Genomic DNA, 288,358 nt, shown 5'->3' on the forward strand with positions numbered 1-288,358 from the left:
CAGAACAGCCGCATATACAGCTCTACTACATCTGTTTCTCTCTTCAAACAGCACTGTATCAGAACAGCCGCATATTCAGCTCTACTACATCTGTTTCTCTCTTCAAACAGCACTGTATAGAACAGCCGCATATTCAGCTACTACATCTGTTTCTCTCTTCAAACAGCACTGTATCCGAACAGCCGCATATTCAGCTTACTACATCTATTTCTCTTTCACAGCATTGATGCTGACCTACAACATATACAGCTCTGCTACATCTGTTTTTCTATTCAACAGCACTGTCAGAACAGCCGCATATTCAGCTTACTACATCTGTTTCTCTCTTCAAACAGCACTGTATCAGAACAGCCGCATATTCAGCTCTACTACATCTGTTTCTCTCTTCAACAGCACTGTATCAGAACAGCCGCATATTCAGCTCTACTACATCTGTTTCTCTCTTCAAACAGCACTGTGTCAGAACAGCCGAATATTCAGCTCTACTACATCTGTTTCTCTCTTCAAACAGCACTGTATCAGAACAGCCGCATATTCAGCTCTACTACATCTGTTTCTCTTTCACCAACATTGATGCTGACCTACAACATATTCAGCTCTACTACATCTGTTTTCTATTCAACAGCACTGCGTCAGAACAGCCGCATATTCAGCTCTACTACATCTGTTTCTCTCTTCAAACAGCACTGTATCAGAACAGCCGCATATTCAGCTCTACTACATCTGTTTCTCTTCAAACAGCACTGTATCTGAACAGCCGCATATTCAGCTCTACTACATCTGTTTCTCTCTTCAAACAGCACTGTATCAGAACAGCCGCATATTCAGCTCTACTACATCTGTTTCTCTTTCACCAACATTGATGCTGACCTACAACATATACAGCTCTGCTACGTCTGTTTTTCTATTCAACCAGCACTGCGTCAGAACAGCCGCATATTCAGCTCTACTACATCTGTTTCTCTCTTCAAACAGCACTGTATCAGAACAGCCGCATATTCAGCTCTACTACATCTGTTTCTCTCTTCACAACAGCACTGTTCAGAACAGCCGCATATTCAGCTCTACTACATCTGTTTCTCTCTTCAAGCAGCACGGTATCAGAACAGCCGCATATTCAGCTCTACTACATCTGTTTCTCTCTTCAAACAGCACTGTATCAGAACAGCCGCTATTTCAGCTCTACTACATCTGTTTCTCTCTTCAAACAGCACTGTATCTGAACAGCCGCATATTCAGCTCTACTACATCTGTTTCTCTCTTCAAACAGCACTGTATCAGAACAGCCGCATATTCAGCTCTACTACATCTGTTTCTCTTTCACCAACATTGATGCTGACCTACAACATATACAGCTCTGCTACATCTGTTTTTCTATTCAACCAGCACTGTGTCAGAACAGCCGCATATTCAGCTCTACTACATCTGTTTCTCTCTTCAAACAGCACTGTATCAGAACAGCCGCATATTCAGCTCTACTACATCTGTTTCTCTCTTCAAACAGCACTGTTTCAGAACAGCCGCATATTCAGCTCTACTACATCTGTTTCTCTCTTCAAGCAGCACGTATCAGAACAGCCGCATATTCAGCTCTACTACATCTGTTTCTCTCTTCAAACAGCACTGTATCAGAACAGCCGCATATTCAGCTCTACTACATCTGTTTCTCTCTTCAAACAGCACTGTATCAGAACAGCCGCATATTCAGCTCTACTACATCTGTTTCTCTCTTCAAACAGCACTGTATCAGAACAGCCGCATTCCAGCTCTACTACATCTGTTTCTCTCTTCAAACAGCACTGTATCAGAACAGCCGCATATTCAGCTCTACTACATCTGTTTCTCTCTTCAAACAGCACTGTATCAGAACAGCCGCATATTCAGCTCTACTACATCTGTTTCTCTCTTCAAACAGCACTGTGTCAGAACAGCCGAATATTCAGCTCTACTACATCTGTTTCTCTCTTCAAACAGCACTGTATCAGAACAGCCGCATATTCAGCTCTACTACATCTGTTTCTCTTTCACCAACATTGATGCTGACCTACAACATATACAGCTCTGCTACATCTGTTTTTCTATTCAACCAGCACTGCGTCAGAACAGCCGCATATTCAGCTCTACTACATCTGTTTCTCTCTTCAAACAGCACTGTATCAGAACAGCCGCATATTCAGCTCTACTACATCTGTTTCTCTCTTCAAACAGCACTGTATCTGAACAGCCGCATATTCAGCTCTACTACATCTGTTTCTCTCTTCAACAGCACTGTATCAGAACAGCCGCATATTCAGCTCTACTACATCTGTTTCTCTCTTCAAACAGCACTGTATCCGAACAGCCGCATATTCAGCTCTACTACATCTGTTTCTCTCTTCAAACAGCACTGTATCAGAACAGCCGCATATTCAGCTCTACTACATCTGTTTCTCTCTTCAAACAGCACTGTATCTGAACAGCCGCATATTCAGCTCTACTACATCTGTTTCTCTCTTCAACAGCACTGTATCAGAACAGCCGCATATTCAGCTCTACTACATCTGTTTCTCTCTTCAAACAGCACTGTATCCGAACAGCCGCATATTCAGCTCTACTACATCTGTTTCTCTATTCAACAGCACTGTATCAGAACAGCCGCATATTCAGCTCTACTACATCTGTTTCTCTCTTCAAACAGCACTGTACCCGAACAGCCGCATATTCAGCTTTACTACATCTATTTCTCTTTCACCAGCATTGATGCTGACCTACACATATACAGCTCTGCTACATCTGTTTTTCTATTCAACCAGCACTGCGTCAGAACAGCCGCATATTCAGCTCTACTACATCTGTTTCTCTCTTCAAACAGCACTGTATCAGAACAGCCGCATATTCAGCTCTACTACATCTGTTTCTCTCTTCAAACAGCACTGTATCTGAACAGCCGCATATTCAGCTCTACTACATCTGTTTCTCTCTTCAAAAGCACTGTATCAGAACAGCCGCATATTCAGCTCTACTACATCTGTTTCTCTCTTCAAACAGCACTGTATCCGAACAGCCGCATATTCAGCTTACTACATCTATTTCTCTTTCACCAGCATTGATGCTGACCTACAACATATACAGCTCTGCTACATCTGTTTTTCTATTCAAACCAGCACTGCGTCAGAACAGCCGCATATTCAGCTCTACTACATCTGTTTCTCTCTTCAAACAGCACTGTATCAGAACAGCCGCATATTCAGCTCTACTACATCTGTTTCTCTTCAAACAGCACTGTTTCAGAACAGCCGCATATTCAGCTCTACTACATCTGTTTCTCTCTTCAAGCAGCACGGTATCAGAACAGCCGCATATTCAGCTCTACTACATCTGTTTTTCTATTCAACAGCACTGCGTCAGAACAGCCGCATATTCAGCTCTACTACATCTGTTTCTCTCTTCAAACAGCACTGTATCAGAACAGCCGCATATTCAGCTCTACTACATCTGTTTCTCTCTTCAACAGCACTGTGTCAAAACAGCCGAATATTCAGCTCTACTACATCTGTTTCTCTCTTCAAACAGCACTGTATCAGAACAGCCGCATATTCAGCTCTACTACATCTGTTTCTCTTTCACCAACATTGATGCTGACCTACAACATAACAGCTCTGCTACATCTGTTTTTCTATTCAACCAGCACTGCGTCAAAACAGCCGCATATTCAGCTCTACTACATCTGTTTCTCTCTTCAAACAGCACTGTTCAGAACAGCCGCATATACAGCTCTACTACATCTGTTTCTCTCTTCAACAGCACTGTATCAGAACAGCCGCATATTCAGCTCTACTACATCTGTTTCTCTCTTCAAACAGCACTGTATAAGAACAGCCGCATATTCAGCTCTACTACATCTGTTTCTCTCTTCAAACAGCACTGTATCAGAACAGCCGCATATTCAGCTCTACTACATCTGTTTCTCTCTTCAAACAGCACTGTATCAGAACAGCCGCATATTCAGCTACTACATCTGTTTCTCTCTTCAAACAGCACTGTATCCGAACAGCCGCATATTCAGCTTTACTACATCTATTTCTCTTTCACCAGCATTGATGCTGACCTACAACATATACAGCTCTGCTACATCTGTTTTTCTATTCAACCAGCACTGCGTCAGAACAGCCGCATATTCAGCTCTACTACATCTGTTTCTCTCTTCAAACAGCACTGTATCAGAACAGCCGCATATTCAGCTCTACTACATCTGTTTCTCTCTTCAAACAGCACTGTATCAGAACAGCCGCATATTCAGCTCTACTACATCTGTTTCTCTCTTCAAACAGCACTGTGTCAGAACAGCCGAATATTCAGCTCTACTACATCTGTTTCTCTCTTCAAACAGCACTGTATCAGAACAGCCGCATATTCAGCTCTACTACATCTGTTTCTCTTTCACCAACATTGATGCTGACCTACAACATATACAGCTCTGCTACATCTGTTTTTCTATTCAACCAGCACTGCGTCAGAACAGCCGCATATTCAGCTCTACTACATCTGTTTCTCTCTTCAAACAGCACTGTATCAGAACAGCCGCATATTCAGCTCTACTACATCTGTTTCTCTCTTCAAACAGCACTGTATCTGAACAGCCGCATATTCAGCTCTACTACATCTGTTTCTCTCTTCAAACAGCACTGTATCAGAACAGCCGCATATTCAGCTCTACTACATCTGTTTCTCTTTCACCAACATTGATGCTGACCTACAACATATACAGCTCTGCTACGTCTGTTTTTCTATTCAACCAGCACTGCGTCAGAACAGCCGCATATTCAGCTCTACTACATCTGTTTCTCTCTTCAAACAGCACTGTATCAGAACAGCCGCATATTCAGCTCTACTACATCTGTTTCTCTCTTCAAACAGCACTGTTTCAGAACAGCCGCATATTCAGCTCTACTACATCTGTTTCTCTCTTCAAGCAGCACGGTATCAGAACAGCCGCATATTCAGCTCTACTACATCTGTTTCTCTCTTCAAACAGCACTGTATCAGAACAGCCGCTATTTCAGCTCTACTACATCTGTTTCTCTCTTCAAACAGCACTGTATCTGAACAGCCGCATATTCAGCTCTACTACATCTGTTTCTCTCTTCAAACAGCACTGTATCAGAACAGCCGCATATTCAGCTCTACTACATCTGTTTCTCTTTCACCAACATTGATGCTGACCTACAACATATACAGCTCTGCTACATCTGTTTTTCTATTCAACCAGCACTGCGTCAGAACAGCCGCATATTCAGCTCTACTACATCTGTTTCTCTCTTCAAACAGCACTGTATCAGAACAGCCGCATATTCAGCTCTACTACATCTGTTTCTCTCTTCAAACAGCACTGTTTCAGAACAGCCGCATATTCAGCTCTACTACATCTGTTTCTCTCTTCAAGCAGCACGGTATCAGAACAGCCGCATATTCAGCTCTACTACATCTGTTTCTCTCTTCAACCAGCACTGTATCAGAACAGCCGCATATTCAGCTCTACTACATCTGTTTCTCTCTTCAAACAGCACTGTATCAGAACAGCCGCATATTCAGCTCTACTACATCTGTTTCTCTCTTCAAACAGCACTGTATCAGAACAGCCGCTATTTCAGCTCTACTACATCTGTTTCTCTCTTCAAACAGCACTGTATCAGAACAGCCGCATATTCAGCTCTACTACATCTGTTTCTCTCTTCAAACAGCACTGTATCAGAACAGCCGCATATTCAGCTCTACTACATCTGTTTCTCTCTTCAAACAGCACTGTGTCAGAACAGCCGAATATTCAGCTCTACTACATCTGTTTCTCTCTTCAAACAGCACTGTATCAGAACAGCCGCATATTCAGCTCTACTACATCTGTTTCTCTTTCACCAACATTGATGCTGACCTACAACATATACAGCTCTGCTACATCTGTTTTTCTATTCAACCAGCACTGCGTCAGAACAGCCGCATATTCAGCTCTACTACATCTGTTTCTCTCTTCAAACAGCACTGTATCAGAACAGCCGCATATTCAGCTCTACTACATCTGTTTCTCTCTTCAAACAGCACTGTATCTGAACAGCCGCATATTCAGCTCTACTACATCTGTTTCTCTCTTCAACAGCACTGTATCAGAACAGCCGCATATTCAGCTCTACTACATCTGTTTCTCTCTTCAAACAGCACTGTATCCGAACAGCCGCATATTCAGCTCTACTACATCTGTTTCTCTCTTCAAACAGCACTGTATCAGAACAGCCGCATATTCAGCTCTACTACATCTGTTTCTCTCTTCAAACAGCACTGTACCCGAACAGCCGCATATTCAGCTTTACTACATCTATTTCTCTTTCACCAGCATTGATGCTGACCTACAACATATACAGCTCTGCTACATCTGTTTTTCTATTCAACCAGCACTGCGTCAGAACAGCCGCATATTCAGCTCTACTACATCTGTTTCTCTCTTCAAACAGCACTGTATCAGAACAGCCGCATATTCAGCTCTACTACATCTGTTTCTCTCTTCAAACAGCACTGTATCAGAACAGCCGCATATTCAGCTCTACTACATCTGTTTCTCTCTTCAAACAGCACTGTGTCAGAACAGCCGAATATTCAGCTCTACTACATCTGTTTCTCTCTTCAAACAGCACTGTATCAGAACAGCCGCATATTCAGCTCTACTACATCTGTTTCTCTTTCACCAACATTGATGCTGACCTACAACATATACAGCTCTGCTACATCTGTTTTTCTATTCAACCAGCACTGCGTCTGAACAGCCGCATATTCAGCTCTACTACATCTGTTTCTCTCTTCAAACAGCACTGTATCAGAACAGCCGCATATTCAGCTCTACTACATCTGTTTCTCTCTTCAAACAGCACTGTATCTGAACAGCCGCATATTCAGCTCTACTACATCTGTTTCTCTCTTCAAACAGCACTGTATCAGAACAGCCGCATATTCAGCTCTACTACATCTGTTTCTCTCTTCAAACAGCACTGTATCCGAACAGCCGCATATTCAGCTTTACTACATCTATTTCTCTTTCACCAGCATTGATGCTGACCTACAAATATACAGCTCTGCTACATCTGTTTTTCTATTCAACCAGCACTGCGTCAGAACAGCCGCATATTCAGCTCTACTACATCTGTTTCTCTCTTCAAACAGCACTGTATCAGAACAGCCGCATATTCAGCTCTACTACATCTGTTTCTCTCTTCAAACAGCACTGTTTCAGAACAGCCGCATATTCAGCTCTACTACATCTGTTTCTCTCTTCAAGCAGCACGGTATCAGAACAGCCGCATATTCAGCTCTACTACATCTGTTTCTCTCTTCAAACAGCACTGTATCAGAACAGCCGCATATTCAGCTCTACTACATCTGTTTCTCTCTTCAAACAGCACTGTATCAGAACAGCCGCATATTCAGCTCTACTACATCTGTTTCTCTCTTCAAACAGCACTGTGTCAGAACAGCCGAATATTCAGCTCTACTACATCTGTTTCTCTCTTCAAACAGCACTGTATCAGAACAGCCGCATATTCAGCTCTACTACATCTGTTTCTCTTTCACCAACATTGATGCTGACCTACAACATATACAGCTCTGCTACATCTGTTTTTCTATTCAACCAGCACTGCGTCAGAACAGCCGCATATTCAGCTCTACTACATCTGTTTCTCTCTTCAAACAGCACTGTTTCAGAACAGCCGCATATACAGCTCTACTACATCTGTTTCTCTCTTCAAACAGCACTGTATCAGAACAGCCGCATATAGCTCTACTACATCTGTTTCTCTCTTCAAACAGCACTGTATAAGAACAGCCGCATATTCAGCTCTACTACATCTGTTTCTCTCTTCAAACAGCACTGTATCAGAACAGCCGCATATTCAGCTCTACTACATCTGTTTCTCTCTTCAAACAGCACTGTATCAGAACAGCCGCATATTCAGCTATACTACATCTGTTTCTCTCTTCAAACAGCACTGTATCGAACAGCCGCATATTCAGCTTTACTACATCTATTTCTCTTTCACCAGCATTGATGCTGACCTACAACATATACAGCTCTGCTACATCTGTTTTTCTATTCAACCAGCACTGCGTCAGAACAGCCGCATATTCAGCTCTACTACATCTGTTTCTCTCTTCAAACAGCACTGTATCAGAACAGCCGCATATTCAGCTCTACTACATCTGTTTCTCTCTTCAAACAGCACTGTATCAGAACAGCCGCATATTCAGCTCTACTACATCTGTTTCTCTCTTCAAACAGCACTGTGTCAGAACAGCCGAATATTCAGCTCTACTACATCTGTTTCTCTCTTCAAACAGCACTGTATCAGAACAGCCGCATATTCAGCTCTACTACATCTGTTTCTCTTTCACCAACATTGATGCTGACCTACAACATATACAGCTCTGCTACATCTGTTTTTCTATTCAACCAGCACTGCGTCAGAACAGCCGCATATTCAGCTCTACTACATCTGTTTCTCTCTTCAAACAGCACTGTATCAGAACAGCCGCATATTCAGCTCTACTACATCTGTTTTCTCTTCAAACAGCACTGTATTGAACAGCCGCATATACATCTCTACTACATCTGTTTCTCTCTTCAACAGCACTGTATCAGAACAGCCGCATATTCAGCTCTACTACATCTGTTTCTCTTTCACCAACATGATGCTGACCTACAACATATACAGCTCTGCTACATCTGTTTTTCTATTCAACCAGCACTGCGTCAGAACAGCCGCATATTCAGCTCTACTACATCTGTTTCTCTCTTCAAACAGCACTGTATCAGAACAGCCGCATATTCAGCTCTACTACATCTGTTTCTCTCTTCAAACAGCACTGTTTCAGAACAGCCGCATATTCAGCTCTACTACATCTGTTTCTCTCTTCAAGCAGCACGGTATCAGAACAGCCGCATATTCAGCTCTACTACATCTGTTTCTCTCTTCAAACAGCACTGTATCAGAACAGCCGCATATTCAGCTCTACTACACATCTGTTTCTCTCTTCAAACAGCACTGTTCAGAACAGCCGCATATTCAGCTCTACTACATCTGTTTCTCTCTTCAAACAGCACTGTATCAGAACAGCCGCATATTCAGCTCTACTACATCTGTTTCTCTCTTCAAACAGCACTGTATCAGAACAGCCGCATATTCAGCTCTACTACATCTGTTTCTCTCTTCAAACAGCACTGTATCAGAACAGCCGCATATTCAGCTCTACTACATCTGTTTCTCTCTTCAAACAGCACTGTATCAGAACAGCCGTATTTCAGCTCTACTACATCTGTTTCTCTCTTCAAACAGCACTGTATCAGAACAGCCGCATATTCAGCTCTACTACATCTGTTTCTCTCTTCAAACAGCACTGTATCAGAACAGCCGCATATTCAGCTCTACTACATCTGTTTCTCTCTTCAAACAGCACTGTGTCAGAACAGCCGATATTCAGCTCTACTACATCTGTTTCTCTCTTCAAACAGCACTGTATCAGAACAGCCGCATATTCAGCTCTACTACATCTGTTTCTCTTTCACCAACATTGATGCTGACCTACAACATATACAGCTCTGCTACATCTGTTTTTCTATTCAACCAGCACTGCGTCAGAAAAGCCGCATATTCAGCTCTACTACATCTGTTTCTCTCTTCAAACAGCACTGTATCAGAACAGCCGCATATTCAGCTCTACTACATCTGTTTCTCTCTTCAAACAGCACTGTATCTGAACAGCCGCATATTCAGCTCTACTACATCTGTTTCTCTCTTCAACAGCACTGTTTCAGAACAACCGCATATTCAGCTCTACTACATCTGTTTCTCTCTTCAAACAGCACTGTATCCGAACAGCCGCATATTCAGCTCTACTACATCTGTTTCTCTCTTCAAACAGCACTGTATCAGAACAGCCGCATATTCAGCTCTACTACATCTGTTTCTCTCTTCAAACAGCACTGTACCCGAACAGCCGCATATTCAGCTTTACTACATCTATTTCTCTTTCACCAGCATTGATGCTGACCTACAACATATACAGCTCTGCTACATCTGTTTTTCTATTCAACCAGCACTGCGTCAGAACAGCCGCATATTCAGCTCTACTACATCTGTTTCTCTCTTCAAACAGCACTGTATCAGAACAGCCGCATATTCAGCTCTACTACATCTGTTTCTCTCTTCAAACAGCACTGTATCAGAACAGCCGCATATTCAGCTCTACTACATCTGTTTCTCTCTTCAAACAGCACTGTGTCAGAACAGCCGAATATTCAGCTCTACTACATCTGTTTCTCTCTTCAAACAGCACTGTATCAGAACAGCCGCATATTCAGCTCTACTACATCTGTTTCTCTTTCACCAACATTGATGCTGACCTACAACATATACAGCTCTGCTACATCTGTTTTTCTATTCAACCAGCACTGCGTCAGAACAGCCGCATATTCAGCTCTACTACATCTGTTTCTCTCTTCAAACAGCACTGTATCAGAACAGCCGCATATTCAGCTCTACTACATCTGTTTCTCTCTTCAAACAGCACTGTATCTGAACAGCCGCATATTCAGCTCTACTACATCTGTTTCTCTCTTCAAACAGCACTGTATCAGAACAGCCGCATATTCAGCTCTACTACATCTGTTTCTCTCTTCAAACAGCACTGTATCCGAACAGCCGCATATTCAGCTTTCTACATCTATTTCTCTTTCACCAGCATTGATGCTGACCTACAACATATACAGCTCTGCTACATCTGTTTTTCTATTCAACCAGCACTGCGTCAGAACAGCCGCATATTCAGCTCTACTAATCTGTTTCTCTCTTCAAACAGCACTGTATCAGAACAGCCGCATATTCAGCTCTACTACATCTGTTTCTCTCTTCAACAGCACTGTTTCAGAACAGCCGCATATTCAGCTCTACTACATCTGTTTCTCTCTTCAAGCAGCACGGTATCAGAACAGCCGCATATTCAGCTCTACTACATCTGTTTCTCTCTTCAAACAGCACATGTATCAGAACAGCCGCATATTCAGCTCTACTACATCTGTTTCTCTCTTCAAACAGCACTGTATCAGAACAGCCGCATATTCAGCTCTACTTACATCTGTTTCTCTCTTCAACAGCACTGTGTCAGAACAGCCGAATATTCAGCTCTACTACATCTGTTTCTCTCTTCAAACAGCACTGTATCAGAACAGCCGCATATTCAGCTCTACTACATCTGTTTCTCTTCACCAACATTGATGCTGACCTACAACATATACAGCTCTGCTACATCTGTTTTTCTATTCAACCAGCACTGCGTCAGAACAGCCGCATATTCAGCTCTACTACATCTGTTTCTCTCTTCAAACAGCACTGTTTCAGAACTGCCGCATATATACAGCTCTACTACATCTGTTTCTCTTCAAACAGCACTGTATCAGAACAGCCGCATATTCAGCTCTACTACATCTGTTTCTCTCTTCAAACAGCACTGTATCAGAACAGCCGCATATTCAGCTCTACTACATCTGTTTCTCTCTTCAAACAGCACTGTATCAGAACAGCCGCATATTCAGCTCTACTACATCTGTTTCTCTCTTCAAACAGCACTGTATCCGAACAGCCGCATATTCAGCTTTACTACATCTATTTCTCTTTCACCAGCATTGATGCTGACCTACAACATATACAGCTCTGCTACATCTGTTTTTCTATTCAACCAGCACTGCGTCAGAACAGCCGCATATTCAGCTCTACTACATCTGTTTCTCTCTTCAAACAGCACTGTTTCAGAACAGCCGCATATACAGCTCTACTACATCTGTTTCTCTCTTCAAACAGCACTGTATCAGAACAGCCGCATATTCAGCTCTACTACATCTGTTTCTCTCTTCAAACAGCACTGTATCAGAACAGCCGCATATTCAGCTCTACTACATCTGTTTCTCTCTTCAAACAGCACTGTATCCGAACAGCCGCATATTCAGCTTTACTACATCTATTTCTCTTTCACCAGCATTGATGCTGACCTACAACATATACAGCTCTGCTACATCTGTTTTTCTATTCAACCAGCACTGCGTCAGAACAGCCGCATATTCAGCTCTACTACATCTGTTTCTCTCTTCAAACAGCACTGTATCAGAACAGCCGCATATACAGCTCTACTCCATCTGTTTCTCTCTTCAAACAGCACTGTATCAGAACAGCCGCATATTCAGCTCTACTACATCTGTTTCTCTCTTCAAACAGCACTGTATCAGAACAGCCGCATATTCAGCTCTACTACATCTGTTTCTCTCTTCAAACAGCACTGTATCAGAACAGCCGCATATTCAGCTCTACTACATCTGTTTCTCTTTCACCAACATTGATGCTGACCTACAACATATACAGCTCTGCTACATCTGTTTTTCTATTCAACCAGCACTGCGTCAGAACAGCCGCATATTCAGCTCTACTACATCTGTTTCTCTCTTCAAACAGCACTGTATCAGAACAGCCGCATATTCAGCTCTACTACATCTGTTTCTCTCTTCAAACAGCACTGTATCAGAACAGCCGCATATTCAGCTCTACTACATCTGTTTCTCTCTTCAAACAGCACTTTATCAGAACAGCCGCATATACAGCTCTACTCCATCTGTTTCTCTCTTCAAACAGCACTGTATCAGAACAGCCGCATATTCAGCTCTACTACATCTGTTTCTCTCTTCAAACAGCACTGTATCAGAACAGCCGCATATTCAGCTCTACTACATCTGTTTCTCTCTTCAAACAGCACTGTGTCAGAACAGCCGAATATTCAGCTCTACTACATCTGTTTCTCTCTTCAAACAGCACTGTATCAGAACAGCCGCATATTCAGCTCTACTACATCTGTTTCTCTTTCACCAACATTGATGCTGACCTACAACATATACAGCTCTGCTACATCTGTTTTTCTATTCAACCAGCACTGCGTCAGAACAGCCGCATATTCAGCTCTACTACATCTGTTTCTCTCTTCAAACAGCACTGTATCAGAACAGCCGCATATTCAGCTCTACTACATCTGTTTCTCTCTTCAAACAGCACTGTATCTGAACAGCCGCATATTCAGCTCTACTACATCTGTTTCTCTCTTCAACAGCACTGTATCAGAACAGCCGCATATTCAGCTCTACTACATCTGTTTCTCTCTTCAAACAGCACTGTATCCGAACAGCCGCATATTCAGCTCTACTACATCTGTTTCTCTCTTCAAACAGCACTGTATCAGAACAGCCGCATATTCAGCTCTACTACATCTGTTTCTCTCTTCAAACAGCACTGTACCCGAACAGCCGCATATTCAGCTTTACTACATCTATTTCTCTTTCACCAGCATTTATGCTGACCTACAACATATACAGCTCTGCTACATCTGTTTTTCTATTCAACCAGCACTGCGTCAGAACAGCCGCATATTCAGCTCTACTACATCTGTTTCTCTCTTCAAACAGCACTGTATCAGAACAGCCGCATATTCAGCTCTACTACATCTGTTTCTCTCTTCAAACAGCACTGTATCAGAACAGCCGAATATTCAGCTCTACTACATCTGTTTCTCTCTTCAAACAGCACTGTGTCAGAACAGCCGAATATTCAGCTCTACTACATCTGTTTCTCTCTTCAAACAGCACTGTATCAGAACAGCCGCATATTCAGCTCTACTACATCTGTTTCTCTTTCACCAACATTGATGCTGACCTACAACATATACAGCTCTGCTACATCTGTTTTTCTATTCAACCAGCACTGCGTCAGAACAGCCGCATATTCAGCTCTACTACATCTGTTTCTCTCTTCAAACAGCACTGTATCAGAACAGCCGCATATTCAGCTCTACTACATCTGTTTCTCTCTTCAAACAGCACTGTATCTGAACAGCCGCATATTCAGCTCTACTACATCTGTTTCTCTCTTCAAACAGCACTGTATCAGAACAGCCGCATATTCAGCTCTACTACATCTGTTTCTCTCTTCAAACAGCACTGTATCCGAACAGCCGCATATTCAGCTTTACTACATCTATTTCTCTTTCACCAGCATTGATGCTGACCTACAACATATACAGCTCTGCTACATCTGTTTTTCTATTCAACCAGCACTGCGTCAGAACAGCCGCATATTCAGCTCTACTACATCTGTTTCTCTCTTCAAACAGCACTGTTTCAGAACAGCCGCATATTCAGCTCTACTACATCTGTTTCTCTCTTCAAGCAGCACGGTATCAGAACAGCCGCATATTCAGCTCTACTACATCTGTTTCTCTCTTCAAACAGCACTGTATCAGAACAGCCGCATATTCAGCTCTACTACATCTGTTTCTCTCTTCAAACAGCACTGTATCAGAACAGCCGCATATTCAGCTCTACTACATCTGTTTCTCTCTTCAAACAGCACTGTTTCAGAACAGCCGCATATTCAGCTCTACTACATCTGTTTCTCTCTTCAAGCAGCACGGTATCAGAACAGCCGCATATTCAGCTCTACTACATCTGTTTCTCTCTTCAAACAGCACTGTATCAGAACAGCCGCATATTCAGCTCTACTACATCTGTTTCTCTCTTCAAACAGCACTGTATCAGAACAGCCGCATATTCAGCTCTACTACATCTGTTTCTCTCTTCAAACAGCACTGTGTCAGAACAGCCGAATATTCAGCTCTACTACATCTGTTTCTCTCTTCAAACAGCACTGTATCAGAACAGCCGCATATTCAGCTCTACTACATCTGTTTCTCTTTCACCAACATTGATGCTGACCTACAACATATACAGCTCTGCTACATCTGTTTTTCTATTCAACCAGCACTGCGTCAGAACAGCCGCATATTCAGCTCTACTACATCTGTTTCTCTCTTCAAACAGCACTGTTTCAGAACAGCCGCATATACAGCTCTACTACATCTGTTTCTCTCTTCAAACAGCACTGTATCAGAACAGCCGCATATTCAGCTCTACTACATCTGTTTCTCTCTTCAAACAGCACTGTATAAGAACAGCCGCATATTCAGCTCTACTACATCTGTTTCTCTCTTCAAACAGCACTGTATCAGAACAGCCGCATATTCAGCTCTACTACATCTGTTTCTCTCTTCAAACAGCACTGTATCAGAACAGCCGCATATTCAGCTATACTACATCTGTTTCTCTCTTCAAACAGCACTGTATCCGAACAGCCGCATATTCAGCTTTACTACATCTATTTCTCTTTCACCAGCATTGATGCTGACCTACAACATATACAGCTCTGCTACATCTGTTTTTCTATTCAACCAGCACTGCGTCAGAACAGCCGCATATTCAGCTCTACTACATCTGTTTCTCTCTTCAAACAGCACTGTATCAGAACAGCCGCATATTCAGCTCTACTACATCTGTTTCTCTCTTCAAACAGCACTGTATCAGAACAGCCGCATATTCAGCTCTACTACATCTGTTTCTCTCTTCAAACAGCACTGTGTCAGAACAGCCGAATATTCAGCTCTACTACATCTGTTTCTCTCTTCAAACAGCACTGTATCAGAACAGCCGCATATTCAGCTCTACTACATCTGTTTCTCTTTCACCAACATTGATGCTGACCTACAACATATACAGCTCTGCTACATCTGTTTTTCTATTCAACCAGCACTGCGTCAGAACAGCCGCATATTCAGCTCTACTACATCTGTTTCTCTCTTCAAACAGCACTGTATCAGAACAGCCGCATATTCAGCTCTACTACATCTGTTTCTCTCTTCAAACAGCACTGTTTCAGAACAGCCGCATATTCAGCTCTACTACATCTGTTTCTCTCTTCAAGCAGCACGGTATCAGAACAGCCGCATATTCAGCTCTACTACATCTGTTTCTCTCTTCAAACAGCACTGTATCAGAACAGCCGCATATTCAGCTCTACTACATCTGTTTCTCTCTTCAAACAGCACTGTATCAGAACAGCCGCATATTCAGCTCTACTACATCTGTTTCTCTCTTCAAACAGCACTGTATCAGAACAGCCGCTATTTCAGCTCTACTACATCTGTTTCTTTCTTCAAACAGCACTGTATCAGAACAGCCGCATATTCAGCTCTACTACATCTGTTTCTCTCTTCAAACAGCACTGTATCAGAACAGCCGCATATTCAGCTCTACTACATCTGTTTCTCTCTTCAAACAGCACTGTGTCAGAACAGCCGAATATTCAGCTCTACTACATCTGTTTCTCTCTTCAAACAGCACTGTATCAGAACAGCCGCATATTCAGCTCTACTACATCTGTTTCTCTTTCACCAACATTGATGCTGACCTACAACATATACAGCTCTGCTACATCTGTTTTTCTATTCAACCAGCACTGCGTCAGAACAGCCGCATATTCAGCTCTACTACATCTGTTTCTCTCTTCAAACAGCACTGTATCAGAACAGCCGCATATTCAGCTCTACTACATCTGTTTCTCTCTTCAAACAGCACTGTATCTGAACAGCCGCATATTCAGCTCTACTACATCTGTTTCTCTCTTCAACAGCACTGTATCAGAACAGCCGCATATTCAGCTCTACTACATCTGTTTCTCTCTTCAAACAGCACTGTATCCGAACAGCCGCATATTCAGCTCTACTACATCTGTTTCTCTCTTCAAACAGCACTGTATCAGAACAGCCGCATATTCAGCTCTACTACATCTGTTTCTCTCTTCAAACAGCACTGTACCCGAACAGCCGCATATTCAGCTTTACTACATCTATTTCTCTTTCACCAGCATTGATGCTGACCTACAACATATACAGCTCTGCTACATCTGTTTTTCTATTCAACCAGCACTGCGTCAGAACAGCCGCATATTCAGCTCTACTACATCTGTTTCTCTCTTCAAACAGCACTGTATCAGAACAGCCGCATATTCAGCTCTACTACATCTGTTTCTCTCTTCAAACAGCACTGTATCAGAACAGCCGCATATTCAGCTCTACTACATCTGTTTCTCTCTTCAAACAGCACTGTGTCAGAACAGCCGAATATTCAGCTCTACTACATCTGTTTCTCTCTTCAAACAGCACTGTATCAGAACAGCCGCATATTCAGCTCTACTACATCTGTTTCTCTTTCACCAACATTGATGCTGACCTACAACATATACAGCTCTGCTACATCTGTTTTTCTATTCAACCAGCACTGCGTCAGAACAGCCGCATATTCAGCTCTACTACATCTGTTTCTCTCTTCAAACAGCACTGTATCAGAACAGCCGCATATTCAGCTCTACTACATCTGTTTCTCTCTTCAAACAGCACTGTATCTGAACAGCCGCATATTCAGCTCTACTACATCTGTTTCTCTCTTCAAACAGCACTGTATCAGAACAGCCGCATATTCAGCTCTACTACATCTGTTTCTCTCTTCAAACAGCACTGTATCCGAACAGCCGCATATTCAGCTTTACTACATCTATTTCTCTTTCACCAGCATTGATGCTGACCTACAACATATACAGCTCTGCTACATCTGTTTTTCTATTCAACCAGCACTGCGTCAGAACAGCCGCATATTCAGCTCTACTACATCTGTTTCTCTCTTCAAACAGCACTGTATCAGAACAGCCGCATATTCAGCTCTACTACATCTGTTTCTCTCTTCAAACAGCACTGTTTCAGAACAGCCGCATATTCAGCTCTACTACATCTGTTTCTCTCTTCAAGCAGCACGGTATCAGAACAGCCGCATATTCAGCTCTACTACATCTGTTTCTCTCTTCAAACAGCACTGTATCAGAACAGCCGCATATTCAGCTCTACTACATCTGTTTCTCTCTTCAAACAGCACTGTATCAGAACAGCCGCATATTCAGCTCTACTACATCTGTTTCTCTCTTCAAACAGCACTGTGTCAGAACAGCCGAATATTCAGCTCTACTACATCTGTTTCTCTCTTCAAACAGCACTGTATCAGAACAGCCGCATATTCAGCTCTACTACATCTGTTTCTCTTTCACCAACATTGATGCTGACCTACAACATATACAGCTCTGCTACATCTGTTTTTCTATTCAACCAGCACTGCGTCAGAACAGCCGCATATTCAGCTCTACTACATCTGTTTCTCTCTTCAAACAGCACTGTTTCAGAACAGCCGCATATACAGCTCTACTACATCTGTTTCTCTCTTCAAACAGCACTGTATCAGAACAGCCGCATATTCAGCTCTACTACATCTGTTTCTCTCTTCAAACAGCACTGTATAAGAACAGCCGCATATTCAGCTCTACTACATCTGTTTCTCTCTTCAAACAGCACTGCATCAGAACAGCCGCATATTCAGCTCTACAACATCTGTTTCTCTCTTCAAACAGCACTGTATCAGAACAGCCGCATATTCAGCTCTACTACATCTGTTTCTCTCTTCAAACAGCACTGTATCCGAACAGCCGCATATTCAGCTTTACTACATCTATTTCTCTTTCACCAGCATTGATGCTGACCTACAACATATACAGCTCTGCTACATCTGTTTTTCTATTCAACCAGCACTGCGTCAGAACAGCCGCATATTCAGCTCTACTACATCTGTTTCTCTCTTCAAACAGCACTGTATCAGAACAGCCGCATATACAGCTCTACTCCATCTGTTTCTCTCTTCAAACAGCACTGTATCAGAACAGCCGCATATTCAGCTCTACTACATCTGTTTCTCTCTTCAAACAGCACTGTATCAGAACAGCCGCATATTCAGCTCTACTACATCTGTTTCTCTCTTCAAACAGCACTGTATCAGAACAGCCGCATATTCAGCTCTACTACATCTGTTTCTCTTTCACCAACATTGATGCTGACCTACAACATATACAGCTCTGCTACATCTGTTTTTCTATTCAACCAGCACTGCGTCAGAACAGCCGCATATTCAGCTCTACTACATCTGTTTCTCTCTTCAAACAGCACTGTATCAGAACAGCCGCATATTCAGCTCTACTACATCTGTTTCTCTCTTCAAACAGCACTGTTTCAGAACTGCCGCATATTCAGCTCTACTACATCTGTTTCTCTCTTCAAGCAGCACGGTATCAGAACAGCCGCATATTCAGCTCTACTACATCTGTTTCTCTCTTCAAACAGCACTGTATCAGAACAGCCGCATATTCAGCTCTACTACATCTGTTTCTCTCTTCAAACAGCACTGTATCAGAACAGCCGCATATTCAGCTCTACTACATCTGTTTCTCTCTTCAAACAGCACTGTATCAGAACAGCCGCTATTTCAGCTCTACTACATCTGTTTCTCTCTTCAAACAGCACTGTATCAGAACAGCCGCATATTCAGCTCTACTACATCTGTTTCTCTCTTCAAACAGCACTGTATCAGAACAGCCGCATATTCAGCTCTACTACATCTGTTTCTCTTTCACCAACATTGATGCTGACCTACAACATATACAGCTCTGCTACATCTGTTTTTCTATTCAACCAGCACTGCGTCAGAACAGCCGCATATTCAGCTCTACTACATCTGTTTCTCTCTTCAAACAGCACTGTATCAGAACAGCCGCATATTCAGCTCTACTACATCTGTTTCTCTCTTCAAACAGCACTGTATCTGAACAGCCGCATATTCAGCTCTACTACATCTGTTTCTCTCTTCAACAGCACTGTATCAGAACAGCCGCATATTCAGCTCTACTACATCTGTTTCTCTCTTCAAACAGCACTGTATCCGAACAGCCGCATATTCAGCTCTACTACATCTGTTTCTCTCTTCAAACAGCACTGTATCAGAACAGCCGCATATTCAGCTCTACTACATCTGTTTCTCTCTTCAAACAGCACTGTACCCGAACAGCCGCATATTCAGCTTTACTACATCTATTTCTCTTTCACCAGCATTGATGCTGACCTACAACATATACAGCTCTGCTACATCTGTTTTTCTATTCAACCAGCACTGCGTCAGAACAGCCGCATATTCAGCTCTACTACATCTGTTTCTCTCTTCAAACAGCACTGTATCAGAACAGCCGCATATTCAGCTCTACTACATCTGTTTCTCTCTTCAAACAGCACTGTATCAGAACAGCCGCATATTCAGCTCTACTACATCTGTTTCTCTCTTCAAACAGCACTGTGTCAGAACAGCCGAATATTCAGCTCTACTACATCTGTTTCTCTCTTCAAACAGCACTGTATCAGAACAGCCGCATATTCAGCTCTACTACATCTGTTTCTCTTTCACCAACATTGATGCTGACCTACAACATATACAGCTCTGCTACATCTGTTTTTCTATTCAACCAGCACTGCGTCAGAACAGCCGCATATTCAGCTCTACTACATCTGTTTCTCTCTTCAAACAGCACTGTATCAGAACAGCCGCATATTCAGCTCTACTACATCTGTTTCTCTCTTCAAACAGCACTGTATCTGAACAGCCGCATATTCAGCTCTACTACATCTGTTTCTCTCTTCAAACAGCACTGTATCAGAACAGCCGCATATTCAGCTCTACTACATCTGTTTCTCTCTTCAAACAGCACTGTATCCGAACAGCCGCATATTCAGCTTTACTACATCTATTTCTCTTTCACCAGCATTGATGCTGACCTACAACATATACAGCTCTGCTACATCTGTTTTTCTATTCAACCAGCACTGCGTCAGAACAGCCGCATATTCAGCTCTACTACATCTGTTTCTCTCTTCAAACAGCACTGTATCAGAACAGCCGCATATTCAGCTCTACTACATCTGTTTCTCTCTTCAAACAGCACTGTTTCAGAACAGCCGCATATTCAGCTCTACTACATCTGTTTCTCTCTTCAAGCAGCACGGTATCAGAACAGCCGCATATTCAGCTCTACTACATCTGTTTCTCTCTTCAAACAGCACTGTATCAGAACAGCCGCATATTCAGCTCTACTACATCTGTTTCTCTCTTCAAACAGCACTGTATCAGAACAGCCGCATATTCAGCTCTACTACATCTGTTTCTCTCTTCAAACAGCACTGTGTCAGAACAGCCGAATATTCAGCTCTACTACATCTGTTTCTCTCTTCAAACAGCACTGTATCAGAACAGCCGCATATTCAGCTCTACTACATCTGTTTCTCTTTCACCAACATTGATGCTGACCTACAACATATACAGCTCTGCTACATCTGTTTTTCTATTCAACCAGCACTGCGTCAGAACAGCCGCATATTCAGCTCTACTACATCTGTTTCTCTCTTCAAACAGCACTGTTTCAGAACAGCCGCATATACAGCTCTACTACATCTGTTTCTCTCTTCAAACAGCACTGTATCAGAACAGCCGCATATTCAGCTCTACTACATCTGTTTCTCTCTTCAAACAGCACTGTATAAGAACAGCCGCATATTCAGCTCTACTACATCTGTTTCTCTCTTCAAACAGCACTGCATCAGAACAGCCGCATATTCAGCTCTACTACATCTGTTTCTCTCTTCAAACAGCACTGTATCAGAACAGCCGCATATTCAGCTCTACTACATCTGTTTCTCTCTTCAAACAGCACTGTATCCGAACAGCCGCATATTCAGCTTTACTACATCTATTTCTCTTTCACCAGCATTGATGCTGACCTACAACATATACAGCTCTGCTACATCTGTTTTTCTATTCAACCAGCACTGCGTCAGAACAGCCGCATATTCAGCTCTACTACATCTGTTTCTCTCTTCAAACAGCACTGTATCAGAACAGCCGCATATTCAGCTCTACTCCATCTGTTTCTCTCTTCAAACAGCACTGTATCAGAACAGCCGCATATTCAGCTCTACTACATCTGTTTCTCTCTTCAAACAGCACTGTATCAGAACAGCGCATATTTCAGCTCTACTACATCTGTTTCCTCTCTTCAAACAGCACTGTATCAGAACAGCCGCATATTCAGCTCTACTACACTCTGTTCCTCTCTTCAAACAGCACTGTATCAGAACAGCAGCAAATTCAGCTCTACTACATCTGTTCCTCTCTTCAACCAGCACTGTATCAGAACAGCCGCATATTCAGCTCTACTACATCTGTTTCTCTCTTCAACAGCACTGTATCAGAACAGCCGCATATTCAGCACTACTACATCTGTTCCTTTCGTCAAACAGCACTGTATTAGAACAGCAGCATATTTAGCACTACTACATCTGTTCCTCTCTTCAACCAGCACTGTATCAGAACAGCCGCATATTCAGCTCTACTACATCGGTTTCTCTCTTCAAACAGCACTGTATCAGAACAGCCGCATATTCAGCTCTACTACATCTGTTTCTCTCTTCAAACAGCACTGTATCAGAACAGCCGCATATTCAGCTCTACTACATCTGTTTCTCTCTTCAAACAGCACTTGTATCAGAACAGCCGCATATTCAGCTCTACTACATCTGTTTTCTCTCTTCAAACAGCACTGTATCAGAACAACCGCATATTTCAGCACTACTACATCTGTTTCTCTTTCACCAGCATTGATTGCTGACCTACAACATATACAGCTCTGTACATCTGTTTTTCTATTCAACCAGAACTGTATCAGAACATCCGCATATTCAGCTCTACTACATCTGTTTCTCTTTCACCAACAATGAGTCTGACCTACAACATATACAGCACTGCTACATCTGTTTTTCTATTCAACCAGCACTGTGTCAGAACAGCCGCATATTCAGCTCTACTACATCTGTTTTCTCTCTTCAAACAGCACTGTATCAGAACAGCTGCATATTCAGCTCTACTACATCTGTTTCTCTCTTCAAACAGCACTGTATCAGAACAGCCGCATATTCAGCTCTACTACATCTGTTTCTCTCTTCAAACAGCACTGTATCAGAACAGCCGCATATTCAGCTCTACTACATCTGTTTCTCTCTTCAAACAGCACTGTATCAGAACAGCCGCATATTCAGCTCTACTACATCTGTTTCTCTTTCACCAGCATTGATGCTGACCTACAACATATACAGCTCTGCTACATCTGTTTTTTCTATTCAACCAGCACTGCGTCAGAACCAGCCGCATATTCAGCTCTACTACATCTGTTTCTCTCTAAAACAGCACTGTATCAGAACAGCCGCATATTCAGCTCTACTACATCTGTTTCTCTCTTCAAACAGCACTGTATCAGAACAGCCGCATATTCAGCCCTACTGCATCTGTTTCTCTTTCACCAACATTGATGCTGACGTACAACATATACAGCTCTGCTACATCTGTTTTTCTATTCAACCAGCAGTGCGTCAGAACAGCCGCATATTCAGCTCTACTACATGTTTCTCTCTTCAAACAGCACTGTATCAGAACAGCCGCATATTCAGCTCTACTACATCTGTTTCTCTCTTCAAACAGCACTGTATCAGAACAGCAGCATATTCAGCTCTACTACATCTGTTCCTCTCTTCAACCAGCACTGTATCAGAACAGCCGCATATTCAGCTCTACTACATCTGTTTCTCTCTTCAAACAGCACTGTATCAGAACAGCAGCATATTCAGCTCTACTACATCTGTTCCTCTCTTCAAACAGCACTGTATCAGAACAGCCGCATATTCAGCTCTACTACATCTGTTTCTCCTCTTCAAACAGGCACTGTATCAGAACAGCCGCATATTCAGCTCTACTACATCTGTTTTCTCTCTTCAAACAGCACTGTGTCAGAACAGCCGCATATTCAGCTCTACTACATCTGTTTCTCTCTTCAAACAGCACTGTATCAGAACAGCCGCATATTCAGCTCTACTACATCTGTTTCTCTTTCACCAACATTGATGCTGACCTACAACATATACAGCTCTGCTACATCTGTTTTTCTATTCAACCAGCACTGCGTCAGAACAGCCGCATATTCAGCTCTACTACATCTGTTTCTCTCTTCAAACAGCACTGTTTCAGAACAGCCGCATATACAGCTCTACTACATCTGTTTCTCTCTTCAAACAGCACTGTATCAGAACAGCCGCATATTCAGCTCTACTACATCTGTTTCTCTCTTCAAAACAGCACTGTAAGCAGAACAGCCGCATATTCAGCTCTACTACATCCTGTTTCTCTCTTCAAACAGCACTGTATCAGAACAGCCGCATATTCAGCTCTACTACATCTGTTTCTCTCTTCAAACAGGACTGTATCAGAACAGCCGCATATTCAGCTCTACTACATCTGTTTTCTCTTTCACCAGCATTGATGCTGACCTACAACATATACAGCTCTGCTACATCTGTTTTTCTATTCAACCAGCACTGTGTCAGAACAGCCGCATATTCAGCTCTACTACATCTGTTTCTCTCTTTAAACAGCACTGTATCAGAACAGCCGCATATTCAGCTCTACTACATCTGTTCCTCTCTTCAACCAGCACTGTATCAGAACAGCCGCATATTCAGCTCTACTACATCTGTTTCTCTCTTCAAACAGCACTGTATCAGAACAGCCGCATATTCAGCTCTACTACATCTGTTTCTCTCTTCAAACAGCACTGTATCAGAACAGCCGCATATTCAGCTCTACAACATCTGTTTCTCTCTTCAAACAGCACTGTATCAGAACAGCCGACATATTCAGCTCTACTACATCTGTTTCTCTCTTCAAACAGCACTGTATCAGAACAGCCGCATATTCAGCTCTACTACATCTGTTTCTCTTTCACCAACATTGATGCTGACCTACAACATATACAGCTCTGTACATCTGTTTTTCTATTCAACCAGCACTGCGTCAGAACAGCCGCTTATTCAGCTCTACTACATCTGTTTCTCTCTTCAAACAGCACTGTTTCAGAACAGCCGCATATACAGCTCTACTACATCTGTTTCTCTCTTCAAACAGCACTGTATCAGACAGCCGCATATTCAGCACTCCTACATCTGTTTCTCTCTTCAAACAGCACTGTATCAGAACAGCCGCATATTCAGCTCTACTACATCTTTTTCTCTCTTCAAACAGCACTGTATCAGAACAACCGCATATTCAGCACTACTACATCTGTTTCTCTTTCACCAGCATTGATGCTGACCTACAACATATACAGCTCTGCTACATCTGTTTTTCTATTCAACCAGCACTGGGTCAGAACAGCCGCATATTCAGCTCTACTACTTCTGTTTCTCTCTTCAAACAGCATTGTTTCACAACAGCCGCATATACAACTCTACTACATCTGTTTCTCTCTTCAAACAGCACTGTATCAGAACAGCCGCATATTCAGCTCTACTACATCTGTTTCTCTCTTCAAACAGCACTGTATCAGAACAGCCGCATATTCAGCTCTACTACATCTGTTTCTCTCTTCAAACAGCACTGTATCAGAACAGCCGCATATTCAGCTCTACTACATCTGTTTCTCTCTCTCAAACAGCACTGTATCAGAACAGCCGCATATTCAGCTCTACTACATCTGTTTCTCTTTCACCAGCATTGATGCTGACCTGCCACATATACAGCTCTGTACATCTGTTTTTCTATTCAACCAGCACTGCGTCAGAACAGCCGAATATTCAGCTCTACTACATCTGTTTCTCTCTTCAAACAGCACTGTGTCAGAACACCCGCATATTCAGCTCTGCTACATCTGTTTTCTCTTTCGCCAGCATTGATGCTGACCTGCCACATATACAGCTCTGCTACATCTGTTTCTCTCTTTAAACAGCACTGTGTCAGAACACCCGCATATTCAGCTCTACTACATCTTATTCTCTCTTCAAACAGCACTGTATCAGAACATCCGCATATTCAGCTCGGCTTCATCTGTTTCTCTTTCACCAGCATTGATTCTAAACCGCCACATACACATCTTTGCTAAATCCGTCTATTCCTTCACCATTAGTACTGTGACTGAACAGCGCTTATTCAGCTCTGCTACATCTGATTCTATATTTCACCCGCATTGATTCTAACCGCCACATACACATCTCTGCATATCTGCCCCCATAAGTGCCTCCTCCATCCGCCCCCATAAGTGCTCCTCCATCTGCCCCCATAAGTGCCTCCCATCCATTTCATATACTTGCCCCCAGTGTCCATCCATTTCATATAGTTGCCCACAGTGTCCATACAATTCATATAGTTGCCCCCAGTGTGCATGCATTTTATAAAGTTGACCCCTGTGTCCATAAAATTCATATAGTTGCCCTCAGTGTCCATACAATTCATATAGTTGCCACCAGTGCCCATACAATTCATATAGTTGCCCCAGTGTCCATACAATTCATATAGTTGCCCCCAGTGTGCATCCATTTATATAGTTGCCCCCAGTGTGCATCCATTTTATATATTTGCCCCCAGTGTGCATGCATTTTATATAGTTGCCCCAGTGTCCATACAATTCATATAGTTGCCCCCAGTGTCCATACAATTCATATAGTTGCCCCCAGTGTCCATACAATTCATATAGTTGCCCCCAGTGTCCATAAAATTCATATAGTTGCCCCCAGTGTCCATAAAATTCATATAGTTGCCCCCAGTGTCCATAAAATTCATAGAGTTGCCCCCAGTGTCCATACAATTGCCCCCTTTGAGTTCACGATGAACCCCCTTTATTGCCCCATATTCAATAATCGTTGGTGGATTAGTGGGCCAGTAGATATTATACTTACCTTTTAGGAGATAGTATCCCGTTCCACCGACGTCCGTCCGCTCACTCCGCTGACTCGCCCGCCAGCTCTATCTCAGACGCGCTGGATATACTGCGCATGCGCGGACGTGCGCGTTCACGTATTACTGAGAGGCCGGCCGATGAATATTCTAGGCTGTGGTGCGCAGGTACGGCACATGGATGCGGACGGCAAAATGAGGCCGTATCCATGGGACACCTGAATAAACAAAGGGTTCTAATAGAACCTGTTTTAGGACGAATGATAAGTTTTTTTAAAAGACATATATAAGAAGAAATGTTCAATGGGGGGCAATCATTTAGGAAAACCCTATTTAATGAAGTGGGAATACCCCTTTAAGTAATTTCCCTATCCACATTTGTTTGCAGAACAGTTGCCATGCTCTTAAGCACATTTTGATGCCTTTTGCAGCCCTCTAGCCCTTTCCAGGACTATTTTAGAGCCATTTTAGTGCCCAAAAGTTCGGGTCCCCATTGACTTAAAATCCCGAACCCGAACTTTTATTTCAGGTTCGGCCGAACCTGCCGAACCCGAACATCCAGGTGTCCGCTCAACTCTAAATATAATGTTATTCAGTTCACCTACGATATGTGGTTCCAATGTAATGGCTGGTTGGTGTGTAATATACTGTGCACCGCAGTCGGGCAGCCATATAGAAGAGCAAGTTTTCATTGCAACTTTAATTCTGATGCCCTTTCCTTAGGTTAGGCCATCAGTGCTTGATTTCTTGAAGTCTGCCATGTCCCTTTCATAGTATACACAGGCACAATGCCCCTTTCTGCAGACCATGCACAATTCTACTAGGCCACACATCCTTTTCATGACATGGCACTGCCCCCTTGGTGTACATTTGGGTGCCAGAGCTGCATCTGATCCCACACACAGGTTCATGGAGGACTGTAGTACAGGAAGTGCCAGAATGCTTCCGTGATGCCCAGGAGATTTGCCATGCAATAGATCTCTCCATTTTTCAGGAGCCTCCTGAATATTCTTCTTTTTTCTTTTATTTTTTATTTTTATCCCAAATACAGAATTAAATTAAACATATCGCAAGAAAAGTTAAATACAAAAGCAGAGAAATAAAAATTTAGAAAATTTAGATAAAGAGTCTCTTAATGGCTTGGATAATTAAAGCATCCCAAAGTTACAGATTTTTAAAACTAGGCTCTGTCAGGAAGGTGAAAAATAACAGGAACGGGATAAAATCCATCTAGTGGGATTAATAATAATGCTTATTTACGGCATAGTGAAATAAAAAAAAAAGTTTTCCTTTAACCATATGTATCTTGCTATAAACAAAAAAGTTGAGGTATTTCAGGGGAAAAAGAGCAAAAGTATGGACACTAATGGGAAATGTAATTTGCATCAACCCTACCAACACTATGGGGGTAATAATTGGTCCTTGAATCAAGAACATGCAGTCCACCTCGCAGTCGCACACATCAGTTGTGCTGCACTCAGGGCTCAGGCTGTTGTGTGCTCCTCCAGTCCCAGGCTGTAGAGAACAGAAAGCTGCTGATTGGTGGATTAGAATCTGATCAACCAATCAGCACTGCCCCTCAGAAATATGACTGATAATTGCTGTTACCAACTGTCATTCCTGGTTGCCGGCTGCAGGAGGAGGAAGATGTCTCCCAGCTTTGCTGCATCACCCCCTCTGTCTGCAAGAGAGAAGCATCCGTGTGTCTGTAGTGAAGTCTGCGACCCCTCTTTAGATCATGGTAAGTTCTCAGTCAGACATTACTGGACCAGGGAACTGTATGGGATGATTTATGTGGATGAAGAGGTTCATCTAAACCTCTGCATAAGACGAGTGGAGCTGTTCATAGCAGCCAATAAGGTTCCAGTGCCTTTGGTTCTTCTATTCACTGCCCCCTTCATCGTACTGGTCACTTCCCACCCTAATTTAGAGATCACTGCCTTATCTTACAATTCACTTCCATATATTACTGGTCACTGTCCTAACTTACTGGTTATTACCCTACCTCAGTGGTTTCTATCCGCCCTATTTTACTGCTAACTGTCCTATCTTCAGTTCACTGAGATTAATGATATAGAACACCAAAGAAGATATGTTGGGAATTATGGGTTATCTCAATGTCCTGTTTTTGGGTATGGTCATGAATCAGTAAAATCAGTTTTTTGATACTACAATTGGGGTTATGGATGATATTTATTGTGGGTGACTCTCACAACTTACCCATTATTAATTACTGTATCGCCCATTATCGTATGTATCAGTGGTCTTATTAGTCTGACATTTCCACTGTCCTGTCTTACTGGTCATTACCCTATCATACTGGTTATTATTCATCCTATCTTACTGGTCTCTGTCCTATCTTACTGCTTACTTTCTCCCCTATCTTCCTGGATGCTGCTCTATCTTACTGGCCAATGTTCCCCCTATTTCACTGGTCACTGTCACTGGTCACACAAACAACAGCAACCATGATAACACCAAGGTAAGGAGAGGCGATGATTAAGGCCACTTTCAAACTGGCGTTTTGGCTTTCCGTTTGTGAGATTTATTCATGGCTCTCACAAGCGGTCCAAAACTGATCAGTTTTGCCCTAATGCATTCTGAATAGAAAAGGATCTGATCAGAATGCATCAGTATACCTCAGTTTGCCTTCGTTCCGTCTCCATTCAGCTTTGGTGTCCGTCTGACGAAACTGAGCCACAATGTAAGTCAATGGGGACGGATCCGTTTTCTATGACACAATCTGGCACAATAGAAAACGAATCCGTCCTCCATTGACTTTCAATGGTGTTCAAGACGGATCCGTCTTGGCTATGTTAAAGATACGGATGCAGACGGTTGTATTATCTGAACGGATCCATTGTGCAGATCCATGACGGATCCGCACCAAACGCGAGTGCGAAAGTAGCCTGTGGCGGAACCCGCCTCGCCACTGGGCATTGGAGAGGCCTGGCTGCCCGCCTCCTACCTGCTGACTATGGTCCCTGGTAAATTGGTACGTTTGAATGCAATATTTGGGCATGTGATATTTTATATTGCTGCTACTGGCCTTTAATGGCCATCCGTGGACATATTATGACTTTTAGGAACAATGCCCCTTTAAGACTGTGTAGCAGATTGCATTCAGGCTGTCTTAAATATTATGTGTGTTATTATGGGTTCGGTTAAATTGTATTGCTGTGTGTTGTGGACTGTATATATCTAGTCCTTGCTATTGTCTGCCCCCCCCTTCCTTGTACCATAGTCAACTAGGTGCCCTATTGTATGTAAATGAGGCTGTTGGGGGGTTTAAAGTAGGTGTGCTATGTCTAAATAAAGTTAGTTCCTGTTTTAACCCTCAAGGTGAAGTGTCGTCTCATTCTTGGGGGAGGATTTATTGCATGCTGTCCCAGTTTGACTGCTAGGAGTGTAAACCTATTCGTATGGTTTCCTATTCAACTGTCTACAGCATTCATATGCTTGAAGAGGATTTATATGCTTCTTCGGTTCGGTGATTGTGGTGTCTGCCAGAGTGCTTGGAAACCTCAGGAAAACGCTAGGAGCATCCGTCAACTGAGGTACTCAGTCTAGGGGTGCCAGGTGATCCGTTACATTGGTGGCAAGCAGTGGGATGGCGTCCTGGTGTGAGAGGAACAACACCCTGGAGACACAGGAATTATTATGGAGCGGCATAGAACCAGCGAGTCCCTGGACAGCGCTCGAGGTAGAAAATGAATGTAACCGGAGGTTACAGAACCTCTTGGCATTATTACAACACAACCAATTGTAGTCGGTCAGACTATAATAACTAGGTAATGGGCTAAACCCTTTAATCAATAATAGACTTCACAGTGAATGGGTAGCTTATTAGGTTTAAAACATAACATTTATTAATGTATAAAGATAAAATAATGGGCCCTTCTATACTAAACACTTCTTTATAATTACCACTAGTTACACTAATCTCCTATAAAAAATGGGCGGAGATGGGAAAGGACCAAGTATAGGGATAGCAACAATGTAAAGAAACAGGATGAAGGGTAGCCAAGTACCAAGGCAGAAAGACACAGCGCTGGGTCTAGACCCTAGGTAGCCCTGTCCCTCTATATCAGGGGTGCACAACCTGCGGCCCGCGGGCCGCATGCGGCCCCCAGAGCCATGGTTTGCGGCCCCCGCCCTGCTGGGCTGAAACACAGCTGATCCTGCAATCAGCTGTGTTTCTGCACAGAGCACCGCACAGCAGATGGATCACAGGTTTTGCTCCTGCACTGTATCAGGAGCAGAAAGGGTCCCCGGCTATTAGTGAGAGCGGGGGAGCCGAGGAGAAGACAAAAGCGCTTTATTAGCGCTTCTGCCTTCTCCTCTATGAGCACTCTGCAGTGTAGACCCAGCGATCACGTGATCTCTGGGTGTCTCGGGAACTGAGGAGCGCTGCCCTGGTACAAAGCCTCCGCAGCAGGCTGGTTTCCCTGTAACTGGGGGCTCCTTTGGATGCTCCAGTTGCAGTGGAAATAGTACAAAAAAAAGTCACTTATTGTCTCCCAAAGGTCTTTCAGTGACCTCTTAGGGACAAATTATGTGGTAAAAAAATATTTTAAAAAAGTAAAAAAATGATAAAAAAAAAAAAATTTAACTAAAAAAGTGACAAGTATCCCCCAAGGTCTTTTTATGACCTCTTGGGGGGACATATTATGTAGCAGAAATATATTAAGTTAAAAAAAAAAATTCATACATAAAAGAAAAGACACCCACACCAATCAAAACCGTTACCATTACTGCCCCATTCACATGAAACTTTTCATATTATACACTCACCTAAAGAATTATTGGGAACACCATACTAATACGGTGTTGGACCCCCTTTTGCCTTCAGAACTGCCTTAATTCTACGTGGCATTGATTCCACAAGGTGCTGAATAGCATTCTTTAGAAATGTTGGCCCATATTGATAGGATAGCATCTTGCAGTTGATGGAGATTTGAGGGATGCACATCCAGGGCACGAAGCTCCCGTTTCCACCACATCCCAAAGATGCTCTATTGGGTTGAGATCTGGTGACTGTGGGGGCCATTTTAGTACAGTGAACTCATTGTCATGTTCAAGAAGCCAATTTGAAATGATTCGAGCTTTGTGACATGGTGCATTATCCTGCTGGAAGTAGCCATCAGAGGATGGATACATGTTCTCATTCTGTTTACGCCAAATTCGGACTCTACCATTTGAATGTCTCAACAGAAATCGAGACTCATCAGACCAGGCAACATTTTTCCAGTCTTCAACAGTCCAATTTTGGTGAGCTCGTGCAAATTGTAGCCTCTTTTTCCTATTTGTAGTGAGATGAGTGGTACCCGTGGGGTCTTCTGCTGTTGTAGCCCATCCGCCTCAAGGTTGTGCGTGATGTGCTTCACAAATGCTTTGCTGCATACCTCGGTTGTAACGAGTGGTTATTTCAGTCAACGTTGCTCTTCTATCAGCTTGAATCAGTCGGCCCATTCTCCTCTGACCTCTACATCCACAAGGCATTTTTGCCCACAGGACTGCCGCATACTGGATGTTTTTCCCTTTTCACACCATTCTTTGTAAACCCTAGAAATGGTTGTGCGTGAAAATCCCAGTAACTGAGCAGATTGTGAAATACTCAGACCGGCCCGTCTGGCACCAACAACCATGCCACGCTCAAAATTGCTTAAATCACCTTCTTTCCCATTCTGACATTCAGTTTGGAGTTCAGGAGATTGTCTTGACCAGGAGCACCCCCCTAAATGCATTGAAGCAACTGCCATGTGATTGTTGACTAGATAATTGCATTAATGAGAAATAGAACAGGTGTTCCTAATAATTCTTTAGGTGAGTGTATATCAAAATACACAAAATAGAGAATTAATTATAATAATTTATTTTGGTGTCAGTTTGCATATTTAAAGAGGACCTTTCACGACAATAAAAAAATGTAAACTAACTATACAGACATGGAGAGCGGCGCCCAGGGATCTCCCTGCACTTACTATTATCCCTGGGCGCCGCTCCGTTCTCCCGGTATACGCTCCGGTATCTTCATATGTTCAGCTCAACTGGGTGGAGCCTGCCGGCGTCTCCTTCTTCCAGGCTGGAGTGCTGGCCAATCGCAGCGCTCAGCTCATAGCCTGAGAGAAAAAAAACCTCTCAGGCTATGAGCTGAGCACTGCGATTGGCCAGCGCTACAGCCTGGGAGAAGGAGACGCCGCAGGCTCCACCCAGTTGAGCTGAACATATGAAGATACCGGAGCCTATACCGGGAGAACGGAGCGGCGCCCAGGGATAATAGTTAGTGCAGGGAGATCCATGGGCGCCGCTCTCAATGTCTGTATAGTTAGTTTACATTTTTTATTGTAGTGAAAGGTCCTCTTTAAAGAATAAGGAGCTATAGTTTGAAAAAGTATATACTTTTTAAAAACGTTTTGTACAGTTTCCCCCAAATAAAAATTGTTGCAAAAATTATCTTGGTAGTCCAACAAATAAGATAGTTACAACCATTTGAACCACCACGCGTGCTAAATCACAAAAAAGTGTCTGGTCATTAAGGCCTTTTCGGGCCTGGTCATTCAAGCGTTAACCAATAGGCTACTTCCCCACTAGCAAGGTAATGTGCTTACTGGTTACTGCAGGGCGCCTATACCTGGATTGGCAGGAGCTCCGTCCTCTGCAGTGAAGGAAACCGCTGATTTATAAATAGGAGGCAGGATGGAAGGAAATGTCGCCACTTTTCTGGTAAAAATGAGGCCTGGAGCATGGCCTCTGAAATAGAAAATTCATAATTACCTGCTCCACTCCGCTCTGGTCCTCTGCACTGCCTCCGCTGCCTCCATCTTCCGGTTCCCGCTCTGTTTACACCTGGCAGTGCATAACCATGGTCACTTGCACGGCTCCAGTCAATGACTGGCTTCAGCAGTGACACGCTGCTTGTGGCCACATCACCGCCTAAGCCAGTCATTGTCTGGAGTGGTGTATGACCATGTCCATGCACTGCCAGGTGTAAACAGCGGAGGCAGTGCGAAGGACCAGAGCGGTGGGGAGCAGGCAAGTATAACTCTTCGGTTTCAGGGGCTATGCTGCAGCACGATATTTGGGACAATTACTGGGAACAAGTGTTCATAGGAGCGCTCATATCTTATATCTGGCCGGTATAATCGTGGAGCTGATCAGTCGATAAACAAGGAATTGCTCATTTGTCGGCTGATTTGCATATTTTATCAGGATGAAAGATGTCCGATTATCTGCAGCACGACTGTGGCAGTGATCACTCCTCCCCAGTCACTTTGCACTGGCCTGTGTAATAGGCAGATGAGCGCCGACCAACATTTTTTTATTTGCGGCCCCTTGAAATAGAGCGATGTGACAATGCGGCCCCCAGACCAAAAAAGGTTGTGCACCCCTGCTCTATATCCTCCCTCCTATCTACTTCAATATCCCTATTGTCACCCTCCCTAATTGTGGACTGCCCAGCTTTGCCCGATAGCCAGAATACGGTCCTATAGATGGTATCCCTAACAAAGAGGGCAAAGAAAGGAAAAGGTGGCAATAAAGATGTGATGAACAAAATCAGGTGTGTTCACAGCTGGCAAAGAGTCACCTGTAATGCCTGAACAAGTTCATACACACAAGGATGTATATTATCAGATGATCATTATGTCCCAAGAATGTAAGTAGTCAAGTGGTCATGGAGTCCCGACGCGTTTCCTCAGTAATACCTGATTCGTCAGGGGGCAAAATTATATCCAAAAAGCCCCTAAACTGGGGTCACTTATCCAGCAAAATAGAGGGGTCACAGAGAGCACATTAATGTACCATACCTAATAAGCTAATACAGTCCCTCCTGTAATGGACAGCTGTGCAGCAGTTAAAATGCATAGGTAGGTTATAATGTGGGCTCCAGCCAGCAAAACGTTGTAGTGATAAAGGCCGAGTTGCCCTCTATTTCACATGGCCTGTGGTAGTTCCTGGTATTTAGTCTCTGATCGTATGGAGAAAAAGATAGTGTAGTCAGTATTTGATATACACACTTATCCAGGTATGAGTGCCAAAACCTGGGAAGTAAACCAGGAATAACCAGAGGTCACCAGTCTCAACTGTACAAGATTGTACTTGTCAGTGAGACTTCAATCCAAGCCTCAGTTCAATAAATGCATCACATTAGTTAGAAGTATCTATTTAATACACCTCCCAACCAATTATAAATGCATCACGTCAGTTAATAGTATCTATTTGGTATACATTGTAGCAGACGTTAGAGACCAGTGCAATGTTGCTTATCAAATGCTATAACAATCTGATATGAAAGCATGTAAGCATAAACGGCTTATCTGTCCAGTTGTCGATGGTAACTTTTCCCAGATAGGAATGGGTGGAGGGTGCTCCCTGGCGTCCCGCGTGTAGCAGTGGCCTCTGCTACACGCGGGACGCCAGGGAGCACCCTCCACCCATTCCTATCTGGGAACAGTTACCATCGACAACTGGACAGATAAGCCGTTTATGCTTACATGCTTTCATATAAGATTGTATAGCATTTGATAAGCAACATTGCACTGGTCTCTAACTTCTGCTAGTGACATTACTAGTGGGAGATCGGCTACAATGTATACCAAATAGATACTATTAACTGACGTGATGCATTTATAATTGGTTGGGAGGTGTATTAAAATAGATACTTCTAACTAATGTGATGCATTTATGAACTGACCACCATTGGTTTACTAGGCTTGGATTGAAGTCTCACTGACAAGTACAATCTTGTACAGTTGAGACTGGTGACCTCTGGTTATTCCTGGTTTACTTCCCAGGTTTTGGCACTCATACCTGGATAATAGTGTATATCAAATACTGACTACACTATCTTTTTCTCCATACGATCAGAGACTAAATACCAGGAACTACCACAGGCCATGTGAAATAGAGGGCAACTCGGCCTTTATCACTACAACGTTTTGCTGGCTGGAGCCCACATTATAACCTACCTATGCATTTTAACTGCTGCACAGCTGTCCATTACAGGAGGGACTGTATTAGGGTACTTTCACACTAGCGTTTTTCTTTTCCGGCGCTGAGTTCCGTCCTAGGGGCTCAAATCCGAAAAAAGAACTGATCAGTTTTATCCTAATGCACTCTGAATGGAGAGTCAGTCCTTCAGGATGCATCAGGATGTCTTCAGTTCAGTCTTTTTGACTGATCAGGCTTTTCAGAAAAACGTAGCATGCAGTATTTTTTACCTCCGGCCAAAAAGCCTGAACACTTTGACTGAACGCCGGATCAGGCCTTTTTCCCATTGACTTGCATTAACGCCGGATCTGGCACTGTGTGTTCAGTCAAAACGGATCCGGCTTTTGCATGTTAAACCCGAAAAATGTGAAAAAAAGTTAAAGTCCATAAATGGCGGATCCGTTTTTTTCCAATGCATTTTTTCATTGTGATCAAAATCCTGATCAGGATTCAAATGTAATCCGTTTTCACACGTTTTTCCGGATCCGGCGGGCAGTTCCGGTGTCGGAATTGAACGCCGGATTAAAACAACGCTAGTGTGAAAGTAGCCTAAGCTTATTAGGTATGGTACATTAATGTGCTCTCTGTGACCCCTCTATTTTCCTGAATAAGTGACCCCAGTTTAGGGGCTTTTTGGATATAATTTTGTCCCCTGACGAATCAGGTATTACTGAGGAAACGCGTCGGGACTCCATGACCACTTGAATACTTACATTCTTGGGACATAATGATCATCTGATAATATACATCCTTGTGTGTATGAACTTGTTCAGGCATTACAGGTGACTCTTTGCCAGCTGTGAACACACCTGATCTTGTTCATCACATCTTTATTGCCACCTTTTCCTTTCTTTGCCCTCTTTGTTAGGGATACCATCTATAGGACCGTATTCTGGCTATCGGGCAAAGCTGGGCAGTCCACAATTAGGGAGGGTGACAATAGGGATATTGAAGTAGATAGGAGGGAGGATATAGAGGGACAGGGCTACCTAGGGTCTAGACCCAGCGCTGTGTCTTTCTGCCTTGGTACTTGGCTACCCTTCATCCTGTTTCTTTACATTGTTGCTATCCCTATACTTGGTCCTTTCCCATCTCCGCCCATTTTTATAGGAGATTAGTGTAACTAGTGGTAATTATAAAGAAGTGTTTAGTATAGAAGGGCCCATGAGAACCTCTTGGCACCACTGGTCAAGCCAATAGGAGAGGCAACCAGGTTGGACTGCAGAGAGAGCGCCCGACAAGAGATGTGGGAAGAAACCCTAGAAGGTGTCCAGCGTTGGCGAGGTGAGCGTCTTCCCAGCAAGGAGCAGCGGTTACAAGCCAGAGTGGCCCTACGGATACCTATGCTGGGAGAACAGGCCCAGGAGGAATTAGTGATGCAACTTAATTCACTGGCATGGAGGGAACTGGGTCTCGATGATGCATACCAAGCGCTACGTTGGTACGCGGTTCAGCGGGTTCCCGGAATGGCCAAATTTGACAAACCTGAGGGCAAGGATTAAAATGGCCCTGGCTTATTATGGGGGGCCTTTGCAGAACCGGAATTTGGGAGTGCGGCAGAGTCACGGCTTTGGGACATATTTGACTACAGAGAGGCCGTGCTGAATCTCCCTATGGCCGAAGACCTAAGGCTAGACCGGATTGAACTGGCTGTCCAGGAATGGGAACTGGAGCAGGATTACCAGCACCTGCTCAGCTCCAGTCAGTCACCCTATACCCTGCAAGTACCACCAGAGCAGTGGGAGATTGAACAGAATTATGCGGACTTACATGATCAAGTGACACCGCCTGTCTCTACCTGATGGGGCTTATGGACTGTACACCATTGGGAGCGTGGAGTTTCATTCCCCCTCCCCAACAACTAAGCCCGTCATCAGGAGACCTGCATTCGGTACCTCCTACTCCCCAACCAGCCCCAGAAATGAGGGACCTTATCGACTGGTCCTGGGAAGACCCACAGATGGCAGGTGGAGATGGGACTGCGGTCTCTCTACCGGCTCTACAGGGATGCTGGGCAGTTGGCCCAGATCCCCAGCGGCAGAATATTCCACCGGGAGGGGAGAGTCTTGTTTCCCTTCCCCAGCGGCAACCTAGCCCACCAAGGGGAGACAGTAAGCCCCACAACAATGCAGATGGGACCGTAGTCTTTGCACCTACACCACTGGGGATAGGGACAGTCTGTCCTGGTCCCCAACAGCAAGACAAAGTATTGGAAGGGGAGACAGTCGTTTTTCCCCTACAACAAGAGAGGGTGTCGCAGGAAGAGGAGCCTGTTACCTCCTCTCCCCACTGGCAGTCTACGGTTCAGGGAGAGGAGCCTGTTACCCCCTCTCCCCAGCGGCTGAAAGTGTGTAAGGGAGAGGAGTTTGTTACCCCCCTCTCCCAGCGGCAGCCTAGCACACCAAGGGGGAGACAGTAAGCCCCACAACAGTGCAGATGGGACCGTAGTCTCTGTACCTGCACCACTGGAGATATGGACAGTCTGTCCTGGTCCACAACAACAGGACAATGTATTGGAAGGAGAGGCAGTCTGTTTTCCCCTACAACAAGGGAGGGTGTCGCAGAGAGAGGAGCCTGTTACCCCTTCCCCCCAGCAACAGCTTTGTTCCACCAGGGGAGAGGGCACCCTGGTTACCTTCCCCCCAAGCCATGGATCTACAACTGGGCACAAGTGGCAGGGGGCCATAGGGACAACTATACCCTTGGAGAAAGGCCGGCTGACTATCAGAGCCCCAGACCGACTGGAGGTCTGGAGTCTGGATAGTCTCAATGGGAAAGGGGAGAAATGTGGCGGAACCCGCCTCGCCACTGGGCATTGGAGAGGGCCTGGCTGCCGCGCCTCCTACCTGCTGACTATGGCCCCTGGTAAATTGGTACGTTTGAATGCAATATTTGGGCATGTGGTATTTTATTGCTGCTACTGGCCCTTTAATGGCATCCGTGGACATATATGACTTTTAGGAACAATGACCCTTTAAGACTGTGTAGCAGATTGCATTCAGGCTGTCTTAAATATTATGTGTGTTATTATGGGTTCGGTTATAATTGTATTGCTGTGTGTTGTGGACTGTATATATCTAGCCCTTGCTATTGTCTGCCCCCCCCCCCCTTCTTGTACCATAGTCAACTAGGTGCCCTATTGTATGTAAATGAGGCTGTTGGGGGTTTAAAGTAGGTGTGCTATGTCTAAATAAAGTTAGTTCCTGTTTTAACCCTCAAGTGTCGTCTCATTCTTGGGGGAGGATTTATTGCATGCTGTCCCAGTTTGACTGCTAGGAGTGTAAACCTATTCGTATGGTTTCCTTTTCAACTGTCTACAGCATTCATATGCTTGAAGAGGATTTATATGCTTCTTCGGTTCGGTGATTGTGGTGTCTGCCAGAGTGCTTGGAAACCTCAGGAAAATGCTAGGAGCATCCGTCAACGGAGGTACTCAGTCTAGGGGTGCCAGGTGATCCGTTACATAGCCTAATTATTATGTCCACTGCTTTTGGTAGTCCACAGCACAAGGAGAGATTTATCATTAAAATTTTTGTAAATGGCGTTTTACTGCCAGCCTCTCCATTTTTTGAAAGGGGTGGGCTTGGACATCAGCCCCAGAAGATTTACTTAAAGAGGACCTTTCACTAGTGTACAAACTAAAAACTAACTATATCAGTGGGCCTGGCTATGAGCTGTGCGCTGCGATTGGCCAGCGCTGCAGCAAGGGACACGCCTCATACAAAAAATCAGTCCAGTACAACAGAGGGAGCGCAGACACCGGAGCCTATACCGGGCGAACGGAGCGGCGCCCAGACATACTAGTAAGTGCAGGGGGACCCCTGGGCGCCGCTCTGCCCACTGATATAGTTAGTTTTTAGTTTGTACACTAGTGAAAGGTCCTCTTTAACCACCTCCGGACCGCCTAACGCAGGATCGCGTTCCGGAGGTGGCAGCCCTGCGCAGAGTCACGCATATATGCGTCATCTCGCGATGGCCGAGATTTCCTGTGAACGCGCGCACACAGGCGCGCGCGCTCACAGGAACGGAAGGTAAGAGAGTTGATCTCCAGCCTGCCAGCGGCGATCGTTCGCTGGCAGGCTGGAGATGTGTTTTTTTTAACCCCTAACAGGTATATTAGACGCTGTTTTGATAACAGCGTCTAATATACCTGCTACCTGGTCCTCTGGTGGTCCCATTTGTTTGGATCGACCACCAGAGGACACAAGTAGCTCAGTAAAGTCCCACCAAGCACCACTACACTACACTACACCCCCCCCCGTCACTTATTAACCCCTTATTAGCCCTGATCACCCCTGATCACCCCATATAGACTCCCTGATCCCCCCCTGTCATTGATCACCCCCCTGTCATTGATTACCCCCCTGTAAAGCTCCATTCAGATGTCCGCATGATTTTTTACGGATCCACTGATAGATGGATCGGATCCGCAAAACGCATCCGGACGTCTGAATGAAGCCTTACAGGGGCGTGATCAATGACTGTGGTTATCACCCATATAGACTCCCTGAATCACCCCCCCTGTCATTGATTACACCCCTGTCATTGATCAACCCCCTGTAAAGCTCCATTCAGACGTCCGCATGATTTTTACGGATGCACTGATAGATGGATCCGATCCGCAAAACGCATCCGGACGTCTGAATGAAGCCTTACAGGGGCATGATCAATGACTGTGGTGATCACCCCATATAGACTCCCTGATCACCCCCTGTAAAGCTCCATTCAGATGTCCGCATGATTTTTACGGATGCACTGATAGATGGATCCGATCCGCAAAACGCATCCGGACGTCTGAATGAAGCCTTACAGGGGAGTGATCAATGACTGTGGTGATCACCCCATATAGACTCCCTGATCACCCCCCTGTCATTGATTACCCCCCTGTAAATCCTCATTCAGATGTCCGCATGATTTTTACGGATCCACTGATAGATGGATCGGATCCGCAAAACGCATCCGGACGTCTGAATGAAGCCTTACAGGGGCGTGATCAATGACTGTGGTGATCACCCCATATAGACTCCCTGATCACCCCCCTGTCATTGATTACCCCCCTGTCATTGATTACCCCCCTGTAAAGCTCCATTCAGACGTCCGCATGATTTTTACGGATCCACTGATAGATGGATCGGATCCGCAAAAACGCATCCGGACGTCTGAATGAAGCCTTACAGGGGCGTGATCAATGACTGTGGTGATCACCCCATATAGACTCCCTGATCACCCCCCCTGTCATTGATCAACCCCCCTGTCATTAATCAACCCCCCTGTCATTGATCACCCCCCTGTCATTGATCACCCCCCCTGTCATTGATCACCCCTCTGTAAGGCTCCATTCAGATATTTTTTGGCCCAAGTTAGCAGAATTTTTTTTTTTTTTTCTTACAAAGTCTCATATTCCACTAACTTGTGTCAAAAAATAAAATCTCACATGAAGTCACCATACCGCTCACGGAATCCAAATGCGTAAAATTTTTTAGACATTTATATTCCAGACTTCTTCTCACGCTTTAGGGCCCCTAGAATGCCAGGGCAGTATAAATACCCCACATGTGACCCCATTTCGGAAAGAAGACACCCCCAGGTATTCCGTGAGGGGCATATTGAGTCCATGAAAGATTGAAATTTTTGTCCCAAGTTAGCGGAACGGGAGACTTTGTGAGAAAAAAATTAAAAATATCAATTTCCGCTAACTTGTGCCAAAAAAAAAAAATTTCTATGAACTCGCCATGCCCCTCATTGAATACCTTGGGGTGTCTTCTTTCAAAATGGGGTCACATGTGGGGGTATTTATACTGCCCTGGCATTCTAGGGGCCCCAAAGCGTGAGAAGAAGTCTGGTATCCAAATGTCTAAAAATGCCCTCCTAAAAGGAATTTGGGCACCTTTGCGCATCTAGGCTGCAAAAAAGTGTCACACATCTGGTATCGCCGTACTCAGGAGAAGTTGGCGAATGTGTTTTGGGGTGTCATTTTACATATACCCATGCTGGGTGAGAGAAATATCTTGGTCAAATGCCAACTTTGTATAAAAAAATGGGAAGGAAAAGTTGTCTTTTGCCAAGATATTTCTCTCACCCAGCATGGGTTATATGTAAAATGACACCACAAAATCACATTCCCCAACTTCTCCTGAATACGGCGATACCACATGTGTGACACTTTTTTGCAGCCTAGGTGGGCAAGGGGCCCCATATTCCAAAGAGCACCTTTAGGATTTCACAGGTCATTTACCTACTTACCACACATTAGGGCCCCTGGAAAATGCCAGGGCAGTATAACTACCCCACAAGTGACCCCATTTTGGAAAGAAGACAACCCAAGGTATTCCGTGAGGGGCATGGCGAGTTCCTAGAATTTTTTATTTTTTGTCCACAAGTTAGTGGAAAATGATGATTTTTTTTTTTTTTTCATTACAAAGTCCTCATATTCCACTAACTTGTGACAAAAAATAAAAAGTTCCATGAACTCACTATGCCCATCAGCGAATACCTTGGGGTCTCTTCTTTCAAAATGGGGTCACTTGTGGGGTAGTTATACTGCCCTGCATTCTAGGGGCCCAAATGTGTGGTAAGGAGTTTGAAATCAAAATTCTGTAAAAAATGACCTGTGAAATCCGAAAGGTGCTCTTTTGAATATGGGCCCCTTTGCCCACCTAGGCTGCAAAAAAGTGTCACACATCTGGTATCTCCGTAATCGGGAGAAGTTGGGGAATGTGTTTTGGGGTGTCATTTTACATATACCCATGCTGGGTGAGAGAAATATCTTGGCAAAAGACAACTTTTCCCATTTTTTTATACAAAGTTGGCATTTGACCAAGATATTTATCTCACCCAGCATGGGTATATGTAAAAAGACACCCCAAAACACATTCCTCAACTTCTCCTGAATACAGAGATACCAGATGTGTGACACTTTTTTGCAGCCTAGGTGGGCAAAGGGGCCCACATTCCAAAGAGCACCTTTCGGATTTCACAGGTCATTTACCTACTTACCACACATTTGGGCCCCTAGAATGCCAGGGCAGTATAACTACCCCACAAGTGACCCATTTTGGAAAGAAGAGACCCCAAGGTATTCGCTGATGGGGCATAGTGAGTTCATGGAAGTTTTTATTTTTTGTCACAAGTTTGTGGAATATGAGACTTTGTATGAAAAAAAAAAAAAAAAAAAAAAATCATCTTTTTCCACTAACTTGTGACAAAAAAATAAAAAATTCTAGGAACTCGCCATGCCCCTCACGGAATACCTTGGGTGTCTTCTTTCCAAAATGGGGTCACTTGTGGGGTAGTTATACTGCCCTGGTATTCTAGGGGCCCAAATGTGTGGTAAGGAGTTTGAAATCAAATTCAGGAAAAAAATGAGGAGTGAAATCCGAAAGGTGCTCTTTGGAATATGGGCCCCTTTGCCCACCTAGGCTGCAAAAAAGTGTCACACATCTGGTATCCCCGTACTCAGGAGAAGTTGAGGAATGTGTTTTGGGGTGTCTTTTTACATATACCCATGCTGGGTGAGATAAATATCTGGTCAAATGACAACTTTTGTATAAAAAAATGGGAAAAAGTTGTCTTTTGCCAAGATATTTCTCTCACCCAGCATGGGTATATATAAAATGACACCCCAAAACACATTCCCCACCTTCTCCTGAGTACGGAGATACCAGATGTGTGACACTTTTTTGCAGCCTAGGTGGGCAAAGGGGCCCATATTCCAAAGAGCACCTTTCGGATTTCACAGGTCATTTTTTACAGAATTTGATTTCAAACTCCTTACCACACATTTGGGCCCCTAGAATGCCAGGGCAGTATAACTACCCCACAAGTGACCCCATTTTGGAAAGAAGAGACCCCAAGGTATTCGCTGATGGGCATAGTGAGTTCATAGAACTTTTTATTTTTTGTCACAAGTTAGTGGAATATGAGACTTTGTAAGAAAAAAAAAAAAAAAAAAATCATAATTTTCCGCTAACTTGTGACAAAAAATAAAAAGTTCTATGAACTCACTATGCCCATCAGCGAATACCTTAGGGTGTGTACTTTCCGAAATGGGGTCATTTGTGGGGTGTTTGTACTGTCTGGGCATTGTAGAACCTCAGGAAACATGACAGGTGCTCAGAAAGTCATTAGCTGCTTCAAAAAGCGGAATTCACATTTTTGTACCATAGTTTGTAAACGCTATAACTTTTACCCAAACCATTTTTTTTTTACCCAAACATTTTTTTTTTATCAAAGACATGTTAGAACTATAAATTTAGAGCAAAATTTCTATATGGATGTCGTTTTTTTTGCAAAATTTTGCAACTGAAAGTGAAAATGTCATTTTTTTGGCAAAAAAATCGTTAAATTTCGATTAATAACAAAAAAAGTAAAAATGTCAGCAGCAATGAAATACCACCAAATGAAAGCTCTATTAGTGAGAAGAAAAGGAGGTAAAATTCATTTGGGTGGTAAGTTGCATGACCGAGCAATAAACGGTGAAAGTAGTGTAGGTCAGAAGTGTAAAAAGTGGCCTGGTCTTTCAGGGTGTTTAAGCACTGGGGGCTGAAGTGGTTAATGTATGCCAGTTTTCTGCTGTAAATGATCACCAAAATCTATGGCAGCTGTGAGCCGGCCCAAAAATTAATTCAGGGCGCATAGACTGTCAAAGGATGCACTTAATTTTTAACCAGGCATGAACTTCATAATAAATTAAATGCATCCCCCCTGCTCTTGATAAATTTCCCCTGAGATGTTTGGTGAGTGGAAAACAACTCCAAACATGTTCTGACAGTTGCTGGCTATTATGGGATGATGGGAGTTGTATTTCTACAGCAGCACTTGCTGAGCCAGAGGTTGGAGACCATTGTTCTAGAAGTTGAAATAATTTCTGCATCAATCGTTATCAGGGTTTTGGTTTATTTCTAGTTTACATCAAATTTTATATTTCTCCTCTATTGCCTCCACAATTGCCTGAAAATGATTTTTATGTTGTATTCTTCCTTGCAGGTGTGCACATGTCCATTTTGAAGGAAGGATGACATCACAGCTACAGAGTTGCCCGTCTGATAGCCTAGCTCGACTGCCCACCTCTCCTGAAGACCCCTCAGTCAAGTGGAGGACATCATCTCTGAAAGAGGGTCCCACAGATGCATCCTAGCAGTTTGAGCACCACTCCTACAAGAGTCCATGCCCTGAGATTTGTGAATGTTTAGATTAAATGGCTACTATCAGACAACCAGGAATGGATGTCTAACATCCCATGATCTATGCAGCTTATCTGGATACTTCATGTAGTACGGGAAGTCTAGGTGGCCATTTATGGACAGGTAGGAAAGATAGTTAGCTAACAAATGAGAAATGCATATATGAGTGATAATGTAATGATCAAAAGAGGAGAAAATGTGGCAGGAAAGAATTAACTCTGATTTCTTGTATCAATCATTATCAGAGTTTTGGTTCATGTCTGGTTTCTTTCTACTTTCCTGCTTCTCCTCTATTGATATAACATTCAATTATTGACTGGAAATGATTAATATGTTATATTCCTAGTTGAGGGCGTGGATATGTCCATTTTGTAGGAAGGATGACATCACAGCTACAGAGTTGACCGTCTGATAGCCAGCTCGACTGCCCACCTCTCCTGAAGACCCCTCAGCTTTTTGAGAGTTGGGTGGAGGACATCATCTCTGAAAGAGGTCCCACAGATGCACCCTAGCAGTTTGAGCACCACTCTTACAAGAAGAGTCAATGCCCTAAAAGCGTGATTTCACCGGGGATTACTCCAGGGTGGTCCTTGTGTTGGGATGCACCTCTGGCTGGCTGTCGTCATCCTTTTAGGTAGATAATGAAGTGTGTGTTGTCAATAACCCCATAAAGAAGCGGCATGTTCAGATGAAATGGCTTCTATGAGGTGGTCAGGAAGGGATATCTAACATACCATGATGTATACAGCTTACCTAAATACTTCATGCAGTACATGCAGTTTAAGGGACCTTTTATAGACAGCTAGGACAGATAGTTAGCTAACAAATCAATGAGAAATGCATATATGAGTGATAATGTAATGATCAAAAGAGGAGAAAATGTGAAAGGAAAGAAGTAACTTTGATTTCTTGTATCAATCATTATCAGGGTTTTGGTTCATGTCTGGTTTCTTTCCACTTTCCTGCTTCTCCTCTATTGATATAACATTCAATTATTGACTGGAAATGATTAATATGTTATATTCCTAGTTGAGGGCGTGGATATGTCCATTTTGTAGGAAGGATGACATCACAGCTACAGAGTTGACCGTCTGATAGCCCAGCTCGGCTGCCCACCTCTCCTGAAGACCCCTCAGCTTTTTGAGAGTTGGGTGGAGGACATCATCTCTGAAAGAGGGTCCCACAGATGCACCCTAGCAGTTTGAGCACCACTCTTACAAGAAGAGTCAATGCCCTAAAAGCGTGATTTCACCGGGGATTACTCCAGGGTGGTCCTTGTGTTGGGATGCACCTCTGGCTGGCTGTCGTCATCCTTTTAGGTAGATAATGAAGTGTGTGTTGTCAATAACCCCATAAAGAAGCGGAATGTTCAGATGAAATGGCTTCTATGAGGTGGTCAGGAAAGGATATCTAACATCATCATGATGTATACAGCTTACCTAAATACTTCATGCAGTACATGCAGTTTAAGGGGCCTTTTTTAGACAGCTAGGACAGATAGTTAGCTAACAAATCAACGAGAAATGCATATATGAGTGATAATGTAATGATCAAAAGAGGAGAAAATGTGAAAGGAAAGAAGTAACCTTGATTTCTTGTATCAATCATTATCAGGGTTTTGGTTCATGTCTGGTTTTTTTCCAATTTCCTGCTTGTCCTCTATTGATATAACATTCAATTATTGACTGGAAATGATTAATATGTTATATTCCTAGTTGAGGGCGTGGATATGTCCATTTTGTAGGAAGGATGACATCACAGCTACAGAGTTGACCGGTCTGATAGCCCAGCTCGACTGCCACCTCTCCTGAAGACCCCTCAGCTTTTTGAGAGTTGGGTGGAGGACATCATCTCTGAAAGAGGGTCCCACAGATGCACCCTAGCAGTTTGAGCACCACTCTTACAAGAAGAGTCAATGCCCTAAAAGCGTGATTTCACCGGGGATTACTCCAGGGTGGTCCTTGTGTTGGGATGCACCTCTGGCTGGCTGTCGTCATCCTTTTAGGTAGATAATGAAGTGTGTGTTGTCAATAACCCCATAAAGAAGCGGAATGTTCAGATGAAATGGCTTCTATGAGGTGGTCAGGAAGGGATATCTAACATACCATGATGTATACAGCTTACCTAAATACTTCATGCAGTACATGCAGTTTAAGGGACCTTTTATAGACAGCTAGGACAGATAGTTAGCTAACAAATCAATGAGAAATGCATATATGAGTGATAATGTAATGATCAAAATTGGAGAAAATGTGAAAAGGAAAGAAGTAACTTTGATTTCTTGTATCAATCATTATCAGGGTTTTGGTTCATGTCTGGTTTCTTTCCACTTTCCTGCTTCTCCTCTATTGATATAACATTCAATTATTGACTGGAAATGATTAATATGTTATATTCCTAGTGAGGGCGTGGATATGTCCATTTTGTAGGAAGGATGACATCACAGCTACAGAGTTGACCGTCTGATAGCCCAGCTCGACTGCCCACCTCTCCTGAAGACCCCTCAGCTTTTTGAGAGTTGGGTGGAGGACATCATCTCTGAAAGAGGGTCCCACAGATGCACCCTAGCAGTTTGAGCACCACTCTTACAAGAAGAGTCAATGCCCTAAAAGCGTGATTTATTCACCGGGATTACTCCAGGGTGGTCCTTGTGTTGGGATGCCACCTCTGGCTGGCTGTCGTCATCTTTTTAGTTAGATAATTATATGTGTGTGTGTTGTCAAACAACTCCATAAAGATGTGTGAATGTTCAGATGAAATGGCTACTATGAGGCGGCCAGGAATGGAGTGTCTAACATCCCATGATCTATGCAGCTTATCTGTATACTTCATGCAGTACAGGCAGTCTAAGGGGCCTTTTCTAGACAGGTAGGAATAGATAGTTAGCTACTAAATCAATGAGAAATACATATGTGTTGATTAATGTAATGATCAAAATGGTGAAAAACGTTAAAGAAATAAATTAATTTTTGCTACCCTGCCTGCCTGTAATCTAATTTCATTCATATTATTAATAAATTATTCTGTTGTGCTTGAGAAAATTATACTTATATACGCATAAAAACTTTTTTACAAGAAGACCTAATATCTTGTAGTATCCGTCGAGCCTACCATCAACACCCCCACATTCCAAGAAGACAGAAGACAAGGACACATATCTCTGGAATATGACTGCTCGCATTCTAATTAGTTGTTTACCATGTTCAATACTATATGCTCTTTGCATGCTGTAGTGACTATATTGTAATATGTACAATATATTGTTATATTACTTTATTGTAATCCCCTGCGGGACCCTTAAAATGAGTGGAGAGGGCAATTCTTCTTGAACTAGATGATCGTGTTAATTGTCATCATTAAAGTGGGCAACGTCAACCAGTTGTTTGACTGCCCGTTTATATACATCTGGGGGGGGGGGGGGGGTGTTGCATTAAACTCCACAAGGACATTTCTGAGTGTCCTTGCAAAGTTAGGATACTTTCACATCTGCGCTTTCACTTTCAGCTATTGAGATCCGTCATAGGATCTCAAAAGTGGGGAAAAACTCTTCAGTTTTGTCCCCATTCATAGTCAATGGGGGACAAAACTGAACCGAAGGGAACAAAGTGCACCAAAATGCATCTCGTTCCATTTCATTGTGTTCCAATGACGCACACAAAACACTGCAATTCAGAGCTTTTGAGTGCGTCCTGGTATGCAGAGCAGGACGAAGTGGAACATAAATGGTGGCATGCACTCGGCTGGGATCCGGCTTTTGCAGATCTGCCATTTACAGACATTAAAACACTTAGGAACGTGTACATGAGCCCTAATTATGTATATTTACTCATATTCTATGTAGTCCTACAGCCTGTCAACCTCATGCTGTGTGTAGAGACTTTATCTTTAGACCTCTATACATTTCCATTGGATTGAGTGATTTGCTTGTGTGAAAATTGGTGCTTATCTTATTAAACAATACCATAAGGGCCCAGTTGACCCAACATTATGGTATTATGCAAAATAGAATTGGATGAAAAAATGGTTGTTCCTACCCACCACACGAGCCTCCCAGATTCAGCGGAGTTGAAATTCATCCTTTATCAAATACAGAAGGATCAGAACAATATGGGTTCCAAACTAAGGTTTTACCAATGCCTGGATCTTGGCTACTAGAGTTCGCGAAAGAAAAAAGCAGGAGGTAGACTGCCGATCCATCCAGCAGGGGCCATACATCCTGGGCCAGAGGTTTAAAACAAAATCCCTGCAGAGAAAAATTGTGATCCAGAAGAAGACAAAAACCTAGACATAATTTGGCCAGTTTGTTTCACAGGAAAAAAATCCTTCTTGACCCTGAGAAAAGGCCATCGGTCGAAGACCCTGGGATCAGAGCCATTAATAATTCCACTGGTTGGGGTCTACTTACCTGTATATCTCACTTACCTATTGTGAAGGATGGAAATATATTTGAAATGTGCCCATCTGACCTCCATGTTGGATGTGCACACGGAGACGAAGACTGTTGTGATCTCTGTTGACTCTTGGTTTCTCCATCTGGGACGCTGGTCTGGGGGCTTGTTTCCTGAAAGCCTCTGCCTTAACTATCAGCCTGGCATCCACCGGCATGCCACAACCGATAGCAAGACTGTTCTAACCGTCTCAGTGTGGTTGGTGATTGAACCTGCTGGTCGCTGCATCATAAATTTTGGTGATGCTATGACTGCTGTGTGTTTAATCCATAAAGTCGGAGTCCTATAAAAGCACAGAAAAAGCATAGTAAATATGTGGTTGGAAACCAACTGTTTTCAGATTGATAGACAAAACCTGCCCTGCGGGGTAAAATACTGCCCATTAACGGCATATCCATATATAAAATGTCACATCCGAAAAGAGCGGAGCTCGCCTACTTGGGCTATTTTCTTAAGCCCCACTAAAGTTAAAGGAGAGGAGCAGGCACAACATCGGCCACTTCCCCCCTTTCCTGGCCGTGTGTGACAGGATCCCATTCTTGAGACAGCAGCAGTGTCAGAGGTAGGAACCTAGACACTGTAACCTGGGAATGTGCCATAAATTTCCAGATAGAACATGCCCTTTATAACAGAGACACAGCACCCTCTAAGCAGATCCTGGAATGTCACCTCATTATGTTGTAGGGCTGTGTAGGACATACACACGTACACTACCAGTTCTGGCTGCTATGGCAATGCCACATGGGGAAGATTGCCCAACATGGAATTTTACTGCAGATTTTTGCTGACATTTCCACAGTGGTTTTCAGTGCGGATTTACCAAAGATCTAACTCTACGCATTGCAAACGGTGAAATATACAGTTAAATCTGTAGCATAAATTAAACCAATCAGTTCCATCTTTATTTTGGACAGCTCCTTTGGAAATGAAATGAGGAATCTGGTTGGTTGCTATGGGCAAACTAAGCCAGTTCTACTTTACACCAGTTTTATAAATGACCCTCTAATTCTTCTCTGTACCAATCCTGATTCTATTCGTTTAAATGTGTACTCTTTGTGGAAGCTTCCATGCTGATTTTTTTTTAGATGAGGTATCGGTGCATTTGCAAAGACAATGTATAAGAAACTGGTTATACTAAAATCTTGATCATGGTGATAGTTTGGTAGATCGTTACTTATTGGCACCAAAAGAAAAGATCCACTGGAATCTGTGTAAATTCAGATGTAGCAAATGGACTTGAGGCATGGATGTGCATATTACACCTCAAATCTGTCATTAACACTCCCTAACTTACTATTGTTAGGGGCTGCTTTTAAATGCCATAGTGGATTAGGGGCCTTTCTAGTGACAAGTACATTGTAGAGTCTCCAGGTCAGTCAAGAAAGGGTTAATACTTGGGACCACTGTGGCTGACTTCATAGTTAAAGTGCTTTAGGTAGGTATCAATAATAAGCCCCTGTAGTAACTATGGCAATTGTGCTGCTGATGTCATAGATACATAAGTCATTGACATTAAAGTACCCACAGATGAAGGTTCCATATCAGAAGGACAAACGGCCATTTGCTGAGCCATGCTTGATGTGTCTGGAGACCTGGAGCTTCAACCATCTGTAGAGGGAGGAAGGGGACGCCCGCCTAGCCAGCCAGATCAGCCCTATCGCCTAGCTAGCCAGATCAGCCCAATCCACCTAGCCAGTCAGATCAGCCCTATCCGCCTAGCCAGCCAGATCATGCAAATTAGCCCTAGCCATCAATGGGTCGACAGATGCTGCAGCCAGATCTCCCTCACATCCAGCGCCAGCTGCTGAAAATTTACGTGTAAGGCCAGGAGTGGTCGAATTTGGCTATCTCCGTAAGAGGCTGGCACAGAGTGTTTAATATTGTGTAACTGCTTACTAATCTGTTTCTTTAACTCTTTAGCATGTATGACTATTTGATGTCCTTTCTGTCATATCGTTAATGAATTTCTATCATGTCTCATTGAAAATGTACACCTTCTGATAAAATATCTTGTTCCATTTTGGCATTAATCTTCTAAGCCCAAGGGAAGGGCAACCCTCCAGCCATGGTTCCCTAGAGGTTTCCCCCACAGGGGGTTTTCCTCTCCTGAGTGCGGGGGGGGGGGGGGTGACTCTTCGTGAGTCGGGGTTGTGCCATGTTCAGTGCCCTATTCATAGCGATTGGCCTGAGAATAAATTTGAGGCACTGAATAAAAATACAGTCATTTGATGTTAAATAAATTCTCTCTATTTTACACCCAAATTAAGTGTTTTTTGCACTTCTTTCATAATCTTTGGTTTGGGTGGTATTGCTTCGGAGTAAGCGTTCATTAAATATTGCATAGCGACAAAGCCAGATATCCAGTGGTGCGTTTTTAATCCTGTGCAGCAAGAGGATGGAGCAGAGATGACAAGCTTTTCAGTGATGACAAATTTATCAAAAAGGAACTCATGTCACGATAAAGTTGATGTTCAGCTCCCTGGCTCATAGAAAAGGCACTAGGTGAGGAGAGAGGAGAGGGTAGGAACGGTGACTGAGGCAGTGAGGGTGGCTGTGGTCCTCAAGCTGCCTGACACTGTGAGCCTTCATATTCCTGTCACGAGGGTGTCAAGAGCCACGCCTGACTCCGTTATACCCGGGGTCAGGAAGTCGCAGCGGGTGGCTGCGCGCTCTATGTCTAAAAACAGGGCTGTTTATTAATGGTAGCTTTCTGGGTTTGCCTTGCAATCCTTTTTGGCTCACTCAGGGATCCGTAGCTTCTCCTCCTCAGCTGTTTCTTGTCCAGCAATCCCAACCTCCTTATATTCCCATCTCTCACTTCTCTGGTTGCCAGATATAGAGCTTCCTGCCTGGACTTCTATACTGACCCACTGGAGCTGTGTAGCTGAGATTCCTGGTTGTTGTTCCAGAGCGTTACCCTCCGGATCCCTGTTGGGCTTTTGTTGTCTGTTGTCGCCCACCTGGGATTATATGTTTGTCTGTATTGTCTGTCCTCTCCTTGTTGTTTTCCTCTTAGTGTCAGTGGTGCGGACTAGTGATCCCACCGCCCCGTTCACTACATAGGGCTCATCTTAGGGAAAGCCAGGGTTTAGGCACGTGATCGGCGTACGGGTGAGGAACCCGTCTAGGGACGTCAGGGCAGTCAGGTGCCAGCCGCAAGGTGAGTCAAGGGTCACCATCTTTCCCTCTCCCTTGGACAGGGCCTTCCCATTTCCCTCCCTTTGCGTGACGCCAGTCATTACAATTCCTCCCAGAAGCTCAATCTTCCTTCCTAGGGCTTCATCTCCACCCCGGGAAGTTCACCAGTAATGACAGTAAAATCTGTCATTCTGCACAATACACCTTTCCCCATCCCCATGCCACATTTACATCAGCCAGTTGTTCTCACCCAGGTGCTTTTGCTCTACAGGCACATCAGATATATCAAGTGGACTGACATGCATTCTTTCTCCGACTGCACCCAATCATTCCAAAGAGAACCAGGATTTTTTTCATCAGACTCTCAGCGTATTCGACTGGCCAGGTGTAGCACTCATTATCCTATTATTCATTTATGCCTTTAATAAGGCCTGAGGGCATTATTATACATATTACATCCCAATTCTGTAGACATACTCACCAACTTCCGATTGCTAGTCATCTTTTAAATGCCCAATTGATAAGGGCCTGTCTAGTTACGTGTTCATATGATAGGCTTTTGTAGACCCACAAAAACCCACACATGTTTGAATTTGTAAGGGCAAGAAGAGTTTTCTGTGAAGAGTCTGCATTTGAAAAGAAATGTGAACACATCATGATCAGATTGAACAACCGCGGGTATAATGTCAATAATTTAAGTGGGGCCAAAGAAAGGGCTGCTGCTTGAAGAACCCGTGTACACAACAAGAAGATCATCAAAAGATAGGTGTGCCTCTACATGTGACAAATTTACTATTAGTACACGTTTCAGCCATATCTGTAAGGATATTGTGGCAATCATCTGCAAATCCATACTTGTCCTGTGTAAGGATGCTGACCTACGTTTCATTTTACAAAAGAAAGTTACGTTTAAATAAAAAAGAGCTGTTACAGAGGGAAACATTCCCCCCCCCCCCCCCCCCACAGCATTTAAAGGGGTTGTCTCACAGAAAATATTCTACAGTTTTCAAACCAGCACCTGGGTCTGAATACTTTTGTATTTATATGTAATTAAAAAATTTGCATAGCCACAGAGTTATTCAATAAAATGTATCTGTGTAGCGCCACCTGCTGTTTTTTTTTTTTTCTTATTTCTTTGACCTGCTCACTGAGATGACCACACATGCTCAGTTTCATCCTTCAACTGGCTACTGGGCTGTGATAGGGAGAGCATGCACATGCCCCCTTAGTTGCAGCAGAAAAGACACTCCCTTTGAGCTGCCAGCTTGATATCAATCTAGCAGAGCATTGAATGGAGAGATTTCTGGATCCATGTGAGGTACAGGGCTGGTTCTAGCTTTACATTAGTCATGGGATAACCCCTTTAAGCATAAAACAGGGTCAGTTTCTACCTGCTTCCACCTCAGAGAATCACACAAATGTGTTTACAGTCACTCCAATAACTGTAGAATAGTAGAACATGTCCTATTCTTGTCCGTTTTGTGCACAAGGATTGCACATTTCTACAGAAGTTAAAAAAATAAATGGTGGTATGCACTCGGCTGGGATCTGTCTTTTGCGGATCCGCCATTTACAGACAATAAAACACTTATGATCGTGTACATGAGACCTAATATGTATATTTACTCATATTCCTATGTAGTCCTACAGCCTGTCCACCTCATGCTGTGAGTAGAGACTTTATCTCTAGACCTCCATACATTTCCTTGGGATTGAGTGATTTGCTTGTGTGAAGATTGGTGCTTATCTTATTAAACAATACCACAAGGGCCCAGTTGACCCAACATCTGGTATTAGCATAATTGAATTGGATGAAACAATAGATGTTCCTATCACCACACAGCCAGATAAGGAGCAGAGGATTGTCGGAATACCCACTACTCGGAACGGAGCTAGAGGATCATTAAGAATAGGCCAGGACCATTCAGTACAAGCCGGGAAAGATCGCGATCACGTGACAGCCTACGTCACCCTACAGACGCGCGAACCACGCCTCCCGGCGTCCTTGGCAACACGAGATACACCGCCGACTCCTGGATTCAAGACAGCCACCCAGGGAGAACTGATCACCGCCAGAGGACCGAAGACAGCAGCGCCGGGTGAAGGGTAAGTGATCTCTGTAGCCAGAGACAGTGCGGGACGCCGCACTCAGGCACAGAGCACCCCTTCCTCCCATAGCACCCGCATAAGAAGCATAACATCAATTTATTGCTACAATGTACTAATGTATATGCCTGCGGCTCTATGACAATTAACTGATCTATTTATATAGCAAAAAGGCGTATCACGTACCCTCCATTTAATAGCGGGAATCATATAAATGGAGTCACAAGGCGCAATATTCACCTATTTATCTATCTCTTATCTAGAGGATATCACCACAAAAGAAAAGGACTACCCTATATAAGGAGCAAAACGCATTATTCTTAGCCTCCACTTTGAGACTACTATTTCATGAAAAGACGATTCTATGTATAAGGACAACTATCTTACATATATTCTTTTGCCTTCTTCATCTTATTAGCGCATTTTTTAGCGCACATTTTATTCTTATTTTTATATTTTATTACCTTAACATCCCCAATACCAGCTGGTGACTATTTAGTGACCACCCACCCATCTCTACATCCATTACTTTTATCCATTAAAAAAGGACAGTTAGCAGAATTTAATTCCCCAATACGATTCTTCATACTATATGCTACATTTTATTGAACAATTATAATACATCCTACATTCACTATATACATAAATAAATTAATAGATTGACCCAAATTAGAGTGTGCCTGCTTACTTATTTTCTTTCAAATAATCTACTCCTGACTGGGTGAGTCAGTTCTAGCAGCTCCGCACCTCGATCATTTGCCTGAGCAGTAGAGCCGTCTATTCCATTCTTTCTCAATAGATGTTCCTATCACCACACAGCCTCCCAGATTCAGCGGAGCCGAAAGTCATCCTTTATCAAATACAGAAGGATCAGAACAATATGGGATACAATTCACACAATAAGATATATAATACACGCTACAAGATAGGCCGTCTATCTATCGCAGGTCCGATTCTACCTAACTGGTCAGAAAATTCCATACTGGATGAATAAACTCAACCCGAATTCAAAGTCCTCCAACTGACCTGAAAATTCTTAGATGACATTCAACCAGTTTTGTTTTAAAATGAAAGTCATAGCTTACTTCAGTGTAAGTGGTCATAGGGGAAAATAGCAAGACACTTTTATTTGAGCTCCTTATCAGATAGAGAAATAAACATAAGACACGGTTATCCATTTCAAAATCATTTATTAAAACGAGATCCCTGCAGAGAAAAATTGTGATCCAGAAGAAGACAAAAACCTAGACACATTTTTCCAGTTTGTGTCACAGGGAAAAAAATCCTTCTTGACCCTGAGAAAAGGCCATCGGTCGGAAGACCCTGGATCAGAGCCATTGATAATTCCACCTGGTTGGGGTCTTCTTACCTGTATATCTCACTTACCTATTGTGAAGGATGGAAATATATTGAAATGTGCCCATCTGACCTCCATGTTGGATGTGCACACAGAGACGAAGACTGTTGTGATCTCAGTTGACTCTTGGTTTCTCCATCTGGGACGCTGGTCTGGGGCTTGTTTCCTGAAAGCCTCTTGCCTTAACTATCAGCCTGGCATCCACCGGCATGCCACGCAGATAGGAAGACTGTTCTAACTGTCTCCGTGTGGTTGGTGATTGAACCTGCTTGGTCGCTGCATCATAAATTTTGGTGATGCTATGACTGCTGTGTGTTTAATCCATAAAGTCGAGTTCCTATAGAAGCACAGAAAAGCATAGTAAGGCCTCATGCACACGACCGTATTTTTTTGCGGTCCGCAAAACGGGGTTCCGTTTTCCCGTGATCCGTGACCGTTTTTTCGTCCGTGGGTCTTCCTTGATTTTTGGAGGATCCACGGACATGAAAAAAAAGTCGTTTTGGTGTCCGCCTGGCCGTGCGGAGCCAAACGGATCCGTCCTGAATTACAATGCAAGTCAATAGGGACGGATCCGTTTGACGTTGACACAATATGGTGCCATTTCAAACGGATCCGTCCCCATTGACTTTCAATGTAAAGTCTGGAGTCCCTTTTATACCATCGGATCAGAGTTTTCTCCAATCCGATGGTATATTTTAACTTGAAGCGTCCCCATCACCATGGGAACGCCTCTATGTTAGAATATACTGTTGGATATGAGTTAGATCGTGAAACCTCATTTCCGACAGTATATTCTAACACAGAGGCGTTCCCATGGTGATGGGGACGCTTCTAATTAGAATATACTACAAACTGTGTACATGACTGCCCCCTGCTGCCTAGCAGCATCCGATCTCTTACAGGGGGACGTGATCAGCACAATTAACCCCTCAGGTGCCGCACCTGAAGGGGTTAATTGTACTATCATTTCCCCCTGTAAAAGATCAGGGCTGCCAGGCAGCAGGGGGCAGACCCCCCCCCCCCTCCCCAGTTTGAATATCATTGGTGGCCAGTGCGCCCCCCCCCCCTTCCTCCCTCTATTGTAATAATTCGTTGGTGGCACAGTGTGACCCCCCCCCGCCCCCCCCCCCCTTCCTCCCTCTATTGTAATAATTCGTTGGTGGCACAGTGTGCGTCCCCCCCTTCCTCCCTCTATTGTAATAAATCGTTGGTGGCACAGTGTGCGCCCCCCATCGGCCCCCCCCTCCCTCTATAGCATTAACAACATTGGTGGCCAGTGTGCGGCCTCCCATCTCCCCCCCCCATTGGTGGCAGCGGGTTACTAGCAATAGTACAATAGTAAAAGATTCATACTTACCTGGGAGCTGCGATGTCTGTCTCCGGCCGGGAGCTCCTCCTACTGGTAAGTGACAGTTCATTTAGCAATGCACCGCACAGACCTGTCACTTAACAGTAGGTGGAGCTCCCGGCCGGACACGAACATCGCAGCAGCCGGTAAGTATGAATCTTCTACTATTGTACTATTGCTAAGTAACCATGGCAACCAGGACTGTAGTAGCGTCCTGGTTGCCATGGTTACCGATCGGAGCCCCAGCGATTAAACTGGGACTCCGATCGGAACTCCGCTGCCACCAATGATGGGGGGGGGGGGGAGATGGGAGGCCGCACACTGGCCACCAATGTTGTTAATGCTATAGAGGGAGGGGGGGCCGATGGGGGGCGCACACTGTGCCACCAACGAATTATTACAATAGAGGGAGGAGGGGGGGGGGGCGCACACTGTGCCACCGACGAATTATTACAATAGAGGGAGGGGGGGGCCGCACTGGCCACCAACCTATTATTACAATAGAGGGGGGGGGCCGCACTGGTCACCAATGATATTCAAACTGGGGAGGGGGGGGAGGGTCTGCCCCCTGCTGCCTGGCAGCCCTGATCTCTTACAGGGGGCCGTGATCAGCACAATTAACCCCTTCAGGTGCCGCACCTGAAGGGGTTAATTGTGCTGATCACGGCCCCCTGTAAGAGATCGGGTGCTGCCAGGCAGCAGGGGGCAGTCTTGTACACAGTTTGTAGTGTATTCTAACTAGAAGCGTCCCCATCACCATGGGAACGCTTCTGTGTTAGAATATACTGTCGGTTCTGAGTTTTCACGAAGTGAAAACTCAGCTTTGAAAAAGCTTTTATGCAGACGGATCTTCGGATCCGTCTGTATAAAAACTAACCTACGGCCACGGGTCACGGACACGGATGCCAATCTTGTGTGCATCCGTGTTCTTTCACGGACCCATTGACTTGAATGGGTCCGTGAACCGTTGGCCGTGAAAAAAATAGGACAGGTCATATTTTTTTCACGGCCAGGAAACACGGATCACGGATGCGGCTGCAAAACGGTGAATTTTCCGATTTTTCCACGGACCCATTGAAAGTCAATGGGTCCGCGAAAAAAAACGGAAAACGGCACAACGGTCGTGTGCATGAGGCCTAAATATGTGGTTGGAAACCAACTGTTTCAGATTGACAGACAAAACCTGCCCTGCGGTGGTAAAATGTTCTGCCCTTAAACGGCATATCCATATATAAAATGTCACATCCGAAAAGAGCGGAGCTCGCCTACTTGGCTATTTTCTTAAATATCTGATCTGTAAGTGTTTAACCCTCTGAGTATCTTGCAAGGATTTTGTGCCTGCCATCTGATGTGTAAAGCCTGTCTGTCATCAACCTTGTTCATGTGGAACTGACCAAAGACTGTAAATAGTTAACTGTTCAGTAAAAGGAAGTTTTTGTTCACTGCAACTTGTGTTCCTCACTTATTACTACAACAAATCGGTGTGCCACTGTTACAGGCACTGGCGTCACGAACTTAAAGGGATCTTGCCACCGGCACATTAAACCTGCAACACCCAGGGCACCTCACCTACCACCTGGCCTGGTCCCTATACACAGAGAGTGCCCCAGAGGATCCATGTGCCAGCCTCTCCATCACTGCTGTACGCCTGCCCAGGGTCTTCTATAAACTGTGAGTACCAAGAGCAACCCTCATTCTGCCTATTAACCGTGACCTCACACTCTCTCACCCTGCAGAGCTGCATACTGCATATTTTGGCATCACGAACAGGATGCGATCATTTCTACGCCATTGTGGAATCTAAACTGTGTGCCGTTATTGCCATAAAGTGATAAAGCCCTATATGTTTATTTGCAAATTGTTGGGCCAAAGAACTGTGGAAAACCGCAGTGTGAAAATTGTATTGTTGTGAACTGTTTGCCGCTTCTTAAGTCACCGCTTGCTGTCAGTGAATGGACAGTGTTTTGCTTAAAGATGGCCGCCTAAGCTGACTGAAATAATTGCTGCGTCATCTTTGTACTGTGTTGGCGGGAAAAATTGGCACCTTCTGCTAGAAGAGCGGGAAAGATTGGATGTCCGTGCCACCGCCTTATCAGCTTATTTGCATGTCTGCCAGTATGAAATCCGCTTTCCCCATGTTGGAGTACCTAGGGGGCGACCTCCCGGAGCAGTGGGAGGTCTTGAGCGAAGTACCGCAAGCCGCCCTGTCGCTCTCCAGAGAAGGATCGAAGCATGCTGAAGAGGTGAGGATTGCTCTGATTTGATGGCGTCACCTGTTGTCCCGATTATGGAATCTACAATGTTGGAGAAGGAAGAAGCCCCACCGGCCTATACTCCGGGACCGGAGAGCCCACCCTGCCTGCCACAGGGGTCGCAGCCCAAGCCGTGCCTTGGCTCGTGGAAAGACTTTGCCCGACCCAGTGCGTTGATGCCGAGATACGAGACGCGGCCATACAAAAGACCTGTGCAGCGGGGAGACATCGCTGACCCGGGTGGATATCTTACTGTTCTAACGACCTTACCCACAGGCGGGGCGACCTGACTGTCATGCCGGTGCAGCTGTGATGCTTGATCCATGGTAGTTCGGCGTTTTACCCAGACATTTCCATGTGGTTCCCTTTATACTATGTTATGTTTCTCCTTACTTTATCAATTTTGCTCTGCACTTACCACCCTGTGCGCTTATACTTCCTGGGGGGTAGCGGCCACCTGTTGGGTGGCGACGGTTCACAGGGGGGACCCTTGTTACGTCGCCATTGCCTTGGATTGACAATGTGTGGTTCGTTGCAGCGGACGTCGCTGCCCACCAGTTGCCTGACCCCCCCAGTATGCGCATGTGAGGGTATTATTTTGGCCAGTTACTAGGTTGATAGGACGCTGGGTCCTGGATTCCCTCATTTGCTTTTGTGGGATCGAGGATGCACAGCAGTCTTGACCTGGATTCTCATTTATAAATTCCTTTTACAAGGTTATTTACCTGGGTTTCCCGATCATGTGATTTGTCCCATGTGGACCATTTATGGAGAGGCCGTTACTTACACATGGACATGCGCACATCGGCCGGAGGACAGGTTTTGGCCATCTTGGTTGTGGTTCTGGGTTGTCTCTCTGCGCACGTAGCGTCGCGAGACTTGTGTTTCTGACGCATGCGCATAGAGGGAACGGGGACGCCGCCGGGACCGTGGGGCCGGCGCGACATGGCGCACCAGCTGATCGTGATTTTTAACCTGGTGATCAGGGACAACACACCTGCACTAATGAAGGGTATTTAAGGTTTTTGCCCCATATTATACACAGTATGAATCATTTTATATATTGAATGTATGCACTGTATTTTGCAACACTGCGGTATAATGTATGTATTTTGCTAAATATAAGGAATCACGTATTATATGAATTTTCTTGTACATGGATTAATTGATGTAAATTGAATTGTGTAATTGATGCACCTTTAAATTGTATGTCTGCAACACATATGCACATAGCTTGAGAAAGACAGCAACAAGCTGTTGAAACGTCGCTGCTGACTCTGGAGGAATAAACTTCACATTTCGTTGAAAACCTTGGTGTGCTGCTGGCCTTCCTTTTTGTCTGTATACTACATTGGATCTCGGTGCTGATTCACACTGGCCTGACCTTGCACCCGCCATTGACAGAGTGCTGCATCCTCATTTTTCCATATTCCATACAAAAGACTACCCGCAAGAAAATCTACTTTGAAGAACTTGCCAAAACAGTCTATGAGCTCCACGCAAATACTCAACCCCGCCTGGAAAGGAGGATGGGGGTAGTGGTGGCATTTGACAAGAGCCGGGGGTTCGGCTATATCAAGGACCATTCCACCGGCCGAGACCTTTTTGTAAACCGGAGGTCTGTCAAGCGCAGCTACCTGTCGGAGCATCTACACCACCTCCGCAAAGGAGAAGAGGTGGAGTTTACCCACGCTGAGGGCCTGAGAGGTCCATACGCCACGGCTGTAGCCCGTCCCAAGCAGGGACCTGAAGATTGGGAGGAGCCCGAAGAGCCCATCAGCCTGGAACGTGAGCCCGAGCGCCCGGTGGAACCGGCGCACAACACTTACCAAGAAAGGGGTTCCTTCACCGGCCCCAATGTCTTCTGGCAACCTACGGTACTGGAAAAGTGGGTGAATCCTTACCCCTCACCTGAGTTGCCTTGCTCGGAGAGACTCCAAGCGGAGATAGAGAACGCAAAGAAGTTCCAGGAAGCCCTTGAATGCCTTGCGGCGAGAGAAAAGTTCTGATTCAGCGCCTGAACCTGCTGCAACTGTGCCGGAGACCTGCGGTGAAGCAGCGCCCGAGAGACTGGAGGATCAAATTGCCAGGTTAGAGATCCACCTCATGGCCTGCGCCAGCTTGTCGCGTCCAAAGTGGCACCGATACCACCGGACCATACTGATCACCCAGAGAACTCCAATGTCCCCGAGCCTGTAGTCAGAGTTCCTGTCCCTGCCAGCTCGGCAACCTCTATAGCTGTGCCCGCCGCTGCGGCGCCAGAGAAACTCTGCTATACGAGGAGTCGGGTCCGTCACCTGAAGCCAGTGACACCCAGGCCCATGGGGCCTATACCAGTGACAGGCCCATTTATGCTACAATTGCCTGCCAATACTATTTTGTGGGCCCAGCCAATCATGGATCCCCGTTCCAGGCCAAGATTCTGAGTAGAGCCAGGATGTACCACAACTGATGACCAGGGTGGACTTGATACATACCTGTAAGTAGGCCTGCTAGGCCATGTTTTGTTGTGCTGATGTTTGTTGTGCTGATGTGCTCACAGTGAACTTAACTGTTTCAGGACAGGAGTCCTATGTTTTGGCCACAAGAGCTGCTGCCAGTTACCGACGGCCCAGTGGGTAGGTGGAAACCACTGAGTATAACAAGTGCTCTACTGCCATACTTCTACCAGGACCATCCTGCCTGCTTTAAGAGGTGCCAAACCAAATTGTGCCTGTTATTTTTTGCACATTAACCCTTTTAACCCCCTTTTCAGGTTGATCAGGGATTTTATAGCACAACCCTTATCTACCAGGACTTATCAGGAGAAAGTGTTCCTGAAAATATAGAGTTCTGTGTTGTGACTTTTTATGTGCAATATTAAAACTTAAGGAAATGTGCCCAGAGATGACCACAGTGCTTCGGGCCTCTGAGATGCTGTTTTATAGGACTACTGTATTTTATTATGGACTATCCTGGTTAATTCCTGATACGCATGTGCCAGGTCAGCGCCCCTGTTCCCTATAACTAGAGAAGGAGAACGACGCCCCTTTTCACCGCACTTGTTCCTTTGCCAGCGAGCTACCTTATTATGTATTGCAAATGTAGATGTGTGTGCCTGCCTTTGCATTTTATTTTTATCTTTCAGGGGTCGCAGTGTCTGCTGGGCGGGACCCTTGTGTTGCGCCGAGGACGGGCAACGTCAAAGCAACGGCGTATGTAGTGTCCACTACGTAAGGGTGGGGCACTACACAAGGGTCCAATTGGCCACGTTGTTCTCCACTCCTGTGGAACATGGTCATTGTATTTTATATTGCAATTTAATGTGAAGTGTCATGTTATTTATGTTTATCTCCTGTGTACCAGGCCTGTAGGGATGTAGGTTCCTCCTCCTAGACAGTAGAGGGAGCTAGGGAACACCTAGTATAAATAGCCAGGTCCAGACCAGAGAGAGCAGTCAGTCAGTCAGAGTCTGTGAAATCCAGAAGTCAGTGTGCACCCTAGGCAGAGGGTAGCTGGGATCCAGCCTCTGATATGCAGCTAGACAGCCCAGGCTTCTAGCTTGCCACCAGGAGAAGAGCCTGCCTCCTGAGAAACCCAGTTCCCACATGAGTACAGAGCAGAGCTATTGTTCCAGCCCAAACAGAGAGCTGAAGGGCAGAAGGGATATATATGCAAAGCAAGGAGATATATACTGAGGAAGTTTCCCTAACCAAGGATAAAGCCAGCAATAGGGCATACGGGCCTTGGGATCAAAGACAGACAGGATTCTGAGGAAAAGTGCAGCCTGATCTGTAAGTGTTTAACCCTCTGAGTATCTTGCAAGGATTTTGTGGCCTGCCATCTGATGTGTAAAGCCTGCCTGTCATCAACCTTGTTCATGTGGAAACTGACCTAAGACTGTAAATAGTTAACTGTTCAGTAAAAGGAAGTTTTTGTTCACTGCAACTTGTGTTCCTCACTTATTACTACAACAAATCGGTGTGCCACCTTTATAGGCACTGGGCGTCACGAACTTAAAGGGATCTTGCCACCGGCACATAAACCTGCAACACCCAGGGCACCTCACCTACCACCTGGCCTGGTCCCTATACACAGAGAGTGCCCAGAGGATCCATGTGCCAGCCTCTCCATCACTGCTGTACGCCTGCCAGGGTCTTCTATAAACTGTGAGTACCAAGAGCAACCCCGTTCTGCCTATTAACCGTGACCTCACACTCGCTCACCCTGCAGGGCTGCGTACTGCACAGGAAAAGTTGTGAGAAGCCACAGCATTCACAGGGGTACTGCTGCTTCTCAGATGCCCAGCGGGGTCTTGGGTGTCGGAACCGGATAGGTCATGAGTATTTAAATCTCTGAAAATCCTTTAAACCTCCTCTGCTTCAGCACTGCTGCTCCGATCCTCCCTGCCGGGCTTGTTTAGATGACTGCAGCGGCAAGATGTCCGTATACTGCACATTAATGCTGCAGCCATTTACTGACCTCATTGGTCTTGTGCATACATGTGATATCCAGGTTCATCACCGCTGCAGCATCCTCCTCCTACATGTCAGGGATTGTGATCCTGAAACACAGATGATAAGAACTTTAGCTGAATCTCTGTAGGAATGGAGTTCATGAGCAGATTGTGCTAATGAGCAGCAGAGCTTGTATGCAGTCTCCATTACCACAGCCCCACATTTACCTACAGTCTGTCCTGTCCGTCCTCTCTGTACTTCATATCCCTTATGACCTCCATTCCTACAGAGATTCAGCTGAAGATCTTATCAACTGTATTCAGGATAATAACCCCTGACAAGCAGAGCAGAGAGGAGGATGAGGCAGCTCTTTACCTCAGTGTTGTGAAGTAACTTGTGTGATTAGGACAGGCTTTGTGTGCATTAATAGGATGGCGGCCATTTTGTTTCTCCTAATCATTGCTCCCCAGACAAAACGAGCCATTATAAGTAATGAAATGTATTTGGGAGTATATTTATAATAAAGTAATATTAACGTATTTTCATTTTCTTAATTCCCGGAGAACCTCTTTAAGGGGTGAGCACGGACGTGTCAATGAGGCTTTAGGAAGGAATTAAAAGGGTTGTCCATAATTATAAAAACATGGCTTTTCAGAAAAAGTACCAGGTACTGTCCATGGGTTGTGTCCTAAGTTGCCAACCGTCTATAAATTCCTGCTAGTCCATAAAAATCGGGGACATTTTTTCACCGTCCATGAAAAAGTTAGATGGGTCTGTGATTTTCTTTTTTTGGCTGGTGGCACTTCTGTAGGTATCAGTAAATGCTGGTAAAGTGTTAATTTCAGTATATTGCGCTACAGGCACATATTACTTATCATCTTTATTATTCACTATGGTTTTCCAATTCGTCCATAAAAAAATGTCGACTATACATGATTTTAGGACAAGTTGGCGACACTGGCTGTGTCTGGAATCTCAGTTTCAATGAAGTAATGGAGCAGGGGTGCAATACCACACACAACCTGTGCGCGGGGGTGGTGCTTGTAGCTGGCCAGCTAAGACCTGTCCTAGATTGCTAATATAGCTTACTAGCTGAAGGACCCGGCTTCGCACGGTATATTTAATCTATTTCATTTAGGCTGGGTTCACACCTGAGTTGTAAAACGCTCAACAGGCAAAAACCAATGATTCCCTATGGGCATGGTTCTCATCTGAGCGTTTTACAGCACGTACAAATGCACTGTAAAACGCCCTACGCCCCAAGAAGTACAGGAGCTTCTTTGGGGCGTATTGTCGCGCGTTCGTGCACATAGACTTAGCGGGAACGCGCGACAATGGGCGTTTGCTTGTTTGTTCGCGTGTATGTAAACGCCCAATAAAAGCGCCTGTAAAAAGCGCATACATAGTACGCTCAGTTGTGAACCCAGCGTTAATGTTTGTGTGTGTTGTTAAAAGATATCAACACTATCCACTATAACAGTGACCTCTACAGCACCCCGTCCCCTTAACAGTGACCTCCACAGCCCCCACCCCTTAACACTGCTCCCCCCTCCACAGTGCCCCGTCCCTTAAAATTGGACCTCCACAGCAGCCCACCACCTTAACTTTGACCTTTACAGCAGTCTTCCCCTTTAACAGTGAGTTTCACAGCACACCACCCCCTTGACAGTGACCTCCACAGGGGCCCGCCCCTTAACAGTGGCCTTTACAACAATCTGCCCCTTAACACTGACCTTCATAGCGGACCATCCCCTTAACTGTGACCTCCACAGCAGCCTGCCCCTAGGGTGGCCAGAGGTCTGGTTTTAGGCAGGACAGTCCATCTTTCAGACTACCTGTCCTCCGTCCGGCGCAGGACCTGGACGGACACAAGGATGTACTTTTGAACAGCTCACTCTCAGACAGCAGCACTGTGCTGTCTGAGTGTGAGCTGCAGGAAGAAAGTTACCGTCCCTCCCACCTCTGCAGCTGACAGAAGTTAATTTTTAACCTCATTTTTTTAATCCCTGTCGGCTGAGTGAGGGGCGTGGCCTAACCAGATCGGGGTGTGGCTTACTGGGACCTAGAAGTTGATTTTTAACTTCATTTTTTCAATCTCTGTCGGCTGAGGAGTGGAGGGGGCGTGGCCTAACTGGATTGGGGGCATATCCTTTTAAACAGCTCAGTCTAAGACAGCAGCACTGTGCTGTCTGAATGTGAGCTGCAGGGAGAAAGTCACCCTCCCTCCCACCTCTGCAGCTTAAAGTTGATTTTTACCTTCATTTTTTCATTCCCTGTCGGCTAAGAAGTGTGAGGGGGCGTGGCCTATCAGGACCTGGGGGCGGGGTTTTAAGTTCATCTTTTGATGGTGAACACATTGTGGCAGGGGGTGTGTCTGGGCTCCTTCCTGCAAGAGTGACGCCTCTCTGGGCACCTTACTGGCTCATTTGCATACCAAATAAACTGGATATTCAGAGGATAAAAACATCTATTGCTGGAACAAAGGCACGTCTTGAAATAAGGTACAAAGTGCTATTAGGCCATGGCTTCACTTCAATAGCGATTATCCTGGTGAAAAATTTCCTTTAAAGCTGACCTATAGCAGTGAAAATAAATGGCTGGTTTGTTATGGAAACCTGGAGTAAAACTATGTATGTGGAGGCTGGAGGACCTGCAAGCTTCTATTGGCTGATAAGGGTCATGTGACCAAGCTTCTATTGGCTAATGCATTTTTTGGGAAATTCTCAGGAGCTGAGACCTGTTCTAAAACCTTCCCGGACACCTGATGTACCTGTGTGCCAAATTTTGCGATTGTGAATACGACGGTGCGGATTCCTTTAGCGGACATACACACACACACACACACACTCAGCTTTATATATTAGAAGATATGTTTATACAGCTCAACCTGCCAATAACCGTAATACAGTTCCTATGTGTGTGTGTTAAAGACAAAAGCAGAGTTATTTACAGTGACTTCATGTTTGGATGTCATAAAACTGTTATATATTGTGTTCACAGAAGCAGAAAAGATAATATGCCTTTAAGATTCATTATATAATGTAAGGTAAGCTCAATGACACAGCAGAAACAACAGAACGAGTAGAGTTAAACTGTCGTTACTGGGCAGGAGTTTTGACCAATCACAGCCAGCCTCAAACACTGCCTGTGTGGGAAATTCCCGTAGCAAGAGCTGCTGGAATCATTATTCACCAGAGAGAGAAGCTGAACAGACATTCACTCCACTAACAGCTGTGTTTTATGGAAGCAGAGAGGCCAAAATAGGTATTTAAAACAGTTATATAATGTTCCTACTGTTAATATAGTGATTAGAACTGTATACTAACCAGTTATATGTGTGTTACTTACAGTTCCACCAAATGCAAACCACAAATTTTATTGCAAATACCATACAAACGAACTACACTGCGTGCAGAATTATTAGGCAAATGAGTATTTTGACCACATCATCCTCTTTATGCATGTTGTCTTACTCCAAGCTGTATAGGCTCGAAAGCCTACTACAATTAAGCATATTAGGTGATGTGCATCTCTGTAATGAGAAGGGGGTGTGGTCTAATGACATCAACACCCTATATCGGGTGTGCATAATTATTAGGCAACTTCCTTTCCTTTGGCAAAATGGGTCAAAAGAAGGACTTGACAGGCTCAGAAAAGTCAAAAATAGTGAGATATCTTGCAGAGGGATGCAGCACTCTTAAAATTGCAAAGCTTCTGAAGCGTGATCATCGAACAATCAAGCGTTTCATTCAAAATAGTCAACAGGGTCGCAAGAAGCGTGTGGAAAAACCAAGGCGCAAAATAACTGACCATAAACTGAGAAAAGTCAAGCGTGCAGCTGCCAAGATGCCACTTGCCACCAGTTTGGCCATATTTCAGAGCTGCAACATCACTGGAGTGCCCAAAAGCACAAGGTGTGCAATACTCAGAGACATGGCCAAGGTAAGAAAGGCTGAAAGACGACCACCACTGAACAAGACACACAAGCTGAAACGTCAAGACTGGGCCAAGAAATATCTCAAGACTGATTTTTCTAAGGTTTTATGGACTGATGAAATGAGAGTGAGTCTTGATGGGCCAGATGGATGGGCCCGTGGCTGGATTGGTAAAGGGCAGAGAGCTCCAGTCCGACTCAGACGCCAGCAAGGTGGAGGTGGAGTACTGGTTTGGGCTTGTATCATCAAAGATGAGCTTGTGGGGCCTTTTCGGGTTGAGGATGGAGTCAAGCTCAACTCCCAGTCCTACTGCCAGTTTCTGGAAGACACCTTTCTTCAAGCAGTGGTACAGGAGGAAGTCTGCATCCTTCAAGAAAAACATGATTTTCATCAGGGACAATGCTCCATCACACGCGTCCAAGTACTCCACAGCGTGGCTGGCAGAAAGGGTATAAAAGAAGAAAATCTAATGACATGGCCTCCTTGTTCACCGATCTGAACCCCATTGAGAACCTGTGTCCATCATCAAATGGAGATTTACAAGGAGGGAAAACAGTACACCTCTCTGAACAGTGTCTGGGAGGCTGTGGTTGCTGCTGCACGCAAATGTTGATGGTGAACAGATCAAAACACTGACAGAATCCATGGATGGCAGGCTTTGAGTGTCCTTGCAAAGAAAGGTGGCTATATTGGTCACTGATTTGTTTTTGTATTGTTTTTGAATGTCAGAATGTATATTTGTGAAGGTTGAGATGTTATATTGGTTTCACTGGTAAAAATAAATAATTGAAATGGGTATATACAGTGGGGGAAATAATTATTTGACCCCTCACTGATTTTGTAAGTTTGTCCAATGACAAAGAAATGAAAAGTCTCAGAACAGTATCATTTCAATGGTAGGTTTTATTGTAACAGTGGCAGATAGCACATCAAAGGAAAATCGAAAAAATAACTTTAAATAAAAGATAGCAACTGATTTGCATTTCATTGAGTGAAATAAGTATTTGAACCCTACCAACCATTAGAGTTTCTGGCTCCCACAGAGTGGTTAGACACTTCTACTCAATTAGTCACCCTCATTAAGGACACCTGTCTTAACTAGTCACCTGTATAAAAGACACCTGTCCACAGAATCAATCAATCAAGCAGACTCCAAACTCTCCAACATGGGAAAGACCAAAGAGCTGTCCAAGGTGTCAGAGACAAAATTGTAGACCTGCACAAGGCTGGAATGGGCTACAAAACCATTAGCAAGAAGCTGGGAGAGAAGGTGACAACTGTTGGTGCGATTGTTCGAAAATGGAAGGAGCACAAAATGACCATCAATCGACCTCGCTCTGGGGCTCCACGCAAGATCTCACCTCGTGGGGTGTCAATGGTTCTGAGAAAGGTGAAAAAGCATCCTAGAACTACACGGGAGGAGTTAGTTAATGACCTCAAATTAGCAGGGACCACAGTCACCAAGAAAACCATTGGAAACACATTACACCGCAATGGATTAAAATCCTGCAGGGCTCGCAAGGTCCCCCTGCTCAGGAAGGCACATGTGCAGGCCCGTCTGAAGTTTGCCAATGAACACCTGAATGATTCAGAGAGTGACTGGGAGAAGGTGCTGTGGTCTGATGAGACCAAAATAGAGCTCTTTGGCATTAACCTCAACTCGCTGTGTTTGGAGGAAGAAAAATGCTGCCTATGACCCCCAAAACACCGTCCCCACCGTCAAGCATGGGGGTGGAAACATTTTGCTTTGGGGGTGTTTTTTCTGCTAAGGGCACAGGACAACTTATTCGCATAAACGGGAAAATGGACGGAGCCATGTATCGTGAAATCCTGAGCGACAACCTCCTTCCCTCTGCCAGGAAACTGAAAATGGGTCGTGGATGGGTGTTCCAGCACGACAATGACCCAAAACATACAGCAAAGGCAACAAAGGAGTGGCTCAAGAAGAAGCACATTAAGGTCATGGAGTGGCCTAGTCAGTCTCCGGACCTTAATCCAATCGAAAACCTATGGAGGGAGCTCAAGCTCAGAGTTGCACAGAGGACAGCCTCGAAACCTTAGGGATTTAGAGATGATCTGCAAAGAGGAGTGGACCAACATTCCTCCTAAAATGTGCGCAAACTTGGTCATCAATTACAAGAAACGTTTGACCTCTGTGCTTGCAAACAAGGGTTTTTTCCACCAAGTATTAAGTCTTTTTTTGTTAGAGGGTTCAAATACTTATTTCACTCAATGAAATGCAAATCAGTTGCTATCTTTTATTTAAAGTTATTTTTCGATTTCCTTTTGATGTGCTATCTGCCACTGTTACAATAAACCTACCATTGAAATGATACTGTTCTGAGACTTTTCATTTCTTTGTCATTGGACAAACTTACAAAATCAGTGAGGGGTCAAATAATTATTTCCCCCACTGTATTTGTTTTTGTTAAGTTACCTAATAATTATGCACAGTAATAGTCACCTGCACACACAGATATCCCCCTAAAATAGCTAAAACTAAAAAACAAACTAAAAACTACTTCCAAAAATATTCAGCTTTGATATTAATGAGTTTTTTGGGTTCATTGAGAACATGGTTGTTGTTCAATAATAAAATTAATCCTCAAAAATACAACTTGCCTAATAATTCTGCACTCCCTGTACTGTGCCATACAATCCAAACAAATTGCATACAAATGCGAACTGCTCATACCAGATCATAAGCAATTATATAGAGCAAACTGCAAACCAAGTAGAGCAAGTGAACTATTGGTTACCCTCAGATATACCGCTCAGAGAGATCATAAAGTGCTTAAATAACTTAAAGTAAGAGTACAGATACTGAAGAGAGAAATATATCCACCATTTTATGTTGAATGACAAGATTAAACAGTTGAACCACCATCTTATGCATACCGCCATTTTGTGATATCTTTTCAATACATGTTTTGTACATGGACTATCTGCTGCGGAGGCGGCAGTGTTATATATGAAGAAAAGTTGAAGTTAATAAAGAAGTTATTTCAAGCATTTGGTGTGCTCTTTAAACCTACTGTTTCCATAGAACGGCGCTAGAGGAATTACAGAGTAATAGACAGTCTGGTTAGACTAAAAGTCAGAGATATCAGAATTCTTCTATTGCGACAGCGCAAAAGGCACTTCATAGTGCTGCACCTGCCACAGTGCTGTTCTTGGAAGAGTGCTGTATATTGTCCAATAAAAGGGAATTGTTCAGACGCTGGAGACCCGGCTGCCATCATTTCCCATTATACTACAAGCGGACCCGGCGAAGGGGGGGGGGGGGGGGTCTGTTTAAAGGTGTCTTGAGCTTTATCCGACGGACATTCCCCCTGTGAAGTGAGTAGAATACTTGACATTTGAGACATTTTTTATTCTTACTATATAACTATGGGCCAAATGATCACGAACTAAACTGCCTTCAGTATGTATATACTTATTATTGTCTAATCTATATCTGGGAACTACAGGGTGGGCCATTTATATGGATACACCTTAATAAAATGGGAATGGTTGGTGATATTAACTTCCTGTTTGTGGAACATTAGTATATGTGAGGGGGGAAACTTTTCAAGATGGGTGGTGACCATGGCGGCCATTTTGAAGTCGGCTATTTTGAATCCAACTTTTGTTTTTTCAATAGGAAGAGGCGTCATGTGACACATCAAACTTATTGGGAATTTCACACGAAAAACAATGGTGTGCTTGGTTTTAACGTAACTTTATTCTTTCATGAGTTATTTACAAGTTTCTCTTTGTTTACAGCCATTGACATGTCGCCGAGGTTAATACGTGAGGAGCGGATAGAAATTGTGTTGATGTCTGGTGAACGCAGTAACCGGGTCATTGCAGCAGATTTCAATGCAAGACACCCTACGAGACCACCCATCGCCCATGCTACAGTTAGCAAACTGCTTGCTAAGTTTCGTGAAACTGGTTCAGTGTTGGATTTGCCAAAATGTGGACGCATGAAATCTGTCTCTAATCAAGAAACATCAGTGGCTGTCCTAGCTTCATTCAGCAAGATCCCACAGTGTAGCACTCACCGCATGTCACTGGAGAGTGGCATTAGTCGAGCATCCCTTCGGCGGATATTAGCTACTCACAAATGGCACCCTTACAAACTCCAGCTACTGCAGCATCTCAACGAGGATGACCCAGATCGGCGCACTGAATTTTCAGAATGGGCAAAACAAAAATTGGAACAGGACCCTTAGTTTACACAGAAGATTTTGTTCAGTGATGAGGCAAACTTTTATGTGAATGTGAAGTTAACAAACAAAACCACCGCTATTGGTCTGACACTAACCCACAATGGATAGATCCCTCCAAGACTGTTGGAACAAAAAAATTGATGGTATGGTGTGGTATATGGGGTACAAAGATAGTGGGGCCATTCTTCATCAATAGAAACCTCAGGCCACTGGATATGCGAAATTGCTACATGATGATGTGTTTCCCTCTTTATGCACTGAAGCTGGCACGTTCCCTGAGTTTTTCCAGCAAGATGGTCCACCACCACATTATGGGTGTCAGGTCCGAGCATTCCTAGATGAACAGTTTCCTGGAAAGTGGATTGGTCGTCGTGGGCCAGTTGAATGGCCCCCAAGGTCTACCGATCTGACCCCCTTAGACTTTTATCTTTGGGGTCATCTGAAGGCAATTGTCTATGCTGTGAAGATACGAGATGTGCAGCACCTGAAACTACGGATACTGGAAGCCTGTTGTAGCATTTCTCCTGCGGTGTTGCTATCAGTGTGTGAAGAGTGGGAGAAGAGGGTTGCATTGACAATCCAACACAATGGGCAGCACATTGAACACATTTTATAAGTGGTCAGAAACTTGTAAATAACTCATTAAAGAATAAAGTTACGTTAAAACCAAGCACACCATTGTTTTTCTTGTGAAATTCCCAATTAGTTTGATGTGTCACATGACCCTCTTCCTATTGAAAAAACAAAAGTTGGATTCAAAATGGCCGACTTCAAAATGGCCGCCATGGTCACCACCCATCTTGAATAGTTTCCCCCCTCACATATACTAATGTGCCACAAACAGGAAGTTAAAGAGGACCTTTCACCAGAATAAAACATCTAAACTAACTATACAGACATGTAGAGCGGCGCCCAGGGATCCCCCTGCACTTACTGTTATACCTGGGCGCCGCTCCGTTCGCCCGGTATAGCCTCCGGTATCTTCATAGTTAGGCTCCACCCAGGGGAACCTGACGGCGTCTCTTTCTCCTATGCTGTAGCGCTGGCCAATCGCAGCGCTCAGCTCATAGCCTGAGAGCTTTTTTTTCTCTCAGGCTATGAGCTGAGCGCTGCGATTGGCCAGCGCTACAGCATGGGAGAAAGAGACGCCATCAGGTTCCCCTGGGTGGAGCCTATGAAGATACCGGAGGCTATACCGGGCGAACGGAGCGGCGCCCAGGTATAACAGTAAGTGCAGGGGGATCCCTGGGCGCCGCTCTACATGTCTGTATAGTTAGTTTAGATGTTTTATTCTGGTGAAAGGTCCTCTTTAATATCACCATCCATTCCCATTTTATTAAGGTGTATCCATATAAATGGCCCACCCTGTATATCACTTAAAACCAGGATTACTCAATGGTACAGGGATTGGCGCCTATTGGTGTGGTTTTTGTTACGGCTCAGACGTGGGGTGACCCATCCTGCGGATTTAAAAGGAACCTGTCGTCGGGATTTTGTGTATAGAGCTGAGGACATGGGTTGCTAGATGGCCGCTAGCACATCCGCAATACCCAGTCCCTATAGCTCTGTGTGCTTTTATTGTGTAAAAAAAAAAACTATTTGATACATATGCAAACTAACCTGACTCATCTCACATGCAGGACTCATCTCAGGGACAGGACTCGTCTCAGGTTAATTTGCATATGTATCAAATCGTGTTTTTTTACACAATAAAAGCACACAGAGCTATGGGGACTGGGTATTGCGGATGTGCTAGTGGCCATCTAGCAGCCCATGTCCTCAGCTCTATACCCAAAATCCCGGTGACAGGTTCCCTTTAACTCGTAATCTTCTTTTATATATGTTCTTGGAAGAAAGCAGACATGTTGTTCAAATTCTGGACAACCCCTTTAAGTGCTTTCAGTTTGAACGTTCTGTGGTGTCATCTTCTCTACTGTCAATAGAGGGACTCAAATGATATAAAAACGCTGCAGGTCACATGATCACTTTTCTCTCCCAGCACTGCACTGCAAAAAAGGGACATTTTCAAGGTGAAATCTTGAAAAGGCAGCAGAAGCCACAGCTGCACCAGTCTGCAAGTCATTTTGCAACATTTCCATAAGGTCGCACTGCCAGCCGCATTCCAGCGGGGCATGAGATTCCAATGCGCGTGTGTACTCTTGTCAATAAAGTTCCATGAGAGAGAAAAAAAAAAAACAGCTAACCAGGAAGAACTGGCGGCAAGGGCGGTGCCGAACCTTACGGCTTGTGGTCGTACGTGACGTCACGGCGCCGCTGTCAGAGAGGCAGGAGACCCGCCCAGGCAGCAGCAGCTTCTCTTCCTTCGAGTGTGGGCGGCAGCGGAGCCCGGGTTGTAGGCTACAGAACGGCAGTGGACGGGCTCTATGTGACGTTACGCGGAATCGCAGCATTACCGCCGGTGTGAACGCCTGTCCCTCCTCCCGGCTCTTCATTCTTCTGTATAGGGATCGGTGGCGGCCGCTCGGTGGTAACCGCGGCCCCTGCTGCGAGGGCGGCCATGGACGAGCAGGCGGGGCCCGGCGTTTTCTTCAACAACAATAACATTTCGCTGCTGTCCGCTGCCGCTGCGGGGACTCAGGGGGCCGGCAAGGGATTCGAGGCCGGGGCTGGCGATTCGGCGGCCGGCGGTGCAGGAGGAGGCGGCACCGGGGCGGCAGGCAGGGCCCAGTACAGCATCCCGGGCATCCTCCACTTCTTGCAGCATGAGTGGGCCCGCTTCGAGGTGGAGAGAGCGCAGTGGGATGTGGAGCGGGCCGAGCTGCAGGTAATAACCCTGGGACCTGTCATGTGTATGTGACGGGGGGCTGCCTACACCCCTGCCATGGGGGGACTCAGGGGTATGTCCTCATGGAGTTCTCTATGGCAAATCCAGGTACAGGTGTAGCCGAAATATCTAGCCTTCAAGGGGCTTCAGGATCGGTGGGGGGCCCACTCCTGACATCACCGCCGATCAGTTGTTTGAAGCACAATGACATCACCTTCATCACTCACACGACCTAGGCTCAGCTCTGTCCTGGTCAAGTGACACCGAGCGCGGCCGCTATCCGATGAATGGTAAACGGCTGATCGGCGTGGGGTGCCGGGTGTTGGACCCCCACGATCGTATATTGACGACCGATCAGTGTGAAACAGTCTGAAAACCCCTTTAACGCAACAAAATCACATTACAGTAATACAAGATATCGTTTTAAAGTGCCCATCCTGGTGCGTCGGGAGTCTGGATATCGCTGGCTGCATCTGTATGTGGCGGTTCATTGCTGTATCCCCTGTGCAGGTATGGAATACGTGTGGCCCAAATGGTGAAAGGTGAACGACCCCTTTAAGGAATCCTGCATGGGTCTCCAGAACCATCCCCTTAGGGTAGGTTCCTTCACCGGATCTGCCGTTCACCGCCAGACCCCATTGACTGTGATGGGATCCAGCATGAGTAATGGGTTTGGTCTGGTCAAGACCCTGCACTCATGCCAGGGGTCCAGCCATGGCAGGCCAGCTATACAGAGGTGTGAACCTACCCTAAGATGTCAGCCCTGCAGTGAAAGCGGTATAGTAGTTGGTCATGTACGATGGACCACTTAGACTTATGCTGCTGCTGTGTGTCTATGAAGTACCTATTTCTAGGCCTCGCTATAATCCCCTTGAACCGGGTCGTGTGGCCTTTCAAATTTTTTTCTTTTAAAGGGTCAGAATAGGCTCATGATTGATAAGACACAGGTCCATCAAGTCCAACTGTGTTGATCCAGAGGAAGGCAAAACCCCATATGAGGTGTTTATTCCCACAGGCTATGCCATAAATGTCCACAGTGCCAGTCCCACCTCTGGGACCCGCTTCTTGTTCATGTATAGGTCCCTGGCCGCCTGTTAACAGGAATAGACAGGAGGCTGCGCATGCGTGGTCCTTTCCATAACTGAGTAAGCGCCCTGAGGCTCATAGCGGTGAATGGCGAAAGTAGCGCATGCGCGGTCCTGTTCTTGTCACAGAGGTGGGACCCGCACCAGTCGAGCATTTGTCATATTCTCTGTATCTGCCGTGAATGTCCAGATGGGACCACTCTATTAAAGGGGTTCTCCAGGATTACCTTTTAAACCCCTGCCGGACCTGTAAAGGGAAGCATACTTGGCTGCTTACTGTCGCTTAGTTCCGTCATTTGCTCCCTGCATGTAATCTTCCAGCATGGACGTGGTCACATGCCCCACTGTAGCCAGTGACTTACTGCAGTGGTGGTGTCCCCCTATGCGGCGCTTGACTGCAGTAACTTGCCACTTTGGGGGACACCTCACCCCTGCGGCTAGTCATTGGCTGCAGTGGGGCATGTGACCCTGTCCATGCCAGAGGTTCACCTGCAGGGACCGAAGCACAGGGAAGAAGACGGCAGTGGTCCCAGGGAGCAGGTCAGTGTGCTTCCCTTCATAGGTCTGCCCTCACACTGCTGGTACCCAGTGAAAGGTGTTATAGCTGGGCCATTAAAAACAATCAAACTGGATTAGTGTGGCTCCCAGAGTTTACAGTTTTGGGGATCGGCCGGGGAGTCTCCACATAGGAAGCTCCACCGGTTATTACTGTAATAAAATCCTATCCGATGTACAGAAGTGTCCCCTGCAGGTTAGAGAGGGTCTTCACTGCTCCTCTCCTGTCTATTTCAGTGAAAACTTCTATTCCCATAAAATAATTCTGCAGCATTTGTCTTGAACTCTTGTGACGTGTCGTTCCTCTGTTATTCCTCATAGAAATGTATTAATTGACTACTGATTGTTCCCATTCCACTTGTGATATGGCAGTTTCCCAACACAGTCCGACACTTATTGGACGCTGTGAGAACCTACATGGACACATTCCCAACTGGTAGCGCCCAGTTGTTATGTCATACATTTCTAGGAGGAATAACTAAGGAACGGTATGACACAAAGTTCCAAGAAAACGTGCTCCAGAAAATGTATTCCATGAAGAATAAAATGATTTGCTAAGGCCTAGTTCACACGAACGTGTGTGATCCGTGGCCGTATTGCAGGCCGCAATACACGGCCACAGTTCCATGTGCATTCCGCTTCACGGATGCGGACCCATTCACTTCAATGGGTCCGGAATAGCGAAATGGCCGCACGGAACGGTACCCCTCGGAAGCACTACGGAGGGCTTCCGTGGGGTTGCGTCCCGTACTTCCGTTCCACAAAAAGATAGAACATGTCCTATCTTTTTGCGGAAAGGGCGGATCGCGGACCCATTAAAGTGAATGGGTCCGCGATCCGATGCGGCTGACCTATGGCCGACGATCGTGCATTGCGGCCCGCAATTTGCGGGCCGCGGCACGGGTCACACATGTTCGTGTGAACTTGGCCTAAATCAGACGTTTCAGGGTAGCTGGTAGGACCTCCTTGATCTCAGGCTGCCATTTTTGGTGCATTGACCACCAGACTTCCGTTGAGGTCGGCTAAGTCCCAGGGTGGGTTCCTTGGCCACAATTGCTTGTAGAGAGATGAGCGCTGATGGATAATATGCTAGTTGAAGGGGGGGGGGAGATTAACGATCATTGTCATAATTTCCCTCAGCCCTTCACGTCCCCTCTTTAAGCCTCATTCACACGTCGGTGCCTAAATCCGTGAAAAGGGGGGTCAGTGATGGATCCGTGTTTCACTGACACTGCACAGCTGAAAAATATTTTTCAAAGCATGTCTTCCTAATGATTCATGAAACACGGATGGCATCCTTGTTGCGTTCGTGGTTTTCACGGACCCGTAGACTATTAATGGGCGTGATGGATCCGTGGTCACGGACAAGATAAAAAAAAAAAACAACACGGACAGTGGTAAAAAACTGAGGTGTGTATACATTAAAATGAATGGGGACGTGTGCTGTCCGGGGAGAACAGGTGGAACACTGATGTGTGAATGAGGCTTTACACAGCACACGTTATCGAGAAGGAGCTTGCATACAACATGGTCGCCCCCGATAATTGGCCCATTCCTCGACTTGTGTATATTTGCATGACATGGTGGGAACTTTCATGTATTCTATCTGTCATCCTCATAGGTTTGGACAGGGCTGCTGATGTACAGTATGTGTAATATCACTGCAGAGAAGTGACTACTTGTGTACTGATCCTTCTGCATCATAGGTCTTACTGTCTGCGTCTTGAATTGTTGCATTGTTATGTCCACGTCCACACAAGCGGGCATTGTCAGCTGCTTGGTGCTGATGCCATTTAAACCCATGATAGTATAACTGAGCTGGATAGGGTTTGCATCATTGGGTAAACGGGGATCTACTCGCTATCTGACCAGCTTTGGCTACTTTCACGGTGCCGGCAGAGAACAACCTGCTGGAATTCTCCAGATGCAACCGGAATGCCCTCCGGCCCCATTTAGCTGCGCGCTGCGGTTTGTGTCCGGCCGGATCGCAGTGCCGCAGATGTGAAAGTAGCCTTAGGTTCTGAACATTGTTGTTTTGCCTCAGGTTTCTGTTGCCCATTGACAGAATAGAGTGGCTTTTATCCTGTAAAAGCAAAAAATCTCAAACCCTTAAGCCCCCTATTGCGGGAAAATGTGCGGGTGCGTTACGGGAACACCCGCGATTTTTCCGCGCGAGTGCAAAACATTGTAATGCGTTTTGCACGCGTGCGAGAAAAATTGGCATGTTTGGTACCCGAACTTCTTCACAGAAGTTTGTGCTTGGGATCGGTGTTCTGTAGATTGTATTATTTTCCCTTTATAACATGGTTATAAGGGAAAATTATAGCATTCTGAATACAGAATGCGGAGTACAATAGGGCTGGAGGGGTTAAAAAAAATAAAAAAATTAACTCGCCTTAATCCACTTGATCGCGCAGCCCGGCTTCTCTTCTGTCTAATTTGCTGTGTGCAGGAAAAGGACCTGTGGTGACGTCACTCCGGTCATCACATGGTCCGTCACATGATCTTTTACCATGGTGATGGATCATGTGATGACCGGAGTGACGTCACCACAGGTCCTTTTCCTGCACACAGCAAAGACAGAAGAGAAGCCGGGCTGCGCGATCAAGTGGATTAAGGTGAGTTAAATTATTTTTTTATTTATTTTTAACCCCTCCAGCGCTATTTTACTTTGCATTCTGTATTCAGAATGCTATTATTTTACCTTATAACCATGTTATAAGGGAAAATAATAATGATCGAGACTCCATCCCGATCATCTCCTAGCAACCGTGCGTGAAAATCGCACCGCATCCGCACTTGCTTGCGGATGCTTGTGATTTTCACGCAAACCCCATTCATTTCTATGGGGCCTGCGTTACCTGAAAAACGCACAAAGAGGAGCATGCTGCGATTTTCACGCAACGTACAAGTGATGCGTGAAAATCACCGCTCATGTGCACAGCCCCATAGAAATGAATGGGTCAGGATTCAGTGCGGGTGCAATGCGTTCAACTCGCGCATCGCATCCGCGCAGAATACTCGCCTGTGTGAAAGGGGCCTTAAGAATCCATAGGGACGTGGGATGAGCGAATCGATTCTCATGAATCAGTTCATCTTGTTAGCAAGCACCTGTGAGGGGGGACTGCGCGTGCGCCGCTACACTTCCTGGTAGTGGTGAAGTCTCTGCCTCCAAAGCAGAATTTGAGCTTATAGGAGGGTTTAGACGGAGCAGCTAATTAGCGGAAAGGAAGCGCTCCTTCCCGACAGTCGGCTGCTCGCTCAGTGAAGGAGACCGCTCATTTACATACAGCAATCTCCTCCACAGTATGATGATGAGAGATCTCTATAGCCATCCCTCGTCCCCATACACAAGCAATGTTTCTGGGCGGCAGATCACTGTTTAGACCGCACCATCTGCTGCCCAGAAACGATGATCGGTGGTGCCTGCACGAACGACAGGATCACCCGATGAACAAGTGTTTTGCTCGTTCATTCGGTGATCGGCAGTACATTTACACGGCCAGATTGTTGGGAGCGAGCGTTCGCAGGAATGGTCGTTCCCCATGGTCTGAACTTGGTTCGTCTAAATCAACCTTTAGTGTCTGCGGCGCAGGGCCCAGATGGTCAGGGCCAGGCTAGATGTCCACCCCTGTCAGTCAACAGCAGGTGGGTGCTTCTTCACCTGTGAGGGTAGTCCCTCGAAAGGGAAGAACTCCTGCTAATAAAACAGTGATTCGCCGATCCCTCCATTGTGAGAAGAGCCTAACTGTCTTTATTCATCTGATCATTAGATGTAGCATGTGAATGGAAATGATGGTGCGATAGTCCTGCTGCTTGGGGCACTGCCGGGTGCTAGGACTGTCCTTCTAGTGTAGTTCTAGATGCTGTATATATAGTGCCGAGATCCAGCCATTCCTAATCTCCCAAAACGAGACCTGACCCCATCCTCCGCTCCAAGTACTGTTCCATGTGCACGAAACCTAGACCCATCTTGGCAGATCACTTCTGCTGCAGATTTTGCCACATGCCTGTGGTAATATTTGCATGGTACTTGTGGTTTTGCTGCAGGTTTCTCCCCGTGCTTTGCAAGGAGCAAAATCCGTAGTGGAGCGAAATCCGTAGTGGAAGTCCAAGGGCGTTCCCGCGGTGCCCGCACCACTGCCTTGTTCCTGGCTGCTTCTGTATTCAACAGGACCAGGAAATGGCTTTGTCCTGTGACCGCTGCAGCCAGTCACAGGCCTCAGGGCTCACATCTGCTTGGAGGGTAGGTCATTTTATTTATTTTTTTTAAATAGGGCACCTCTTTAAAAAAAGGTAGGGTAACTGTGCACGCAATGCGGATTATGTGCAGATTTTCATGTGGAGAAACCTAGCGTAATATAGCACCAGCAAAGATTTGACCTGCCGTGCAGAGTTTGCATTGGAAAGGGTAAGATTGGGGCAGATTGGCATCAAAAACCGCAAGTAACACATACAGTATTTGGGGCAGAAACAAGAAATCCGCATGAAAAATCCAATGTAAAGCGGCACCCTCCTTTACTGTTAGGAAGCCAGTGTCAGAGCGATGCCAGTGTTGTGCGCTTGTTCATGTGTTCTGGAATTCCGTTCTTTCCTATTTGAACAGTATGAGTCACATGATGCTCAAAGATTGTTGTGGCACACCAAACATAGTTATCAGTATATGGAAATTTCCGTCTGCCTGGCCCATGGCACGGTTATGGCGACGCTATTTGAGTTGGTAACAGAGCCCACAAAGTGCTATTTTCAGCTCTCCCATAGAAATGAATGCAGGGCGGCTGCGCAAGTGCTGTGCGCCCTCCAGCACTTTGTGCGCTATGTTATTGTTCTTTCACACGAGCGGATGTCGTGCAGGTAATCCGCTGCGTGAAAGAGACCATGACTGATAATGCTCCGTGCCTCTCTGTGATCTTTTTACTACAAAATCAGTGACCACTTTATCTCACTGTGATTTTGTAGTAAAGAGATCAGAGAGGCACGGAGCGTTATCAGTCATGTTACTGCTCCGTGCCTCTGCTGTCTGGAGCGGGGCTTGGCACGCATGGCATCCGCTCATGTGAAAGAGCCCTTATAAGGACCCGCACCCATCAGATATTGGGGGCATATCCTAGTGACTGACTCCATCCACAGTATATGTGTGAAGCCCTCTTATTTTCAGTTATTTAAATGTATACGCCGATGGAAAGCCGAGCGGAGGGCTAAACGTGATGCAAACTGACCCTTATGAGGCTAGGTATTGGCGTCCTGCGTGGTGGCATACATTTGGATACCGTGAACCTTGTGCCAGATTTACCATGCCCTGTTTATTGGCATGGGATGGGCTGGTATAGTTAGCAGATGGCACGCGGATTGTGGAATTCGGCATTGCTGGCTCTTTCGAGTCGGGGCAGCAGCTCGGTTTTATTTTTGTAGGGTTTTCTCCCTCCTTTGAGGTGATGATTTATTCATAAGATGATAACCCCGCGCTGCCTGTCAGGAATTTCATGGCTGCAAAACAGAAGGAAATATGTTGCGCTTCATATCCAGGCTCATCAGAAATGCAGAGACTATACTTGGCATAATGGGGTCTAGACTGTACATATTATATGGATGCACAGGGATTGAAGCTTGCATTTGTATCTGACTGTAGTAAGATTGAGCCCATCTTGGGGATCCCTTTTTCACCCTCCTTCCCAGTCCAGTATTAATATATAGAAGTACAACCCTATATAGAACAGTCTGGAAAGAATGGGATCTTTGTTGTCTTCTTCCTGTCTCCGTGAACTTGGTAATTTAGGTCAATGCTAAAAGGTGTCCCCCCCCCCCCCCCCCCCGCCCTTACCAGAAGCATCACCACTGACATGACAGCTCGACTCTATTAAAGGGGTTGTGCCACGAAAAATATTCTATATTTAAACCAATAATTGAAAAAATGTAATAAGAAATTTAGTATAGCCAGTGAGCTGTTCAATAAAATGTATCTGTATAGCGCCACCTGCTGTTTTTTTATTTTCTTTATTTCTCCATCTACCTCACTAAGGGTCCGGTCCATTCACACGTCCGTAGTGCATTGCGGATCCTCAATACACCCGGCCGACACCCCCATAGAAATGCCTATTCTTGTCCGCAATTGCAGACAAGAATAGAACATGTTCTATCTTTTTCCGGAGCCGCGGACCAGAAGATCGGCGGAGCGCCCCGGAAATGCGGATGCGGCCAGCACACTGTGTGCTGTCCGCATCCATTCCTGCCCCATAGAGAATGAATGGGTCCACACCTGCGGAACAGATGTGGACCCATTTTTACGGACGTGTGAATGGAGCCTCAGGCGCTCAGTTTAAAGCCCCTAACAGATGAGCGAGTGTCACGCTCCGGACTCGCAGCGTGAGTATAAGACAGCTCCCGTCCTGACCTCCCAGTACTGATGGGGTCGCATAGCATTATATTGATTTCTGATGCTATGTAACCTTTACAGTTCTGCAATGTATTGGATAACACTGGCAGCATGCTGTCGGTGTTATCCAATACATTCCAGAGCAATTGAAGCAATGAATAGGGAGATCGCTGGATCCATGTGAGGTTCAGGGCTGGTTCTAGCTTTGTACTACAGGGAGTGCAGAATTATTAGGCAAGTTGTATTTTTGAGGATTAATTTTATTATTGAACAACAACCATGTTCTCAATGAACCCAAAAAACTCATTAATATCAAAGCTGAATATTTTTGGAAGTAGTTTTTAGTTTGTTTTTAGTTTTAGCTATTTTAGGGGGATATCTGTGTGTGCATAATTATTAGGCAACTTAACAAAAAAAATATATATACCCATTTCAATTATTTATTTTTACCAGTGAAACCAATATAACATCTCAACATTCACAAATATACATTTCTGACATTCAAAAACAAAACAAAAACAAATCAGTGACCAATATAGCCATCTTTCTTTGCAAGGACACTCAAAAGCCTGCCATCCATGGATTCTGTCAGTGTTTTGATCTGTTCACCATCAACATTGCGTGCAGCAGCAACCACAGCCTCCCAGACACTGTTCAGAGAGGTGTACTGTTTTCCCTCCTTGTAAATCTCACATTTGATGATGGACCACAGGTTCTCAATGGGGTTCAGATCAGGTGAACAAGGAGGCCATGTCATTAGATTTTCTTCTTTTATACCCTTTCTTGCCAGCCACGCTGTGGAGTACTTGGACGCGTGTGATGGAGCATTGTCCTGCATGAAAATCATGTTTTTCTTGAAGGATGCAGACTTCTTCCTGTACCACTGCTTGAAGAAGGTGTCTTCCAGAAACTGGCAGTAGGACTGGGAGTTGAGCTTGACTCCATCCTCAACCCGAAAAGGCCCCACAAGCTCATCTTTGATACCAGCCCAAACCAGTACTCCACCTCCACCTTGCTGGCGTCTGAGTCGGACTGGAGCTCTCTGCCCTTTACCAATCCAGCCACGGGCCCATCCATCTGGCCCATCAAGACTCACTCTCATTTCATCAGTCCATAAAACCTTAGAAAAATCAGTCTTGAGATATTTCTTGGCACAGTCTTGACGTTTCAGCTTTTGTGTCTTGTTCAGTGGTGGTCGTCTTTCAGCCTTTCTTACCTTGGCCATGTCTGAGTATTGCACACCTTGTGCTTTTGGGCACTCCAGTGATGTTGCAGCTCTGAAATATGGCCAAACTGGTGGCAAGTGGCATCTTGGCAGCTGCACGCTTGACTTTTCTCAGTTCATGGGCAGTTATTTTGCGCCTTGGTTTTTCCACACGCTTCCTGCGACCCTGTTGACTATTTTGAATGAAACGCTTGATTGTTCGATGATCACGCTTCAGAAGCTTTGCAATTTTAAGAGTGCTGCATCCCTCTGCAAGATATCTCACTATTTTTGACTTTTCTGAGCCTGTCAAGTCTTTTGACCCATGTTGCCAAAGGAAAGGAAGTTGCCTAATAATTATGCACACCTAATATAGGGTGTTGATGTCATTAGACCACACCCCTTCTCATTACAGAGATGCACATCACCTAATATGCTTAATTGGTAGTAGGCTTTCGAGCCTATACAGCTTGGAGTAAGACAACATGCATAAAGAGGATGATGTGGTCAAAATACTCATTTGCCTAATAATTCTGCACGCAGTGTATATGATGGGTGATTTTCATTTTTTACATCAATCATAGCATCACCCCTTTTAATTTGGATATTAATGGCAGTGGAGCAGCTTTCTGCCGTGGGCCACGTTCACCTGGTAAAATACACGTTGGAAATCAAACATGTATTTGCTGCAGAATGTGCCGCAGAAATCCGAGGCCTTCTCTTGGATTTCTGTCACATATTGTATTTCAAAGTGCGCAGAGCCGTCTGTGGCCTAGGCCTAGCCCAATTCAATGGAGCAAATCAGCGCGCAGACACCCGCCGCAGCTTCCGGTTGAAAAAGCGGGCAGAGAAGGGACCCTATGTGCCGCAGCACAGAGTTTCACTGTGAAGAGTGGGGCATGGATTTACAGATCATCTGACAGATTTTCTGATCTCTCACAGATCTTTTGTTATTCACCCCCAACTATTGGTCTGATTGTACAGAAATTGGTTAGATAATCTGTTGGTGTAAATGCACCCGCTGTTTTCACGTGGATCTGAAGAGTGAAGGAAAAACTGTCGCAGATCTTATACACGGGCAATCCCCTCGACAAACGTGATTGGCTTGTATACTGTTTGGGGATGAACAATTCCTTTAAGTATCATTGCGTTAAGGATCGTTCCCGCTGATCCACATGCTGTTATTGCCAATTGGCACTCGTTACCTGGCACAGGCCCTTAGACCTATTTCACACAAGCGAGTGCGCTCCAGGTAGCACTCCCCATATGACTGACTGCTGCTCTTCTGACACAAACGCACGGTAACATAATGATTTATGATGCCGTGTGTTCTTCCTGACGGTGGGTCTGTTAAACTGTACTCTCCTAATTCCGTCAGTACAGTTCAGTAGACCTGCAGTCTGGCAGGAACACACAGCATTATACGTTATGATGCTGTGGGTTCAATCTGGGAAGTACAGCCAGCGCATGGAGCGTGTTTCTCGGACTGAATACACTCGTGTGACATTGGGCTTAGGCTGTGTGGACTCGTAGCAGATTTTACAACATATCTTCGTATTACATGCGGATTTCACCCTCTACATTGCTACACATAGCTGAGATTTTTTATGTCCTATCCTATCCCCATGTAATGAATTGTAAGTTGTCGACTATTTTCAGTGTGGAATCTGCACTGAAATTCCACTATGTGTGAATTCACCTTAAACATACAGGCTTGCGAGCGGGCAGCATTTTATAGTGCAGGAAAAGCAGATAGGATTGAGAATTGGTAAAGTATTGATGGGAGGTGGTCCTGCTTTTGTAGAGGGGGCTGTCAGTGATTAAGGCTACTTTCACACTAGCGTTCAGAGCGGGTCCGTCTGATGTTTCATCAGACGGATCCGCTCCTATAATGCAGATGTTTGCATCCGTTCAGAACGGATCCGTCTGCATTATAACTTAGAAAAATTTCTAAGTGTGAAAGTAGCCTGAGCGGATCCGTTCAGACTTTACATTGAAAGTCAATGGGGGCGGATCTGTTTGAAGATTGAGCCATATGGTGTCATCTTCAAGCGGATCCGTCCCCATTGACTTCCATTGTAAGTCTGGACGGATCCGCACGGCCAGGCGGACACCCGAACGCTGCAAGCAGCGTTCAGGTGTCCGCTCACTTAGCGGAGGCTGAACGCTGGCAGACTGATGCATTCTCAGCGGATCCGCGTCCACTGAGAATGCATTAGGGCCGGACGGCTGCGTTCGGGGCCGCTTGTGAGCCCCTTCAAATGGAGCTCACGAGCGGACACCCGAACGCAGGTGTGAAAGTAGCCTTACAGTGGCTGACCCCTGGACTCAAACCCAGAGAGATCTAGATGAATGACTTAGAAGTAAGGCGTAAGGATACATAGGGGAAACCCGCTGGATCCCATTATAGTCAATTGGATCTGGCAGGCATGTACTGGGCCTGGTGCTGCAGCTTTTCTATTACTGGACCGCAACAGAGTAACTGAACAGCACCGTAAACCTATGCAGAATCTCTTCCCTGTGAGAATATATATATATATATATATATATATATATATATATATTTATTTATAATTTACAGTTGCAAGAAAAAGTATGAAGCCTTTGGAATAATATGGATTTCTGCACAAATTGGTCATAAAATATGATCTGATCTTCAGCTAAGCCACAACAATAGACAATCACAGTCTGCTTAAACTAATAACACACAAAGAATTAAATGTTACCATGTTTTTATTGAACACACCATGTAAACATTCACAGTGCAGGTGGAAAAAGTATGTGAACCCTTGGATTTAATAACTGGTTGAACCTCCTTTGGCAGCAATAACTTCAACCAAACATTTCCTGTATTTGCAGATCAGACGTGCACAACGGTCAGGAGTAATTCTTGACCATTCCTCTTTACAGAACTGTTTCAGTTCAGCAATATTCTTGGGATGTCTGGTGTGAATCGCTTTCTTGAGGTCATGCCACAGCATCTCAATCAGGTTGAGGTCAGGACTCTGACCGGGCCACTCCAGAAGGTGTATTTTCTTCTGTTTAAGCCATTCTGTTGTTGATTTACTTCTATGCTTTGGGTCGTTGTCCTGTTGCAACACCCATCTTCTGTTGAGCTTCAGCTGATGGACAGATGGCCTTAAGTTCTGCTGCAAAATGTCTTGATAAACTTGGGAATTCATTTTTCCTTCGATGATAGCAATCCGTCCAGGCCCTGACGCAGCAAAGCAGCCCCAAACCATGATGCCCCCACCACCATACTTCACAGTTGGGATGAGGTTTTGATGTTGGTGTGCTGTGCCTCTTTTTCTCCACAATTACAACTCAACTTTGGTTTCATCTGTCCACAGAATATTTTGCCAGTACTGCTGTGGAACATCCAGGTGCTGTTGTGAAAACTGTAAACGTGCAGCAATGGTTTTTTTGGACAGCAGTGGCTTACTCTGTGGTATCCTCCCATGAAATCCATTCTTGTTTAGTGTTTTACGTATCGTAGATTCGCTAACAGGGATGTTAGCATATGCCAGAGACTTTTGTAAGTCTTTAGCTGACACTCTAGGATTCTTCTTCACCTCATTGAGCAGTCTGCGCTGTGGTCTTGCAGTCATCTTTACAGGACGGCCACTCCTAGGGAGAGTAGCAGCAGTGCTGAAGTTTCTCCATTTATAGACAATTTTGTCTTACCGTGGACTGATGAACAGCAAGGCTTTTGGAGATACTTTTATAACCCTTTCCGTCTTCATGCAAGTCAACAATTCTTAATCGTAGGTCTTCTGAGAGCTCTTTTGTGCGAGGCATCATTCACATCAGGCCATGCTTCTTGTGAAAAGCAAACCCAGAACTGGGGGGTGTTTTTTTTATAGGGCAGGGCAGCTGTAACCAACACCTCCAATCTCATCTCATTGACTGGACTCCAGTTGGCTGACACCTCACTCCAATTAGCTCTTGGAGATGTCATTAGTCTAGGGGTTCACATACTTTTTCCACCTGCACTGTGAATGTTTACACGGTGTGTTCAATAAAAACATGGTAACATTTAATTCTTTGTGTGTTATTAGTTTATGCAGACTGTGATTGTCTATTCGTGTGACTTAGATGAAGATCAGATCTCATTTTATGACCAATTTGTGCAGAAATCCATATAATTCCAAAGGGTTCACATACTTTTTCTTGCAACTGTATATTGGAATCATCTGTCACATACTCTAGTCTAGGCCATCCTTACTTAAAGGGGTATTCCGTTTTTTACAAGTTATCCCCTATCCATAGGATAAAAGATAACTATTAGATTGGTGGAGGTCCTACCACTGGGACCCCCACCAATCACGAGAACAGGGGACCCATACCCCCTGCAGCCCCCCAGAAAATAATGGAGTGGTCGGTCGCACATGCACACAACCGCTCCATTAATTTCTATTTGCGTTCCAGAGATAGCTAAGCAGTGTACCATGCCATTTCTGGAACTCCCAAAAAAATAATGGAGCGGCTGCGCACATATGCGACTGACCACTCCATTATTTTCAGGGGGCTGCAGGGGGTATGGGCCCCTGTTCTCATGATCGGTGGGTGTCCCAGTAGTAGGACCCCCACTGATCTCATATTTATCCCTATCTGGAATATCACTTTAGAAAGAAGACATGTAAGGGTAGGTTCACACCTGATCTGGATCCGGATATTGCCATTCATCGCCGGACCCCATTGACTATAATGAGATCCAGTGGGGATCTGGCTGCTTTCCAAGAGTCATATCACCTGCCGGATCAGTTAAGTGGAGGTGTGAACCTTCCATAACCTCTCCCGACATGTCTTTTTAGCAACTACTTGCATCCTGTAGTCCTAGAGAATCTATTCTTATGACTCTGTGGTGCGCCTTTAATTTATTGTTCCTACTAGAAGTTATGAATTGCTAGCAGTCTGCAGTCAAGGTCCAGATGGGTGTTACCAGTTGAACCTGCACAGTCTGACACAATCGTCAGTGAAGCCAGTGTCAGACTGTGCAGGGACACACGCCCAACTGGTAACACCCTAATGGACCTTCACTGCAAATTGTTAGCAACTCTTTCATAGCTTCTAGCAGGAATAATAAAGGCATTGCACCACATGGATTCATAAGAATAGATCCTTCAGAATTATGACACGGTGACTGCAAGTAATTATTGAAACGGACATGTCGGGAGAGGTTAGGGGTCCTTTTCAAAATGCCGAATCCCAGGTAGGAAATTTCCCAAGAAATTAGCAATTTGTTTCTTCTATTAGATTTTTTGCTACTAAACAGTCAGATGGGACCCCAGAGACGTCTGCCTGGCCACTAATTCTAGTGTCTGCCCCCCTACGATCTGTTATTTGCATATGTTAGATATGGCTGGCTGTTGTAATCTGACACTACACCACAAAGCCAACCTATCAAAAGTGTTAAGTGATCACTGGGTCAATATTTCCCTTCTAAGATATCACATCACTAAAGCGAAAAGCATGCAGCCTGTTAAGGTGGATTTACACGTACCAGTAATCGGCCAGATTACCTGCCCATCTAAGTGTGCCCCCGATCAATGAGCGAAATGATATTGGCGAGATGATATTTCTCTTTGAAAATTGCTAATTAGCTTTTACACAATTCCGTTTGTGTAAAATTTCAGCCAGTTCCTTTTGCCTAAATATTTTTGGCATGCTCACGTCCACTAAGGCTAGTTTCACACGAGCGGCAGGGGACTCAGACAGGCTGTTCCGGTGGGTCCGTCCTGCCACTAGTTGACGTGTGCCCCTGGACTGCCGCTCCGTCCCCTTTGACTATAAAGGGGGCGGAGTTCCGGCTGCCTCTCGCCGCCGGAACTCCGCCCCCGCCCCCTTTATAGTCAATGGGGACGGACCGGCAGGACGGATCCGACAGCCTGTTCACCTGCTGGAGTCCCCTGCCGCTATTGTGAAAGTCCCCCAAGATATACAGGTTACTGATGAATGCTTATTAAAGGTTTTGTCTGGAAATTGAAAGGAGTCTCCGTTAAACCAGGCACAATGCGTTGTAGGGCTAGCAGGGCCGAATGTAATGATAGCCTTCACTTAGTGACCCCCCCCCCTCCTCCCTGCATTGCGTGAAAAACGCACAAAATAGAGCATGCTGCGATTTTCACACAACGCACAAGTAATGCGTGAAAATCACCGCTCATGTGCACAGCCCCATAGAAATTAATGGGTCCGTATTCAGTGCGGGTGCAATGCGTTCAACTCACTCCTTGCACCCGCGCCGAAAACTCGCCCGTGTGAAAGGGGCCTAACAGATCCGTCTAGACTTACAATGTAAGTCAATGAGGACAGATCCGTTTTTCACTGACACAATGTGGTGCTATTGAAAACGGGTCCGTCCCCTATTGACTTTCAATGTAAGTCAGGACGGATCCATTTTGACTTATACCTTTTTATTTTTTATGAATAATGCAAACTGATCCGTTATTAGCGGATCCGTCTGTGCAGATACCAGACAGATCCACACCAAACACGAGTGTGAAAGTCGCCTTACTCTGCTCCTGGAATTTCTAGTCTTGTTGAAGACCTTTTGGACACAGTTCTTGGTTTTCTGTGTCATTTTATATGGTTTAGTCTTTTTATGACACTTGTACAGATACGGCAAGACTTGCTATTTGTATAAGCTAGTGAATAATTTGCCAGAATGGAACATCACACTTTTAAAACCGCTGTTGGACTTAGTGCACATGTGCGTGGGGAGGATTTCCTGAAGTATTGGCATGTTGTGGTATATGTAACCCCTAGTGTCCCATTGTTTAAAGAAAAAAAAAAACTACCGCCTGGTGTACATCTTTTTGGCGCTTCACCATATTGAAAAGTGTAGTCTGCGAGACGCGTAGTAGTTTATTTTCAAGTCTCTCTTTGCGGTAGTTCATTTTCATTTCTCCCATGCTTTGCTGTTACGTAAGGGGATTGGAGCAGTGTCTTCTTTTTGTGACAAGATTGTGGCTTTGGTTTTGTTCCTCATTTTAGCCACTCTTAGTAGTCAGTGTCTGGAGACTTTCAGTAGTAAAGACCTTGGTAATGGACTTTATCGCTTAGTCTAGTCCAACCTCTGGCACTCCAGCTGCTGTGAAACTACAACTCCCAGCATGCACTCTCGGTCAGCTCTCAAAGTAAATGAAGCCTTGTAGGAATTGTAGTTTCAGAACAGCCAGAGTGCCGACGGTTGCTGATCCCTGGGCTAGTCTCGCATCAGTGGCAGCTGCTCCGGCAGAGAACAGCCTGCTGGAATTCTCCCGATCCAGCACTGCCGGATGAGATCTGGCAAAAATGCAGAAAATTGGCCAGACAGAAACCGCCGCAGTTTGTGTCCGGCTGATACCCGGCATTGCGGCCGGCTTGCAATGCTGCAGATGTAAAAGTAGCTTTACCAGACATTGAATTCATTTGCCAAAAAAAATTACCCATAAACAGGAATCTAAAATGATCAAAAAGTCCTATGTACCCCCAAAATGGTCTTACTGCAAAAAAGAACAAGCCCTGATTGATTCATTGATGGGAACATAATAATCTTCTGGGAGAGGACTCGTTTAGCTCTGTTTTTACGATTTGTCTTTGGTCTAGGAACCCTGCTCATCTTAAATCTTGCCCTTTCATTAGTGCTGGTTGGCTACCGTTGTGACCATATGTTATTGGAATTAGTGAAAATGTCTTATAAACTAAGAATAGCTAAGCTGTAAATGCTGTTACCATAGAAACCCAATAAATACATGAAAATGTCTTGCCTCTCAGTATGCCAATCCAGCTCGTTTTGAAGACCATGCGGGTGATGGCACTACTGTACCGTAATATCCGCCCACCGACATAACATGTCCTCGAACGTTCATTGGTAAAGTAGTTAAGGCTTGCCCTCACACTGGGACAGAGAACATTTGAGAAGAAAGTCTAAAACCAAAGGGCTTGTGCCAACATTCAATGTTACCTTAATGTAATTCAGCATCAGAAACCACTTTTGTGATTTTGCTTCCGTTGTCCAACCGCTGACTCCCACTGATCACAACAAAAAAATAAAATCAGGGTTCCTGTGTTCCCTGTTAGATTGGAGTGTTGGTCGAAGATGAAATTGAGCTACCCTCAGGATAGGTCATTAGTCTGACTGGGGTCACCCCCACCCATCAGCGGTTTGAGGCTGTGGCGTTGGTGTGGGGGCTGAATGCTCACCTTAAGGGCTCATTCACATGACTGTTGTTGGCCAGTATTGCGGCCCGCAAACAGCGCAATATATGGGCACTGGCCGTTTGTGCACCGCATCACTGATGCGGACCCATTCACTTGAATAGCTTCGTAATCCGGAAGGTGTGGTACGGAAGCACAACGAAGTGCTTCCGTGGGGTTTATCTCCGTGCCTCTGCATTGCAAAAAAATAAACCCTTTTCTAGTTTTTTGTGGTGCAGACATGTCACTGACCCATTCAAGTTGATTGGGTCTGCATTTGTCTGCACCAGCCACACGGACTATGCCCGTGCGGTCCCCAATGCACGGAACAGCTGGCACATATTTGTGTGTATGACCTGGAGAGGGGAAAGCATTTTTATAGCACCTATTTGATATTAGGAGTTGTTTGTTTTTCTCATAGAAAGTAAGGGTACGTCTACACGGGGACACTGGTCGCATGACATGTCTCTGCCAGGATAGCAGAGTAGCAGTGAACCTATAGAAATAATTGGGATCGCTGCGTGAGTCACTAAAAACCCCCAGCAGTGTTGTAGCAGTAGCCCTATCCTTAGCCAGTTGAGTAGATTTGTCCCCAGAATTGATGCTTTTGAATTAGGATTTCGATTAATTTCCCTAATATTATAGAGTAAGGCTATGCCGACAGTGGGAAATCTGCTGGAATTTCGCAGCAGCAAAATTACTGCCAGCATGGAGGTTCCAAAGACATACAGATAGGGAATTTAGATGGTTAGCTCCACGGGGGACGGCAAGCAATAATGTCTGTAAAGTGTTGTGGAATATGTCAGCGCTATATACAGTTGCAAGAAAAAGTATGTGAACCCTTTGGAATGATATGGATTTCTGCACAAATTGGTCATAAAATGTGATCTGCTCTTCATCTAAGTCACACGAATAGACAATCACAGTCTGCTTAAACTAATAACACACAAAGAATTAAATGTTACCATGTTTTTATTGAACACACCATGTAAACATTCACAGTGCAGGTGAAGAAAGTATGTGAACCCTTGGATTTAATAACTGGTTGAACCTCCTTTGGCAGCAATAACTTCATTCCTGTAGTTGCAGATCAGACGTGCACAACGGTCAGGAGTAATTCTTGACCATTCCTCTTTACAGAACTGTTTCAGTTCAGCAATATTCTTGGAATGTCTGGTGTGAATCGCTTTCTTGAGGTCATGCCACAGCATCTCAATCGGGTTGAGGTCAGGACTCTGACCTGGCCACTCCAGAAGGTGTATTTTCTTCTGTTTAAGCCATTCTGTTGTTGATTTACTTCTATGCTTTGGGTCGTTGTCCTGTTGCAACACCCATCTTCTGTTGAGCTTCAGCTGGTGGACAGATGGCCTTAAGTTCTCCTGCAAAATGTCATGATAAACTTGGGAATTCATTTTTCCTTCGATGGCAATCCGTCCAGGCCCTGATGCAGCAAAGCAGCCCCAAACCATGATTCCCCCACCACCATACTTCACAGTTTGGATGAGGTTTTGATGTTGGTGTGCTGTGCCTCTTTTTCTCCACACATAGTGTTGTGTGTTTCTTCTAAACAACTCAACTTTGGTTTCATCTGTCCAGAGAATATTTTGCCAGTACTGCTGTGGAACATCCAGGTGCTCTTGTGCAAACTGTAAACGTGCTGAAATGTTTTTTTTTTGGACAGCAGTGGCTTCCTCTGTGGTATCCTCCCATGAAATCCATTCTTGTTTAGTGTTTTACGTATTGTAGATTCGCTAACAGGGATGTTAGCATATGCCAGAGACTTTTGTAAGTCTTTAGCTGACACTCTAGGATTCTTCTTCACCTCATTGAGCAGTCTGCGCTGTGCTCTTGCAGTCATCTTTACAGGACGGCCACTCCTAGGGAGAGTAGCAGCAGTGCTGAACTTTCTCCATTTATAGACAATTTGTCTTACCGTGGACTGATGAACAGCAAGGCTTTTGGAGATACTTTTATAACCCTTTCCAGCTTTATGCAAGTCAACAATTCTTAATCGTAGGTCTTCTGAGAGCTCTTTTGTGCGAGGCATCATTCACATCAGGCCATGCTTCTTGTGAAAAGCAAACCCAGAACTGGTGTGTGTTTTTTATAGGGCAGAGCAGCTGTAACCAACACCTCCAATCTCATCTCATTGATTGGATTCCAGTTGGCTGACACCTCACTCCAATTAGCTCTTGGACATGTCATTAGTCTAGGGGTTCACATACTTTTTCCACCTGCACTGTGAATGTTTACATGGTGTGTTCAATAAAAACATGGTAACATTTAATTCTTTGTGTGTTATTAGTTTAAGCAGACTGTGATTGTCTATTGTTGTGACTTAGATGAAGATCAGATCACATTTTATGACCAGTTTGTGCAGAAATCCATATCATTCCAAAGGGTTCACATACTTTTTCTTGCAACTGTAAGTGAGTGAAAAAAAATGTATTAAAATTTTGTTGCCGAACTTGTTTTAAATACTGTGGGTTTGCCACAGATTTTACCCTCTGCATCGAACATCTGCAGCATAAACTGACACGCTGCGTGTGAACATAGTACAAGCCGATTATAAGAAACTTTGTGATATATTATATTACAGAAAAATGCCTTTATTTTCAATTATCATACTCCTTTTCTACTTCCCCTACCCACAGCCTTTTGCACTTATTATTTATTCTAAATTCACTGCTAAAATTTGTCTTCAATGAAGACATTGGTTAGCGGTTCAATGAGAGATCAGGTTACAGCTGCAACCCATAAAAGTCTATGGGAAGGATCAGCTGGGAACGGATGGAAGCTTCCTCCCTCTGTCTAACCATCAAGATGCTGCTGTCGAGTACTGCTTTGGACTGATTAAGGTTTTGTTTCCATTACTGGGTGCAGTGCATGGATGTGGCTATAACAATTATTTTTTTTTATTTTTTTTGCTTTATTTATTTTTATACAGTTATTATAGCCCTATGCCGCCATACCAACCATTTTGCAGTGGTAGTGCTGATCAGTAGTGGGAGGGTGTCGGCTGTATTGCATGGAGCTGTCTGATTTTGGGTCTGCTTCATACACTTCTCCCACACCGCGGACCTATATTTACATGGCGCAGTCAGGAAGGGGTAAAGACATATGGATACCGTATAGAGAAAACATCCACATACCTTTTAGCCAGTGTGGGAAGCCGCTGATTTCTGATACAAGGACGGCTTTTAATTTGAATGGCGGTGTGTGTGATACTACATCCTTGTGCCGGTGACCCTGTGTGTAGAGTACGTCTGTGAAGAGTGCTGGAGGAGCTTTGAGCTGAAAGGTTAATTTGGTTCTTTTCAGAGCTTTTCTGCCTTTAGGATTTCAGAAAGAGTGACTAATGATCAATGCTGTAATTTCATTTTCATTTGTATGGATTTTGTATGTTTTTGACAGAATTACTAATTAGCCGTAAACTATTGTGCGTGTGATAAGTAAGGCGACTCGTGCCATCCTTCAGGCTCAGGGTGTCTGGATATAAATTATCTTCACATTATAAATAGAGATGAGCGAATTTCATAATTTGAAATTCGTTTGGTGGTAAAAGCAGAATTGTGTCATGGATTCCGTTACCACGGACCATAACGGAATGCATTTAGAGGCATTCCGTTCATTCCGTCATAATAGAAGTCTTTGGCCTGCATAACGGAAACGGGCCGGATCCGTTATGCAGGCCATAGACTTCTATTATGACGGAATGAATAACGGGATGCCTCTAAAGGCATTGCATTATGATCCGTGGTAACGGAATCCATGACACAATTCTGCTTTTACCACTCAAGGAAGCGCAAATGAATTTCATAACCTTAAATTCGCTTGTCCCTAATTATAAACCAGTTTTCATTCCACTTTTAATTACATTTTTAATATACAACCTGATGGTAAATTGTTTTGAAATTTAATTATTGAAGAAATAAAGATGCTGTTTTTTTTGTGTACATTTACAGTGCTCGTGGTGATGGTAGGTGACACTTTCAGGTCTCCCTGGAGTTCCATGACCTGTATGAAGGCATGACCTTCTGCTTTTTGAAACGTAGGGGGTTATCTGTAGTAATGAACAATGTTATGCGAGACTTTTTTCAGGATTTTCCACTTTTTGTAATGCAGGTGCTGGGGGTCTGCACTTGGAAACGGATAGCGCTTTTTCTCTTTGTCAGTCATGTGACCTAAGGGCTCTTGGGTAAGGGTCCATTCACACGTCCGCAATTGTGGACCTATTCATTTCTATGGTGCCGCACAATGTGCTGCCCGGATCCGGAATTGCGGATCCGCACTTCCGGGTTCTGCAATTCCGTCCCCGAAAAAAATTGAGCATGTTCTATTCTTGTCTGCAATTGCGGACAAGAATAGGCATTTTCTATTAAGCGCCGGCGATGTGCGGTCCGCAAAATGCGGAACGCACATTGCCGGTGTCCGTGTTTTGCGGATCTGCAAAACGCTTACGGACGTGTGAATGGACCCTAACTGTTATTTCTGCTCCCACAATGCACTTGTCGCTGATCGTAATCAAACCAGCAAAAGGTACCAGGAAGTGGGAATCATCGGGGGGGATTGGTGAGGTGATTTTAATGTTTGAGGCTTTTGTAAATTGATATCGACTGGACAGCCTTGCTAAAAATTTTATGTACCTTATACAGCCTCATGCACATGACTGCGGTTTGGGTCCGCATCAGAGTCACATTTTTTGCAGGTTTGATGCGAACCCGTTCACCTTAATGGGGCCGTGTGCTGTCCACATCCGCTCGTCCATTCCGTGGCCTCACAATTTTTTTTTTTTTTACCATGTCCTATTCTCGTCTATATCTCGGACAAGGATAGATAGGACTCCCCTATTTAGGGCCAGACATTCCATATATACAGAAAGCACATGGCCGGTATCTGTGTCTTGCAGATCCGCAATTTGCGGACTGTAAAACGGACATGGTCGTGTGCGTGATAGCTTACTTAAATGTTATTCTTGGTTCCGTTTAAGGCATAACTATACATAAAAATCACAATAATTCTATAGAGTTTTCTTAGACGAAGTGCAGCCAGAATTGTGCCTAGGAGACATGTTTCACGTCTCTCTTCTGCTGGTTTCTGTAAATGTTAATTTTCTCCCTACCTCCGACTTTTGCTGATCTCATGGACGAGCCAATTTTATGTCACACCTACTCTACACCTCATGCTCTGGTCCTAAAGCATTGGCTTAGAAATTGCAGCTGTATCTCCCTCCTCCCCCATGTTCCTTCTTGTCTACTAATTACTCTGGCATTCTGGACAAATTGTTTTCCAACTGAGGTTTCTGGTTTTCCTTTTTTTTTTTTTGCAGATCGCACACAAATTATATATAATTATATATACCTTTTGCGGACAAGAATAGGCACTTCTATTCCAAAATACGTATGGTTTTGTGAATGACGCCTAATGGAGAAGGGGAAACCTACAGATTACCACAATAATGGGGGGGGAGAGGAGAATCATAACTCATCAAACTGAATGTTTAGTGATATTTGTAGCTCTAGCACATGGAAAGTAGATGTAAAGTGGCCCTCCTGTCCAAGATTAAAGTTTAACTATGGAGGACATAGGCATAGTCTGCGTACCTAGTGTCTTCTTCCATGCTGCCTCCATTCCTCTGTTTTGTCTCCACCTTCAAGATGACCACCATCCTTTATATTCCCTATACAGAGTATTGTAAGGAAGTCTTGAGCCTGTATTACACTGGCAGATTTTCTGCCAGATGATTGCTAACGAACATTCATAGTAACACTCGTTAGCGATCATCTGGCAGTGTAAGGCTACTTTCACACTAGCGTTCAGGTGTCCGCTCGTGCGCTCCGTTTGAAGGGGCTCACGAGCGGCCCCGAACGCATCCATCTGGCCCTAATGCATTCTCAGTGGAGGCGGATCCGCTGAGAATGCATCCGCCTGCCAGCGTTCAGCCTCCGCTCCGCTCAGTGAGCGGACACCTGAACGCTGCTTGCAGCGTTCGGGTGTCCGCCTGGCCGTGCGGAGGCGAGCGGATCCGTCCAGACTTATAATGGAAGTCAATGGGGACGGATCCGCTTGAAGATGACACCATATGGCTCAATCTTCAAGCGGATCCGTTCCCCATTGACTTTCAATGTAAAGTCTGAACGGATCCGCTCAGGCTACTTTCTGACTTAGAAATTTTTCTAAGTTATAATGCAGACGGATCCGTTCTGAACGGATGCAAACGTCTGCATTATAGGAGCGGATCCGTCTGATAAAACATCAGACGGATCCGCTCCGAACGCTAGTGTGAAAGTAGCCTAATACTGGCGCCAGTTACCCTATGAACGAGCAAATGTATTGTCGCGTTTTAGGGTTGGACTGGAGGGTTGATTTAACACAACGATTATAACCTATATTTTTGGATACTACAATAGTCTATCAGATTAAGTTAGGAGTCAGAGGGACGGGAGTCTGTTGCGTAACATTCATTATTGCAAATGGATGATCTGAAGGTTTGTCACTCGTTGTGGAAGGTTTCTCATGATAAGGTATTAATAAGGCCACAGGTTTGTGCTCGTCTGCCCCGCAGAGTTTACTCAAGACTTATGGATGAGCCAAAGGTTAGTTGTTATCTAGTCATTAGCATTGCATCATTTGTGCTAGCTGTTTGAGGGGTCTAAAAGACCCTGCCAAACATTGTGTCCTGCTCTGATAGCTCGACTAGTACACTGGACTCATGCATGGACCCTTATGGATCCCTTGTGCGGACCCATACTGCCTCCATGTAATGCTGTATGTACAGAGTCTCTGAGAAAAAAATACCACCAGATGACTCAGCGGCGTGGAGTCTGTCACCAGGAAATTCACGGAAAGACCAGGCACAATGCCAGCAGAATGTAAGGAACCGTTGCTTCATTCTGGAAAAAAAAAGTACTTTTTAATCCATATGCAAATGAGCAATTAAGAGCACCGAGGACTGACAGGGGCAAGCAAGATGCTTACGCGGGAACCTGGACCCATTAATTTGCAGGAGGTGCTATTTCCAAAATTAATGGGTCCAGGTTCCTGCATATGCATCTTGCTTGCCCCTGTCAGTCAAGGAGAGGGAGGGGCTGGCATAGGAAGCAGGAGGCCTACCCTCGATGCAGGTAACTTATCATTTGCACATGGGTTAAAGGGGTTGTGACATCTCAGACACTGGTGGCGTATTGCCAGGATTTGTGACCAATGTCAAATAGGTGCGGGTCCCACCTCTAGGGCCCATTATTGTCTCCAGAACGGGGCCACCAAAATGAAGGAGAGCACTCGGGGCATGTGCAGATCTGTTCACTTCTATGGGAGTTTTGAAAATAACTGAGTGTATTCGGCTATTTTCAGAAGTCCCATAGAAGTCAATGGAAAGTGCATCACACCTGCCCAGCCGCCTCTCCATTTACCGTTGTGGGACTGTTGGACATAGCTCGGGATAGATCATCAGTATTTGATCGGTGGGGGTCCGGCACCAGGGTCCCCCACCTATCAGCTGTTTGAGAAGGCACCAGCACCCCTGTAACTGCTGCAGCCTTCTAAGCACTGCACAGTACATTGTATAGCGGCTGTGCTTGGTATCTCGCTCGGCCCCATTGAAGTGAATGGGACCGAGATACCAAGCACGACCTCCATACAGTGTACGGCGCTGTGCTTGGTAAGCACGGAGAAGGCTGCGGTGCTCACAGGAGTGCTGGTGCCTTCTCAAACAGCTGATCGCTGGTGTCGGACCCCACCGATCAGATACTGAGGATCTTGGGAAAAGTCCCTGATGTACGCCACTGTAGTTAAAGAAGTTCCCCCGACATATACCCCAGCAGGAGGCACAATTGCCGTCTGTACTGAGCCATATTTGGATCATTTTGTAATCTGTGTAAGCCATAGGAATACTTGGCGTCCTGCTGGTAGATTGGAACCTGAAATTGAGTTGAGGCATTTATTGAATAAAAAGCAGTGGTATGAATGGGATCTGGTCATGCGTTACATGTGCACAGGCTTGTCGTTTTCTTCTTTCCACCATTTTCTGCTCGTAAGCACTTTAGAAATCTATTACTGTTCATGCTATCACGTTTTGCAAATATTTGATGTGTTGAGACATGTGCAGACATTTGTGGAGTTGTAGATCATTGCTTTATTAACCTTGTCATACAATGAATTCTAATTATTTCACTAGATGTTCCCACGTGTGTTAACCAAGGTCCATCCTGTGCAATTTTATGCAGGCTTTATCTCCTTTTCCGAAGGACTTGACGGCCACTGACTAAGGGTATGGCTACACGGCAACACCGACCGCGGGCAAGTTCGCTGTTTAGCGGGCATCCCATAGAAATAAATAGGATTGCCGAAACTGGTGCAAGAACCCAACACTACTGGATTTCTTGCAACAGGTGCAGCACTCCCATTCATTTCTGTGGGATCACCTCTTCTCGGTAACCCTGGCTGGGATGTCACGTGACCAGTGTAGCCGTACCCTAAGGCCTCTTTCACATGAGCGTGACAGATTAGCTTCGGATGCGTTCAGGGAAACTCGCACCATTTTTCAGACAAGTTCAGTCAGTTTTGTCTGCGATTGCGTTCAGTTCATTTTTTTTATTTTTTCACGCGTGGATGCAATGTGTTTTAATGCGTTTTTCACGTGCGTGATAAACTGAAGGTTTACAAACATCATCTCTTAGCAACCATCAGTGAAAAACGCATTGCACCCGCACTTGCTTGCGGATGCAATGCATTTTTCACTGAAGCCCCATTCACTTCTATGGGGCCAGGGCTGTGTGAAAAACGCAGAATATAGAACATGCTGCGATTTTCACGCAAAAAAAATCAGTGGGCATAGCCTGCATCCTGCTCCCTATATCCAGTAATTTAAATCTTGTCTGCTGGTTCTGAAAACTGTCCCTTTTTAGACTACACTTTTGACTTCTGTTTTCTTGTAAATGTTTTAATCTCTCATAAAGAGCAGTCTCTTCAGCACCCTCCATAATGACGTCCCTTTGGAGTGAGTGAGAGTATCATAGTACTTGCTACTTAAGTAAGTTAGAGGGTGACCATTCATTTAAAGTGTACTTGAGTTTTCAAAAAGTTTTCACAATGGCTGTGCTTCTTTTTACAACCATAACTATGAAGAAACCGTTTTGTTTGGGTTTCTCTAAAGTCTTTCAGCCATATAATTTCCTGTTTCAGCTACGCGGCTAGATGCATTTCTCTCACAAGTAGTCAGTGTCTCCCTTCTGTCAGCACTGTATACAGTGACCTTACTTCCGGATGTTTGTTTCAGGGAGCTAAAAGCTGATAAGGAGGGGAAAATCACACTTGGGCCTCATGCACGCAAAAGTATGGGTCCGAAAAAAAAACAGAAGTTACTCTGTGAGCATTCCATATCTGTATGTCTGTTCCACCAAAAAAATAAACATGTCCAATTTTTGTCCACATTACGGACAAGGATAGGACTATTCTATTAAGCGCCAGCTGTTCCGTTCCGCAAAATACGGAATGCAAACAGACTTCATCCGTATTTTTTGCGGATCTGTGTTTTGCAGACCACAAAATACATACGGTCGTGTGCAAAAGCCCCATAGCTCTGTGTGTTTTTATTGTGTAAAATAAAACAACTATTTGATACATATGCAAATTAACCTGAGATGTGTCCTGCTTCCCCAGAATTGCCTCCTTGCTCCCTGACGTCAGAAAGCCAGAGCGCCGTAATCTCGCGCTGCGCGAGCTAGCGCATGCGCAGTTCCTTCCCTGAGCACACAGAGCTATGGGGACTGGGTATTGCGGATGTGCTAGCGGCCATCTAGCAACCCATGTCCTCAGCTCTATACATCATTTCCCGGTGACGGGTTCCCTTTTAAGGCTGCCTTCACAGGTGGCTGATTTTGGTGCAGAGATTTCTGCAACCTAAAATCACTTCCATTCAGATGAATGGATCTAATTTTCAACTGCAGAACTTTCTGCAGCAAAATCTGCCACATGTGGTGGTGGAAACATGTACTTAAACCACTTATGGTAACATTTTTTTATACTTTATATCTGGGATTGCAGGTTACCAACATTTAATTTTTTTTTTTGCTGGTAGTATCCCTTTAAGGAATACTGGAACTTTGCACAAATCAAAGGAACTATCTCATTAGTTATCTACTGCATTGGCAAAGCATTTAAGGAATGCCGCCTGAATGGGGCCTGTGTAAACACACAAAGCCTCTTGCATCCAAATCCAATTAGATCACGCTTCCCATTCTCCCCAGATAGTTGCTCTGAAATCAAGTTCACACATTTGACGGCCATTCACTGCCTGCTGGCACGTCTTTGGGGAAGTCTGTGTGAGACTTGAGTGGAATTGTCTGTCATCAGCAGTTCAGGGTTTTCTATAGCCCAGGAAGCAATAATATGTAATAAGCCATTAGAGGTAAAGCTATGCTTGGCATGTAGGGAGCGGCCATGGAAGGGCTGTTTACTCCCAAAGTGCTTCTTAATATATAACTTGGGGTTTTTCTGTAATAAGCCCCTTTTACTATAAACTAGCGGCACCTATACACATGCTCCTTCAGCTGTCATTCTTCTCCGCTCCCCCATACACAAGAGTAACACAGCGTGGTCATGCGTGGTAAAGTATATGGGGGCTTAGAGGCAGAAGAGATGCCCAATCCTTCTTTTCTTTTAAAGACTAACTTTCGGGGGCTGTTGAGCTGTTCCCTAAAACACTACGGGGGTAATTTATAAAAGACCGGCTTTTTTACACTGGCCTGGCCTTCGTCATAAATTAGGCGCACCACCGGCAGTCTGGCGCCAGGATTAAAAACGACTCCAGCCCCTTAGTAGATTTAATTTTTTTTTGTCAACGTTTATTCCGGCTTCCATGCAAATTTGTTTGCCCATGAAGCTCCCTCGCCACACTCCAGTGGTAAGCATGGAGTAAACACGACCATACAACAATATTTAGCAATTTAAAAAAAAACAACATTTTTTCTTTTTTTTACACCAAAAACTGGCGTAGCGCTGATAGTAAGAGACCCCCAGTTCTTGGGCCAATCCCACTAAAATCAACTTGTTACTGCTGCAATAAAATAAATTATTTTCTTTGTGCAATATCTTAAAACCTACAGAAAAAAATACAATTTTTGGGGGTCATAAGTGTTAGCATAAGCTTGGTTCGATCAATCTCCGGGTCCGTTCATATGACCATAATCATTTTATGGTCTGCATGTTGCAGATTCTGGAGGTGTACGCACATTGCGCCCTTTGTTAGAAATGCCTATTTTTGTCAAAACGGACTAGAATAGGACATTGTTTATTTTTTTTATATTGCGGGGCCGCAGAATAGACATACGGATGCGGACCACACACGGTGTGCCGCCCACCTCTGCGGGCCCCATTGATATGAATGGGTCCCCATTTGATCTGCAAAAATATGGATCGGTTACGGCTGGAAAATACGGCCATATGGATGGACCCTTATTGTCATCTGTTTTTGTGACTACTTATGATAGCAATACTGAAACCTATTTTTTTTTTTTTTTATAAGATGTGCTATTCCTTTATTATTCCATCTAGAAGTCTATGAATGAACTGCCAGCTGTCTGCAATAAAGGTCCAGCTAGGTGTTACCAGTCGGTGGGCGTGTACCCGTCCAGTCTGACACTGGCAGCTAGGGCTGTAGCTATCGACTATTTTTGTAATTGAGTATTTTATCAATTAATCCAACGATTAATCGAGTACTCTAATATAAAAACGAATTAAAAGAACGTTTTTCCTTATATAAACTCATCTGCCCCCACCCCACCGTGCCATCGCCGGTCCACAGCTCCTCCATGCGCTGCACTGTTGTCCTGACGTCACACAGCGTCGGGTCATAGTGGCCGCTTACGTGCACTATGTCCTGATGTGTCAAGAGGACAGTGCGGTGGGGGCCGGCGGGTGACCACTGAGCGGTGAGTAATAGCAAGCACTTCACTCCCGCTCTGTGATCACATGACACAAACGCAACGAGGATTTTTTGGTGTCTAATTACTCGATTCCATTGAGTAAGGCTACTTTCACACTGGCGTTTTGGCTTTCCGTATATGAGATCCGCTCAGGGCTCTCACAAGCGGTCCAAAACGGGTCAGTTTTGCCCTAATGCATTCTGAGGGGAAAAGGATCCGCTCAGAATGCATCAGTTTGCCTCCGTTCCTTCACCATTCTGCTCTGGAGGCGGACACCGAAACGCTGCTTGCAGCGTTTTGCTGTCCGCCTGACGAAGCGGAGCCAAACTGATCCGTCCTGGCACACAATGTAAGTCAATGGGGACGGATCTGTTTTCTGACACAATAGAAAACGGATCCGTCCCTCATTTGACTTTCAATCGAGTCCATGACTGATCCGTCATGGCTATAGAAGACATAATACAACCGGATCCGTTCATGACAGATGCATGCGCTTGTATTATTGTAAAGGAAGAGTTTTTGCAGATCTATGACGGATCCGCAACAAATGCGAGTGTAAAAGTAGCCTCATCCAGGGCTTGACAAGTTTCCTTCTAGGAGCCAGCTAAAAAAGTTAGGAGCCAGGCGGAGCTGCGTCATAAAGTCCCCAGTAGATGCCCCCATAGTGCTCCCCCCCCCCCCCAATAATGCTGTATACCATGTTACATATGCAGTGTACATGAGCTGTATAGTATGGTATATGCAGTATACAGGACCATGATATATGTACAGTATATAGGACTATGACATACAGTGTACATGTGCTGACACCTCAGGCTCCTTCCTCACTTGGATGAGAGTAGTAGTAATTTGCACTGGGGGCGGGTAGTTACCTGCAGGTGAACCTGAGAGCCACGAGGAGGGCGCAGGTCAGCACTATGGCCCCGCACAGCAGGTCAGGCCTCCAGCCCATCAGACACAGCAGCCGCGTAACATGCTGCCGCTTATAGAGCAGATGGGCGGCCCGAGCTCGCTGGGGGCAGGACGGAGCTTCTCCTCATCACACCACATCTGTCATAGTGGACTTCTGCGGCGTACGCTCAGCCATGGGCCGGGAGCGTGTCCAAAGAGCAGCTGCGTATATGGAACCTAAGGCACCGTCGCACAGCTCTCCGCTCATCTCCACTCCTGCTGCCTCTGGACAGAACGGCCCCCCTCTGGAGCTCTGCACCCGTCGCCCGGGCACCTTTTAAAACGGGCTGGCAAATACCCAAGCGCCAAGACCAAATTCCTGGTCGCCATGGCGACCTGGCGCCCGGGATTTGTCGAGCCCTGGCCTAATCGTTTCAGCCCTACTGGCAGCGCTCGTTGGATAGTGTGAGAATATTCAAGGACACCTCCAGCTGGTAACCCTCCGTTACTGCAGCTTCTGGCTTATTCGTAAACCTCAAGTAGGAATAATAGAGGAATGGCATGACATGGTTTTATGACAAAGTACTCCAGAATTATCACATGGGAAATGCAAGTAGTTATTAGAAGTGTAAAAGGACCTTTACTTGGGGATCTGTTACAGCTTTACTAGGGGACTTGTTTTTGAGCTTTGTCATCTATCTAGTCTGTAATTATCTTGCCTAGATCGTGGCATAAATATTAAATGCCATATTGTTTTACTGGCAGTGTGCCCTTCTTAGGTGTGAATCGGATTACGCTGATGTCCTTTGAGTGTTGCCGTTCATATACATTTAGGCGATCGGCCATGTTTGTGATGCAGTTTAGAAGATAAAATACGGCCCAGTAGAGCTGACATTAAAAAATGGGCTCCCTGGGTGCTAGTCCGGAGACCCACTTTTGTAAAATAAGTGAGGGAAGACCTTAATTTGTGCTCAGCGTGGTGTCCTGGGATTTTAAGAGGTGGTTTATTAGGGCTTGTGGACGTATTATAGGCTGGTGCCTGCTTAGTTTGGCCTTTGTGTGTCAGTATGCGAGGGACTAGTGTGCGTAGCATAACTGCTGAGCATATGTACCCACTACCTCTAAGTGATTGGCATCCCATTGCTTGGCTACTCTGGGTACTTAAAGGAGATCTCCAGAATTCATATATTGATGACCTATTCTCAGGATAGGTCATCAGTATCTGATGAGTGGCGTCACACTGTCAGGACTCCTGCCAATCAGCTGTTTGTGGAGGCCATGGAGCGCCAATGAGCTTCTGTGGCCTCTAACTAGGTTAGTGACGTCAGGATCATCATTCACGTGGCCTAGTTGCAGTTAAAGTGGTTGTCTCCTCTCAGACAATGGGGGCATATCACAAGGATATGTCCCTGTGGTCTTATAGGTGTGGGTCCCATCTCTGGGACCCACACCTATATCGAGAATGGAGCCCCACAAAATGGTGGCTGGAGGACTCCGGTCTGGCCATCACCAAGTGCTCTCCACCTAGAAGTGAATGGGAAGGCACCAGGAATGACCGACCACCGTTCCTATTCACTTCTATGGGCCTAACGGAAATGGCTCGGCTATTTTCAGCAGCCCCATAGAAATGAATGTAGGTTGGCTGCGCATTCGCAGTGCGTTCTCTACCACTTTCAGGGCTCCGTTCTCGATATAGGTGCAGGTGTGGGACCCGCACCTATCAGACAATGGGGGGCATATCCTAGCGATATGATCCCATTGTCTGAGATGAGACAACCACTTTAAGTCCCATTCAAGTCAATAGGACTGTGCTGCACTACCAGGCATTGGCCACTATATAATGTACGGCACTGTGCTTGGTAAGCTTTGGGGCTTTTTCTTATTGCAGTCTACTCATTTTAGGCTGAAAGTCATTATTTCAAGTGGCCGTTATAAAAAAATGTTACGTTTTTACGTTACGGCTTTCACTTTGTGTGTGTGCAGACTATTGCCTCCCACTTGTCAGTGAATCTGTCAGAGCAAATCTGATAGCTCGCTGTGTACCTCTTATCTTCAAACTATCTTCATCGGTCAGCAGATTTCCTATGAAACTGGATGACCTGTTGCACTTAGCAGCTGAAGGCATCTGTAATGCACACATGATCCTATGTCCCTGCATTGCTGAGAAATGTATGCAAATGAGCCTCTAGGAGCAATGGGGGCGTCGCCATTACTCCTAGATACTCTGCTCTCTTTGCAACTGCCGTGTCCTCTGCTGCCCCCCAAAAATGAATGTCTATGGGGAACGATCAATTGCTATAGTGTTCTCTCGTCGCCATACAGCGGAGGCGATCGCTGCACGTTAAATGCAGCTCTCGCCTCCTCTGAGGAGCAGGCAGTTGTCATTAACAAATGGTTCATTCCCATTGCATTCTGTGTCCACCCATGTAAAGGGGCCTTTAGGAAAGTACAGATAAGGACCACAAATGGAGCCATCAGAGCGGCTCTTTGACGGGTTCGCTGTGAAGCAGAAAGCAACATTCTGCAGGTACACTAAAAGATAGAGGAAAAACTGTCGAAAACTTTTAGTAAAGACAAATTGGGGAAAAAAATATATATATTCAGCTTAAGAGTTAACTGTAATGATAAAAATTGCTCCTAAAGATTTCCATAGTCTTTAATAATCACTGCATAGGAAATGTTGCTGGTTGGTTTTAGGTTGGAATGAAGTATAAAAGGTGTGATGTTTATTTCACCAGCATGCTTTGTACATTCCTAACTTCTCTGCTCTTTGTGTCTTCCAGGCTCAGATAGCTTTTCTCCAAGGTGAAAGGAAGGGACAAGAGAATTTAAAGAAAGATCTAGTCAGAAGAATAAAGATGTTGGAATATGCATTAAAGCAAGAAAGGTATGTACCGTCTCTGGGTGTAACTCCAGAATACATGACACCGGTGGTGAACAATGAGGATTCTGCCAGTGGTTGTCAAACTTGTCCTGGTCTTGAACAACTGGTTTATTGTAGACAATAATGTGCTCCTTCCTTCACCCATGATACGGGGAGAAGGTGGAGCTTTAGAGTCACACTCTTGTGTAATGGCCCTTTAATCTGAATAATATATCAAATTGTAAGGGTATGGACAGACTGTGTGGCCATTGTTCATCCATGACCATCTTAAAGATCATCCCTCAATTTTACTTGCAAAATCGTATGGCAGTTGGCCACCACTTGTTTGGCCGCACATTGACCCTTCAGTGTTTGCCCATACGCTAATGGGATTATAGGACAAGATGTAGTATTTAAAGTGACCTGTAGGTGCACCATTTTCCTGCTATGTCAGAACGCCATTTAATAGTTGGGTGCTGGTTGTAGGTATGGAAGTGGTTTATGGTGTTGGTTTTTCCTGTGCCAAATGTTGTGTCATTAGCTTGCAGGACCGCACTGATGTGTTCATGAGATGCATTGCATACCTCCTAACTTTTTAGGTGTTCGAAGAGGGACAGTTATGGTTCATTGCGTGAAAAATCAATCTTTCTTGTGAATTTATACACTTCAATGGTTTTCTCTTACGAAATGGCGCAAAAATGATCTGAATATAGAAATTTCTGAAAATCGAATTAAATAATGAAATAATATACAAGGTGGGCGCTAATATATGGATACGAAGCAGATAAATACTTTCTGGATCAATATTGTAAATGTAACAATGCAAATCTTTACTTCAGATCAAAAAGAGGGACATTTATGGAGCACAGAGGGACACTTGGGAGGTCTCGCATTGGTTACTCCTTTGTTAAGGTGGATTTACACAGCCTTATATTCTGGGAGATTATCGGGGGTGATAGTTCCTGCAAACGCTCGTTCTCGACAATCTGGCCATCTAAATATGCTGCCGATGAACGAGCAAAACGCTCATTCATCTATTGATATTGTCGTTCGTGCGGGCACATCACTCATCGTTTCTGGGCAGCATCGTTTCTCGGCAGTGGTCTGCCGCCCAGAAACAATCATTGTGTATGGGGACGAGGGATGGCTGTAGTGATTCCTCATGCTGTGAAGGAGATCACTGAACAAGCAGCCGACTGTCGGGAAGGAACGCTTCCTTCCTGACAATCCGCTGTACATTGCAGTGTCCAAACCCGCCTTTATACCACCACCTGCTTGTGACTGACAGATTTCTTCTTATGACAGACAGGGGGTGATGCAATAAAAGAATAAACAATGCATCTGCCCAAATTATCGGGACGGTGTCATCAGACAATGATGTTTTTGTGTTAAACTGATATTTTTATATTTTTTTCACCTAATTTTTGGTGATTTTTTTATTTATTTATTTATCTTGTCACTATGTATATTTAAAAAAAAAATAATTATCTAAAATTGTGTAGTTTTTATACTGGCCACAGATTTTGCAGAGGTGGCAACAACCATTTATGGAAGGTGTATATTTTGCGTTACCCAGGCTGTCCATGTTCATGCCTTGTGTCTTATCCACAGAGGAATCTGTATGTGCATATAACAAACCTCATGGCGTCCATAGAGTTCATGTATTTGAGATCACAGCTCTGGTACACTAAAGAACATAAAGCTGCCCATACACGTTCAATAGCTGCTGACCTAGCGATTATTCGGGCAGCAGCTATCTCTACCCGACTTCTCCATACACTTACATGTTCGGCTCAGTGCTTTGCAGCTTGTTTTCTAGTTTTAGATGTAATAGAAATCCAGGAAATCCCATTAAAGGGGTTGCCTAACCTTTACTAAGTGATGGCGTATCCACAGAATAGGCCATCATTGGGGCTCTGACATACCGCACTCCTGCTGTTCAGGTGTAGCGATGTTGTCGGAAGTCAGCGCCAGAACTACACGGCTCCATAAACTGTAACAAACGGAGCTGGTCTCTGCAGCGCTGTCCCCATTGACTTCAATGGGAGCAGTGCTATAGAAACGAGCTTCCTCCACTGCACGGTTAATGACGCTGTGTAGTTCCTGTGCAGACTTAAGCCTCATGCACACGTCCGTGGAACACGGACCGTGAGATACCGGACTGGCATCCTGCTGAGTGCAGGAGCGAACGGCCTCATTGGTTGCTATGACGCCGTGCGCCCGCTGCTGTACAGTAATACTCGTATTATCTATATGAGTGTTACTGTACAGCAGCGGTGGCACGAAGCGCACGGCGTCATAGCAACCAATGACGCCGTGCGCTCCTGCACTCAGCAGGATGCCAGTCCGGTATCTCACGGTCCGTGTTCCACGGACGTGTAACTGAGCTACACCTAAACAGCTGATCAGTAGGGGTGCGCCAGTCAGTATAGTGAAGGTTGGAAAACCCCTTTAATACAACTGAACCCTTTAAAAGAGGATCAGTCACCTATCCTGACAGGTCTGTCTTACTAAATATTTTCTTCATAAAATACCAATGCCGGGATAACTTATCATAGAACTCTGCACTGTGCCATTCCTGTGTTATTCCTCCTAGACATTTAGGGGGTCATTTATTAAGACTGGCGTGTTAGACACCAGTCTTAATAGCTCCTTTAGTTGGCGGTGGATCCACCAAAGTTATGTAGAGGCTTCGGCCTGTATATTAACTTCGGCATATCCTAAAACGGGCATTGAAAATAATGAATGAGAGGGGCCTGCCGTCCCATCCCCTTCCCTGCCCACGCTATGCCCGCCTTTTTTAGACCCGACGTGAGCGGGGAAAATTCGCAGATTGCGGCGCAAATAACCCTTACGCCGCAATCTGTGACAGATAAACCCCAGAAAACTGGCGTGTGTCTGATAGTAAATGACTTCCTTAGTGAATCAATTGAAAACTGGTTGTTACCGTCTGGGGCTGTGTCCCTACACAGTCTGACGCCATCCAATCAGTGCTGCCGGTACTAAACTGCGTTGGGACACACACACTGCATTGACAGTAACAACCTGTTGTCAATTTATTCATAAATTTCTACGAGGAATAACAGAAGTGACACAAAAGAAATGTAAAAAGAAATGTGAAACTGTGAATTGCCAGTATTTACCAAAACAGACCCGTCAGGTGAGCCAACCGCGCTGTGTTTTAAATGCTCCTCTTTACTTTTATAACCACCCCCTGACATTCAGAAGGATTTATTGGTACCTACCCCCACTATACTGAGCTACGGATGGTTATGAACTCGTATGCACTGCAGTGCTTCTGCTCTTCCCTTAGCGTCTCAATTGCGAGATGATGATCTCTTCCTTTTCAGATAGACGGGGTAAATAATGAAAAAACACTTGACGTATTCCCATGTGGGGATGATGTGCTTCAGGAAGGCTGGCTGTATGCGGAGATAAGAGGACTGAGCTGACAATGGCGATTGTTAGCAGCAGAGCAGTAATGTGCCAGCGGGGACAATGGAGTCCTTTCCTGACTTCTCTCTAATAATGACGGAAATATCAGGATGCGCCTGCGTGCGCCAAAAATATCTCATATTCTTCTCTTCTCTACCACTAGAGCCAAATACCACAAGCTGAAGTACGGCACAGAGTTAAATCAGGGAGATGTGAAGCCACCGAATTATGACTCTGGTAAGACGCCTGCCCGCCAGCATGCAGCATTTCTTTGCGTTGTGCAGACTCCTTTTCTTCCATCCATAATTCTCAACGTGTTCATTGAAAAAAATAGAAATAAAAAAATGTGTATGTTACAGTGGAAATGATGGTGTAAACCTCACATTCTGATGGCAGAACCCGATGATCATGCAGATTATCAGCACTACTTATCTCTTCCTGCAGAGGCGGGCTGAGATCAGTGAGATTGCTTTTCCAGGAAGTTTCTTCTGCAGCAGCATTGTGCCCTATACAGTTCTGTGCCCCAACTGCTGCAAAACAACTTGGATGCTACAGACCTTCTTATTGAAACAGATGTTGGAGGGTAGTATCAGTCAGACTCGAAATGGTGAAAGAAGCGCCACCAATGTCTACGATGCGACAGCCCATTCATAGTCTCCACTTTTCAGTCTGTTTGTATTATAATACTCATGACTAATATTATTCTCATTGACTGCGGGCCGTACAGTATAGCATATAAATATAGGGGCACATTTATTAAGACTGCGCTGGTCTTAATAAACCCCTAAGTTGGCAGTGGTTCCGCTGAGGTTATAAAAAGGCGCCAGCCTTTTCATAACTTCGGCAGATCCTCCGCCAGTTCAAGTGTAAGACCACTTCCTTGCTGTCATACATTTAGACCTTTTTCTGCACGTGAAACGGGCGTAAAAAATGGTAAATGAGACCGGCCCGCTTGCCCTTCCTCTTCCCCGCCCATGGAACACCCACAATTTTAGACCTGGCGTGAGCGGGGAAAAGTTGAAGATTGCGGTGCAGCTAACCGTTGCACCGCAATCTGTGCATGAAATAGGCCTAATATAGGCGTATATCAGCTTAGTAAATGAGCCCCATAGTTCTTGTAAAGCCAGCCATTTTCCTTTTTTATTTTATTTTTTTTACATTTTAATGAGGGCTTTATAGACCATGTATCCCACTGTATACTTGTGCAGTTGGGATATGTCAATTCTTTCCGTCCAAAGTATGTCAGTAACTTTTCCCTGCTGCTGTGTCAAATGAACACTCAAAAAAGTGATGAGTGCGTTATTGAATAATGAAACTATATATTAAAATACTCAGAAGAACATGAATTATGAACAACATATACATAAATTGTTCTTTTCCCCTTAGACGAAACAAATGAGGCGGATGTCCAGCCACAACCACAAAACAGCCAGTTTATATGGAAACAGAGCCGACAGTTACTAAGACAGTAAGTGAATCATCATTGGTGCACATCATAAGCAACAAGTAAGGGTTAATTACACTTGTCAAAAATGGGGCTTTTCCTCGTACTGTATTTCTGTACCTTTGGAATGAATGGAGCATTGTACCAGCGTCATCTTTCGGTTTCTCAGTGACTGGAGAGGCTGGTGGAGATGACCCTTGCGGCTGGTACCAGATGATGGGAGTGCCCAGTGCCATTGTATAAAGGCTCCAGTGCTGTCCGAGGGGATATCTGCTATTTGTCTGACAAATGCGGCTTCTACTGATGTTCTTGCCAATGCTGTCACTTCTACTCTAGGTATCTGCAAGAGGTCGGCTATACAGACACCATATTAGAAGTGAAGTCAAAACGGGTGCGTGCGTTGTTAGGGATTTCTGCTGATTCTTCAGATCGAATCACGGACACAAATCAGGACTCCATGGTAAATGGCACAGAGACTGAACTTCCCAACCCACTGGTCATCGGGTAGGTTTCATTTTGCCTTTTTTCATGGCTCTAAATATTTGCTTTAAGTACGGATTTAGTCAGTTTTTATAAAATACTTATTATTGTTCGATGTGTATGTCTTCAACGCTTCTCATTGAATGCTATTCTGCCAAATGCCTATGGGAAAAGCTAGCCGTAGCACTGATAGTGACTGTAGGGAAAATGGAAACTAGGGTATCCCAAGTACGTAGAGCAGATGTAGACAAAGGGGTTTGGTAAAGGGGGTTATCCCACAAAAAGTGCTCATTACCTCTCAGGTGATGAATGTCACATCTGGGGGGGGTCTGACCGCTAGTAGACGGCGCTCCAGCAGTCTCATTGAAATGAATGGAGAAGAGCACTACCACTTCATTCAGAGAAGAGATTTGGGGTCCTCTGTTCTCTGGATCGCTAAGGGTCTCACCAGTCAGACCCCCACAGTGTTATGACATCTAGCACCTAACAATAAGTACTACTTATGGGATAAACACTTTAAACTAGTTTTTCATTCATTTTTGTGAATCGTTTCACAAGAAAGGCACAGCTTAACAACTCCACAGGCATCAGGAGACCACACAAACGCCACAGGCATCAGGAGACCACACAAACGCCGCAGGCCTCAGGAGACCACACAAACGCCGCAGGCCTCAGGAGACCACACAAACGCCACAGGCCTCAGGAGACCACACAAACGCCACAGGCCTCAGGAGACCACACAAACGCCACAGGCATCAGGAGACCACACAAACGCCACAGGCATCAGGAGACCACACAAACGCCACAGGCATCAGGAGACCACACAAACGCCACAGGCATCAGGAGACCACACAAACGCCACAGGCATCAGGAGACCACACAAACGCCACAGGCATCAGGAGACCACACAAACGCCACAGGCATCAGGAGACCACACAAACGCCACAGGCATCAGGAGACCACACAAACGCCAGTTGTAGATTCACCTGTATTGCTTTCTGACCCTGCGTTTAGGTAATGTATGTACAAGAGGTTTAGATTCCATTCCAGAGGTGTGACCATAAAGATCACCCACTGATGGCCTGCCCTGGATAGGTTACAGATTTTAAATCCTGAAAATCCCCTTTAACTATACCTGTAACACTCCCATGTGCTAATCAGCCGCCAGCCTGAAGAAAAGGTTGGGGTCCCCTGGCCTTTATAGCGTTGTATTGTACCTGTAAACTGCAGGATGATTACACATGGCTTCTTGGATAAACAAGCCAGTCCACATGATTATCCGCTTATGTTCCTCTAGTTGCTCTGAAAGCTGAAAACAGCCTTTGGCTCAGCAGATTATAGTATTTATTAGTGGATTAGCTAATTTAATTTAAGTTGTAGGTTTTTTGTAGTAATGATTATATTAAATTGTCAAATTTATGATTTCTACCTTGCCTTAACCAGAAAGTCCATTGCAAAAATATCAGCCTTGTGTAGCAGACATTTCTTCACTGCTTTGGTTGAATATGACTTCAAAGGGGTTTTCAGTATAAAAAAAGTCAGATGACCTATCCTTAGTATAGTTAATCTGTATCTGATTGGCGGGGGTCTGACCATCAGAGGTTCATGCCCGTCAGCTGTTTAAGGTGACCGCGAGCGTCACTTCCTCTTCACAGCTTACCAAGCACCGCATCGTCCACTGTATCGCGGCACTGAGCTGCACATACGTCACCTGGCTGATAAAAGTGACATCACTTGTCTAGGGTAAGCTGCGAGAATGCTCACAGGAGCTGCGGCCTTCTCAAACAGCTGATCTGCAGGGGTAAAAGGTGTCGGACCCCCACCTTCCAGATACTGACGACCTATCTGGGCGATAGGTCATCAGTATAAAAAAAAGAGTCCGAAAACACCTTTTTAATGGGCACCATAAGAAAGTTAAATTCAGCGTTTCAGTTTTTATTTGGGGTGTAAACATTTGACTGGTATTCAGACAAGCCGTTCCGATGCAGCTTGAGGAGCTGGTTTTAGTGCAGTTTTTTTAAAACCAAACCCCAAAGTTGATCCCTTTCTTTCTTTGCATTTCGCATTCCCTGTGATCCACATTTGTCTTTTTCTCCGAATACTGCCGTAAACTGCATGCGTGCTTCTAGGGGTGGGCGATATGGCCTAAAATCTATATTGCGATATAATTTTAAGCATATGCGATATATATTGCGATATATTGTTTTCTATATTTGGGGGGGCGTGTTTAAACTTTTTTAAACTTTTTATTTAATAACTATTATCTCCTTAAGGGCTAGAACGTAGAACCCTTGTCATATTCACCCTAATAGATCTCTATTAGGGTGAATAGGACTTTACACTCTCCCTGCTGCCCTGTGCTTTGTGCACACAGCAGCGGGGAGCTGATCCCCCTCCCCTAAACGGTGCCATCCACAGATTCCCCCCCCCTCCCCTAAACGGTGCCATCCACAGATCCCCCCCCTCCCCTAAACGGTGCCATCCACAGATCCCCCCCCCCTCCCCTAAACGGTGCCATCCACAGATCCCCCCCCTCCCCTAAACGGTGCCATCCACAGATCCCCCCCCTCCCCTAAACGGTGCCATCCACAGATCCCCCCCCTCCCCTAGACGGTGCCATCCTCAGATTCCCCCCCCCCCCTCCCCTAAACGGTGCCATCCACAGATCCCCCCCCCCTCCCCTAAACGGTGCCATCCACAGATCCCCCCCCTCCCCTAAACGGTGCCATCCACAGATCCCCCCCCCCTCCCCTAAACGGTGCCATCCACAGATCCCCCCCCCCTCCCCTAAACGGTGCCATCCACAGATCCCCCCCCTCCCCTAAACGGTGCCATCCACAGATCCCCCCCCCTCCCCTAAACGGTGCCATCCACAGATCCCCCCCCCTCCCCTAAACGGTGCCATCCACAGATCCCTACCCCTCCCCTAAACAATGCCATCCACAGATCCCCCCCCCCTCCCCTAAACGGTGCCAATGCACAGATCCCCCCCCCCCTCCCCTAAACGGTGCCAATGCACAGATCCCCCCCCCTCCCCTAAACGGTGCCATCCACAGATCCCCCTCCCCTAAACGGTGCCATCCACAGATCCCCCCCCCCTCCCCTAAACGGTGCCATCCACAGATTCCCCCCCTAAACGGTGCCATCCACAGTTCCCCCCCCCCGACGCTCACAGGAATACATTTAAAAAATAATCAGTAACTTTAACTTTTATTCATTGGTGATCTCTTTACTGTATACCTTACTAGGTCTTAGCTCCGATAACAGCAGGCAGTGCGGGGGGCGGCGCTCACTCACTGACGTCACGCGCCTGCGCCGCCTAGTGGGAGGAGCAGGGGCGTGACGTCAGTGAGTGAGCGCCGCCCGCCCGCACTGCCTGCTGTTATCGGAGCTAAGACCTAGTAAGGTATACAGTAAAGAGATCACCAATTAATAAAGTTAAAGTTACTGATTAGTTTTTAAATGTTCTACTGTCAGCGGCGTGGCCCTGTATATTCTAACCCCAGGCAAGCGTCCCTGTCACCATGGGAACGCCTGGGGGTTAGAATATACCATCGGATTTGAGTTTTCACGCGCTCACTGAGATCGTGAAAACTCAATGATTTACTGTCAGTCCCTCCCCTCCTCCTCTTTTGTCATTGGTGGTCAGCGGCAGCCGCGCACAGTAGGGAGGGAGGGACTCTCTCCTCCAGTGTGCCGGCTCAGGAGAAGATGGTGCGCGCAGAGAGCGCGATCATATCGCGGTCTGGCGATATAGGCGATATGCTCAAAATCCATATTGTGGCACAAATTTATATTGCATATCGCCTATATCGTCTATATCGCCCACCCCTACGTGCTTCCATTTTATGACTGCCGCATTTAAAGATCTAGTCAGCCAGGGTACACACACGGTCTGGAAAACCTGCAGTGTAATACAGTATGTACCAGCTAAGCAGATGAATTTTTCAAAAATCTTATCTACATAGTGTAGAACTTGACCTTGGTCCGAATTTTAAAATCGGCATCGTGTCAGTTGTGCAGGTTTCAGATCAGTTTGGTGTGGAAACAGAGCCAAATCTGTGTAAAGTACTCTGCTGTGTGCATGTACCTTTAGGCCATCTGCATACTTCACAGATTCATGTGCCGAAAAAGCGCAGAGTAGTACAGTACCAGTGAAGTGCATGAGATGTACACCTGCTGTGCAGATTTCCAAATCCACAGCATGTCAATTATGTTTGTGGTTTTAGCTGCAGATTTAAATTTTTTCAATGGAAGGGTGAGATCTACGGCAAAATCACATCTAATCCGCATCAAAATCCACAATCGGAACCTGCAGATTTAGTGGCGAATATGCTGCAGAAACGCACATAAATCCGTACCGAAATAGTAGTTCGCACTTTTTTGGACGCAGCAATATGTTAATTTTTTTTTATTGTTTATATATTTTATATGTAAAATTAGGAAAGGGGGAAATATTTTTTTTTTTTACTTTTTATTTAATAATTTCCCCCTTAGGGGCTAGAACCTGGGATCTTTTAATCCCTTGTCCTATTCACCCTAATAGAGCTCTATTAGAGTGAAAAGGATCTCACACTCTCCCTGCTGCCCTGTGCTTTGTGCACACGGCAGCAGGGAGCTTACCATGGCAGCCAGGGCTTCAGTAGCATCCTGGCTGCCATGGTAACCGATCGGAGTCCTGCGATTACACTTCTGGGGCTCCGATCGGAGCTGCCACTGCACCAATGTGGAGGGAGTGAGGGGAGGGGACCCTGTGGCCACTGCCACCAATGACTTTAATACTCGGGTGGGGGGCCCTCTGCACCACCAGTGAACATAATTAACCCAATAGGCAGCGGGTGCCGGCGGCCGTATCACATTCCTGGCGTCTGACAGGGCATTTGAGGGGTTAATAGCCGCGGTTCGCTGTGCCCTGTTATTGAGGCCGGGTGTGTGATACGGCTGCTGGCACCCGCTGCCTACACTTAAATTAATGTGTTAATTACGTTCTTTGGCGCAGTGGCCACAGCCCCTCCCCTCCTCCTCAGTACTAAGTTTCCATTGGTGACAGTGGGGAGGGAGGGACTCCCTCCTTCGCCACTGATGCTGAAGAGAATATGGTGCACGCTGAGATCGGCACGTGCCATGTTCTCTAACTGATGCTTCACTGCACAGCCTAGTATGGTCAAATAGTAAAACCCGGTATCGGATCAATCCGGGTCTAAAAGTATCGATACTTCGATACCTGGTGCAACTCTACTAGTGACGTCACTCACCAATGTCCAACTTCTTATAACCCTCTGAAGCCAAAGTAGGAATGGAGAAACAATAATTTAATATTCCCAGGGGAGCCCATAGAGAAGGAAGTCACCTTTAACTTGGGTGGCAGTAGTCTTACTATGTTAAACTGGAAAGAAACAAAAACGAATCTTAGTTGGCTTAAATCTAAGCAGCTTAGATGGCTGTCACTAGTTCTACTGGCAGCTACTGTACTCCTGCCAACCGATTCAGCCCCCCTCCCAAACGCTCAGCCAGTCTTCCATGTCTTCTGCTCACTAGCATTTTCTTCATGATAGTTTTTAAATACAGGGAAGGTGATGTGAAAATGCCTGAAAAAATGTCAAACGCTCCAGAATGCTGCGTTCTTGAAGCCAGTTAAAACAACAACAAAAATACATAATCACCGAAACCTCTTTTGTGTCCTGTGTTTCCCATAGACCTTCAGCTAATATCTGGTCTAGTCTCCGGCTGTGTCCACATCTGTGTCAGTGCCTCCATCAGGGACATCATCACTTTTGACAGGAAGAACAGTGCAGCATGCAGAGCTACTTTAGCCAGTAGGGCACATATAACACAATGGGACTGGTGGACCCCATTATCATGTGGCAGATCTAGCACCACATCTTGCTTGCCACTGATAATGGAAACCGCGACGCAGATGTGAACCGAGCCCACGTTGTTCCTTTAGTGTGAAAAACCATTGTGCATTCTGGTTGATTTAATTTTTTACTTAATGCAGAAAAAGAATTGCCGAGAAGAATGTGGGATGGAAGCAATGGGTTTTGTGTAGGAGATGTGACAGGCTCCAGTTACCAGGTTGTTTGAATGACATCTGTCTTTGGGCTTTTAAAACAGTCTGGAAATTCCTATTTTACAGAATTCTTCTTCGTTCTTGTTAGTGTTATTTTAAATATTTTGTTGCACCCACAAACAATCTCAGAATCATGATGTCCCCCCCCCCCCCTTGAAGAAAATGGCAACGTAGCAATGTTCAAGCCAAGATTTGTCTCGCTCTTCCAGTAATCTGTCAATGTCTTGTCTGCTGCTGTGCGCTTAATCACTTTAAATAGACGATCTGTGTTTTCTTCATTTCTCCATAGGAAGCCAGATATGACTGACTCTGCCTCTGTTCTCGAAACATTTAAATTTCTGGAAAATGCTGCTGCTGAGTTCAGTGACGAAGAGGATGAGGATGACGATGGCAGAGACAAGACCATTATAGATGCTGCAACGGTAAATCTTCACACACACTGGTTATTAATGGAGGAAACGTTATACTCATTGGGGAAGGGTTATTGCTGCTCCTGTCCGTACTCCCTGCCGTGCTGCAGCCCCATTCATAAAATGAGTACTCCGTACACCGCTCACAGCTCAGCGGTGTAGGGAGAACTGAGTTTTAGTGCACCAGTGAATGGTGTGCTTTAGGGGTGAAAAAGTACGGTAAAAATAGAAAATTAATGAAGTATACAAGAAAAAGATTTTTTTAGGGGGTTAGGGACAACATATTAAAAGTTAGTGTAAAAGTATAGTTACTCTTTAAACTAAGAGAGACAGTGAGAGTGCCAAATAAATGTCTCAGTGCAGCACAAAGTCTCCCCAACCACGCCTAAAAAATACCACAGTGCAGCATAAAATACCACTCCATCAGCATCTGATACCACCATGCAACACTGCGTAATTGTCTACTGACCACCCCTTCCACACTGGCAGCAACACTGTCCCCATTTACAATTGTCACCTGTCTTGCAGACTGGCAGGATAAGTCACAACTGGTGATGAAGAGAGTTGCTGCTTTGCAGTTCCCCTCCATAGTTTCAGAGGGTCAAGGACCTGTGATGACATCATCACAGGTCCTGCATCATCCTAACCTCAAACTGCATTTATTTTCTATCTAATCTAATATTTTCTTATATATATATATTGTCAGTGCAGTTTCTGTACTCTTAGGAATTAAAGAACCTGTCATGTCCTCACAGGCCCTTGCATTTTCCTAGGCTCGGAACTGCACTAATGCTGCTGGGTTTGCACCATCAGTCCGGTTCCTGTGTAATTATGTCACTGTCCCCTGACAGACCGGCCCACCATGAATCTTACTGGTAGGGCGAAGTACCAGTTAGGGTCTGGATGAAAACTCAAATTTCTCGAACACTCCAGTAGGGGACACAGACCATGGGTATAGCCTAGGTCATTACTAGGAGGAGACACTATGCAAATAAAAGAGAGAGCTCCTCCTCCCCGGGCTATACCCCCATGCTCCACCGGGAGGACCCCAGTCTTGCTTAGTGTCGGATAAGGAGGTGACATTTTGACTCTACTCCCGTTTGACTCTACTCTCGGTGGAGCGAGCGCTGGGGTCGAACTGACGTCCCCGACTGCCTCCCACCCTCCCCCAGAAGTTAAGTGGAACCGGGCTTGACCTGCATCTCCGGTGGCCTACCAGATTTGGGGTCACCTTCCTGCCCTCCTCCAGATCACTGCCACTCCTTGTGCCAGCTGACTGAAGAGGTGACCTCCGCTGGTGTGGATCAGAGGGCGAAGACTGCAGGCGCAGATAAGTACACTGTCCTCCCTCTGTCTCCCGATGTGACACTTAGGGCCGCTTAGTGGGTGGTTTGAAGGGGGGAAGGATTCCTGTCTGGGGCAATCTCTATGCAGAAGTGGCAACTTCCTCGGCTCTCCCACAGCGGTGTTCTAGGGAGCGGGCCCTCCTACCCTTCCGGCGGCCGCGGCTCTATTATTTTTCATATTTCCCGCGCGCGGGTTTCGCGCCTCCTGACGCGATTTGTGGGCGGAGCCCTATTCGTCTGCTCTGCGCTTCCGTCTCAGCGCTCTCCATACGCGGCTGCTCCCGGCTCCAAGGACATCGTCCGCACACACTGGTCGCAGTAGGATACGAATTTCTCAGCGCGCTGCAGAGGAACGGTAGGAGAATCTGACCCTTTCCTTTGCAGGGATTGCTGCCATCATGTCGAAACCTGGGGCCCCCCAAAAATCAAATCTGCTCCTCAGGCCCCACTGGGGCTATGTAAAGTCTGCTGTTTGCCACTTTCGGTCGCAGGGTCCTGTGACTCTTGCATTGCCTCTGGACAGGATCATCCTCCCCCCCTCCTCCTCCTCCTCTCACTCAGCCCAGTCCTCCCTCCGCCCCGTCGGAGCCTGCGGAACCTGCTTGGGCCTCTGCCATTTCTAGGGCGGACGCTGATTTAGCCCAAGTCTCTCGGGCCGCCTTCATGAAACACATGGCGTCCACGGATCCTGTGGTTAACACCAATCCGCTTCCCAGTGGTTCCCACAGAGGACGCTCGTCCGCTAAGAGGCACCGTACACAGCAGCATCCTTCCTCGGATGATTCTGCTTCCCCTCCTCGCCTGAATGCCCATTCAGACACTTCCCCTTCTCGCAGGGACCATAGATCGGAAGGGGAAAGATCCAGTTCTGACGAGGACACCGAGCTGGAACCCTCGCCCAAACGGTCCACTATGGTGGCAGACTTGGTGGTGGCGGTCCGCGATACTTTTGATATCCAGGGGGAATCTCCTTCCGCTGTTAGCCAGGAATTCCCTCTTTTCCACTCTAGGAAACCGCAAACGGTTGTATTCCCCATACATGGCGTATTTGACAAGGTCCTCTCTAATCACAGGTTTTCTGCCACGAAACGCATGGATACTCTTTATCCATTTCCAGCAGAAAATGTGCAGCAGTGGTCTTTGACTAAAGTCGACCCGCCGGTGGCCAGATTGGCTAAGAATACGGCCATACCTGTCTTGGACGGTTCGTCTCTACGGGACTTGGTTGATAGGCGTTTGGATTCTCTGTCCAAAGCCATCTTCACTCTGGCAGGCACAGGCCTGCGGCCCGCTTTCGCCTCGGCCTGGGTATCCAGAGCGCTTTCCGTATGATTGCAGCGCCACCATCAGGACCTAGCTGAGCAGGATGCCTCTGCGGACACCTTAAACTTTGTCCTCCAGATGTCTCAAGTTTCTCTGCGAAGCTTCCTTTGATGTTAGCATCCTCTTTGCGCGGGTTTCGGCCCTTTCGGTCACTCAGTGCAGAGAAGTCTGGTTTGAAGGTTTGGGACGCTGACGCTTCCTCTAAGCGTTCCCTCACTAACCTCCCCTTTGCAGATTCCAGGCTTTTTGGTGCTAAGCTGGACGAGATCATCTCGTACACGTCGGGGGGCAAGAGTACCAACCTGCCCCAATCTAGATCCAAGCGCACCTTTGGAGCTCGGTCCTCCGGTTCTAGGAACCAGTCCTTTCGTCGCTTCTCCTCTTCCAGATCTGCGGCGGCCCCCTTCCTGGGTGGCTCTCAGGACTCCCGTAAGAAGCCTGCCTTTAAGCCCCAGCCTTCATGGCGCCTGCGGCCACAATCTGCGGCTCCCAAGCAGTCCTCCGCCTGAAGGGGCGCCCCCACCTCTTACGGTGGGGGGCCGATTGCTCTCCTTTCAACAGGTTTGGAGAGCTCACATCCAGGACGCCTGGGCCCTGGAAATTGTAACATCTGGTTACAAAATAGAATTCGCTTCCAGGCCTCTGGAGCGTTTCTTCCCTTCTCTAGGTCCGGGCCTCGGCCCTTTTGCAGGCGGTCTCTTCCCTTTTGGACAGGGGAGTGATTGTTCCAGTCCCCCTGGAGGAGCAAGGCGCAGGTTTCTACTCTAACCTATTCGTTGTGCCAAAGAAAGAGGGATCGGTGCGTCCTGTTCTGGACCTGAAGCTGTTAAACAGGTCTCTGCGGGTCCGGAGGTTCCGGATAGAATCCCTCCGATCCGTTATTGCTTCTCTTCTTCCAGGGGAGTTCCTCGCGTCTGTGGACATACAAGACGCCTATTTGCATGTTCCTATAGCAGAATCTCACCACAGGTTTCTGCGCTTCGCTGTCGGCGGGCAGCATTACCAGTTTGTCGCCCTTCCCTTTGGGCTGGCTACGGCCCCTCGGGTATTCACGAAGATCTTGGCGCTCCTTCGTACCAGGGGCATATCTCTGTTGCCCTCCCTGGACGACATACTGATAAAGGCTGGAACAGTTCGGCTGGCTGATCAATGTCCAGAAGTCATCTCTTCACCCCTCAGAGGGTGACCTTCCTAGGGATGGTTCTGGACACCACGGCAGCTTGGATATTCCTTCCGCATTCCATGTCCTCTCGAATTCAGGAGTCAGTATCTCTCCTACTGCGCTCCCGACATCTCTCCATCCGGGAGTGCATGAAGGTTCTGGGGCTGATGGTGGCCTCCTTTGAGGCTGTCCCCTTTGCCCAGTTTCACACTCTGCCTCGGCAGCGGGCGATCCTGTCCTTTTGGGACAGGACATCGCGCGGTCTGGACTCTCGGGTCAGTCTGCCTCCTCGGGTTCGTGTGGAACTCCATTGGTGGCTGTCCCCCCAAAACCTGACTTCAGGGAGGTCCTTCCGATCTCCTGGACAGTCGTCTCCACCGACGCCAGCCTCCTGGGTTGGGGTGGTGTTCTCCAGACCCGGACGGTGCAGGGGGTTTGGTCGGCGGCGGAAGCCCGCCTTCCGATCAATGTGCTGGAGCTCAGAGCAATTTTCCTCTCCCTTTCTCATTGGACTTCTCTCCTGGCAGGTCACCCGGTAAGGGTCCAGTCGGACAATGCCACAGCCGTGGCTTACGTCAACCACCAGGGCGGCACCCGCAGCCGGACGGTGATGCAGAAGGCGGAAAGGATCCTCCAGTGGGCGGAGACTTGTGTTCCAGTACTGTCGGCAGTATACATCCCAGGGGTCGACAATTGGAAGGCGGACTTTCTCAGCCGCAACACAGTGGATCTAGGAGAGTGGTCTTTAAATCCGGAGGTTTTCGAGGACATCTGTCGTCGGTGGGGCCGCCCGGACGTCGACCTGATGGCGTCCAGGCTCAACAACAAGGTTCCCAAGTTCCTGACCCGTGCTCGGGATTCGGTGGCGTACGGGGTGGATGCGCCGGTGTCTCCATGGCAAGGCTTCCCCCTCTTATGTCTTTCCACCACTGCCTCTACTACCGAAGGTCCTTCGCAAAATCACGTCGGAAGGGATTCCGACCATTCTCATCGCCCCCGATTGGCCTTGGCGCCGCCTGGTTCTCGGACGTCACTCGGATGCTGGCAGACGTTCCGTGGCCTCTTCCTCTCAGGGAGGACCTACTGTGTCAAGGACCGCTTTAACCACCAGAATTTACGGTCACTTCGTTTAACGGCGTGGCTGTTGAGACCGCCATCCTGAAGAAGAGGGGCTTCTCGGACTCTGTGGTGAAGACCATGATCAAGGCCAGAAAACCAGTTTCCTCCCGGCTAACTATCGTACCTGGAAGGCCTTTCTTGCCTTTTGTGAGAAACTAGGCATTTTTCCCCTTCGTTTCTTGGTTCCGGTGGTCCTCTCCTTTCTCCATTCGGGCCTTGAGATGGGAATGTCCCTAAGCTCTCTGAAAGGCCAGGTCTCTGCTCTGGCCATTTTCTTTCAGCGATCCCTAGCTCTGCTCGGTCCAGTGAGGACTTTCCTACAAGGGGTGGCGCATTCGCTCCCTCTGTATGTTCCTCCCCTGCCCCCCTGGGATCTCAATTTGGTTCGGTCTTCCCTCCAGACGGCTCCCTTTGAGCCTCTGAGGGAGGTTTCTTTGGGTCTTTTTGGTGGCCATCACCTCGATCAGGAGGGTATCAGAGCTGGCCGCTCTTTCTTCTAGGGAGCCCTTTTTGGTCTTCCACCAGGATAAGGTGGGTGCTACGCCCGTTCCCTTCATTTTTGCCCAAGGTGGTTTCTGCCTTCCACCTTAATGAAGATATAGTTCTGCCCTCTTTTTGTCCATCCCCGGCGAACCGCAAGGAGCGCGCTCTCTATTCTCTGGACGTTGTCCGTGCTCTGCGAGTGTACTTGTCGGTTACTGCCTCTTTCCGCCGTACGGAATCCCTTTTCGTGATTCCTGAAGGGTCTCGTAAAGGTCTGGCGGCTTCCAAGGTCTCGGTAGCTCGGTGCATTCGGTCGGCTATTGCCGCGGCCTATCGTGCCTGTGGCAGGGTTCCCCCAGCTGGGGTTACCGCGCACTCCACCAGGGCGGTGGGGGCCACCTGGGCTAGGCGTAATCGTGCCTCGGCATCTCACATTTGTAAGGCGGCCACCTGGTCGTCCTTGCATACCTTTACAAAGTTTTACCAACTGCACTCGTTGGCATCGGCTGATGCTGTCCTTGGGCGCAAGGTATTGCAGGTGGTGGTTCCTGTTTGACCGCAGGGCGTTTTTATCCCCTTCCCCCCGGTCCCTGGAGGTGCTAATTTTTTCCCGTTCTCATGGACTGCTCTGGGACGTCCCATGGTCTGTGTCCCCCCCCCCCCCCCCAATGGAATGTGCGAGAAAAGGAGATTTTTTTGTGAAACTCACCTGTAAAATCTTTTTCTCGTCTTTTCCATTGGGGGATACAGCTCCCTCCCATTTTTACCTGTTGCAGGAGGGGTTGGTTTGGTTCTTGGGACCTTAGGGTTATCGGTCCGATGGCGGTATTCCTTTGTTCTGGTCTCTATTGTTTTGGTCTCCTACTGCTTTTGCACGCGCTGGGGTCCTCCCGGTTGGAGCATGGGGGTATAGCCCGCGGAGGAGGAGCTCTTTTATTTGCATAGTGTCTCCTCCTAGTAATGACCTAGGCTATACCCATGGTCTGTGTCCCCCAATGGAAAAGACGAGAAAAAGATTTTACAGGTGAGTTTCACAAAAAATCTCCTTTTTACCACATATAGATCTATGGGAATGTTAGTTTTTAAAGGAAATCTGTCACCTTGATCATTGCTATTTCTGTAAAAATATTGCATAATAGCACATAGTACTGTATTTACAGATGTACCTTTTTTTTTCCTGTGATTCTTATTTTCTGTCTTCAGAAAATCCACTTTGTTCCGTATTCAATTCAGCCAGGAAGGTCCCCAGAGGGGTGTTATTTTTTTTCTTGAAGGAACCCAGGAATTCCCCTACCTAGTGCCCAAGCCCTCCCTCATGCATATCCCAAGCATGCCTCCTCCTCACTCCGACATGACGTCCCTGCTGCACCGTGTCCGCCCATCCTGCTACTATGTCCCAATCGGACAATAACCCCACCCACCATCTCTTTGCATCGTCTTTCAAATCCTGCACATATGCAGTGGCGAACACTGCCTGCGTCTGCGCTCTTAGCCTCCTACCAAGGGTATGTGCCTCATCTAAGGAACTGGGAATGTGCCGAGCAAGGTGGCGGTGGACAGATTTATGGTTGGATTGTGACGTAGCGGCAAGGGGCGTTGTGCCTGAGCGAGGAGGAGGCGTGCTTGGGCTCTGCATGAGGGAGCGCTTGGGCACTAGATGGAGGAGTTCCTTCAAAAGAAAAGAACACCCCGCTGGGCACCTTACTGGCTGATTTGCATACCGAATGAAGTGGATTTTCTGAATACAGAAAACAAGAATCGCAGAAAGAAAAGTACCTGTGGAAATGAGGTACTGTATACTATTGGGCAATATTTTTACATGAATAGCGATGATCCAGGTGACTTAATACAGAGATATAGGTTTGATTCATTGGAATAGTACATTTAGATTTAAATTAGAATAATTAAGCAGTCTTGCTATATTTTAACATGATCCTTGGGCACTCAGGGTTATGTTTCTCACACTGAACAAGTCATAAAAATTGGGCCGTGTTAACCTTACTGTATGTATCATTTTCTTCCCTTTATGTGAAGATTGTGAGAAGACGGGTCGTGCCTGAACCTAATGAAGACAGGGACACAGAGGAGGCTTTGAAAGAGTTTGACTTCTTGGTGTCAGATGATACTGACGGTGCAGAATCCAGGAGCGCTGGTGATGGCACTGAATGGGGTAAGGTTGTGTTTGTTCTCTCAGGCGCTCCTGAATCTTTGTGTATTGTAGCATAGCGCTATAGCACTTCTTTGGATGGCACTTTATTACTTTTTTTTTCTCTCCACAGTAACAATATTGTACTTTATTGTACTTTTTATTTTATTTTTTTGGTCAGCTTTTTATTGAAATTTTATTAGTAACATTTTGCTATTGTATCAGTGGCTGTTATAAAAAAAAAGTCACTGATACATCAGTATCAATTCAGAAAGAGCAAAAAGTTAGGCTAATTTCACATGAGTGTTGAACAGACAGAATCTGGACTGAATCCTGACCCATTCATTTCACTGGGTCTGTGTACATGAACATGGTTTTTCACTAATCATCTTTGTGTTCAGGAAAAATCGATTCAACTTGCATGCAAAACCATCTGAACAGACCCTGACGCATACCGTATCGCTCGTGTAAAAGAGGCCTTAAATGTATATATTACACGTTTTGCTGAATCTTTTCCCCAGAATCCCTAGGTTCTTTGTGTTACTTACCTTTAAAGGTGTTGTCTGGGATCTGTAAAATGTGGCAGAAAGCCAGGAATCTGGTAATATGAAAAACTCCAGTGGTCCCCCTAGTCTGTCTTTCCTGCAGTGATGACGTTGTGATCACCTGTAAGGAATTGCTGCAGCCAGTCAGCAGACTTGAAGCAGGACATTTAAAATAACACTGACATTTTGGCCACCTGCAGGTGACCACTGAAGCCAATCACTGAGCCCCCATTGTCTCAGGGGTTGTCTCACTTTAGCAAATGGCATTTATTGCGTAGACAGAGTTACATAGAAACATAGAATGTGTCGTCAGGTAAGAACCATTTGTTACTCGGTGTGCATTCTGTTTCTGTGTGTCCGTTCTGCAAAAAAATCGAATATGTCCTATTATTGTCCACATTACGGACAAGGATAGGACTGTTCTATTAAGGGGCAGCTGTTCCGTTCTGCAAAATACGGAATGCACATGGACATCCTCCATATTTTTTCCAGATCCATTTTTGCGGACCCCAAAATACATACGGTCGTGTGCATGAGCCCTTACACAGAGAATGCGATCAGTCATTGATAACACCTCCCCCATCTACCTCCTAAGTTTTATTAGATTTTTTCCCACAAAACTATATGCCAAGCTGCCCAGCTCCTCCTGCTCTGAAACCTGTGCTTCATGGTGACAGATCTGTGATTTTCACCCTATGCATTGCAAATCCTATGCAGTGAAAATCTGCAGCTTATCTGTAAGGTACTGAGTATGCCGCTGTGTGTGGGTTTGAAAACCCCATGCACATGTAATGTAAATTGCCATGGACCCACACTGCAGAATCCACTCTGCAAATCTGCGGCACTTCCACGGATCTGGACCCAGTCTGAGAATTCTGCTCAGTTCCTGTGTCACTGGCCTCTTTCAGTCCTTTGTGATATTTAGGTCCCAGTCCCTTTGGTTTCTCAGCAGCTGCTAGTGGGTGATGACCTAACATGTCATCTTGATAGAAGCGACACTGGTAGAAAATCTCTTTGTGATAAATTTGGGTTTGTATATTGCTTATCACATGTGTCTGCCATGTAGGAGCTCTTCTCCAATACCTTCCAACATTTGAATTCTCAATTCTGAGCTCTGCCCGATTTTCCAAGGAACAGCCAGAACACCTTAGAGAAATGCATATTTGTTAACCAGTTTGGCTGATAGCTATTCCTCCCTACCACTTCCCCCACCCACCAACCTGCAACAACCCCTTGTCACATTGAATGAAAACAAAAGATCGGGCATGTTGAACTCAATCATGCTGGCCCCCCCCTGTCCTTCCCCCAACACTGGGAAAGTCAGGGAGTCAGGACACCCCTAAACCCATAGATGGTCAGCCAGTCCTGCTGAAATCGTTGAGTTTGACCAAGGTTCATTTAATGTGTATGGTTACCGGATTTTCCACCTTGCTTATACGGATGACCTAACCTCAGGATAGGTCATCAGCAGTATCTGGTGGGGGCTCCCACCTGGGAACCCCCACTGATCAGCTGCTGGAGGAAGCCGCGGTGCTCACTGGAGCTCCTATGAGCGCCACGGCCTCCTCGCAGCTTACCAAGCACAGCACCATACATTGCATAGTGGCTGTTCTTGGTATTGTAGCTCAGCACCATTCACTTGAGTAGGACTGAGCTGCACATAGGCCACGTGACCAGTGAAGAGAGAATCAAGTGAATGTTATCATACCAGTGTGCACCTCTCCTGCATGCTAAAACAAATAAGTGAAAATGAAAAGCAGCATTCGTTGTAACAAAAAGTGTCCCTACTAAAGGGGGTTGCCCGGTTTTAACAAAAAAATAAACGGTCAACAGTGGGAAATGCCATACTGTGATAAAAGCAGCACGATTCATCCATTACATCCAGCCCAGCCGCTTTGCTTCTCCCCACTTGCTTTGTTTACCTGGCTGCAGTGATGACATCATGTCACTGGCCTAAGGGAGAATCGGCTGCAGTGACACTGGATCTAGTAGGTGGTAATGTTGCTATTATTGTATGTCATTTCACCCTTTTTTTTTTTTATTTATATATTTTTTAAACCGGCCAACCCTAAGATAGAAATCATTCTGGGCAGGACTAGAACTGTTTTTATGCTCAAGGCCCAAGGTAACTAGGTTTATCAATGCGCTTTACATTCAGCCTTCAGCCGCAGATACATCAGTCACTGACCAGATAGAGCATTTGTAAAGCCTGTATTACACTGCCCAGATAATTGCTAACGAGCATTCACATGAACGTTTGCCAGTGATCATCTGGCCGTGTAATACTGCCACCGATGAACAAGTAAATGCTCGATCATCGGGCAATTCAAATCTTTTGACATGTTTAAAAAGAATTGCAGATCGTGGTGTCTAATAACGATCTGCCACCGGCAAACCACTATACAGTATGGGGACGAGTTATGGCATAGCGATCACTCCTCCCCATGCTGCGGAGGGGATCGCTGCATGTAATAGCAGCAGTCTCCTCCACTAGCGAGCAGGCGATTGTCTGCCACATCAGGCTGTCTAATACAGCCTTGAGGGTTGTCTTTAACTGGAGGAACTGTTTTTTTGTTTTTTGTTTTTTAAATCCTGCTGTAAATCGTTTAAGCCATGGATGGGAGATCTGTAGACAGAAGTGTAATTGCCTCACATTGCAGGTAATGTGTACGATTTGTTCCTCTGCTTGGCGCTGTTCTGAGATATGACAGTCTGAGCTAGCTGCACTTTGAGACTTGTGCTCCAGAATATTATCCTTGGAATGAGGAAATACAGGAGAAACGTGTCAGTGACTGAAACTTGGGTTCATCTGGTCCACATTCTCACAATATGAAGCCCAGCTTGCATTGCCTATCGTTCCTAGATTAGGAGTTGTAAAGGACCCCCGACACATTTGTCGCCTGTCACATCCGCCAAATGTGAGTTATAAGTGCCGTCACACTGTCAAATTAACCTGCACCAGAAATATATTGAATACGTTAATAATGCGTTTCATATCGCCTGGGTTTTTACCATGAGTGCCTCTGCAAATTTGAAAGCTTCTTTGAACACCCATTCCACATTTTTGTCAGATTTGACTTCTGATTTTAACATCTAAGAGCTTGGCCACTTTATAAAATAATAAAAGAAAAAATTTGACAGATGAGACTTTTCAACTAGTGCAAGAAATAAATGGCCGACTTGTCAGGGCTATGGATTCGGAGTAGAAATTTACCGTCTTTATGTCAGTATCTGATTAGCGTGGGTCTGACACATGGGACACCCGCCGATCAGCTGCTCCTGTGAGCGCCGATGCCTCCTCACAACTTGCCAAGCACTGTCTCGTCTATTGGAATAGTGGCTGCCCCTGGGCCACATGACTAATGAACATGACGTCACTGGCCTAAGGTAAGCTGCACCACTGCCTTCTAAATAGCTGATTGGTGGGGACCCCGGGTGTTGGACCCCCGTTGATCAGATACGGATGACTTATCCAGAAGATAGGTTGTCAGTATAAAAACATCAGAAAACCCCTTTAAAATAAAAGTATTAAATAGCCAGTCTCAGGTTAGGTCATCTATATCAGATCAGTGGGGGTCAGACTCCTGGCATCCCCTCCCGTCAGCTGTTTGAACAGGTTGTGCGAGCGCCGCATCCTCTTCAGTGTTTACCTGCATGCTGTCTAGATTGTAGCAGTGGTGCGGTGTAATTACAGCTTCTTATCACATTTACTTGAATGGAAGAGGATGCTGGAATTTATCTGCATGGCCGCTACAATCTTGTGGATTGTGTGCAGGTAGACATTGAAGAGGACGTAGCACTTGCATGAGCGGCGCATCCTCTTCAAACAGCTGATAGGCGGGTGTGTCCGGAGTCGAACCCCTGCTGATGTGATATTGATGACCCATCCTGAGGATAGGTCATTAATATCATGCTGTCATGACGCCCTTTAAATGTGATGTGTGTGTTAAATTTTCCCTTTGTTAGGTATTCATATTCCTACTTGTATTAAAGGGGTTCTGCAGTTTGATGATCGGTGGGGGTCCGACACCCCCCGCCGATCAGCTGTTTGAGAAGGCAGCGGCGTTCCAGCAGCGCCTCGGCCTTCTCACTGTTTACCGCTGGCCCAGTGATGTCATGACTAGTATCAATGGCCTGTGCGAGGCTAAGCTCTGTTCACTTGAATGGAGCTTAGCCCCGCCCAGGCCAGTTGATGCTAGTCGTGATGTCACTGGGCCAGCGGTAAACAGTGAGAAGGCCGCGGCGCTGCTGGAGCGCCGCTGCCTTCTCAAACAGCTGATCGGCGGGGGTCCCGGGTGTCGGACCCCCGCCGATCACATGCTGATGATCTATCCAGAGGATAGATCATCAGTTTAAACAAACTGCAGAACCCCTTTAATGAAATACATGTTGTGTTCCAGCAAACAGTGAAAAGTCTAATGTTGATGAATCTACTGTGTTTGCACATAAAGTTCCTGTGCACTGGTGCATGTCACCATGTTGGTGTGTGAAGGTCACCATGCTGAATCTGCCCGAACCTGTTCCGATTCAGCATAGTCGCGTTGGTTGAGAGACAGACAGCCATGGGTGTTGACATTAGGGTGTCTGTAGGTCTTCGTAATGAGAAACCCTGGTGTGTCTGAATATAGGTTTATACACTCATTTCCCATGCTGCCGATCTTTGCTGCAGTTTGAGTTGTGAACGAGACAGGCAATCTATATGTCGATGTGCTGTAACAGTTATATGTTGATCTGCTGTAATGGTGTAGTAAGTGCCGTGCACATATGATGTCCGTGTGATAAGTGCTTGCCCCTTCTTCTCTGGCCCAAAGAGAATTGCAGGAGTCTCCTTTATTGGCTCTAAACCATTTTTATTGAAGAGGAATATGTTTGATTTCTTTCACTTAGAAAAGGAAGACCAGTGCCCCATACCGGAATCCTGGAATATCGATCAGGGAGTAATAACCAAACTCAAGGAACAATACAAAAAGGAGCGCAAGGGGAAAAAAGGGGTGAAGAGTAAGTGGAAAACATTGCACTTCCAAATCATCAATCCCACCTCTTTCATATCCTCTCTTCCCTCCAAAGCTATTTTTCATTATTTTTCTTTTCAATGTTTTCCTGAACCACTTACTCTTTTACTTTGCTGCTCCTCCTCTTTTTCCTGCTGTTCACCTTTTAACGGGCATTAGAGCTCTGTCATCTTTGAGGCAATTGATAGCAGTAATGTGCTTGGTGTGATAATCGGTGGCTTTAATGTGGAACTAAATTCAATCCTCTGTAAAGGTGTGTTTCCATCAGAGAAGGTTATATCCCTAGGATATGCCATAACCATTTGATTGGTGTGTGTGTGGGGGGGGGGGGTGACCTCACAGACCCACACTGATTAACATTTGGGATCGGCGGCTGCTGTGCGGTCACCAGGATACGTATGTGCATCATGAAATGCAGAAAATTAGTACCAGTAGTGACATACATTCAAACATTGGAAGTGGCTGAAACCAATTAAAGTGAGTTTAGGCGAGTTTCACTCTAGACTGTGCAGCCTGGGAAGTACAGTCTGTGGCTGACCTGACCTTCAAAGCTGTGCGATCCAGCCTGACCGTAGGTCTACTGTTGGGTACTCACCACCATTGAAGTATGGGACAGTAGACCCAACTGTTGGGCTGGAACTCTCAGCATCCTCGATCACTATGATGCAATGAGTTTGTCAACCAAGCTGCGGTCGGTCTAGAAATGTGGCTATATTTCCCAGACAGGCCTTACTGAGAAAGAGCGAGAGTAATCTGCTCTAAATGTGTTCAAAGGTTCACACCTCTCAATATATTTGATGCATTTAGGACTGACTGAGAACAAATTGGCAGGGGTACAACTCTTCTTAAAAGGATACTCTAGGAATGATGATAAGAACTGGTTGCAACCACTTAGAGCCGTTTAGGGGGGGGGGTGAGACGGTGGGGTCTCACCATGTACTGCATTGCTCCACAATAGATGGTAATGTTGCGCTCATGCCTATGATATGCCATCATGGCTGAGCAGCCTGATGGGAAAACTCACCTATATATGTAGTATATGCAAGTACCAGAGCATAGTGTGTAGTGAGGCCCCAGCCCCTCACCACCCTAGGCAGCTCTGCAACCAATAGCAGCCAGTCCTGCTCACATTCTAGGAATAGTTGCTAGTGGCCATTTGAAATAAAGTCTAAAATTTGCAGTCCATGGCCACTATTTGAACACCACACCCGCTTTTCTTTGCAGTTTTCCAACATGCCGCAAGGGGATGGCCACTTTCTTGTAAAATTGCGGTCATAAACCATTATGTTTTATGCTAGGTAATGTTATACCCCCTCAAGCATACCCCAGCTCTTTATTTGAAGGCTGCCTGCGTAAACATTTGATTAGCCTACACGACCACTTTCCTGGCTGTCCCCTAGCATAAAACACCATTTTGTGACATATTGGAGATTTTCCCCAAAAGTTAGCCAAATCCTTTAAAGGGAACCTGTCACCGGGATTTTGTGTATAGAGCTGAGGACATGGGTTGCTAGATGGCCGCTAGCACATCCGCAATACCCAGTCCCCATAGCTCTGTGTGCTTTTATTGTGTGAAAAAAACGATTTGATACATATGCAAATTAACCTGAGATGAGTCCTGTACGTGAGATGAGTCAGGGACAGGACTCATCTAAGGTTAATTTGCATATGTATCAAATAGGTTTTTTTACACAATAAAAGCACACAGAGCTATGGGGACTGGGTATTGCGGATGTGCTAGCGGCCATCTAGCAACCCATGTCCTCAGCTCTATACACAAAATCCCGATGACAGGTTCCCTTTAAGGCACAGTTTATGCCGAGAACTGATGTAAACTGATGAATAAATGTGGGCCAAGCACGTGTAAAATCTTATGGAAGTCACAGGCAGCTGCTGGACTAGTGGTAAAGCTGCTCGGAGAGCCTGTATGTTTCTTCAGCTTTTTCAGGAGTGTGTTTGCCACCATGTGGTCTTCATGATTGCGTTTAGTTCCACTTTAAGAGCAACCCGTATGATTCTTGTCATTAAAATTGGTGTGATCCTTGATTCACTTTTAATTTTGAATGTTATCGTTTATAATGGCACCTCTTTAAGTATTAACCGGTTTTACAGGAGGACACTTTAATGCAGTGTATGAAGTTCACGTCACATCTAATTAATGCGTTTGTGAACGCACTGATGCTTTAGTAAGAATTTTAGTAGCAATAAGAAAGTCACGGAGCTCTTTCTGCCCGGGAAAAGACAAGTGAATTTTGCATTGTGCAATGAATGTGCATCATGATATAAGACCGTTGCAGTCTTCATACTGCGCAAAAACACAGTTGACCATGCCCAATGAATATGTATGATCATCCTGCCCCAAGCATTACATTACATCATAGTGTAATACTGCTGAGTGCACATTTGTACAGTACTTTGATATGCCGTGTGAATATCTGTCTCCTACCTGTCAATGTCTTTTGTATTGGTAGTGTATGCCAGTAGCTAATGAACTTGACTAGAAAGGGCTGAGGAATCATGATCATGTGATTTTTGCTGGGAGAGTAAAGGTACGGGTGAACGCGCTGAAGTTCCGCCCGAATTTCTGTGGGATTTTTGCAACGAAACTGCACATAATAATGCAATTTCTAATTTGAAAAGGATGAAACCCGCAGCTAAAACTACAAACGTATTTGACATGCTGCGGACATAAAATCCGAGCAGCAGATAAGTTACTGCATAGAACAAATCCGCAAAGCGTCCGCGAGAATTGTCTATTCTCGTACACTTTGTTAGTACTGTATAACGCATAGGTTTTTCCACTCTGGAATTCGCGCAGAAAAACTATGTAATCCTCGTGTGCAGGTGGCCTTAGGGTACTTTCACACTTGCGGCAGAGTGATCCGGCAAGCAGTTCCGTTGCCGGAACTGCCTGCCGGATCCAGCAATCTGCATGCAAACGGAAAGCATTTGTAGACTGATCCAGATGCGGATCCGTCTTACAAATGCATTGCAAGAACAGATCAGTCTCTCCGGATGTCATCCTGGGAAGCGGATCCATTTTTTTTCCCACATTTTTACCGATCTGCGCATGTAGACCGGGAAGGACGGATCCGGCATTGCGGTATTTTTAATGCCGGATCCGGCACGAATACATTTCAATTTAAATTAATGCCGATCCGGCATTCCAGCAACTGATCTGGAATTTTGGGCAGAGATAATACCCCAGCATGCAGCGGTATTTCCTCCGTCCAAAACGCAGTTCAGTGACTGAACTGAAGACATCCTGATGCATTCTGAACTAATTTTTCTCCAATCAGAATGAATGGGGATGAAACTGATCAGTTCTTTTCCGGCATTGAGCCCCTAAGATGGAACTCTGTGCCGGAAAAGAAAAAACGCTAGTGTGAAAGTATCCTAAGGGTTTATCATCACTGACTGCTAGTGTTCTATGTTAGCAGTAATACTTGTACCTACATATAAGTCGTTTAGCAAATTGTTGAAGGGAACATGTCACCTGGATTTTGTGTATAGAGCTGAGAACATGGGTTGCTAGATGGCCGCTAGCACATCCGCAATATCCAGTCCCCATAGCTCTGTGTGCTTTTATTGTGTAATAAAAACCATTCGATACATATGCAAATTAACCTTAGATGAGTCCTGTCCCTGACTCATCTCGGGGACAGGACTCATCTCAGGTTAATTTGCATATGTATCAAATCGTTTTTTTTACACAAAAAAAAGCACACAGAGCTATGGGGACTGGGTATTGCGGATGTGCTAGCGGCCATCTAGCAGCCCATGTTCTCAGCTCTATACACAAAATCCCGGTGACAGGTTCCCTTTAAAATTAAAATCACAATGTTTAGTTTTCCAAAGCAATGTTCATCCCATGTTCTGACTTACACATGGTTTGAAAAAGAAATAAAAATTACAAGAAAACATGATGCAAATGTATACAATTGTATATCTATACAGTTGTATATGTCTGATACTGAGTGCATTATAACTAGGTATGTTACAGTATTTACTGGTCAGCTGTAATATTAAAACCGCCAATGGGTGGAGTATATTAGGCAATTCTTGAAGTTGATGTGATGGAAGCAGGAAAAATGAGCAAGCGTAAGAATCTGGGTCAAATTGTATTTTTAGACGACTAGGTCAGAGCACTTTCAAGATAGCTTGGCTTGTCAGGTGATCCTAGTATGCAGTGGTCAGTACCTGCCAAAAGTTGTCCAAACAAGAGTAACTGGTGAACTGGCAAGAGGTTCTAAGCACTCAAAGTTCATTAATGTGAATCAGAGCGAAGACTAGTCTGGTCTGATCCCATAGAAGAATTACTGTATATTTCTAAAAAAGTTAATGCTGGCTACACTAGAAACAGAGTGCAACCCAAGTCCTCCTCTCTGCTGCTGCCTGCCTACATAATGAGATCTCAACAGTAATTAACACAGTGAGAATCAGGCACTCATGTACCTGGCCACATGCCCTCCTGAATTCAACTGCTGTGGCCCGCGCTTCATCTAATAAGCCCCCTGCTCCATAGAGAACTGGAGGAGAAGGACAGAAGATGGTAGCTGTTGATGGCCACCACAGAGGGGCAGCTTTTGGGCCAGTATATTGTGCTACACCGTGTTATTTGGATCTGCTGGGATGGTATTTTACTCTATATGGTATTGTTGACCCCGCCTTTTTGTGTTGCCCCGCCTTCTGTTTATTTGGACCCGCCTACAATCTGAGGCCACATTTTTATTTTATTTTTTTCTAGGGCCCAGTTCACCCCTGGCTAGATATGCCTCAACACACAGTGCACCACAGGTTGCATTGTGTATATGGGTACTTGACTGCAGACCAGTCCTGACCTCTGTCCATTGTCGAAAGCACCTACAATAGACATTTGAGTATCAAGATGGAGCAGTATAGGAAAGTGGCCTAAATCACATTTTCTCGCCCATATTCCTTGGGGGACACAGGAAACCATGGGTATAGCTCTGCTCCCTAGGAGGCGTGACACTAAGTGAAAGCTGTAAGCCCCTCCTCCATCAGCTATACCCCTCAGCCTGGAGAAGAGACTGCCAGTTTTTGCTTAGTGTCCAAGGAGGCAAGACACCCCCTGCTTATGCAGGGTTGTTTTTCCTATGATTTTTATTTTTGCGTTATTTGTTGTTTTTAATTCGATTTTTTTCTACCTACAGGGACAACAGAGGCGCATTAGACCCCTCTGTTTCTCCCGGGGTTGAGTTGCGCCAGTGCCGGTAATTCCGCACTGCCGCCTCCCCCACAGAAGACAAGGTGGACCAGGGCAGCCTCGCTCCCCTGCGTCCCGCCAGCTCAGGGTCGCCCGCACGCCAAGTCCCTCCCCCGGTTTCCTGCCACTGCGGTGCCAGGAGCTGAAGGGGCGACCCTGCTGGACGCATTGAGGGTGAAGACAGCGGATGGTGAGAGTGGCTGCTCCAGCCTCCCCTTTTCCCTCCCTCCCACCGCTGCTACGTCCCCATGGCCATGGCCACTGCTACATGCACACTGCTACAGCCATTCCCACCACCCCTCCCGAGCCCCCCCCCCCTTACCGGGCAATGTTGGAGGGGAGTTTATCTGGGCACAGAGACGCTGCCTTACAGGGGACGGCTGCAGGCAAGCAAACCGTCGGCCAATTCGCAGGTTGAAGCAGGCGCGGCGGGGGCCGCTTACATGGTGTGAACGGCGCCATTTCATGGCCGGCACTTCTTCACTTGGGGGGTTAAAATCATTTTGCCGCGCGCGCGCGCGGCTCTGCTTCAGAGCGGCAGAGGGGGGGCGGAGCTTCCTACATGCGCTCCGCTACTTCCGGGTTCATCGCACAGTGCTGCGTGGAATCCTCTCTGCAGTGCGATCCGAAGCCGGTGCTGCTGCCTCTCCTCCACAGCCTCCTCAGTCTGTTCCCCTTACCGCTGCCGCTTGCATCATCCGGGTCTGGTAGGACTTTTAACCCCCTCCGTGCCACAGTACTGTCGCTTGGGTGTTATCCCCGTTCCTTTTCTTTGGGGTCTCCCACTTCAAGTGCAACATCTTGTTCCACCATGTCAGACCCTTCTGCAGCCGCCAAGCCTTGGTACCATGCCTGTACGGCTTGTAGGGAACCCTTTCCCCGGGGGCAGTCTGATCCGCACTGTACTGCATGCAGGGCTCCACCGCAGCCTCAGTCGCCCGCTGTGTCGCTCCCTGCTGCCTCTGACCCCCCTGACTGGGCTAGATCCCTGTCCCAGGCCGTGGAAAGCCTCACTCATGTCGTGGGCCGCCTAATAGACAGGCCACCTACCCCGCAGGACGCCTCACTGATTGTCGCGCCCTCCGGGTCCACTGCTTCTGCCGCTGCAGCGGGTTCACTCCCTCTTAGTGACCCCTCCCGAGCTAGGCACTCTCAGAAGCGTATTAGAGTAGAGCGAGCCTCCTCCTCGGATGCCTCCCTCTCCCCGCCACGCGTGCGCACCCAGACGAGCCTCTCCTCTCCAAAGGATTCGCTCTCTGAGGGTGAATTGGCGGTTTCAGATTTGGAAATGGACTCGGCCCTGCCGTCCAAGCTAGCCTCAGCGATGGGTCAACTCATCTCGGATATTCGTGACACCTTTAAGGTGCAGGATGATCCCCCTAGCTCGGACGCAGCTAGCGTCTCCTTTATCAGACCCAGGCAGGTCTCAAAAGTCTTTCCAATCCACTCTGATTTCTCCTCTGTGGTGTCTAAGGCTTGGGCTCGCCCGGACGCCCGTTTTGTCAACCCCAAGAAGCTGGACATTTGCTATCCCTTTCCAGCCGATGTCGTGGCCACATGGTCTTCCCCACCCAAGGTGGACCCCCCTGTGGCCCGGCTGTCAAAGAACACGGCCATCCCTGTTCCTGACGGGTCCTCTCTTCAGTCAGCGGAGGACCGTCGCATGGAGACCCTTTCCAAGGGCATTTTTGCTGCCTCCGGTTCTGCTCTCAGACCGGTTTTTGCCTCTGCTTGGGCAGGGAAAGCAATCTCTGCTTGGGGTGCGCAGCTGGAACAGGAGTTGGACTCGGACGTCCCCATCCAGGACCTACGTTCCTTGGCCCAGCTTATTATTCGGGCCGGGAATTTTGTTTGTGAGGCCTCCCTTGATGCGGGAGCCCTTATTGCACGCTCCTCCGCCCTGGCAGTTTCCGTCAGGAGGGAGCTCTGGCTGAAGGTTTGGAAAGCGGACGCTGCCTCCAAACGTTCCTTGGCGGGGCTACCGTTTGCGGGTTCCCGCCTTTTCGGGGTCCGCCTAGACGAACTTATTTCGGAGGCCACGGGTGGTAAAAGCACCCATCTTCCTCAACCCCAAGCCAGGGGCGCCCCCCGCGGACGCCCTGGTGCGTCTCGTTTTCGGTCCTCCCGCAGGGCCTCTGGGGCTCCCACCACAGCTGCCGCTTCGGCTCCTCCCCAGGACAAGCATAGGAAGCCGTTTTTTCGGGCGCAGCCCTCCTGGCGCAAGCCGCAGGCTGCCCGCACACCCGCAGCAAAGCAATCCTCTGCCTGAAGGCGCGCCCCCACCCACCCGGGTGGGGGGCCGGCTCCTCCTTTTCAGGGACGTCTGGTTGGCTCACGTCTCCGACGCCTGGGCTCTCGAAATTGTGTCCTCCGGATACAAAATCGAATTTGCATCCTTCCCTCCAGATCGGTTCTTTCGCTCCCGCTCGCCACGGGACCCGAAACGCGCGGCTGCGTTCTCCGCGGCCGTTCAAGCCTTACTGGACAGGGGGGTGATTACCCCCGTTCCTCTAGAGGAAAGGTTCCAAGGGTTCTACTCGAACCTCTTTGTAGTTCCCAAAAAGGGAGGTTCGGTGCGGCCCATTTTGGACCTCAAAAAGCTCAACCGTTTTCTCCTCCTTCGACGGTTTCGGATGGAGTCCCTCCGTTCCGCGGTGGCTTCCCTGGAGCAGGGAGATTTCATGTCTTCCATCGATATACAGGATGCCTACCTCCATGTTCCGGTAGCCCGGTGTCACCATCGCTTCCTCCGATTCGCCGTGGGGGACCTCCACTTCCAGTTTGTCGCCCTTCCCTTTGGGCTGGCAACAGCCCCCCGGGTGTTCACCAAGGTCCTGGCCCCGGTTTTGGCCTTACTCCGTTCCAGGGGTGTTTTTCTGCTACCGTACTTGGACGATATCCTCATCAAGGCTCCGTCCTTTTCTCAAGCGGTTGCCAGCGTGGATCTCACTCTAGAGACTCTGACGAGGTTCGGTTGGGTCATCAACTTCCCCAAGTCCTCCCTTCCCCCCTCCAGACAACTGGTCTTCCTGGGAATGCTTTTAGACACGGGAGCGGCGGAAGTACGTCTTCCCTCGGAAAAACGTCTGATCCTCCGTGGGGCGGTTCGGGGTCTCCTTCTCCACCGTCGACCGTCCTTCCGCTTCTGCATGCGTGTCTTGGGGCAGATGGTTGCCTGCTTCGAGGCGATCCCATTTGCGCAGTTTCACTCCCGCCCTCTCCAACGGGCGATCCTCTCCTCCTGGGACAAATCGCCGCAGTCTCTGGATCATCCCTTCCATCTATCGCCTCCGGTGAGGTCATCTCTCCGCTGGTGGTTACAGTCCCCTCTTCTGGGCAGGTCTTTTCTGCCACTCAACTGGTTGGTGGTTACAACCGATGCCAGTCTCTTGGGCTGGGGAGGCGTCTTTCCTCCCCGATCCGTCCAGGGCATTTGGTCTCCATTGGAGTCCAGACTCTCGATCAATGTCCTGGAACTGAGAGCGGCCCTTCTGTCTCTACGACACTGGACTCATCTGTTGAAGGGTCATCCAGTTCGTGTACAATCGGACAACGCCACGGCTGTGGCGTACATAAACCACCAGGGGGGCACTCGCAGCGCTGCTGCAATGAGGGAGGTCTCCAGCATTCTCCGTTGGGCGGAAGCCCACGTCCCGGCCCTATCGGCAATTTTTATTCCAGGGGTGGACAATTGGGCGGCGGACTTCCTCAGTCGCACCACTGTCGACCCCGGCGAGTGGTCTCTTCACCCGGAGGTATTCGAGGCCATTTGCCTTCGTTGGGGCATACCGGACGTGGACCTCATGGCCTCCAAGTTCAATCACAAGGTCCCCGCCTATCTGTCCAGGGCCAGGGATCCGGGAGCTTGCGGAGCCGACGCCCTCGTTCTTCCTTGGCGAGGCTTCGCGCGTCCATACATATTCCCTCCCATCCCACTCCTGCCCAAGGTCCTTCGGAAGATCGCGGCGGAAGGCGTCTCGGTGATTCTGGTCGCTCCGGACTGGCCCCGCCGGTCTTGGTATGCCGACCTCATGCTGCTCCTGGCAGACGCGCCCTGGCCGCTGCCCGCCAGGGAAGATCTTCTCTCTCAGGGACCGATCTTCCACCCGCGTTTAAGGTCCCTACGTTTGACGGCGTGGTTGTTGAGACCACCGTCCTGACACGTAGGGGTTTTTCTGCGGATGTCGTCCGCACCATGATCCGCGCCCGTAAGCCGTCCTCTTCTAGGATCTATTATAGGACCTGGAGGACCTATTTGGGGTTCTGTGCCGATCTGGGGATTCCTCCGCTCCGCTTTTCTCTCCCCACCGTTTTGTCCTTCCTGCAGAGCGGACTTGCCCAAGGTCTGGGTCTTAGTTCTTTGAAGGGTCAGGTGTCTGCGCTGTCCATTTTGTTTCAGCGCCCACTGGCCCCCCTTGGTCCTGTCAAGACCTTCCTTCAGGGCGTGGCTCACGCGGTTCCCCCGTACCGCCCTCCGGTACCGCCCTGGGACCTGAACCTGGTTCTCTCAGCGCTCCAGGCTTCTCCTTTCGAGCCTCTGCGGACGGTTTCCTTGCGACTTCTGTCCTGCAAGGTTATTTTCCTTGTGGCCGTCACCTCTCTTTGGAGGGTGTCCGAATTGGCTGCACTCTCCTGTCTGGAACCTTTCCTAGTGTTCCACCAAGACAAGGTGGTCCTTCGTCCGGTCCCTTCCTTCCTTCCTAAGGTGGTCTCCGTCTTTCATCTGAACGAGGACATCGTTCTCCCCTCTTTGTGTCCTTCCCCTTCCCACCCCCGGGAGAGGGAGCTTCATCGCCTGGACGTTGTCAGGGCGCTCAAGGTTTACCTGGAGGTAACCAGCTCTTTCAGGCGTACTGACTCGCTCTTTGTGGTTCCGGAGGGGTCGCGCAGAGGGATGGCGGCATCCAAAGTTGCTATCGCCCGTTTTGTCAAGATGGCTGTTACTGAGGCTTATCTCGCCAAGGGCAATGTTCCGCCCCTCGGTGTTACCGCTCACTCCACTAGAGCGGTCGGGGCTTCCTGGGCTCAGAGGAATCGGGCTTCTACGGAGCAGATTTGCAAGGCAGCCACTTGGTCCTCCTTGCACACCTTCACCAAGTTCTACAGGGTGCATACTCATGCGTCGGCTGACGCTGCTTTAGGCCGTCTGGTGTTGCAGGCGGCAGTTGATTGATGCCCCCGGTGTTGGTCTAGTTTGTTCTGGTCCCTCCCTTCTGGGACTGCTCTGGAACGTCCCATGGTTTCCTGTGTCCCCCAAGGAATATGGGCGAGAAAAGGAGACTTTTGTATTACTTACCAGTAAAGTCTTTTTCTCGCTCTTCCTTGGGGGACACAGCACCCGCCCTTCATTTGGGTTACAGTTGTGGTTCCGGCTTGGTTGCCCCCGTTGGGGCTTGACGGTTCTTTTTCCGGTTGGTGGTTATCTTTCACTACTTGGACACGCAACTGGCAGTCTCTTCTCCAGGCTGAGGGGTATAGCTGATGGAGGAGGGGCTTACAGCTTTCACTTAGTGTCACGCCTCCTAGGGAGCAGAGCTATACCCATGGTTTCCTGTGTCCCCCAAGGAAGAGCGAGAAAGAGACTTTACTGGTAAGTAATACAAAAGTCTCCTTTTTACATCATGTGGATGGTCATGTGAGAGTGCGTCACTTGCCTAGGGAAAATAAGGTACCAGAATGCACTATAGCAGGAAGGCAAGCCAGCGGAGGCAGTGTGATGATCTGGGCCATGTTCTTCAGGGAACCCTTGGGTCCTGGCAATGTACAGTACAGACCAAAAGCTTGAACACACCTTCTCATTCAAAGAGTTTTCTTTATTTTCTTGACTATGAAAATTGTAGATTCACACTGAAGGCATCAAAACTATGAATTAACACATGTGGAATTGTATACATAACAAACAAGTGTGAAACAACTGAAAATATGTCATATTCTAGGTTCTTCAAAGTAGCCACCTTTTGCTTTGATTACTGCTTTGCACACTCTTGGCATTCTCTTGATGAGCTTCAAGAGGTAGTCCCCTGAAATGGTTTTCACTTCACAGGTGTGCCCTGTCAGGTTTAATAAGTGGGATTTCTTGCCTTATAAATGGGGTTGGGACCATCAGTTGCGTTGAGGAGAAGTCGGGTGGATACACAGCCGATAGTCCTACTGAATAGACTGTTAGAATTTGTATTATGGCAAGAAAAAAGCAGCTAAGTAAAGAAAAACGAGTGGCCATCATTACTTTAAGAAATGGAGGTCAGTCAGTCAGCCGAAAAATTGGGAAAACTTTGAAAGTAAGGGCTATTTGACCATGAAGGAGAGTGATGGGGTGCTGCGCCAGATGACCTGGCCTCCACAGTCACCGGACCTGAACCCAATCGAGATGGTTTGGGGTGAGCTGGACCGCAGAGTGAAGGCAAAAGGGCCAACAAGTGCTCCAAGAGTGTGCAAAGCCGTAATCAAAGCAAAAGGTGGCTACTTTGAAGAACCTAGAATATGACATATTTTCAGTTGTTTCACACTTGTTTGTTATGTATATAATTCCACATGTGTTAATTCATAGTTTTGATGCCTTCATAGTCATGAAAATAAAGAAAACTCTTTGAATGAGGTGTGTCCAAACTTTTGGTCTGTACTGTATGTTAGTTTGACACCACCTACCTAAACACTGTTAGAGACCAAGTTCAATCCTTTGTGGCATTGGTAGTGCCTAATGGCAGTGGCCTCTTTCAGAACAATCATGCACCCTGCCACAGTTTATTTTTTTTACAACCATGACAAAACATTAACTGTGGCGACTTGTCCTTCAAATTCTCCAAATCTTAATTCGATCAAGTATCTGTGGGATATGCTAGAAAAAAAAGTCTGATCCATGGAGGTCACAACGTACTTAGAAGTTTAATTTATTATTAGAAGTTTATTTACTAATGTCAGTGCCCCTAAATTGTGAAGTAAATCGCATCCAAATATGGTGCAATTTGGCGCATTTAGGTTTATAGAGTTTATCTGTGTTTAGCCTGATGAGAGGGGTTTTACGCCAAAGGGTTATGGCCTAAAATGCGATATTTGCACCAAATTTGAAACACCGTTCTGGCGTACGATTCTGTTTTGGACTACTTGGTTTTTGCAGAGCAGCCAGTCTGAAGAAACACAGCTATAGGGAGGAGGGGCAGCAGAAGATGCAGCCAGTGATGAGACAGTAGGTATGTCTCAGACTACCTAAAACTAGACACCATAGCTAAACTGTAGTCACAGATCACAGCTCTGATCTAATGGGGCTCAGCTAAGAGCCAGAACAGAGGAAAATAAATAGCAGGGTAGGTACAGACTTGCATATATTTTTGACCTCCTGACTGTGTAGCCATTTTAATACAACATGATGCGACCCTCTAGCCTCTAGCGTCATTCATTGTCCTCTTATGCTCAAGAACTTCTGAGGATAACTACAAAAAGCAACAGGATGCATAAAGACTCCACACTTCAGGTCCCTGGTCATCATTGTGTTCAGTTTGGAGATTCATTGACAGGCTCCAGGGTTGCTTTAGGGTCTTTGAGATATTTACCTGATGTTACCTTTTTTTTTTTTAGATGTGTCACCACGACAGTGTGTTGTAGACCTTTGTGTTTAGAGAGGCATTAAAACGCAGAAAGTTAATGATTTTTGATGGCCAGTGGAAATATCATTTTATTTAAAGGCGCATTTACACATGCCGAGGAGCAGCAGATTATCGAGAAGGATGTGTTCCTGTGCACGCAGGCTACAACCTAATGAAGGCCCTAGGCCTACCTCCAGCGTGTCCTAGCAAACCACCCCTCTCTGATGCAGCCTGCTGGTGGAAGTCAGTGTAGCACTGACAGCAAAATACATTGCACCGCTTGAACAGTGCAATGTATTTTAGAAGCCATCAAAAATAGCCTATTATAATCCACTTGTAGGACTATCAAATGGTTAAACAAAAGTTTTTTAAAAACGTATTTTTATTTTTAAATTCCAAGTAAAAAGAAATCCACCATTTTCTTTTTAAACTCTTTTCAATGGGAAAATAAATCTCCTCCAAATATTTGGTATCCCTGCGTCCGTAACGACCCACACTACACAATTATCATGTAATTTATGCCATATGATGAAAGCCGTAAAAAAACAAAAAGCCAGAATTTCTACTTATTCACCACCAAAAAACAAAAAAATTAATAAAATGTGATCAAAAAGTGTTATGTACCCTAAAATGATATAGATTTAAAAAAAATACTCGTCATCCTGCAAAAATCAAGCCTCCACAGAAAGAAAAATAAAGTTATGGGTCTCGGTGTTGCAGCGATGCAAAATAAGTAAAACATATTAAAAAAAAAAAGAACTATATGTATTTATAATCGCTGTATTCATACTGACCTAGAGAGTACCGTAATGTTATTTATGCCAAAAAATCAACGGCACTAAATTTAGAACGTAAAATCTGGCAGTAAGTTGCAGTATTGCTGTTTTTTCCCATCCCTCTCCTAGAAACCGTTAAGTTAAGTTATGTGTACCCCAGAATGGCAGCATTAAAAACTAAAACTTATCCCGCAGAAAAAACAAGCCCCCATATGGCTACATAAATGGAAAAATAAAACCGTTATAGCTCTTAGAATCTAATGATGAAAATAAATTGCTAAAACAGTCTGGTCAGTAAGGGGTGAAGTAAACTTTGAAGGATCTTTTGTGCTAAATCACTCCTGAATCCCTAATGGGCGCGGATTGATGGCTTCTCCACAGAATAGATTATCAATATCCATATCGGTGCGGTTCTGGCTCAGCACCCCCTCCGATTACTGACTAATTTAACTACAGGGATATTTTAGATTCTGTTCCCATCTGCATTGTTTTTTCTTCTTCAGGGAGTTCAGTATTCTTGATGGCAAGAGTAGCGTAGTCAGTGGGGTCCCATGGATGGTCACGGTTCTGTTTTGAACATATGCTGTGATGCTAATGTGAACAGAGCTGGATATATGGTTTATACAAAAGACGTTACTACTGGGTTGAATACTTCTAAATCTCTACTTTTAAACATCTGTATCGGGGATTCATAAGTTCATATAGTAAATGCATCTAAAGCTCTGCATGGGTTTATGTACTGCTGCACCCCTGTGGCTCTGCACATTATTAGGCTGGTAACATTTCATAGATGTAGGTCCTCTCTGGCACATTTTCTAAATCTGGAAATGAAATGTCTACTATTAACTACATATAGAATGGCTTATTTGGTACCAGAATCATGTGGCCACACTCCTTTAGGCTGCTTTTAGTGTGGCCATGTGCTGGCCCTATTTCCCAGGCTGACCGTGGCTTGGGTGCAAGAACTCACATTGCATCATAGTGATTTATAATGCTGTGAGTTCCAGCCCGACTGTGGCTCTACTGTTCATCATTTGGGCATGGAGCGGTAGACCCATGTTTGGGATGGTATTCGCAGCATCATAAATCAGATGCAGTAAGTTTGGCTCCGATGTGCCGAGGTTGGTCTGTGAAATGTGTTCCATGGACCACACTTGCCCATCTGAAAGCAGCCGAAGAGTTAAGAGCATTTGCTGATCTAGGAAATGTCTTGGACCGGTGGTCAGACCTTTCCATCTCTTAAAGAACGTTTTGTCCCTAAACTTATAACAGGAAAAACCTCAGAAGAAATGTCTCAGCCTGTGTCCCACATAAAACAATCAAAACAGGGATGTGGGAGCATGTTGGAGAAAGACACAGGTAAGTGTCCACATGAGTGCAAGAACATAGACGGTGGCATTATGCCACCATTCTGATTGGCTGCCGTTAATGTTTTTCATTACGTATGATGTGGAACTGCATTATTTACTTTGGCTTTACATGGTAGTAGTCTCCTGAAATTTTGCCTTTGAATGAATACCCTTTTTTATTTTTTTATTTAAATTTTAGGAACCTTTTAGTTATTTTTGCTCTGCTGAAGTCTTGGCTATGACTTAACAATGGGTTTCTTGATGTAATAAGATTGTGTGCCTGTAAATATTCTATGATCCCTGTTTTTCTTTTTCTTCCTTTTTTTTTTTTTTTTTTTTTTTTTGGTTAGGGCCAAACAGGTCGAAGCTTCAGGATATGCTGGCAAACCTTAGAGATGTTGATGAGTTACCATCATTACAGCCCTCTGTGGTGCCCTCCTCAAGACCTGCGAGCTCTCGACTCAGCGACGCAGAAGTAAACCGAACAGATGAAGGTTAGCCCTGCGAATATTGTAGAGGATGTATTGGTCATATTCATGGACAAAACGGTCACTCCTATCTAGAAGTCATTTATGGAATAGTTAAAGCGAAACTCCTACTTGTAGCCGCTGCAATGACTATATTGTGTGGTGGCTCAGTGGTTAGCACTGCTGTCTTGCAGTACTGGGTTCCTAGGTTTGAATGTGACCAAGCTCCCTCTGCCTGGAGTTTGTATGTTCTCCCTGTGTTTTGCATGGATTTCCTCCCACACTCCAAAGACATACGGATAGAGAACTTAGATTGTGAGCTCCATGGGGGACAGCAAGCAAGTGGGCGTCATAGCCACGGGGGTGCCTGCTGTTTCATACAGTAGACACCCACGGCTCATGTCCGCGACCAGCGATAATGCCAGTCACGGACGTTCAACACTTAAAATGCCATGGTCAATCCTGACCACGGCATCTGAGCGCATGCTTCGGAGTATGCTCCGGCGATGATCGGAGGAGCCGGAGCTTGTATGCAGCAGTGCCTGTCTTAGAGAGTGAAAGGAGGCTGCTGCATAGTGTTTCCTATAGACCCTTGTCTATAACGGGGCTCCATAGGAAACTAGTACATTCCTCATAGACTCCAATGCTAATCCTTTGGAATTTATGGGGGGAAAAAAATAAATTCAAATCGCCCACCTCCTTTTCACAAAATGAAAAATACACATGATGGGTATCGCCACATGTGAAACCGCCCACAGTATAAAAATATTTTCCCCATACGACGAAACGGGGAAAAAAACATCAAAATGGCCGATTCACCTTTTATTTGTTGCTTCAATTTCCGCAAAAAATTTAATAAAAGTAATCAAAAAAGTCGTACACAACACAAAATGGTATGAATCAAAAGTACAGATACAAAAACAGGTTTTTTTTTTGTTGTTTTTTTTTCCCCCTGAGGTTTTTATTCTTACTGACCTGTAGAATGAAAGTTACTGGTCAGTTTTATCACACATCGAATGTCGTAAATAGGGATTAGCGAATTGACTTCGGATGAAACATGAGTAGTCGATTCGCATAAAACTTTGTTCTAATACTTCGTGCAATAACTTCATAAATTTGTACTGTAAAAAACCATTTTGGTTCCAAGGTTGCTCCGTACAGTATTAGAACGAAGTTTTATGCAAATCGACTTTGGATGTTTCATCCGAAGTCAATTCGCTCATCCCTAGTCGTAAATAAAAGAAAAAAAAATACTGTAAAACTATGGCGGAATAGCTTTTATTTTATTTTTAAATTTTTTCATTATTATTCAAATTATACCCCATTAGAATTTTTGCATTCCTGCTTCCAAATACATCCTATGCAATACTAAATGGTGGTGTTGGAAAGTACAACTTGTCCCGCAAAAAACAATCCCTCATACAGCTATGTGAACGGAAAAATATAAAAAAGTTATGGCTCTGGGAAGGCAGGGAGAGCAAAACAAAATCAAAAAACCTCCGGGGTAGAAAGGGTTAAAAGCTGTGACATATCAAATGATTTGTGAAAGTGCAGTGACCCTTTAAAATCAATCAGAAGCAATCAAATCACACATCCACTGCTGCCCTATTTTTGTCAGTGCCGAAAAATGATGATACATACAGCCAGCCTATGAGCATTCCACCCAGAGTCGTCATCTGACATGCCATAGACTTGTGTCAAAGCAGTTCAGGTGGATTGGTCTATGCTTGGGTATGATTTTCTGTACGAACAGTAATTGTATACTGAAATCATGAACAGTACTACGCTGGAAATTATTAAAGAGGACCTTTCACCTCTCCTAACATGCCTGTTTTAATAGCTTCATGCATTCCCTGTGTAGTAACAATTCTGGAGCATCTATTCTTATGGCTTTATGTTGTGCCATTCCTGTATTATTTCTACTAGAAGTTATAAATCAATGGCTAGCAGTCTGCAGTAAGGGTACAGAGGGGGGTAACCAGTTGGGAGGAAAAAGGCGGCACTGATTGGATAGCGTGAGTCTCTGCAGGTACACCCCCCCCCCCCCCCCCCAAACTGGTTACCACCCCTCTGTACCCTTACTGCAGACTGCTAGCAATTCATTCATAACTTCTCGTGCAAATAATACAGGAATGGCACAACATAGAGCCATAAGAATAGATGCTCCAGGATGGTTATTACATGGGGAATGCATGAAGCTATTAAACAGACATGTCAGGAGTGTCCTCCTGAGTTCATTTCTGCATAAATGTGACCTCTTCATCTTTTCCAAATGCAGCACTGTATTAAATATTGTAGCCGAGGACACCAGTCGTCTCTGAGCCTTACAGCTGAATGTAAAAGTGACCTCTGCAGAAATACATCCTATTAAGTCACTGAATTCAACATTATATGGTCCTAGCTTGCATGGCCGATTTAAAATTTTTTATTTTTTATTTTTTTTTGACTGATGGTTTACAGTGAACTGCCATATCGGGCTCATTGGATACAGCTGCATGCAGCGATATTAGTAATTTGCTCTTATAGAGTGCCATAGGTTTCAGGCTTGAAGAATATGAATAGTAGGCGGTATGATATCTGCTCCCATGATTAATCGGACTCCTCCACACATGTTGCAGGAAGCCAGTTTCCAAGCAACTACCTTCCATACGGTTTCCTTCTCTTCAAATCTGGAAGCATCCGTCACATTTTGTTGTGGCTGTCACTATATTATAGCATCTTGGTCGAGCGTTTTTGAAAAGCAAAAAGACATTTGCTCATATGGAACCTGCTAATGGCATGATGCCATGTAGATTGTGACAACCTTCTCAATGCACAATAGTCGCACTGCCACCTTGCAATATGACAGACATACAGTGCTAGCATCTTGCATCTATTCCCCTGTTAGTCATGTTCTTCTGGTCCGCTCTTCAGTTTATCCAGTACATATTTAGCAAGAGATTTGATACGGGAGATGATCAGTTATGTAGTTGAAGTATACTTCCAGGCAAAGAAAAGGAGCTCTGCTCCTGGAGGTGCAGTCTACCTCTTGTAAGCTCAGATATTTACTTTCAGCCGTCTCTTGCCTTTTGCTTTCTCAGGCTATTTAATCACTCCTTTCTGTCCACCATTTATGCTGTCAAGAGGTTCTATTTTCTTTGGCAATCATTCAGTTTTATAGGACCCTCCACTTATTCCTTTTAAAAGCCCCCATACATGCACAAAAGATAAAAGTATATATATTACAGTACAGACCAAAAGTTTGGACACACCTTCTCATTCAAAGAGTTTTCTTTATTTTCATGACTATGAAAATTGTAGATTCATACTGAAGGCATCAAAACTATGAATTAACACTTAGCTGCTTTTTTCTTGCCATAATACAAATTCTAACAGTCTATTCAGTAGGACTATCAGCTGTGTATCCACCTGACTTCTCCTCAACGCCACTGATGGTCCCAACCCCATTTATAAGGCAAGAAATCCCACTTATTAAACCTGACAGGGCACACCTGTGAAGTGAAAACCAGTTCAGGGGACTACCTCTTGAAGCTCATGAAGAGAATGCCAAGAGTGTGCAAAGCAGTAATCAAAGCAAAAGGTGGCTACTTTGAAGAACCTAGAATATGACATATTTTCAGTTTCACACTTGTTTGTTATGTATATAATTCCACATGTGTTAATTCATAGTTTTGATGCCTTCATAGTCATGAAAATAAGAAAACTCTTTGAATGAGAAAGTGTGTCCAAACTTTTGGTGTGTGTGTGTGTATATATTTGTATATATGTGTATATATATATATATATTATACACACTCACCTAAAGAATTATTAGGAACACCTGTTCTATTTCTCATTAATGCAATTATCTAGTCAACCAATCACATGGCAGTTGCTTCAGTGCATTTAGGGGGGTGGTCCTGGTCAAGACAATCTCCTGAACTCCAAACTGAATGTCAGAATGGGAAAGAAAGGTGATTTAAGCAATTTTGAGCGTGGCATGGTTGTTGGTGCCAGACGGGCTGGTCTGAGTATTTCACAATCTGCTCAGTTACTGGGATTTTCACGCACAACCATTTCTAGGGTTTACAAAGAATGGTGTGAAAAGGGAAAAACATCCAGTATGCGGCAGTCCTGTGGGCAAAAATGCCTTGTGGATGCTAGAGGTCAGAGGAGAATGGGCCGACTGATTCAAGCTGATAGAAGAGCAACGTTGACTGAAATAACCACTCGTTACAACCGAGGTATGCAGCAAAGCATTTGTGAAGCCACAACACGCACAACCTTGAGGCGGATGGGCTACAACAGCAGAAGACCCCACCGGGTACCACTCATCTCCACTACAAATAGGAAAAAGAGGCTACAATTTGCACGAGCTCACCAAAATTGGACTATTGAAGACTGGAAAAATGTTGCCTGGTCTGATGAGTCTCGATTTCTGTTGAGACATTCAAATGGTAGAGTCCGAATTTGGCGTAAACAGAATGAGAACATGTATCCATCCTCTGATGGCTACTTCCAGCAGAATAATGCACCATGTCACAAAGCTCGAATCATTTCAAATTGGTTTCTTGAACATGACAATGAGTTCACTGTACTAAAATGCCCCCCCACAGTCACCAGATCTCAACCCAATAGAGCATCTTTGGGATGTGGTGGAACAGGAGCTTCGTGCCCTGGATGTGCATCCCTCAAATCTCCAACTGCAAGATGCTATCCTATCAATATGGGCCAACATTTCTAAAGAATGCTATCAGCACCTTGTTGAATCAATGCCACGTAGAATTAAGGCAGTTCTGAAGGCAAAAGGGGGTCCAACACCGTATTAGTATGTTAGTATGGGGTTCCTAATAATTCTTTAGGTGAGTGTGTGTATGTGTATGTGTATGTGTGTGTGTGTGTGTGTGTGTGTGTGTATATATATATATATATATTTTCTCACTTTCCATTCTACCTTTTTTACTGGATGTCTCTACTGTGCTATACCATACAGCAAAAGAAGAAAAAAAATTATAAACACATCAAAGACCAAAAGGACACTCTTTTGGCCTCCATTAGGTTGAAAGAGGCCTATGGACATGTTTAAGGTATACACCCAGAGCTTTACCAGTGCGTAAGAGCCAAATGTACAGTATACTGTAAATAGTCGGTGTAGTGGAAGGGGCCATCTTCTCCTATTTGTGTTTATTACAAACCAGTGTATTAAGCTGGATATAACTGCATGAAATGGTAACAAATGTAAGCATTTCATCTACAACAAGGCATGTTCCGTATTCTCTATTAAAAAATGTAGCACTTGCTGATTTTCCTCTCCGTAAATATCAGAATTTGTATATTATGTGAATTTTGTTTTCTGCAGTTGAAGCTTTAACGTTTCCACCATCATCTGGAAAATCTTTCATCATGGGAGCAGATGAGGCATTAGAGAATGAACTAGGACTGGGAGAACTGGCAGGACTCACAGTGGCCAATGAGGCAGACTCTTTAACGTATGATGTAAGTTCTAATGTTCTCAAGTTCATGCAGCCCTCAGGAATTCCTTCTCCCTTCCTGGTCTTTTCCCATGTACATATACTTTATATTGAGTAAAGTACACTGTATGAAGAGATACTACTTAAAGGAGTTGTGCACCCAGTAATAGGATAGGTCATCAATATCAGATCGGCGGGGGTCTGACTTCTGGCACCCCTGCTGATCAGCTGTTTGAAGAGTAGGCGGTGCTCGTGTGCATCGTCTCGGAAGTCACCACAGCGCATTGTAATTACAGGTGCTTGGTCCCCTCACTTGAATACAGCGCATACTTGTAATTACACCTCACCAGTGTAATTATCAAGGGAAGGCAGCTCACACGAGCGCCACCTCCTCTTCAAACAGCTGATCGGCAGGGGTGCCGGGAATCAGACCTCCGACCGATCATCCTGATGATGGGTCATCAATATTACTGGCTGCATAACCCCTTTAAGATAAAACTTCTATTCCAATCAGTCCTTCTTTTGTATTCTACATTACCAGGGATTGTGTGAGATTAGAAAAACATGCCAGAAACTGCCACTATTGTCCATGGGGCGGTCTGGTATTGCATAGGCACGGCAGTGTGAACGCTACATGAAAGACAATAATTCATTTTCTACTATCCCGTCTGTGAGTTGACATGCGCAGTTTCATATTTGCGTGTCTTTGTGTGGAAGTTTAACTTGTTCCTGCTTCCTTCGCAGATTGCAAACAACAAGGATGCACTTCGAAAAACATGGAATCCAAAATTTACTCTTAGAAGTCACTTTGATGGAATTCGGGGACTTGTGTTCCACCCAACAGAGCCAGTCCTTGTAACCGCATCAGAAGATCATACGTTAAAAATGTGGAACCTGCAAAAGACTGCTCCCGCCAAAAAGTATGGCTATAGTTGTATCTAAAATGTATAGAAAACCTTGAGTGGATAAAGAAAGCATGAAGTTCTCTGTAAGGCTGCTTTCAAACATGGGTTTTGGTGTCTTTTTTTATTTTATTTTTTTGCCCCACCACTTTTTAACACGTTTTTTGCAGTAAAAACGACAGCTCCAAATTTTAAGAAACAACCCTTTTTTCTTTTTTTTTTTCGCTCTTTTTTGAAGGTGTTTTCACATGACCTTCCCTATAGGTAATAAGACGCCATGAAGAAAACGCTAGTGGTAAGACAAGAGTGTGCAAAAATACGCTAGAGAAACTGCCCCAAAAAAAGCAGGTGGCAGAAAAGAAAAAAGCTTGGACTTAAGGCATTTTTTTTATTTTTTTTTTTTTACTGATAAAATAATTGCAAGAGCCAAATTCATGGGTGCTGGGACCCTGACATCACTCTCCTCCTCTTCCTCCCAGCAGTTATATGTGAACTTGTGTTCTTTGTGTCCATATGTTATGGGGAATCTCCACTAATATATTGTCAAGTTGGATACGTTATTTTGCTCTTGTCATTTGATTAGAAGGGGACAGAGAACCCCTTTATTCTGTATGAGGTGGCGGTAACTGAATGTGCATTGCTTGTAATCTGGTCCAGCCTGCTTTTATAGTGTTGGCTTATGTCATTACTTTCAGTAGACGTGTATTTCTGGGAGCCCTCAGTTTATTAGAGCCAAAGGCCTTGCCTCTCCTTGGCTGTACATTGTCACTGAGGCTTGATTAGAAATTCAATATAATTGACTAAAATAGTCCTAATGGATGTTAATGGGTATTACGACTATCGAGTCATGTAAAATGCTGCCAGGCATTGATTATGCTGATTTTAAGCAAAAGCCTCAAAGTTAATTCAGTCTCCTAATTGTAAACCCGTGGCAGCCATGGCTGGGGAGCTGTTCAGATCTTGTTAAATATATAAAAGCTGTACGTTTCAGCCATCGATTTACAGTGTTTAAAGTATGGATGGGACTTCTAAATCTGAGCGAATTGGATACTGCAACTTCCCGTAGCTGCCAGTCAAGGATAGTTACGAGTTTGTGCTTTTCCGGTTCACATTCACTGGGGAACGACCAGAACACTTGCATGGTGCCCTCCAGTTCATCTTTTTTGTTGCAGATTTACTGATTCTCTGGCTCCTCTTCTGCCATCCAAGATGGCCGCACTGCTTCTCAGACTGTCTCATGAAGGGTTGTCACGATACCAAAATTTTATTCAATTTTGATACCATAAAGTATTGCGATACTAGATGCCATTCTATACCAGGCAAAAAAAATGTATTAATGGTTTAATTATATTCATTGGTGGGGCAGTGCGCCCACCCCTCCCCTCCTCCTCAGTGTTATTTCTCCATTGGTGGCAGCGGCAGCCGCGTCACAGTGGGAAGGGAGGGACTCCTTCCTTCTCCACTGTATCGGCAGAGGAGAACATGGCACGCGCTTCTCTCGGCTATGTTCTATAACTGATACTATCTGAAAATAGCATATCCCGGTAAAGAATTGATCCGGGTCTAAGAGTATCGATTGGGTATCAATAGTTCGATACCCAATGTAACCCTAGTCTGGACGCTGTGCATCAGTAGCCCAAGACATTTCCTAGTTGTCCAGCCCTAGCCTTGGATTGGCCAGCACTGTTCACATGAGCCCACGTGCCGCCCTAAATGAACAGAGTGGCAGGTTGCTGCTTCATTAATCTCTATGTAAGTTTTGTACACGGCAGAGTATGGCGCTCTCAGAAAATGTAGAGTGGGGCAACCTAGCAGTAGTTTGACGCGCACAATATACATTTTTAAAACATAACCATATATTGTGTTGCCTCTGTTTCAGTGTTAAGAGCGCAAGCTCTTGCTGATGTATATGCTTGTGGTATATAGGAGATTCGCACATCTTCATATATTACATGTACGTTGTTTTTATGTGTAAACTTCTGCGTAGATGTGCATTTTAGGTGCAGATGTTTGTTTTTGATGCATTTTCATTTTTTAAATCCTGTTTGTCACAATTAGGCATGAGCGAATTTCATATTTTGAAATTCGTTTTCGGTTCGTGCAGTGGTATTTACTGAATTGCGTTATGGATTCCGTTACCATGGACCATAACACAATTCCATGACTGAATGCTTTTAGAGGCATTCCGTTATAATAGAAGTCTATGGCCTGCATAACGGATCCATCCCGTTTCCATTATGCAGGAGAGGACTCCAGAATAACGGAAACCAGACGGGTCCGTTATGCAGGCCATAGACTTCTGATATAACTGAATAATGGAATGCCTCTAAAAGCATTCAGTTATGCATTCCGTCATGGAGTTGCGTTCTGTAACGCAATTCAGTAAATACCACAGCACCAACCGAAAACTAATTTTAAAAAATGAAATTCGCTTGCCCCTAGTCACAATGTTAATTGAAGGCGGACTTGGTTGTCAGCAGTTCGTCCAAGCAACTTCAATCAGCAAGTTGTCTGCTTTCAGGAAATATATAGGTTTTGGGCATGCACTTTTCAACCACAATAATCCCTGTATTTTATAGGTCACTACCTTTTTAACTTTAGGCCCGAGTGGGATTTATGAACTCTACACAGGGGGGATAATTTGCAAACTTGGCTCAACCCCTTTAAGTTCATTAAAGGGAGTCTTTCACCAAATATGACCATTACAGACCACTCGGATCAGGTTCTCCATTACTTTCCCCAGATTACTATGGTACTTTTCATATTGCAGTCCATTGCCGATTTGCTCCAAAAAACACTTTTATACCATATGGTAACTAGGTTCTGAAGGTGCCCAGGGGCGGCGTTCATGCGGCCGGTGCCCAGGCCCCTGGGCGCCTTGCTTTCCAAACCCCTCCTCTTTCACCCCTCTGGCCCGCCCTTGTTTAATCTGATTGCCTCCTCCTCTCCGTCTGAAATCCCGCGTCCTAGCCGCTCCACACATTCCCGATGCGTGCGCACTGCATTGCCCATTATGGGCAGAGGAACAGGGACTTTTAATGCTCCAGCCTTCGCAACCCGATCCAGCCGGCAGAGGCACAAGATTTCAGACGGAGAGGAGGAGTTAATCAGATTAAACAAGGGCGGGCCAGAGGGGTGAAAGAGGAGGAGTTTGATAAGCAAAGCGCAGAGGGGCCTGGGCACCAGCCGCATGAGCGCCGCCCCTGGGCACCTTCAGAACCTAATTACCATATGGTATAAAAGTGTTTTTTGTAGAGCAAATCGGCGATGGACTGCAATATGAAAGGTACCATAGTAATCTGGGGAAAGTAATGGAGAACCTGATCTGAGTGGTCTGTAATGATCATATTCGGTGAAAGACTCCCTTTAACCTATGCAATAGCATGAAATTATTGTTGACCAGATGAAGTAGTGGGTGCTTTCTTTGTACTGGTGCAGCTGTGCCCCACCCATTGTACATTGGTGACCTATCTCCTCACTGACTACTACCAATACAGCAAAAACTAAATTGTGCCCTTACCATGAAACACTTAAAGGGGTTCTCCAGGAATTAAGAATATAATGGCTTGTTTTCTCTGGGGTGCAATCATCAGGGGAAATATAATGGCCACCGTCCTATTGGTTCACAAAACCTGTCCTTATAACACAGAAAGACAAGTTACTTCAGTGCACTGAGTTAAAGAGCTGCCTCATTCTTCTCTCTGCTCTACTTGTCAGGGATTATGGTCCTGAATACTGTTTAATATGATCTTCAGCTGAATCTGATAGAATGGAGTTCATGAGAAGACCTGAAGTACAGAGAGGACGTGGGGATGTGGCTGTGTCCTGCTGTGTGATTAGGGCAGGTTTTGTATGTAGTAATAGGACGGCGGCTATTTTATTTCTCCTAATGATTGCTCCCGAGACCAAATGAGCCATTATAATTAATGAAATATATTTGGGAATATATTTATAATAAAGTAATATTTAGGTATTTTCATTTTTTTTATTACTAGAGAACACCTTTAAAGGGTTTTCTGGGATCAGAATATTGATAGCCTATCCACAAAATTTGCTGCTTGATGGGGGCCGCGGTCTCTACATCTTTAACACAGGTCGTCTATCTGCACGACATCTACATGGTGGTCATTGTGCGAGGGGAAATTATGGCTTCATCAACGTCTTCGGGACAACACTGCAATATCCTGCACTGTCACTAAAGAGTCTGACGATAAGCTGTCACTATTCTGAACCTGATAAACCCCTTCAAGTTTTAACTTGATCCTCAATATTTCCATTTCTAGGGACCTCAAAGGAAAATGAATATGTTAAAGAGATTCTGTCACCCCACTAAACCGTTGTTTTTTTTTTTTTTTGTTTACTAATAATCCCTACACTGCGAGCTCTGCATACATAAGTTAACTAATCATTTTGGTTCAGTAGAATTTGATAAAAAGCTATTTTTAAAATATGCAAATTACCTAGCTACCAGCAAGTAGGGCGGCTACTTGCTGGTAGCAGCCGCATCCTCCGACCCTAATGACGCCCCCTCCGCATTGTGATTGACAGGGAACGGAATCGTTCTCTGCTGGCCCTGCCTGTTAGCATTCAAAATCTGGCGCCTGCGCCGCGGCCGTACCTATCTTCAATCTGCGCAGGCGCACTGAGAGGCGGCCACTCACTCGGCCGCTCCATCCTCAATGCGCCTGCGCCGATGACGTCACATCTACACCCGGCGCAGGTGCATTGAGGAGCGAGCGACCGCCTCTCAGTGCTCCTGCGCAGATTGAAGATAGGTACGGCCGCGGCGCAGGCGCCAGATTTTGAATGCTAACAGGCAGGGCCAGCAGAGAACGATTCCGTTCCCTGGCCCTGTCAATCACAATGCGGAGGGGGCGTCATTACGATCGGAGGATGCGGCTGCTACCAGCAAGTAGCCGCCCTACTTGCTGGTAGCAAGGTAATTTGCATATTTTAAAAATTGCTTTTTATCAAATTTACTTATGTATGCAGAGATCGCAGTATAGGGATTATTAGTAAACAAAAAAAAAAACTATTTAGTGAGCTGACAGAAGCCCTTTAAACTTGTCCTGTAATAACCTTAAAATCAGGATTTTTACAGTGCATCTGTATGCTAACTGTACCATACAGTGTACCATGGCAATCGCTTGCTCAGTCGGCCTGTGTACTACACAGGCCCTAAGCACCTGCAGGCCCTATTGACTGTTAAGGGACCTGGCTGGCATTTGACCAGACAAAAAAACGTTTTGTCCGCCCGAATCCTGGCACTAATGCTAAAAACGGCCTGGATCCCTGACGGGTGCCATTATGGTCAATGGGCTTCAGGGGAAAAAGCAGTATCCGCCTATGCCAGATGCGGTGAACTCTGGTAGGCTGTTACTCTGCCGGAAGATGTTTACGGTAATGTGAAACTAGCCTTACACTTTCATTCTGATCCTTCTGTGTTCTCTATTGCTGAAGTCATGAAATGCGTCTCTCATAATGTTTTGTTTTCCATTCTAGGAGCACTTCACTGGATGTGGAACCAATATACACTTTCAGGGCACACAGGTAATAGAAATGCCCCAGGCTCTGGTGGGCTTTAACTTTTTGCTTATATTTGCTCAGCATATCCTGTATTAACTCGCTGCAGATTTAAAAGGTCAGGTTATGCTGGACCTATCCTAAGGATCAATATTAAAGTCCTGGAAAAACCCTCTAAATAAACTAAAGCAGTAAAAAGGTGAAAGGTTTGTCATTTTAGTTTCCTAAGGAGCCTCTGATAGCAGAGGACTGAGCAGCTACCGTAGCACTAGATGAATCTCCTCCATAGTGTTTTATTTTCTCCCGCAGTCATTTTGTTGTCTGATGAATCTTTGTATTCATTTACTAAATTGATAAATTAATAAGGCATTTTATCCCCTTGCAAGATCGAGATACTATTTTACTAGTTTAATAGCTTTTTTTTTATTAGCGTTTTTGCAGGTTATTAAAGCTATATTTAGAGAGCCTTTATTAAGATGCAAATTACCGCAACCACTTTATGTTGCTCTTGTTTATTGCTTTGTTATGTTGTACTCTGGCTACAAGAGATGCTCTCCATAATGCTAAGATGCCGCAATAATTATAGTCAGAGTATCTTTTGAATAACCGCATATCATCATGTCCTATTTTAATCCATTCATATTTTATTTAGGCGGGACATTTATGACTCTGCTAATTATTTTAAGTGTGTTTTTAAAATAAAAGCAAATGCTGCTTGGAATCACTGCTGGCAATTGCATTGTGTGGTAGTCTGTAAGATAGAATTAAAGCGCTCCTGTACTGATCTCGGCGTACGTTAGAAGGCGGCAGCACAGGAAGTGTGAGCACTTTGTAAAGTACACGGTGTTAAACTGTTGCCCCCAGAAGGGATGGAGCAGTGAACCGTAGCAGCGTCCATGATGCCGGCTGCAAGGACAACACGTACAAGCCCGCAGCTGTTGTACAAGCTTGCTCGGCTTATTCTGGAGGCGTTCTTAGTCACATAACGTTAACACATGTGAGAGAGTATTAGCCCTTCATGTACTGACACTTCGTAACACACTTTACGGAGAACAGAACCCTTTAATCACTTACTACTCCTCTCCGTTTAATTATTCTAAGGAGAAAATGAAAATTCTGCATGTTTAATTGACATACCCTTTTCTGTGGCATATTTAAAACTTAAAGGGGTTATCCAATATCATAAACTGCTCCCCCATGTGCTGGCCCCTCACAGGGAATATACTTACCTTGCGCCGCTCCTGGTCCCCGCACTGCTGCTTCTCCCTGTACAGGGGAGGGGGGGGGGGGTTGTTCGGAGCAGCCATTGGCAGATGGGGGACGAGCCTCCCTGGCATCGCGGGTGATGCTGGGGAAGTTCGTACCCGCCTGCCAGTGGCTGCTGCCCCCCCATTCTCCCTTGACACCGGATGTTTTCATCCGTGTACAGGGAGAAGCCGTACGAGCGGCGCAGGGAGTGGGGTAAGTATATTCCCTGTGAGGGACCTGGCACATGGGGCAGTTTATTATTGGATAACCCCTTTAAAGGGGTTGTGCCAAGTATAAAAGTTATCCACAGAGTAGCCGCTTCATTCCTTCTGCTGGAAACACTTGAAGGCCACATGGGACCCAGATTCTCGCCATCGGTGTGGGTCCCAGCGGTCAGACCTCCACTGTTCAGTTAGTTATCCCTTATCCTGTGGATGGGTGATAACTTTCTTAACCACCTCCGGACCGCCTAACGCAGGATCGCGTTCCGGAGGTGGCAGCGCTGCGCAGAGTCACGCATATACGCGTCATCTCGCGATGGCCGAGATTTCCTGTGAACGCGCGCGCACACAGGCGCGCGCGCTCACAGGAACGGACGGTAAGAGAGTTGATCTCCAGCCTGCCAGCGGCGATCGTTCGCTGGCAGGCTGGAGATGTGTTTTTTTTAACCCCTAACAGGTATATTAGACGCTGTTTTGATAACAGCGTCTAATATACCTGCTACCTGGTCCTCTGGTGGTCCCCTTTGTTTGGATCGACCACCAGAGGACACAGGTAGCTCAGTAAAGTAGCACCAAGCACCACTACACTACACTACACCCCCCCCCCCCCCGTCACTTATTAACCCCTTATTAGCCCCTGATCACCCCATATAGACTCCCTGATCACCCCCCTGTCATTGATTACCCCCCTGTCATTGATCACCCCCCTGTAAAGCTCCATTCAGATGTCCGCATGATTTTTACGGATCCACTGATAGATGGATCGGATCCGCAAAACGCATCCGGACGTCTGAATGAAGCCTTACAGGGGCGTGATCAATGACTGTGGTGATCACCCCATATAGACTCCCTGATCACCCCCCTGTAAAGCTCCATTCAGATGTCCGCATGATTTTTACGGATCCACTGATAGATGGATCCGATCCGCAAAACGCATCCGGACGTCTGAATGAAGCCTTACAGGGGCATGATCAATGACTGTGGTGATCACCCCCCTGTCATTGATTACCCCCCTGTAAAGCTCCATTCAGATGTCCGCATGATTTTTACGGATGCACTGATAGATGGATCCGATCCGCAAAACGCATCCGGACGTCTGAATGAAGCCTTACAGGGGCATGATCAATGACTGTGGTGATAACCCCCCTGTCATTGATCAACCCCCTGTAAAGCTCCATTCAGATGTCCGCATGATTTTTACGGATGCACTGATAGATAGATCCGATCCGCAAAACGCATCCGGACGTCTGAATAAAGCCTTACAGGGGCATGATCAATGACTGTGGTGATCACCCCCCTGTCATTGATTACCCCCCTGTAAAGCTCCATTCAGATGTCCGCATGATTTTTACGGATGCACTGATAGATGGATCCGATCCGCAAAACGCATCCGGACGTCTGAATGAAGCCTTACAGGGGCATGATCAATGACTGTGGTGATAACCCCCCTGTCATTGATCAACCCCCTGTAAAGCTCCATTCAGATGTCCGCATGATTTTTACGGATGCACTGATAGATGGATCGGATCCGCAAAACGCATCCGGACGTCTGAATGAAGCCTTACAGGGGCGTGATCAATGACTGTGGTGATCACCCCATATAGACTCCCTGATCACCCCCCCTGTCATTGATCACCCCCCTGTCATTGATTACCCCCCTGTAAAGCTCCATTCAGACGTCCGCATGATTTTTACGGATGCACTGATAGATGGATCCGATCCGCAAAACGCATCCGGACGTCTGAATGAAGCCTTACAGGGGCATGATCAATGACTGTGGTGATTACCCCCCTGTAAAGCTCCATTCAGATGTCCGCATGATTTTTACGGATGCACTGATAGATAGATCCGATCCGCAAAACGCATCCGGACGTCTGAATAAAGCCTTACAGGGGCATGATCAATGACTGTGGTGATCACCCCCCTGTCATTGATTACCCCCCTGTAAAGCTCCATTCAGATGTCCGCATGATTTTTACGGATGCACTGATAGATGGATCCGATCCGCAAAACGCATCCGGACGTCTGAATGAAGCCTTACAGGGGCATGATCAATGACTGTGGTGATCACCCCCCTGTCATTGATCAACCCCCTGTAAAGCTCCATTCAGATGTCCGCATGATTTTTACGGATGCACTGATAGATGGATCGGATCCGCAAAACGCATCCGGACGTCTGAATGAAGCCTTACAGGGGCGTGATCAATGACTGTGGTGATCACCCCATATAGACTCCCTGATCACCCCCCCTGTCATTGATTACCCCCCTGTCATTGATTACCCCCCTGTAAAGCTCCATTCAGACGTCCGCATGATTTTTACGGATCCACTGATAGATGGATCGGATCCGCAAAACGCATCCGGACGTCTGAATGAAGCCTTACAGGGGCGTGATCAATGACTGTGGTGATCACCCCATATAGACTCCCTGATCACCCCCCTGTCATTGATTACCCCCCTGTAAAGCTCCATTCAGATGTCCGCATGATTTTTACGGATGCACTGATAGATGGATCGGATCCGCAAAATGCATCCGGACGTCTGAATGAAGCCTTACAGGGGCGTGATCAATGACTGTGGTGATCACCCCATATAGACTCCCTGATCACCCCCCTGTCATTGATCACCCCTCTGTCATTGATCACCCCCCTGTCATTGATCACCCCTCTGTAAGGCTCCATTCAGACATTTTTTTGGCCCAAGTTAGCGGAATTTTTTTTTTTTTTCTTACAAAGTCTCATATTCCACTAACTTGTGTCAAAAAATAAAATCTCACATGAACTCCCCATACCCCTCACGGAAACCAAATGCGTAAAATTTTTTAGACATTTATATTCCAGACTTCTTCTCACGCTTTAGGGCCCCTAGAATGCCAGGGCAGTATAAATACCCCACATGTGACCCCATTTCGGAAAGAAGACACCCCCAGGTATTCCGTGAGGGGCATATTGAGTCCATGAAAGATTGAAATTTTTGTCCCAAGTTAGCGGAACGGGAGACTTTGTGAGAAAAAAATTAAAAATATCAATTTCCGCTAACTTGTGCCAAAAAAAAAAAAAATTCTATGAACTCGCCATGCCCCTCATTGAATACCTTGGGGTGTCTTCTTTCCAAAATGGGGTCACATGTGGGGTATTTATACTGCCCTGGCATTCTAGGGGCCCCAAAGCGTGAGAAGAAGTCTGGTATCCAAATGTCTAAAAATGCCCTCCTAAAAGGAATTTGGGCCCCTTTGCGCATCTAGGCTGCAAAAAAGTGTCACACATCTGGTATCGCCGTACTCAGGAGAAGGTGGGGAATGTGTTTTGGGGTGTCATTTTACATATACCCATGCTGGGTGAGAGAAATATCTTGGTCAAATGCCAACTTTGTATAAAAAAATGGGAAAAGTTGTCTTTTGCCAAGATATTTCTCTCACCCAGCAAGGGTATATGTAAAATGACACCCCAAAACACATTCCCCAACTTCTCCTGAATACGGCGATACCACATGTGTGACACTTTTTTGCAGCCTAGGTGGGCAAAGGGGCCCACATTCCAAAGAGCACCTTTAGGATTTCACAGGTCATTTACCTACTTACCACACATTAGGGCCCCTGGAAAATGCCTGGGCAGTATAACTACCCCACAAGTGACCCCATTTTGGAAAGAAGACACCCCAAGGTATTCCGTGAGGGGCATGGCGAGTTCCTAGAATTTTTTATTTTTTGTCACAAGTTAGTGGAAAATGCTGTTTTTTTTTTTTTTTTTTTTCATACAAAGTCTCATATTCCACTAACTTGTGACAAAAAATAAAAACTTCCATGAACTCACTATGCCCATCAGCGAATACCTTGGGGTCTCTTCTTTCCAAAATGGGGTCACTTGTGGGGTAGTTATACTGCCCTGGCATTCTAGGGGCCCAAATGTGTGGTAAGGAGTTTGAAATCAAATTCTGTAAAAAATGACCTGTGAAATCCGAAAGGTGCTCTTTGGAATATGGGCCCCTTTGCCCACCTAGGCTGCAAAAAAGTGTCACACATCTGGTATTGCCGTACTCAGGAGAAGGTGGGGAATGTGTTTTGGGGTGTCATTTTACATATACCCATGCTGGGTGAGAGAATTATCTTGGCAAAAGACAACTTTTCCCATTTTTTTTATACAAAGTTGGCATTTGACCAAGATATTTATCTCACCCAGCATGGGTATATGTAAAAAGACACCCCAAAACACATTCCCCACCTTCTCCTGAGTACGGAGATACCAGATGTGTGACACTTTTTTGCAGCCTAGGTGGGCAAAAGGGCCCATATTCCAAAGAGCACCTTTCGGATTTCACAGGTCATTTTTTACAGAATTTGATTTCAAACTCCTTACCACACATTTGGGCCCCTAAAATGCCAGGGCAGTATAACTACCCCACAAGTGACCCCATTTTGGAAAGAAGAGACCCCAAGGTATTCGCTGATGGGCATAGTGAGTTCATAGAAGTTTTTATTTTTTGTCACAAGTTAGTGGAATATGAGACTTTGTAAGAAAAAAAAGAAAAAAGAATCATCATTTTCCGCTAACTTGTGACAAAAAATAAAAAGTTCTATGAACTCACTATGCCCATCAGCGAATACCTTAGGGTGTGTACTTTCCGAAATGGGGTCATTTGTGGGGTGTTTGTACTGTCTGGCCATTGTAGAACCTCAGGAAACATGACAGGTGCTCAGAAAGTCAGAGCTGCTTCAAAAAGCGGAAATTCACATTTTTGTACCATAGTTTGTAAACGCTATAACTTTTACCCAAACCATATTTTTTTTACCCAAACATTTTTTTTTTATCAAAGACATGTAGAACTATAAATTTAGAGCAAAATTTCTATATGGATCTCGTTTTTTCTGCAAAATTTGACAACTGAAAGTGAAAAATGTCATTTTTTTGCAAAAAAAATCGTTAGATTTCGATTAATAACAAAAAATGTAAAAATGTCAGCAGCAATGAAATACCACCAAATGAAAGCTCTATTAGTGAGAAGAAAAGGAGGTAAAATTCATTTGGATGGTAAGTTGCATGACCGAGCAATAAACGGTGAAAGTAGTGTAGGTCAGAAGTGTAAAAAGTGGCCTGGTCTTTCAGGGTGTTTAAGCACTGGGGGCTGAGGTGGTTAATTGGCACAGTTCCTTTAAAAGGAACTTTCTAATATACAGACACGATTTGATTGGACCTGTTATGGTAAAGCAATAGTCTTGCTAGCTTTACCAGTGTTCCCTTTCCGGAAAACTAATGAAAGCCTAAATTCTGCAGCACTTCTAATTCGGACAAATCACCCGTACATATCCATTCATTGGGGATTCCAATGGCCAAAATGATGATGGTAATAGTCACAATACTAGTGTTGTGTGCACCCCGAAAGCAGTCCCCATTCACCTTTTTGCCTCTGAGCCACTATACCTCCGCATACATCTTTCTTTTTTTTTTTTTTTTTTAACTGTATGGAAATAACAAACTACACTTTTGAATACATCCTGCAAAAACCATGTACCAATCATAACTCATACTCCAGTCCACACACAAGTCTCTGCACCATACACATAGCGTACTCCCTGGTACTGCAGTAAACCGGTAAAGCAGACCGTTTACTCTACAGAGATGTGTTGTTTTTTTTTGTTTTTTTTTTATAGTTTTGACTTGTTGCTCAAAAAAAATAATACTTTAACCCCTTCAAGCGCCAGCCTGTTTGGACCAAATGCCGGGGCCCCATTTTTCAAATCTGACGTGTCACTTTGTGGTAATTTTAGAACACTTTTATTGATCCAAGCCATTCTGAGATTGTTTTCTTGTGACACATCGTACTTCATGATAGTGCTGAATTTGAGTTAAGTTTTACCTTTATGCATACAAAAAATCCCAAATTTGCTGAAAATTTTGAAAAATTAGCTATTTTCAAAATTAGAATTTCTTTGGTTTTAAGACTAATACCGTTACTTCATAAAATAGTTATTACTTTACATTCCCCATATGTCTACTTTTTGTTCTCATAGTTTTGTAAATGTCATTTTATTTTTTTAGGAAGTTAGAAGGCATAGAAGTTTAAAAGCACATTTTTTTTATTTATAAGAAAATTTCCAAAACCCACTTTTTTAAGGACCATTTCAGTTACGAAGTCACTTTGTTGGGCTTACATAGTAGAAACCACCCATAAATCACCATATTTTAGAAACTACACCCCTAAAGTTATTTAGAACAGATTTTACAAACTTTGTTAACCCTTTAGGTGTTCCACAAGAATTAAAGCAAAATGGAGGGGAAATTTTAAAATTAAATTTTTGGGGGCAGATTATCCATTCAATTCCTGAAATGCATCAAGGGTTAACAGCCAAATAAAACAATATTTATTACCCTGATTCTGCAGTTTACAGAAACCCCCCATATGTGGTCGTAAACTGCTGTATGGGCACACGGCAGAGCTCAGAAGGAAAGGAGCGCCATATTATTAATGGAGGGCAGATTTTGGCTGCAATGGTTTTCAGGTGCCATGTCACATTTGAAGAGACCCTGAGGTACCCCTAGAAAGAACACCCCAAAAAGTGACCCCATTTTGGAAACTATCTCCCCTCAAGGAATAAATTTTGTGGTGAAGTGAATGCTTTGACCCAACAAGTGTTTCATAGAATTGAGAAACAGATGGCTGTGAAAATGAAAAATTAACTTTTATTTCCAATATAAAGTTGCTTTTAGGGCTGCAGTAAACAATTATTATTTTAGAAATCGAGTATTCTATCGATTTGTTTACGATTGAATACTCTAATAAGAAAAAATGAATTAATAGACTGTTTTCCTTTATAAAAACTCATCAGACCCCCTGCCCCAACACCCTTTGTTCCCCCCTGTGCGATCACCCCAAGTGCATCAGTTCCACCTTAGTGCCTTCGCCATCACACTGAGGCCGGATGGCAGGAGGCAATGGGGGCATCTGGGAGGCATTATGGGGGCAATTAAATTACTAGGGGCGCTGGGGATTATTATATCAATGGGGGCACAGTGGCAGTCATGCCTGGTTTCAGGCTGTGATCTCCAGCGTGGAGATCACAGCCTGAAACCGTCTTTTTTTTACACTAAAGCACTCCAATTGGTTAGTCTGCAGAGAATAGCTAATCAGAGTGCTTGCTGGCAAGGGACCACTCTGATTGGTCCCTTGTCGGCTTCCCTGGTGTCTCTGCTCTCGGGGAGAGGAGACTTCGGGGCTGTGAAACTGTATAGTGTCACAGCCCCGGTAAGCAGTTTAGACGTGACTGTACGTCCAAATGCAGTAAATTACCGTATATACCCGAGTATAAGCCGAGGCCCCTAATTTTACCCCCACAAAATGGGGAAAATTATTGACTCGAGTATAAGACTAGGGTGGGAAATGCAGCTATAATGCAGAGTGTATGTGTATATAATGCACACACTCTACATTATATACACACATCATTATATACACACACACACTCTGCATTAAATACAGGGAGCCATCCACAGATCTCCCCCCTAAACAGTGCCATCCACAGATCTCCCCCCTAAACAGTGCCATCCACAGATCTCCCCCCTAAACAGTGCCATCCACAGATCTCCCCCCCCTAAACAGTGCCATCCATAGATCTCCCCCCCTAAACATTGCCATCCATAGATCTCCCCCCCTAAACAGTGCCATCCATAGATCTCCCCCCCTAAACAGTGCCATCCACAGATCTCCCCCCCTAAACAGTGCCATCCATAGATCTCCCCCCCTAAACAGTGCCATCCACAGATCTCCCCCCCCCCTAAACAGTGCCATCCACAGATCTCCCCCCTCCCCTAAACAGTGCCATCCACAGATCTCCCCCCTCCCCTAAACAGTGCCATCCACAGATCTCCCCCCTCCCCTAAACAGTGCCATGATGGCACTGTTTAGGGGGGGGATCTGTGGATGGCACTGTTTAGGGGGGGGATCTGTGGATGGCACTGTTTAGGGGGGGATCTGTGGATGGCACTGTTTAGGGGGGAGATCTGTGGATGGCACTGTTTAGGGGGGGATCTGTGGATGACACTGTTTAGGGGGGAGATCTGTGGATGACACTGTTTAGGGGGGAGATCTGTGGATGGCACTGTTTAGGGGGGAGATCTGTGGATGGCACTGTTTAGGGGGGAGATCTGTGGATGGCACTGTTTAGGGGGGAGATCTGTGGATGGCACTGTTTAGGGGGGAGATCTGTGGATGGCACTGTTTAGGGGGGAGATCTGTGGATGGCACTGTTTAGGGGGGAGATCTGTGGATGGCACTGTTTAGGGGGGAGATCTGTGGATGGCACTGTTTAGGGGGGAGATCTGTGGATGGCACTGTTTAGAGGGGGGAGATCTGTGGATGGCACTGTTTAGAGGGGGGAGATCTGTGGATGGCACTGTTTAGAGGGGGGAGATCTGTGGATGGCACTGTTTAGAGGGGGGGGATCTGTGGATGGCACTGTTTAGGGGGGGGGGATCTGTGGATGGCACTGTTTAGAGGGGGGGGATCTGTGGATGGCACTGTTTAGAGGGGGGGGATCTGTGGATGGCACTGTTTAGGGGGGAGATCTGTGGATGGCACTGTTTAGGGGGGGGATCTGTGGATGGCACTGTTTAGGGGGGAGATCTGTGGATGGCACTGTTTAGGGGGGAGATCTGTGGATGGCACTGTTTAGGGGGGAGATCTGTGGATGGCACTGCCATCCACAGATCCCCCTACAGTGCCATCCACAGATCCCCCTCCCCGATGCTCACAGCAGTATATTTATAAAATAATCAGTAACTACTTTAACTTTAATCATTGCTGAGCTCTTTACTCAGATTTTTTGGATATCTTACTTTGTTTTAGCTCCGGTAATAGCAGGCAGTGCGGGCGGGCGGCGCTCACTGACGTCACGCGCCTGCTTCTCCCACTAGGCGGCGCAGGCGCGTGACGTCAGTGAGTGAGCGCCGCCCCCCGCACTGCCTGCTATTACCGGAGCTAAAACAAAGTAAGATATCCAAATAAATAATCCAGGGCTTTACTCATTATCTCCTGGGGGGCCCCGTGGGCCCCCCTGTCTTAGGGGCTCGGTCGCAATTGCGACCGCTGCGACCCCTATAGCTACGCCACTGTTGGTCTGTATTATGGCAATGTAAGTTGCCATAATACAGACCTAGACTCGAGTATAAGACGAGGGGGCTTTTTGAGCACAAAAATATGTGCCAAAAAACTCGTCTTATACTAGAGTATATACGGTACTTGCAATTTGGACATACAGTAACGTCCAAATGCGTGAAGGAGTTAATGTACAAGAATATTGTGCTTAATGGTTACAAAATAAATAACAAGTGGGCAGAAACGGCTATAGTTAGTGATTCTTTGTCTGTTTCCAGGGACATGGGTAGCAGGTTTACACAAGTCCCACTGGATTGGGTCCCCAACTTGACATTTTTCAAAAAATGATGTCTCTTGTGGAGTGATAACTCATATAATTAATTTTTTATTTCAGGGGCCCAGTACTATGTGTGGTGATGAGCACTAATGGGGAGCAGTGTTACAGTGGAGGAACAGATGGTGTCATTCAGAGCTGGAACACCCCAAATCCTAATGTGGATCCATATGATTCTTATGGTATGTTAAAACTAGGATAAATGATATTACTTACAGGGGTTGTCTGGGTTTGGGGCAGAACCCAGATATAAGCTCCCCTTCACTCCTGTACCATGTAAGAGTGAAGAATTGGAGCGTTTTCTTGCTCCGATGCTCCCCTTGCCTTACACTGCATTGCGTAGGGCAAGGCCTGTTGTGAGCCAGTGACGTATCGCCTTCACATCAGTATGCTAAGTGGGGACTTCCGCCTAGCAGGGAGCCCGGTGACACCACCGTCACAAATGGGCTGTGTATAGCGCCGTTCTTTGCAGTTTTAGAGGCAGGTATCACTAGTACCCACCTCTAAAACAGCCCAGAGTAGCACTATGCACCGCCCGTATGTGCCAGTGATGTTATCAGGCTCCCTGCTAGGCGTAAGTCTCCGCCTCGCATGCTGATGTGAAGCTTGATATGTCACCGGCTGACAGCTCGGCTTGAGTGAATCGACCTTCAGATCAGATCTTTGATTTTAATGCAGTATCCGTACAGCATTAAAATGTATTTGCTGTGTGGAGCCAAAGTTCTTCTCGCCCAAGACTTCAGTTAAATCCTACTGTATTCATATCTGCGTATTGAAAAACAATTTAAAATAGGAATCCGAAGTGGGCTTTGGTACAGAGGTACCAGGCAGTATCAAAGCCCAGTTCAGATTCCTATTTTACATAGTTTTTCAATATGCGGATATGAATACAGTAGGATTTAACTGAAGTCTCGGGCGAGAAGAACTTTGGCTTCACACAGCAAATACATTTTAATGCTGTACGGATACTGCATTAAAATCAAAGTATTTGAACAAATGATTCACTCAAGCCTACTCACAACAAACAGACCTTGCCCTGCGTGATGGAAGGCAAGAGGAGCATCGGAGCAAGGAAATGTTACGATACTCCACTTGTACATGATAAAAGTGTGAAGGTGAGCTTATATCTGGTTCCGGCCTTGAACCTGGCCAACCCCTTTAAAGGGGTTTTCCCATCTCATATTTCTGACATATGCTATCACTTTGGTTAGGGTCCAACCTTTAGCGCTGCGGCCCATTCACAGTTTTTTCCCCTATACACTGTTGCCTCCAGGCGCCTTCTGTGCAGGGAACTGCAGCCAGATCCACTCAATTGAATGAAGCTGTGCTGCATTTCCCTGCATAGTGGATAGCTGGAGTGCCAATGTGCAGGGAAAGACCTAGAAGGGGCCCAGGAACTGAATCAGCGTTGCAGCCCTTTTATTCTTAATATCGATAGGTCAACTAGCAGTAAGCCACCAGTTTGTATAACTCCTCTTGCCCACGACCGTATGCCCTCCGAGACATACTGTCCGTAAGCATTTATCGTGCGCACGAGAAGGCACAGCATCATAGATTACAAAGATGCTGTGCCCGACGTCCACAGCATTATTGTAATCTATGATGCTGTGTACTCCCATGCACACGAGCAATGCCGCTTCGGGACATGTAGCCCGCTCACGGACCGTATATCTCTGAGGGCATACGGTCGTGGGCAAGAGCCCTAATGGTAATACCCCTTTAAATCTTTAATTATCTATTTTAGCATAACCATGCAGTCCTAATTGTATTTCTGTTATTGGTTAATCAACCATGTGAATCTTATCTGCTCCACTTGCTGGCTACAGGCCATAGCAGGGATGGCCAACCTGAGGCTCTCCAGCTGTTGCAAAACTACAACTCCCAGCATGCCCAGACTGCCTACCATGCCTGGGCCCATAGGTTTGGATTTATTACACGATAATGTCCAGCAGATAAGCAAATGTTTTACTGGTGAGCAGTATTGGCACTAGATGGGTGATATTAATGCAACCTCTGTTCACACTGTAGTCATGACAGATAAAGTTAAAGGAGATGTCCCGTCTTGAGCTTTCATGGCTGAGAAGTCAATAACCCACCGTAACTGGCTCGGGGAGGCACAGTTGCAGAAACCACCGAGCTTTAGCGCTGGCCACCCCAGGCCTGTGCTTCCTGTGGGTTATTCCCATGTTGGCCATTAAAGACTGCTGAGATAGGACAACTCCTTTAAGTAGCTTTACAAATATTTATTTCTTGCGGAGCAACTAACTGATACCACTAGAAGCATTAGATTAGACAGGTTAAACGCTGACCTGTCCAATCCCTGTATTGCCTGGTAAAAATGTCAAATCTGTGGCCAAGTTTATTTCCTCCTACACTAGATTACAATACAGAGCCTGTACATTCCAGAATACAATTCACCATAGCAAGTTCATTGCTTGCAGCAAGGTGTGCTGGGAGATTTCAGCTGTGCCCGATTGTGAATATAGACCTTAAATGGGTATAAGCAATGTATGTATAAGTTACCCCTCATATTGCTATGGAGCAGATATCTTCAATGAACATTCACAATCCCCAGTTACTGTGTAACGTGGTTTTCATGACTTGGCAATGTTGGTGTTAGACTTACAAACGTGTGATCGCACTTACCGCTTGTCTATTATGGGGGACAGTCCACACTACTACATGTTATTTCCAGGAATTGAATTTAATCCAGAGATGTGCTCATATTTCTCCCCCTCTCCCTAAACAGATCCTTCAGTCCTGCGAGGCGCATTTGAAGGCCACACTGACGCTGTATGGGGCTTGGTGTACAGTGCGGCTCATCAGCGTTTGTTGTCCGCCTCAGCAGATGGCACCGTTAGAGTATGGAATGCACTAGAAGCTGCTCCGGCATTAAGCATATTTAATGATAACCAAGGTAATGGACTTACCATAGTAATGAGCAGACTGGTCAATCTGTATTTTGCTTTAGTCCTTGTATGCTGCATATTGTCTTAGTATTTTATTTTACAGGATTTTTTTTAACCCCTTACTTCCAGTTAGAATTGTCCAGCCGTTAATATCGAAGACCTGTCGTCAGGATAAGTCATCAGTATCTGATTGGCGGGGGTCTGACACTGCACCACCACCGATCAGCTGTTTGACAAGGAGGCGGCGATCCATGCAATCGCCGCTTCCTGGTCATTACACTACATCTCGTCTCCAGTGGAGCGGTGACGTAGCGTAATTACAAGCACTCGCACCATTCACTTGAATGGAGCGGGTACTTGTATTGCACTGCAAGTGCCGTGTAATTAAGAGGAGCGCCGCCCCCTCTTCAACCAGCTAATTGGCAGGGTTGCCGGGTGTCGGACCCCTGGCGACCAGATATTGATGACCTATCCTGACGATGGGTCGTATATGAAAAAACCGCAGCACTCACTTGTCTTCAATTATGCAGGATTTATTCACCAACAAAAATGCGACGTTTCGACCATCATGGTCTTTCTCAAGCCTCTTGAGAAAGACCATGACGGTCGAAACGTCGCATTTTTGTTGGTGAATAAATCCTGCATAATTGAAGACAAGTGAGTGCTGCGGTTTTTTCATATACGACACATCCAAGGGGGATCTTCAGACTGGCTCCCAACACGGCTGGCACCACCACAAGAAAAGTTTTTAATTTTTTTGTTGTGCTGCTATTAACATTATTCTATGACTGTCCCGACGATGGGTCATCAGCATTAACGGCTGGACAGCCCCTTTAAGGTGTATACACTTTGTCAATAGGTGTGAATAAATCGCGCTTCAGATCCAAGATCTGAAGTCGATTCGTTCCCCAAGTTCGTTTTAATGCTGTGTCGGAGACCTCTCCGTATGGCATTTAAAATTTATGGGGTGCGCAGAGGCAAAATTCTTTAAGTCCGAAGTCTTGTGAGACTTCGGTGAAGAACTAAGGCTTTCAATTCTACAAGGTTCCGAAGCCGACTTCGGATTCCTGTTTTAAAATATTTTTAAAGTTGTAGAATCAAAGGCTGAAGTTATTCACTTAACAAATTTTACCTCCACGCAGCCCATACATTTTAATGCTGTACTTCAGGGGTGCACAACCTTTTTTGGTCTGAGGGGCCGCAAATAAAAAACACTTTTTAAAAAAGTCGATCAGTGCTCATTTGCATCAGCCTATTACACCGGCCAATAAATGGGAAGGAATGATCATTACCACAGTCATTCCTCCTTCACTTAGTTACATTATTGTTAGCCCATCACCGATTACATGGTGAGATGTACAATTATTGTCAGCACATCTTTCATCCTGATAAAATATGCAAATCGGCCGACAAACGAGTGATTCCTTGTTTATTGGCTGATCAGCAGCACGATAATACAGGCCAGATATCAGAAGGGAGTCTTCCTATGAACACTTGTTCCCAGTAATTGTACTGAATGTTGTGCAGCGTAGTAGGGGCTTAAAGGTATTACCTGCAGCATAGCCCCTGAAACCGAAGAGTTGTACTTACCTGCTCCCCACTGCCTTGTGGTCCTTGCGCTTTTTACGCCTGGCAGTCCATGGACATAGTCACTTGCACCGCTCCAGCCAATGACTGGCTTCAGAGGTGAGGTGGCAACAAGCAGCATGTCAACGCTGAAATAGGTCCTTGACTAGACTGGTGTATGTGACCATACCCATGCACTGCCAGGTGTAAACCACGCAGGGACCGGAAGATGGATGGAGCGGAGACCAGGTAAGTATGAATCGTCTATTTCAGGGCCAATGCTGTGGGAACATGTTAAAAGTAAATTTTTACATGGAAAAACCTGGAAAGGTGGCGACATTTCCTTCCATTTTGCCTCCTATTCCTAAATCAGCTCTTTCCTTCACTGCAGAGGACAGCACTCACTGGTTAATTCCTCCTCCTGCCCCCCCAGTTACAGGCTCCATGCAATAACCAGTAAGCGCTTTACCTTACTAGCAGGGAAAGCGCTCATTGTTTAACACTTTGATGACCAGGCCTGAAAAGGCCTTAATGACCTTGTGATTTAGCGCACTTTTTGTAGGACTACCAAAGTATTTTTTACATGACACATTTATTTTTTATTTGGGGGAAACTGTACAAAACATTTCATATTTTTTAAATCTGCAAATTGCCACCAAAATAAATTATAATTTTAGTTTTCCATTTTGTGTCTTTTTTTGTTATATGTATAGTTTTACGTGAATGGGAAGATAATGGGGATGGTTTTGGTTGGTGTGGGTGTTTTTTTTTTAAATGTATTTTATTATTTTTTATTTTTTTCTTAACTTGCCGGTAATTTTTTTTTATATATTTCTGCTACCTAATATGTCCCCGAAATGATTATAAAAAGACCTTTGGGAGACACTGACACTATTTTATTTATTTTTTATTATTTTATTTATTTTCTTTTACTTTAAGCTGTATTTTCTTAATATTTAATTTTTTTATAATTTTATTACTGTATCTTCACCCTATAAGACGCCCATAAAATGCACCTAGGTTTTAGAGGACAATAAGAAAAAATATCAGACCAGCAATCAGACCCCCAATGTTAATAAGACCCCCTTCCCCCCCATTCAGACCTCAGATGAGCCCCCCCATTGCCTATCATGTTAGCCCCCATGCCACAGAGCACATAAAATAAAAAAAAACACTTGCCTCTCCTGCTGTGGATGCCGCCGCTCCTAACCTCCAGTGCATTCTGTCTTCGTGCCGTGGCTGTGTTGTCACCCGACACACTCAGCGTGAGGTCACAGAGCACCGTCACGCTGTGCGCAGCCGAGGACCATTAGTATTCACCCCATAAGACGCAGCAACATTTCCCCCCATTTTAGGAGGGGGGGTGTGTCTTATGGGGTGGAAAATACAGTATCTATATTCTTTAAATATATTTTTGCCACATATGTCACCCAAGAGGTCATTAAAAGGTCTTTTTAATGACCTCTTGGGTGACATATGTGGCAAAAATTGGGAGACAGTGAACACTTTTTTTTTATTTTGCACTTTTTCCTTTTTTTTTTTGTATTTTATTTTTGTTTTATAATTTTCTATTTTTTTTTTTAAATAAATATATTTTTGCCACATGTCCCCCAAGAGGACTTTTTTTTGCTATTTATTTTTTTTTTATACAAATTATATATATATATATATATATATATATATATATAATTTTCTCCCTCTCCCCCCCCCCCCCATATAATATAACCCCAAGAGGTCACCGAAAGACCTTTTGGGAGACAGACTTTTTTTTTTAGTTTTTTTTTTGTTTTGCACCATTTCCACTGTGAGGCATCCAAAGAAGCCCCAGTTACAGGGGAAACAGCCAGGGACCCGTCTTGCCCCTGCTCAAGTGCAGGAGCAGTAATCCATTGTCATGTGGTACTCCGGGGCAGAAACGCAGCTCATTGCATGATCGGCATTATTTCTGCCCAGCAGGAACGGGTTGTGCACCCCTGCCATACAACATTAAAACAAAATTGGTGAACGAATGGACTTCGGATCTTGGATCCAAAGTGCGATTAAGTCTACATAGCACATTCTAGGAAATGCTGGACTCGCCAGAGGTGGCCAGTTCACCAGAGGTTGCCAGCCAAAAGCTTTGAGGTCCACAGTGATGGCTAGCTTCCAGTCAGGAGTCCTTGAAGGGAAGTTGTTAGTTTATCAAAAATTGGGGCACAGGCAGGGGATTGTTTTAAAATAGGTAATTGATTATTTTGCTATCTGCAGAATCGTCTGGCACTTCAGCACTGCCATTCCTGTCCTCCCCGCTAGTCTTTGTTTACTGAGCAGCAGCACTGCTGTAGCCAATCGCTGCCCTCAGCCGTACACTTTTGAGGCCAGTGGTTGGCTGCATCGGTCATATGTCTGTGACATTAGCGATGCAGCCCTGTAAACAGAGCAGCACATATACAAGGCTGATGCCACGGTTGTGTAGTTTTCACTGCCTCTGATTTACCCCCATTCAATGTCATGCTTGAGATTTTAAATCAATAGGACAGTTATTTTTTGTAGCTGATTTTGGTGTGGAAAACATTACAAAATCTTTGCCGAAAAAAACTGTACACTCCCTAAGGATCACAGGTGTTGTTACAGGACAGTATTAGGAATCCGGGACTGCCTAACCGACTTCTGTATACCTAATCGGCATACATTTGAGTTGCCCTGACCTGAATCAAAGCAGCCTGGCAGCCACAATGCATGTGCTTCACATTGTACGCCTGTTTTACTGTATGTCCACATATTAATGGGAAATGTATTGTATTGTAACTTTGTTCCATTAAAGGGGTTGTCTCACTTCAGCAAATAGAATGTATCATGTAGAGAAAGTTAATACAAGGCACTTACTAATGTATTGTGATTGTCCATTAGGCCTGCAAAGAGTACTCTATTAAATCGAGTAATTCGACACCAAAAAATCCTCGATGCAAGATTCATTTGTGTCACGTGACCACGGAGCGGGAGTGAAGCGCTTGCTATTATTCTCCCTCCGTGGTCTCCCACTGGCCCGCAACACGCTCGGAATACTCACCTTTCCAGCAGGGGGCCTCCGGACACTCCACAGCACGTCCATAGTTCCACGCTGCACTGACCACCTGACGTCTGGCCCAGAGCAGCGTGGAACGATAGAGTGTCGGCAGCCCCCATGCTGAAAATGTAAATTGGTGACACCAAGGTAGCGGGGGCGCGACTAAGGCCGGGCGCCCGGAGTGCACAGCGTGATAGCAACCAATGACGCTGTGCTCTCGCCAGGTGGCAGGAGGAAGGCAGGCTGGGCTTTCACGGACCGTGCATCCGTGGTTTAACCGAAGTGTGTTCCGGCCTTGGGGGAGAGCTGAAGGCACAGAGGGGTGCAAAGGGTGTTGTGGTCTGAGTTTTTATAAAGGAAAACAGTCTATTTCGTAAAAATAATCGGTAGAATACTCGATTGCTAAAATAATTGTTTGCTGCAGCCATATTGCTTCCTTTGCTGGCTTCATTTTGCCATTGCATTATACACTGCTCGTATCCAGGGGTTATGTTTACCCCTACAGGAGCTGCTGTGCTTGTTTGCCTATGCCCACTCCCGTGGTCCTGGCCAGTCAGAGGCCTGCGCTTCTGGATTGCACGATGGTCATAACCCCTGAAAAGGAGCTAAGTGTAATGCAATGGAAAACTGAATCAAGCCAGCAAAGGAAGCGATATGGACAATCGCAATACATTAGCAAGTGGCTTGTATTAACTTTCTCTATATAATAAATGCCTTTTGCTGAAGTGAGACGTCCCCTTTAAGTTGCCGTAGGAGTACACAGTATGCTGACATGCTATTGTTAGACAAAAATGGTATCTGTTGGTTCACTATATGATGTGTTTCATTTAGTATTTTACCCAAGTTTTTGTATTTCCCATATAACCTGTTTAATGAGAAGTAATTAAATTTTTATATTCTTTAGAATTAGGAATACCTTCCTCTGTGGACCTAGTCAGCAGTGACCCAGCTCACATGGTTGCATCTTTTGATAGTGGACACACAAGTATTTTCAATATGGAAACACGGCAGAAAGTTTTAACATTAGAGTCTTGTATAGAAACAGGTATGTATTGTGTCGACCTCCTTCTTTTCTGTGTCTTAGCGGCACACCTCTCTTAACCACCTCCCGTCCGCCCATAGACTATAAACGTCCGGGAGGTGGTTCTCTATTTCTGAATGGACGTTCCAGAACGTCCGTTCAGAAACTGCAGCTGCACGCTAATCGTGCAGCTGCTGATCGGGTTGCCCGCTGTCAGTGACAGCAGGGCAACCCAGAGAGGAGGCAGGGACAGTGCCCAGGTGTCCCTGCCTTCTGGATCGCTGCATACACAGCGCTCACCGTGCACCGTGCTATGCGCTTCCTGTTCCCGGCCAGCGGTCATGTGATTACTGGGACCGGAGAGTGCAGGAGCTGTGTGAGGTCTTTCAGAGACCTCGATCAGCCCTGCACTGAGGCTGTACAGCGCTGGATTGCGCTGTACAGCCTCTCTGGGGGGTGCATTTCTCCTGTAACTGGGGCTACTATGTCAGCCCCAGTTACAGGAGAAATCAACAGTGAAAAAAATAAAGTGAAGTAAATGTCCCCCAGAGGTCTTGTATGACCTTATGGGGGACGAAAAGTGTAAAATAAAAAGTAAGGAATAAAAAAAAATGTTAATAGAAAAAATAAAATAGATATATTTGGTATTGCCGCGTCCGTGACGGTCGGCTCTATAAATAGATCACATGATCGACCCAGTCCGATAAACACCATAAAAGAATTATTAAAAAAGCGGTAAAAAAAAAGCCATTTTTGTCACCTTGCATCACAAAAAGTGCAACACCAAGTGATCAAAAAGGCGTATGTCCCACAAAACGGTACCAATAAAACTGTCAAAAAGTGAGCCCATACATAAGAAAATCTATGGACATTAAAACATATTTTTTTGTTTAAAAAATGCTATTATTGTGTAAAACTTAAATAAATAAGAAAAAGTATACATATTAGGTATCGCCACATCCGTAACAATCTGCTCTATAAAAATGTCACTTGACCGAACCCCTCAGGTAAAAGCTGTAAAAATAAATAAATAAAAACTGTGCTAAAACAACCAATTTTTTGATCACCTTGCCCCATAAAGTGTTATAACGAATGATCAAAAAAAATCATATGTACCCAAAAATAGTACCAATAAAACTGGCACCTTATCCCCTAGTTTCCAAATGGGGTCACTTTTTGGGAGTTTCTACTGTAAGGGTGCATCAGGGGGCTTCTAAAAACCATGTGGAGTTCCTTTTCGTTTGCACCCTGCCGTGTGCCCATACAGCAGTTTATGACCACATGTGGGATGTTTCTGTAAACCGCAGAATTTGGGTAATAAATATTGAGTTTTGTTTGACTGGATTAAAATGGAAAATCTGCCAAAAAAGTGAAATTTAAAAATGTGTTCTCTATAACCTATAAAGGGTTAACAAAGTTTGTAAAATCGGTTTGAAGTAACTTGAGGGGTGTAGTTTCTAGAGTGGGGTAATTTTATGGGGGTATCCACTATGTAGGCCCCACAAAGTGACTTCAGACCTGAACTGGTCCTTAAAAAGTGGGTTTTGGCAATTAAAATTCTAAGCCTTCTAAGTCCTAAAAAAATAAAATGACATTTCAAAAATGATGCCAACATAAAGTAGACATATGGGGAATGTTAACCACTTAAGGACCACAGGTTTATACCCCCCTAAAGACCAGGCCCTTTTTTACAAATCGGCACTACACTACTTTCACCGTTTATTGCTCGGTCATGCAACTTACCACCCAAATGAATTTTACCTCCTTTTCTTCTCACTAATAGAGCTTTCATTTGGTGGTATTTCATTGCTGCTGACATTTTTACTTTTTTTGTTATTAATCGAAATTTAACGATTTTTTTTGCAAAAAAATGACATTTTTCACTTTCTGTTGTAAAATTTTGCAAAAAAAACGAGATCCATATAGAAATTTTGCTCTAAATTTATAGTTCTACATGTCTTTGATAAAAAAAAAATGTTTGGGTAAAAAAAAAATGGTTTGGGTAAAAGTTATAGCGTTTACAAACTATGGTACAAAAATGTGAATTTCCGCTTTTTGAAGCAGCTCTGACTTTCTGAGCACCTGTCATGTTTCCTGAGGTTCTACAATGCCCAGACAGTACAAACACCCCACAAATGACCCCATTTCGGAAAGTACACACCCTAAGGTATTCGCTGATGGGCATAGTGAGTTCATAGAACTTTTTATTTTTTGTCACAAGTTAGCGGAAAATGATGATTTTTTTTTATTTTATTTTTTTTCCTACAAAGTCTCATATTCCACTAACTTGTGACAAAAAATAAAAACTTCCATGAACTCATTATGCCCATCACGAAATACCTTGGGGTCTCTTCTTTCCAAAATGGGGTCACTTGTGGGGTAGTTATACTGCCCTGGCATTCTAGGGGCCCAAATGTGTGGTAAGGAGTTTGAAATCAAATTCTGTAAAAAATGACCAGTGAAATCCGAAAGGTGCTCTTTGGAATATGGGCCCCTTTGCCCACCTAGGCTGCAAAAAAGTGTCACACATCTGGTATCTACGTACTCAGGAGAAGTTGAGGAATGTGTTTTGGGGTGTCATTTTACATATACCCATGCTGGGTGAGATAAATATCTTGGTCAAATGCCAACTTTGTATAAAAAAATGGGAAAAGTTGTCTTTTGCCAAGATATTTCTCTCACCCAGCATGGGTATATGTAAAATGACACCCCAAAACACATTCCCCACCTTCTCCTGAGTACGGAGATACCAGATGTGTGACACTTTTTTGCAGCCTAGGTGGGCAAAGGGGCCCATATTCCAAAGAGCACCTTTCGGATTTCACTCGTCATTTTTTACAGAATTTGATTTCAAACTCCTTACCACACATTTGGGCCCCTAGAATGCCAGGGCAGTATAACTACCCCACAAGTGACCCCATTTTGGAAAGAAGACACCCCAAGGTATTCCGTGAGGGGCATGGCAAGTTCCTAGAATTTTTTATTTTTTGTCACAAGTTAGTGGAAAATGATGATTTTTTTTTTTTTTTTTTTTTCATACAAAGTCTCATATTCCACTAACTTGTGACAAAAAATAAAAACTTCCATGAACTCACTATGCCCATCAGCGAATACCTTGGGGTCTCTTCTTTCCAAAATGGGGTCACTTGTGGGGTAGTTATACTGCCCTGGCATTCTAGGGGCCCGAATGTGTGGTAAGGAGTTTGAAATCAAATTCTGTAAAAAATGACCTGTGAAATCCGAAAGGTGCTCTTTGGAATATGGGCCCCTTTGCCCACCTAGGCTGCAAAAAAGTGTCACACATCTGGTATCTCTGTATTCAGGAGAAGTTGAGGAATGTGTTTTGGGGTGTCTTTTTACATATACCCATGCTGGGTGAGATAAATATCTTGGTCAAATGCCAACTTTGTATAAAAAAATGGGAAAAGTTGTCTTTTGCCAAGATATTTCTCTCACCCAGCAGGGGTATATGTAAAATGACACCCCAAAACACATTCCCCACCTTCTCCTGAGTACGGGGATACCAGATGTGTGACACTTTTTTGCAGCCTAGGTGGGCAAAGGGGCCCATATTCCAAAGAGCACCTTTCGGATTTCACAGGTCATTTTTTACAGAATTTGATTTCAAACTCCTTACCACACATTTGGGCCCCTAGAATGCCAGGGCAGTATAACTACCCCACAAGTGACCCCATTTTGGAAAGAAGAGACCCCAAGGTATTCGCTGATGGGCATAGTGAGTTCATGGAAGTTTTTATTTTTTGTCACAAGTTAGTGGAATATGAGACTTTGTATGAAAAAAAAAAAAAAAAAAAAAAATCTGCATTTTCCACTAACTTGTGACAAAAAATAAAAAATTCTAGGAACTTGCCATGCCCCTCACGGAATACCTTGGGGTGTCTTCTTTCCAAAATGGGGTCACTTGTGGGGTAGTTATACTGCCCTGGCATTTTCCAGGGGCCCTAATGTGTGGTAAGTAGGTAAATGACCTGTGAAATCCTAAAGGTGCTCTTTGGAATATGGGCCCCTTTGCCCACCTAGGCTGCAAAAAAGTGTCACACATGTGGTATCGCCGTATTCAGGAGAAGTTGGGGAATGTGTTTTGGGGTGTCATTTTACATATACCCTTGCTGGGTGAGAGAAATATCTTGGCAAAAGACAACTTTTCCCATTTTTTTATACAAAGTTGGCATTTGACCAAGATATTTCTCTCACCCAGCATGGGTATATGTAAAATGACACCCCAAAACACATTCCCCAACTTCTCCTGAGTACGGCGATACCAGATGTGTGACACTTTATTGCAGCCTAGATGCGCAAAGGTGCCCAAATTCCTTTTAGGAGGGCATTTTTAGACATTTGGATACCAGACTTCTTCTCACGCTTTGGGGCCCCTAGAATGCCAGGGCAGTATAAATACCCCACATGTGACCCCATTTTGGAAAGAAGACACCCCAAGGTATTCAATGAGGGGCATGGCGAGTTCATAGAAATTTTTTTTTTTTGGCACAAGTTAGCGGAAATTGATATTTTTAATTTTTTTCTCACAAAGTCTCCCTTTCCGCTAACTTGGGACAAAAATTTCAATCTTTCATGGACTCAATATGCCCCTCACGGAATACCTGGGGGTGTCTTCTTTCCGAAATGGGGTCACATGTGGGGTATTTATACTGCCCTGGCATTCTAGGGGCCCTAAAGCGTGAGAAGAAGTCTGGAATATAAATGTCTAAAAAATTTTACGCATTTGGTTTCCGTGAGGGGTATGGTGAGTTCATGTGAGATTTCATTTTTTGACACAAGTTAGTGGAATATGAGACTTTGTAAGAAAAAAAAAATAATAATTCCGCTAACTTGGGCCAAAAAAATGTCTGAATGGAGCCTTACAGAGGGGTGATCAATGACAGGGGGGGTGATCAATGACAGGGGGGGTAATCAATGACAGGGGGGGGATCAATGACAGGGGGGGTGATCAATGACAGGGGGGGTGATCAATGACAGGGGGGGTGATCAATGACAGGGGGGGTGATCAATGACAGGGGGGGTGATCAATGACAGGGGGGGTGATCAATGACAGGGGGGGTGATCAATGACAGGGGGGGTGATCAATGACAGGGGGGTGATCAATGACAGGGGGGGTGATCAATGACAGGGGGGTGATCAATGACAGGGGGGTGATCAGGGAGTCTATATGGGGTGATAACCACAGTCATTGATCACGCCCGTGTAAGGCTTCATTCAGACGTCCGTATGCGTTTTGCGGATCCGATCCATCTATCAGTGCATCCGTAAAAATCATGCGGACATCTGAATGGAGCTTTACAGGGGGGTAATCAATGACAGGGGGGTGATCAGGGAGTCTATATGGGGTGATCACCACAGTCATTGATCACGCCCCTGTAAGGCTTCATTCAGACGTCCGGATGCGTTTTGCGGATCCGATCCATCTATCAGTGGATCCGTAAAAATCATGCGGACATCTGAATGGAGCTTTACAGGGGGGTAATCAATGACAGGGGGGTAATCAATGACAGGGGGGTGATCAGGGAGTCTATATGGGGTGATCACCACAGTCATTGATCACGCCCCTGTAAGGCTTCATTCAGACGTCCGGATGCGTTTTGCGGATCCGATCCATCTATCAGTGGATCCGTAAAAATCATGCGGACATCTGAATGGAGCTTTACAGGGGGGTAATCAATGACAGGGGGGTAATCAATGACAGGGGGGTGATCAGGGAGTCTATATGGGGTGATCACCACAGTCATTGATCATGCCCCTGTAAGGCTTCATTCAGACGTCCGGATGCGTTTTGCGGATCCGATCCATCTATCAGTGGATCCGTAAAAATCATGCGGACATCTGAATGGAGCTTTACAGGGGGGTGATCAATGACAGGGGTGTAATCAATGACAGGGGGGTGATCAGGGAGTCTATATGGGGTGATAACCACAGTCATTGATCACGCCCCTGTAAGGCTTCATTCAGACGTCCGGATGCGTTTTGCGGATCCGATCCATCTATCAGTGCATCCGTAAAAATCATGCGGACATCTGAATGGAGCTTTACAGGGGGGTAATCAATGACAGGGGGGTGATCACCACAGTCATTGATCATGCCCCTGTAAGGCTTCATTCAGACGTCTGTATGCGTTTTGCGGATCCGATCCATCTATCAGTGCATCCGTAAAAATCATGCGGACATCTGAATGGAGCTTTACAGGGGGGTGATCAATGACAGGGGTGTAATCAATGACAGGGGGGTGATCAGGGAGTCTATATGGGGTGATCACCACAATCATTGATCATGCCCCTGTAAGGCTTCATTCAGACGTCCGGATGCGTTTTGCGGATCCGATCCATCTATCAGTGCATCCGTAAAAATCATGCGGACATCTGAATGGAGCTTTACAGGGGGGTGATCAGGGAGTCTATATGGGGTGATCACCACAGTCATTGATCATGCCCCTGTAAGGCTTCATTCAGACGTCCGGATGCGTTTTGCGGATCCGATCCATCTATCAGTGGATCCGTAAAAATCATGCGGACGTCTGAATGGAGCTTTACAGGGGGGTAATCAATGACAGGGGGGTAATCAATGACAGGGGGGTGATCAGGGAGTCTATATGGGGTGATCACCACAGTCATTGATCACGCCCCTGTAAGGCTTCATTCAGACGTCCGGATGCGTTTTGCGGATCCGATCCATCTATCAGTGGATCCGTAAAAATCATGCGGACGTCTGAATGGAGCTTTACAGGGGGGTGATCAATGACAGGGGGGTAATCAATGACAGGGGGTGATCAGGGAGTCTATATGGGGTGATCAGGGGTGATCAGGGGCTAATAAGGGGTTAATAAGTGACGGGGGGGGGGGTGTAGTGTAGTGTAGTGGTGCTTGGTGCTACTTTACTGAGCTACCTGTGTCCTCTGGTGGTCGATCCAAACAAAGGGGACCACCAGAGGACCAGGTAGCAGGTATATTAGACGCTGTTATCAAAACAGCGTCTAATATACCTGTTAGGGGTTAAAAAAAACACATCTCCAGCCTGCCAGCGAACGATCGCCGCTGGCAGGCTGGAGATCAACTCTCTTACCTTCCGTTCCTGTGAGCGCGCGCGCCTGTGTGCGCGCGTTCACAGGAAATCTCGGCTCACGCGAGATGACGCCTATTGGCGTTAGCGTAGCCTGGGGGAGCCGCCGCAATGACGCCTTTCGGCGTTACAGTTGCGGGAAGTGGTTAAGTAATATTCTATGAGGTATCGCTTTCTGTTTTAAAAGCAGAGAAATTGAAATTTACAAAATTGCCAATTTTTCTAAATTTTTGGTAAATTTGGGATTTTTTTGTAAATAAAGGTGAAATATATTGACTCAAATTTATGACTATCATGAAGTACAAAGTGTCACGCGAAAACAATCTCTGAATGACTTGGATAAGTAAAGGCGTTCCAAGGTTATTACCACATAAAGTGAGATATGTCAGATTTGCTAAATTAGGCCTGGTCAGGAAGGGGGCAAATGGCCCAGATGGGAAGTGGTTAATAACTGGGGCACATCTGTGCAGGTTCATGCACCAGAAATCTACACCAGCAAAGGAATGGGTGTAGATGTCTGGTATAATCTACACCAGTATAATAAATGTGCCTCACACCACCAACTCCCCCACCCGCGCTCTTCCCATACTTTGCAGAAATGGTGAGCACAACAAATTGTTCCACAAATGGGGCAAGCGGCAAATGTGACTTTTTGAGGCCAGTTTTCTGGTGTACATGGGATGATAATTGTCCTCCATAATACCCATGGTACAAATGAAGGTTGCAGATGTGCAGAGTTCATGCCATTTATGCCTACATCTGCAGGTATATCTTCAGACAATCATCAGAATCTGAACTAAGGAGGCAAAAATTATCCATGATCCCAAATCTGTCCAAGTCACCTAATTTATAGGCAACTGCAACATCTAACCCCTTAACGGGACACTGTCACCTGGATTTCACTTACTAAGCTATTAACATCACCACATCAGTCTCCACGATTTACATTAAAATATACTCGTATTACTGCCCTGTGTCTTGTAATTTGTCTATAAAATTCCTTTTATTAATATGCTAATTACCTCAATAAGCGCGGTGTCCTGGCATCGGCCTCACAGAACTTATTGGGCATGCGCCAGCTTCGCTCGACCCGGAAAGGAAGAGCGGAGTGGCGCGACTTGCCGGACTGATGGAGTAGTGGGTCGAGCGAAGCTGGCGCATGCGCAATGAGTTCTGTGAGGCCGATGCCAGGACACCGCGCGGGCGCTGACGTGTATCCAGGGCGCATGCGCGGGATTACGGGCGCTGCACAAACATTAAGTCGGCGAAGGGGAGTAAATAAATTAGCAGTGGGGCGGTGCTGGGCTCCGAAGTAATGGGCTAGCTGGGCTCTAACGGCTGGAGGGTCTTTATTGAGGTAATTTAGCATATTAATAAAAGGGATTTTATAGACAAATTACAAGACACAGGGCAGTAATACTAGTATATTTGAATGTAAATCGTGGAGACTAATGTGGTGGTGATAATTGCTCAGTAAGTGAAATCCAGGTGACAGTGTCCCTTTAAGTATGTGACATACTCCTTAAGCACATATACTCCTTGACTGCTAAGGGGAGGTGATGTCTAGAGGAACATTTCCTGTGTCATACTCCTGGGGTCACTTGAAGGCTCTAATAGAGGGGAAATGACCTAAGAGACTGATTTTTTTTTTTTTTTTTTTTTTCCTTTTTCCTGGTCTCACTTACTGCTCCTCCTTCCTTCATATTCTAGTTCCTTACTTCCAAAGAGTGTCGCCGCTTGGTGTTTTTGTTGAGATTTTTCTGCATTTGTGTCTTGTGACTTTATAGCATTTTTAGGGTACTTTCACACTTGCGTTTTTTCTTTTCCGGCATAGAGTTCCGTCACAGGGGCTCTATACCGGAAAAGAACTGATCAGGCATATCCCCATGCATTCTGAATGGAGAGTAATCCGTTCAGTTTGCATCAGGATGTCTTCAGTTCAGTCGTTTTGACTGATCAGGCAAAAGAGAAAACCGTAGCATGCTACGGTTTTATTTCTGGTTAAAAAAAACTGAAGACTTGCCTGAATGCCGGATCCGGCATTTTTTCCCATAGGAATGTATTAGTGCCGGATCCGTCCTTCCGGTATGCGCATGCGCAGACTGAAAAAAAGGTGAAAAAATAAATGCCGGATCAGTTTTTGCCGGATGACACCGGAAAGACTGATCCGGCATGTCAATGCATTTTTTCGACTGATCAGGATCCTGATCAGTCTTACTAATGCCATCAGTTAGCATACATTTTTCCTGATCCGGCAGGCAGTTCCGGCGACGGAACTGTTTGCCGGATCTCTCTGCCGCAAGTGTGAAAGTAGCCTAAGTGAATTATTATTTATTTATTTTATCCACCAAAAACCTAAACAAAACTGTAAGGCCCCTTGCAGACGAGCGTGTCCGGAGTAATTGCGTCAGCGATCAGGGAAAATCGTGCAAGTGCATACGCAATTTCAGTCCGTTTTGACTGCAGTTGCGTTGCTCAGTTTTTTCCGCGCGAGTGCAATGCGTTTTGCACGCTCGTGAGAAAAAACTAATTGTGGTACCCAGACCCGAACTCTGACTTTTTCACTGAAGTTCGGGTTTGGGATCGGTGTTCGGTAGATTTTATTTTCTTCCCTTATAACATGGTTATAAAGGAAAGTAATAGCATTCTTAATACAGAATGCTAACTAAAATGTGGCATGACTGGTTAAAAATAAATAAATAAAATTAACTCGCCTCATCCACTTGTTCGCGCAGCCGGCAGCATCCTCTTTCTTAATCTTTCAGGACCTGCCAAAGGACCTATGACGTAATCGCGCTCACCACGTGTGGAGCACGGTGACGTCAGCGCTGGTCCTGCTGAATGAAGATAGAAATCTTGTATCTTCATTCAGCAGGACCTGCGCTGATGTCAGCGCGATTATGTCATCAAAGGTCCTTTTGCAGGTCCTGAAAGATGAAGAAAGAAGACCATGCCGGCTGTGCGAACAACAGGATGAGGCGAGTTATTTTTTTGTTAACCCCACAATCCACATTTTAGTAAGCATTCTGTATTTAGAATGCTATTATTTTCTCTTATAACCATGTTATAAGGGGAAAAAATACAGTAAATTGACTTATCAATTTACTAACCTCCTCTCCTAGCAACCATGCGTGAAAATCGCATTGCATCCGCATTTGCTTGCGGATGCTTGCGATTTTCGCGCATCCCCATTCATTTCTATGGGGCCTGCGTTGCGTGAAAAACGCGGAATATAGAACATGCTGCGATTTTCACGCAACGCACAAGTGATCCGTGAGAAAATCACTCCTCATCTGAACAGCCCCATTGAAGTGAATGGGTCCGGATTCAGTGCGGGTGCAATGCGTTCACCTCACGCAGTGCACCCGCGCGGAATTCTCGCCCCTGTGAAAGGGGCCTAAGGCTTTATGCAGCCAGGTTAATGAAAGAAGGGTTTGGGGTTTCTAAATGGAAATGAAATAGATTTTGTAGCACTCGATGTCCATGCTGTGTGTCTATGGAGACTAATGTGCGTGACTTGTTTCCCGTAGTATCTAGCTGCCAGATAAACCGAGTAATTAGCCATCCAACTCTTCCAATTACCATCACTGCTCATGAAGATCGTCACATCAAGTTTTACGATAACAATACAGGTATGGATATGAGCTTTACGTAATTTACAGTCCTGAGATGCTTGGCATATTTTGAGACTATCGAGGACTTTGATAGTCCACTCTGAAATACCTGGTAAAAGTGCAGAATGATGGTTATGAGACAAGTTTGTATGAAAATGATAGTTAACAATACTGCTGTTGTAGCGATCACAGTAATACATGTCCGATCTTCTGAAGCATTCATTGTCAAACATTTGGTTCTCTCCAGCTGTTTCCTTTCTTCCTTTTGTTTCCGGTTTTGTAACTACTTTTGGCCTGTGTTCCTACTACCTTCCTGTATTGAAAGGTTCTGACAATATATTGTCCTTCTGTATATAAACCAGTTTTTGCATTTGCGCATTTAGGGGCAGATTTATCAAATTGGTGTAAAATAGAGCTGACTTAGTTGCCCATAGCAACCAATCCGATTCCACCTTTCATTTTCCAAAGAAGCTGTGAAAAATGGTAGGAGGAATCTGATTGGTTGCTATGGGCAGCTAAGCCAGTTCTACATTACACCAGTTTGATAAATCTCCCCTAGTTTTTATGTTTGGCGGTATTACGACTTTTTTTTACTTTTTAATCCGTTATTTTTCAGCGGTCACAGTGACCAAAAAACAGCAATTTGGGCACTTAAATTTTTTTTTTTATGGCATTCACTGTGCTAGATGAACTTGTTTATATTTTATAAGTTCGGACATAGCTAGACCAGCTGTTTTTTAATTTTTTTTTTGAATTTTTTATATATATATATATATATATATATATATATGTGTGTATATGTGTGTGTGTGTAAAATTGGGGAGGGGGCATGATTTAATAATAATAATAATCTTTAAAGCGCCAACATATACTGCAGCATTTTACAATCAGAGGGTTCATGTGCAAACAAAATCATAAATGACATAGAAACAAGCAAGTCAACAAAACAAAGAGCAATGAGTGACCTACCCGCAAGTGCTTACAATTTCTGAGGAGATAGGGGTGACACAAAAACCAGTCACCAAACAATATCTGTGGTGGATACTATTGGATGATGGATCAGGCTCTGAAAAATGAGGAGGTGAATGGACAGTTCTATTATGCAGCCAGTATCTGTGTTTTGCGGATCCGCACAATAGGCAGCAGCTGTGTGCATGATCCCTAAGACTAATAGATTGAAGCACGCTGAGTAGAAGAAGCTGGTCAGCACTGTTAAGTGCTGCAAAGAGATCCAGGAGAATGTGTAGTTACCGTTGCATTTGGCTGTCCAGAGGTCTTTTGTCACTGTAGTGAGGGCTGTTTCTATGGAGTGTCTATGGCGGAAACCAGATTGTAAAGGGGGGTTAAGGTGAACGTTAAGGCCCCTTTCACACGGGCGAGATTTCCGCGCGGGTGCGATGCGTTAGGTGTACGCATTGCACCCGCACTGAATCAGGACCCATTCATTTCTATGGGGCTGTGCAGATGAGCGAGGATTTTCACGCATCACTTGTGCGTTGTGTGAAAATCGCAGCATGTTCCTCTTTGTGCGTTTTGCACGCAATGCAGGCCCTATAGAAGTGAATGGGGCTGCGTGAAAATCGCAAGCAAGTGCGGATGCGGTGTGATTTTCACGCACGGTTGCTGCTAGGAGACTATCGGGATGGAGACCCGATCATTATTATTTTCCCTTATAACATGGTTATAAGGGAAAATAATAGCATTCTTAATACAGAATGCATAGTGCTGGAGGGGTTAATAAATTTTTTCAAATTATTTAACTCTCCTTAATCCACTTGTTCGCGCAGCCCGGCTTCTCTTCTGTCTTCTTCTTTGCTGTGCACAGGAGTATAACCTGTGGTGACTGCACTACGCTCATCACATGGTCCGTCACATGATCCATCACCATGGTAAAAGATCATATGATGGCCCATGTGATAAGCGCAGTGACGTCATCAAAGGTCCTATTCCTCAAAAAAGAAGACAGAGAAGCCGGGCTGCGTGAACAAGTGGATTAAGGCGAGTTAAAAAAAAAATATTATTTTTTAACCCCTCCAGCCCTATTGTACTATGCATTCTGTATTAAGAATGCTATTATTCTCCCTTTTTAACCATATTATAAGGGGAAATAATACAATCTACACAACACCTATTGCAAACCTGAACTTCTGTGAAGAAGTTCGGGTCTGGGTACCAAACATGCAGATTTTTCTCACGCGCGTGCAAAACGCATTACAATGTTTTGCACTCGCGCTGAAAAATCGCTCATTTTCCTGCGACACACCCGCATCTTATCCGGGCCTAATAGAGAGATAGTGGATGAGACGAGAGTAGACCAGGTATTCCAGAAGTTTACAGAGTAGGGGCAGGTCTGCTGTGGAGGCTGGTTCAAGAGATGTATTTTTCAGTAATGTTATGACACAGTGTTTGAAAAATAAGTGAAAGATGCCGAAAGAGTTGAAAATATGTTCATTTAATAGTTTGCACCATGGTTTCTATTCATAATGAAAATGGTTTGCAGCTTCGCCAGACGGATCCCTTCTCCATTGCCTTGTTTAGTCATTTTAATGAAAAAATAGCGCTGCCTACAGTCCTTGTTTTACCGTCAAATCTTACTAAATTTGCAAGCAAGGACTCCATCACAGATGTGAACAGAGTCTAAGAAACATCTCACTTTATTAGCATGATGTCAGTTTGTTATTAATCATTTTTATATTTTATGTTAATTCATCTATTTTCCCCCCTCCAGGAAAACTCATCCATTCAATGGTTGCACATTTAGATGCCGTAACAAGTTTAGCCGTTGATCCAAATGGATTGTACCTGATGTCTGGCAGTAAGTATTGCTATCAAGGATTAAAGTTACTCATCACTTCTGTAGAACATTTTAATAGTATACAACACAAGGGAATAGATATTGCACTATGCTTACAGGCTATGTACACCTTTGTAACCCAATTTTTTTTATTTATTTTTTATTGCATCTACAATGAAAAGAAGCAATTTTGCACATAGCGTTCATTGAAGATGTCCTACCATTTTGTATCTACCACTGCTCTCCTGATCCCATATTATACTTCCTTCCATTTGTCCACTCTTCCTTCCTCTCAAACATTTGGTATATTAGCAGGAAGTTCGGTACAGATAAAAGCGAGTGTGACTACAGGATCCGACTACAGTGTTTGTTGTCTGTCAATACAAAAGTGTGCCTTGCAGAGTTTTCCGAGGTTTTTATTTTTACTGATGACCTCAGGATAGGTAATCAGTATCTGATCGGTGGGGGTCGGACACAGCTTTTCGAGAAGGCAGTGAGTGAGCGAAAGACCACTTTCATAGACAGTGCCACCGAAATGCCCTTGTCTTTAGACAGTGGGTGCAGAAGACTTAATACAGCTGATTGAGAGCCAGTGCTCTTTAATTTATGAACCTCGTAAGTGGAGAACAGCACACCATACTCTAGTTCAGGGGGTTGCACTGTGGTGGGTTTTTGACACGTTATTTTCAAATATAAACAACCCTTTTAATTCCTGTAAAAAGTATTCCTCTTGTCCATGAGCTGTATCCAATATTGCAGCTGAGCTGTAATACCAGAATACACCCATGTACAAAAAGGGACACTGTTATTGGGGAACACAACAGAGCCCTTTTGCTCGTGTAAGACAACCCATTCAAACCACAGTTATCCACTTGTGCATAAACCTTAAAGGGAACCTGTCATCAACTTTAGGCTGACCTCACTGAGGGCAGCATAAAATAGTGACAGAAATGCTGATTTCAGGGATGTGTCTCTCTTGAGCTTAAAGTAAGTGTTTGCCGACAACCAGCATCATAATCATTGCCGCACAGGCCTTGAAAAGAGTCAAGTCTACCTGAGAAGAGTCATGATTATTTATAATGTCCTGCTCTCCCCGCCCATGTGCTGTTGATTGGAAGTCATCTCCTAGAGAGAAAGGGAGAAAACTAGGTAGAAGACTGTCGGTCATCAGCAGGTAGGTGGGGAGAGCAGGAATTCATAAATAACCATGACTCTTCTCAGGTGGCCGGGACTCTTTTCCAGACCTAGTCTGCAATGATTGTGATGTTGGTTCTCGGCAACCACTTACTTTTAACTTATAAATGACAGACCGCTGAAATCAACTCACCTGTCTCTACTTTATGGTACCGTTAGTATGGGCAGCATAACGTTGATGACAGGTTCCCTTTTAAAGGTTTTGCCCAGTCTCAGGAGGAAACCAGACAACACAGGGATCATTTCTTAGCTGGCAGATCCGACGCCACCAACCCGGTTCTCTTGGCTGGGATTTGTTTAGTGATCTCATATTGACAACATGTGACTTCTACAGCCAATCAGTGGCCTGAGGACTGCACTGAAGAGGCCAGTTACTGGCTGCAGCAGTCACGTGTAGTTAACATGATGTCACCACTGCGGCCTGTGAAACCGGACAACCTCTTTACCAACCAATAACATTATTAGACGTCATAGGTTGCAAAGGAGTATGTGCCGACTGTGTTATACAGTTGACAAAGTCAACAGTCAGGATTGGTGATTACTAGCAACAGTGGGGTCTGAGCGGTTAGACAGCGAAGAAAATAGGTTTTGAAAATAATATATAAAACACGATCAAATAATTAAAAGCAAAAACTTCTCTATTTACTATATTTTTAAAAAATGAACACCGTGAATGTACTGTTTTGGGGCACCTCGCTTCCTAAAAAAAAAAAATAATCATGTACACCCGATTATTGATTTTAGACTATTAACGTATGTTTCTTTATTTAAGGTCATGACTGTTCAATACGTTTGTGGAATTTGGAGAGCAAGACCTGCATACAGGAGTTCACTGCCCACCGCAAGAAATCGGATGAATCCATTTATGATGTGGCGTTCCACCCATCCAAGTGCTACATAGCCAGTGCGGGCGCAGATGCTCTTGCCAAAGTTTTTGTATGACACCATGCTTACCTGTAGTTTTTAATTTACTGAAGCAGGCACATGAAACCAGAGACAAGCTACTAATGACTGAAGATTTGATTTAACCGGCCGTTCTATTCTTCTTGTGTTCAATAATCAGGATAAGATGTTGTGGGCTTAGTTTTGCGGGGTGCTGTTTTCTAAATGAATGGTTTGTTCAGGGTGCTGTGAACTCGACTCGTGCTTGGAGCCAGGATTCTGTCTTTCAAATGACCTCTGAGCTACAGTAGCAGCATTTTATTTTTAAGAGTGCACATTTGACCAGGCAGGCCTGGATCAAACTAATTTCCAACCTCTGGCGTATTTTGCGGTTATGGCAAATGGGACAATGTAAAAAAAAAAAAAAAAAAAAAACACCTGGCCTGTGGGATGGCAAATAACTACAATATATGAAACACATTGGGGCAAGTCCTTACCACTCCTCTTTCTCACTTACAGCTCCTGCAAGCGTATTTGGTGGAAATTACAGACCTCTTACTTGACAGTTCTCATTGTGTATCCTTCTCATAGTGGAGCTGTCGATTGAGAAAGGAAGCATTTCTCAGACCATTGGGGCTGCTAGTAACAAGTGAACTCAGTGTAAAAACAAGACAAAAGAACACACCTTCTATTTTAACTGCTTTGTTTAGTATCCGTTGTGTTGTGTTCTTTGAATGTACTTCTGGGTAAAATACCAAAATAAATTTCTAAAAGGGATAAATGTGTTGAATACATGAAAGGTCCATTTTAAATATCAATTTCAATTGTTGGCGTCATCAGAACAGTAGTGTTTCTATAGGAGTTTTTAGCCCTGACCGCGAGATTCCCCAAAGCAGCAGTTTTACATTGTCTCCATGAGTGTTTTTTTTTTTTTTTTTTACACTTTTACAAATCCATAATGCCCCCCCGCCCCTTTTGCAATTCTGATTTTCATACTTGTACATAAGAATTTATTAAGTTTAATGATCTTTGTCACTAGACACACAGGAAATAAATGACCCCATTCCTGAGCTTGGTGCCCACTCTTGTGCATCTGTTATTAGATGCTGCCATTACGATGTAACGTTTACACAGGTTGTCTAAGGTTAGAAACGCCACACTTTCCCATAAGCTGTGTTTGGTATTAGAGCTCAGCGTCTTTACCATGAATAGAGCGGAGAATGGAGATGCAATACCAAACACAGGTCAATGTGGACAAGTATGGTATAGTTTCTGAAAAACGGAAGACCCTTTTTTCCTAACCCCAGACAACCCTCTTTTTAAATGGCACTATTTCAGTAGACTCTTCAAAAATATATTTATTAATATATAGTGTAGTGAACCATGGTGACACGACCATGACTGAGAAAAGTGTGTTACCTTTAAGAGCTGATAGTGCTGCATTACATTTACTTAGAAAAATTATGTGCCCCACACACAAACGCACCATTCCTACCATTCCTTTTTTTTTTTCAGTGATGTCATCATTGTGAAACTAAAAGCGTTTTTGGGTGTTTAATATCGATGCACTCGGGATAGGTCATCAATATCTGATTGATGGGGGTCTGACTCCTGACACCCCCAACCATCAGCTGTTTTAAAGAAACCAAGCCTCTTCCTAGGCCTGGGACATCACGTTCTTTGGTCACATGGCCTAGGCGCAGCTCAGTCCCATTCAAGTCAATGGGCCCAAGCTGCAATACCAAACACAGCCACTATCAAATTGATGGTGCTGTGCTCTGTAAGCTGTGAGAAGGCTGCGGCTCTCACAGGAGCGCTGCAGACTCTTCAAACAGCTAATTGGCATGGGTGCCAGCTGTTGGACCCCTGCCTATCAGATATTAACCTATCCTGAGGGTAGAACATCAATATTAAAGCATAATTACACATTTTTTAAATGTTTGATATGTCATAGGGACAAATCAGAAGTGTTGATTTGGCGGGGGTCACAGCTCTGAGACTCCCACCAATTGCTAAAACGAGGTGTTGGAAGCACTCAGCCGAGCACAGCTTCTCCTCGCTGCTGAGCGCAAGACTGTAGCTGTGCTCATAGACTTTCTATTGAAACGGTCTACAGCAGGGGTCAGCAACCTCCGGCACTCCAGGTGTTGTGAAACTACATCTCCCATCATGCACACTTGCTTGGCTGCTCTCTAAACTCCCACACAAGTGGAAAGAGCATGCTGGGAGTTGTAGTTTCACAACAGCTGGAGTGCCGAAGGTTGCTGATCCCTGGTCTACAGTCTCGTGCTCAGCAGCGAGGAGAAGCTGCACTCGGCTGAGCGCTTCTTACCCTCATTCTAGAGATCGGTGGTAGAGCTGTGACCCTTGCCGATCAATACTCCTGAAATGTCTCTGACATATCAAAAATTGAAAAATAAAAAAGTGTCGTTACTCTTTAAACACCCCCGAAGACCTCTTTTAATGCAACATATCTTGTCGCCCCATTAGAACAATGCACCTAGACTTTAACATTATACACTGATCTTTGGTTGTTGCTAGTCTTTCTCAGAGTGGCTTGGGAACACTGTTAGCCTCTTGTAACAGTGCTATTTGTGCAAACTACATTTAAATGGCTGCACATCTAAGAAAAAAAGCAAACTGAAATGCCACTGATGTAACACAATGATTTTAATATCTTCGGTTTGTTTAAAGGAAAGAAGTGAACTATGTGGCTTTTTACTTAGACATTTGAAATTGTGGATTATTTGTGTATTTGACTTTTTGTTCATTTTTTTTTTTTTTCTTACTTTCTTTTTAGACTAAGTAATTACAAAGATTTATTTGGAAATTCTAAAAAAAAGCTATGTATATTATATATAAATATATATATATATTGTAAACATATATTAAATGTGTTGAGTATGGGATGACTCAAGGGGTGCATTTTAATCTTTTTGTATTGAGTTCTTCTAAGTGTACACAAAGATAATGGTATGGGTATGACATTGAGTATTTTGCTGTTACATACTATAATACAATTTGCAGCTGTTTCAATTGATGTACATACATCTTAAGTTGGCATGCTTGTTTTACTGACTGTAACATTTAGTTGATTAAAACCTGAATGTAACAAAAAATGTCTATTTAAACTCAAGCAAGATAGAACAATACCACATTGCCATCTGTTGTAGTTTAATTATAGGAGTAATCAAAGTGGACAGAAGGTGCCTTTAGTAGAGAGAGCCTTATGGAAGAAATAATCTACCGACCATATACACAAAAGCAAGATTTGATACAGACGTCCTCAAATGTATGTGCAAGTCGTATATGTATATTTCAGTGTTCACAATTTTTATAAGGAATTGGAAATTTAGGGAAGAAAAAAAATGTTTTTGCGTGAGGGCATCCATTTTAGTTGAACAGTAAAATGCACATTTTTGAATTTGTTTTCATTCTAGAACATGCGATCTCCAATACTTGGCATGTTCCACCATTATTTTGTGAATGTGTACATATATATAGACAATATATTTGGACTGTAGAAATTTTGAAACATTGAAATTAGATTTGCAATCGACTGCGTGGAATTGGAGAAATCACATTTTGGTCCAAACCTCCATTGAATCTGAGTATTGGTTATGTGAATTGAAATAAATATGAATGAGTGCTGGGTAAAGTCAACTTGCTATGGTAATTTTTTATTTTCAATCTTAATAAAGGGAAGACCACTTGGATGAATGGGTTGTTATTGATATGTAGATGGTTAAATGGCATTGTGATTTCTAAAATTATGAGTATATGTTGATGAAATCTCATTGCATTGTTTGTCTAGTGGTGCATTGTGTGCTATACATAACTAGTGTTGAGCGAACTTCTGTTTTAAGTTCGGCGTCTAAAGTTCGGCTTCCGGTTAGCGGAGAATCCCGATATGGATTCCGAATTCCGTTGTGGTCTGTGGTAGCGGAATCAATAATCGGCCATTATTGATTCCGCTTCCACGGACCACAACGGAATTCGGAATCCATATCGGAATTCTCTGCTAACCGGAAGCCGAACTTAAAACAGAAGTTCGCTCAACACTATACATAACCCATTTATGAGGAGAATTCTCCAGTGCTATTGGAATGGCTTCCTCTAGCTGTGGGGTGTTCCAATAACAATCTGCAGCTCAAAATTCCTTGCTCTTTGCAGATTTATCAATGATACGCTGTAAAAAAAAAAAGTTCTAGAGATCTTCTAACTGACAAAGGATTTAAACATGTCCTCTAGCTGTAGGATAAGAGCGATTACTGAAACCCCAACATCTCACAGGCCGAGCATGCACGCTAGCAATCAATTCATCTACTGTACTGTACTGTGTTCTCTTTGCCAGTCCCATCGAGATAAATGGAGCAATAACACAAATGCTCGACTTCCACACCATTTATATGGAGGCACAGGATCCTTATTCTCATAAGTGGGGGGCCTCAGTTTTTAGATCCCCCATTGATGATCAGATTCTTATCCTTTGGAGAAGATACTGGAGGCTTGTAAGTATAAGAACTAGACCATAGAACACTAGAAGAAGGTGGAATGATCTGGTGAGTCATGTTTTCTTTTACATCATGTGAACAGGGTGTGCATATGTTGGTTACCTGAGGAAAAGACTGCACTAGGATGCACGGTGAGAAGAAGGCAAGCTGACAGTGCCGTGCTCTGGGCAATGTTCTGTGAAACCTGTGCTCCTGGTATTTATGTGGATATTACTTTGACACACACCTAAACATTGTTACATCCTTTTCATGGCAAAGGTATTCCTTAATGGCAGTTGCCTTGATCAGCAGGATAATGTACCCTGCCACTGCAAAAAATTGGTTTGAGGAATGTGATAGAGTTTAAGGTATTGCCTTTGCATCCAGATTGCCATCTCGCCAAAACTCTCAAAGAAGTCTGATCCATTGAAGCCTCACCGTGCAACTTAGAGGACTAGGGGTACGGCTACATGGCGATTTTGGGTTTGACACAGGTCTTGCCTAAGTATTGCAGTGTAGCAGGGCTGCCATAGGAATGAATAGGGTTGCAGCACAACTCGTGGCCGCAACATGCGGTTGCAAAAAAAAAAAATAGTTTTTTTTGTTTGGTTTTTTTTTTGCAATTCGGGTGCAGCAGTCACAGCAAATGACTGAATCCTGCTGCGACCATATTTATGCCCATGGCAGCCCTGCTATACCTGATTTCAAGAACATGTCTCATGTTGACAGTCTTGCTTAAAATCACCATTGAGCAGCTCACGTTTAATAGCTGGAAGTTGCTCAAGGTGGGGCAGGAACTCTTAACTGCCCCCACACTCCTGCAGATGATTGCCCACTGTTCCTGTGGTATGTATAGAAAGCCAGAAATCGGTGATGGAGAGAGCCCAGGTGTTCATGGACATCAGGACTTCTGAGCCTATTCACGGCATTAAGTAAACTTCAGCCCTCGGCTCATGTTGGAGATGCCAAATAGTGATTGTAAGAAAATTGCCTATTGTTGAAATCAAGTTTTTAAAGGTTTTCTTTTTACACATTTTCATGTCGCTGTAGTTCACACAATAAAAAATAAAAATACTAAAATCATACTGTTTTTGCACTGGCTAGGCAGAATACTCTTCAACACATTGAAATTTCAACACCAAGAAGGACAAGCTGTAAGGTTATGCAAATCGAGGTAGCTGTCCTGGCCTAGATTTAATTTTGAAGTACCTACCTCCAATCTGTGGCTTGTGGGAGGGGCAAAGTTCTTTTTTTTTTAGCCACGTTAAATCTCAAAAATCATATCAATTTCTTGAATAATTTTGTTCTGCCTCCTGTTTGTTAACATGCCATTTATCGCCACTTTTTGCAATCTGAGATCCATGGGTGTATCACTCCGAGAGATCACTATACACCTTGGCCGAGATGCAGCACTGTTCACCATTGTGTGTTTGGGAGAACAACAAGGAACTAGAATGACCGCAAGAGGTGCGCAGAGGCTAACCTCTGCACGGACCAATCTATAGTACAAGTGAACTTGGGTGCCATATCCCAAGCCTAGGGCAGCAAACAGTGTCTACACATTAGGGATCAGTAACCATTGGCACTCTAGCTGCTGTGAAACTACAACTCCTGACATGAACATTTACTTTGCTGTGCTTGTAACTCCCATAGTAATGAAAGGAGGATTCTGGGAGTTTTAGTTTCAGAACAGCTGGGATGCCAGAGGTTGCTGATCCCTGGTCTTCACAAGCCATCAGAAGAGGTTTGCACAACAACAAGCCAGGCATCCAGCTTTAGATGTTCCATTGACCTCACGCCATTGCTCTCAAAGGCTATCATGGTGCACAGAACACAGCAATGGCAGCTGGAATGGAGGTCTATCCTTTTCAGAGATGAGTCCTGCTTTTGTCTCAGACATGATAGCCAGGGATAGTTTTGGAGACCACATGAGCAATGCCATGAAGAGGCCTTCATAAAACAAAATTGAACTTCTAAGATTATAGTGTTGGGTGGCATAATGTACAGTAGCCAGACCCCTCTGGTGTTCATTTCAGGTACACTAACCACTCAGTGTTATGTTATTTTTTCAAGGTGTCCCAGGAGACTTTTTCAACAGGACAATGCCAGGCTGCATGTTGCTCATGCTAGAATAGTCTACAGAGACTCTGGATCTGTCTCCCATCGAGCACACCTGGGATGTTATTGGGTGGCAATTGCAAAGGAAGGTGCCAGCAGTGGATCTTGATTTGTGAGCCCAGGTGCATTCACCGTGGCAGTACATTCCTCAACCACTGATAAACTCATTGATAGCATACCAAGATGTGGAAGTGTGTATTTGCATGGTGCTCAAACTCAAGGCTGAATAAATCAAGATCTTTTGAATGTTTTGTTTCCATTTTTTTTATCATTTACATATCATTAACATTGATCCTGTGATTTGCATATTTCAACAACTTTTCCTTTTTGTTTCAATTTCAATGTTGAGGAGCGTAATATGGCAAAATATCCTGTTCTGTGCATATCACTTTTCTGCAGTCATCTCATTATCATCACATATAGGATTACAATGAGAGAAAACACAGGATCCACCATTTGAGAGCATGTATAAAAAGCATGTCTGAAAAAAAACTCCCATAGAAGTCAGTGGATCAGATTTCTTAAAACTACATGGCATAAATTTTGTTTTTCTAGATCTGCACATTTATCATAGTGGCTTGGGCTAGAGGATACATTTGGTGCATGGCTAGGTACTTTATTTCTCTGTACCAACTATTGCCTTAGTTTGAGACCGAATTTTATGGCAGAATTGTTGGGCAATTTTGGCACTAAATGTCAACAATTAGGCCGTGCCCACTTGTCAGGCTATGCACCAATAATTGCTCTAGCCAAATATTTGTCAATTTGCACTATATTTTTCGCAATTTACACTGGTGTCTAAGTGCACTGAGATTTGGTAGATGTGGGCCAGTGAGTTCCTCCTGACTAGTTGCTACTGTGGAGCATTTCTCTAAATGCTTTTAACAACCGCACAGACTAGCATTCTGTCCCAATAATCCTGTTCAGAAAATAGAATAAAAACCTCTACAATTCAAAAATTATAATATTAGAAAAAAGGATGTTTTACCTGTTTAATGGGTGTTAAAAAATGACACATTCCTTTTAAAGTGAGTTCGTCAGCAGCAACCTCCCTATCTAACGGTTTGCATAGACACATAGCTGTGGTTTGCCTGATTAAAGTGCTGATTTTCTTTAGTTGATCATAGGCTCTGTTCCAGAGTTTTACTTTTTCATACAATGCCAATTATGCATTTGGTGCAACAAGCTCGTCACCCTTGCTCTCATTGCCCCCAAGCTGTGCTGTTCCGTGGCCAGTCCTTCCCTCGCTGCTTTGATTGACAGGGCCAAGCAGTGGGAAATCTTGGGTTGAGTGAGAACAACAATGACCCTCTTTTTGCACCAAACACCTAATTTGCATGTTAGAAAACATTATAACTCAAGAACAGCATAAATCCTCAAAAAGAAAAACGGTGCTTTACACTTACTGGCTATGTGTCTAGGCAAACAGTTGGAGAGGGAAGTCCCTGGGGACAGATTCCCAGTAGAGATGAGCGAATTTCTAAAAAATTTGATTTGGTCGGTTCGCCAAATTGTTTGAAAAGATTTGATTCGATCCGAATTTATTCATGGCGATTTGTGTTAAAAAAAACAGCGATTTGCTTAGAATCACTGCACAGTTCATTTATTTGGGCAGGTACGGTGCCAAAACTAACCAAATAACTTTTGTGAATTCAGGCTTACAAGTCGATACTGGCGTCAAGAAGAAGCGCACTCCTTTTACACAGTCGTCAGCTGATTCCACATAGATGTCTACAGAACCTGTTCTATTAAACGCTTATACAAGTAAAGCGCCCCCCAACCCCCCCCCCCCCCCCACCCGACAGAGTGGAGAGGGTGTCAGCAGTAAATTTGTGTTGACGTAACTGATTATTACTTATTATTGTCGATTGAGCTTCTGCCTTTACTTGGATTACTGACAAAATGCTGACCATCTGTATTGGAGTGGATCCAAAACAGATGACACGTGAATAGAATATTTGCATGTCTTCTGTGTTTTGTACTCACTCCTGCGTTTGGCTACCAAATCATAAGCCAATTCTGATGTGACCATACAGGCCTTACAGCTGCTACATATACAGGATCCATTGTGCATCTCATTTTTCCTTCCTGACCACAGAGTAGTGAAGTGGTAACAGCATGAGACCACAGAGTGGTAAAGTGGCAGCAGCCTGAGGAGACCACAGAGTGGTGAGGTGGCGGCAGCCTGAGGAGACCACAGAGTGGCTCAGAAACATAGTGTTAAGGTGACAGCAGCATAAGGAGACCACAGAGTGGTGAGGTGGCAGCAGCATGAGGAGACCACAGAGTGGCCCAGTGACATAGTGTTGAGGTGGCAGCAGCATGAGGAGACCACAGAGTGGCCCAGTGACAGATTCGGTAGGTGGGGGGCAGTACCAGCTGAAGATGGTGGCTGACAGTAGGAGTGCAGTACGCAGACCTGCAGGGTGAGCGAATGTGAGGTCACGGTTAATAGGCAGAACGAGGGTTGCTCTTGGTACTCACAGTTTTTATATACCCTGGGCAGGCGTACAGCAGTGATGGAGAGGCTGGCACAGGGGTCCTCTGGGGCACTCTCTGTGTATAGGGACCAGGCCGATGGTAGGTGAGGTGCCCTGGGTGTTGCAGGTTTAATGTGCCGGTGGCAAGATCCCTTTAAGTTCGTGATGCCAGTAACGGTGGCACACCGATTTGTTGCAGTAATAATGGAGGAACATAAATTGCAGTGAACCAAAACTTCCTTTTACTGAAACAGTTAACTATTTACAGTCTTTAGGCAAAGTTCCACATGTACAAGATAGTGACAAGCAGGCTTTACTTCCAATGGCAGGCACAATGTTCTTGCAAGATACTCAGAGGGTTAAACACTTACAGATCAGGCTGCACTTTTCCTCAGAATCCTGTCTGTCTTTATCCCAAGGCCCGTATGCCCTATTGCTGGCTTTATCCTTGGTTAGGGAAAACTTCCTCTCGTATATGACTCCTTGCTTTGAATAAATCCTTCTGCCCTTCAGCTCTCTGTTTGGCTGGAACAAACTTGGCTCTGCACTGTACTCTTGTGGGAACTGGGTTTCTCAGGAGGCAGGCTCTTCTCCTGGTGGCAAGCTAGAAGCCTGGGCTATCTAGCTGCATGTCAGAAGCTGCACCTCAGCTACTGTCTGGCTAAGGTGACTCTTGGCTTCTGAACACTCTCCCCTGACTAACTCTCTCTGGTCTGGACCTGGCTATTTATACTAGGGGGTTCCCTAGCTCCCTCTATTGTCTAGGAGGAGGAACTACACCCCTACAGGCCTGGTACACAGGAGATAAACATAAATAACATGAAAATTCACATTAAAATGCAATATAAAATACCATGACCATGTTCCACAGGAGGTGAAGAACAACATGTCCCAATTAACCCTTGTGTAGTGCCCACCCTTACGTAGTGGGACACTACAGGAGCACCTGGCAGCAGGTGTGGCATCAGGCGGGTGGCAGCATCAGAAAAGTACCTGAAGCAGGTAGCCAGAAGAAACAGGTCTCTTTTGTCAAATCGTTGGTGTGGCACCTGATGCATTAGGCATTGGTGTTTGAAAATACTGGCTCATCCACGCCTGATTCATTTTCACAAAGGTTAGTTTCTCTACCTTTTGGGTGGACAGGTGAGTTCTCCTTGGGGTAACTATGGCCCCGCCGCACTAAACACCCCCTCTGATGCCACACTGCTGGCCGGGCAGGAAAGCTTGCCCAGGGCAAACTCGGCCAGTTGTGGCCACAAATCGAGTTTGGCTGCCCAGTAGTCCAGGGGATCTTTGATGTGGGGTGGCAGGGTGTAGTCCAAGTATGCCACAACCTGCTGGTTCAGGTTCTGCTCTGTGTTTACCTGCTGGTGAGTAGTTTCTTCAGTAGGTGGGTGAAGAAAACTGCTCATCAGCGACTCTAGACTTAAGTAGCTGCTGATGGAGCTGGTACTGCTTCCCCCCCACCCCACCCCACCAGCAGCCATGGCATTAGAACATGAGGACAGAGGGCCCCCCGGTCAGACCTGAGTGAGGATGGGTGATGACGCACATAGGCAGCAGCCAACTGACTACATAGGATGTCTCGATAGTAGTTCAGTTTGTCCTTCCTCTCAGCGGGTGTGAAAAAGGCCCCCATTTTGGATCGGTAGCGAGGGTCTAACATGGTGGAGAGCCAGTAGTCATTCCTCTGGCAAATGGTGACAATTCGGCTGTCACTACACAAGCAAATGAGCATGCATCGGGCCATTTTCACAAGTGACTCGGAGGGACTCCCTGCCTCCATCTCCACTGCATACTGCCACTGTGTGTCTGGGTCCTCTGCCTCGTCTTCCTCCTCGCTCAGTAGCTCCTCCAGCTGCTCCTGCTCCTCTTCTCCTGTCACCTATGTAGAAAAAACATCCATTTCTCTACACATTGCTTGTGCTCGAATGTCCTCCTCCTCCTCTAGTTCAGCCCCCACAGGACTCATGTGACGTGAGATGTAGTCGCCACGTCTCCTGTCCCCTGGCCAGCCAGATTTAGCAGCATCTGTTCCAGGACATGAATCAGTGGAATGACATTGTTCATCCCGTAGTCCTGGCGACTGACAAGTGCCCTCCTCAAAGGGCCCGAGCAAACGTCAGGTGTCACGCATGAGCTGCTACTGGCTAACATCGAAGTTACACAGGGGAGTAGCTCTGTCCGCCTATATCTTAATGAAATCATTTATGGCCTTTCTCTGTTCATATAGTCCGTCCAACATATGGAGGGTGGAATTCCAACAGGTGCAGCCTATGTTGGGGGGTGCCGTTCTGCCGCTGCAGCTAAAGGAGGGTGTGCTTTGCAGTGTACGAGTGGCTGAAGTGCATGCAAAGTTTCCTGGGCATTTTCAGGATGTCTTGCAGATGGGCAGAAGATTTAGGAACCGCTTTACAACCAGATTGAACACGTGCGTTATGCAGGGCACATGGCTCAGCCCTTCTTGACGCAGCGCTGTCACCATGTTCTTCCCGTTGTCTGTCGCCATGGTTCCGATTTTGAGTTGTTGAGGAGAAAGCCAGGATTCGATTTCTTGATAAAGGACGCTGAGCAGTTCCTCCCCTGTGTGACTCCGTTTGCCCAGGCAAACTTGTTGCAGAACTTGGTGACACCGCCGTGCCCTGCACATGTGGTATGCTGATGGGACACTGTGAATTGTCCCTGCGATGAAGGCTGAGGACACGGTGGAGGATGAGGAGGCAGAGGCAGACATTATCGCAGGACCATCGGCGTGAGAACGTGGAGGGAGAAGCGGCGTCACCTGGCCAAGTTGCTGGTGTGGCTGAGCAGGACACCGACAGGCTCAAGGACTGGCCCACTTTCTGTTCTAAATATGTGTGCAGGGCTGGTACTGCCTTTTTGGCAAAGAAATGACGGCTTGGGACTCTCCACCTCGGCTCGGAACAAGCCATTAGTTCTCTGAAAGGTGCAGAGTCCACCACTTGGAAAGGGAGGGACTGCAGCACCAGCAACTTGGCCAGCAGCACGTTCAGCTTCTGCGCCGTTTGATGAGTGCATGCATACTGTTGTCTCTTGGCAATCGCTTTGGTGATCGATTGCTAATGGAATGACTGACGAGAAGGAGGGGGAGCAGGAACATCAGGACCAGAAGATAATGGGAAGGACAGACAGCTCCCTTCGGCTGAGGTGGTGGAGCCTTGACTGCATGAAATTGGGTGCGTGCCACTGGTGATGTAGCGGTTGCGGCGGCAGGCTGGACCACCACATTGGAGCCACGGTTCTCCCAGGCCACTTTATGGTGATGCTGCATGTGTTGACGCAGGGCCGTGGTGCCCACATTGGCACCCTGGCCACTCTTCACCTTCTGCCCACAAATCTGGCAAATGGCCATGTTCACCTCCTCCAATGGCTTAACGAAAAATTGCCACACCGCCGAGAATGGCATTTTTCCACCAACACTCCGCACTGCCTGCCTGTTACCGCTGCCTCAGTGAACCCCTGCAATGCTACTTTCCGTGCCGGTAGGCTCCTGGGAAGCGGCTGGTCTACCCCGGGCACGTTTGGCTCCCGACCTCCCACTGCTGCCACCCTGATGACTCACAGCCCCTCAACGGTCTCAGGGCCAGGAGCCTGACCACTCGCAACACCAGCTCCCACTCGACTCTCCTCATCACTATTTGCCCACCTACTGGAGGAAGTGGCAGATGTCTTCTCCAGATCTTGGCTGGGCAGTAGCTGCTGACTGTCCTCTAGTAGATTGTCCTAGCTGAAAAGTGGAGCCATGCCTACGGCATATAATACTTCTCACGCTGAGGGAACTGAAAATGACAGAGGAAGGTTCAGGACAGGTGGGGGCACAGGGCCTGCTCCCAGGCCATGCCAACTGAGCATTGTGTCAGACAAACCCACCGACTCTTGGCTGGGAGGTGTCTGATGTCACTTGCGACGAACTCAAAGACCGAGTCAACTATTTAAGCACCGCTGGATTGCTGGTCAAAACACGACCGCTTGATGACACTGGGAGCTCAGGCGTCTCGCTGCTGCCACTGCCCCTTCTTCTGCTGCCCGCGACAGAAACATTTTGGCCACTGCCCGTTCAATTTGAAGAGCCTGCCACCTGTCTGTCTGACACACTGTATAATAAAAGAATTAAATTTAAATTAAAATAATACCCCCCAAAAAAGGCTGTAGTACAATGTTACTTCACCGCTGATTGGCAATTAAGACATATATATATATATATATATATATATATATATATATATATATATATTATTATTTTTTTTTTTTTCTGATTAATAAACCCCCCAAAAAAACAAAAAAAACAAACTAAACAGAATTCACCACAGAACGGCAATTAAGACTTATTCTTTTTCCTATTTCTACACCCCAAAAAAAGAAATATAACAATTACAATTCACCACAGAATGGCTAATGGGACGTACGTATCTTTCCTATTATTACACTATGTAAATGGCTGTATTACAGTGTAAACTTCACCGCTGAATGCCAATTATGACATATATTTTCTCCTTTTTTTTTTTCCTATTTCTACACCACAAATAAATATATCACAATCGCAATATAACAATACATAGGAGAACGGGTGATGGGACGTACGTATATTTTCTTTTTCTACACCATGTAAATGGCTGTAGTACAATGTAACTTCCCCGCTGAATGCCAATTATGACATACCGTATATTTTCTCCTTTTTTTTTTCCTATTTCTACACCCCAAAAAAGAAATATAACAATCACAATTCACTGCAGAACGGCACTTATGACATATATAAATATATATATATATATTTTTTTTTTTTTTATTATTATTTTTTTCCTATTAATACACCCCCCAAAAAAATGTAAAACAATGTAAAATCAAGAGCAGAACGGCTAATAGGACATACGTATCTATCCTATTAATACACCCCATAAATGGCTGTAGTACAATGTAGCTTCACCGCTGAACAGCAATTATGACATATATTTTTCCTTTTTTTTCCCTAATAATAAACCCCCCAAAAAAAAGTAAAACAATGTAAAATCAACGCAGAAAGACTAATAGAACGTACGGATATTTCCTATTAATACACCCCGTGTCATGAGGAAGGACCTTTATTGAATACGGTCTGAAACGCGTAACACATGTGTACCTGTATGGAATATTATTAAACCGCTTGAATAAAGATTTATACCTTGATCATTTGGAGCTGGACCACAAAGTTTTTTCAAGTACACCCAGTAAATGACTGTATCACAGAACTTGCACCCCAATCACAAGCTTTGCTGGAATTAGTGATGTATCATATATAGAGATGGCCTTGCGGTTCGACCGGCGGTCGTTTAGCAGCGAACTTTGCTCGTTCGCTGTTCGCCGAACATATGGCGATATTCGCGCCCATCATATTCTTTTACATTGTGAAGAACTTTGACCCATGACACATCCATCAGGTGGGACAGGACAGCCAATTGAGACGTTACAGCACATGGACATACCCCCTTCCTTATAAATAAACCTGATCTGGCCGACATTTTTCATTCAGTCTTTTGCCAGTGTAGGGAGAGGTTGCTGTGTGGAGCAGGGACAGACTGTTAGGGACACAAATCGATAGCTAATTGGGCCACAAAAGTCCTTTTAAGGAATGGTATAGGTGTGCTATCGATAGGTGTGACATACTGAGGGGTGTAATATACTTATAATATACTTTCTAACATAGAAAGTATATTATAGTGCAATTGTATTGTGCAGCAGTTGTGTGCGGTTCTGCTGCGATACTGCAGCTACACAGAGTGAAAAACACTATTTGAAGAAATATTTTCTACTGGTCTGATTAACCAGTTGTTCCCCCCAAAAAACTGATTGAAGCAGGGATTTTATATACCAATAATATACGTTTTATATAGTGCATTTAGGTAGTGCAGCATTTGTCTGCGGTTTTGCTGCGATACATCATCTACACAGCGTGTCAAATGCTATTGGAACCAATAATTTCTACTGGTGTGATTTACCAGTTGCCCCCCAAAAAACCTGATTGAAGCAGGGGTGTTATATGCCAATAATATGCAGTGAGATTGAGGCACACAGATTTTTTAGTGTTGCAATTAAATTATTTATTCAGTTTGCAGTAGTTTCATCCAATTGCCCAATATTTATCTTTAAGGTACAAACAGAATATCTAGATCGGACGTTTCGGTCAAATCAGACCTTCATCAGCGGTCGCATTTTTATCAGTAATCATATACAATAAAGGCGATGAGCTGGAGTAAAGCCACCGGGGAAATTGTGGTGCTTACATGCTATAAAACAGAAATATAATTATCCAACATGTTGCTCGATACACTAAGAAAACGACATCGAGGCAGATCCACAGATACAATGGAAGGGAACTACATAAAAATGAAAATAAAAATAAAGATTTCATATAATCCATAAAATATTTGTATAAATCAGGGCTTGTTGAATATACATAGGCTAATGCCAGATGTATGTGATCAGAACGCACCACACAATGGAGCTTCTAAATAGGACGTGTGCAGTCCACACCAATTAAGAATTTTGAGCGAACAGTAAATTTCAATGTGTTTTCCTTGAAGCTCAATATGTATTAATTGTAGAGTGCTCATTGTCAAGATCACAAATTGTCAGTAGGTTACTGAACACATACATCTGGGTTATATACATTGGGTACATCAAAGGACAATGTTCTGTTATAAGTTGTCTGTAGGTTGCTGAACACATATATCCAAGTAAGGTTGCTGAATACATTTATCTAGGTAATACATGCTGGGTATATCAGAAAACATGCTCTGCTATAAGTTGTCTGTAAATTGCTGATTACATATATCTGAACAATGCTTGCTGGATACATAAAGAATAATGCTATGCCACAAGTTGTCTATTGCATGTAAGTAATACATAAAGGAGCAGTGCTCAGTTGCAATAAACCAAGTTATAATGCACAGAGACCTCATGTGTCTGGAGGCTACCAGATGCACATATCCCATTGTTTCATATTGGATGACATAAGGTACCGTAATATTGTAATACTGCCCCCAAGTGGGGACCGTGGAGGTCGCTGGGTCCACTCGCAACCTATAAAAGGTAAAATATTAATCCATCAGTACCTGTTAATCACTGGTTAATATTTTCTTAATAATATAGTTAATAATTATATCACCATTAATCAGTGATTAATCTTTTGTTGTATTACTTATGGTGCCCAGCATATTGTTTTAATCATGACAATGAGAAAGAACAGAAAGTCTTTTTTCTGGACGAATATCAAGATTTATGTGTTTCATTCATTTCCTCTGAGAATGAAAGTCCTGAACAACGTTCTTGAACACCAAGCCTCAGCAATCGCCATTCTCTCATATTGGCCCTGCGGGAAATGGTTTCATCTTGGGTTGAAGCTATTGAGAAGGGCGTTTTTGGAATTCAAGGTCTTTCACCCATGTCCAAAACGTTTTCATTTGACAGCCTGGAAGCTGACGGGGACTCCTTAGTGAATAGAGGCTTGGATGAGGAGGTTCTGTAAATCTTTTTTTCGTCTAGAAGATCCTCTGCCATCAGTTGTGTCTCCAAATTCTCTGGCTGGTGCCAACTCCACAAGCTCTCCTGTCCTGGAGTGCATGATGTGCTAAAGCTCCCGCAGAAGGGGTTCGCCAGAAGTTCAAAATTTAATTGACTGAAAGACTACTTTTCCCTATTAAATCTGTGAGGATAGATTCTCCAATTATTCTCTGAATAGGCGTTTCTTTAGTGCTATCAACATTCTGAATCCTCCTGTCAAAACTCTGGTTCATTCCTGGGATCTGTCTATGGTACATGAAGGCCTAACATAAGCACCATTCAAGCCTCTGACTGAGTTGAGTCTTAAGTACACTATGTGATTTGTAAGTCACCTTTTCTGTTTTCCATAACATTGGCCAAAAGAGTGGGGAAGATACAATCTTTAAACGGCAAGGAACCTTGTTTCATAATCTCTCAGGACTGCCAAGATTGATGCACAGAAGTCAATGTTATCCTCTTCCTGGGAACATGCACCGTTAGAAAGGGTTAAATAAGCTATATGTATGTCTTTCCCTGTTCCGCTTGTCAGCACTTCACCCACTGGCCTTCTCCTTGGCTGGCTAACATCTAAGTTGGCTGAAGGGGGAGGGCTACTTTCTGCTGGTGTATCTCAGGATGTGTAACAACTAGATAGCTTGTATTTCACACTGACAGATGCAGCAAAGGCTGCAAATTTTGTACTTTGCCCAAAAAGGGTGTTTTTTTAAAACACAGAAAATTATTGCAGTATTTCAAGCTTATATTTCACACTGACAAATGCAGCATAGGCCCCAGATATAGGGTATTGCCAAAAATGGGTGCTTTTTTAAACCCAGAAAATGATTGCAGTATTTCAAGCTTGTATTTAACAATGACAGATGCCGCAAACGCCGCAAATTTAGTATTTTGCCCAAAATGGGTGGTTTTTTTATAGCAGAATATAACAGCAGTATCTAACGCATGCATTTCACACTGACAGATGCAGCAAAGGCTGCAAATTTAGTATTTTGCCCAAAAAGGGTGTTTTTTAAAACCCAGAAAATGATTGCAGTATTTCAAGCTTATATTTCACACTGACAAATGCAGCATAGGCCCCAGATGTAGGGTATTGCCAAAAATGGGTGCTTTTTTTAAACCCATAAAATTATTGCAGTATTTCAAGCTTGTATTTCACACTGACAAATGCAGCATAGGTCCCAGATGTAGGGATATTGCCAAAAATGGGTACTTTTTTAAACCCAGAAAATTATTGCAATATTTCAAGATTGTATTTCACACTGACAAATGCTGCAAAGGCCACAGATGTAGGGTCTTGCAAAAAATGAGCGATTTTTTTAAACCCAGAATATAATTTAATTATTTCAAGCTTGTACACTGCTCAAAAAAATAAAGGGAACACTTAAACAACACAATTTAACTCCAAGTCAATCACACTTCTGTGAAATTAAACTGTCCACTTAGGAAGCAACACTGAGTGACAATCAATTTCACATGCTGTTGTGAAAATGGGATAGACAACAGGTGGAAATTATAGGCAATTAGCAAGACACCCCCAATAAAGAAGTGGTTCTGCAGGTGGTGATCACAGACCACTTCTCAGTTCCTATGCTTCCTGGCTGATGTTTTGGTCACTTTTGAATGCTGGCGGTGCTTTCACTCTAGTGGTAGCATGAGACGGAGTCTACAACCCACACAAGTGGCTCAGGTAGTGCAGCTTATCCAGGATGGCACATCAATGCGAGCTGTGGCAAGAAGGTTTGCTGTGTCTGTCAGCGTAGTGTCCAGAGCATGGAGGTGCTACCAGGAGACAGGCCAGTACATCAGGAGATGTGGAGGAGGCCAACAACAACCCAGCAGCAGGACTGCTACCTCCGCCTTTGTGCAAGGAGGAACAGGAGGAGCTCTGCCAGAGCCCTGCAAAATGACCTCAGCAGGCCACAAATGTGCATGTGTCTGCTCAAACGGTCAAAAACAGACTCCATGAGGGTGATATGAGGGCCCGACATCCACAGGTGGGGGTTGTGCTTACAGTCCAACACCGTGCAGGACGTTTGGCATTTGCCAGAGAACACCAAGATTGGCAAATTCGCCACTGGCGCCCTGTGCTCTTCACAGATGAAAGCAGGTTCACACTGAGCACATGTGACAAACGTGACAGTCTGTAGACGCCGTGGAGAACGTTCTGCTGCCTGCAACATCCTCCAGCATGACCGGTTTGGCATTGGGTCAGTAATAGTGTGGGGTGGCATTTCTTTGAAGGGCCGCACAGCCCTCCATGCGCTCGCCAGAGGTAGCCTGACTGCCATTAGGTACCGAAATGAGATCCTCAGACCCCTTGTGAGACCATATGCTGGTGCGGTTGGCCCTGGGTTCCTCCTAATGTAAGACAATGCTAGACCTCATGTGGCTGGAGTGTGTCAGCAGTTCCTGCAAGACGAAGGCATTGATGCTATGGACTGGCCCGTCCATTCCCCAGACCTGAATCCAATTGAGCACATCTGGGACATCATGTCTCGCTCTATCCACCAACGTCACGTTGCGCCACAGACTGTCCAGGAGTTGGCAGATGCTTTAGTCCAGGTCTGGGAGGAGATCCCTCAGGAGACCGTCCGCCACCTCATCAGGAGCATGCACAGGCGTTGTAGGGAGGTCATACAGGCACGTGGAGGCCACACACACTACTGAGCCTCATTTTGACTTGTTTTAAGGACATTACATAAAAGTTGGATCAGCCTGTAGTGTGTTTTTCCACTTTAATTTTGAGTGTGACTCCAAATCCAGACCTCCATGGGTTGAAAAATTTGATTTCCATTTTAAATTTATGTATGATTTTGTTGTCAGCACATTCAACTATGTAAAGAACAAAGTATTTCAGAAGAATATTTAATTAATTCAGATCTAGGATGTGTTATTTTTGTGTTCCCTTTATTTTTTTGAGCAGTGTATTTTTGAGCAGTGTTATTTTTCTGTGTCACTGGGCTCAGGGCAGGGTAAAAAGATTGTGCACTGCACCCAGAAAACAAAATCTAGGTAGATCGCTGAGTTAACAAGCACTTCTGATCAAAGATTCTTTCCTATTCTCTCCCTCACAACAGCAGCATCCTATCCCTACACTAATCAGAGCAGAGTGACGTGCAGCTCTACGTGACTCCAGCTTATATAGAGGCTGGGTCACATGCTGCACTGGCTAATCACAGCCATGCCATTAGTAGGCACACAAGTTAAACGCTTGTTGATTGGCTGCTCTACAGCCTTTCAAAAAGCACCATTAACTCGCGGAACACTGAACCTGAACTTTTAATGAAAAGTTTGGGTTCGGGTCCGGGGTCCAAAAATCCTAAAGTTCGGTACGAGCCTATATATCATCCATTTGCTCATGATGGGCTGGCCGCCTCCATCTTGCTTGAAGATCTTGCACGAAATCCTGTGTGCAATAACGTATGACGTCACGAGATTTCTAGCCAGGTCTTCAAGCAAGATGGCTACCCGTCAGGAGCTGTATGATTTTATTTTTTTATTTTACAGTCTGTTATTTATATCAGATACCGCAATCATGTATGAATGCGGCATCTGAGGGGTACAATGAAGGGAGCGGCACAATCACCCCTCCTTGTAATTGCACCCACTACTTACAAAGAAATGCGATTCGTCACAAAGTAATTCATCACAAAACAAATCTTTTTTGTAAAATTCAGGGTAATAGCCGAATCGAATTTTTTTATAATTCGCATATTTCTACCCCAAGTTATTTTCACTTACATTGTTCTTACCACTTCTCAATATTGCTAATGCACAATATTATTGTTTATTGGAGTTTTATAAATCTTAAAAGGACACCACCATCACATTTACAGCAGATAATCACCTATATATTAATATTCTATTTATTTTTTTAAATAAATGGGTGGATAGTTTTCTGATTATAATTGTTTTAAGTCACTAAATGTATTTGACTACCTGTCCTGAAGATCAGAGTAGCTTCTTATTTTTCATAAGCATTCTATACTGGCTTCATTTGTATATTTCCATATTTTTCTGCCACACATAAGAGAAGCTGCTCAGAGGAAAGGAGAAAATCTTTGGAAATGGTATTTTATTTTTATTTTTTGGTCTGAAATAAAAATAAATAATACATTTCTGAGTTAAATATTAATTTCAGTTAAAGCGTACCTAAGTTTGCATAATGGTTGTAGAATCATAACTGTGAAGGAACAGTTATGTTTGGGCATTTTTTTTTCAGGCATATTCCTTCCTGTTTCAGCTGCACAGCTAAATGCATTTCACTCAGAAGCAGGGGGCATCTCCCTTCTGCCAGCAATGTACTGCTGTGACATCCTTTCCTTCCCACTATATTTGTTCTCAGAAAGCTTATAAGGAAGGATAAATCACTTACAGAAAAGCATGAGGCTCCTGTGATGTTCAGATGCAGTGTAGAAGCAGTTCTTTTATCAGGCTCAGGATCTCAGCTGTGACGAGCCCCCACTTCTGCAGCTAAGTGATCCCATTTGCTTTATTGGGACGGCCCCTTTTTATTCAAGTGAATAGGAAAGCCATCCCATTGAAGTGAATGGGATGGCTTAGGTGTAATTACTCCTGCTCACCACAGCCGTTGCGATGGTGAGCAGGTAAACAATGAAAAGAAGGCAGCTGACTGGTGAGAGTGCCTGAGTATAGGTCAATTTTATATATATATATATGTATATATATATGTATATATATATATATATATATATATATATATATATAAATAAAACGGACAACCCCTTTAAGTCATTTTAAGAAAATTGTAGTAATATAATCTGCATCTGTAGCAGTGGAATTTTAGATATTGTAAATGGCAGTGCACCAAAATATGAGACTTGCTGCTTTTTAGTGTCTCCCAGCTCTGGCTCATAAACTCCTGTCTATGATGTCTACATTCCCTTATGGAACATACGGACAGTGGTCATGATAACACCTTTCATAATCCTCATTTGCATGCAGTGTGAAGGGTTTTTCCAGAATTTTTCTATTGATGGCCTATCCTCAGTATAGGCAATCAATATCTGATGAGCAGGGGGTCTGACAGTCTGCACCCTTGCGAATCAGTTGTTCCTGACTAGCTCTGATGCAGTAAGTCAGCACTAGAACTACACAAACACAACCCATCCACTGTATAGTGGACGGAGGTAGTTACTGCAGTGCTGCAATAACCAGCTCAGTCAGCTCTTTTTAGCTTTTGCAACTTCCTGCAAAACAGCTGATTAGCAGGGGTGTAGGGTGTCGGATCTCCACCTATCAGTTATAGATGCCCTACCTATCCTGGGGATAGGCAATCAATAATAAAATACCCTTTTAAGACTATACCTCAAATGGAGGGAGTTTGGGCACCGCACATCTGTGATCTAACCAGTGGCGGATCCAGAGCCTGGTCTCGGGAGGGGCACTTTCAGATTTTTTTCTGTCCGCCGCCACAAAACAATGGTGCTTATAGAACAGACTCCACAGTGTAGAGGTATACTGTATATTGTGGGGCAGAGTGTAGTTGTATACTGTATATTGTGTGGCACAGTGTATCCTATATGTGTATAACAAACATTTCACATGAAAACTTACAATTACTTGGCTTGGTCCTTGGGGATCTCGGACACCACTTCAACACTTTGGCCGGGGGCTCGGCGGAGCTGATGTTGTGTTTTATCCTAATGAGAAAGATTTCATAATAAGGATTTGGAGAAGGGGCAGAGGGATAGCAGAGCAGGGAGAGGCTGGTGCTGCTACTAGGGGGTCATACCATGGGGGAGGTAATAAAGCCCACCATAATGTCCCCCCCAGTAGAAATAATTCTCCTTATAATGTGACAGTGCAAAAAATACCCCCTTGTAATGCCTCCAGTTGAGCTAATGTCCCCATAGTGCCCCCATAATGTGCCAGTATAAAATACCCCTATATAGTGCCCCTAGTAAATGCCCCCATAGTGCTCCACACCCTCCTTCCTCCTAGTGCCCCCCATAATGTACTAGTATAAAATGCTCCAGTAGATGCCCTCAGTGTCCCCCATAATTTACAAGTATAAAATACCCCTTCTTAGTGCCCCCGTAGATGACCCCATAGTACTCCTCTCCCCCCTTCCCCATAGTACCCACCATAATGTGTCCCAGTATAAAATTGTACTGTACAGAGCGCCCCATATAAAATACCCCTTCTTTGTGGCCTCAGTAAATGCCCCTATAGTGCCCCCAATCATGTGCCAGTATTAACAGCCCCCCCATGTGCCAGTATTAACAGCCCCCCATGTGCCAGTATTAATAACAGCCCCCCATGTGCCAGTATTAATAACAGCCCCCCATGTGCCAGTATTATCAACAGCCCCCCATGTGCCAGTATTAATAACAGCCCCCCCGTGCCAGTATTAATAACAGCCCCCCGTGCCAGTATTAATAACAGCCCCCCCGTGCCAGTATTAATAACAGCCCCCCCGTGCCAGTATTAATAACAGCCCCCCGTGCCAGTATTAATAACAGCCCCCCCGTGCCAGTATTAATAACAGCCCCCCCGTGCCAGTATTAATAACAGCCCCCCCCCCTGTGCCAGTATTAATAACAGCCCCCTCTGTGCCAGTATTAATAACAGCCCCCCCGTGCCAGTATTAATAACAGCCCCCCCGTGCCAGTATTAATAACAGCCCCCCCTGTGCCAGTAATAACAGCCCCCCCTCCCCCTGTGCCAGTGATAACAGCCCCCCCTCCCCCCTGTGCCAGTGATAACAGCCCCCCCTCCCCCTTGTGCCAGTGATAACAGCCCCCCCTCCCCCCTGTGCCAGTGATAACAGCCCCCCCTCCCTCCCGTGCCAGTATAGCCTATCAGAGGAAGGGAAAGGGACACGCCTCTCCCTCCCCTGCTGCAGCGTAGACATCTGTATCGCTGTCCTGAGGACGACGATACAGATGACTGGAGAGGAGCGCTTCCACAATGGAAGCGCTCATCTCCCTGTGCCCCGCCGACAGCTCGGGGGAGGGGCAATTGCCCCATTGCCCCCCCCTGGATCCGCCACTGGATCTAACCAACCAGTATGGCTGCATAATTAGTGCAGAAATAGGTTACAAAAGAATGGCGTAAGAGAACAACAGCACTTTTTGCATTTGTTCGTCATCTCTTTATATATGTTTTTAACTATATACTTAATAAAATTATATTTTTTAGCTTAATAGTTCTCAGTGTTTCTTTGTAGGTTATTCAGTATGGCTGCACCCCTGTTGTAACTTTTGCAAAAAATGCTAATGACTGTAAGCCAAAAAACATCATTACCAAACCTTGGCTAATGCACTACATTTTGGGTAGCAAATCCCATGACCTTTGTTTAAGGCCCCTTGCCCACAAACGTATTTTCTTTCCGTGTCCGTTCCGTTTTTTTTGCGGACCGTATACCATTGATTTCAATGGTCAGCAAAAATAACAGAAGGTACTCCGTGTGCATTCCGTTTCCGTATGTCTGTATTTACATTCCACAAAAAAATAGAACATGTCCTCATTTTGTCCGCATTACGGACAAGGATAGTACTGTTCTATTAGGGGCCAGCTGTTCCTTTTCACAAAATACGGAATGCACACGGATGTCCTCCGTATTTTTTGCGGACCGCAAAATACATACGGTCATGTGCAAGAGGCCTAAGGCTTCATGAACACGACAATGTGTTTCACGGTCTGCAAAACACGGATACCGGCTGTGGGCATGCTTTAATTTTATTTTTCCCTTCTATAGAAATGTCCTTTGCTTGTCCCCAAATGGACAAGTATAGGACATGTTCTATTATTATTTTTTTTTGCAGGACTGTGGCATGGACAAACTGATGCAGACAGCATATTTGGGGGCCCCATTGAAATGAATGGATCCGCATCTAGCCCACATAAAATGCAGATTGGACGCTGAACAAAAATACGGTCATGTGCATGAGGCCAAAATCAAATTTTTATGTCACTATATTAAAAATCTATCCTAAAATCCTGCCTTTTTTCTCTCTGACTACTAAGCCTAATATGTCAAGACTTCCTGTTCTGTACAGTTCACTTTTCAACAGTCACCTCATTATCATCACAGGCAGAATTATAATGACAGGTAATACCTCTATATAGATAACACAGGATATACCGTTCAAACTAGGTGATGTCACAGCTTATCTTCTCCCCCTATATAGTGACACAGGTCACAGAGCATGCCCAGAAAACTCTCCCATAGAAGTCAATGAGGTCAGCTGCAGTCTGTTGTGGCTATGACCTAAGTGGCTGCTGTAACAGATATCTCTAAACATACTGTCTTGAGATTTTAGTTGGTCTAGTGGCCAGTGCAAAAAAAAAAAACCTGCACACTAGTGACATGGAAAACTGAAAAATAAATAGCCAAAAATTCAGCGGTCTCTGATCACGTGATCGCCATGATACACTGTATTGCGGAGATCACGGAAAATACCGGCAGCAGAGCTGGCGGCAGTAAACTTTCTCCCTCCACTCATGTAAGAGAGGAGGGAAAGCTGGGTCCCGATCATCCCCCCCCCCCCCCCCCAGTCCTCAAAAAAGATTGCAGCGGTGGCCCGGCATTATATGCAATATGGCCCCCCAATGTATTTAGCCCCCCCCCCGTTTAACCCCTTCCATGCCGTGGTGGCAGCGTCCCGGTGGTTACCATAGTTATATTTAGCCGCACATTTATAATTGATTAAAAATATATATATATATATACTACACATGTTTGATATCACCGCATCTGTAACGACCTGATCTATGAAAGGGTCATGTTACTTTCCCCCGATGGTGAACACCATAAAAAAAAAATATAAAATTCTATGAGGAAATTTAAATTTTGCCCACCTCACTTCCCAAAAAAATGGATTAAAAGTGATCAAAAAAGTCTTATGTACCCCAACATAGTACCAATAAAACCATCACCTCATCCCGCAAAAAATTTGCCCCTACATGGGACAGTCACCCAAAAAATGAAAAAATATATGGCTTTCAGAATATGGAGACACTAAAACATGTTTTTTTTTTCTAAAATACTTTTATTGTAAATAAAAAAAGTATACATATTAGGTATTGCTGCGTCCGTAACAACCAGCTCTATAAAAATTTCAGATCACCTAACCCCTCAGGTGAATACCATAAAAAAAAAAAAAAAAAACTCCCTTTAAGGTACCAACCACTACCCAGTGGCGTACCGCCAATATAGGCAGACCACGCCGTTGCTATGGGGCCCGCGGCACAGGGGGGCCCGGAGCGCACAGAAGGCCCCGCCCCCTCCGTTTGCTCTGCACACTTGGTTAATGATTTAATATGCGGCGCAGCGGCTCTTGTGTGTTCTTCCGAACCGCCCCCACCCCCCCCCCCCCCCTCGTCGGAGCTACTGGCCAATCATTGACCTGAAGGATCGGGACTCCGGGCTGCAGGCGTTCTGTATTTCACACTGGCCAATCAGCGCAAGACAGTGCAAAGAGGCAGCTGCTGATTGGCCAGTGTATTGCTGGGATGGCACAGGCAGCAGGAGCGGGCGCCGAAAACTACACACAGAGCAGCTACTCAGGGACAGGGAGCGTATTATCCTTCCTCGCCGCCCGCCTGGCTGAAGACTGGTCATCTGCCCTGCCGACAGCAAGTGCAGTGGCACTAGTGAGTGCAGCCCCCAGCCCAGATTAAAGTACCGCGGTCCGCTCCTGACCGGACAGGGAGGGGGGTCTCATAGAGGACAGTCTGCTTTCCTCCTACTCTGTCCTTTATGAGCCTCCCCCCCTGAGTCCTTTATGAGTCCCCCCAACATGCCCGGGGGGGGGGGGGGAATAGGAGGATAACACACTGTCCTCTATGAGCCCCCCCGGGTCCTCTATGAGCCCCCCAACCCCTAATGTCCCCCAAAATGCCTGGGGGGGAGGAGTAGGAGGAAAGCACACTGTCCTCGATGAGCCCCCCCCCCCCCCCCGAGTCCTCTATGAGCCCCCCCAACCCCTAATGCCCCCACCCCAAATGCCCAGTGGGGGGAGGAGTAGGAGGAAAGCACACTGTCCTGAGCATTTTGGGGGGCGTTAGGGGTTAGAGGGGCTTGTAGAGGACTCGGGGTGGGGAGGCTCATAGAGGACAGTGTACCAGTCATTTGGGGGGCATTAGGGGTTGGATAACCCCTCTAACTCCTTGCTACTGATACTGAGTGTGCACATAGCCACTAATCATATACCCCCAAATACATCAGTCACCTTTGGGGGGGGGGGGGGGGGGAATAGGTGGCTATGTGCACACTCAGCATCAGCAGCAAGGAATAAAGGGGTTTGGGCAGCGGCATACTGCAACCGTTTGGGGTAAGAGAAGTGATGACAAAATAGCGGTGGTAGCAAAGGGGTTAAGATGTGGGGGATAGCCTACGTCTGGCTTTAGCACAGTGGACACAGGCAGGAGGAGCGATGTGTATGCGGGCTCCTGCCCTGCATTCGTTCAGCTGTGCTCACATACATATCGCGCCCTGTGTCCACTGTCCTGTGCCCACTCTGCCCGGCTTTACCAAAGCAGACAGGCAGGAGCAGTGATGTGATCATATTTATTGTATGTATGTGTGTGTCTGTCCCTGTGTCTGTGTTTGTGTCACCATCACCATGCCCACAGTGTTCCTATGTCTTGACGCAGCTGCATCAGGACGTTCTGTACGGGCAAGATAAAGAAGATGGAAGAGGAGGCAGAGACGCCAGCATTGAGTCCGTGGGAGAAGCACAGGGATGCACACGAAGGACACAGGTAACACTACCACATGGTCTACACTAGTGTTATCTGTGGTTTTACATAGGACTGCAGGTAACACTACCACATTATCAGCACTAGTGCTATCTGTGGTTTTACATAGGACTGCAGGTAACACTACTACACTTTCGGTAATCAGAGAGCCATCACTGTGTTATCTGTATTCATAGAGCTATCACTGTGTTATTTGTGGTGTTACATAGGACTACAGGTGACATCTACTGCATTATCAGTACTCAGAGAGTTATCACTGTGCTATTTGTAATGTTACATAGGACTGCAGATAAAACTTTTATGGAATATCCACAGGAGTTCCATAGACTCAGATACCACAGGGCTTTGTTCCTACAGCATTCCCTTTGCCGCAAAACTGACATGTGCCCTTCATTCTCTGGGTCAGTACGAATACGTACGAACGTATGTATACATTTCTTTATTGGCAAATGGGGGTGTGGCAGGGGAGGAGCCAGAACAGAAGGTGGGATGGGCCAGGGATGGGTAGTGGGCGGGGTTAGGGGGCCCAATTCAGATTTTTGCTATGGGGCCCAGTGATTTCTATGTACGCCCCTGCCACTACCATAGTGTTCTTATAAAGTACTTGTGTCATGTTTTACTTTCCTGTAACCATGAGGCACTTCCTTCCTTTGACCTTGTACAAATGAATCAAATTTGATCATCGTAAAATGCAGCTTTCCTAACAAGGAAGTCATTATTCTTAGATGAAACCTCAGAAGATGACATGCTAGTTTACAGTTTAATGGCCATGACCTCCTCTGAAACGGCACCCTTTTTACCTCTCACTCTACAGGAGTGGATACATTTTACAGACACTCTGCCAGAAGTTGTGAAGGACTGGATAGCTCAGAGGGACTTGACATTGTAGTGTTTAGGGTACTTTCACACTTGGGCCAGAGGATTCCGGCAGGCAGTTCCGGACGCAAACGGATGCATTTGTCAGTCCGATCCGGATGCGGTTCCGTCTGACAAATGCATTGCAATACCAGATCTGTCTTTCCAGTTGTTATCCGGAAAAACAGATCCGGTATTTATCTTTTTCACATTTTTAAAGGTCTGCGCATGCGCAGTCCGCAAAACCGGATCCGTTTTTCCGGAACAAAATGAATGCATTTCAATGGAAAATAATGCCGGATCCGGCATTCTGGCAAGTGCTCAGGATTTTTGGCCGGAGAGAAAACTGCAGCATGCTGGGGTATTTTCTCCGGCCAAAAAATGTAAGAGGGACTGAACTGATGCATCCTGATGCATACTAAACGGATTGCTCTCCATTCAGAATGCATTAGGATAAAACTGATCAGTTTTTTTCCAGTATTGAGCCCCTGTGACAGAACTCAATACTGGAAAATAAAAACGCTAGTGTGTAAGTACCCTTCGTTAGGCCTCATACACACGACCGTATTTTTTCACGGTCCGCAAAACGGGGTTCCGTTGGTCCGTGATCCGTGACCGTTTTTTCGTCCGTGGGTCTTCCTTGATTTTTTAGTTTTGGTGTCCACCTGGCCGTGCGGAGCCAAACGGATCTGTCCTGAATTACAATCAAGTCAATGGGGACGGATCCGTTTGACGTTGACACAATATGGTGCAATTGCAAACGGATCCGTCCCCCATTGACTTTCAATGTAAAGTCAGGAGTCCCTATTATACCATCAGATCTGAGTTTTCTCCAATCCGATGGTATATTTTAACTTGAAGTGTCCCCATCACCATGGGAACGCCTCTATGTTAGAATATACTGTCGGATATGAGTTAGATCGTGAAACTCATATCCGACAGTATATTCTAACACAGAGGCTTTCCCATAGTGATGGGGACGCTTCTAGTTAGACTATACTACGAACTGTGTACATGACTGCCCCCTGCTGCCTGGCAGCACCCGATCTCTTACAGGGGGCTGTGATCCGCACAATTAACCCCTCAGGTGCTGCACCTGAGGGGTTAATTGTGCATATCATAGCCCCCTGTAAGAGATCAGGGGCTGCCAGGCAGCAGGGGGCAGACCCCCCTCCCTCCCCAGTTTGAATATCATTGGTGGCCAGTGTGCGGCCCCCACCCCCGGCCCCCCCTCCCTCCCTCTATTGTAATATCATTGGTGGACAGTGTGCGGCCTCCCCCGGCCCCCCTCCCTCCCTCTATTGTAATATCATAATATCATTGGTGGCCAGTGTGCGGCCTCCCCCGGCCCCCCCTCCCTCCCTTTATTGTATTATCATTGGTGGCCAGTGTGCGGCCTCCCCCGGCCCCCCCTCCCTCCCTCTATTGTAATATCATAATATCATTGGTGGCCAGTGTGCGGCCTCCCCCGGCCCCCCTCCCTCCCTCTATTGTATTATCATTGGTGGCCAGTGTGCGGCCCCCCCGGCCCCCCCTCCCTCCCTCTATTGTAATATCATTGGTGGCCAGTGTGCGGCCTCCCCCGGCCCCCCCTCCCTCCATTTATTGTATTATCATTGGTGGCCAGTGTGCGCCCCCCCGGCCCCCCCTCCCTCCCTCTATTGTATTATCACTGGTGGCCAGTGTGCGCCCCCCCCGGCCCCCCCTCTATTGTATTAATATCATTGGTGGCCAGTGTGCCGGCCTCCCCTCTCCCCCCCCCCCTCCGATCATTGGTGGCAGCGGAGAGTTCTGATCGGAGACCCAGTTTATTTGCTCTGGGGCTCTGATCGGTAACCATGGCAACCAGGACGCTAGTGTAGGCCTGGTTGCCATGGTTACTTAGCAATATTACAATATTAGAAGCATCATACTTACCTGCTGCGCTGTCTGTGACCGGCTGGGAGCTCCTCCTACTGGTAAGTGACAGGTCTGTGCGGCGCATTGCTTAATGATCTGTCACTTACCAGTAGGAGGAGCTCCCAGCTGGTCACAAATATCAAATTTACCAATTTTTTTTTTTTTAATTGCAAATTTCCAAGTTTCAATTCCCTTACGTCCTACCAGCAGCACAGATGGGGTTAACCACCCCCCATGGACTGGTAGGACCGGCGGAATTTTAATGAGCCCAAGTAATATATATATAATCCGCGATTTTCCCTCCGGTTGGAGGTTTTATTGTATTCCTTCCTGGGGGGAAACCTTTTTATTTACTGTTATTTGTTTTCTCCTCTGGGGGCGGGGACTCGGCTCTGAGCCCACTCCCTACCCTATTTAAGGAAACATTGTGAACCAGGTCGTTCTCTGGCTGCACATGCTTTTTAAGCTAGCTCCCAGAGTCCCATAAGCTGGTGTTCCTCCACTTGTTGGTGCCTTATTTCTGGTCCTCATTTTCAGCTATCCGCCAGTCTGCCTTTTCTTTTACCTTTCTCCTGAAACATTTATTGGTTGTTTACAAATGTTTTACTTATCCTTTTTATCTTTTTTCCCGCAGTGAGGTCGGTCAACGGTTATTCTAAGCTGAATTTACCTGCACTCGTCAGATCGCAGAAGATAAGCAGCTTGGGGCTTGGTAGGAACCAGCTTGGGAGACTGGTTGGGAATCCCTTGTTTCGTTGACTTTAAGACGGGATTTGAATGGCAGAAAGGCGGTTTCCAAGCGGAAACATTTTTCGTGCTATGATTGTAGCGCGCTTTTGGAGGGTAGCTGTCCCTACTCCAGGTGTGATGGCTGCTGTCCGAGGGTTCCACCTTCCACCGAACCTACGATGCAGGATATGTATCAGTGGGTAAAGACCTATGTTGATGGATCCATCAAAGGGGTTATAAGCCTGCTGGATGAGAGGCTTCCTACTCAGACTCCTATGGAGTCTTCGGCTCCAGTAGAGAGACCGTCCGTAGTCTCCTTGAGTTCCTCCTCCTCGGATGAGGAGGAGCTTGCTTCATTCTTCTTTCCTCCTGATAAGACGCAAAGTTACTTAAGTCCATCAGGTCGGGGGACCATGATATTGACCTGGGGGAGCCCTCTGATCCCGCTAGTCGGGCACTTCGTGTCTTTAAAGCGGATGAGACCCTCCTCTCTGTCATGCGCACAGAGTGGAAGAAACCCGAAAGGGGTCCGATTCTAACTAAAGATTCAGAACCATGTTTCCGATGGCTAAACCCTTGGTGGAATCGTGGGGTTCCATTCCCAAGGTGGACATGGCGATTAACAAACTGTCCAAGCGCACTCTGGTTCCTGCGGATGATGGGTCGAGTCTGCAGGATTCCCTTGACAGGAGAGCAGAGTGCACACTCAGGAGAGGTTATACGGCAGCTGCAGCTTCCGCGTCTATGGCCATCGCTGCTACAGAAGTTTCTACCTTCCTTCGGTCTCGATTAAACCAGATCCAGATGGATGTGGATCAGAAGGTGTCTCGGGACAACATTCTGGAGGCTTTCAAGACTGTCAACCTGGCGATGAATTTACTGTCTGATACAGCGCAACAACAGCTGAAGTTGGCGGCCAAAACCATAACCCTGGTGTCAGCAGCCCGCAGGCCTTTGTGGCATAAGCCTTGGGTCGCTGACAATTCCATGTAGCCTTCCCTTTGAGCCCAACCGTTTGTTCGACTCAGAGTTGGATAAGATTATGGAAGACCTGTCAGATTAAAAGGGGAAAAGTCTTCCCCAACAGTCCTTTCGGGGGCGGGGCAGACAAAACCGTGGTGGTAGGTCTGACCAGCAGTCAAGAGCCCGGAGGGACTGGGGAGCGCAGCGAAAAGGTTCGAGACGCTCTCGTGAAGGAGCCAAGGATAAAAAATCCACCTCCTGACTACGGGCCTCCTCAAGGCTCTTGGATGACTCCCGTGACTCCTGCCATCCTGCCAGAAGACTTCCCCACTCCCCTGCCTCATCTTCCCATCGGAGGTCAACTCTCCCACTTCAAGGACATTTGGATCCTAGAGATTTCGAATCCCTGGGTCCTGAATGTCATATCAGAGGGGTACTCAATCAATCTTCTTTCTCTGTCTCCAGACAGGTTCATCAGAACCAAACTTCCACAGGCCGCAAGGCAGTCGGTTCTGGAGGCTTACATTCAGGATTACATCCACAAGGGGGCTCTGGAGGAAGTTCCGGCGGGGGAACAGGGCTTAGGGATTTACTCACCAGTGATTCTGGTTCCCAAGGCGTCAGGGGATCTCCCGATGATTATCGATTTGAGATTCTTCAATCGATACGTAAGGAAAGTAAGGTTCCGTATGGAAACCATCAGGTCAGTGGTTCACGTTCTCAATCCTGGAGATGTGACGGCAACCCTGGACCTCAAGGATGCATATTTGGACATCCCGATTCATCCTGCTTCCAGGAAATATTTCAGGATCGCGGTTCAGGTGTCAGGTGTCACCAGACACCTTCAGTTCGTTGCCCTTCCCTTCGGCATTTCTTCTGCCCCTCACACTTTCACCAAGGTGGTAGTTTCTGTGGTGGCGGCTAGCACTCCAAAGACTGACCATCATTCCTTATCTGGACAATTGGCTTTTAAAAGCCTCTTCCTTTGTGGTCCTGACCCACCATCTTCATGTAGCGATTTCCTTTCTGTTCCGCCTAAGGTGGATCATCAACTGGCAGAAGTCGAACGTGAGCCCGTCGACTTCAGTAAGTTATTTAGGCTTCATAATCGACTCCGTTGGGAGATCTCTCTGGTTGACTCCAGAAAGAAGACCCCGAATACAGAACATGGCAGAATTCCTATCCGTGCCTTGGCGAGTTCCAATTTGGACTCTCATGAAGATGTTGGGGCTCATGTCAGCGTCTGCGTAAGCAGTCCCTTGGGCTTTATGGCACCTCCGGCCGCTGCAGTCGGAGGTTCTCTCCAAATGGAATGGCAGCCCCGCCGGGCTGAACTCCCTGTGCTCCCTGTCTTGGCAAACTCGGCATTCCCTCAGATGGTGGAGCCATCTTTTAGACGGGAAGTCTATGACCCAGCCAACCTGGGTCATATTGACAACAGATGCGTCCCAAGTAGGCTGGGGTGCTCATCTAGACGATTCTCCAGTGCACAGATCCTGGTCTCCTCAGGAGCGTCTCCTCTCATCCAATCTCTGTGATATTCAAGCTATCCGGCTAGCCCTCCTTCACTTCGCCCCTCAGATCCAGGGCAAAGCGGTGAAAGTCCAGTCAGACAATATGACTGCGGTACTTTACATCAACAAGCAGGGAGGCACAAGATCACTTACCCTCTTATCAGAGATCGGGGTGATTCTGGATTGGGCAGAATTGAACCTTTCACACTTATCTGCGAACCACATTCGAGGCTCCCTCAATATGATAGCGGATCGGTTGAGCCACGGTCTTCCAACAGTGGAGTGGTCTTTACATCCGGAGATATTCAAGCAGATAGTCCTCAAGTGTGGAATGCCAGAGGTGGATCTTATGGCAACAAGGTTCAACGCCAAGGTGGAGAGGTTTTGCTCCCTTTACAGGGAGGACAACCCCCTGGCGATAGATGTTCTGTCAATATCCTGGAGGTTCAGGCTGGCTTACATCTTCTCTCCCTTTTCCATGATACCGAGGGTATTGATGAAAATTCATCAGGATCAGGCCTCGGTAATAGCCATCATACCGTTTTGGCCCAAGAGATCCTGGTTTACCCAGCTCATTCAGATGAGTCAGGGACATTATTGGAGGCTCCCCCCACGGCAGACCCTGGTGTCATGGGACACTCACCTCTGCCCAGATCTGCACAGGTTCAACCTGACAGCCTGGAGGTTGATCAGTCCCTTCCCAGAATAGAAGGACTTTCAGAGTCGGTCCTGAGAACGCAGTCTCATTCAAGAGCAGACTCTACTAAGAGAGCCTACTCACAGATTATGAGGATATTCTCTTCTTGGTGTTCCTCAAAGGAGGTGGCGTCTGCAGATCTGCCCCTCCCCATCATCCTTCAGTTTCTGCAAGATGGCCGTGACAAAGGCCTTGCTCCATTACCTTGAGGGGTCAAGTTTCAGCCATTTCAGCTTGTTTCAACAAGTCTTTTTCACAGGACCCGCTCATTAAACGGAGCTGAAAGATTAAAGCCTACAGTACTGAAACCCATCCCTCAATGGGATTTATCAGTAGTTCTCAGGGTGTTAGCATCTCACCCCTTTGAGCCTTTGGAGGAGGTAGATTTCAAGTTTGTCACATGAAAACTTTTTTTTTCTTCTTGCTGTAACTTCGGCCAAGAGGGTCTCTGAGCTTCAAGCTCTATCAGCTTACGAGCCCTATACCATTTTTTTGCAAGACCGGGTCCTTTTAAGATTTCTCCCGTACTTTAGGCCTAAGGTTCCTTCTTTCCAGAATATCAACCAGGTGATATCCCTCCCGGTTCTTTCTAGACCTTCTACCTCCTCCGAGGAACCTGCTATACATCCTTTGGATGTCTCTAGATGTCTCCGGATCTATGTGGATAGATCAAGGAGTTCAGGAAAGATGAAAATCTTCTAATCCTGTTTGCCGGTAAATTTAAAGGCCTTAAGGAGTCTAAACCATCCATCAGTCGATGGATTAAGGAGGCTAATGGGGAATCCTTTGTTTCCCAATCTCTAGACCCCCTGGGGTTTGTAAAAGCCCATTCTACGAGGGCTGTAGCTACTTCTTTTGCCGAGTGGAGTCTTCTTCTCCTCGACATGATTTGTAAATCTGCCTCCTGGAGCTCTGAATCAACATTCATCTCCCATTATAGACTAGATGCCAGATTAGCTGAGTACTCGGCCTTTGGGCAGACTATTCTTAGTTCTGCCAGGCATGATGGCCCTCCCTAGGGGTTCTTCTTGCTATCTCCCCATCTGTGCTGCTGGTAGGACGTAAGGGAATCGTTAATTTCTAAAGATAATTTGTTTTCCCTTAGTCCTAACAGCAGCACACAAATTTCCCACCCTAGTAAGACTAGTTTTTTCTTGCTATAACACAATGGGCTGGAGGTGATTCCCTCCTTTATAGGGGAGGTTTATGTGTTTAATTATTACTTGGGCTCATTAAAATTCCGACGGTCCTACCAGTCCATGGGGGGTGGTTAACCCCATCTGTGCTGCTGTTAGGACTAAGGGAAAACAAATTATCGTTAGAAATTAACGATTTCTCTACTTCTATAATACTTAGTAATACCTCCAAAAATAGTTATTACTTTACATTCCCCATATGTCTACTTCATGTTTGGATCTTTTGGGGAATGATATTTTATTTTTTGGGGATGTTACAAGGCTTAGAAGTTTAGAAGAAAATCTTGAAATTTTTCAGAAATTTAAAAAAAAACAATTTTTAGGGACCAGTTCAGGTCTGAAGTCACTTTGCGAGGCTTACATAATAGAAACCACCCAAAAATGACCCCATTCTATAAACGACACCCCTCAAGGTATTCAAAACTGATTTTACAAATGTCGTTAACCCTTTAGGTGTTCCACAAGAATTAATGGAAAATAGAGATACAATTTAAAAATTTCACTTATTTGGCAGATGTTCCATTTTAATAATTTTTTTCCAGTTACAAAGCAAGGGTTAACAGCCAAACCAAACTCAATATGTATGGCCCTGATTCTGTAGTTTACAGAAACGCCCCTATATGTGGTCGTAAACGACTGTAAAAGTGACCCCATCTAAGAAACTACACCCCTCAAGGTATTCAAAACAGATTTTACAAACGTCGTTAACCCTTTAGGTCAGGCATCCTCAAGCCTCCAGCTGTTGCAAAACTCCCAACATATTCGAACAGCCTACAGGTATCAGCCTACAGCAGGGCATTGTGGGAGTTGTAGTTTTACAACAGCTGGAGGGCCGCAGTTTGAGGATGCCTGCTTTAGATGTTCCACAAGAATTAATGGAAAATAGAGATACAATTTCATAATTTCACTTATTTGGCAGATTTTCCATATTAATAATTTTTTTCCAGTTACAAAGCAAGGGTTAAAAGCCAAACCAAACTCAATATGTATGGCCCTGATTCTGTAGTTTACAGAAATGCCCCATATGTGGTCGTAAACGACTGTACGGGCACACGGCAGGGCGCAGAAGGAAAGGAATGCCATAAGGTTTTTGGAAGGCAGATTTTGTTGGACTTGTTTTTTTGACACCATGTCCCATTTGAAGCGCCCCTGATGCACCCCTAGAGTAGAAACTCCATAAAAGTGACCCCATCTAAGAAACTACACCCCTCAAGGTATTCAAAACAGATTTTAAAAACGTCGTTAACCCTTTAGGTGTTCCACAAGAGTTATTGGCAAATGGAGAAGAAATTTCAGAATGTCAATTTTTGGGCAAATTTTAATCCATTTTTCCCAGTAACAAAGCAAGGGTTAACAGCCAAACAAAACTCAATATTTATGGCCCTGATTCTGTAGTTTACAAAAACACCCCATATGTGGTCGTAAACAGCTGTACGGGCACACGGCAGGGCGCAGAAGGAAAGGAATGCCATACGGTTTTTGGAAGGCAGATTTTGCTGGACTGTTTTTTTTGACACAATGTCCCATTTGAAGCCCCCCTGATGCACCCCTAGAGTAGAAACTCCCAAAAAGTGGCCCCACTTTAGCAACTATGGGATAGGGTGGCAGTATTGTTTTTGGTTGCACTATATTACACTTTTTGTGAGGCAAGATAACAAGAAATAGCTGTTTTGGCACCGGTTTTATTTTTTGTTATTTACAACATTCATCTGACAGGTTAGATCATGTGATATTTTTATAGACCAGGTTGTCACGGATGCAGTGATACCTAATATGTATAATTTTTTTTTATTTATGTAAGTTTTACACAATGATTTTTTTTTTGAAGCAAAAAAATCATGTTTTAGTGTTTCCATAGTCTGAGAGCCATCATGTTTTCAGTTTTTGGGCAATTACATTGGGTAGGGTATGATTTTTGCGGGATGAGATGACGGTTTGATTGGCACTATTTTGGGGTGCGTGTGACTTTTTGATCGCTTGCTATTACACTTTTTGTGATGTAAGGTGACAAAAAATTGTTTATTTAGCACAGTATTAAAATTTTTTTACGGAGTTCATCTGAGGGGTTAGGTCATGTGATATTTTTATAGAACCGGTCGATACGGACGCGGCGATACCTAATATGTATACTTTTTTTTAATTTATGTAAGTTTTACACAATAATATCATTTTTGAAACAAAAAAAATATCATGTTTTAGTGTCTCCATATTCTGAGAGCAATAGTTTTTTCAGTTTTTGGGCGATTATCTTAGGTAGGGTCTCATTTTTTGCGGGATGAGATGATGGTTTGATTGGCACTATTTTGGGGTGCATATGACTTTTTGATCGCTTGCTATTACACTTTTTGTGATGTAAGGTGACAAAAAATGGTTTATTTAGCACAGTTTTTATTTTTTATTTTTTACGGTGTTCATCTGAGGGGTTAGGTCATGTGATATTTTTATAGAGCCGGTCGATACGAACGCGGCGATACCAAATATGTATACTTTTTTTTATTTATGTAAGTTTTACACAATAACAGCTTTTTTAAAACAAAAAAAATGATGTTTTAGTGTCTCCATATTCTGAGCCATAGTTTTTTTTATTTTTTGGGCGATTGTCTCAGGTAGGGGCTCATTTTTTGCGGGATGAGGTAACGGTTAGATTGGTACTATTTTGGTGGGCAAACACCTTTTTGATCGCTTGCTGTTGTACTTTTTGTGATGTAAGGTGACAAAAAAATGGTTTATTTAGCACAGTTTTTATTTTTTACGGTGTTCATCTGAGCGGTTAGGTCATGTGATATGTTTATAGAGCCGGTCGATACGGATGTGGCGATACCTAATATGTATACTTTCTTTTTTCCGCCTATTTTTTCCCAATTTTCTTTTACTTTATTTGGGGAAAATGACGTTTTTGTTTATTTTTACTTGAAACTTTTAATTTTTGGGGGGGAAAACTTTATTTTTTAAACTTTTTTTTTTGGTCTCACTTTGGGACTTGAACTTTTGGGGGTCTAATCCTTTACAATGCATTCCAATACAGAAGTATGAGTAATACTGTATGAGTAATACTGTGTGTATAAGGCTCCATTCACACGTCCGCATTCGTTCTGCAATTTTGTGGAACAGGTGCGGACCCATTCATTTTCTAAGGGGACGGAATGGATGCGGACAGCACACAGTGTGCTGTCAGCATCCGCATTTGCGGAGTGCGGCCCCGTTCTTCAGGTCCGCAGCTCTGCAAAAGATAGAACATGTCCTATTCTTGTCCGCTTGCGGACAAGAATAGGCATTTCTATAGCGGTGCCAGTCGGGTGTGTTGCGGATCCGCAATTTGCAGGCCCGTAACACACCACGGACATGTGAATGGAGCCTTACTCATACAGCTTCCAGCCTGTGAGATCCAGGGGGCTGGATCTCACAGGCTCGTCACCGGAAGGCAGCGCGATGCCTTCCTTAGGCATCGCGCTGCCTTCCATGCCATCGGGTCCCCCCTACAGCCGCATGGGGACCCGATGGCACCGCCACACGCCGCCGCAAACCGCAGGTCTGAATTGACACGGGGGGGGGGTCAGGGGACCCCCCGCGCATTTAGCCAAGGTGCCTGCTCAATGATTTGAGCAGGCACTGGGTTCCGATCCATGCTGTACCGGTACGTCATGGGTCCTTAAGGGGTTAAGGATACAGTTTTAATTTTAAAGACCGAGCCTAATGTTGCAAATCTGATATGCATCACTTTATTAAGTAATCACTTTGGAATGATTATTTTTATTTTTTTTTAAACACGTTTTATTGAAGTATCTAACCTCTGTGAACTGACCCGCTCGGGCCGTCTTTGTGGACGTTAAAGTAAGAACTTAGCATGACCCATCCAGGGCCGGTGCTACCATAAGGCAGACCAAGCGGCTGCCTTAGGGGGCGCACCCTGGGGGAGGGCGGAAAAATGAACCTTCTTTTTTTTTAAATCACTTACTTGTGAGTTGTGGAGGGGGAGTAATGTGACATTGAGGGGGTGAAATGTGACATGGGGGAGAAATGTGACATGGGGGGGATGTGACAGAGGGGATTATATAAAAAGGAGGGGGAGAAATGTGACATGGAGGGCTGATGTGACATGGAGGGGGAGAAATGTGACATGGGGGGCTAATGGCTGACATGGGGGGCTAATGGCTGACATGGGGGGCATGATGGCTGACATGGGGGGCTGATGGATGGGGGCTGATGTCTGACATGGGGGTCTGACATGGGGGTCTGATCTGAGGCATTGGGGGTCTGATCTGAGGTCTGATTAACATTGGGGGTCTGATTGCTGGTCTGACCTGAGGTGTAATGGAAAATATTTTTTTCTTATTAACCTCCTCTAAAACCTAGGTGCGTCTTAGAGCGCGAGAAATACGGTCCTCAAACCAGCGATTGTCTAACGCAGAGAGAAGATACCAGGACACACAAAGGAGAAGCCAGCTGCTGCAGACGGGACCAGGGCCAGGTGAGCTGCGAGGGGGGGGGGGCGCCAAAATGTAGCTTCGCTTGTGTTGGCAAAAGTCCTTGCACCGGCACTGGACCCATCCCATGACAGCTGATCCTTCCTCAGATAGCTCTTGCATGATGTGGCACAGGTGAACTCGCCTGGTCTGAGGAAGCCGTAGAAGTCTAGGTACATGGTGTCTTGATCAATAAACTAGTGTGCTTACTGAAGGTTTGCATAGTTTATCTGAAAGCAATTTGAACATTGACCCTGTAAATGGCTGTTGTGTAGGGCGGGCCACAGCGGACCCCTTCTGGATACCCTTCAGTAGCATTCTAATTGGATGGGCTGAAAACAAGGAGGGTTGATTAGGATGCCGTAGATACAAATGATGTTGAATCCCAGCTGGGTACAACTTAATAGTGCTAAATTACAGCTTGTGGTGAGAGTGGCAAAAATGCGGCAAAGGCCAGTATGTAAGAGATGTTGCCCACTCCTGCCGAAGAATGGGTTCTCTTAAAATTACAGAACGAGGTCCATGCCTTCTTCAGGGTGTTACAGGACAGGGCTTTAGTCATAAGGGACCTGGCGGTGGCGAGATGAACCGTTAGTCCATCACTAACTGGTCAAGCCTGGGCACTGGTGATGGTACGCGGTCTGCTTGTGGAGAGACGTGCAAAAAGAAGAGCCAATAGCCCTGTATGGAAACCTACGGAAAGACCATTGATAACATACTGTACCCAGTCTGCATGTGGATGGGACCCTAACAGGATAAGACAACATCCCTGTACAGACTAAAGGCTAAGACCAACTCTGGTATGCTGAGTTTCAATTTAACCTCACGTCCTTAGATTTGAGGACCACCGAGACCTCCCCACAGACTATGGTCTTGTTGTCTGGCGCCTCATGAGCTGTTATGAGTAAGGACGCTAAGTTCACGTCCTTAACGTCAATTATTTCCTGTCAAATGTTGGCTGGAACAAAGTGGAACGGTGCGATAGGGGGTACAGAACCTGACCCACCAGCAACACTAGCCTGGAGGCTAGAAGAACCTGACGGACTTTGGCACACCAAACGGGCAGCTGTATCGCCTGCCTCGACCGACTCTGGCCTGGCCTGAAAGTTCAACATTGATGACGCCATGGAGTTGATGGCCGCGTGCAGTTGCGTAAGCGAGGTCTGAATAGTGTCCATGGACACCACCTGCGGATTTTGAACCTCCGGAACTGAAGACAGAAGACGGAACAGTTCCGCCTTCCTTGCAGAAGCTGGAAATGGAATGCCTCTTTTGGATAACTCTACCATCAACTTGGGCACAGTCCATGACCTTAATGATGGTGTGAAGTGTCTTGCGGAATGTGACACCACGCTCCCACGGGATGATGATGTATCGCCCATCAATGATTCTTGAGACATCCTACTAAAACACAACATGATTAATGCAAAAGCTGAATACCCAACACGAGTTTGTGCCATTCGCCAGTATCACGGACCACCGATGTGCCAAGAACCGCCGTACCAGCACACGAGATGCCGTCCAGCATGCGGAGCACCCCTTCACCGAAGTGACTGAATATGGGAAGATGTGTACATAGCAGAATAGAATGTGATCTAAGTAGCCTTGCAAGCCCCGAACGAGTGTAGACTGAGACATGAGAGTGGACGAGGCATACAGTGTAGGACCGTATCCTGTGGTCGTGACAGGACTTAACGTGTCTGTAGACGTGACAGACGTATCGAATTCATGCCTGTAGTCGTGACAGGACTTAAACGTGTCTGTAGACGTGACAGACGTATCACATTCACGCCTGTAGTCGTGACAGGACTTAAACGTGTCTGTAGACGTGACAGACGTATCGCATTCATGCCTGTAGTCGTGACAGGACTTAAGTTTTTTTTTTTGTTTTTTTTTTATCGAGTCTGTGGCCGTGACAGGCTAGAGCCTAACCGAGGATATAATAGACACGTGAGAGACCTGTCCGACAGACAGACTTGCCATAACCAACTTTGTAAGTGGAATGTGAGTACGCACCCACAATGCTACTGTACCTGACAACTGCTACCTTGCTGATGAAATGACTGAACATAGCTGAACATGTTAAAAACGGAATATTAGCAACTGTACCAACCCCCTAGTCTTAAATCTACTCCCGTGATGCCCAATAGCTTACTTTGACCCTGATGCTAAATGTGTCTACTAAGAATAGCTGTGTCTGCTGGTACGAAGCCGTGCATCGGGTGGATAGAAGGAGCCACGAACCTATGGATGCATATATGAAAGAAAAACCTGTAGACAATTGACCCAATAATTGATAAGTAACGTACTGCTTGAGATGACCCCACTAGAGAAGATGATGGGCAATCAACTTGCGACACACGCTGCGAAACCTTAAAGAGTCCCCTTGTATTTGATTTTTTTTTTTTTCAAACCAAACTCCCACTTATTTTTTTAAGCACTATCAACTGCTGCCTGGAGGCTGCAGCAGACCAGATGAATCAAGAGCCTACCAGAAGCAAAACAGCCTTGCACGCGCACCTGCCTCACTACGAGCACAGCGGCCCGTGCAATACATTACAATGTGTCGAGAGTGGAGTCGCGCTGACTCCTGCAACCTGAGAGTCTGAAGCGTGGGGAGCCGATTTTTATTTTTTCTTATATTTTTTTTTATTAAACTTCCACTTTTTAAAAAAAAAAAAAAATTTCTCTTTTTCTTTGAACCACTATCACCTGCTGCCTGGAGGCTCCAGCAGACCAGATGAATCAAGAGCCTACCAGAAGCAAAACAGCCTTGCACGCGCACCTGCCTCACTACGAGCACGGCGGCCAGTGCAATACATTACAATCTGTCGAGAGCGGAGTCACGCTGACTCCTGCAACCTGAGAGACTGCCGCGTGGGGAGCCGATGCTGCCAGGCATAAACGTTCCAGTGCGGTGGTGCTCCCTTACCTAAAGGAGCCGACACACCGCCGGCCAGACTGAGAGGACGAAAGACCGCAGTAAGTCACTTACATTCATGAATCAGGAAAAGCAATGCAACCAAGGTCCCTGTGCAGCCAGACATAAGCCTGATGGGACTGAATATTGCCTATGTACTGCCCCGTCCTATGATGTAACAATACCGGATATACATATAAAACGCTCCTCATCATTTTAACCCCTTTAATTTATTATTATTTTCTTTTTTCCTGTAACACGCCTTCCCCCCCCCCCTTTTTTTTTTACCACTGTAATACTACACAACCATAACCAGAATGTATCAAGACATGACAGGCAAATGTAAGCTGTAATAACACCGCCGACCAGCAGATGGCATGCTGGGACAACCTAAGGCAGCAGAGCGCAGCTCTAAACACATGGAAGCCGGCTCTGCCGCCCGCCGAGACGTGCAGGTAACAACGTGCGGCGTGTCTGTGCCGATCCCTCCCCCCCTGCCCAGGAATGAAGCCGCAAGGCCCTGATCTTACCGCTGGAAGACGTGAACGCTGGGATGTAGACATCGATGCCGATGAGAGGCAGCGACCGTATACTCACGTGCGTACAGGCGCCCGGAAGTGACGCAGAAACGAGCTGCCGGTAAGGTGAGGAGGCTGCTGCTTATAAGCAGTATAGCCCCGCCTCCCCTCACACAAATGCGGCAAATAGCCATTTGCCTATAACATATTGTCTCCATTTTTGCATCCAGTCCCTCGTGTTGGTGTCTGTTGGGTCAGAGGTAAAGCGGTTCTCAGCTTCCTTGCATTGGCTATTTAACTCGTTCTCTTTACGCTGAGAATCTTTTTTGATGTGGGATATAGAAGACTTAAGACATCCTCTCATATAGGCTTTCAAAGTATCCCACATCAATAAGTCATTCGTTTCATCTGTATGTATTTCCAGGAATACATTGAGTTGGTCTGGGACTCGGTCATTGTTTGTCATTAACGTCAGCCAAAAGGGATGTATACGTATCTTATTTCTACATATTACTGTGTCAGGTATCGTCAGCTGCATTATAATCGGTGCGTGATCCGGCAATCCCTGCGGTTCATACTGTATATCTAACAGATCTAGGGGTAAAGCAGGAATATTCTTTTCGATCAGGATTTTCCCCCCTCCACATGTCCAGCCATCCTATTTCATTGACAAATCTTGCCAAGATGGTGACCGACGACAACAGACTGGATTGGTTAGTTGGGTCCTTAAATCTGTCCTACCGGTCATCCATCACCATGTTGTAGTCCCCCATACATATCATCCTAGCAGTGGGGTACTGTGCTGCAAAGCCCGCTGCCGCCTGTAGGACTGAGACACTAGCAGGTGGTGGGTTATATATGTTCATTATGACATACGGAACTCCGCTAACATGTGCAAAGACAAATATATATCGCCCTTCAGGGTCTATCACATTTTGATGTATTTCCCACCTAATGGCTCGATGTATCAGCAGCAACACCCCTCTAGAGTATGAATTCCCATACAAATTTACCTTCCATTGTACCCAGGGCTTCTCCATCCTCTCCCCAGTATCGGCTGTTAGGTGCGTCTCCTGTAATCCCAGAATGTGAGGGTTATATCTGCGTATATGAGCAAATACCGCTATTCTTTTCCTAGGGCCTCCCAGGCCTCTCACATTCCAGGACATCACTGTCAGGGCTGACATGACTTTTGCTTGATATTAATTACAGGAGAGGTCCGGTGCAAACCGTTTGTGCAATTCAGTACAATATCCCATGTCAATTGTAATTTTGCTCCGTGTTCTCTCTGTTCCATATACAGTATCTGTACCATGTCTTATAAAACAATAAAATAAACATGTATAACATAATAACTTTTCGAGTAGCTCTATGATCGGGGACCCGCATAGTGCAATATGATGTTATATCTATGCAGGTGCCTTAGCAAACTCCCATACTTCTTGCTTAAACTCTAACAACTATAACATGGAAATAATTTTATGACTAGTGTTTGCTAGCAGTATGTTATAGGGAAAACCCAACATGTCGCCATATCATGAGTCTCTTTTACATACTGTGAAGCTCAGCATACTTGCTATTTGAGAGTCCTCTGCTGGAGAATGGTAATGTCTTTCTGAGATCTTGAAGTCGCTCAATTAGGAGGTGATCTTCTTGGACGTTTGGATAACCATTCCTCAGCTTCCCGCGGGTTGGTGAAGAATATTGCTTTCCCGTCATCTGCCACTCTGAGGCGCGCCGGGTACGCCATGGAATACTGCAAGTTAGCTTCCCTCATGCGACGTTTAACCGCCACAAAGGTGGCTCGTTTTTTCTGCAATTCCGCCCAAAAGTCCGGGAAGCGTGAGATTGTCGCATTGCCCAGTGTGAAGTTCAGTGTGTTTCTGGCTTGGCTTAGGATGAGATCCCTGTCTTTCCAGTTAAGCATACGAGCCAAAAGGGGTCTAGGGGGTTCCCCTGGTGGTGGTGGTCGTGCTGGGACACAATGAGCTCTTTCCACAGCATACGCCATTGAGCAATTCGCATCTGGGAATATGGATTTAAACCACTGTTCCAAAAACATGGCGGGGTCTGATCCTTCTGTTCTTTCAGGCATACCGAGGATCCGGACATTATTTCTTCTTGCTCTAATTTCTAGGTTGTCGCATTTCTATCTCCAAAGGTCCACTGATCCCTCTATTGCTTGAACTCTGGCAGTGAGTGGTCTTGTAAGATCCTCCAAGTCTAAGACTCTTTCCTCAGTGTGGCACACTCTCTCCCTAAGTTGCTGTACATCATGGCGCAGCAGTCCTAGATCGATTCTGATTTCTGACCTCTTCGATTTTGCCAGTTAGGGATGACTGGCATGTTGTGATTGCCGCTATTAGCTGTTCATGAGCCGTTTTTAAAGTAAACTCTGTCTCCTCTGTCTCCTCCGCCTTTGGCTGCAGCGCTTGCTGGCCGCGTGTATGGTGTGCACAAGGTGAGGCGGATGCAGCGGCGCCATGCTGGGTCTCCTGCCTGGCGAACTCTTTTAGGCGCTCCGCCGCTGCCTGCGCTTTGCTGGGGCTCATATTATGCTTCCTCACACTCCTTCGACCACGCTGCAATGACCAGGAAATATTGGTGAGTTGTATGTTAGGATGGCTCAGGATTGTAATCGGGAGTCGGAGCAGGTCTTAGATGCGTCCGTTCATGTCAGCAGTCAGCCACGCCCCTCACTTTGGAATGATTTTACTTATCCAAGCCTTTCTGAGATTGTTTTTTCTTGACACATCGTACTTCATGCTAGTGGTAAATATGGGTCAATATGTTTAAATTTATTTATTAAAAAAACAAAGTCTATGGAAAATTAGATAGTGATACCTCACAAAATTGTTGTTAATTAACACTCACCGTATGCATACTTAATGTTGGCGTCATTTTGCAAATATCATTTTATTTTTTTTATTAGAAGGCTTAGAATTTTAGAAGGGATTTTAGAAATGTTAAAGAAAATTTCTAAAACCGACTTTTTTAAGGACCAATTCAGTTTTGAAGTGACTTTGAGTGGCTTATATAATAAAAATCACCCAATAATTTACCCCATTTAGAAACTACAACCTTCAAATTATTCAAAACTGATTTTAGAAACTTACCCTGTGCATCTGACGCTGCACTCAAATCACTATGGAAGTATGTGGTGCAGATTTTCCATTTTAATCTATTTTTCCTTGTAACACATAGGGATGAGCGAATCGACTTCAGATTAAATATCCGAAGTCGATTCGCATAAAACTTCGTTCCAATACTGTACGGAGCAGGAGTATTAGAATTTTCAGGAAAAAATGCTTAAATCGTGGGGTGCTTTATCCTGTTACCCTTTTGAAAATGAAAAATTTTAAATGAAAGTGGTACTTTGGAACAAAACCCGAGTTCGGGAAATGGTTTTTTACAGTACAAATTCATTTATTAAGTTATTACCTGAAGTCTCGCAAGACTTCGCGAAGCAATAACTTCGGCTCATTGGAGCCAATACATTCTAATACTGTACGGAGCTCCTGCTCCATACAGTATTGGAACAAAGTTTTATGCGAATCGGTACCCCTTCAGTGGAAACCTCCAAGAAGTAACCCCATTTTGGAAATGACACTCCTAAAGGCATTTTTCAAGTGGTATAGTGAGCACTTTCACCCAACAGACGGTTTATAGAATTTAGAAACACTTGGCTGTTAAAAGGGAAAGTTATATATTTTTTTCCAATAAAATGTTGCTTTAGCCCCACATTTTTCATTTTCACAACAGGAGAAAAACCTTGCAAAATTGGTTACCCTTTTCTCCTGAATACTGCAACACTCCATATGTGGTCGCCATTTGGCTTTTGGAGTGCAGGTTTTGCTAGAATGGTTCTCAGGTGCCATGTCACATGTGCAGAGCCTCTTATGGCTCTTTTTTTTAAGACTTTTTTTTTTTAGTCCCACTATGGGACTTGAACTTTTGAGGGTCTAATCCCTGTTTAAGTGCAGTACAATACATGCTGTATTGTACTGCGTTGAAACTGTCAGTTTCACGCTAACAGTTGCCTATGAAACCCAGCCCCAAGCTGGGCCTCATAGGCTTCCATACATGGCACATTCAGAGGCCTTTGCAAGGATTCCAAATGCCATGGCAACCATCGCGACCTTGCGATCACATTGCAGGGAGCCAATGGTTTGAGAGAGGGAGCCTGCTCCCTCTGTAAACCTCTTGTATGCCACAGACAGCATTAAGTTGTGATTTTTCATGGCCAGAGCTTCGATGATATCAGCTTCAAAACAATCGTGACTTGAATCTTAGTTGTTACACATTCTGAGATACACCAGCAGAAAGTAGCCCTCCCCCTTCAGCCAACTTAGATGTTAGCCAGCCAAGGAGAAGGCCAGTGGGAGAAGTGCTGACAAGCGGCACAGGTAAAGACATACATGTAGCTTGTCTAACCCTTTCTAACAGTGCATGTTCCCAGGAAGAGGATAACATTGACTTCTGTGCATCAATCTTGGCAGTCCTGAGAGATTATGAAACAAGGTTCCTTGCAGCTTAAAGATTGTATCTTCCCCACTCTTTTAGCCAATGTTATGGCAAACAGAAAAAGTGACTTCCAAATCACATAGTGTACTTAAGACTCAACTCAGTCAGAGGCTTGAATGGTGCTTATGTTAGGCCTTCATGTGCCATAGACAGATCCCAGGAATGAACCAGAGTTTTGAGAGGAGGATGTAGAATTTTGATAGCACTGAAGTAACGCCTATTCAGACAATAATTGGAGAATCTATCCTCACAGATTTAATGGGGAAAAGTAGTCTTTCAGTCAATAAAATTTTCTGGTGAACCCCTTATGCAGGAGCTTTAGCACATCATCCACTCCAGGACAGGAGAGCTTGTGGAGTTGGCACCAGCCAGAGAACAATTGGAGACACAACTGTAGACCTTGATGGCAGAGGATCTTCTAGACAAAAAAAAGATTTACAGAACCTCCTCATCCAAGCCCCTATTCACTAAGGAGTCCCTGTCAGCTTCCAGGCTGTCAAATGAAAACGTTCTGGACATGGATGAAAGAGGCTCCTCTGTACCTGGAGATCTTGAATTCCAAAAACGCCCTTCTCAATAGCTTCAACCCAAGATGAAACCATGTCCCGCAGGGCCAATATGGGAGAATGGCTATTGCTGAGGCTTGGTGTTCAAGAACATTGTTCAGGACTCTCATTCTCAGAGGAAATGAAGGAAACACATAAATCTTGATATTCGTCCAGAAAAAAGACTTTCTGTTCTTTCTTATTGTCATGATTAAAACAATATGCTGGGCACCCTAAGTAATACAACAAAAGATAGGGTGCTATTCACATGTATTCACCAATGTGCAATAATCAAAGTACATGCAAAAGACCAGATGCACAACAAGATATACAGTTGCAAGAAAAAGTATGTGAACCCTTTGGAATCATATGGATTTCTGCACAAATTGGTCATAAAATGTGATCTGATCTTCATCTAACAACAATAGACAATCACAGTCTGCTTAAACTAATAACACACAAAGAATTAAATGTTACCATCTTTTTATTGAACACACCATGTAAACATTAACAGTGCAGGTGGAAAAAGTATGTGAACCCCTAGACTAATGACATCTCCAAGAGCTAATTGGAGTGAGGTGTCAGCCAACTAGAGTCCAATCAATGACATGAGATTGGAGATGTTGGTTACAGCTGCCCTGCCCTATAAAAAACACATACCAGTTCTGGGTTTGCTTTTCACAAGAAGCATTGCCTGATGTGAATGATGCCTCGCACAAAAGAGCTCTCAGAAGACCTACGATTAAGAATTGTTGACTTGCATAAAGCTGGAGAAAGGGTTATAAAAGTATCTACAAACTAAGAAGACAGGTTGGCATTAGCAGGAGGTGCTCGAACCCACATGCAGTTGTGCATATATATAGGGGAGCAAATCCTGCACTTGTGGCCCGTTGCTAATGGCAATCCCCAGCAAAATGCATACGGTGGAGGATGCCCGCGGTGAACCACAAGTACCACAATAGACATCCTACACAAGGTAACAAGTGCGGATGTCATAATTAATATAACAATATAACAAAACAATAACAAACACAGGTGCACTCTGCAGTAAAAAAAGTATCTCCAAAAGCCTTGCTGTTCATCAGTCCACGGTAAGACAAATTGTCTATAAATGGAGAAAGTTCAGCACTGCTGCTACTCTCCCTAGGAGTAGCCATCCTGTAAAGATGACTGCAAGAGCACAGCGCAGACTGCTCAATGAGGTGAAGAAGAATCCTAGAGTGTCAGCTAAAGACTTACAAAAGTCTCTGGCATATGCTAACATCCCTGTTAGTGAATCTACAATGCATAAAACACTAAACTAGAATGGATTTCATGGGAGGATACCACAGAGGAAGCCACTGCTGTCCAAAAAAAACATTGCTGCACGTTTACAGTTTGCACAAGAGCACCTGGATGTTCCACAGCAGTACTGGCAAAATATTCTGTGGACAGATGAAACCAAAGTTGAGTTGTTTGGAAGAAACACACAACACTATGTGTGGAGAAAAAGAGGCACAGCACACCAACATCAAAACCTCATCCCAACTGTGAAGTATGCTGTGGGGGCATCATGGTTTGGGGCTGATTTGCTGCGTCAAGGCCTGGACGGATTGCTATCATCGAAGGAAAAATTTATTCCCAAGTTTATCAAGACATTTTGCAGGAGAACTTAAGGCCATCTGTCCACCAGCTGAAGCTCAACAGAAGATGGGTGTTGCAACAGGACAATGACCCAAAGCATAGAAGTAAATCAACAACAGAATGGCTTAAACAGAAGAAAATACGCCTTCTGGAGTGGCCCAGTCAGAGTCCTGACCTCAACCCGATTGAGATGCTGTGGCATGACCTCAAGAAAGCGATTCACATCAGACATCCCAAGAATATTGCTGAACTGAAACAGTTCTGTAAAGAGGAATGGTCAAGAATTACTCCTGACCGTTGTGCACGTCTGATCTGCAACTACAGGAAATGTTTGGTTGAAGTTATTGCTGCCAAAGGAGGTTCAACCAGTTATTAAATCCAAGGGTTCACATACTTTTTCCACCTGCACTGTGATTGTTTACAGGGTGTGTTCTATAAAAACATGGTAACATTTAATTCTGTGTGTGTTATTAGTTTAAGCAGACCGTGATTGTCTATTGTGATTTAGATGAAGATCAGATCACATTTTATGACCAATTTGTGCAGAAATCCATATCATTCCAAAGGGTTCACATACTTTTTCTTGCAAGTGTAAGAGAAATAACCACTTTATTGGATCTACATTAAAAAAAACTATTAAAAACGCCATGCGGAGCTATTGGAGACTTCATAAAGATAAAAGAAGTCCCAACTCACAGCACAGTTCATAATAAAACCAATGAATAGAGGTCCATGATAGATTAAAAAATCATGGAAATAAAGCAACAACATGATTGTGATAAATACAAAAAGTGCCAGTGCACATATGAAAAAGTGATTTCAATAGTAATGTGATCTGTAAAAAGGAATAATATCCAAAGGATAGTGGACTTAAAGAAGCAATCCTTTATTTATTTATTTATTTATTTATTTATCTAATCATCAGAATTATTACAATGAAATACAAGTGTATCACATCTTAATGTGGCAAGCAGCATCTGGAAGGAGCGTACTGCCCTTGCCCAAAGTGGAGTGTGGTAAGGAATGGAGAGGAAATGCGTACCAAAAAAGAAAGTAACTTGTGCATGCGCCATAACACACATGAAGATAGAGAAAGATGGGCAAATGTCAGCATATAACATGCGAATGCGCCATGACATAAATGAAGATGCGATAGAAAGGGCAGATGCCCACAATATCAATGTTGGGCATGCGCAAATTTTCCAAATAATATAAACTAATCAAAACATACAAAGTGTGTGCCAATAACGCTACCATGTTAGCATGCACGCATGCGCAAATAAAACCACAAGCATTTATGTAAGTAGAGAACAAGAATAAATGCCAAAATATCAGTATAATATGTACATGCATCGTAGCATAGAGACGATAAATAAGTATAAAGAAAAAATATCCACATAGGTAGGCGCCAATTACATCAATGACCCTCCTTCTTGGGCACAGCAAGTACTTTTAAATACACCTCCTTCCCCCTGGTGTAAGAGAACTGGCACCTTTGGGAATAAATTCTTGAATCAGGTAACACATTCTAGAACTTCCCTGAGTGCACAAGAGGATGTTTGAGGGAGCTGGGGGAGCTCCAGCAAATATCCCTGTTGAATTGATGACAAAACCCAAGAATCAGATGCTGTCTGTTGATACAGAATAAAAATGTCTCAGCCTGGCTTCCACCCTGGATGAGAAAGGCCTGGCATCAAAAACTAGAGTTTTTAGGTCTCTCTGGGAAAGGATTTTTCATAAAAGATGCTGGACTCTCCTTAAACCTGTACATACACTATTTCTCAAACTGCCTGATGCCTTCTTTAGGCTTGGGCATTTCCTGTACTTCTTGCAAAAAGGTCTAAACCTCAACTTCTTCCACAGTCGAGGAAATGCCACTTTAAGGGCCAAACAGACTGCACAGTCAGAATGGCAGTGATAAAAAATGGCATCTCCTGCCCATTCCTTTAGTCACAGAGCCCTTCTGGTTGTGGTGGATACAGCTAAGATCTTGGAGCAAAGCCTCAAAGCTTTCAAATGAGCACCCACCTGGAAATCTGCAGCCAGATTCATATCCGGAAGGCTGCTAAGGATCTCCTCTCTGGGAGCACCAACTTGAAGTTCTCAGGCTAAATGAGAGAGCCAAATCCTTAGTGCCCTGGCCACAGGCTACAGATGCCTTGCAGATAGAAACGGCCGAAGTATATACTGTACCTGCCTCAATGAGGCCTCCATCTCTTGTCCATAGAGTCTTTTAATAGAGAGGATTCTTCCAAGGAGAACATGGATTTCCCTGACAATCTAGCCACGGCGAGGTCCACCTTATGAGGAGCCTCCCATTCCTCAAAGGCTTTGGGGTCCAAGTTGTAGATTGTTTTAAACTTAGAAGAACCAAGGTCAGTTTCCAATTGGGTTTACCCTCGTCCATCTGTATGACGTCTTTCAGAAGAGACTGGTTATTATACAAGAGGCAACTCGAAGTATTAGGGAAGAAATATAGCGCCTCCCTTTTAGATCTCTCCTGTTCAATGTCTGTAAGCCGTGTACCAGGGTGGGCTCCCCAGGATACAGCGAAGTCACGAACGAGAGAAGCATCTCCAACACCAGCTTTGGTCAAAACAGTATTTTACTTAAATGTGGCACTGAACATGACCACAAATGCTGGGAACATACAATAAATTTACATACACCCAGCCCAAATGCTGAGACCCTTGTGCTGCACAGAGCGGCGCCCTCTGATTGATGCAGGAGGAAAGGGCGGTAAATTACGTACTGGCGGGCGCAACTAAACAGCCACGCCTTACCTGTTATTACCCTAAAAAAGAACAATTGTTTGGGTGCGTAGTGCAGGCTAGCCTGTGGTGCAGGACAACAGCTTACAATTTTACAATGCTCTACAGTATTCCCCCTCCCATAACTGGTCTTGTAGCACGTGCCTGAGTATTCCTTCTGAGCCAAAACGCCAGCGTGGCTTGAGTTTGTGGGAAAGTCTATCAGCTCTCCAGTGTGAAATGTCACTTTAAATTGTGGAGTCTTTGCAATGAACAGTAGCAACACTTGTGGCCTGACACAAACAGAAATCCTATCTAACTAACTGCAGGCCTGGTCTCAGTCTCTAGGATTCCAACTGTAATGAGGTGCGTGCACAATCTTACCGACCTGGGTCTGCATCCGCTGGTGACTGTGAACCAAACAAATGCCTCTCCAACAAGCATGCGGTACCGCAGTGTATGTTGCTTTGCTCCTCAGCTCTCATCAGCGTTCCTGGAAGCAATCCTCGTTCCTCTGGACAGGATCAGGGTCTTGGACATGATAAGCTTCACTTAGCTGCAGCTCTGGTCACTGAGGGATGGCCCCACACCTGGATGTCAACAGATCCTCTGCTCACACAGTTTCTCAGTCCCAGCTTCCTCTAAGATGGCTGCTCCCTTTCTTCCTCTCCAGGCTCTTGTAACTCCACCTCTCATGAATATGGAAAATATGCAGTCTCTTAGCTGTGTTTAGAAAATAGCGGCATCTTGTGGCCAAACAGCAGAATGTCAGTCCAGATATTTAACACAGTGTTCAGACAATGAGAGCTGTTTCCCCATCTCACATGTCCTCAACCTCAACCGTCATCACATGTCCTCAACCTCACCTGCATCCATGGAGCTTGAGTCTGGATCTAGATGATGCAGATGAAGACAACTCAGGACAGGCAGCTTTTGTCACTACCAGAGCTTTGGGACGTTCTCACAGCTCTGTTTCTCCACCCCTGTGATGATGTCACTACTAGAGCTGGGAGGAGTTTTCTGTTTCCTTCCTCCCAGCTGCGCTTGATTTTCCTGCCTTTATATTCCCCCTCCTCCTATTGTAGGTGTGGATTATATTTCTCATTTGGGTTGTAGCTCTTGCTTGAGTATCTTCCCTTGCATGCTATCCTTTCACTGGACCTGTGTTCTGCTGCAGCAAGTACTCCGGATATTGCCAGCCTGTCTTTGGATCCGTCTTCACTGCGGCTGCAGCCCCTTCAGCTAAGTGTGCAGACATTGTTGTGTATCTGTGTGTTTTCTGACTGGATCCGAGGCGACCACGGTTCCCTCCATATACTGAGCAGGGTACCGGTGGCCGTGCCCCTTCCACTATTGTAGGGGTTACAGTGGTCATCAGTCTTAGGTACGCGGGCATGCCTCCTTCCACCATTTGGATCCGGGCATGGGCTTAGCAGCATAGGGAGAGCTTAGTAATAAAGTCTTCTGTGCAGTGGCGTGCCCAGGGTGTTTGGCACCCGGGGCGGGTCATTTCTCTGGCACTCCCCCCCAATACTTGACCACATACCTCTTACATCCAGGGACATCTCCTATCATGTAGACCTTCTATTTCCTCTTCTCCTCCGTTAGACCGCCATGAGAAATTCTTTCAGCCGCATCTCGTCTCTACAGAGTTTGTAACACAGACACGTTAGATTTCTAAATTTTTCCATCAACCTCTCCATCCTGGTGTCCCCACAGTGTCATCCTGCTGCCACCCCCAATACCTGTGCCCGTTGTGCCCCCCAATGCCCCAGGTACTATACTGCTGAAAAAATAGTTACCCTAATAGACATAATTGGAGTCCTTTATCAAACTGGTGTAAAGTAGAACTGGATTTCCAAAAGAGCTGTCAAAAATGAAAGGTGGAATCTGATTGGTTGCTATGGGCAACTAAGCCAGTTCTACTTTACACCAGTTTGATAAATGACCCCAAATGTTCCTATGGTGTCTAAAGCAGCTATAACGTCCCCTAGAATGCCCCCAGTAATAATAATAACACCCTATATTGTGCTCCAGGTAATAATCCCTCTATAGTGTCCCCAGAAATAATAGACTGGCCTCTACAGTGCCTACCCAATAGCAATGCCCCCATGCTGCCCCCCCACACAGTAAGTTCCCCCACACTGCCCCCCACACAGTAGTCCCCCCACACGGTAGTGTCCCCCACGCTGCCCCCCAAACAGTAGTGTCCCCCACACAGTAGTGTCCCCCACGTTGCCCCCACACAGTAGTGTCCCCCACGCTGCCCCCCACACAGTAATTTCCCCCACACAGTAGTCCCCCCACACTGCCCCCACACAGTAGTGTCCCCCACACAGTAATTTACCCCACACTGTCCCCCATGCTGCCCCCCACACAGTACTGTCCCCCACACAGTAGTGTCCCCCACACTGCCCCCATACAGTAGTGTCCCCCACGCTGCCCCCCACACAGTAGTGTCCCCCACGCTGCCCCCACACAGTAGTGTCCCCCACACTCCCCCCCCACACAGTAGTGTCCCCCACGCTGCCCCCCCCACACAGTAGTGTCCCCCACATTGCCATCCCTCCCATAATAAATTGCCCCCCCACTGTGCCACACAGTATCCCACCATATTACCCCCACGTCCTCCTGTGTGCACCCCACTCATGTCCCCCAAAGTTGCCACATTATAAAATAAAAGTTTGCCCCCCACACATCCTCTGTCCACCTCGGCCCCCTCATGTCTCCCAAAGTTGCCACATTGTAATATAAAATAAAAGTTTGCCCCCACACGTCCTCTGTGCACCCCGGCCCCCTCATGTCCCCCCAAAGTTGGCACATAAAAGAAACAAAAAAAAAAGAAGGAAACCCTAAAAGCTAAATACTTACCTATGCTTGCTTGCAGAGTCACGGCACTGTGCTGCTGAGTCCCGACACAGGCGCGCGCGATGATGTCATCAAGTGCACCTGCGCCGGGATTTCACTACCGCATAGGCTTCAGGCCTACTAGGCCTGAAGCCTATGGCGGTGATCGGTGGCGGGGCAGGGAACTATGCGCTCCGCTCCCTGCCCTGCAGTAGTATGTGGGACTGTGCCTGCAGGCTGAATGGTGGAGCAGGGAGAAGTCTCACTACTTCACCATCCAGAGCGCCACTGCCAGATGGAGGGGAGGATCTGAGCAGTGAGTGACAGTCCCGCAGCTTCCTGCGCTCCAGCAATTGTCACGGGAGCCAGACCACATGCAAACTCAGGTAAAATAAAGTTGTTTATTTAAAGGAACATAAATAAACATTCATCAGGGACAGCGAGGTTAGGAAGAAGCCGGTCAAGTCCAATGCAGGTAGTCGTCCAAGCCGGAATCAGGTCCAAAGCGGGTAGTCGTCCAAGCTGGGGTCAGATCCAAAGTGGGTACGTCTGCCGATGGGGGGTCAGACAACGGTGTAGTGAGGCGCCAAAGACAGGTAACTGGTTAAAGGAAGAGTAGGTGTAAATGGATGGAGCAGGTGTAATACAGCTCAAGTGGCGAATAAGCCAGCGGTCAAATATGAAAGGTAAACATAAAACATACCATATATTAAAAGGCAAGGTTGTAAAACTAGTTGAGTCAAAGGACTTACTTCACCGGGGAGGAGGGTGAACAGGATAAACTCAAGACAGCTGTCCTCCTTACCTCCCCCACCGAGGTCGCCAGTAAGATGGATGCACACCCTGTCCTCGTGGTGGAGATGAACTGGAGGACTTCCAAACCAAGGATGCTTGTTTTTATTATTCTTATTATAAAGTAAAAGCTCAACGCGTTTCAGGGATTAAAGATAGGTCCCCTTCATCAGGAGCATAAGCATAACCATGCGGGGTCGAGAGCCAGAGGAAATGTCAGCCAAGCCGGATCATACACAGGAACACACAAGGAGCTCAGACTGCCAGAGATGCACCTTGGAGAACAAATGCAAGGGCAATGAACTTGAAGCCTGAGCAGACTGATATAGTCAGGTGTTGCCACATCATCACTGTGCGACGCCCAGGCAGCAGGCAAGTGATGATGCACTCAGAGGTTATAAGAGACTACAGTCTGCACATGTCCAAAATGGCACCACCATGAGGATAAGGTAAGACCTTGACATTACCCTCCCCTCAATGGACCCTCCTCCATGGAGCAAAAATGGGACGAGGGCGAGGAAGTGAGGCGGTATAGCGATTGCAAACCAGTGGCTTCAAAAGCGACACGTGGAAGATTTGGAGATACGCATGCCAGGAGGAAGGTCAAGGGCATAGGCAACCAGGTTTACCTTACGGAGGATGCGAAAAGGTCCAACAATAAAGGGGGCCAGTTTTGGAGCAGGCACCTTGAGGTTGAGATTACGAGTCAATAACCACACCCTCTCCCCAATTCGGTATGAAGAAGCAGACAAACGCCTCCGGTCAGCCTGGAGCTTCTGACGCTGAGCAGAAACCCGTAACGACTCTTGAATCCGCACCCAAGAGGAACGGAGGGCACGAAGATTATCCTCCACAGCCGGAATGTCCTGCGGCAAGAACGACTCAGGCAACACAGAGGGCTGGAAACCAAAATTCTGCATAAACTGAGACATTCCAGAGGATGAGTTGATGGCAGAGTTCCTGGCAAACTCCGCCCAGGGCAGCAGATCCCCCCAATTGTCATATATCAGCGGAGAAATTGCTCCAGGGCTTGGTTGGAACGCTCAGCAGGCACCATTAGACTGCGGATGGTAGGCTGAGAAGAAAGAGAAGTGAACACCCAACTGAGAACAAAAGGCATGCCCGCGGTCTGAGACAATCCTTAGGCAACCTGTGTAAACGGAAGACCTCCCTGGCAAACACCGAGGCCAGCTCCTGAGCGGTAGGCAGCTTCTTAAACAGAACACAGTGGCACATCTTGGAAAACCGATCGACAACCATGAGGATAACTGTGTAACCTTGGGATGTAGGAAGTTTCACAATAAAGTCCATGGCCAGGTGAGACCAGGGACGCTCCCCATTGGGAATGGGATGCAGTAGACCCAAGGGTAGGCGGCAAGATTTGTTCTGTGCGCAGATAGAACACGCAGCCACATAAATGGCAACATCAGTGCGGAGAGACGGCCACCAGAACTGACGGGAAACAGCCCAGGACATCTGGTTATTACCAGGATCACCATCAGTCCTTGAATTGTGGTACGTGTGCAGCAGCTTGATGCGCAACCCCTGCCAGCAGGTCTCACCATGGGTGCATTGAACTGAGCAGCCAAGATCCATTCCTCAAGAGGAGAGGTCAAGTTGGTGCGGATAGCCGCCATTACATGATCGGAAGGTATGACTGGCGTCGGCACGGAGTACTCCCTGGACAACTCAGAATACTGGCGAGACAAGGCATCAGCCTTAACATTCTTGGAGCCGGGCAAATAGGAGACCACATAGTTAAAACGAGACAAGAATAAGGTCCACCTTGCCTGCTGGGGTGTAAGCCTCTTGCCTTTTGAGAGATACATCAGATTCTTATGGTCGGTAAGAATGAGTACCGGAACCGCAGAACCTTCGGGCAAGTATCTTCACTCTTTGAGAGTCAGGATGATAGCCAAAAGCTCTCTGTCTCCAATCTCGTAATTGCATTCTGCTGGAGACGACTTCTTAGAGTAGAACCCACAAGGAAGCAAGGGTCCATCAGGTGTCCGACGCTGCAACAGGAGGGCGCCTACTCCTGTATCAGACGCATCCACCTCTAGGACAAAGGGCAAACCAGGATTGGGATGAGACAGAATCGGAGCCGAAGCGAAAGCAGACTTGAGCCCCTCAAAAGCGATCGCTGACCTTCTTAGTCAGATCTGAGATGGGTTTGGCCAATGCGGAAAAGTTCCTGATGAATTTCCGATAATAGTTGGCAAACCCAAGGAAAAAGGAACCAGGACCACTGGGGCAGAACTGCGGAAACCTTCTGAAGGTCCATGGAGAACCCTTCAGCAGAAATGATATAGCCCAAAAAAGCAACCTGAGACAGGTGAAATTCGCATTTCTCAAGCTTACAGAAAAGCCCATTCCTACGTAACTGTTGAAGCACCCGTCTGACATCCAGGAAGTGTGATTCAATGGAGTCCGAATAAACCAAGATGTCATCCAACTAGACCACCACACATTGCTGCAATATATTACAAGAAAGACATCATTAATGAACTTCTGGAAGACAGTGGGCGCATTGCACAAGCCAAAAGGCATGCCAGATATTCATAATGACCAGTTCTGGTGTGTAGGAAGGCGCAAGGGGCCGTCATTGATGGAAGGTATGTGTCACTGAGATTCTCGGCCTCGGTGAGGTACTTTTAAGTGTCAGCGGCAGCTAGTGCTGACTGACACTGTTTGTTGTTAGTATGGCTGTAAAACAGATCCGGGCTGGCTCTTACTGGGAATAGCCAAAGTGCTGGGTGGGTGGCTTCGCCCCACGCTCCAGGCCGGGTCTTTCATGACCTATATAAAACCCAGCCAGCAGTCTCAGCTGGGTGTGGTTTATCCTCCATCTCACAGAGAAGTTGGGGAGTCTCTGTGTTTTGGGACCTGTAAGGTTGTGCTGAGTTAAAGGGCTGAGAACCGCATGCCGGGAAAGAGGCCCCTAAAGCCTGCTGTGGACTGCGGGTGGAAAACTGCTAACCAGGTGACGATTTCGTTCTATGTACATTGCATGGTGTGAACAAACACCAAGGCTGTGAACTGTCATTTTGTTTGTGTGAATAAACACCGAACTGTTTAAGTTAAAGACTTTGTGATTGCCTCTATACTGCGTCCCCTAGCCTGTCTACCAGAGCAAAACCCCACAGGTGTTAAACGCGGTCTTCCACTCGTCACCCTCCTTGATCCTTACGAGGTTATATGCTGCCCTTAGGTCAAGCTTGGTAAAAACCATTGCTCCCTTAAGACGGTCAAACAATTCGGTAATCAACAGAATCGGATATATGCATTCTTAACAGTGATGGGATTGAGACCCCTATAGTCAATGCAAGGTCTCAACTCGCCTCCCTTTTTCTTTACGAAGAAAAAGCCTGCACCCACTGGAGAAGTGGACTTGCGAATGTGTCCCCGGAAAAGCGCGTCTGCAATGTACTCCTCAATCTCCTTATTCTACGCAACGGAAAGAGGATAAACCCAGCCACGAGGGGGAATGGCATCGGGTTGCAGATCTACAGCACAATCGTAGGGACGATGAGGAGGAAGGGCACCAGCGCGCATCTTGTCAAATACATCCAGATACTCAAGATATTCAGGAGGCAACACAGAATCCGAGGAGGTACAAAGTACCTTAACAGGCCCATTTATGCAAACAGCGCCACACTGTGGTGACCAAGAGAGAATCTCGGCCGACTTCCAATCAAAGGTGGGGATTCTGCCGCTGAAGACAAGGGAACCCCAAAACCACGGATTAGTGCAGGGACGAAATAACCTGAAAACAGGCAGATTCCCTGTGAACAGCCCCAATCGTCATATCGACCGGAACAGTCTCGTGGGTAGCTTGCACCGGTCGCAGAGGTCTCCCATCAATGGCCTTGATGGCCAGTGGAGTAACACGAGGCTGCAGGGGTATGGAATTTGCAGCAACAAATGTACTGTCAATAAAACTACCGCCAGCATCGGAGTACACCAATGCTTGAGTAACCACTGTGCCCCCTGTCCAGGAGAGGACAACTGTGATCAGCGGTCTATCTTTACGGAAAGCCGGGGACGAGGAAATTCCATCCAAGATCTGACGCCGACAGGATCTTAGATGCGACCGTTTCCCGGACGGGTCGGGCATGACTTTAGGAAATGCATACTGAGACTGCAATACAGGCACCAGCCCTCCCTCCTCCTAAAGGCCCGCTCAGCCTCAGAAAGACGAGTGAATCCCAGCTACATAGGTTCACTGCCAGACGCACAATCCCCAGGAAGCGAGGGTTGGAAAGAAAACGTAGGAGCCAATCTGGTAGGAGGCCTCTGCAGGCGCTCCTTAAACGAAGGCCTCTCCCTGAGCATGGTATCGATTAAAATCAGCAAGGAAATGAGATCCTCGAGCTTATCAGGGAGATCCTTAGCCTCAACCTCATCCTTCAATGCATCAGAGAGACCATGCGTGAAGGCAGCCACCAGTGCCTCATTATTCCAACCCACCTCTGCAGCCAGGGTATGGAATTCAATGGCATATTCAGCTACGGTCCGTATGCCCTGTTGAATGGACAGGAGCTGCTTTGCAGCAGAGGCAGAACGAGCAGGTACATCAAATACCCTACGAAAGGAGGCAACAAAACTTATCATGTATTACAGGTTTATCGTTCTCCCATAAGGTATTCGCCCAGGCCAAGGCCTTGTCCAAGAGCAACGAAATCAGGAAGCCCACTTTGTACCGGTCAGAGGGAAATGCCTGAGGGACCATCTCAAAATATATGCCCACTTGGTTTAGGAAGCCACGACAATGACTCTGTTCATCCCCATATCGCTGCGGCAGGGGGGCTGAACCAGTTATCCCCCTGGAAACAGGGACCTCAGCTGCAACTGCAGGAGTGGGAATGGGAGCAGCAGCAGGAGGAGTAACCACCGGACCCAGAAGCACCGGGAGGAAGGTGTGCGGTGCGTACAAGCGACGTCTGAGCGAACTGATCCAAAAGGTGATCTTGTTGATCGAGCCTGGAGACCAGCATAGGGAGCGTGGGAATACCTGCATCGGCAGGATTCATGGCCCTCGCATAATGTCACAGCATAATGTCTCGCATAATGTCACGGGAGCCAGAAAACCAGACCACATGCAAACGCAGGTAAAATAAAGTTGTTTATTTAACTCTTAGGATACCGGAGGTTTTTTTTGTGTTTGCGTTTTCATTTTTGTTCCCTATTTTCCGTGAGCCATAACCTTTTTATATTTCCAGTCACATAGCTATATGAGGGCTTATTTTTTGCGGACAAGTTGTACTTTCTAATAACACCATTAATTATTGCATAAAATGTAGTGGGAAGCAGGAAAAAAATTCCGAATGAGTTGGAATTAAAAGAAAATGCAATCCCAACACCGTTTTACGGGTTTTGTTCCCACAGAGTTTTGTTTACGGCAAAACTGACCCATGCCCTTCATTCTCTGGGTCAGTATGATTACAACGATACCCCATATCTATAGGTTTTTTTATGTATAAATAGTGTAAAAATACATTTAAACTTTGAGAGCTTTTTTCTTTTTTACATCACCATATTCTGACCCCAATAACTTTTTTATACTTACCGTATGTCTACTGAGATGTTTAGGGGCTCATTTTTTGCGGGACAATTCATAGGTTTTATTGACACCATTTTGCAGTGTGCACATTTTATAAAATTTTTTGGGGTAAGAGAAGCAATGAAAAAATGGCAAAATCGGCCATTTGACCCTTTTTTCCGTTACGCCATTCGCCGTATTGGATTTTTTATTTCAATATTATGTGCGTTTTCGGTCGCGGTGATATCCAGGATGTTTATATTTATTGTTATTTAGGTATTTTTATTTTTATTATACGGAAAGGGGGGTCATTTAAACTTTTATTATTTTTTATATATTTTTAAACTTTTTTTTTCTTCATCATTTTAAGGCTCATAAATGATCTTATAAATTATGTTTTTGAATTTTTCATTTAGACCTATAAGCGATTAAAAAAAATGACAATTTCTTAGCATTTTGCTCATTTCTTATGTTGGCCTGCCATCTGGTGGCCAAAATAATAATTCCAGCATTAATGCTTTCAAAGAGAGAGATTCAAAGCATTCAGTGCATATACTGAAGTCCCAATTGGCCGCATGAGGCTTCAGTACTGCGCATCCAGGTGCCGTGATCTCACTTGATCACGGCATCTAAAGCATTTAATTACCGCGATTGGCATTATTGCTGGTTGCGGGAATTAGCCGCAGGTCTTGCCGGCCATGACGCCGCCGGCCATGACGCCCGATGGAACATAAATAAACATTCATCAGGGACAGTGAGATTAGGAAGAAGTCGGTCAAGTCCAATGCAGGTAGTCGTCCAAGCCGGAATCAGGTCCAAAGCGGGTAGTCGTCCAAGCCGGGGTCAGGTCCAAAGCGGGTAGTCGTCCAACGAGGGGTCAAATCCAAAGCGGGTAGTCGTTCAATCCGGGGTCAGATCCAAAGCGGGTACGTCTGCCGATAAGGGGTCGAGAGCCAGAGGAAACGTCAGCCAGGCCGGATCAACACACAAGGAGTTCAGACTGCCAGAGATGCACCTTGGAGAACAAACGTAAGGGCAATGAACCTGAAGCCTGAGCAGACTGATATAGTCAGATGTTGCCACATCATCACTGTGCGATGCACAAGCAGCAGGCAAGTGATTATAAGAGACTGCAGTCTGCATATGTCCAAAATGGCGCCACCATGAGGATAAAGTAAAACCTTGACACAGCAATCAGAGCTTCCATCTGTATTGATGGAAGCACTCATTGCTTCTGCGTTCTGGCACCCCTTGAGTGTGGGCACCTGGGGCGGACCGCCCCCCCCCCCCCCCCCCTCCAGCACGCCACTGCCCTGCTTCTAGTGCTTTGCAATTATAATCAGCTATGCAGTGGGCCCCGCAGGAGCTGTGGGCCACGGCACTTGCCTGGGTATGCCGGGTGCTGACGCCGGACTTGGACACACTCATGCACACAGTGACCACATCAGTGGCATAGCTATCAGGGAAGCAAGGGTAGCAGCTGCTTCAGGGCCCGAGCGCAGGAGGGGCCCAGGAGCAGTCACTGAACTTCGTCACCCCGGGCCCCTGTCAGAGCAGCTGACTTCTGCATGGGGTCCAGAGTCCTGCACTTGCACCTCTATCACTGACCTGACATCAGTGACATTGCTCTGCCTCTCCCCCTCCTTAATTCTGATGATGGACAGTGACCAGCATCAGGACGGTCCGATGTGGGCGGAGCTAGAATAGCCCCGCCCCCTTTCCTACCCGCGATTCCTGCAACCTGAACCTTCCATGGCCAGCATGCTGAACATCAATTGGATTGCCACAACTGCACCAGTGATGTGAGTAGCAGGGGAACTGCGGTTATATTCAGCTTTCCCAGACTGTGCATGACCATGGTATTAGCTATACCTTCATTCGAGCTTACCTTTTTCTTGAATCCCTTCTAATGAACTCTCTACTCCTTATCCCAACCAAATAACCACAACAACCACGGTTCAGATTTAAATCAGCCACAGCAGCCTTTTTTTAAAATTAAATACATAAATAATAGTTAAATAACACAAAACCATAATTAACCCCTGGCGAGGGAGGTCCTAGAAGCCCCAAATAACCATAACCAACAAACCACAACCATCCGGCGACTCCATCTTACCCCCAGCCGTTAAACCCAGCTCGGAGGCAACCTTGATGGACGCCTTAAATTCCTCCAATCCTCTATGAGAGTCCAGCCCCTCCCGCGGGGCCCTCCCATCCTCACGTATCAGTATATTTTATCCAACTTCGAGGACCTCCCCCACCTCCACAAAAGCTTGACTTCCTTAAGCCTGCGAGTCCCTCCACATCCATAGTGCAATCTCCACCCCCCCCCCCCCCCCTGAATCCCTAGAGACCACAAGTCAGTCCCCACTGCATTCAGGTGGACTCCATCAGCCCTCCAAAAATTCCCTGTCCCCTTCTCTAGTTCCTCATGCCGAACCGCCACTGCCCCATTTCTCGCCATGAACCTCCCTATCGCCCTGTTCACCTTTATCCGGGCCTTATTAATTTGTTCCACCGACCTGGCCCCCCTCCAAGACTGCCTCGGGACAATGTCCGACCACACTGTAATCAGCCCTGGGAATAAAGACCACAATCTCAGCAGATCAAACTTTACGTCCCTGATCAATTCTCTAAAGGGGCGCCCACCCAAATCGTTACCCCCGACATGAAGCACCAAAATATCAGGAGGCCGATCAAGCCTGACAAAACGGTGCACTTCCCTCATAACGCCCCCCCACAACATGCTCCTATCCCCTAACCACCGCCACATCCTCCCGAAAACCCAACTGCGTCCCATTAGGTCTAACCTCTGCCCTCTGGGCCCCCCAAAACACATAAGAGTGCCCCATGATCCATACAAGAGCAGCCGAAGAACCTGTAACGAAACAAAAGATAAAATTAACTACCTAGAAAAAGGCGACACATCACTCACAACAACCCCAGTCTAACATATGACCTAAAACACACCGATTCCCACCGCGCAATACGCATTATCACCTCATCGCTTAGACCCAATCTGGCAGCCTCAGTAGCAGCCCCAATGCGAAAGGAATGACCCGAATATCCCTTATTACATAACCCCATTGCCTGCAAACATTTTTTAAACACCGCTAGAAACTGAAAACGTGATAGGTAAGACCCGTCCTCGTGCTGTAAAAAAGGGGAAGTACCACAACCCCCCACACCCATATAAGACTCCACACTACGAACCGGACACATGGCACAACCTGGAACCGCAAACAAAACCAACTGTCTGCCTCTGCCCTCATGATCGGTCTTTGACCTCCGAATCCAAACAGACACCCTGTCAACTCGCCACTCTACATCTTCGTTCCTAATACCTCCTGCCTTGGTCGTACTGCCACACACCAGTTCCCCCAACCTGAACGCCCCGAAAAACGCCAAAGCGAAAGCCGCCCTGAACAGGTTAACTTCCCATGCCGAACTACAAATCACCCCCAACTTGTCTCCCAACCCCAGGAGTAACTCAAACGACACAGGCCTTCTTCTGTCCTCCACTTTGTACCCCTTACGCCAACCCTTCACCACTTGTCGGACCAAGAAAGACTTAGTAACATCAGTCGCTCCCCTCATGCGAAAACCAAAAGCCAACCCGGCCATGAGCCTGTTCAACTGCGGGACCGTCCACCCTTCCTCCCAAAGGTGCCCTAACAGCAACAATAACCCTATCTCCCCTTCCTCACCCCCATGCTCAGCTGAGTCTTCCACTGCTCCCATCGTTCCCACGCCTTACCATATGCCGACCAGGTCCCAGGACTCAACGACCCTCGCAACAGGCCCATTACCGCGTCAGTATACAAGTCAAAATCTACGTTGTCCCATGCCTCCCCCATGACCATCGACCTACCGTTATAACTGCCCAAGAATTCGGCCCACACCCTCAGGTCACCCTTTAACTCTTTTCCCAGCCGCAAAAAAATGATGGGGGGCCGCCGAACGTCTGCAAAATATCCTACCCATTGGCAAGATACGACATGCAAAATTCAGCTTACCCAGCAAGGACTGTAGGTCTCGCAACGTGATTTTTTCTTCCCTTAATACCGCAATTTTTTCTTCGGGCAACCGACATTCCATTCGAACTGTATCTATTACAATGCCCAAAAAACATAACTCAGTCACCGGGCCCACTGTCTTTTCTTCCGCTAAAGGGACCCCAAAATTCGCAAAAACAGACCGCAAGGTATGTAATAACAATGAACAAACCCTGGACCCCGTGGGCCCCAGGCATAAAAAATCATTGAGATAGTGGATAACCGACGAACAACCAGATACCTCCACTATCACCCATTCCAAAAAAGAACTAAACACTTCAAAATACGCACAAGAAACCGAACATCCCATGGGCAAACATCTGTCCACAAAATACCCCCCCTCCCAAAAACAACCTAGCAACCGCATACTGTCAACGTGAACCGGTAACAAGCGAAACGCCGCCTCAATATCAATTTTGGCTAATAACGTGCCCCGCCCCAAACGCCTCACCCAGCCCACCGCCGCATCGAACGACGTATATATTACCGAACATACTTTGGGATCTATGCCATCATTAACTGATGCCCCTTTTGGGAATGATAAGTGGTGTATTAACTGAAACTTGTTCAGCTCCTTTTTGGGCACCAACCCCAGCGGTGAAATCCGGAAATCGTTTAACGGCGGCTTACTAAACGGGCCCGCCATCCGCCCCAACTCTACCTCCTTCCCCAATTTTTCCGAGACTATCCCTGGGTGTTCAAGCGTAAGTTCTTATGCACCAACGGCCCCGCCGTTATAACTGACGGTATCCGGAAACCAAACCGGAAACCATCACCCAACAGCTTTGCTGCCTCCCGATTCGGGTACCTATCTAGGAAGTCCTGAATCCTTTCCACCCGTACCAGCGTCTGGCCCTTTTCCAGCTGAGTCCCCATCTCTCTGCTTTCCTCCCCGAAAAAACACCTATTGGCGCCGTGCGTGCCCCCACACGAAGAACATTCGTGCTTGAACTTGCACTTCCCCCCGAACCTGCAGCATTCTTCATTGAAAAGGAAGCATAATCCTTTTGCCGAGGCCAATGCCATGGCCCCCCCCATACTTTCCCCCCCAACTTCCCCCCAAAAGGGCTGCGTCGACCGGATCGGTGCTGTCACCCTCAACCAAAGACCAATATCCTTGTGACCCCACCGGATATTGGGCCTAACCGCCTTACGCTGACGAAATTGTTCGTCGTATCGAAGCCACCCCACTCCCCCATAAGTTTGATACGCATCCCCTATGGCATCTTGATAACAAAATAACGCGGAGCAACATTCCGGCGACTTTTCGCCAATAACGCTTGCCAGAATAGCAAACGCCTGTAACCAGTTGGCGAAAGTTCGTGGAATCAAGCGGTGCCGCCGTTTCTCTTCCTCCTCCTTTTTTCCGTCTTCCTTTCTACTCCTATCCAAATTAAATCGTTCTAAGGGGAGCAGCGAAAATATTTCCACGTAATCCCCTTTCCAAATTTTTTTCTTTCACCTCTTGCTTCAAGTGAGCCCCCAGAGGGCCTTCAAAGCACACATATACTTCCCCCCGTGCTCTATCATTCAACCTCGGCCTGTCTTCCTCCCCACCCACTTGCGTCTCCACTGAAACTGACGCCAAACCGCCACCAACCGGCCCAGTCCCAACCCCCGGCCCCCGGTTACCCACCCAAGCCGGCAACGGGGACGTCCCCAAATTAGAAAACCACCCCGCTAAACCCCCTAAAATCGGACATAACCCCGCTCCCAATTCCCCAGGGACCAACCCACCACCCGGGGAGCAAACTTGCGCTAATATGGGACCCCATGATGTCTCACCAGGCACCGCGGGTGCTGTGACTCCCGCTGCCGTCAGTCCTGTCTCCTGCTAGTCCCGGAATCCTGGCATTGTGCTCCTAGAAGTAGCTGGCGTCTCATCCCGGTCAGGCATCGCAGACGTTGAAGGCCTATCTGCATGCGTTGCTGTGGATCCCTGGGTGTCGCTAGACGCTCCAGACAGGTGCATGTGTATGGCTCCTGCCATGTGCTGATCGATCCCCGCTTCTTCGCGCTCTGCGCCTCTGGGCCTGCACAGTTCTCCTCCTGTCTGTGCAGCCCGTCTCCCTTGCTGCCCACGCCGAGCAGACCGCCCGATACCACCTGGCCTGGGCCGGCCCGCAGAACCTGGTCCTGTTCCTGACGAAGACGCTGCAGAGAGTGACTCCGCCCAACTACGGGATTCCTCCCGCGGCGGGAGTGCGTGTCGGCAGGCTGCGCATGTGCCCCCCCGCGGAGGGTCCCCTGAGGGGCTCCCTAAATGGCGCCGAGTCCTGGGGGTACATTCAGGGCTTAAGTGCGCCGGCAGGTGGCCCCGCCGCGGCCGGGAAGCCCGTACATCGGAGACTGTCTATGGGGAATGTAACGCACCCGAGGGCTCTCCCAACAGGCCGCCGACCCGATTCTGTAGCCAGCCTGGCGTTTTTACCTCCGCCTCTTGCCTCAGCCGCATCTCCTCCACCATGATGTCTGTAAGTGCCATGTTCGTTTGCCTGCTTCTCAAAATGGCTCTCTCTCACCTTCTCTCCACTCCTCTTAACTCCTACCTGGCTCCGCCCCCCCCCCCCCCTTACCATGCCCACAGCTCCACCCCTCCTCTCTCAGCTCAATTTTAACCCTATCTGCTCTCCCTTGTTTCTAAATCATGTTCATGCTGGCCTACCCCTACCGCTGCCCTCCTAGTCTGGCCTTACTCATGTGACCTGCAGTACAGTAGGAAAGCTGGGTGAATTATATCATGAGATGTCATCCAGCTTCTCTGCTATCCTGCATGGCACAAGTGCAGAGGCATTAGAGTATGGGGGAGAGGCACAGTAGGAAAGCTGGGTGTCTATATATGTGTATTGTATATGTGTGCGTCCATGTATGTGGTGACTGTCTGTATAAATGCATCCATGTATGTGTATATGAGTGCATCTATGTATATTGTGAGCGCATGTATGAGTGCGTCCATGTATGTGGAGAGTGCATGTATCAGTGCATCCATGTGTGTCGTGAGTGCGTGTATGAGTGCGTCCATGTACAGTACAGACCAAAAGTTTGGACACACCTTCTCATTCAAAGAGTTTTCTTTATTTTCATGACTATGAAGGCATCAAAACTATGAATTAACACTTGTGGAATTATATACATAACAAACAAGTGTGAAACAACTGAAAATATGTCATATTCTAGGTTCTTTAAAGTAGCCACCTTTTGCTTTGATTACTGCTTTGCACACTCTTGGCATTCTCTTGATGAGCTTCAAGAGGTAGTCCCCTGAAATGGTTTTCACTTCACAGGTGTGCCCTGTCAGGTTTAATAAGTGGGATTTCTTGCCTTATAAATGGGGTTGGGACCATCAGTGGCGTTGAGGAGAAGTCAGGTGGATACACAGCTGATAGTCCTACTGAATAGACTGTTAGAATTTGTATTATGGCAAGAAAAAAGCAGCTAAGTAAAGAAAAACGAGTGGCTATCATTACTTTAAGAAATGAAGGTCAGTCAGTCAGCCGATAAATTGGGAAAGCTTTAAAAGTAAGGGCTATTTGACCATGAAGGAGAGTGATGGGGTGCTGCGCCAGATGACCTGGCCTCCACAGTCACCGGACCTGAACCCAATCGAGATGGTTTGGGGTGAGCTGGACCGCAGAGAGAAGGCAAAAGGGCCAACAAGTGCTGAGCATCTCTGGGAACTCCTTCAAGACTGTTGGAAGACCATTTCAGGGGACTACCTCTTGAAACTCATCAAGAGAATGCCAAGAGTGTGCAAAGCAGTAATCAAAGCAAAAGATGGCTACTTTGAAGAACCTAGAATATGACATATTTTCAGTTGTTTCACACTTGTTTGTTATGTATATAATTCCACATGTGTTAATTCATAGTTTTGATGCCTTCATAGTCATGAAAATAAAGAAAACTCTTTGAATGAGAAGGTGTGTCCAAACTTTTGGTCTGTACTGTATGTGGATAGTGTGTGTATGAGTTCGCCCATGTATGTGGAGAGTGCGTCCATGTATGTGGAGAGTGTGTATATGAGGGCATCTATATACAGTATATGGTGAGCACATGTATGAGTGCGTCCGTGTATGTGGAGAGTGCGTTATGAGCGCATCTGTGTATATGGTGAGCGCATGTATGAGTGCGTCCATGTATGTGGAGAGTGCGTGTATGAGTGCATCTATGTATATGTTGAGTGCATGTATGAGTGTGTCCATGTATGTGGAGAGTACGTCCATGTATGTGGAGAGTGTGTGTATGAGTGCGCCCATGTATGTGGAGAGTGTGTATATGAGTGCATCTATGTATATGGTGAGCACATGTATGAGTGCGTCCATGTATGTGGTGAGTGTGTATATGAGTGCATCTATGTATATGGTGAGCATATGTATGAGTTCGTTCATGTATGTGGAGAGTGCATGTATAAGTGCATCCATGTGTGTGGAGAGTACACGTATAAGTGCATCCATGTGTGTGGTGAGCGCATGTATAAGTGCATCCATGTGTGTCGTGAGTGCGTGTATGAGTGCGTCCATGTATGTGGAGAGTGTGTGTATGAGTTCGCCCATGTATGTGGAGAGTGCATCCATGTATGTGGAGAGTATGTATATGAGGGCATCTATGTACAGTATATGGTGAGCACATGTATGAGTGCGTCCGTGTATGTAGAGAGTGCGTTATGAGTGCATCTATGTATATGGTGAGCGCATGTATGAGTGCGTCCATGTATGTGGAGAGTGCGTGTATGAGTGCATCTACTGTATGTATATGTTGAGTGCATGTATGAGTGGGTCCATGTATGTGGAGAGTGCGTCCATGTATGTGGAGAGTGTGTGCATGAGTGCGCCCATGTATGTGGAGAGTGTGTATATGAGTGCATCTATGTATATGGTGAGCACATGTATGAGTGCGTCCATGTATGTGGTGAGTGTGTATATGAGTGCATCTATGTATATGGTGAGAGCATGTATGAGTGCGTCCATGTTTGTGGAGAGTGTGTGTATGAGTGCATCTATGTACAGTTGCAAGAAAAAGTATGTGAACCCTTTGGAATGATATGGATTTCTGCACAAATTGGTCATAAAATGTGATCTGATCTTCATCTAAGTCACAACAATAGACAATCACAGTCTGCTTAAACTAATAACACACAAATATTTAAATATTGCCATGTTTTTATTGAACACTCCATGTAAACATTCACAGTGCAGGTGGAAAAAGTATGTGAACCCCTAGACTAATGACATCTCCAAGAGCTAATTGGAGTGAGGTGTCAGCCAACTGGAGGCCAATCAATGAGATGAGATTGGAGGTATTGGTTACAGCTGCGCTGCCCTATAAAAAAAACACACACCAGTTCTGGGTTTGCTTTTCACAAGAAGCATTGCCTGATGTGAATGATGCCTCGCACAAAAGAGCTCTCAGAAGACCTACAATTAAGAATTGTTGACTTGCATAAAGCTGGAAAGGGTTATAAAAGTATCTCCAAAAGCCTTGCTGTTCATCAGTCCACGGAAAGATAAATTGTCTATAAATGGAGAAAGTTCAGCACTGCTGCTACTCTCCCTAGGAGTGGCCGTCCTGTAAAGATGACTGCAATAACACAGCGCAGACTGTTCAATGAGGTGAAGAAGAATCCTAGAGTATCAGCTAAAGACTTACAAAAGTCTCTGGCATATTGCTAACATCCCTGTTGAATCTACGATACGTAAAACACTAAACAAGAATGGATTTCATGGGAGGATACCACAGATGAAGCCACTGCTGTCCAAAAAAAAACATTGCTGCACATTTACAGTTTGCACAAGAGCACCTGGATGTTCCACAGCAGTACTGGCAAAATATTCTGTGGACAGATGAAACCAAAGTTGAGTTGTTCGGAAGAAACACACAACACTATGTGTGGAGAAAAAGAGGCACAGCACACCAACATCAAAACCTCATCCCATATGAAGTATGGTGGTGGGGGCATCATGGTTTGGGGTTGCTTTGCTGCGTCAGGGCCTGGACGGATTGCTATCATCGAAGGAAAAATTTATTCCCAAGTTTATCAAGACATTTTGCAGGAGAACTTAAGGCCATCTGTCCTCCAGCTGAAGCTCAACAGAAGATGAGTGTTGCAACAGGACAACGACCCAAAGCATAGAAGTAAATCAACAACAGAATGGCTTAAACAGAAGAAAATACGCCTTCTGGAGTGGCCCAGTCAGAGTCCTGACCTCAACCCGATTGAGATGCTGTGGCATGACCTCAAGAAAGCGATTCACTCCAGACATCCCAAGAATATTGTTGAACTGAAACAGTTCTGTAAAGAGGAATGGTCAAGAATTACTCCTGACCGTTGTGCACGTCTGATCTGCAACTACAGGAAACGTTTGGCTGAAGTTATTGCTGCCAAAGGAGGTTCAACCAGTTATTAAATCCAAGGGTTCACATACTTTTTCCACCTGCACTGTGAATGTTTACATGGTGTGTTCAATAAAAACATGGTAACATTTAATTCTGTGTGTGTTATTAGTTTAAGCAGACTGTGATTGTCTAGTGTTGTGACTTAGATGAAGAGCAGATCACATTTTATGACCAATTTGTGCAGAAATCCATATCATTCCAAAGGGTTCACATACTTTTTCTTGCAACTGTATATGTTGAGTGCGTGAACGAGTGTGTCCATGTATGTGGTGAGTGTCTATATGAGTGCATCTATGTATATGGTGAGAGCATGTATGAGTGTGTCCATGTATGTGGAGAGTGCATGTATAAGTGCATCCATGTGTGTGATGAGTGCGTGTATGAGTGTGTCCATATACAGGGAGTGCAGTATTATTAGGCAAGTTGTATTTTTGAGGATTAATTTTATTATTGAACAACAACCATGTTCTCAATGAACCCAAAAAACTCATTAATATCAAAGCTGAATATTTTTGGAAGTAGTTTTTAGTTTGTTTTTAGTTTTAGCTATTTTAGAGGGATATCTGTGTGTGCAGGTGACTATTACTGTGCATAATTATTAGGCAACTTAACAAAAAACAAATATATACCCATTTCAATTATTTATTTTTACCAGTGAAACCAATATAACATCTCAACATTCACAAATATACATTTCTGACATTCAAAAACAAAACAAAAACAAATCAGTGACCAATATAGCCACCTTTCTTTGCAAGGACACTCAAAAGCCTGCCATCCATGGATTCTGTCAGTGTTTTGATCTGTTCACCATCAACATTGCGTGCAGCAGCAACCACAGCCTCCCAGACACTGTTCAGAGAGGTATACTGTTTTCCCTCCTTGTAAATCTCACATTTGATGATGGACCACAGGTTCTCAATGGGGTTCAGATCAGGTGAACAAGGAGGCCATGTCATTAGATTTTCTTCTTTTATACCCTTTCTTGCCAGCCACGCTGTGGAGTACTTGGACGCGTGTGATGGAGCATTGTCCTGCATGAAAATCATGTTTTTCTTGAAGGATGCAGACTTCTTCCTGTACCACTGCTTGAAGAAGGTGTCTTCCAGAAACTGGCAGTAGGACTGGGAGTTGAGCTTGACTCCATCCTCAACCCGAAAAGGCCCCACAAGCTCATCTTTGATGATACCAGCCCAAACCAGTACTCCACCTCCACCTTGCTGGCGTCTGAGTCGGACTGGAGCTCTCTGCCCTTTACCAATCCAGCCACGGGCCCATCCATCTGGCCCATCAAGACTCACTCTCATTTCATCAGTCCATAAAACCTTAGAAAAATCAGTCTTGAGATATTTCTTGACCCAGTCTTGACGTTTCAGCTTGTGTGTCTTGTTCAGTGGTGGTCGTCTTTCAGCCTTTCTTACCTTGGCCATGTCTCTGAGTATTGCACACCTTGTGCTTTTGGGCACTCCAGTGATGTTGCAGCTCTGAAATATGGCCAAACTGGTGGCAAGTGGCATCTTGGCAGCTGCACGCTTGACTTTTCTCAGTTCATGGGCAGTTATTTTGCGCCTTGGTTTTTCCACACGCTTCTTGCGACCCTGTTGACTATTTTGAATGAAACGCTTGATTGTTCGATGATCACGCTTCAGAAGCTTTGCAATTTTAAGAGTGCTGCATCCCTCTGCAAGATATCTCACTATTTTTGACTTTTTTGAGCCTGTCAAGACCTTCTTTTGACCCATTTTGCCAAAGGAAAGGAAGTTGCCTAATAATTATGCACACCTAATATAGGGTGTTGATGTCATTAGACCACACCCCTTCTCATTACAGAGATGCACATCACCAAATATGCTTAATTGGTAGTAGGCTTTCGAGCCTATACAGCTTGGAGTAAGACAACATGCATAAAGAGGATGATGTGGTCAAAATACTCATTTGCCTAATAATTCTGCACGCAGTGTATGTGGAGAGTGCATGTATAAGTGCATTCATGTGTGTAGTGAGTGTGTCCATGTATGTGGAGAGTGCGTGTATGACTGCGTCCATGGCTGCAGTATGAAAGGTACAGAGGCTAAAATACTTATATGTAAAGGTAAATCAGACATGTCTATTACAATAGCAGCACAAGTTTTAAAGGGGTTGAGTTGAAAAAAAAACTCTTGTCAGCAACTGTAAATGTTAAAAAAACAATAAAGTTGTGCTAAAAATGACAGGCAAATAAATAAATACAGTAAATAAAAAGTAACAAAATAGCCACATGAGAGGGGTTTGCACAGGAGGAGGGGGTTTGTGAAGAAATGTGTATGTGTGTGTGGGGGGCCCCGTGCAAAAATTTGCTGTGGGGCCCAGTCAGTTCTAGCTACGCCTCTGGACCACATACAGGGCCGGCTCCAGGTTCATGTGGGCCCTAGGGTAATAAATCTCAGTGGGCCCCCTTGTGGCATTTGTCAAATGTCAGCACGGCATCTGAGAGTGTTAAAAAACCGAAGCGCGGGCTTCCTGCTCAGACGCAGCGGAGATCGGGGAAAGCACCCTGTTCTAAAAATGAGCCGCAGCTTGTACTAGGCTTCCAGGCTCATTGCTAGTATATGCCAATTCAGGCCACTAGGTGGCAGCACTAAACTGTGATATAGTGATTTCTATACAGAATAATAGAGCAATTTCCATTATGTATAAGTTGCAATCTATTTGTAAATATAAAAAAACTTAAAAAGTAAAATCACCCCACTTTCCCCAAAATAAAAATATACAAAAAAATGAATTATGGGCATCGTCTCATGCAAAAACACCCATACTATTAAAATATATAAAAAAATTAGCCCATATGGTGAAAGATGTAACAGAAAAAGCTGAATTGCCATTTTTTCATCACTTTATCTCCCAAGAAAATTTAATAGAGTGATCAAGTCATACACACCCTAAAATAGTATTGTCAAAAAAGACTGATTTCCCTCAAATGAGCCCCCACACATCTTCGTGTAACTATAAAAAAAAGTTATGGGCGTCACCGGGGAGCAGGGGTTGTGTTAGGCTGGGTTCAGACCTGAGCGTATTTGATATGCGCGTTTAACACGCGTTTTTGTCGCGCATTTTTATGCGCGTTTTTTGCAATAGTAAACGCGCGTTTGACGCGCGTTTGTGTGATTGACTGCAGTGTCCTATGGCCACAAACGCGCGTCAAAACGCCCCAAAGAAGCTCAAGAACTTGTTTGAGCGTAGGGCGTTTTTCAGCGCGTTCAAACGCGCTGTAAAACGCTCAAGTGAGAACCAGGGCCACAGGGAAATATTGGTTTTCATGTGTTGAGCGTTTTACAGCGCGTTTGGACGCGCTGTAAAACGCTCAAGTGTGAACCCAGCCTAAGGGTTGCCATCTTTCCCAACAAAAAATAATAGTTACACAAATCAAAAAGGTTGTTGTGTCTATTTAAGTTTTATTTAGCCTCTATTTTTTAAATGATTCTGCTGGGACTCAAACTCACAGCCATCTACATTAGGCCTCATGCACATGACCATTTTTTTTTGCGGTCCGCAAAAACTGGTTCCGTAGTTCCATGATCCGTGTCCGTTTTTTCTTCCGTGGGTCTTCCTTGATTTTTGGAGGATCCACGAACATGAAGGAAAAAGTTGTTTTGGTGTCCGCCTGGCTGTGCGGAGCCAAATGGATCCGTCCTGACTTACAATGCAAGTCAATGGGGACGGATCCGTTTGACGTTGACGCAATATGGTGCAATTGCAAACGGATCCGTCCCCCATTGACTTTCAATGTAAAGTCAGGAGTCCCTTTTATACCATCGGATCGGAGTTTTCTCCAATCCGATGGTATATTTTAACTTGAAGCGTCCCCATCACCATGGGAACGCCTCTATATTAGAATATACCATCGGATTTGAGTTATATCGTGAAAACTCAGATCCGACAGTATATTCTAACACAGAGGCATTCCCATAGTGATGGGGACGCTTCAAGTTAGAATATACTATGAACTGTGTAATAACTGCCCCCTGCTGCCTGGCAGCTCCCGATCTCTTACAGGGGGCTGTGATCCGCACAATTAACCCCTCAGGTGCCACACCTGAGGGGTTAATTGTGCGGATCATAGCCCCCTGTAAGAGATCAGGTGCTGCCAGGCAGGAGGGGGCAGACCCCCCTCCCTCCCCAGTTTTAAATTCATTGGTGGCCAGTGCAGCCCCCCCTCCCTCCCCAGTATTATATTCATTGGTGGCCAGTGCGGCCCCCCCTCCCTCCCCTGTATTACATTCATTGGTGGCCAGTGCGGCCCCCCTCCCTCCCCTGTATTACATTCATTGGTGGCCCGTGCAGCCCCCCCTCCCTCCCCTGTATTACATTCATTGGTGGCCAGTGCGGCCCCCCTCCCTCCCTCCCCTGTATTACATTCATTGGTGGCCAGTGCGGCCCCCCTCTCCCCCCTCCTAATTAAAATCCCCCCCCCATCATTGGTGGCAGCGGGGTTAATTGTGCGTATCATAGCCCCCTGTAAGAGATCAGGTGCTGCCAGGCAGGAGGGGGCAGACCCCCTCCCTCCCCAGTTTTAAATTCATTGGTGGCCAGTGCGGCCCCTCCCTCCCCAGTATTACATTTATTGGTGGCCAGTGCGGCCCCCCTCCCTCCCTCCCCTGTATTACATTCATTGGTAGCCAGTGCGGCCCCCCTCCCTCCCCTGTATTACATTCATTGGTGGCCAGTACAGCCCCCCTCCCTCCCCTGTATTACATTCATTGGTGGCCAGTGCGGCCCCCCTCTCCCCCCCTCCTAATTAAAATCCCCCCCATCATTGGTGGCAGCGGAGAGTTCCGATCGGAGTCCCAGTTTAATTGCTGGGGCTCCGATCGGTAACCATGGCAACCGGGACGCTACTGCAGTCCTGGCTGCCATGGTTACTTAGCAATTTTAGAAGCATTATACTTACCTTCGCTGTCTGTGACCGGCCGAGCGCTCCTCCTACTGGTAAGTGACATGTCTGTGCTAAAAGCAATGCGCTGCACAGACCTGTCACTTACCAGTAGGAGGAGCGCCCGGCCGGTCACAGACAGCGCAGGTAAGTATAATGCTTCTAAAATTGCTAAGTAACCATGGCAGCCAGGACTGCAGTAGCATCCTGGTTGCCATGGTTACCGATCGGAGTCCCAGCGATTAAACTGGGACTCCGATCGGAACTCTCCGCTGCCACCAATGATGGGGGGGGGGATTTTAATTAGGAGGGGGGGAGAGGGGGGCCGCACTGTCTACCAATGAATGTAATACAGGGGAGGGAGGGAGTGGGGCCGCACTGGCCACCAATGAATGTAATACAGGGGAGGGAGGGAGGGGGGGCTGCACTGGCCACCAATGAATGTAATACAGGGGAGGGAGTGAGGGGGGGCCACCAATGAATTTAAAACTGGGGAGGGAGGGGGGTCTGCCCCCTCCTGCCTGGCAGCACCTGATCTCTTACAGGGGGCTATGATACACACAATTAACCCCTCAGGTGCGGCACCTTAGGGGTTAATTGTGCAGATCACAGCCCCCTGTAAGAGATCGGGTGCTGCCAGGCAGCAGGGGGCAGTCATGTACACAGTTCTTAGTATATTCTAACTTGAAGCGTCCCCATCACTATGGGAACGCCTCTGTGTTAGAATATACTGTCGGATCTGAGTTTTCACGAAGTGAAAACTCAGATCTAAAAAAGCTTTTATGCAGACGGATCTGCGGATCCGTCTGTGTGAAAGTAGCCTACGGACACGGATCATGGACGTGGATGACAATCTTGTGTGCATCCGTGTTTTTTCACGGACCCATTGACTTGAATGGGTCCGTGAACCGTTGTCCGTCCAAAAAATAGGACAGGTCATATTTTTTTGACGGACAGGAAACACGGATCACGGACGCGGATAAAAAACGGTGCATTTTCCGAATTTTCAATGGACCTATTGAAAATCAATGGGTCCGCAGAAAATCTCGGAAAACGGAACAACGGACACGGATGCACACAACGGTCGTGTGAATGAGGCCTTAAAGTCAAGAACCTTAACCACTGAGCTATAGAGCTTCATGTTAACCTGCTGTAACTATATTATGGCTGAAAACCTCAGTAGTAGTTTTCCACATATTATGCATTCATATATATCAGAGGTATGATTTTAGATATTTTTTTAGTAATTACACATTTATTTTGTGCCATGCATTTTTTTACAATTACTAAAAATAAATAAAATAATTAATAAAGATAAAGATACTTCTACTGTATAGGAATACCTAATACAGGAGAAAGTACTATGAGGTTTTTCTATCACAGCTTAGCTTTGAGCTCAATAGCTTAGTGGTTAAGGTTCTTGCCTTTAATGTAGAAGATTATGAGTTCAAATCCTAGCAGGAGCTTTTTAGAAAGAGAGGGTATTAAACTAAAATACACAGGGTGTCTCCAAGCATTGCCAATATGCTTGGGGATACCACAATAAGCCAGGAAGTGTCCGGACTCTATGGGATTCTCAACTGTTCAGCAATCTGCTGCTAGACCTGAGTGGGCACCGGCAGTTGCCCTGCTTTGCCGGGTGCTAACGCTGGCCTTGACCACATACATGGACCCATTCATACACACAGTCACCACATACATGGATGCACTCATACAAACAGTCACCACATACATGGATGCACTCATACACACAGTCACAACATACATGGACACATTTATACACACAGTCACCACATACATGGATGCACTCATACACACAGTCACAACATACATGGATGCACTCATACACACAGTCACAACATACATGGACACATTCATACACACAGTGACCACATACATGGATGCACTCATACAAACAGTCACCACATACATGGATGCACTCATACACACAGTCACCACATACATGGATGCACTCATGCACACTGTCACCACATACATGGATGCACTCATACACAGTCACAACATACATGGATGCACTCATACACACAGTCACCACATACATGAATGCACATATACACACAGTCACCACATACATGGATGCACATATACACACAGTCACCACATACATGGATGCACATATACACACAGTCACCACATACATGGATGCAGTCATACACACAGTCACCACATACATGGACACATTCATACAGACAGTCACCACATACATGGATGCACTCATACACACAGTCACCACATACATTAATGCACATATACACATATGTAGGTTTCCTGTTGTCTTACATGGTCACTGTCCATCATCAGAACTAAGGATGGGGAGAGGTGGAGCAGTGTCACTGATGCCAGGTCAGTGACAAATTAGTGCAGTGCAAGACTTAGGACCTGACTTTAGGTGCAGGAAAAGGCAACCGCTCTGACAGGGGCCTGGGGTGCTGAAGTACAGTGACTGCTCTTGGGCGGCCCCTTCTGAGCTTGGGCCCCAAAGTAGTTGATTCCCTGATACCGTAGCTACGCCACTGCAGCTGGGCCTGTGTATACAAGGCAGCATGGTCCTTTACAGGGTTTGTCCCAAAATTTCAACTTGTCACCTACCCACCAAATGGGTCATACGTATCCTACCATTGGGACTCCCATTAATCATAGACCTATATCGTGGTTCAGTCAGGCAGAAAAGAGAAGCCAATTTACAATAATTCTGCTGATCTGAAGGGATTGGACCCTCACTAATCAAACATTGATGGCCTATCCTGGGAATAGTCCATTAATGTTTAACTCCCATAAAAACATTTAAATACTCTACACGGGATTATAACAATAACAGTCAAACTGGAAATAGAATATGCTAACTGATGTTGAGATGAATGTTTAACTGGTAATCCATTAGACATTTATATGTGTATGTTAGATTATGCCTTATGTCAAATCAAGGCAATTTAGTAATTTGCATGAGTAACTAATTCCCTGGAATATGCTCTCATAAATTTAAGAAGTTCCATATATTACCACTAGATGGAGACATAATACCAGTAGCTGAATACCCTTCGGGAAGTTTTGTCTATCATCACCACTATAATTATCCATATTTACAGCAAATTATATGAGAATTAAGTCTGATGTTTAATGTTTATTTATTTATTTAAATTTTTGCATTGTGTCTTATGTAATAAGCATACATATATGGTATGTTGTATCCCCTTAGTTACTGTAATCTGCAACTCCTACAAAAAACAAAGGTCTTCAAGGGGATGTCTGGGTTTTTAACACTGATGACCTATTCTTAGGATAGGTTATCAATATCTGATCAGTGGAAGTTCAACTCCGAGAACCCCCACCAATCAGCGGCCTTCTTAGGCCTGTGATGTTATGTTCATCACATTGCCTATGTGCAGCTCAGTCTTATTCAAGTGATTGGATGATTGGAGCTGTATCCATTCCAATGAACAGCACTGTGCTTGGAAGCTGCGAGGAGGCCACGGGGTAACAGACTGCCGGAATTCACTGTATCTGGTGTACATGCTGGCTCTTGGTTGGACAAAAAAGCTACATGCAGCATTTTTTGTATGGCCGAAAATAGGCACATATGCCGGTAAGCGGCTGGATCCTATTACAGTGAATGGGAATCTGGCGGTGCGTGGTGGTATCCAGTTGTGCCGGATACGGTAAACTCCCAGTCTGTTCCTTTGCCGCAGATGTGAAACCAGCCTTAGAATAATATATAACTGCAGTAAAGCGATCTGTACAGATCAAGAAGTGGTGCCTATGTAATGTCCCGAAGTGCCATTACCACTCCTTGGCACCTTGCTACCACTTCCTATAGACTAATATCAGGGGCTTAGCTAGAAATGCATGGCCCCATAGCAAAAAAAAATTATCCCCCCCCCCCCCCTGCCATCCACAGATCCCCCTCCCATAAATAGTGCCATCAACAGATCCCCCTCCCCTAAAAGGAGCCATCCACAGATCCCCCTCCCCTAAATAGAGCCATCCACAGATCCCCCTCCCCGACGCTCACATGAGTACATTTATAAACTAATCAGTAACTTTAACTTTAATCATTGACATTGCTGATCTCTTTACTGGGATATCTTACTCTGTCTTAGCTCCGGTAACAGCAGGCAGTGCGGGAGGGCGGCGCTCACTCACTGACGTCACGCGCCTGCTCCTCCCACTAGGCGGCGCAGGCGCGTGACGTCAGTGAGTGAGCGCCGCCCTCCCGCACTGCCTGCTGTTACCAGAGCTAAGAGTCAAGACAGAGTAAGATATCCCAGTAAAGAGATCAGCAATGTCAATGATTAAAGTTAAAGTAGTTACTGATTAGTTTATAAATGTACTCCTGTGAGCGGCGTGGCCCTTGTATATTCTAACCCCCAGGCAAGCGTCCCTGTCACCATGGGAACGCCTGGGGGTTAGAATATACCATCGGATTTGAGTTTTTACGATCTCACTGAGCTCGTGAAAACTCAGATCCGATGGTATATTCTAACCCCCAGGCAAGCGTCCCCGTCACCATGGGAACGCCTGGGGGTTAGAATATACCATCGGATCTTCTGAGTTACTCAGTGGCCTGACTGGAGCCTCCCTGACCCCAGGCACTGTGTCGGCCCGGCCCTGCGTGCGCCCTGCTCCAGTCCTGACTACTCCCTAGCCAGGCCCGAGCTCGGGCCTGGCTGCCTGTGTGTGGTGTGTATGTAAATAAAATAAAATAAAAAATAAAATAAATAAACAGAAGGCGGCCCGGACGGGCCCCCAGTGGCGTAGGGCCCCATAGCCACTGCTATAGTTGCTATGGCGATCCCTACACCACTGACTAATATTAAGTGTCATCTAATGCAGTAGTAAAAACTGATGTGTACATGTAATGTGCCTGGTTCACTAGCAGGTGGCAGCAAATCTGTGCAGAGATAGTTTATCTGGAGAGGAACCTTTTAGTTCCTTCCAGCCCTCTTTAGAGAGGGAGGAGTTTAGTTAGTCAGTGGGTCAGTGTCTGGTCCACCCTCCTCAGGGAGAGGTTGTGTGCTGGTTAGCAGAGCACTGCCTGCTCTGCTAGGCCCAGAGGCCCTGCTTCTGAAGTCTACATGGTTTCTTGTCCCCTCCTGGGCTTGCATTGCCTTCATCCAAGAGGAAGCTAGAGCTTGAGGTACTCCAGAGCCAGGACAAGACGTTCCTAAGATTAAAGTAAGAGACAGACTACAGGCAGCTAAACTAAGTTCCAGCAGAAGAGAAAAGTTCCTATTTACTCCAGCTAGCATAGTAGAGAAGTAATTGCCTGCCAGATTAAATCAATATCTGCTGATGACCAAGATACTGTTTGGAAATAGTTTGGATTACCATTTATGCCAAGTAAAGCTCTGTTCAACATTACTACAAAGTCTGGACTCCATTTATTCCACTTATTCACCATCCAAGTTCAACTAGCCCTTTTTGCACTTGCTTCGGACTACACCACATCTGGGATCTACCGATATCCAGGTAGGAACACCGTGACACGTGTATATAACATCTACAGAGATCGTGGGCCACCCTGCACCACTCTGGCAATCCTATTCTGGGTACCAACAATACCATCTACAAAAGGGAGCCTTGTGCTTCTGCTGCTTAACCGCAGCTGACGTCACGTTTACTTGCTCTATAAGAGGGACATATTTTATACAAACCTCCTAAGAGGCAAGGGATACCCCAGACACCCTGATAGTAGTACCTATTATGAGGCTTAGTGGCCAGTGCGAAAACTACAGGATTTAATGTTTTTTCTTTAAATATAGTCATTGACTTGGAAAGTTAAACGTAACATCATCAAAAATTCTTAAATATGCTAAACATAAAAACGTGAATTAATCAATAGTTCATTTTCTGATGACTAGTGTTGATCGAGCATGCTCGGCACATGGCGGTATTCGGCCAAATACCACATGTGCTCGAGCGCAATGCTCAAGTCTCCTCCCCGCACGTTTGTTGGCTGCTACGAGGTCAATAAACGTGCAGGTAAGTACTGCCCTTCACTGTAATGCCGTAGCCATGTTGGTTACTGGCATTACAGTGATTGGCTGGCCGGAACACGTCATCGGGTGCTATATAGCACCCGATGACACGTGTTTGGCTCAGTGTTAGTCAGGGAGAGCTGTGCTGAAGAAGGAAAAGATAGTGTAGGGAGTGACATTTTTTTTTTTGTAAGTTTAAAAACTTGTCAGAGACCCAAAAGTCCTTTTAAGAACTATTGTTGTGTGTGGCAGTAGCAATATATATTTTTAGCGCAACCTGCGCTAAATTGCTAAAACTTTACAGACCCAAAAGTCCATTTAAGGACTGTTATGTGTGGCAGCATACTGCGCTAAATAGAGTGCAATAGTTAGGCCGCTGCAGACAGCGACATTATCTGCGCTACATCTCCTATGTAACGTGTGTGCATCCCAGAAATATCAGTGACATCCAGTGTACTTTTTCAGTAGACGGGGTCCGCTTCGGACAATGATATTACCTGGGGTACATCTCCTGTGTAACGTTTCTACATCTAAAATACCTGTGACATTCCCTGTAATTTTTTATTAGCCACTGCTGACATCAGCGACATTATCTGCGGTATTTCTCCTGTGTAACGTGTGCACATCCCAAAAATATCTGTGACATCCAGTGTACATTTTCCGTAGACGGTGTCCGCTGTGGACAGTGACATTAGCTGTGCTACATCTCCTATGTAACGTGTGCACATCCAAAAAATATCATCCAGTGTACTTTTTCCGTAGACTGTGTCCGCTGCGGACAGTGACATTTCGTTTCCACATCCCAAATACTTGTGACATTCCCTATAATTTTATATTAGCCGCTGCTGACATCAGTGACGTTATCTGCGGTATTTCTCTTGTGTAACGTTTCCACATCCCAAATACCTGTGACATTCCCTGTAATTTTATATTAGCCGCTGCTGACATCAGCGACATTATCTGCGGTATTTCTCCTGTGTAATGTTTTCACATCCCAAATGCCTGTGACATTCCCTGTAATTTTGTATTAGCCGCAGCTGACATCAGCGACATTATCTGCAGTATATCTCCTGTGTGACGTTTCCACATCCATAATACTTTTTATAATTTTTTTGCGCATACTTACAAATCCAACGCAACTGAACGTGTGACATACTTTCAAGCATATATAGCATTTAATGTGAAGAAGGCGAGCAGTAAGTGACAGTAAAGTGGCCGTGATGCTGATGGTGCATGCAAAGGCCGTGACCCTGGGCGCGTTGAAACTGTGCCTGTTGCCAGAGCACAAAAAAAAAACAATCATCCACGATACCTAGCTTCATGTCCCAGTTTGCAGGGCGGTGCAGGACAACGCTCTCGAAGTCAGACCAGTGCGAGCAGGTGGTCAGTTGGATTGCAGCAGATAATGCTTCCAGTCGGTTAAGCACCACCCTGTCTTCCACCAAGTCCAGTCTACGTAGCCAAGTGTCTGGTCGACACAATCCTCATCCTGATCCTCCTTCCTCCCACCATGGAGAGTCTTGCCAAACAAGTGATCCCACACTCGGATATTCCGAGGAGCTCTTTTAAGCGCCATTCCTTTATTTGGGCCTCTCGACAAGCCCGCTTGAAGAGGGACATGAGATCTTGTGCCCTGATTCACAAACTCTTGAGCATCCACAGTTACAAGAAGATGATGGTGGGGAATGGCCTTTAGTGTTTCACGAGGTGGATGCTGATGATGAGACACAGTTGCCAATAAATCAACGGCAATTATTGTCTCAAGAGGTTGATGATGAGGATGAGACACAGTTGTCAATAACTGAGGTTGTTGTTCGGTCAACAAGTCAGGAGGATAACCAGACTGAGGAAGTGGAAGAGGAGGTGCTGGACGATGAAGTCACTGACCCAACCTGGGAAGGTGGCAAGCCGAGCGAGGACAGCAGTACAGAGGGGGAGGGATCCGCAGCACCGCAACAGGCTGCAAGAAGCAGTGGGGTGGCAAAAGGGAGAAGGCGGGCCACACCAAAAAAGGCCCGCAACTGATCCCCGGAGCACACCCTTGCGGAAATCTCCCTTGCCAAGAGGTAGGTGTTCCGCAGCCTTTTTTGAGGAAAGTGCGGACGACAAAAGAATTGTAATTTGCAACCTGTGCCATACAAAAATGAGCAGGGGCATGAACACTAGCAACCACACCACCACCAGCATGATCCGCCACATGTCATCAAAGCACAGTGATAAGTGGGCTGAAAGCCTGGGTCCACAATCTGTGATGTTATTGACCTGAAGAAGCGCTGAGGCGCGAAACAGCTGTTGCCGTATATCCTGTTACTGCACTGTATGTATGTATGTCCGCCCCCAGCCGCTAATGTACTCATCTTTTATGTATCCAGTGTCAATATATTTATCTTTAATGTACTCAGCTCTGGAGGAAATAAAAGAAGATTGCACTGATTGGTGAGTGCCGCCTATTTATCTTTGTTTGGCCACAATCTGTGTCTGCGGGTCAAACCACTGCCTCCTCTTCCCCTGTGTTACGTGCTGGCCAATCCCCTGACGAAGGCGCAGGCCTGGATGCCTCCTGCCCTGCACCTGGACCTTTGCAAGCACCATCAGCGACCACATCCACTTCCAAATCCCAGCGCAGCGTACAAATGTCCTTACCCCAGGCATTTGATCCCAAGCGCAAATACCCAGCCACCCACCCACAGGCCATAGCACTAAATGCGCAACTTTTCAAATTACTGGCCCTGGAAATGTGGCTTGTGGACATTGAGGCCTTCCGCAGCCTGATGTCGGCGGCCATCCCTCGTTACGCAGTCCCCAGCCGCCACTATTTTTCATGGTGTGCCATGCCCGCCTTACACCAGCATGTGTCCCGTAACATCACACGTGCCCTGACCAACGCAGTTACTGGGAAGGTCCACTTAACCACTGACATATGGACAAGTGCTTTCGGCCAGGGACACTACATTTTCCTGATGGCTCACTCAGTGAACGTTGTGGAGGCCGGGAGCGAGTCATATCCTGGGATGGCACAGGTGCTACCGATGCCAAGGATTGCGGGCCCTAATTCCATCAGGGTTTCCGCCACCACCTATGTTAGTGGCTCCAACCCTCACTTCTCCTCCTCCGCCTCCTCCTCCACTTCCACCTCAGAATTATCCTCTTGCAGCACCACTCAGCCACCAGTCGGTAGCTGGAAGCAGTGTAGCACTGCAGTGGGGAAGCGTCAACAGGCCGTACGTAAGCTGATCTGCTTAGGTGACAAACAGCACACCGCCGCAGAGCTGTGGCAGGGGATAAGAGACCAGACTGAGCTGTGGCTTTTGCCACTCAACCTAGAACCAGGCATGGTTGTGTCTGATAATGGCCATAACTTGATGGCGGCTTTGGAGTTCAGGAGAATTCACACACATCCCATGCCTAGCCCACGTCTTCAACTTAGTGGTTCTGCAGTTTCTCAAAACCTACCCCAATTTGCCTGAGCTACTGGTGAAGGTGCGCCGCGTGTGTGCCCATTTCCGCAAGTCATCGACTGCTTTTGCCGGCCTGTCAATGCTGCAGCAGCGCTTACGATTGCCAGGTCACCCACTGTTGTGCGACGTGAGCACGCGCTGTAACTCCACGTTCCACATGTTGGCCAGGCTTTGTGAGCAGCAGAGGGCAGTAGTGGAATGCCAGATGCAACATGGTCGTCGCCTTTCCAGTCAGCTTCCGCTCTTCACAAGTGAGGAGTGGGCATGGATGTCTGACCTCTGTTAAGTTTTAAGAAACTTTGAGGAATCAACACAGATGGTGAGCAGCGATAACGCTATTATCAGTGTCACCATCCCACTTCTACTAAAACGCTCGCTGCTCACAATTAAGGCCGACGCTTTGCATGTGGAAGAGGCGGAAATGGGGGAAGACATTACATAGGGTGATAGACAGATCACCCTCAGTTCGTCTTCTCAGCGCAATTTGGATGAGGAGGAGCAGGAGATGGTTGCCTCAGCTACACAGGGTAGTACCCATGGAAGCTTAATTCCATCTGTTCAGCGTGGATGGGCAGAAGAGGAGGAAGAGGATGAGGAGATTGAGAGTCATCCTCCTGATGACGACAGCGAAGTCTTGCCTGTTGGGACTCTGGCACACATGGCTGACTTAATGTTAGGCTGCCTTTCTTGTGACCCACACGTTTTATGCATTTTGGACAACACCGATTACTAGTTGTTCACCCTTCTAGACCCCTGCTACAAAGAGAACTTCTCATTTCTCATTCCTGTGGTGGAGAGGATGAGCAAAATGGTGCAATACCAGAAGGTCCTTGTGGATAAATTGCTCCAACAATTTCCAGCTGACAGCGCTGACGGCAGAGTATGTAGTACCTTGGGCAACCGACGAGGGGAACACACAGTAGTTCCTACAGAGGCAGGGCAACTCTCTCAGTTTCATGACACCCCGCCAGCACCCTCACCCTGATGCGCAGCCTAGTGTCACAAGGAGGGAAAAATTTTGGAAGATGGTGGAGTACATAGCAGACAATGTTTTAGAGGGTCAGCTCACCAGCAGGCCCTCGCCTACAATCTTTTAGAGGGTCAGCTCACCTGCAGGCCCTCGCATATAATGTTTTAGAGGGTCATCTCACCAGCAGGCCCTCAACCATAATGTTTTACAGGGTCAGCTCACCAGCAGGCCCTCACCTACAATCTTTTAGAGGTTCATCTCACCTGCAGGCCCTCGCATGTAGTGTTTTAGAGGGTCAGCTCACCAGCAGGCCCTCAACCATAATGTTTTATAGGGTCAGCTCACCTGCAGGCCCTCGCATATAATGTTTTTGAGGGTCAGCTCACCAGCAGTCCCTCAACCATAATGTTTTACAGGGTCAGCTCACCAGCAGGCCCTCGCCCATAATTTTTTCAAGGGTCAGCTCAGCAGCAGGCACTAGCCCAGAATTTTTTCGATGCTCAGATCAGCAGCAGGCACTCACCCCTAATGTTTTAGAGAGTCAGCTCTGCAGCAGACCCTCACCCCTAATGTTCTAGATGGTCAGCTCAGCAGCAGGCCCTCACCATTAATGTTTTAGAGGGTCACCAGCAGGCCCTTACTCCTAATATTTTTAAGGGTCACCAGCAGGCCATCAATCATAATTTTTCAAGGGTGTATGATACCCTCCTTAATATGTAATAAAGGGTGTATTGGAGTACCAGTTCCTTGTAATTTTTGGAAGCCCTTTCACTTGGTGCATAGGCTTTATGAGTGTAGGAGTCCAACTACCTGAACAATTGTACCACAATGTGAATGAGGCCCTCCATTATCTGATATACAGTACAGACCAAAAGTTTGGACACACCTTCTCATTCAAAGAGTTTTCTTTATTTTCATGACTATGAAGGCATCAAAACTATGAATTGACACATGTGGAATTATATACATAACAAACAAGTGTGAAACAACTGAAAATATGTCATATTCTAGGTTCTTCAAAGTAGCCACCTTTTGCTTTGATTACTGCTTTGCACACTCTTGGCATTCTCTTGATGAACTTCAAGAGGTAGTCCCCTGAAATGGTCTTCCAACAGTCTTGAAGGAGTTCCCAGAGATGCTTAGCACTTGTTGGCCCTTTTGCCTTCACTCTGCAGTCCAGCTCACCCCAAACCATCTCGATTGGGTTCAGATCCGGTGACTGTGGAGGCCAGGTCATCTGGCGCAGCACCCCATCACTCTCCTTCATGGTCAAATAGCCCTTACTTTCAAAGTTTTCCCAATTTTTCGGCTGACTGACTGACCTTCATTTCTTAAAGTAATGATGGCCACTCGTTTTTCTTTACTTAGCTGCTTTTTTCTTGCCATAATACAAATTCTAACAGTCTATTCAGTAGGACTATCAGCTGTGTATCCACCTGACTTTTCCTCAACGCAACTGATGGTCCCAACCCCATTTATAAGGCAAGAAATCCCACTTATTAAACCTGACAGGGCACACCTGTGAAGTGAAAACCATTTCAGGGGACTACCTCTTGAAGCTCATCAAGAGAATGCCAAGAGTGTGCAAAGCAGTAATCAAAGCAAAAGGTGGCTGATTTGAAGAACCTAGAATATGACATATTTTCAGTTGTTTCATACTTATTTGTTATATATATAATTCCACATGTGTTAATTCATAGTTTTGATGCCTTCAGTGTGAATCTACAATTTTCATAGTCATGAAAATAAAGAAAACTCTTTGAATGAGAAGGTGTGTCCAAACTTTTGGTCTGTACTGTACAGGTTGTATCGGAGTGCCTCTTACTTGTAATTTTTGGCAGCACTTGCACTTTATATACAAGTAAATATACAGGAAAGAATGTTTTTTCTCTAAAATCGATTTTATCTTCGGTTTTGTGCGTATTATTGTCAGTCTGTAAAAGTGGCGTACTACTCGGACAACATCGTTCCCAGCAGCGACCTGGGAGTCCAAGATGCATCCAGACATCCTCCCTATGCTGTTCCCGAACCATTTCGGTGGTGTTTCCATCAATTTCTGACCTTTTCCTATGAACCAGACACCCTCCCCTCTTCAGAGCAGGGGGTGCCTGGTTTAATGCTTTTCCCATTGACTTCCATTGTGCTCGGCAGAGCACCCGAGCATCCCGAGGTGTTCAACCCGAGGACCCGAGCACTTTGGTGCTTGATCAACACTACTGATGACACATTCCCTTTAAGCCATAAATGTCCTGCTGCTTAATACATTAAAGGGATTTATAACACACTGTTATGGAATTCTGAGATACTGGAAGTGAATCTATTAGCCAGAAAGGAACCTGGCTACAAAGTGTAGCAGTGGAGGCTATGACACGTCTCTGCAACCAACTGCTAGGCCTCATGCCCGCAGCATATCCGTATTTCATTTTGCAAAATACAGATTGCTTCCAAGTGCATTACTTAGCTTCTCTTGTCAAAAGAAAGGGCTATTGTCATCTGCTAATATGGACATGAATAGGACCCGCGCTCAGGTTTGTGGTTCGGGCACATGGATCCGCAAGAAACACAGCTGTGCGCATGGCTCCAAAGAAATTAATAGGTCAGTGACTTTCTGTGAAAATTTTTTAACTCACACTGAAACAAAATACGGTTGTGTGCATAAGCCCTTAAAGGGGTATTCCAGTTCCGCATGATAGGGGATAACTAATAGATTAGTGGGGGTCCTACCACCGAGACCCCCACTGATACTGAGAACGGGGACCCAGTAATCCTCAGAGCCCGCTGAAATGAACAGAGCGGCAGATCAGGCATGCTCCATTCATCTCTATGGGAGTTCTGGAAATAGCTTGGCACTGTACTTGGCTGTCTACTGAACTACTGTAAAGATAAATGGAGTGGCAGTGCACATGCTAGACCTTCTGCTCTGTTTAGTTTGGGGGCTCTGAGTGGTACAGGGTCACTGTTCTTGTAATCGTTGGGGGCCCCAGCAGTAGGACCCCCACTGACTTTGCAGGGAAATTGAACACTTGCTCCCCTACAGATTAGGTCTAATATGTCATTTGTCATGCATTTTTAATGTGTATGCCAGGAAAGCTCCCCACGTATACACTAAACAAGCTAAAAGGATGGAGGCCATCTGGTCAGTATATGCCAGAAGGAAGGAGTACACTAGTACATACAATGGAATGCAGTATAAAAATGTGGTGTTTTTTTTTGCTTTTTTACAAGGGAACACGATGGGAGACAGATAACTCTGTGTGGCCTTCATCATAGGCATCCCCTTGATGTATGTGAAGTGGTGTATACGTTAAACTGATATACATGAACAGGGCCTTAGATCATTTCTGAGAGTTCTATAATGGAGCCACTCAGCAACGGCTTATTCATGTTTAAAAGGTACACAAAGTATCGATAACATTTTTTTTAAAATCTGTGTTCATATATAGGCAGACCAATTAATAGTTCTGCATACAGTCTGATTTCTACATTAGAAAATGCAAAGAGGTGTCTCAAACGATAGAGAACCATCTCACCAGGGCTACCTTTTGGAAGTGGCACCCTATGAGTCAAAATCTGACTTTCCAACAAGCCTTGGGATTTGACAAGGGAATATAGCCAAGCCAGATATTCGTCCATAGACAGCTGTTTCGTGGTGCTTGCCCCACAGAGTAGGATTTGGCCAGGTTGGGTGCAATGTCTGGAATGCGGCTTAGGCAGGGTGCTGAATCTCCTAAGGCTGCATTCACATGTCCGTGCTGTGTTGCGGATCCGCAACACACCCGCCAGGCACCCCTATAGAAATGCCTATTCTTGTCCGCAGCTGCGGACAAGAATAGGACATGCTCTATCTGTTTGCGGAGCTGCGGACCCAAAGATCGGGGCCGCGCTCCGCAAATGCGGACAGCACACTGTGTGCTGTCCGCATCCATTCCGTCCCCTTAGAGAATGAATGGGTCCGCACCCATCCCGCAAAATTGCGGAACGGATGTGTGAATGGAGCCTTAAAGAGGCTAGTCCTGTGTGGAGACTTATTGGCAATGCACCGTGAAAAAAGAAATATGCAAAGAGGAGTCACACGAGGAAGAAATCATTTTGTCAGCACAACCTCTTGGAAGTGGCTCCCTATGAGTCAAAATCTGACTTTCCTACAAGCCTTGGGATTTGACAAGGGAATATAGCCAAGCCAGATGTCCATCTGAAAACAGCTATTTCAGGGTGCTGGTCTTTTTAAGGAGCTCTACCACCCTGCCTAAGCCGCATTCAAGGCATTGCACCCAACCAGCCAGAATCCTACTCTGTACTGACAAGAGGGAAGCCCCCACGAAACAGCTGCCTACGGATGAATATCTGGCTTAACTATATTCCCTTGACAAATCTCAAGGCTTGTTGGAAAGTTGGATTTTAACTCACAGGGAGCCACTTCCAAGTGGTGGTGCTGGTGAGATGGTTCTCTTCCTTGGGAGATACATCTTTGCATACTTGTTTACCATGGAGGTATGAGATGGGGATACAGCTCTACTTGTCTGAACACTGTTTGTGTAGATTAAATTAAATGTTCTGGACTGATATTCTGCTGTTTGGCCACAAGATGCCTTTGTTTCCTAAACACAGCTACAGACACCCTTCCTCAATTAGTATAATAGAAAAATAAGACAACATAGACATAAGAATAGAAGCTTCAGATTTTTTTTTATTAAGGAGAATGCAAGTAGTTACCAAAACAGATATATCAGGAGTGGTGAAATGTCGATTAGTTTAGGTTACAGTAGACATTTTACAGATATACTGATCTAACAACATCTACCGTAGTTTATATTCACATGCAGATTTCTTGCAGAAGTTTCTGTGACTCTCATTCATGCTTACAGAAATCAATGCACTTGCTATATAAAAACACTTATCTGATGAATTTTGATATTTTTTTGGATGGTCATCAGATTGGAGTTGAGTTCTTCCAAATTTCAGTATGGGTCCCAAAGACTACAGTCATGTGACATGGAAGCAATAGATAGTCCACACGTACAGCTGTGTCCTCGAACCTTTTTTAGCAGCTCTATTTTTGGAGCAGGAACTTAAATAAATCTTTGATCATTTGGAGCTTTCAAAGTATCATGAAGCATCACGATGCTATTATGAACATGCATTGGATGCTAGGGCTGTTGTACAGGAGTCTTGTGGAACTGGTCACATCTGTGTTAAGTGACAGTGTGCCTGATCCATCATACAGTGGATCCAAATGGGACCTGACAGGCCCCACTGACTTATAATAGGATCTGTCAAAGTTTCATTATTTTGACTGCAGCATTAGTTCTGCATACTGCGGCATTCTTGCCATTAAAGGGAACCTGTCAGACTGAATTTAGTGATTGATATATAGTTTTGTGGGTAAAGAGTCTGTAAAACTTGTAATTTATTCAGCTAAATTCCTACTCATTCTGGGTTTTGAAGTCCAGGAGGTGGTCCTATCAGTGATTGACAGCTATCTCTGTGTACACAGTCATAGAGGGAAATCACTGATAGGACCGTCTCCTTGACTTCAAAGCCCAGAATGTGCAGGGATTTAAGTGAACAGAATACGAGTTTCATTGAATCTTTTTCCATAAAACTATACAGTATATATCAATCTGCTAAGCTCCCCCTGCTCTGTAACCTGCTGTACTCAGCCAAAACACCATGTTCAACGTGACA

The 288,358-nt window shown here is 45.4% G+C and overlaps 1 protein-coding gene and 2 long non-coding RNA genes across 4 annotated transcripts; 2 read left to right on the plus strand and 1 right to left on the minus strand.

Annotated features, from left to right (window-relative positions):
* Positions 1 to 74,299: 74,299 nt before the first annotated feature.
* On the plus strand, positions 74,300 to 195,922 carry STRN (striatin). 2 transcript variants are annotated; one of them, XM_040429512.1, is made up of 18 exons: positions 74,300 to 74,818; positions 107,812 to 107,915; positions 111,490 to 111,563; positions 112,713 to 112,794; positions 113,107 to 113,274; positions 119,610 to 119,742; positions 127,198 to 127,333; positions 132,742 to 132,852; positions 148,149 to 148,292; positions 153,604 to 153,740; positions 154,460 to 154,635; positions 160,120 to 160,167; positions 171,091 to 171,212; positions 173,780 to 173,947; positions 179,456 to 179,596; positions 190,192 to 190,293; positions 193,004 to 193,090; positions 195,036 to 195,922. In XM_040429512.1, the coding sequence occupies exons 1-18, from the start codon at positions 74,552 to 74,554 to the stop codon at positions 195,203 to 195,205; spliced, it is 2,370 nt and encodes a 789-aa protein (XP_040285446.1). In that variant the 5' UTR covers positions 74,300 to 74,551; the 3' UTR covers positions 195,206 to 195,922. The 2 variants fall into 2 exon arrangements, with proteins under 2 accessions (XP_040285446.1, XP_040285447.1); XM_040429513.1 differs by lacking the exon at positions 132,742 to 132,852.
* Positions 195,923 to 196,066: 144 nt separating this feature from the next.
* On the minus strand, positions 196,067 to 209,468 carry LOC120998724. Its single transcript, XR_005778472.1, has 3 exons — positions 209,459 to 209,468; positions 206,029 to 206,034; positions 196,067 to 196,251 (listed from the first exon to the last, which is right to left on the minus strand). It is a non-coding gene; the product is annotated as an uncharacterized LOC120998724 (long non-coding RNA).
* Positions 209,469 to 238,283: 28,815 nt separating this feature from the next.
* Positions 238,284 to 253,491, plus strand: LOC120997320. Its single transcript, XR_005778149.1, has 4 exons — positions 238,284 to 238,295; positions 249,365 to 249,369; positions 251,084 to 251,088; positions 253,326 to 253,491. It is a non-coding gene; the product is annotated as an uncharacterized LOC120997320 (long non-coding RNA).
* The last annotated feature ends 34,867 nt before the right edge of the window (positions 253,492 to 288,358 follow it).

This window comes from Bufo bufo, chromosome 4 (genome assembly GCF_905171765.1).
Source record: "Bufo bufo chromosome 4, aBufBuf1.1, whole genome shotgun sequence".
Taxonomy (NCBI): Eukaryota; Metazoa; Chordata; class Amphibia; order Anura; family Bufonidae; genus Bufo; species Bufo bufo.

What these genes read in the sequence shown, in the direction of transcription:
- STRN (XM_040429512.1), top strand. Translation starts at nt 74,552, where the DNA reads ATGGACGAGCAGGCGGGGCCCGGCGTTTTCTTCAACAACAATAACATT. An exon ending in CCATTATAGATGCTGCAACG is followed by an intron (nt 119,743 to 127,197) that starts GTAAATCTTCAC and finishes CTTTATGTGAAG; the next exon opens with ATTGTGAGAAGACGGGTCGT. An exon ending in TACACTTTCAGGGCACACAG is followed by an intron (nt 160,168 to 171,090) that starts GTAATAGAAATG and finishes TTTTTATTTCAG; the next exon opens with GGGCCCAGTACTATGTGTGG.